At 37.6% G+C, this 288,358-nt stretch overlaps 2 protein-coding genes across 2 annotated transcripts; both read right to left on the bottom strand.

The window, feature by feature from the left end:
* Positions 1–63,630: 63,630 nt before the first annotated feature.
* On the bottom strand, positions 63,631–64,506 carry LOC131688175 (uncharacterized). Its single transcript, XM_058972341.1, has one exon. The coding sequence runs from the start codon at positions 64,504–64,506 to the stop codon at positions 63,631–63,633; it is 876 nt and encodes a 291-aa protein (XP_058828324.1).
* Positions 64,507–64,758: 252 nt separating this feature from the next.
* LOC131688174 (uncharacterized) lies at positions 64,759–211,848 on the bottom strand. The gene is made up of 7 exons (XM_058972340.1): positions 211,704–211,848; positions 211,547–211,661; positions 94,661–94,813; positions 94,592–94,596; positions 68,287–68,469; positions 66,447–67,495; positions 64,759–66,117 (listed from the first exon to the last, which is right to left on the bottom strand). The coding sequence occupies exons 1-7, from the start codon at positions 211,846–211,848 to the stop codon at positions 64,759–64,761; spliced, it is 3,009 nt and encodes a 1,002-aa protein (XP_058828323.1).
* Between the last annotated feature and the right edge of the window lie 76,510 nt (positions 211,849–288,358).

Here is a 288,358-nt window from a genome sequence, read left to right as displayed (position 1 = left end):
CAGGTAGCGATCGTGTAACCGCAGTGCCGGTGGATGACGAACTACCGCGAGACGTCGTTCGTACTGGACGACGAATGTTACTTTCCGCTCTCGAAGACCCACATTCCAGGAAATCACAGCTACTATTCCAGCGACAAATCGGCCACACACCCCGAAGTAAAATATAAGTTTAAGCAAAAATAAAATAAAAAAGTTATGCTGTACATCGCCATATCGCGCAGAACGATTTCAAAATCGTGGTCTGGCCATCAATCAACAAGTGTACCAGGAGGAGTGTCTTGAGAAAATTCTTCTGCCATTCTTTAACTAGCATCATGCGGATGGAAAGTACGTTTTCTGGACGGACAAGGCGTCTTCCCATTACGCCAAGAAAACGCTGGAGTAGGTGGAGCAGAAAAAGATACCGTACGTGCCGAAAGAAAGGAACCCGACCAACTTGCTCCAGTATCGTCCAATTAGGGATTTTTTCGGCTCCCTTAGTACTTTAGTGTACAAAAATAATTAGCGGGTCAAGGATACGAAGCAGTTGACCACCAGAATCCGGAATTGTATCTGGAAGATGGAAGTCAGTGCCGTCCAGTGCACTTGTGCGAGCATCGCGACTGAGTTGCGTCGTACGGTTGACCAGGGCCCCTTCTCCAATATTCATAAACTTTTTTTTTGAAGAATAAACATTATGTTTTTAATAAAAAATTCTGAATTCGTTGAATTTTTTTTTTTGTTTTTTAACTACATGACTCAAAAAATTATCATTTTTTGTTGAACACCCGTTATTAGACTTACATGAGAAAAACCAGGACAAACCTAGCTATTTCCTCCATTTCCCAGGACATCAGGACAGTCAGTGAAAAACCTAGACATGTCCTGGGAAACCAGGACGTATGGTCACCCTATTATAGACTATGAATTTAACGGATTTGTTGGCCTCATATACCCTTATTATATGAAGAATCATAAATTCGAGTTTAATATTTACCGAGACAAAACGATCCTCAATGCCGCCTATGAAGTTCTCTCCTGTTTTCTGTTAAGTTATATCGGCGAATACCAAAACGGGGTTCAAGAAGAGCGATCAACGACCAGTGGCGGCGCTAGAAGGGAGCGAAGGGGGCAGCTGTGTTCGTCCGATATTTTTACACAGAAACACATCGAAAACTTCAATATAACTTGAGCATTTCTAAATCATACCCAAGATACAGCGAATTGAAGCAAAAAACTCACAATCGTGTGCAGTACCCATAGCTACACTCCAGCAGCCCGTAAAATACATTCTTCCTGTCCTCGGGTCTCGCTTCGTGCGCGCGTTTATGATACTGTGGTTGAATGCTAATATTTCACCGCTATGGCAGAAGGTGAAATCAGAAATCAGTAACGATTGGCTCAAATGGCACGTTTCCCATGTTGATCGGAGATTTGTACCTTGCCATGAATTCCTTTTTCACCATTTCCCTGATGGAAAAGATTGGGGAAAAAAAACAGAGCACGATTCTGAACGATCTGCAGGTGCTACAATAGCAGGAATAAAACTTCCAACACCCAGGGGAACTTTTATTCTAACAGTGAGTGGATATATCAAAACCCTCGAGGGGATATTGAGATAACAGAACGACAACACTTCTGAAGAGATTATATTGATTATATATTATGACAATATTCAAATATGGCCTAAACTATAACTCTTTACCACACTGGGTTAGAACAAATAGCATATCCTTGAGTTTTAGCTTTCTGTACATACGTTCATCTTTGTATGGAGAACCAGAAATACGGATACGCTATTGCATTACTGCATGGCAGTTGCATATCAAATGATATTATGATCCTTAATCTGATTCACAAAGATCACATGAAAAGTTCTCAGCGCGCCGAATAGTAGCCATGTGATAATTGACTTTATAATGTCCAGTCACTAGAATACTGTAATTGTGCTTGAAAAAATTCAGCAAATTCTTTGACATTATCGGACTCACATCCGGCAGAAAATGCTTTGTTTAATCGCAACAAGCGAAGTCAGTCGCAACCACCGCTGTAGCCAATTCGTGTGCCCATTTATGTCCAATAATACCGGAGTGACCGAGTACCCATAGAAGGTAAAAAGTATTTGAAATGTTAAATTCTTCGACTTGAGTTCGACATACGATTTCTAATTTCGATTTCGAATTTGTCGAACTAAGTGCTTTCAGGGTAGCCTGACTGTCAGTACAAAAATCGGATCGGATCGATCTGAAACATATCTTAAAAACTGAAAAGCTATATAAATAACTCCAAGCAACCGCGTAGCCAAGAGAAGGCTTCAGAATTCAATCCCACCCCTTGCCACCCACCCAAAAAAATAATTGGATTGATGAGAATAATTCATTGATGCTGTCTGACTTCATTCAATATTACAATAATAATTATCAAATCAGTACATTGATAACCTGTCGTTTTGAACGTCATGAGAACTTTTGAAAAGCTGTGGGAATGGGATCCTGACCTGTAACTGATCTATTAGTCTTGACCTAACAGTTATCTAACCACATCAATATCAAATACCTGCCTTAAAACATTCCAATAGACACTCATTCCAGATCTCTGAAATCAATCATAATCCTCAGATTTCCTATCATATTGAGCTCACTTTTGAATGGATGTACTGTAATATGGATTAGGGTCTTTTTTGATAGGAAGCGAAGTTGGAAACATAGAAACATGAAACATAGAACTGCTCACCGAAAAATTGCACAGCATTCAACATTTGCTGAACAAGACTTTATTTTGGGAATCCTTAGAGTTAAAACGTAAACGTAATATGATTATTAACGAGGATAACACTTTCCGAAAGTAGAGTAAAACTTATGTAAAATGGCGTTTTACGTACGACTCTAGCAGGTCCTGATCAATTTTGATGAGCTTTTAATTTTTGTTGTTACCAATTACATGAATAGGTAAAAAGAATGTTCGCAAACAGTAATCTAAGGTCAAGATTACATCATTTTGCAACCACCAATTCCGGAGGTTTAGTATCTTCGATGAATTTTACAAACGTTAAACAGCACATCATCTGATAAAATAACTTTGACGTTATATCCGCTAAGAAGTATTTATGGAGAATTTACTCTTCAAACAAATCTAATGACGGCGCCGGTGGTTGAGTGATAAGCGTGACCGCCACTCATTCCAGTTGGCCTGGGTTCAATTCCAGCCGAGGTCGTTAGAATTTTTCTGAGGTAAAAAAATCTGTGCTCACATCTTCCTTCGGAAGGTAAGCAAAGCCGTTGGTCCCCGGTCCATGAGTTGATGGATCGATATCTAGTCCAGATAGTAGAGTCATCTCTCTGACGTCGGTAAAGAAGAAGTAGAATCCAACTTCTATGCTTTACTAACAAATTCCTGCTCCCGTGATACTTGTGGAATACGCAGTAGTATATACGGCCTCTAGCAAAAGCAAGTATTGGACTAACATCCCTTCCCTTTTCCTCCGCGATCTACGTTCGGGCCTGGCCGGTGCCGGAATTTATCAATAATAATTATCTACTGATTCCCTGTGCAACTTCAGCTAGTCCAGATCGATAACGGAGTAACAGCCAGGGGTGGTCGCACAAGCTCAAGCTCAAACTTTACTCTTCAAACAAATCTAGTTCGAGACTTAATGTCTTCAGCAAAATTTTGGGGAGTGCTATTACAAACCACTTTGTTGAAGACATGAAGGTTCCGTGTGTTCAGGTTATCAACATATTTTAGGCTATTTGTGCATTTAAATAAATTATTATTATTTACATTTTATCCAAAGCTTGAGTTTGTGAAGCTCGCAATAAAAAGTTGTTCAAGATAAAAAATAGATTAAGAAACATTTCGTAAATATCATTATAAAACTCGATATACTTCCTACACGTAGTATTCATTCCTGCAAATAAAGTTGTTTTAAATGATAGTCTCAACAAATTCGCTAAAGAAACGAACTCTGTTACTATTTTTTGAAAAATTAATTCTCCATAGTTTTAAATACTCAAATATTACGGTTTCCGAATTATGCCATTTGGAGAGAAAGTTCGATTTTCACCAAACCCCCACCAAACCGATTTTCCAGCTACGCTGTTGACCCTAAGTAAGTAGAAACAAAGTCGTTCTATACTCGTTCACAAGAAACTTCTTCGAATACTGCCTATTTATAAGAATACAATGAAGACCCCATTTGATTAGCCCCCGACTTTGTCAGTCTCATATGAAAATATGTTTGATGGGCTCTAGCAAACGGCAACCCTTTCTTGAGCATATTTTTCTGGTTCTTAAAGATGCAAATAGGCAAAAATAAAAAAAATCATTTTTTTTAATTTGCGCTAGAAGGCCCCTTTAAGAGAAATTTATTTTATATAATCAGAAATAGCTAACAGACTAGATCAAGAGAACGGAAGAATATTTTAACAGCTTCAGTTTATTATAAAGAAGGAAAGAAATATGTCCCGATGTTGTCAATGTCAGCTTAAAACACACCATGAGGCTGATAAAAACGGGTCTTTACTGTATTTATTATTCACTGTGTATCACATTAATAGGTACGTCCCATTTTCTGAGGATATTTTCTTTCAATTGCATCGAACTATACCAATTTTTTGGTAGTTTTCAAGGAGTTATTTGATCGACTTCTTCCAATATTTTGGTGAACCTATTCCTATTCGTGCGATAGTTTATGTTAATAGGGCTTTCTAAATTAATTGGTATACTTAAGGGCTTATATGTTGCGGATTGAGAACATACAGAAATATTCAGCTTTTTTTTCTTGCACAATGTTACAAAAGCTTATTAAACAACTTTCTCTAATAAGGTTGTAAAAATTAAAAAGTATTTGAAAATTATTATTAGATTTAGTAAACGGGGCAGTGACCGTCGCTCCACAACGCAGTTTATTTTTCATAATTTGCGGTGAGCACGATTTCTCGAATTGCTGAACTGAAAATTATGGTATAGAGGTTAGTTTTTCGAATTTTTTACAGATTAAACCCGCCGAAAATCGCGCAAATGACTCGGAATGAGACCCGCTGGTGCCTTAAGACGATTTCGTTAGATTTTCAGAGCAACGTGCACCCAGTGTACTAACACGGACGGAAGGTTATCGAAAAGTTTCGTGGAAACGAAAATTCCAGTGAGGATGGTTTTCTTTAACAGATTTCGAAAGTTTTTTATTTGCTATTTGGTATTACGATGAGCAATAATAATTCAAATCAAAGATACTACTAGGAAGTCACTTTTAGAAAAAGTCGAAGTAAAGTTTAGAAAAAGTCGAAGTAAAGTTTGAACTATGCACGCATGCACTTCAGAGGTAGCATGGTATCAAGAGCTACAATTTCAGTTTTTAGTTCTCTGCATGTGTTATCAAAAACATCGCGAAACATAAAGTTCTAAATATTCTCAATCGATATAATATCAGAAGAGAGTGATAAGAGTTATAAGAAATGTCTCATCACACTGTTAGGTGGATTAAAAACGTTTTTCTTAAAAAATCTACAACAGCTCTAAAAATTGTATTAAAAAAATTTCATCAGCAAAACAAAAATTTATGTATAAAAAGAAATCGTTAAGGTACGAGAAAAATTAATTGCGATCGATCGAAAAAAAAATTAAGAAAATCGGTCGAGTGGTTTTTCGGCAATCGTGATCAGAGAAAAAGCATTTTTGGAAAAACAACATTTCGAGAAAATCGAGTTTAAAATTTCAAGTTACCACTGCTCTTGGTAGATGAAGCGCGCTTGGAAGCGCTGTAACTTTCGACTTCTTTCTCGGATCTCCAAAAAAATTGGTAAAATATTCTCAAGGAGCTGTACTATCAGAAAAAGTAATAAAAAAATCGATTTTTTGAAAAATAAAAAGGTATGTAACCCCACGAGATTCCCCGATTAGTTCCCTTTTTTATATTCATGGCTGTTCGAATTATTACCTACATGCAAAAAACCTACCCGTTTTCCTAGATAAAAGGCTTTGGCAATCCCGTAATAATTTTTTTTATTGTCGAGGTTTTAACCTAAGGGTCATTCGCCTCTTTGTCGGGTTAGAGAAAACTCTTTAGAAAAATTTCTAACCCTATGTGCGGGGTTGAGATTTGAACCCATGTGAGCTGCGTACAAGGCAATCGATTTACCAACTACGCTATCTCCACCCCCCCCCCCAAATCCCGTAATTTCCTATGGACTGATTCAAATACTGAAGAAGATTACCAGTTGTAGTCGAAATACTGGGGTGGCATTGCGCATCGCGAAACGAAAGGTTTATTGTATGCAAGCTTGTATGAAAAACTCAATTCGAAATGGTTCCATAATGTCGCCCCTGGTATCTGAAAAATAGTGCAGTGCAAGTGCTGTTAACTATAAATAAACATAGTAAAATTAAATGGTAGAAAGCCTATGTAAAGTGTTACATACATTCCACTAAGACCTCCGTTCGCGTGTAAATTTTTAATATAACCAGAGGTGGGAAAATACCGGTTGAGTACCGGTACGGTAAACCAAATTTCCACTAGTGTTTATGTTTCCTTTACATTGTGTGCAGTCTTATCGCTGGTTGTGTTTATACGAGACACGAAAACCAAACCGAGTTTCGTTTACACAGCACCGCGGTTTGGTTTTGATTTTCGTTTACCGGTGCACGAGTATGGGAAGGAAATACGAGAATAACGAAACCAAACTTCAGTTGTTTTGCGGTTGTGTATTCGGGTTGATGTTTATTGGTTATGCTAGTGCTGCTAGTATTTTTATTAAGAATTCTAAACAAATTGCTTTTGGGTATAATATAAGGCATTTTTTCGGTAATTGAAAAAATGTCTTCGGACATATTTCTGTTCAAATAAATTATGTTCGTTGTTGTAATGAAAAAAAAAATATCATGAAACAAGGGTAGTTTTGATATCGAAAAGTTGTGTAGAGATTAAAAATCGTCGTCATTTTGTATCCCTATATGGTGTTATTTTCACGACGATTTAGCATTTAAAAGCATGCCTATTTAAATAGGCATATATTTCCAAGAAAACGAAACATGAATTGCGTCGTAAATTAGAAATTCAAAATGGCGGCCTATTCATGATGATTTAACAACTAGCATGGTTACATTGTGGACCAATATCCACATTAATGATTGAAGGTCGTTTTACATGTTTTGTTGTAATGAGACAGACAACTTCGTGATTGAACACAATGTGAACAATTATTTTTTATTCAAATTATTGCGCAACATTTTTTTAAAAATTTAATTGTTCTGCAGTAGATTTACATACACACATCGACTGGTATTGCCGGAAATATTTATTCCTTAAAGAAACTTAGTTTCTAACGGCGGTCTGTAAAATGAAAGTGTTTTTGCTGTTCGTTAGTTGGTTGTTGTTCTCAATTAATTTAGTTTTTTAGTAGTTGAATAATTTAGTGGTAGTTTTTGCTAAACTCGAATGTTCGCGACGAAACCTTCTAGATGTTTCAAAACGATGTACAGTAACAGCAAAAATAACAGAAATGTTGAGCGTTTTTTTCAAAACGTCATATCTACAATGAGTTACTCTCTTTGTTTACTTTCTCTTCTGTTAATAATTCGGTCACTTTAACATTTATCCCTTAACTCTTTGCATAATATGCTAGTTAAAACCACTGCCTTTCGATCTGTTCTGTAAAATAAGTGAAAAGTGCTATAGTGACGCCGTAAAAATCGAAAGAGAAAGTAAACAAAGAGAGTAACTCATTGCAGATATGACGTTTTGAAAAAACTCTCAAGAAATACGTATTACCAGCACTCAGTAAATAAGGACCTAATCGTGAGTTTCCCCCCACTTGCGTCTGAGTTGCTTACCATATGTAAATAACACACACATACACGCAATTGCCTATGCGCAAGGATAGATGTATCAATACGATGCGCCGTAGCAGTAATATAAGGATACTAGCTAATACCCATCGCGCGTTGCTGCGATTTTCAACGAAATAGGAGGAAAACACAATTTGTTCCAAAGCACCATCTGGCGGGCAGATAATGTCCAACTAATAGCACACAAACACGCCCCATAACAAAGTTCTACTGTGTATAAATTTTTACGGATATCGGTTAAGCCGTTTGGGAGTCTATAAATCATATACATACAAACTGTGACTTTTATATATGTATTTATATATATATATATATATATATATATATATATATATATATATATATATATATATATATATATATATATATATATATATATATATATATATATATATATATATATATATATATATATATATATATATATATAGAAATAGAATATAGAATATAGATATGTATACAAAATGCGAGTGTGTGCTCGAGATTATTCGAGAATCGCCTAACCAGCGCAACCAGATGTGGATTAGATCTCATTGATACGACTATTGGCGATATTAATACTGGCCACTTTGATTGCATTGAGTGTTAATGTGAAGCTTCAAGTGATTCAAGTTATGTTTAATTGATTTCATTTATTTTACATCGCTGATTTCATTGTTTTCTCTAATTTCAATTTAAACATTTTGACATTAACGTCAATTTGTATGCTCTAGACAACTTTGTCAAATCAAACATATCTACATTTCATGGTTCAGCTTTGAAACAAACATCAATTGTTGAACTTTTAACAACTGCTCAGAACCAGCCATTTCGATAATACCCCATTGACTCTCAACAACTAATTGAACTCAATTCAGTTGTCTATTCGGCAGCACTGCAGACGAATTTTCTGCTTCTTCTTTCAACCGAAGCACCGTGTACAGAAAAAAAAACCTGGCTCGGTTTTCTAAAGCCAAACCGAAACCGCTGCTGAGAATACATCAACACAAATTGAAATTCGTACACACATGTAAACGGTGCTGAGTGGCTCGGTTTGGTTTTAGAAACTGAGACTCGGTGGAGGTTTTTCTTCCGTTTACCGTGTGAACGAAATCCAAACCGAATACGATGTGCATCATTCGTTTACACGTGTTGAGATTTTGGAAACCATACCAGTGCATGTACGTACCGGTTGGTTTTCTTACCCACCTCTGAATATAACTTTTTCAGTTTTCTTTTTTTAACCTATCCTTCAGATGTTTTTCTGAGTTTTGAAGACGAACATTTTCTTCTAATACATCAAAACTCTAGCATCTATTATTCGAAAGATATAAGTACTTATAATTCCAAAAGCAGAATTTTGAAATCAATTTTGTGCAATTTTTAAAATATTGTATTCTTCATTTGTGCTCAATTATAACTTATATGTTGTTGAAAAAGAATTATCTTTGTTTGGACCAATGAGTGTTATTGGTATTCCTAAGAACCCTATTTTAGGCGAAAAAGTGCTCATAACTTTTCAACGATAATATGGTCACAGAGAACAGACATCCATGATCGAACAAAAAATATTTAAAAAACGTGTGTAAACATTTGAATTAATATACGAAAAACACTAGCGCCACCACACTAACCTATCCCAACTATCCGTCAAATCGATTCCGGAACCGGTTCGAAATCCTGGATGGATTCAGCATGGAATCTAGCTCAAAGAAAACAACCGATTCCGAAACTATCGGTTGACGCATTTGAGCTGGAATTCATGCTGGAAGTCCGAATCGGTTCCGGACTAGTTTGACTGGGTAGAGGAATAACCGCTGTCAATTCTGTCGCACTCAGCCACAAAAAACATGACGACAGTAGCGCACCTGGTTTAGATATCCAAACTACCTTCGAAACCGTTAGAGATTTTACACAAGTTGTATACTGAAGATGGACGTCTGTTCTCTGTGATATGGTGCCATGAAACAAATTATTCGTAATAAAACAATTTTAAAGTTGTCTGAAGACTACTTCAAATTTAAATATATACCGCAAAAGTCATTTGAATGAAACTGTTTTTCTAAGAAACACCCTAACCTTTGATTTTAAATTTGTTGTGAAATGAAAAGTATGACAGATAAAGCTTACATGTTTTCAGCAAACTTTTCTAAAATTTGTCGTTCTACAACTTCGCTGAAGGTCGTTTGCCTCTAGCTAGAATGATTAAAAAGTTATTTTTTAGCCTGGTAGAATTAGTACCACCCTAACTGTTGTTTTTAAAAAAAGAAGAGGCTCGCAAATTACGAAAACTTTACCAAAGACTTATTAAGGCTAAACTTCTTAATTTTAGTTCTGCTAAATTTGCATTCTGGACCACTGTGAACTGGTCGGGAGTAATCCACTACGTTATAGGGATGATCTGGGTGGAAGCACAATTGCCTTTGGAACGCTTGGATGGCCTTATATACGCTTTCTTCAAGAAAGGCCACAAAGTCGAAAACAATAACAATTGAGGAATAACGATCTTCAAAGCCCCTTACAAGGTACACTGTTTACACTGCGATAAATTATAGATAAATTCATGAAATATAACTTGCAAACTTACCATCTATTTGCGGATTTCAAGGCAGCTTGATTCAGTGAAATGAGATGAAATGTGAAATGAGATAAACCGTGGCAGATAATGCTTGAACTTGGTTTTCTGACAAAACTTGTTAAGCTGATTCATATAACGCTGGATGGATCAAAATAAAGCGTCGTCAAAAATAGCCACAGATGCATGACTCGTGTGTGAAGTTATATAAATTGAAGCAGGGCGATGCACTATTTAATTTATTGCACAAAGGAATGGAACCATCATATCAAGATATCACGTGCTCCTTAGGTTCACAGGCGACATTTACAACAGACTTGCACAAAACTTTCGCTATACAAATCGCTGATACTCCATGTTGTTTTGAATGGCCATGATGCATGGGTGTTGAAGGAAGCAGACTATCGAGTATTTGGTGTGTTTGAGAGAAGAGTTTTGCGTTCAATACTCGGCGGACAGCTAAGCCAAGTATACAAACATGTTTACATTGGAAGACTGTGATTCTGTTTACAGGTTTCGGTTGATGTTTTTGGGTGAAAAAATATAATAAAACTATTTGGAAGACTGTTTATTAGATTACAATGGATTGAACATGAATGTGAATGCCAGGAAAAAACCAACTAAAGTTACCAGGCGGGTCATCGCAATACATTTTAAATTATATCGGAAAACTGTAATTTTTTGTATTGTATTAAATTTTGTGAAAATATTGTAGTTCCTTCCATAAGAAATGATCAACATTCTTTTAGAAATTGGTTGCTTCATCACTGCAAACCATTTAACATATATGCATGGGTCGTCGCAATAGATTTTCAAGTCTTTACACATATTGGCAAGTTATATTTTTGTTTGACCTGTTCCCAAAGAGACTACTTGTCTTTTCGATAGCCATCGATAAATGAGGTTTGAAGTTTCGCGAAATCTATTTTTCACATTAATACGGTTTGCTAAATACACGGTTACAAAATATTCTCGTATCACAACTACATATAACATAATTCCTGGATTAACAAAGGAGTGTCTGTATACAAAAAACAAGACATAAGTTCTGTATACAAAAAACAAGACATAAGTTTTAGATTATGCTCTATTTATTCCTCTCAACAATGTAGTTTTTACCCTGTTCGAAAAAGGAACTGCTGTATTCGAGACCTATTTGTAGTAGGTAAAGTCTTTCCAATTGATAGAAAGGCTAAGTTTACTATTAGTACTTCCAACTTTTTGTAGTATCTACTTATTATTTTCAAGCTTTATTATTATAATCCATTGTAATCATTTTCTGCAAGTTGACATAATTTTGTGTGCGCTTTCTCTTCTATCTATGAAGTGGGCTAAATTCAATGCAGCGTTAGATTAGTGATGATGAATTAGAAGGTTCCTAAATTCACAATACATATTTTCAAGATCACTCACTGACAAAACATTCATATTGATCAGTACAACAACAACCTAAGTATGCATACATCCGCATTAACGAACCATTCTTCACCGCAGTGACAAAAAAAACCATCCCAACCCGTTCTCTGGGGCCGAGATCAAATTTCGTCACATCCCGAAAGTTCTAAAACGGCAGTAGCAGCAGCAGTCAGGCGACTCAATTTGCATACCCACCGAAGGTTGCATCGCCGGCCGGCTAGAGCAGTGGAGTGAAAAAAGAGGAAAATCTAAGCATCAGCAGAACCAGATGGGAACCCATATAAAAAAACACGCACAGCAACTCGGTCAATAGGCAAAGGGTTAAACCGGGTTTGGGAAAAATAAAACGCCGAAGCCGACCGACCAACACCACCGAAAAACGCCGGATGGCATTGACGGCGAGAGGTAAATAAATAATTATTTATGCAAACGACCGTTCCACGCTTCGCTCCGATTAAGGGGAGAGGGGGCACAAAAGGTGATGCTTTGAGATTTTGTTGCTTTGTGATGACGACGATGATGCTGCTGCTGCAACGCGGTATTGTTTCGCTTCTTTCGCTCATTGTTGTCGTGATTCGTTCCGAGGAATATTTTTTTTCCCGCGCCATCATTTCGTTGGCATATGTGAGAATCCTAATTTATATTCAAATTTCCTGCATTCGGTCTCAGTCTGGTCTATTATAGTGCACACTCACACACAGCACACAGAAGGTTTACGGATTCTGATTTTGTATTATTATTTTTTTGTTCCGAGGTGCTGAGAACGGGTTTGTCTGTTCGGCTCTAAGAAAGGGTTAAAGAGGGAACGTCCGCCCGGTCCTTGCTGCTCTGGAGGGTCTCGCGTTGTCTACGCCGCATCACGGCCGACAATCGACGGGAAAGAGTTGAGCAACACAGTTTGTTGGATAGCGGGGAAAAACGGTCTCCTGTGTCATCATCCTGGGTGGTTTCGGGGTTATAAGATGATCCTCTTGAAGATCGCGAGGAAGTGTCTGTCTGTCTCGTCGGGTAAGGTTTCCAATTTGTGTCAGTGGAACAAACTGGTGTGGAAAGGGATCCTCAGGTCAGGATGCTGAGAAGCTGGATCTAGTTTTCTGTTTTTATTTGGGAAGTGATGTTGGCGACGAGAAGAAGTGTTTGTTGGACAGTTTACTTTCTTGATTGCAACTAGGTTGTTAATAGCTTATTCGAATAGTTTGAAGTTCAAGTGTATATATTAAACGAACGTTAATAAATAGTAGTGCAACAGTGAAATATTGGTTACAGGCTGCTGTGGGAGAGTGATTAAATCGATTTTATTATTATTAATAAAACCGTCGTTTTTCTAAAATTTAAATCTGTGGAAAAGGCAAAAATGAATTACATGATAGTGTAAATAAAAACGCTAATATTAAGCGTTCAATCTGTAATGTAAAAAGAGATTGAATTATTACACCCCATGTAGCACCGACTAAACCGGTGTAGTGCACTTTAAAACGAAAAAAACCCTTAAAGTTTTGCTCTTACATTGTTGTAAAATTTATTATGCTGTCATTCTGTCGAATCTTAATAATATTGTGCCAAAACTCTACATCTTTATGCTGAATAAGTTGAAAATGCATGAGTTTAATTTTGGAATCCATTGGTAGATTGTTTTATAGTTATAATATAATAAGTAACGTTTTCTCTTGGATATATGATATTTATCTGAATATTTAAAATAACATACTAAGCGTTTTTGCGGAGTTTATTTTTGCAAAGTTTTTCTTCAACGTCTATTTTTTGGTTTCGTGGATTTCCAAGACATTTTTAAATCTTTTGAATGGGTTTTTCGTGCAGTTTCGAATTTCCCCGGCATAAAGAGCAATTTGAATAAATTATTATATAATACAGTTTTTTGCATTAATAGCTAAAACATAAAACGGAAACCAACTTCATATTCATAATGTAATGGTTGAGTATTTTGGTTTTTCGTACGAAGTTATTGATCCTTTATAATGCTTCGAAATTTCTATTGATTCTAGCGTGTCTGGAAACACTTCAATTTAATAAACAAGTATTCCAAATATGTACATGGATTTCTCTTTGACTTAAATAAGTTTGCAATTTGCGTTTTAATAAAATTAAACTGCACTGGACTTAAATTTAGGTAAATAAAATGGAATTGCGATTTGGAAACGACAAAACGCGCCTAACTAATTAGAATTATCGGGTTTCTGACATAGAAATAATCTATAACGAAGCTGTCCATTGGAAATTTCTGATCTCGAACATTCAGAAAACTGTTAGAAATCATGCTATAAACTTGAATATCGTATATTGATGATCTGTTTTGGCTCATTCATGTCCATATTATCAGATCCCACAGAATTTCTCGACTGTATGGTAGTAACATAATTGTTTCCCCGTTGTTTGGAAATATATTTCAGGCGAAAAAGGAAATATCCGGAAGATTCATGAGCCACATAAAATCAGTTTCTTGTAAATAGGAAAGTACTCCCAGTCAAACTGGAAGGATTTTCCAATTTAGCTTTCCATTCTGGCTTTTGATTTGTTAGTTTCAGGTATAAGAAGAGCGCAAAGAAGCTCATACCAATTGGTCGGTGTTAAGTCAGACTGGACTAAGGCGCAAAACATAAAAAATTGGATAACGATAACACCGGATAAAAAATTTCTTCAGCTACATTCGACTTTTGCCAGATTTGAAATATGTAACCATAAACAAAAATTATTGCAAAAAATAATTTCCAATTATAACGTAAAGGATGCTGCGATTCAAACTTTAAACCCGTTTTTCTCGAAATCAATATTTTGTCACTTAGTCCGGTCTGACTTAACACCGACCAATTGTTGAGTTTTTTAATCAATTTTTGAATTTATTGTAATAAAGGATGATCGTAAACATAGTACAGAGGTCACGCTGCAGCCAGAAGAAAAACAATAAATTATCAACAAATTTTTGCTACTCGCAGGATCGACTGATCCTGTGAGTAGCAAAAATTTGTTGATAATTCGCAGGGTTGTCTTAGGTCCATCCGGGCCCCTGGGTACTATTGAACTAAAGGCCCCCTATCATTGAAAAGGTGTAAACAGATGTATAATAAAATTATCATCCATTTAATTGTCAATGGTTATTTAATTTTCTTGCGTCCTGCAACCATAAATGAAGTGATTCTTTTGATTAAAGGCCCCAAAAAAATAAATTTAATAGTTCCGGTAGGTACCCAGACTGTTTAAAAATAGCCCGATTAATTCCAATTTTCAAAGCTAGTGATAAAAACCAACCTTGCAACTATAGACCAATTCCAACATTGTTCGTTTTCAATAAAATTCTTGAGAAATTGCTCATCACTCGACAAATCGAGCATGGGCTCAGACAGGGCTGCAGCACTTTAATTGCACTGAACGAACTAATTTACTCCATCATTATTTAAATTGATAACAAAAGTATGCTGGTGCCCCTTTTCTGGACCTAAAAAAAGCATTCGATACTCTGGATCACTCAATCTTGCTTAGCAAGTTAGAATGCTATGATATCAGGGGATTAGCAAATCATATTATTCAAAGCTATATGTCGTATAGGAACCAATTCGTATCTATTGGAGACTCTTTTAGCTCTTATAGACCAATAGAAATAGGAGTACCCCAAGGCAGTAATATTGGGCCACTGTTATTTTTATTATATATCAATGACCTAAGTAGACTAGGGGTTAAAAGGGACTCCTCGTTTTTTCGCAGATGACACCCAAACAAGAACTGCGTGGATATTGTGTGCGACATTGAATCGGATTTAAAAACAATAACGACGTATTTCAACAAAATCCTTGTTTCCTTGTACCTAACAAAAACAAAATATATTCTTCTCTCATCTAGAAAAGCTATAGGCATGTATCCAGACCCAAGAATGGGACGGTCTGTAATTCAGGAAACTAGCAGCTTTAAATATTGAGGACTTCACTTAGATCCCACACTCTCCTGGATTAAGCATATAAAACCTATAAAGAGAAAAGTGGCATCGTTATGTAGGGCTAGGCGTAAAGTATGCTCTTTTGTTCCTCAGCATGTACTCCTAAAATTTTATTATGCGCACATCCACTCATTGCTGAACTACCTGTTTGGGGCCGTGTCAGCATTTTAAATCTGAAAAAGTTGCAAACGCTTCAAAAAAATGTCTAAAAATTATTTATAACAAACCAATTAGATACCCTACTATTTTTTTACACAATAATAATGCCCATAAAATTTTGCCTTTGCTTGGATTGACTGACTACCAAACATTAATATACATCCACAATGCTTTGCATGATACTATTGCTCATAACAATTTAGAATTTAGTTATTCAACCTTTCAGCTTCCTACTGATTTTAAGCAAATAATATGCCGCACTCGTGTTCAAGCATAATTGAAACTAATTTTTAAAAACAAAATAGGACAATTTTTAATTTAAACTTCGCTTACCAGCAATCGAGCTTATTCCTTTATTAATAATTGAATAACATTTGCTTTTAATAAAAAGAATTGATTAATGCATTTTTACTAGCAATAAGTAATAAATAAATTTAAGTTATTATAAACTTCCTGCAAAGCTACGATGGGACCCTTAAAAGCAGCTCGCCGTAGTTATTTCTTGTCAAGTTGTTTAAACCTCTATAATCAAAGTAAAAAAAATATATCCATCCTCAGCACGGGGCCCCCAAAGTCCTGGGCTCTTTTCTTTTAGAATTGTAATTCCAAAGTCTCCATAGGAAAAAAAAATGTTCCCAAATTCGTAAATGAAGTGCAAAAAAGACATGTATGTATTTTATAGATATGTTTAATATATGCCATTTTGCGGTAAACTGCGTTAGATATGCGACATTACTTGTCTAAAAAATCTCTTAAAAGTAAGTGTTAGTGTCGGTTTCTGATGAGGCGAAGCCGAAACGCAACATAGTATGAAATAAGGATTTGTGCCCTCCTGTACAAAGACTGGTTTTTACCAACAAATTTTCACCCTAGTGAGAAATTTTGGTTTTTACCAAATTTTCCTCCTTAGGGTGAAATATAGCATAGTTAAAAGTAACGTTTTCAGAATTTTGGCATTCTGCTTGGTTACTGAGATATAGCGAGAAACGCGCTGAGAAATTTTTAATTATTTGCTTCAAATGATTATGCCTGGAGATGGCTTCAAGTTATCTTGATGCATAAAATGTTTTTATGTGTTAAACTATCTGAGAAACACAATAGCATAATCATTTTCAGAACAAATGCAGTTTAAATTTTATAATGGAAATATAGCATATTTGGCAACACTGTAACCAAAAATAACTATTTTTCTAGATTCCCTGACTCATTTCCATCAAAATCAATTCAGAGTGATCGCAAATTGGAAAATCCGCGTAAAAAACCGCGTTAATTCGAAAATCCGCGCAAAAAAAACTCTCAGCAAAAGACTTAGTATATTTCTGGAAGTTTTTTTTGCGCAGATTTCGCAATTAACACGGTTTGTGCAAAAAAATATTCTAAGTCCTTTTGAATGCAAAAGACTTAGAAGATTTTTGGAAAGATGGAAGAGACGGGTCTGGAAGACTCCTTAATGCCCACACCCCAACAATATGAGTATTTTCGGAATGGTATTGAAGAGTAGGTGCCATAAATTGATTTTTGACGCCATTTTGAAATCAAAGATGGCGACTTCCAGTTTAGCAAAATTCGCTATAACCCAATCAATATGGGTATTTTCGGAATGGTCTTGACGAGTAGGTGCCAGAAATAAATAAATCTGCACATTCCCCGCAAGGTTTTCCATGAAAATTGATTTTTGGCGCCATTTTCAAATCTCAAATGGCGACTTCCGGCTTAACGAGAATCTCTACAACTCAATCAACATGAGTATTTTCGGAATGGTTTTGACGAGTAGCAGACAAACGGTTGGCGTCATTTTAAAATTCTAGATGGTGTTTTCCGGTTTACCGAAATTCCCGCATGAAAAATCTGACCAATCATCTAAATCACCCTCAAATATAAGATCTAATCATAAACCAAAATATGCTAAATATTTTTATGTGTTCATCCAGGAAAGTTTTGTGAGAATAGAAGAAAGAGAAGATAGAGACGTATGTGGTGTGAGTTGGGGGGTTGAATTTATTAAAATTAAACATATTGCTTAAATTTAAGTAAAATCAACTGTTTAATTAAAACTATTTGTACTACAACTTCAACTTCCAAAAATACCAATATTGATTGGGTTGTAGCGAATTTCGCGAAATCGGAAATCGCCATCTTGGATTTAAAAATGGCGTCAAAAATAAATTTTTGGAACCTACTCGTTAAGATCTTTCCAAAAATTCTCATATTGACTGGGTTATAGTGAATGTGGCTAACCCGGAAGTCGCCATCTTGGAATTCAAAATGGCGTCAAAAATCAATTTCTGGTACCTACTCTTCAGGATCATTCCGAAAATACCCATATTGATTGGGTTATAACGAATTTCACTGAACCGGAAGTCGCCATCCTTGATTCAAAATGGCGTCAAAAATTAATTTTCGGCACCTACTCCTCAAGACCATTCCAAAAATATCCCTCTTTGATTTCAAAATGGCGTCAAAAATCAATTTCTGGAACCAACTCTTCAAGAAAATTTCCCATACTGTTGGGGCGCGGGCCATAAGGAATCTTCCAGACCCGTCTCTTCCATCTTTCTGAAAATGTTCTAAGTCTTAGGATATTTTTTATTTATTTTTTGGTTTTTTTAAAAAAACCATGTTAATTGGAAAATCCGCGTAAAAGAAACCGCGCAAAAAAACCGCGTAAAAAAACCTGGGTGTACACTCCTATTACACGTGTGAGTGCGACTTTTGTTTACATTTATAGTAAAAACACGCAACATAGTCAACCGATCATCGTAATATGTGAGAAATTAATACAGAATAGATAGTAGCATCAATTGTCTTCTTTGAATTGTTTATAGGGGAACATAGGGAGACTTGACCAAGCGCAAAATTCTATTATTAGCTATGACGCGTTCTATTAGGTTCCTAAAAAAATTTCAAAAATATTTTTATACTTGTTTCGACCCCTTAAAGTAATTTTGAAAGTTTGGATTGAGAAATAGTTTCCTTATATACAATATTCCGTATTTAATAAATTTGTGTTAAATTTGTGGTGTCGGCGTAGATGCTATTTTTACCTGCAATCGTCAGCGTGGAGGGGGCGGCGGCGCGGCGCCCCCCTCTACACACAAACATACAGACTTTTTCTGATCTAGACTAACTGAGTCGGATGGTATATTGGTTGACGATTTTGAGAGTGATCGCTTAGTATTTCTATAAGAGAAAGGCAAAACAAGGCAAGGTTGACAAAATGGGGACAATGGCAAAACATATTTGTTTATTTCTTTTTAATAAACCGCAGCTCTAAAAATATTCTTCTTGAATCCCTAGACATAGCCTCATAATACTGATTAGTTGATAAAATAGGATAAAAAAACTGATAAAATCAAGGGCTGATAAAAACGGGTTTTCAATGTACTATACTGCCCATGATCGCATAACAGTCCCATAAACACAGGAAATCCCATAGAAAACGGGACAACTATGCGATCATGGGTAGTATAGAAACATACAAAATGGAGAAAATAGAAATAAGAAATTTTAAGATATACAAAATCGATTAAATTGTTTTATGAATGAAAAAAACATATGAAATGAAATTTGAAATAAATTCAAACAGCAGACTGAATGTAAACTGATAAAAAGTGCGCATAATGGCAAAAGAGACAAATCAAATGTTTTTTAAGGAAAAACAAAACAAAAAAATTAAAAAAACGAAATGTAAAGATATAGCAAAATGGTCAATAGAAAAAATACTTTCCAAATAGGTTAAATGAAATAACAATAATGAACAAAATGAAAGCCTTAGAAAAATATGTTAAAAAATAAATAAAATGGTATTAATATATCAATGGGAAAAAATAAAAATACAGAAAAAGGAAAGTACGAGAAAGGCAAATAGTGGGACAATAACGCAAATTGGAATGCATTTAAAAAAGGTAAAATTGCTGGCAGAAACGCAACAAATTGAATATGGAGAAAAACAAAATAGAAAAAGGGAGTTTTAAAAATAAATAGAATAATTTTCAAAATTGAATCAAATGAGAAACAAATGTATATCAGGGTTTTATGATATGAACGAAAATTCCTTCGAAAGATTTCAAAAAATGGAATAACACAGAAACAACTACAAATTAATATAAGTTTTACTAACAAAATTGGAAAAAATGGAAAAATGAAGAAAGTAAAACGATGGATGAAATTAAAATTTGGTAACAATTGAAAATAGATAAAAAGGAAGTATAAATTTCAGAAATACATAAAAAAATTCAAAACTGAAAAAAGTCGTATCTATTGGAGAATCTTGTATTATTTTATTTTTATTATTACTATAAGAAAATTTAAAAAAATACAAGTAAAAATTAAAAAAAAAAACGGAAATAGATTTTCGCGTTATTTTTGTTAGTTGTGTATACTTTGACATATATTACAAGAATATCGAAACACACACGAAAAAACATTATGAAAAGCGTAAACTTGAATCCAGAAAATTTAAAAAAAATGTTTTTTGATTTTCGTGTTTAATTAGTGCTTTTCCACTTTTCCAAAAATCTTCTAAGAAATCCGAATAACCAGCAGAAACCGTGTTACTCGCATAATCCGTGCAAAAAACAACTTGTTCAAAATTCGTAAGCCTGTTCCTTCATTTTTGATAAATTTTTGATAAAACTCCGAAAGTCTTTTGCATTGAATGTAACGCGTGTTTTTTTTGCACGGTTTTCGAAATAAACTGGATTAACACGGTTTTTAACACGTTTTTTTGAAATCAACGCGGAGTTTTTTGCACGGATTTATTTTACACGGTACGTATCTCCCGTGCAAAAAAAATCCTTAGTTTACTTTTTTGTATTTGTGAACAGTTTCATTGGTTTAGTTACTTCGCTTCCTCGAATATCCACAAAGAATCCAAAAGCACCAGCCACTTTCGCTGTGGAGAATAACCCGAGTGACCATTGCTCTGCGCAACAGTAAGCAAACACGGGACGGCAAATCACACTGCACTGTCTTTCGAAATACTTTGTGAGGTGCATATAATCCGCTGTTATATTTATTCCCAAAGGGGGGCGCTCAAGCTATGAAGAAGCCAAGAATTTTAGGCCTTTCAGCTTAAGTTCTTTTCTTCTGAAAGCTTTGGAACGGATAATCGATCATCACATCAGGAACGTTAGTTTAGTTGAATATCCACTGCACAAAATGCAACATGCATATCAGTGTGGAAAATCCACGATCACTCTGCTTCACGATGTTGTTTACAACATTGAGAAAGCCTTCTCGCTCAAGCAATCTAGCTTGGGTGTATTCCTAGATATTGAGGGTGCTTTTGACAATGTGTCCTTCCAGTCTATTCTGGAAGCGACGCGCGGTCATGGGATACCTGCATGTATCTCGGGTTGGATAAACGCAATGCTTAGTAATCGCATACTTTGCTCGTAACTGCGACAGGCTGAGATACGGAAGTTGAGTATTTGCGGTTGTCCTCAGGGCGGCGTTCTGTCACCTTTGTTATGGAACTTAGTAGCTGACGGCTTGTTGAAGAAACTCAATAAGCTTGGATTGTCAATTTACGGGTTTGCTGACGATTACCAAATACTAGTTACTGGATTTTGCATCGGAACAATCTTTGACGTAATGCAACAGGCATTAAGAGCTGTCGAACAGTGGTGTCGATAAGTTAAACTATCAGTTAAACCAAGCAAAACTTCAATGGTTCTTTTTACGAAGAAGCGAATAAGAACCGGGGTTCGTCCCTTGCAGTTCTTTGATTCTGAGCTACTGTGTGCAGATCAAGTCAAATACGTTGTAGTTATATTGGATTTCAAACTGAATTGGTCTGCTCACATTGAGTTCAGAGTCAAGAAAGCGTGCATGGCCTTCGGGCAGTGCAGACGAACTTTTGGAATGACCTGGAGTCTCAAACCTAATCACATCTATTGGATTTACACGACAATTGTACGTCCAATACTGTCATACGGATGCCTTGTGTGGTGGCAGAGGGGATAGGTGATGGCAGTTCAGTCAAAGCTAAACCATCTGCAAAGAATGGCGCTCATAGCGTTGACTGGTGCTTTCACCACGAATCCGACTGCTGCTCTTGAGGCACTTCTAAATATCAAACCATTACACATACACCTCAAACAAGAAGCACTATCATGTGCATACAGACTGCAGGTTACTGAGCTTTGGAACAGCAACCATATTGATCTTGTTACCAGTCATACACGATTGTGGTCACAAATGGTTACATGGGGTGAAGATATTCTTGCTCCCAGCAATATTACACTCACTTGTAGTTTTCCTTACAGGACATTCCATGTGAAGATTCCCTCTCGAGAGCAGTGATTGTCTAGCTATATGGTAAGACAACAACAAACGCAAGTGGTCTGTTACACTGACGGTTCTCTGATGGAGGGACATGCTGGTGCTGGTGTATACTGTCGTGAAATGAGATTGGAACAATCTCACTCACTAGGTAGACGCTGTACTGTATTCCAAGCAGAAATGTTTGCGATTATGTGCGGGGTGCAATCGGCCCTTTAACTGAGTTTGTCCGGCAGAGTTATAAATTTCTGCTCTGATAGTCAGGCTGCAATCAAGGCCCTTAGCTCAGACAAATCCCGGTCCAAGCTAGTGATCGCGTGCCGAACCCAAATCGAAGAACTAAGCATTGTCAACACTATCTACCTTGTTTGAGTGCCCGGACGTTCTGGTATTACTGACTGGCTGACGAATTGGCCAGGGCGGGTTCAGCGATTGACTTCGTTGCTCCTGAGCCCGCGTTGCCAATTTTGACAAGTTGGATAAGGGAAAAAATACGGTCTTGGGCTTTGTCCGAGCACCGCAATTATTGGAGAAATCTACAAACGTGTCGCCAAACAAAGGCGTTTCTAGAACAACCGTGCCCAGTGATTTCGAAAAATCTCCTACATTTTTGGAAGCTCCACTGCGGCATGCTGACCAGGGCTTTAACCGGCCACTGCAAACTCAATTATCACATGGCAACTATTCAGCGCGCTGAGTCTTTTTCATGTGATCTTTGTGAATCCGACTACGGAATCTCATATCATTTGATATGCAACTGTCCAGCGGTAGCGCAATTGCGATTTCGAGTTTTTAGCCGTCTTTATATAGATGAAACCATGTTTGGACGACTGAAACTCAGAGACATACTAAAGTTTCTTATCCAATGTGGTAAAGAGCCTTAGGCTTATTCGCTGGTAAGTTGAACTACTTGTGAGTTTAACTTACCTGTTGTTTATTTTTGTTTTTGTGCTGTTATTTTTCCCACCCTTCCAATTCTACTTCCCCACACCTCCTTATCCTTTCCTTCCGCTCAGGAAATGATGAAAACACACGGCAAGGCACAAATCCCGGACTAAATACGGGGAACGTGCCATTAACGCCAATATATTCTTATTCCCAGGCATTGCATTTATCGCTCATATGAGTAAATGCGCCCGGATAGTTTGCTACTGCGACAATAAAAACTCACATTTTCACACGAAAAGTTATTGGCACTCACACAACTTCTCCGGATAAATACAACGTGTTATTTCTCCGGATAAATAAAACAGCCGGAGAATGAGTGAATGAGTTTATCACGGTATCCTTTTGGCGTTCCCTGCTTTGCAGTCGTTATTCCAAAACACGATAAAACAAGTCCATCATACTTCTTTGCCGCTTTTCTTTGTAATTAAGTGTATTTTTTGAAGTTTTTATTGATTTCCACGAAATTAAAATTTTATCACCTTCTCCGGTGAGAAGGAAAAAGTCAAATAAATTTTATCCGGAAAATCATTCTCACGCTATTTGTGGAGACGGAGAATTTAGCGACTCATCTTATCTCGGAAAAGTTGGACATCGGATAAGCTACTTCTCGCGTGAGTGAGAGAGAATTACAACCCCTGCTTATTCCTGATTCCTGATTTGACCTTGTCAGCTGCTACACTTCGATCTGTCGGCATAATGAGACAAAAACGACAAAACTAGGAAAAAAATCCTTTAATTGAAAAAAAAATCAAAAAATAATTCAAATAAATCGAAAATATAAAAAAAACTTTGACTACCAATCAAACCATTTCATTCTAACCCTAACAAGCCTGATCCTTATTAAAAATCCGAGCCCCTCTAGAAATCCGGGCCCGGATACCGTCCTAACGTATGCGGAATGAAATTTGGACAACGCTTCCAGCATTAAAATAAAAATGCAACCCTGCGTAAGGCACCATATTAAATGTCATACTCTAGGCACACTTATTTTAAACATCCAGGGTTAATTACGACCCGCTAGGAGATATTATGTGAACAAAATGGCAGCGAACGCCCAATCTGGCATATAGCTATTACGCCAAAAAAAAGTTTTGACCCATTGGAGGATTATGGCATACCTTTGGTACAAAAGGCTGATAACCCTCCAAATGTGCGTCCAAATGAGGATTTCTGGGATAATTTGAAGCAGTGAGTATATGCCAATAATTTTCGACCTAAAACTAACAAACATAATAATAAAAATTAAGAAAGAAATTAAGAACATTGCCAACATCAATTTTTTCGACTCCTTTGCCAAAAGTTCCTGCAAACTGTCGTAAAGCTTCTCGAATAGGCTCAAATTTTTTTCTACATTAAGTTAATAAGCTGATTAATGTTTTCATATAGAGAGAACATTTGATAAAGAATTTTCTACAAAAAAAATGCCATTTGAAGTTTGTCCAAATTTTATTCCGCATACGTTATACCAACCCCCTCTCGACGACCAAGCAAATATGGAATGTTTTTTCAAGGTGGGCATCAAAAAGATACAAAAGAGACCAATGATCGAAAATATGACACTTTGGAAATGATTCCACATTTTTCTTCTACTCCAGGATTTAATAAAAACTTTAAACAACGCATTGAACACTGAATTCATTCATTCATTTCATTTCCATTCCCCTCGTTGCGATAAAAAATCGCTCACTAAAATTTGGAAAATCACTTTTCGTCTGATAATTCAACATGGTGTCCAGCAGAAATGCGAACAAATGTTTTACGTCAGGAACAGAGTTGCAAACACTCGAAGCTCTTTTTTCACTGCTGAAAATAAACCTAATGCGACACGTGGTGAATAGAAAAATATTCATTCAAAAATCCATGTTGTTCATTCCGTACAATAATATTCTTTTCACTAATTATCTACGTAAATATTTTAAAATATTAGTAAAGCATATAAAATAATAATTATTACCGCTTACATTGTGCTAGGGCCTACTTTGATACGTTTGATTCGATGCTGCATGTTCACTTCGTAGATGAATTAAAACCTGAATGGGCAGTTTGTCGTTTGACGTTTTCAGTTGCGTCACTGAACATTGAAAATGGCTTCAGCTGAATATGATCAATTTTCATTCAATGAATTTAAATAAATGTAACTATGGTCAGGAATGTACTTAAAAACAAGCCCCTGATAAGATATGAAGTTGTGTAAAGTGTCATAGCGCCTATAAAACGAGCACGTCAAAAGTGACGGGTGGTCCATTACCAGGGACAATCCCCTATAGGCGATTATAAAGTGAATAAACCCATTAAGCAAAGGCTTAGAAAGATTACAATAGTAGGCTATCGAATAGTTTACGCTGACGTCACATATGAACTCGAGTGTTAATTTTTGACAGTTCGCTTGTACTGTTTATACGGACTAGGAAAAATTATTAAGTTCTTTATTGGCACAGTTAACCTCACTTTTCTTGACAGTTCGCTTGTACTATTTGCATGGACTTAGAAAAATTTGTGGACGACTAGATTTGCTCGAAGAAAACCGTAAAGAATTTTTCTAAGTCCATGTAAACAGTATAAGCAAACTGTCAAAAATGAACACTCCGTTCATTTGTGACGTCAGCGTAAAGTATTCAATTTGCAATTTGCTTCGAATGAATCTAGTCATCCACAAAAAATTTCCAAGTCTATGTAAACAGTACTAGTGAACTGTCAAGAAAAGTGAGCTTAGCTGTGTCAGTAAAGAATTTATTTTTATATAGACAAGACGACGTAATCATTTGCATTGAATAACATTTTCCGAGCAGTGCTGATGTCGTAGTAAAGCAAAAAAATGCATGTTTTAGCTGCTAAAAAGCATGTCACTGTAAAATGGAATTTTGATGCGGCAATATTGACCGATTTTCAATCTATAAACTTAGAGTTAACTATGTGTACAAATTTTTAGAATCTGTTGGAGGACAGTGGAGAAATAGCAATTCAAATTTGAGTTACAACTAATTTTAAGGTGTGGTGTTTGGAGAGTTAATATGCTACAAAATAAACTTTAAATCAGGAGTGGTTTCCCTAAAATCGTTTTACTATTATTTTCTGTTGAACGCATTCGACCGATAATAACTATGAATACCCCTGCGCCGGATCCGACGGCAAAACTGCACAACGCATTTTGTCGTGTACGGTTCAGAGTTTTGTGCCAAAACAGTGATTGAATTATTTGTTATTTTTTGTCGCAACGTAAGGAATATTAAATGACGCTACATATAAATTAAACCGACAACTCGATTCTGAATGTTTTTATTCGATCAAATGTGCACATGTGATTTTTCATCCAGTTAATTGTAAAAACCAACGAATAAATAACCACTTAAAAAACTGTGAAATAATATGTTCCAATGGCATAATTACAATGAACGATTGTTCAAACATTTAATCGAATTGAAAAAAAAAGCTTACTACGTTCTACGAGCACCCATGTTTGTTTGGCACAAACAAAACAAACAATCCACCAACGATGAATATTGCAATCCAATCAAACTTCAATCAAACGAATAAAAAAAGCTCATCAAGCGCGTGGATAAAATCAATAAAAATCAGACCGATAGTCTAATTATTACAACTCCGTTCGTTTCATTTATTCCGCAATCCGAAATCCGTTTTCCCCTCCGACCGAGCAGCCAAATTCGCCGTCGCTACTCGGCCAACTGAATAAAAACCTTGAATATTCTCCCGGTTCGCCGTCTACGCCCGGCTTGATCTAGGTCAAGTTCATTGCGTCTAATTAACATCCCCAAAGCAGACACTTAATTAACATAAAATTTCGTTCCTTTCTTCCTCGGTGGTTACCCCGGGTCGGTACCACATCGATGTCAGCCAAACTTTGGCTAAAACTGGAACAAATTTCCCATTCATGCCCATTCATACGCTAGCACTCTTGTTTGGAAAATCTCAACCAAACCAGGGGGAGACAAGGGCCCCTTCTTCCGGCCGGCGCGCCACCAGAACCGGCTGGTCCACTCATTAGCTGATGAGAGCACAGGCAGCAGAAACACAAGCGTAATTATTGTACCAACACAGGCGTCATCAGAAATAGAATGAGCGGCTGGATCCTTCCGAAGGAAAGTGAAAATTATTTACCCACGTTTGGGGAATGCACAGTCTTCCGCCTATGGCGGGAATTATGCAACGACACATCTAATGAGCCGGAAATGGCATCGATAATTACAATCTTAGTTTGGCGTGTCTCATTAGCGTACGACATTTTTCGCGATACCAGCTAAATCAGCTAGCAAACGGGGCATTTTCCACAGCATCCATTTGCCGGGTAGGAAGCCATCATCATCTCCTCGTGGTAGGTAGAACCAAACCAACACACACACGTACGTCGAATGGGCGAGATTTTCTTTCCTTCACTAACACAATCCATCGACCGAACCAGCAGCGCGATTGTCGTGCTTGGGAAAGATTAAGATGCGAGGTTCACCTTCACCACGCCACCCACTACAACCACCACCACACAGACAGGCGGAAAACCAACACCGTTGCAGTCGAGATTACCAACACCAGTAAGGGAGGAAAATCTCCACCTCTACATCGAAGCAATTATCCCTCTCCCTTTCCGTGTCCCCATCGATCGGTTTGCCTACCAACACCAGGAGGGATTTTATGCGACAGCGTTTGGGAGGGTGGTGGATTACGGGGTTTTCTTTTATTTTCGGGAAATGCTGGGGTGAGGGTTGTTTTGGAAGAAACGATATTTTGCGGGATTTACACGTTCTATCGCCAGCAGCAGCAGCAGCAGCATCAGCATGGGTTTTAGCGTACGGAGACTTTCTGCTTAATATACTCTTTGTGGTAGCTTAGATGTTTTATATTGGAGCATTTTTCTTGGAATGATGATTGAGCATTTTTTCCGGAAGCTCATAAAGGCGATGAATTTTGATGATTTAGTTGGAATTTTAGTTGTCTTGTGACATTGCTGGGAGCGTGGTAAGTATTCGAGGGATTCATTATACCTTTTTAACCAAATTATGACCCATCAGAACAAGAATGGGGATGAAATTCAAACAATTTGAAACATACTAACTTATTCCGCATATTAATATGAATAATAATATTTAGTTTATAATGAATACATCGTACAGTGTATTTGAAAATGATTCATGATGTCTCTGGTAGAACAATATTTAGACGAAAAAATCAGTACACTGGTCTTTTTATGCGATTTTTTATCCGTTTTTAATGCAATTTTTTGTGCGGCTGTTTTATGCGGATTTTCAAAGTTTTGCGGTTTTTTATGCGGATCTCTAAAGGTATGCTATTCTTTTTGTGCAGCTTCCTTTTAATTTTAGGGGTATTACCTGAAGCGAATTTTATCGAAAGATAGATCCTCGTGAATGCACATGCTCAAACAAAAGACATAAAATGTTCATATTTTTGGTTTAGATTGTTAATTACTAGTTCTCAAAATAAAGGTTACGCAATCGGTCGGAATTACGACTTTTTAACCGAGGCCCGCGGGCCGAATCTCTTATACCATTCGACTCAGTTCGGCGAAATCGGAAAAAAGTCTCTAAGTGTATGTATGTACGCATATATGTAGGTATGTATGTGTCAAATTATCTCACTCAGTACTATGGCTCTTAAAAGTTAAAAATATTTCGCACCTTACGTGTTTTTGCCTTTCTCATATAAAAGGTTATGCAATCACTCTAAAAATCGTCAACCTAATCCCGGTCCGGAGAGCCGCCTCAGTTCGTAGAGATCGGAAAATGCCTGTGTGTATGTATGTGTGTGTATGTGGAAAAAATGTCACCTCTGTTTATCAGAGATGGCTGGACTGATTTGCACAAACCTGGTCTCAAATGAAAGGTACAACCTTCCCATCGGCTGCTATTGAATTTTTTGTTGATTGGACTTCTGGTTCCGGAATTACGGGTTGAAGAGTGCGACCACACAGCAAATTCCCATATAAACTGAAATGAAAAATATTCAAAGGGGAGTGGGGGAAAATTTTCAAATCGAATTTGTGTTTTTGATGCCAAATGTCTTTTAAAAATGCATGAAACGTTGAGATTTAATGCAATATCAAAAAAAATTTGACGAAAATTAACTTTTTTGACTTTGACACATTTTCGCCTTTCTCATATAGAAAGGTTATGCAATCGCTCTAAAAATCGTCAACCTAATCCCGGCCTGTATTGGCTTAGGTAGGAGTATGCAGTAAGGGGATGCTACTTTAAAATTATAACTAGTTTAAAATTTCTTAACGGATCTTCCTCCTTGATTCGTCGCTGGTTTCAAGCGATGTTTCAATGTCGACACATAGTATCTCAAAATCGTGGCTGTCGATCTATTGCACAGTGGGACGAGCCCAGACTTAAGTCCATATATGAATGTTATGCGATATTCTCGCTAGTATTTTTCTTCAATCAGCTGAGCCATCAGAGACATTTTTGCAAGATTTTAAGTGATTTGAACGTAAAATGAATTTTTGGCAGCTTTTTTATGGGCGTAATTCAAGTGTTTTTTTGCATAATTTGACCATAGGAACTACATCCGGTTATTTTCGGTTTTTCAAAGAAATGGTTGATTTTATGCATTGCATTACTTGACCAAAATTATCGGCGTGATAAAATTACACCATAAAATCGCCAAAAATAAGTCACTAGTTACTTTTGTTAGTGTTTAGATAACAGTTTGTCATGAATTTTTATTGAATTCAAACTTCAAATGCGATAACAACAACGACGCCCATGAATGCCCGCGATCACACTATACTCATTCGAAAGCTTTTAATTTTCTCTTTCAAATGAGTATATGCTAGTTTTACGAAAACTTACGATAAGCAGTCAAAATTTTAAAAAACTGGGTGGAGACGCATGGTTATTACTGATATTGAATTTGGATAATCACTTTATAGCTAGAATAATGACACGAATACATGCACAACTTTCAAATAAAGAGCTGAGTGGGAAGTATGTTTTTAGATGGTAGAGGTATTAAGACTGATTGAAAATCAACAAATATTTTCAACCATCTGAAATAGAGTAAACATTTCTGGAACTATTTCTTGCTAACTTGCGTAATAACTGTCAAATAGAGTGAACACAGTTGAGTTTTAGTCATTTGGTGAGTCTATTTTGATCCGAATTTGCATAGCACTGATATAGCTTAAGAGTATTGTATTATCCAAATAAAATAAGACCACTTTTAAATGGTTCACACGAAAAAAGGGTTTTGGATTTATTTTTATTTATGATATGAAATAAGCAATCTAAGTAACTTAAAACACAACTACGAAAAAAAAAATCGTTGATAATCTTGTTGATTAGTGAATGTAATTAAACATTCCACTAAGATGCTCAAAATATTTGTTTTGAAAATGATAGAAAAGGTAGCTTTCATATCAAGTAACCCACTAACGAAATAAATATTCCAAAATTAGTCATACACATCTTATTTGATTCGTAAAAACAAAATAGTCATTTCTGAAGCCCCACAATGAGTTGTCAATTAATTCATTTCAATATGGAAAAAAAATTCCAAATTACTATTGAAAAAAATCATTATAAAAGACAAAATTCTTACTTTTGAGCCACTCTAATAAGTAGCAAAGATAATTTCTGATTTTATAATTAAAATAGAAATTTAGCGCACAAAAACTTTTTTTAATTTTTTTTTTGTATATTCGCTACAAAATAATTCTTTGAGCCACCCTAACGCATATGGAATTTTTTTTACATGTGTTAATATCAAAAACGATTTAGTACACGAAAATTAATATACACAAATTTTAAGAACGACTTCGAATAAAAAATTTTTTTTTGAGGCCGAATGAATAGTAAACGCTTATTTTTGAAATGTTTTAATATCAAAAACGAATTCAGCGTACCAAAATTACATAAAATCGTCCTATTTAAATCGATACGGCAAAGTTTGGACTTTAGTCCACCTTTTGTTCTAAGTCGTCCCACTGTGCATTGTTTGTACTATGTGCAAATCATACTGAATATGTAATATACATTTCCACAATTTTTTGTATTGAACATAATTTCCATTTTTTTGTATTGAACATAATGAGCCATGGAATCGTAGTTTGGACAAATGAGAAAGGCACAATTGCATCACTAGTAGTGGTCAGCTTGAATCTATTTGGTACCGCCGCACGGTACTATCTTTGATTTTAGGCCTGCGTTTAGTCCGGTCTAGTACCTGTAATTGCAGAAATGGTTGCACCCTGAAGCCAGATGAAAACAGTGTAAAAGGCCGCCATGTTCCTCTTGCATACATCTCAATAATTTGAATCAACTTTTCGACCTTTATGTGCAATATTATGGCCCATGTTGCACACAAAACATATGAGGGCAAGTAAGCAAGCTTCATCCCGTACGAAAAACAAGTTTAATTGAGTTTTAAATGCCATTCTTTGATATTATTTATCGTCCTATCTATAAGATGCTACACACAAATTTCAAAACGCCACGTCGAAAAGTTATAGTGCAGGTTAGCAGAAGTCGAATCATTTTGAAACTAACCGTCGAACGAAATATTATAATTGAATGCAGAGTCGCATTAAAAAAACTGTTTTCGTTTAATTTGCCCACAATTTTTTAGTTGTTTCAACAAGAGGAATCAAAAGAAAAGAAACAAAATTAGTAAAACTAAGCAAGTGGAAGTTGATTTATATTTTTACTGCATTCGAAAGAGTTCAAAACTGAGTAAAGCCATGTCAAGTGATCCTCGAATTTTTCGCAAAATCACCGATCTTCATGAGGTATATTTTATTGTATAGGGATTATGGTGATTAGCTTTTGGTATAAATATTTCGTTACAATTCCTTTTTCTCTTCAAGATATTAACCCTTAAACTTTATTGCAAGATAAAATTGAAAATTTTATATCTCAAAAACTACTGAAGATAATTCAATGAATTTTTGCACACTCATGCAATGATATTTGCACTATCTTATAAAAATGTTTTTACTTTACAATTGTGTGAATAACGGTACTTTGCATCTATTTAAAATTTTCAATTGTATTTTTTCTTGTGTTCTTCACGCTAAAAATTTTTAAAACGTATGTCAAATTATGCGGAAATCTTTCACCTTCAATAATCTGTATTGATATTTTTTCATTTTTGTTCCTATCGAGAGTTATGGAGGATTTTGTAACAGTGCGCTCTTTCAACGCACGGCCCACTTTGATGCAACCCGCGAGAACGTTCATATTGGCAACGTCGCAACGTCCTAATGCGCATCGCTTTGAAGGAGCGTATCTCATGTTCAAAAATGGCATCTCTGAAGTTAAAGCAAAAAGACAAGCTTTTCTTTATGGATAATTGAAAGTGATGTTTTCTGTATAATTTACTTGCTCTTTAGCGTTATTATATTGTTCAGGAGTTATTTAATTTTCTGTCACTCAATACCTCGGACAACCGCACTCGGATGTTGCCAGCCGATGAGCAAAGTTGAGCAGAGGGCATGTTTGACATATTTTTTGCAAATTGACATACTTCACCACGTTTTATTTCCAGTTGGTTCTGTCTGAGAGGTAGCACGGTATATTGCGAATCTTTTCTTAAATCCACATAGCGACTTTTCAGCCATGCGCCATCGGGTCGTGCGTTAAATTACGCGCACATTTTGTTTTTGTTTTTGTTTTTGTTTCGATCGCACTTGGGTGTTTCCCATACAGAGACAACTCGCGAAATGCTATATTATCCCCAAATAGACAATATTTGCTCAAAAAAACATTCGATTGTTTTATGTTATAAATATGGGTCGATCACACGAATGATGTATTCCGTAAAAAAAATTCATAAATATGTTCGTCGTATCTTATTTTTGTGGCATCCATGTGGAGTGATAAATTTAAAAATTATATTGGTCAACACAAATGTAGCATATGTCGTAATGGGCGCAAAAAATACAACGAAAATATATGTGGGCATGAATAAAACACAATTTTCGTTAAATTTTCAATTTTACATCCCATGTTTATAGTAAATGGTTAACGCGTTTAAAATATAGAAAAATTTAACGTTTAATTTTTCTTCTTATGGTGTTTGCCAAAGTAATGGAACTGGAATATTCGATGACTGAACAGGTACATGTGGAAAACTATAACGATGATTTTAAAATAAAGATCGTTGATGATTAAATGAAATTCGACAAAAATAAATAATATCTTACCAGAACTTGGAGAACCACCAATTAACAGAATTAACAGAAGCAATAGTGATAAAAAAAACCCCAACATCGATGCGATTGAACAACAGATTTTATGTAAACTTTTTTCAAAAGACACATCGTTGTTTAAAAGTAATATCACTCGCGAAAATAAAAACGTGAAATAAAATGCTGTTGGCATAAAATTTTAAATTTTCATATATTAATGTTGCAGACTAAAAATGAATTTGGATATAACGTAGATGTATTTTGACCAACAGAAGTGTTTTTAAAGATGTTAATTGTTAGTAACATTAAATTATAATAATAATAAATATATTAAACAACTATAATTTTTGTTGCGCACTTCGGTCAAAAAAATTTAACGCATCTCAAAATAAACGGAAAAAATGACCTTCGATAATCCGTATTGAAAAGTTTGCCTTTTTGCGCTAACCGAGAGATGTGGTTTCTTATAGTCATGCGATGCGCACTTCCCATGCGATGCGCATTCTGTGGTTGCGATGTGCGACGTTGCCAATATGAACGTTCTCGCGGGTTGCATCAAAGTGGGCCGTGCGTTGAAAGAGCGCACTGTTACAAAATCCTCCATAACTCTCGATAGGAACAAAAATGACAAATTATCAATACAGATTATTGAAGGTGAAAGATTGCCGCATAATTTGACATACGTTTTGAAAATTTTTAGCGTGAAGAACACAAGAAAAAATACAATTGAAAATTTAAAATAGATTCAAAGTACCGTTATTTACACAATTATAGAGTAAAAACATTTTTACAAGATATTGCAAATATCATTTCATAAGTGTACAAAAATTCATTGAATTATCTTCAGTAGTTTTTGAGATATAAAATTAACAATTTTATCATGCAATAAAGTTTAAGGGTTAATATCTTAAAGAAAAAAAGGAATTTTAACGAAATATTTATACCAAAAGCTATTCACCATAATCCCTATACAATAAAATATACCTCATGAAGATCGGTGATTTTGCGAAAAATTCGAGGAACACTTGACATGGCTTTACTCAACTAAGATTGAATAAAAGATAGTCAATAAAGCCATGCCAGGCAACCTAAGTAACACTATTTATAATTTTCCATAATATCTTGGACGATTATCAATTCCACTGTAGAACAAATTGTAGTTTAATTTTATTTAGGTGATAGAACAGATATGCACAAGGTATGAAAGAGTTGTGAAAGTTGAGACTGGACAGATAGCTTGGCAAAATTACGCAAGTTGAATACGGAAGTATCGCCTAAATCGTGGCGGAACTTAAGGGGGTTGTGTAAGGTATTATTGGCAAAAATTGCATTCTTTATCTTTTTCGATGCAAAGACTATTTGTCTATTCAGTCATGTGCCTTGTCGAAAACTGGTTTTGCGGTGTACATCATAACTCAAAATTTATTGGAGCAATCGTTGAGACATTTGCACAGTTGTTTTTTACATAATTCTACAAGTATTTTATTTTTTAGTCGATTCTCAAATGTTTCGTAGCACTTTGAAGCCAAAGTCCGATTATTGCTAAAAACGATAAACATATTGCAAAAATAATAATATAAAGAATTTTGCAAAAAGCTCTTCCTGTATAAATACATACCATTCCAGAAATCTTCGGTACCATTTCCAAACTATTCATATAATACTCACCATATTTGGAATACTAATGAATACTAATATATTCCATCATTACAATTCGACTTTTAAACTACCATACTCATTTTAGTTACCATTAGCAATATTTTCCGTATATTCTATTTTGAAGATTTGTATATTACATTGTACGTTTGCGCCGGAGGTTAATATTGCTCTGGTGGTCTTTGTTCTACATATATCTGTTTACGGTTCAGAACGGTTGGTCCAGGCTATTTTGAGTTATGGTTTACACCGCATTTTGTCGAGGTGCCTCCTGAAGATTCACTGTCTGCATCCAGTGTCAGGTTCAATTTGTAAAGTTATAATTGTCAATTCATTATCAGACAGATCGCCAACTATAGGAAGTGATTAATTGTAATTTATTATTTTGTAACCGGGATTGGACGCTTTCTCAGTTTTGGCATGACGTCAGCAAAATTTCGTTGAACTGAACGTTTCAGTAATGTTGAAAGCTCAGAAATTTGGATCCCATTTGACAGATTTACTTTGCTGAAAGTCAACTTTGAAATTGTCAAATTCTCAGCTCAATTACTGAACTTTTGGTATTTCAGGCTTGATTAGGTAATCGTGCTGATAATTTGAATTACTTCATTTTCAGCCAAGTAGCCAAATTCTATATGCATGGTTAGTTAAATAGTTGGGTAGGATAGTATAATAAGCCCCCCAGGCTAAAATGTCAGATTTCTATTTCAAGGACCACATAAGTATCTGAAACAAATAAATAATTTTATTTGGCATTTTTATTGTGCTACAGAACAGCAACTAATACAAACGCTTCAAAAGAGGTAAGCTTCCTCTATTTTTCTATAAGCATTTGATTTAATTCGAAATAGTAAGATTTGGCTGAACTGTCTGACTACTAAATATAATGATATAGGAGTTCTCTCAGTCCTTGGAATGGAATGGAATGGAATAGAACTCCGTAACGTTCTCGATAGTATGCACCATTATTACCAAAATAGCAAAATAACGTTTTAGCCAATTATGGATCTTAAATAATTCTAATATTACTTTGTTTAAGCTAAATCGAGGATTCCAAAATTGTTTTAAAAATATAAATACACCAGACTATTAAATGACATAAACAGTGAATTTTCAATTAACTTCATTGTACGGTTTTTAACATTGCCGTGTACTTCCGATCAGAACGCAGTAATGCAAATGGCAGCATCATGTTACCGGGAGAAGACAAAAATATGCAAAAATGCTCCTCTTACGCTTACTTCGATATTTTCAATCCTCTTTTCGGCTTTCTTCTGGATAAATATGGCTCTCTTTGCTCACAATAAGAATGACAACAAATAAGCCAGTTTTACCAGGTAGACAAGCACCGTCAAACTGTATCTACCCGCAATTTTGATTTCCTCGTTCTTTTCTTCTCTCTACACGCTTGATTCAAATTGCACATCAAAGGGTTGCAGTACAGCACGTTTGTACAAATCGAATCGTATATTCAGACCAAAGTTGTTTTAGAATTAGAAACAGAACTGCAATAAGAATTGTTTTGATTCTTTTCTTTTTGCATATCGCTATGTTAGCAAATAAAATCGTTCCAATCTGCATTCATGCATTACAGAAATACATCTATAATCTCTGTTTTCCACAGTGCAAACAAAAATATGAAATATAACACTTGTGAATATAAAATGATCATTCTGCCAAATGAATTTTCATCAGCAATACATGATGCCAAAAAATTACCAATTTGAATTCAATCTGATTGACAGATTCGCTTTGCTGAAAATTCAGTATTCCGGGTTGGATTGCTGTAAATCCGGAAATTGCGCTGTCAATTTGAAAATTTGAATTACTGTATTTTCAGCAAAGCGAATCTGTCATTCAGGTTCAATTGAAATTGCCGACTTTTTTGTTTTTTAACATTGTCGTGTGTCGCAGATCAGAACGCAGCCATATAAATGACAGCATCGTTTTGTTAAAGCTTACCAAATATTTTAGGCCGGTTTAAAAGTTAGTCCGGTTTAAAAAACATTTAGTACGCCTTTTAGCTTACGGCTATAGGTGGATTACAACAGATTTTTCTTCCCAGAGCCCGCTTTTTTACGTATTTTTGTTATACTGGAAATGATTGATGAGCCTAATTACTGTTTTTAACATCTTCTTTACCGACGAATCAGAGTTAATCGTATATAGTGTTCCGGAATCGTATACTAGTTATGGATATCTTATATAATCTGAGAATGTTTCTCATATCCAATCGTAGATGCATCCTCTAAAATCACTTTTAACGAACTTGTCGCTCTTAACGTGTATATTGTCAGAAATCAATTTCAATCGCTATGTATGTATATCGCATTCAGTTTGGTACGCATATGCCAATTTTGTGCATTTAGTGCTATTTTTTTGGGGGTATATAAACCCGTATTATTCAGTTGCAACTTGGTTATACCATCAAAAAGGCTAGCTGGGGGAAATTTTCAGTTCTTTAGCCATTTGATTGGCACTTCGTCGTGGATTTCCCTCAAGTCGCTTCTTCACTTTTCGAGCCATCTTGCGAACAATGTTACTTTTTAATTCCATCGTAGATCACTTTTTACGTTCACTTTTTGCAAAATAATTTTGTACGCACTAAATACACGCCATCGAAGTAAAGCAGAAGCATCAACGGTCCCAAGTAGCTTCCCTGCGCTATACTTGGCAATCTCCAATGACAACCAATATCTCTCGATCTGAGAGCTAGGATCTAAACAACTGCAAAATCTACTATTGAGTCCAAATTTCTTCATTTGATCGATTTATTTAAGAAAACTGGCGGATAGGGTGTTTTAAATAATATCGGTTTGAGGACATTCCATTCTCCCTGTTATGTAGGATGCTAGACTCGGCCGGTTAATCGCTGTTCAGCGTCCAGGCGTGAAACCATGTTAATCGTGGATTAGGTGCTTATTGGGAGGTTCGAGTATATTAAGTTGTGTTTGTCGTAGTCTGATTGAGGATGAGTATACGTTGCAGTTATGGTTGCAATCGGTCGCAACTACGATCTGGAGCAGAGTGAATAGAACGAAGACGAAGCGAAGAATAAATGGAAATATATTAGGCTCGCAGGAGAAAAACCAAGACAAATCAAGCGTTTTTCTCGACTTCCCAGGGCACCAGGACAGTTAGTGAAAACCCAGGACATGTTCTGGGAAACCAAGGCGTATTGACCTTACTTGAGAGCATACTCCAAACTGTCATTCAGCCAATTTATAGACAGCTGATTCCAGTGCGAAAACTGCGCAAACGGTCTTAAGTTAAATACACTTCGAGTTCAGAACCCTGTACACATTTATCTAAAATATTTCTACAAGTAAAATGTGCGATAATTTCTTTATCTTCGATTTTTGTGCTTTGAGTTCATCTCGTCAATAACTAGTATCAACTAGATGTATCGGAAAGCAAATACAATATCTGAATGTTTTTCTACATGGTTAATGGACAGCACCCAGGTTGAAACGAATGTTGCACCCAACTTGTAAGTAAATCATAAATTTTTTTATTCACAGCTGCTGTGACTCGCTGGAAGTGTATGGTGAACTACCATGCGGTTACATCGTTTCCATGCATGTGGGGTGTATACATAGATTTTTTTATTTTCAAAAAATTATATCTCCGAAACCTCTAGATCTGGTTCAAAAATATGTTTGGAGATGTTGTGTAGAATTAAATGATCTTTCAAATAAAAATATAAAAGTATAGAGTATTTAAGGATCCTCGCAGTGAAAATCAACAAAAAGCGTTTAATGCGTATTTTTTCGTACAATACTCAAGGTTTTTTAAAGTTAGTAATTTTTTCTTGAAACGACACTGAAATACTTGTCATTTGACCAATAACCCATGAAAATCGGTTCAGTGGTTCATAAGTAATGAATTTAAAAAAAATCAACTTTTGAAAAATCACGATATTTTGAACCCGTCTAACGCGGAAAAGGACACCCTAATGACGAAATAAAAAATATGCATCTAATATTAAGGAACAATTATACCAAATATTGTAGAATTCTGAGAGATCGTATAACTTTTTTTCATGGAATTGCTGCATATCTAGTTTACTTGTGAGAAATTTATAACGGACCCCAGCCCAAGTTAGTGATAGTAACTGATGAGCTGAATTCCGAACATAACATTCCATGTATATTGTTCGGTTTATATCGGTGCTATTTCTAATTATAAGATAAGCCAGATTTAGTTGGGAAAATTGAATTTCTGATAATTTTCTGTTCGGATAAATGGAATTCGGTAAATTGTCATATTATTAATTTTACACGGAAAAAAATCCGTTCATAAACTCAATGTCACGATTTCGTGAACTGAACGATTTATGAAAACCGTGACCAAGTTCCTGAAATTATAATAAGTTCGCCCCGAATATATACATGGCGTTACATTAGAATGTTTGTTTGGGTTACTGTTGTTTTTTCCTGGACATGCTTAGTTTTTGTTGTGATTCTTGTTCATGATTTGGGAATACACAGTCGACAGTCAAACGTTACTCCTGATTTCAAGAGCTTATTCGCGATTCTTGTGAATTCTCATTACGTTAGCGGGATTAAAGTTCATGATTTCAAGATCTTAGTCACGATGTTCGTAATTTCCATTCACGTTATCGTGATATTTTAGTCATGAGTAGAGTGATTCAGGTTCATGATTTTAGGATCTTTGTCACGATTTTCGTTATTTCTGTTCATGTTTTCCTGATATTTTATTTTAGAGCTTACTTTCAAAGAGTAATGTAACTAATGTTCATGATATCAGCAGTTTTTCATGGTATTCGTAAATTCTCTTCGCCTTATCGTGATCTTATATTTTGGTTACTAACGGTTTTTTTACTCGGAATAACATGACAATATGAACTGAATTATTAAAATAAGACTCATTCGCGATATCTGGTTCTGTGAACTATATAACGCACATAATTTGGGGTTCTCAGTGCAGTTTTTGTTTTCTGTCCGGACATCACAATGAACCTTATCAAATGAATAATGATGTTCCAGGTTCTAATAGTTTTTTTTATATCTACTGCTCGTACCAATTACTGGTCGCCAGCAGCTGAGCATTTCATGAAAAAGTGCATGGAACAAAAATGATTTCACGAATAATACTCCAGATTTTGTGAAAGAGTTCACGTAAAAATTTAATTACCATGTTGCATGAAATGATCAGGGATATCTTCTAAATATCACAAGCGCGTAAATAGATACTAGATAGATCGTAAATCATTTACTAGGAATCATGAACCAGTTCACGAATACATGAATAATAGTTCATGATGTCGGGAACTATTTTACGAGGACGGATATTGGATCGTAACTAATATATTAAGAATCATGAACCACAACGAATGCATGAATATTTTATAATTTTGTGAACCATTTCACGAGCATGGATCGTGACTAATATATTAGGGATCATGAATTAGTTCACGAGTATTGAATGGATTCATGAATAAAATTCCGAATTTCGTTAAATAGTTCACGAAAAAATAGCGAGAATATTTTGTTTTTGTGAACTGTTGTTCCTATAACTGAAAAAAAATCATGAGTCAACCTTTGGTTTTATGAATAATATTCATAAAGTTATGAACTAGTTCTTGGCGGAAACCGTGACTGAAGATCACAAAACAAAAACAAATATTTCCACAAATGAAAGTGTTATGAAATTGAACATAATTATAAAAGCTTGATTTTTGGTCATTGTCCTATTTTCGTAACGTAAAAACGTGATTGTTCTAGAATTCATGACACTTTATTCACGATTTTGGGAACAATTTTTTTCCGTGTAACCTTTAGCATATCGCGTCCACATTTAGTCGAACTTTGAGGTCAGCGGAGGTTTCTCTAGAATATCTGAATGCAGCCAGCGCACTAAGCGGCTCCCAGAGACGTTTGTATAGCCTTTTGGAAAAAGCAACTATCTCGAAGTCCTTCCACGCAAAGTGTAAGAAAAATTGTACTACCGCCACGCCAATTTTCACTTTCAACCTCACCAACCACAAGGGAAACGATTTCACAAAACTTCCTCGTCACACCGCGTCAGTTTTTGTAGAAATACATAAGAAAGTGACATAGGGAAAACCATCTGTCAACCGGCGACGTTAAGTTTCCCCGAAGTTCAACCCGAGGTCAACTTTTCACTTCCTGGTGGGTGACCCGAGAAACCCACTGCCCCTGCACTAAATATACGAACCGTTTCCTCGTTTGAGTAAGCACAGTAGTGAAAGTGATTACGTCGTTCGCCATTGTTCGCCATCGTCGTCTTCGTCCTAGGTCAAGAAATTAATTGCTTTCTCAACTTGTCGCTTCTGGGCGCCATGACGTCATTAGCATTACCATCATCGTTTGCTCGAGTTTTTCTTTCGGTTGCCGACTGGGGAAAAAAGAGTATTTTCCAAGAGCTGAGCAGTACACTTTTCATAGTTTCTTTCAGTAAGTGGTCTCAGGCTGTGGGCAGGATGCAGCGAAGAGAAGAATTGTCATCTTGGTGTCCGTCTTGGTGAAATAGGTATATTTCACTGCTGAAGAAACTAGTAGGAAACGATAAATTGTTTTAATTTGTCCACTTCATGGAAGACACTGATGCGAAAGTCTTGGTGATGAAAATTGAAATCAGTTTTATTGTCGCCGCACGTCATCTTCTCACCATTCATCGTAGCGACCTGACCGGACAAACTACGGAGATCAAACCAGCTGATGGCGGCACCGACAGTGAAACCAAGAACCAAGCTCAGTAAGTTAATGGAGGAAAGTGAGAGAAAATTAAATTAGGACACCATCAACATCAGCATCGTCGTCCGTGCCATTCACGCGTTGACTTCTTACAGTGCCTGGGCTGGATCCTGAGTGGCAGCCTAACTAACTAGGTTAAATAAATGAGGCTCGTGGTCCAGACTCCAGTTTGTAACAGATCACGGGGCGAAGATTTTACCCCGCACTGAGTTTGTGGATTGCGTGGAGCCACGGTTAAGTTAATATAATTTTTCTCCGGTGATTCGGTCCTCTCCACAAAGATCGGTGCGAGAGATGAGCACGAGATGGCATTTATTTAGAGTGACATAATTTGCCAAAGTGCTCTGTCGAAATGGTGCATGTTTTTGGTTATACATAAATTAGGTAAAACCTATGAATTTTCCTTAAAGTTGTTTCAAAAAGATTGTCGATTCGATTATTATTTTTGAAATAAACTGCTTACCACAAACTACACGATTTGGAGAGGTTTAAGGCGTTCCTGTTTGCAATACAAATTAGTTTCAATAAAACCTCCCTCAAAAAAAAAGCAATTTCAAGCGTGAATTTTTCTTCTGCAGCAATTATCTGTGGGCACATGTCTGTTGGAAGGAAACAAAAATTACCGGAATGTTTTCGGCATATTAGGAGCTACTCGTTTCAGTTTTTGAATTTTTTTGAAGCAGCTGATTGAAATTCCGACAACCGACGAGCAGTCGTAAGAAGGAGAATAAAAAACCAAAACAACGACCGTTTGCCAATTTGTAAATTAATTTCGCTTCCGTGCTACTGTTGCATTTCGAGCAGAACAGGCGCAAATGGTTTTTTTCAGCTCTCAGATATATTGCTTTGACAAGCGTCATTTATAACTTGCGAAAATGTGATCGTCAAATGATTTTTTTTGTCGTTGTTGAACTGATGCAAACTTCATCATGATGTTACACTATATGATGAAAAGTCACTCGCCCAAAAATTTTTAATGACCAGTACCCATAATTGAAAGATGTCATCTGTAATTAAATTACCATATAAAGCCAATAAATCAGCAGCAAAAAAATATGTAACACGACAAACGACTCACTGTACGAAATCACCTGTTGTCCCCGCGGAGTTATGTGCTGTTATTTTTTTTCTCTTTCTCCTGACCCAACCAATCGCCAGCCAAAGCTAGCTAGCGCTGGGTGATAAGGAATTGTAGACATGCCGAAAACAAGGACGAAACCCCGAACGGGCTTTGAAGGAGAGATAAATACGTTCACCGGCAATTAATGTAAATTGCACCCAATTGCCCCGACTGGACTGGACTGCAACCGGTTGTTAGAGCCAAAAACGAAAAAAAAAATAAGTTCAGTCAAGCTTCCGTAGAACTTGAATTTGAACGGTGCACCAAAGCGACAACAAAATCCTCGCCTCTCGGAATATTTAGAATCGAAATTCAGCAGACCGTGGCCTGTATCACCGCAGCCGGACCGCATCGCGGACGGAAATTTATTATCACCTTCGGAGCGAAATTTATTAAATTGCTAATTTCTCGTGTTATGAGCCTCGCAGATGATAGCGGAATGGGTTTACAGGTGCTTTGCGAAAGTTATGGTCACTGATTAAACTTTGAAATTAGTCGATAAGCCGAGACAGCGAGAGAGATTCCTGGGGTTGAAAAAATAAGAAAAACGTAGCTCTGTCTTTCAGCACTTCATTTTTTGGTCAATCAACTCGAGAGGTGCCTCCAGGATTTGCGTGTAGTCGTGCATGGTTTGAAGCTGTTTTCAGTTGAAAGAGTCTGTTTCCAGAGGATCATTTGAGAACAGCGAGAGGAGCAAATGAGCTAAAAGATTACTGTAATTGGACATAAACTGACATCATTAGAACCTGCGAAGAGGCAAACAGGTTGTGTTTGACCAAATGGGCTGGAAGCCACCATTTCCGTCCACGCTGGTCAGAATATAAATTACGGACTGGATTGCAAGTGTAATGTTGAAATGAATGGTCTTTCATTTTGGAATCACAGTTCGAATATCTTTCGGAGTTGAAAATGAGCAGGTTAACACGACTGGCACTCTGCCGTTCTAATCATATCTTTCCCAAGTTGCCTTTTACTGAATTTGTATTTTCATCGCCACACGTTATAAATTGAAATATGTGCTTAATACCAGTGATAGTAGGATACTACCAGTGACGCTTTTCTTAGCAGAAAAACCATTTGTGGAAACAAAAATATTTAATAATCATTATGAACACTCGTAAGAAAAAAGACAAGAAAAAAGTAATAATAAAAGAAATGAACAATCTGGTGTGATCCATCCAACTAAAGCTGATGGAACGATGGCACCGGGACACCGTTTGCTCTGTAGATGAAATGGGTCGTCGGTATTCAATCGAGCTAACACCTACCCGTCTCATGGGAAAATCTTTCTTCCTGTTTCATATAGACATGATATGCAATCACTCTGAACATCGTCAATCCAATGCCGGGATTTTTTTTACTAGTATAGGTTTTCAAATTCGTTTATTAATAAAATAATTATTTGTGGTGTGAATTATACCAGCATATCTCAATATGATATAGAAATTGGTTGCACTGCTAACTTCGCTAATCGCATACAGTTAACTGGCATCAATTTTTTTAGTTTATTTATTTATTTTCGTCAAGCATATATAGACTACATAGAATGGTTTTACAATATTTACTTATATACTATACATTATTTCTACGGTTTAGTTCAGATTTAATTTGTTTTCTAGACATGGAAAGGTCAATTATTACACAATTTTCATTATAATGACGCATCATTCTATTGATGGGGCTATTTTTAGCATAGTTAGTCCTAAAAGATTGTTCTTTGAATAAATTACAAGTTCTTAGTTGTCGGCTAGGTACATAAAATTTTATTTGCGAAGGTAATGATGCGGATTGTACACGTTGAGACATCATGTCGTTGATAAAGTAAAGCATGGTAAATTCGCAGCGTTCTTTGAGTGTTTGTATATTAATGAGCATGCAACGTGCTTTATACGACGGAAGAGGAAATGTCGTCCAGTTTAGTTTACGAAGTGCGTATAAAATAAATTGTTTTTGGACTGATTCGATGCGTTCTTCGTACAGGACAGTGTATGGGTTCCATACTATGCTGCAATATTCCAAAATTGGCCTGACATATGTATTGTATAATGATTTTATTGTGTAAGGGTCTTCAAAATGTAGGTGAAAAGTTTAATAAAGCCCAGCATACTATTTGCTTTATTTATTAATGTATTATAATGTTCCACAAATGTGAGCTTAGAGTCTAAGATTAAGCCTAAATCTCGTACAATTTTGCATTTTTCTACAAGTTGGTTGCCTAAGTGTATGTCTATGGGAACATTTGAAATTTTTCTGCTGAAGGTTATTGAGTTGCATTTCTTTATTAAGTTTAAGTAGACTTTTGCTACACCACGTGTGGAATATATTTATTTCGTTTTGGAATATTTCAGTGTCTTTGACATTTCTTATGTCCATGGAAAGTTTCATGTCATCTGCATATATAAGCACTTTAAGATGTTTGAATATAAAGGTAATGTCATTAACGTACAAAATAAAAAGAAGAGGGCCTAAGTGGGAACCCTGGGGTACGCCAGAGGTGACAGAAATTGGTTCCGAGAGTATATTCTGAAAGCGAACTGTTTTTTGACGTTTCGTTAAATATGATTCGAGCCATTTCAATAGTTTATTTTCTATGCCATATTTTTGCAGTTTGAAGAGTAATAAAGGTATGTTAATACGGTCGAATGCTTTACTAAAGTCTGTGTAGAGTGTTTCCACATGGTTGCCATTGTCCATTGCATTTACAGTAAATGTTACAAATTCTAAAAGGTTTGATGTTGTTGAGCGGCCTTTATAAAAGCCATGCTGCTTGTTTGTTATTTGATTTTTGATTTGCTGAAATATTTTGTCATTTACTAGTTTTTCAAATAATTTTTGAATGCATGACATAATGGCAATCCCACGATGGTTTCGGATGTCCGAATTAGCGCCTGATTTAAAAATTGGCATTAAAAAGGATGATTTCCATATTTCTGGGAATGTTTCATTTTTCAGTGACATGTTGAAAATATGTAGTAATGGTAGAGTGAATTCTTCTGCTAGATTTTTTAAAAATATTGGTGCTATTCCATCCGGTCCAAGTCCTTTTGATGCGTCTATGTTTTTTAGTGCAGTGGTAATTTCGTGTTCAGATAGTTCGTGGACGAAAATGTCATTTGAGAATTCAGGTATAAATGAAAAGTAGTCGCGGTCGCGGTCTGTTTCGGAATATGAAGTATAGACTTCTTGAAAGAAGTTTCCAAATAAATTGCAAATTTCAGTGTTGTTATTTCCTACATGTCCGTCAAAATGCATTTGAGATGGAAAGTTGCTACTTTTCAATTTCGTTTTCACGTAATTGAAGAAATTCTTTGGACAGGTCTTGATTTCAGTCTCGATTTTACGATTATATTTTTCATGTGCAGTGTTAATGGCTATGTCGAATTGGGAGCAAATATCCAAATAGTTTTGCCGATTTGTAATGCTGTGTTCTTTCTTGTAAAATTTATGTGCCTTTTGTTTTCTATTTTTTAAATTTTTCAGATGTTGGTTGAACCACACAGGCTGTCGACCGCCATGAGCTCTTCTTCTTCATTTTACTGGTACTATTTCAGAGATTAAATTCGTTACAATTAAATAGAATTTATGCACTGCTTCGTTGACATTTCCTTCTATACTCAAAACAGTTTGCCAATTTATTCTACATAGTCTACGTTTGACTTCTTCGAAATCGGTTTTATGGTATTCCGGCACTTCCTCATACTCCAAGTCGTTCGGGGAAGAGTTTTGATGAAAGAAAATTGAATATTCGATTGCTGTGTGAAATATTCCATTTTTCCATAATGGAGTTAAAGATGCATTAACACAGAAGTTTTCAGTGCAGTTCGTGAATAAGAGGTCTAAATATGAATTTTGTCTATTATTTACATGGTTGATTTGGTGCAGGCCAAATTCATATATTTTGTCAAAGAAGTATTGAAGTGTTTCATTTTCGCCTACGACTGGGAGTAAGATAGATTCGTTTTCAATGTCTACGATGAAGTATGCAGTTTTACTTCAGGTTCCATGTTTGACCTGATAGATTCTACAGTTTGAAAAAATAGTTCAAATGATTTTTTGTGAGCATTTCCAGGTGAAAAGTACACAGAGGAGAATATGTGCACTTCTCCTGATATTACTGCTTTTGCCCATATATGTTCAAATTCTATATGTTTCATGGTTTTTATTTCTTCTGAAGGAAAGTCTACGTTTATGGCTATAATGACTCCTCCTCCAGACTTTTTATTACAAAGAGACAAATTACGGTCATGCCGAAATACATTAAATTGATTTCCAAAAATTTCTTCGCTTCTTACGCTTTCATCCCAGCTACTTTCTGTTCCAAGCATTATATTAAAAGAAGATGAAATTAGTTTTTGTTGGATTTCTTTCATTTTGCCTGGGCTTTTTATTCGATTAAAATTTTGGCAATAGACCAAAATTTCAGTCGAATTCTGTTGTGGATGCGAAGAAGTTTTTGGAATATTTAAATTACTTACAGTTATATTTTCTTCCTCTATAGAGGGAGTCGTTACTTCCGAAAATTCGACGTTCCAAAGTTATGCGTAGCTTCGCGGAGTTGTTGAAGGCGCCTGGTTCTTTCGCTTGATAAAAATTTTCCATAAGAGTCAAGGTCTGCTGCTGCTTCGTCTGGGTTTAGCCCATATTCCTGATAGACTTCGATGAAAATGCGCAGGAGATGGTCCAGAGTGGTCGGTAGTCCTTCGGATGCGAGCATCATTTTGTTGCTGGTCGGCGTCATTCCTTCCACGCAAATAGATGGTTGTTGGTCCTTCATATATGCCAGGTATAGGCGTACAATGTTCATTATTTTTAGTTCGCGAAGTCTGGCCTTTAAAAAGCGACCGTCGCCATTCGTTGATTGTGCCGTGAGGCGTACGATTGGAGGGAGCAAGGGGTCCAGTACAAATTGGCTGTCTGTGTTCGAATGTTGAGATGTGGTTGCCAATGTATTTAAACTATTTTCGCCGCTGGTAGGTGTCACTTCCATTTGTTTGGGTTGAATGTTTTCGTTAGCTGAACGGTACGGGTTGATGGTGTCACCTTTTTTAAAGTTTATGAAAGTTGGTTTCTGTATTTCAACAGGAGCGTAGCTAGGGGAATGTGCTGATGGGTTACTCCCCCCTCACATTACGCACCATTCTTCCTCTATCAAGTCCTCTCGCATCAACCTACCCCGCCAAAGTTAAATTTCCTAACTCTTCTAGAATACACTTTCCTAGTGTGTCTGAAATTTTGATTTTGAAATGGTCGGTGTTAAGTCAGACCGGATTAAGTGGCATTGTATTGATTTGGGGAAAAACGAGTTAAAAGTTTGAATCGCAACATCCTTTAAGTTCTAATTCGAAATTAATTTTTACGATAATTCTGGTTTATTGAAGCATATTTCAAATCTGGCAAGAGTCGACTGTAGCCGAAGAAATTCTTCATCCAGTGCTATGATTATCTCATTTTGTAGGATTATGCGACTTAGTCCGCTCAGACTTAATACCGACCAAATGATCACATCACATTTAATAAAAAAAACAGTGGTTTGAAATGATATTGAATTTAAAACTACTTTAAAATTGAAACTAATTTAAAATTTCTTAACAAGTTGAAAATTTTTGGTGGAGTCCGCACCTCCCCCTGGATCCTCCGCTGGTTTCAAGTGTTACAGCGGCCACACATCGTCGCTGCTGTGCTATCTTATGACAAACGCCATTTTGGGGTAAACTGAGTTAGATATGCCAGATTACTTAACTGAAAAATCTCTACAAGATGGTGCTCTCAGAATTTTGAATTTTATTTAACTCTACAATATTTATTTATTTGATTTATTTTATTCATGTAACGTAAGACATTTTGCCTTGTTTATTGTTACAATTTGGTGAAAGAATTCAAGCCTACCAATTAATATTCATCAATACTTCTAAAGTTTAATCCCTACCCCAATTCTCAATTACTATGCACCTAATCTGCGTTGTTGAGCACTGACAAAAGCATTCGCTTGAAATTCGAATCGGACAAAGTTGATTTAATATTGGGTTGTAAGTTATTCCAATATGCGATGCCTCTCACAAACAGTGATTGACCATAGTATGCTGATCGATGATTTGGTATCTGAAAATTTCTGGTTCTTGTATTTCATAATGGTGTCAGTTTCTCGAATAAATATTCTGGTTTTTTAATTCTAATAAGCCTCAAAAAAGAAACGCATGATCGATACTTGTAGAAATTATGAAAAGAACAACCAAAAAGATATGGTACGATTTTCACAAAGTCCGTTCAGCTACTTGGCTTCGCCGATGACGTTGATATTGTTGCACGAAACTTTGAGAAGATGGAGGAAGCCTACATCAGACTGAAAAGAGAAGCCAAGCGCGTCGGACTTGCCATCAACACGTCGAAGACAAAGTACATGATAGGAAGAGGTTCACGAGAAGAAAATGAGAACTGCCAGCTTCGAGTTTGCATCGGTGGCGACGAAATCGAGGTGGTTGAAGAGTTCGTGTACTTGGGCTCACTGGTGACCGCCGACAATGATACCAGCAGAGAGATTCGTAGACGCATCGTGGCAGGAAATCGTGCTTACTTTGGCCTCCGCAAGACACTTCGGTCGAACAGAGTCCGCCGTCGTACGAAGTTGACCATCTACAAGACGCTGATTAGACCGGTAGTTCTCTACGGGCACGAGACCTGGACCATGCTCGTGGAGGACCAACGCGCACTTGGTGTCTTCGAACGGAAAGTGCTGCGTACCATCTACGGTGGAGTGCAGATGGAAGACGGCACGTGGAGACGGCGAATGAACCATGAGTTGCATCAGCTGTTGGGGAAGCCGCCCATCTGTCATACCGCGAAAATCGGACGACTACGGTGGGCCGGGCACGTAGCCAGAATGTCGGACAATAGCCCGGTGAAAACGGTTCTCAATTGCAATCCGACCGGTACAAGAAGACGTGGCGCGCAGCGAGCACGATGGATCGACCAGGTGGAAGACGATTTGCGGACCCTTCGCAGACTGCGTGGCTGGCGACGCGCGGCCATGGACCGAGTGGAATGGAGGAATCTTTTGTATACGGCACAGGCCACTTCGGCCTTAATCTGTTAATAAAAAAAACCAAAAAGATATTTTTGTAAATGTGAAATTCTGGAAATTCTCAAAACTGGAAACATTGTACACGTATCTAGAACAGGCATTAGCAGCTACTCTCAATTTGTTCAATGAGCTAACAGATGCATTCGTGAAAAGAAAATCTCCATATATAAAGTGTGGAAATAGCAAACTTTTGAATATTTTCATTTTTGTTGGGATATCCAGGTATCTTGTTAGTATATTTAGCTGCTTCAATGAACCATAAATTTTTCCGACTTGAGCATTTATAAAGGGACTCCAGTCTAGGTTCGATGTAAAAATTACACCCAAGATATTGGCACGTTCAACATACTGAATGATTTCCTGGCCTAAGAATAAGGAGGAGTAGGAGGTGTTTTGATTTTGCTTATCATCATTGCTTTTGTTTTTGAAGGGTTTATAGGTAACAAATTATGCCGTGACCATTGAAGGATTTTTTGAAGATCATGGTTTATCAATCTAGATACTCTGAATGCATTAATATTTCCACTCGAACAAAAATAGATTTGAACGTCATCAGCGAAAAGATGAACCGAGCAAAACTGTAGAACAGTGGGTAGATCATTAATGAACAATGAAAACAGCAATGGTCCTAGAACAGAACCCTGAGGTACTCCAGAATCTATTCTGTGAAAAGAAGACATATTACCGTTGTACGAAACAGATTGACTACGTTCGGACAAATTGGATCGTAATAAGGAGATTGCGCTTTGCGAAAATCCAAACTGTGTTACTAATTTGTTCAATAACAGGTGGTGTGAGACGCGGTCAAAAGCTTTAGCAAAATCGATGAGCAGTAAAATTGCCAATCCCTTTTTATCAATAGCCAAAGCGATGTCGTTATGTACTTTGAGTAGAGCAGTTCCAGTACTACGATTTTTACGGAAACCAGACTGAAATTTGGTGAGATGATTCATCTCATTTATAAACATCGATATTTGTGATTTAACTAGCTGCTCAAATGCCTTTGATAAGGAACTGAGTATACTAATTGGTCAAAAAATTTGTAATATCGTTCAAACGACAATTTTTCTTTATTGGTAAAACTTTTACTTGTTTCCAACATCGAGGAAATTTAGACGTCAACACAATTTCTGCTTGGTTACTGAGGTATTGCGGGAAAAGTGGTAAGAAATGTGAGCTTTTTGCTTCAAATCCCTGTATCTTAAGATTGGCTCATGTTATATTGATGCTTTAGATGCTTTATTGTGTAAAAACGTCTGAGGAACACAAAAGCATAATAGTTTTCAAAATAAAAATACTTGCAGTTTTAGTTTTAAACTGGAAATATTGCATGTTTGGCAGCTCTGTAACAATAACATTTCTTCTAGATTCCTTGATCAATTTTTCTAGATTTCTTGATCAATTCCCTTTAAAATTCATTTTACTGATTGTTTCTAGTCTAAATAAAACCGAAGGTATGAATGAAAGTTAATAATTGATGCTTCATTTGTGTAGAAAATTTTCCATGCACAATTATGAGACATCATCCAATTTTTGTCAACAATACCCACCTATGACATGTCGTCGCTGTTGTGCTATCTTATGACAAACGCCATTTTGGGGTAAAATGAGTTAGATATGCCACATCACTTGTCTAAAAAACCTCTACAAAGTGGCGTTTTCAGAACTTCGACAATCCAAGCCCATACTGAGATATAGCGAGAAACGTGCTAAGAAATTTTTAATTTTTTGCTTCAAATGACTGTGCCTGGCGATTGGCTCAAGTTATCTTGATCTATAAGATGTTTTATGTGTAAAACTATCTGAAAAACACAATGGCATAATCATTTTTAAAACAAAAATACACGAATAGTGAGAAAAATGCAATTTAAATTTTAAATTTTAAATACAGCATATCTGGAAACACTGTAACCAAAAATAACTATTTTTTCTAGATTCCCTGACTCATTTCCTTCAAAATGCATCTCACCGATTGTTTATAGACCAAATGAAACCAAAGATATAAATAAAAGTTATTAATTTATGACTTTTTTTCTATGGAAAATTTTCCGTGCACGATTATGACACGCCATACACATTTTGTCATCAATACACACCTATAACACGTGTGAGTGCGACTTTTAATTGCATTTATAGTAAAAACTCGCAACATAGTCAACCGATCTTCGAAATATTTGAGACATTAACACAGAATAGATAGAAGCATCAATAGTCTTCTTCTTTGAATTGTTTGTAGCATTTCTAAGTTTCAAGATATTCAATGCCAAACTTTAAAAATCGTTTTTCTCGAAATGTGCTAAATGGCGCTTGTCATAAGATAGCACAACAGCGACGATGTGTGAGTACGACTTTTTTTTACATTTTTTAGTAAAAACTCTCAGTACAGTCAACCAATCTTCCTAATATTTGAAAGATTGATATTTTTTGATTTGGCTGAAAACGAATCTCAAAATACTTTGCGAGATATTACAATTATAACATTAAAATAAGACTTTTAAATAGTATACAATATTTTAATTAGCAAGAGACTATAAAGTGTGAAATATTTTTCAATATTAAGAGCCATAGTGCTCAAGGAAGAGCAAGAAGTTGAAGGAAGAAAGTTTAGAAAAGCTCGAAGTAGGGTTTATATTTTTTGGTATGTAATACATATTCAAATAGGTTCAACATTACTTGAATTTGAGGGTCTAGATCACTAATGACCAATTAAAGTTGCTTATTCTTAAGCGAATGGACCACCCCGTTTTCAGCGAGCTCCCAACAGATTTTAAAATCGACTGCTATTGAATTTCATTCAGTACTGACTTTTGGTTCCGGAGTTACAGGTTGGTTATTGTGGTCACATAGGAATTTCTCATAGAAACCGGTACAATCATAATACCCCATAGGTTAAAAACTATTGAAATTAACATCAAATTACTTCGATTCACTGGCCTAGAGCACTGATAGTGAATCAAAGATTCTTAGAATAAATTGTCCACTATCCATAATTCCGGAAGTACCGGGTTCCGGACATATTCCAAAACTAAAGCCACTTCGATGACGATTGAACTAATTTTTACTAACTTAGTCTTAAATGGAAGGTATTATTTGCATTTGAGTGTTGAACCCTTCCATCCAATCCTCCCCTCCTTCCTCCCAAACTCCTCCTAACTTTCTCACCCGCCCCCCATCTCAGACCAACCACACACCCGCATTTCCTTCATCCACCCGTACACCAAAATATGTTAGGTTGCTCCAAACGCGTCCTCCTCTCCCACTAATTATCCCCCTTCTCTCCCACACTACGCCGTATTTTAAAATATGTTAACATTAAGACAACATTGAACTCACGCCTATTACGCTAATTAAATATTATATATTTGTATGTTTTAAGAGTGTCAGCGTCGGCATGGTGCTCATCAGGTTCGTGGCAGCCTTGCACTCATCTATACTTACCAAGTGTAATAAGAATGTAATAGGTATTTCCACAATGTTATATTGAATGTAACCAGCTATTAAATCATAACTTTGATAAATGGGAAAGGCACAATTGCACCACTAGATGGATTAAAACAGATTTCCAGAATGGCAGGATTCAAAATCCGGCCAAAATAGCATGGAACAATCGGGTTGCTTCATGAAAGATAGCAGACGTTTTTTCATGCACTCTTTCGCATAAATTTCTTGGGTAACGGTCTTATGAAAATGGTGCTTTTCAAACCACAGGTACAGAGAGCCTGATAAACCAGATATTTCTGCGTGAACCTCGACAGCTTCATCGGCCACTTTTCCCTTCCAATCGCCACTAAGGTGGTGACAGTTAATTTGGTCACTTTTAACGATTTCGCTAAATCGGCGTGCAAGTAGTTCGGATTCAGGCGAAACGCGAGCAAATTTTAATGGGGAATCCTTTGAATTTTTTAGGGGCTTTGAAAGAAGCCGATTTATCAATAATTCATATTTATCCAGAATACGTTAAAAAATAAAAAAGATCATTTAATGGAGGGAGAATATGGAGAGAACAAGAAACAAAAAAAACTGTTTTAATCCATCTAGTGGTGCAATTGCGCCTTTCTCAATCATGAACACGAGAATGTTTGCGTTGTTTATATGCATTCAAAGCTTTCAGATGCATATATTACATTTTATTATTATACATGACATGACAACTATATACAAGAAAAGAAATCATTATTGGAGTTCTAAAATTTTGTAAAAGAAAAAAAAACAGCCACGGTAATATTGAACTGAAAAAAGGTGCTAAATCGGCAGTCCCAAAAAGTCTGATAGCATAAAATCTCGACGTTTCATGCATTTTAAAGATGTTTGGCATCAAGAATACGAATTCGATTTCTGAAATTTCATGGGGTCCCCCTTTGAAAAAATTTTTGAGTTCTGGCTTATATGGGAATTTCATATGTGACCGGACGGTTCAGTCTATATTTCCGGAACCTTATAAGCGATCCGTACGAAATTTTATAGGCATCTGTGGGGATAATATCATTTGGGACTAAGTTTGTGAAATCGGCTCAACCATTTCCGAGAAACTGATATGAGTTTGCTAGTTTTGAAAGATGGCCGCTTTTCCCGGGCACTTCCGGAACCGTCTATGGTGGTCAGTGTAGTCAACGAAAGTTTGTTTGGCCGTCGGTGACCTAGAACAGCAAATTTAAGTTGTTTGAGAGACATTTTAGCGAAATTTTTACCATTTTTGCTTTCATCGGAGTATCGGTTTGAATCACAATTTGCTATTTGGATCGCACGCCACAACCCGTAACTCCGGAACCGGAAGTCGGTTCGGGTTAAAATTTAATAGCCATTTACGGGGACGCAACATCTTTCATTTGAGACTAAGTTTGGTTGATTCTGTCTAGCCATCTCCGAGAAACCGATGTGAGTGTTATTCTGAATTTGGATACTTCCGCCGGGGCTTCCGGAACCGATGATGGTGGCCAATGTGACCAAAGAGGCTTTGAATGGCTGTTAATGACCAAACACTACAAATCGAAGTAGTTGTGGTTACATTTTGGAAAATTTTCACCTTTATTCATTCATTGCAGAATTTATTAAAATCGACATTTTCTACGTGATCGTACTCATCACCCTGTAATTCCGGATAGCTTCAATAGCAGCCTATGGGAACGTTGCACCTTTCATTTGGGACTAAGTTTGTGAAAATCGGTTCAGCCATCTCTGAGAAAAGTGAGTGAGATTGTGTTCGCGTACACACACACAGACGCACATACACACACATACATACACACACAGACATTTGCCGAACTCGACGAACTGAATCGAATGGTATATGTCACTTGGCCATCCGGGCCTATGTTAAAAAGTCGGTTTTCAGAGCAATTGCAATACCTTTCTATTGAGAAAGGCAAAAATCATACTTTATTAGCCTAATCAGCATTAGTTCAATGTTGTCTTCCTGCTAACTACGAACGAACCATTCCCCAGCTTAATTCGGGATGCCTTGTGTTATAGCGGTGGTATAAAGATGATGGGGTTGAGAGGGGCAGGGGTATAAGTGATGAATGGGGTGGTGGTCAGAGGGAGGTGCAATGAGTGGTGATCTAAGGGGAATTTAAATCGGTGGTGACCAGTACGCGGGAGGGGGGTGCAATCCTCTCCTGTTAAAACCCAGAAACCTTATGTCAATCGGAAAAAAATTTGTCCGGGATTGGGTTGGCGATTTTTAGAGTGCATACCCTTTCAATATGAGAAAGGCAAAAATTTCTGTGTGGTCGCACCCTTAAACCATAACTCCGGAACAGGAAGTCGGATCAACTAAAAATTCAATAGCAAGTTATGGGAGCGTTCTACCGTTCATTTGAAACTAAGTTTGAGCGATTTGGTTCAGCCAACTTTGAGAAAAGTGAGTGAGTTTACACACACATACACACACACAAACTGAGTCGAATGAGATATGACACATGGCCCACCGGACCGGGATTAGGTTGATGATTTTGATGAGTGATTGCATATCCTTTCTATATGAGAAAGGCAAATAATCAAGAACAAGTCAGGAAAAAATACTAAATAGACAAAAATGAAACAAAACGAGATAGATGATCAGATTTATCATATGCAAATAGTCAAGGACCTACCAATATCGAAAAAAGGAAAAACTCAAAGACGGAGAACAACAGAAAATGGACAAAAATAATACATTACAAAAGTTAAAATTTGAAAGTATGTGAACAATTTAAAGATTTGGCAAAATAAAACAGACTTAATAATTGAAACAAACAAATTAAAGAAATGGAAAAAATAGGGAATTTAGACAAGAATTGAAGCAATAGAAAAATATTGCAAAATCGTCAAAATAATGAAAATGCAGTAAACGGGAAAAAGAAAAGTAAATTGTCATCGGTATGAAATATGGGAAAACGACAAAAGAAAGAAAAATGAATACAACAAAAAATATAAAAGCAAAGCTACAAAAACGTAAACAAATATAGAGATAAACAAAATGAATCCACTAAGCTATACGAAGAAAAAATAATAATATAAAAAAAAATGTTTAAAATATAAAAATTGGTAACACAATAAAAAATGGAAAGAATGAAAACGTGAAAAATGGACGAATGTAAATAAATGTTTCAAAACGAAAAAAAATAAAAAGGACACATGGAATAACTATGAAAAATTAAAAAGTAGACAAATTATGTTTTTTTTAAATTAACTAATTTAGAAATGAATAAGTGCTTGAAAAGAATTGAAACGGAAAAAATTGGATGGAATAGCTTGAAGAAAAAAATAGAAAACAGTGTTTCCAAATTTTATGGGGAAATAGCCCAAAACATATAAAAGTGAAAATATGAAAAATCAAAATGAATAAAATGGGTAAAAATGTAAATGCTAGAAAAAACGGGAAAAATAGTAATATTACAATAAAGAAAAATAAAAAAATTAAAAAAATAATTGGGTTAAATAATAAAAAGATCAAAATAAAATACTGGGAAAAAAAGTCAAATGAGAAAATGAAAAAAAATAGGGAAATGACGAAAATAGATAACATGAAATTCAAAATTGTTTAAATGGGTAGAAAAGGGAAAATGCTAAAGGTAATGGAAAATAAAAACAAAGAAAATGATTGAATATTTAAAAAATCCATGCAAAAGAATAAAATAAACTTCAAACCTGATAAATAGAGAATATAAAAATTCACAACACAACAAAAAATAAAACGAATGCAATAAAAAATGATTTTTTTAAGAAAAAGAGATAGACAAAAACACGAAATAGAATAAGAGATAGATAGAAAATGCGAGAAGGTTAAACAAATTGAAAAATGGCACAAATTTTAACAGGGAGGCATAAATGGTAAGAATAGAAGATGGAAAAAAGGAGCAAAACATAGGGAAATCCAGAGGTATTCGGACCTCCCTAAGTAAATCGCATTTTTAGGTAGGTAAATGTGAAAGAATTCATCGGTTAAAGGCCCTAATTGTTTGAAACCTCAGGTACATTCTGGAACCATAACAATTTTTTTGCATTTGGTTCATATATTTATTTTCTAACACGCTGTAATTTGGAATTTAGGCAAGCTAACCCAATTAAATCATTCCAATATTGAAACTCTAATTGCATTTTCAAATAAATTGTTATTGAAATAATATGATCGCACCAGTGCTAGGTCCTACGTTGTGTTTTTGGGTTAGTTCAGATATGATGCTGGTACGATTCTAGGAGGCTCAAGGATCCATCGCGTAATCAACTTACGACCAAAACAAACCAAGCGCATGGCGGTGGTCAAATTTAGACTACAAAGATTTGTCTGCAGAACATTTACATTTTATCTGATGATGATCATACTTTGCAGTATTGCACCGCCTACCTACACTAACGTACATTTTTATACTGTAGAGCTCGCTGTCAATTTCTCTGATATTTGAAAGGGATAGTCCCCGAAGTACGTTGTGCCGCAACATAATGTTTGTCAGAATTATTCCTTCTCTGTCCCCCTCCCTTATCGGCGGGCCTGGTGATATATATTTAAGTGAATCAGAATAAACTGAACACGTTACTAGTTATAGATAAACAGAGTTTACCTGCCTGCTGGAACTACCCGTTCGTGATTAGTTAAACCTGTTAGAAAGAATCCCCAAATGGGAATTTTCAGGAACTTAAAAATCAGCTGTTCGCCAGTAGGGAGATCCCACGGATTTAGCAACGAAATAATTTCGGCGACACTCTTTCGGTAAGGTTACAATAACAGACATTAACTGTTTTTTCAGAGATGCGCTACATAGTAATAGAATCTTTTTCTTTCGCTTGAAGAATTTCTAAAATTTGTTTCAGTCTACTTTCTACTTCTGCCCAAGTCAGACGTACAATCGAACCAAGTGAACAACAACTAGCAACCTCTCGATCTAGTGTGCATTGTCTCGAGAACAAAGAAAACTTTTAATTTATTCTTGCCATCATGAGTAAAGTTGACGAAAAATCTCTGCTCCGACCCAACACAGCGGTCGTTGACTTTAAATTCTGTTCAATAAGATTGAGTTTTCGTGAAGTGGAATACCTGCTGAAGGTGAAGATGCAGCTAAAGCTCAAGGAGGTTATGTATCTACAGTATCATCATCTTCGCAATGTGGTGCTCATATCATTCAACACGTTAGCACAAACCGAACGTTTCGTTTTGCAGAACAACTTGAAGCACGTGGCTGAAAGTGATAAAGTTGGAATTAAGATTCCCGTGTATATAGAAAAAGACTATGTAGATGTAAAATTACATGACCTATCACCACCCCCTCCCGATCTAATCGCAAAATACATGTCGCAATACGGAGTAGTAGAATTCGTTACACGTGATACGTGGAGAAATTTCTTCCCGGGTACACCTAACAGTGTTCTTGTGGTGAGTATGCGGATCGAAAAACCTATCCCCTCCCACTTGACTATAAAACTTAAAACCCACGAAGCTACTATTCATCAAACTACGTTATGCACCCATGAGGGGCAAACTCCTACTTGCAAGTATTGTAATCAGACAGCACACCACGGACAACCTTGCGCGGAAGATACAGAGGAGAATGTATCGCTATCGATTGCCAACGAATTCACGGAAAACCAACCCAAAAAAGAATTTTCAATACCAATACCTGAACCACAAACGGTTGCCAAATTTGTGGCAGCTGTTCAGTCCATATTGACATCTGCCAAAGCAGCATCTAGCACCCCTGAAACAACTGTAAGTAACATCGGTGATGAAGATAATAAGAATGACGACGGATTTACATTGGTCACCCGTAAGTGCAAGAAGCAGGAAAGAACATCTGGTCGCGAGCACCAAGGCACTTTTAACGACGATGACCTTGATACGGAGGAAAGGAGAGAATTAAACGGTCCCCATGACGCAGTAGGCGAACCGCGAAAGAAGGTCTCCGCTCGCAATAAAAAGTTGCGCGCACGAGATCCAACGGACAAATAATAATATTTTTTTTTTATTTTTTACATATTGTAAACACATAAAAGATCCACGGCTCCGTTAAGCTACCGCTATGAGCCGTGTCAAATAAACGAAATATATAAATAAAAAAATAAAATTTGTTTCTAAATATAAAGTACGCGTTTAAGTCAAAATTACAGGATATTGAGCCAGAATAATAGTAAGTATCGATTCATGTACAGTTTTATTTAAAAAACAGAACTTCTGAAGTAATTTAATTATCATTTAATTGCTTGGCCATCTTATCCCATACCCGGAGCCGAAGTATAATGGTAGAATTTCCGCGTCACATATTAACAAATATAAAAATAAAGAAAATTCATCAAATACTTTGATGACATTCTGTGCAGTAATCAACAGACTACCGTTTTATGCAACGTTTGCACGACCTAGTCAAAGAAATCTAAAAATGAAAGCACCGTCAACTAGCCTTGGGCTACCCTACTATTTCGAATTAAAACCGGTTGAATTTATTTATGGGAATCGGGCTCGGGTCGAGTACTAATTTTTCTTTTTTTTTGAATGAGGGTACGGATCGGGTACGGGTTCGACTTTTTTTCATGTCCGGGTACGGGTAGGTTACAGGTTCTGTATTTTTGTAAAATCCGGGTACGGAACAGGTTCAAGCGAACCTACAAAAATAATATTCGGGTCCGAGTACAAAAAACACATACCCGCCCATCTCTATAATGAGTTTATTGCCAACTTAATATATGTCACGCCAGTGTTTGGCCCTCTAAAAATATTCATGAGAAATTGTTCAATATCCTGTGGAAAATACTTAACAAAAAGTTTCATCTGAATCAAAGATGATTAATTGGTCGCGATTTTTAACTTAATCGGAACAATTTTAGTAATGCAATGCTTTGCTCAACCAGGCCTGCATCCTAGATCATTTGAAAAGTTTTAGAACTCTGCAATACCATATTAGTAGTAATCAGTATTAATTAGTAGTAATAAAAAAATGGTAACAGTTCTTACAGCACGAAACCAGACGCAAGTGAAGCCATTGTTTTCAAACAGTAAACTGGCAATCCATTTAAACTACCTCACGTTCACACCTCCGCTTCTTCCCACTTGAGTGGATCGATTTTTTGGAAAGTTTGTGTCATTTTCCATCCTCCTTTAAGCGCTCACGGAGTTTCAATTTACCTTACCAACTATATCTTACTATACAAACCTTATGCTAACGAACCGCGCACTGTTGGCGGACTGGGAAGCACTTGCACGTAGATACCGGCAGCAGGCGAAACGGGCAAAGGCACCGCTCCTTTTCTTTATTGTTATTATCCTCGTTTACTCGTTTAAGAGATATTACTTTGCGTGAAAAGCAATCTTATAACCGTGAGCTCAGCGTCCTTGGACGTGCTCTTCATCCACCCGCCAAATGGTATATGTAGTCATCGGGGAGGAGAGCTAAGCCCGTGTTGGTACTTTTCCAGATGGGAATAGTCGATAGAAGAAAAAAAAATGTTGTCATCTTCACGTGGAAGCTAATACACTGAACGATTTCGGCGCTCGTTACACTGACAAAATGTTTCGTATATAATAAGATGCTAACATGTGCATATAGAAGAATGTCATTTTCACAAAACGAGGATATGGTTCAGAATTCCAAGATGGAAAGGGACATATTTCGAACTTTTCCAAACGGGAACCAACGATTGCACGTAGTTACACTGCTTTTGTATATTATGAATTTGTTTTTTTTTACTACCCATGAAATGAACTGTGTCCATATTCGGTACGATGGTGCCTATGTTTGTGAGGAAGTGATAAAAATCCAGACTGCGCGAACGGCTGTTTGGTATTCCAGAAGCTACGGAAGGCAACCCAGCAGATTATGACTGGAAAACTGTACATGGTAGTAGAAAGTGGAAGTAGTAAAAATGGAGCCTCCTTCGGTTTGTTTTACGATTCTAGTTTATTTGGTGGGTTTGGATTGCGTGTCTCTTACCACCAGAATTGATTATTTTTCAGTTGCTTACAATTTCCAAATAGAACTTCAATTTCAGATTTACATCATTAGGTTGCGATTGATTACATGATAATCTTTGAATAATAAATAAAACAATAATTTAACTCTGTAAAGCACTTTTTGTGGGGATACGTTCTGCATATATAATAATTATAAACCGCATAAGAACCGATAGATTTCTTGTTTGCTTAAAATCCCACTTAGAAGCTTATCTCACAAAAACCCGTGTAGAAAATCACATCAAAAGACACTTCTATATGTACATACATCTATACGGCGAAGATGATCAAATGAAAATAACGACATACCAAACCCCAATTTCGAAACTCTTTTAATAGCTAATTCATTTGCACGATTTCTTTCACGAAAACACAATCATGTTCTCGACTATATATCTATATCCCAGTCACCAATTCTACTGCACAAAGGACATCTTTTTCAATCGTCGGTCGGTCGCAGTGTTGTTTGCTTTTTCTTGCTTCTCTGTCTGCAGCGAAAGAAGAAGTTAACGGCGGCGAGAAGCGTATTGTGCTTCTTGATAAAATATTAAAATGTAATTTAAAATACATAGGTTTCTGTTAACGAGAATCACCATTACACCGGCTACACAGTAGTGATGCTTCATTGTTCGGAAATTGGTTCAGTGATTGACTATGACTGCGTGCTCTGTGTTTTGCGCTATTGAATTGGCTCAACCTTCCAGGTATATAATTTGTTTCAGTCTAGCTTCCCCGTAGAAGAAACTTTGAACTATTGGACTTGCTTTTCGATTGTGAGGCAAACTTTTTATCATTCGTGTATAAGAGAGTCAAAAAATTCGAACAAAGCTTAAAAAAAATCGAAGATTTTGATGACTGAGTTTCATGAACCGATCGATTCAACTCGCGATCTGAGATATTGACTGTCAGTGTAATTGTTTCTCGTCATTTTTTGTTTCAATGATAAATGTTTTAACATTATGGGCATTCGCCCTTTTTTTCTAATCGTATGCGCACATAGGGTTGGGAATCGAGCCCCTAGTAGCTGAATAATATGCTAGCATTGAAACGAAAGCCAATATCAATACATTGCTTAGGTTGTTCAGTATTTTCATTGGAAAATGTTCAACGAAAAACAGTAAGAAATAAAAAAAACTTAGAGCCGGTTGGTTTACGTCCTCGGCTGCTAACAAGCACGAGAGCAGATATCTCTATCCCTAGTAACAATTGAGGTTCTATGGTAGTTTTATAGCCTCTCATAAAACTTAGATTGCACTGGTAGCATGCTATAAAACTTCAATTGTTACTTGGGATGCCTCCATAGTTCTGTACACTGTCGAATTCTGACTAGTGACTGGCTGGGAGCTCATGGAAAGAGGCAAACAGCGTCACACAAAGCCCCTGCCTGGACGTGTACAAAGGAAACTGTGAATAGTTGTAGAGAGCCTGAGGGTGGTGTAGTGTAGGCGCGTAGCCAGAAGGAAGGGGCTCTAGGCTGCTAAAGCCCCTCCCAGAATTTTGAAAGAAAAGTTCATGAAAAACATGTTGTTGGATGAGGTTCGGGAAGGCGGGTGGTTCTACTGGCACATAGAACGGCGGGCGGGAAATTCCGGAACAGACTCTCAGACTTGTGGATCAATTTAACTATTATCGGATGTAAATTAACGTAACGTAACGTGGTTAACATAAATTCACATAACGCGATCACTGGAGGATGGAGGGTAATCTTCAGTACAAATTCAAATAACTTTCACGAAATCGAATTAAACTTTATTGCGTTAGGACTCAAGTGTATTTTACGATCGAAACTCTGCGGTGGTTGGATCAGGACTGCCATGAAATATATTAGGCGATTATGTGGACACCTTGCGTACCACATCTTGCATACAACTAACTGCTCGAATAGCTATTTAGGCGGTATAGGTTTGTCATCAATTAAGGGTTGCGCCAAATGCTAGGTGCGTTTCCAAAAACTGTTCTACGCCACCGTCATTTGACACAACTACTAAGTGAGCCCGAACATCGCCCCCCACCTTGAAATATTTACTTTCAACTATCATACATCATATCACACTAATACTAAGACCTAAACCAAACTAAAACTAAATCAATGTAAACGTGAAGCGACTGAAGCCGTCCGCTCATTATCGTGATTTATCGGCCTCATCACACTGGTGTCACGATGCGCTGAACCATTTGCTGCAGACTCGTCGTAGGATTCACAAGGAAGCAAGCAAATTTTAGTGATCGGCCGCTTTAGGACGCCGCGAGCGGTTCGTAGTGTTACAACTCTCGTAAGCTGATCCGGTCCTGGATGGATGGAGAGAATTCTCGCGAGCGGCCATTTCACTGGATGCTAAAATTCGTCGACGATTACCACGAGGCGTCCAATACGTAGCTCATTGTTTTCTCCGGTTAAATTTGTGCATTTTTGCATCTCTTGCAGATACTCGCCGCGCCAATGATGCCAAAATTGCTGGAATAGACGCTGCATGGATTGGTAGTGGTTCAATCTGCTCATCTGAACGTCCATTATATTGGTTTCTGGTATGAAGTGCATTGTCGACCCAATTAGAAAATGGGCCGGAGTGAGGCAGGATAAATCGTTCGGATCTTCGGAAAGTGGCACCAATGGTCGAGAATTCATTGCGGCTTCGATTTCTGTCAGGACTGTGTTCAAGTCCTCGAATGACAAACGGGAATTTCTCAACTGGCGGTACATATGATTTTTAGCAACCTTCACTGCAGCTTCCCATAAACCGCCAAAGTTGGGAGCCTTTGGCGGATTTAAGTGCCAATTGATGCCTTCGTTGGCGCAGTGTGACTGAATGGCTTCCCCTTCGTTGCCTCCGAGCCAGTGGTATAGGTGCTCGAGCTCGTTTTTGGCACCCTCGAAGTTCTTGCCGTTGTCCGAGAAGATGTCAGTTGGACGACCTCTCCGGGCGATGAAACGTCGTAGCGCGGCTATAAAGGCTGGCGTGGAGAGGTCGCTTACCAACTCAATGTGAACGGCCTTTGTACTAAAGCAAACAAATATACAAATGTATGCCTTCGCTGCGTTTGCTCTCTTGTGGATAGGTTTCAAATATATTGGGCCGGCATAGTCCACTCCACTAGCAGTGAACGGGCGGCTTGGAGTAATTCGAGCTAGAGGTAGTTGCCCCATATATTGACTCGCAGGAACAGGACTCACTCGGGCGCATTGGTAGCATCCTCGGATAACGCTTCTCATTAGGCGTCTTCCATTTATTGGCCAATATTTCTCCCTCATGGCAGCAAGAGTAAGCCGACCGCCACCGTGCATAAATTTCAGGTGATAGTGTTTAGCGAGGAGGCGGGTATAGGGATGGAAACTTGGTAGAAGGGCTGGGTGTTTATGAATGTAGGGCTGCTCAGACAATCTTAACCTCCCTCCCACTCTTATCGTTCCCTCCGGGTCTACAAAAGGCTTGAGAAGTCGAAGTGAGGAATGCTTGGAAACTGTTCAGTCCCTTTTCAAATCTTTGATCTCCTGCTTGAACACATCATGCTGAGCAATTCGAACGAGAATCGATTGGGCGTTTGTCAACTCCTTGACTGCAAGCGAAATACGTAGGGGTTCATTGGATAACTGCGTCCGGGTTTTCATGAGACATCTTTGGGCAAACCGGAGACAATAAGCTGTAACGCGAACAAGTCGATTGTGCGATGAAAATCGTGAAAAGTAGGGATTGTGCAGTGGTTCTATTTTGGCGCTAGCAACTACCACCTTTCGTCTTTCTTTTCCATCGTTGGGGTAATCGGGAATGCTCGATGAAGGAAACTGTTCTTGGATGAGGGATAACCAGGCGGGACCATGTTTCCAAACTGCGCTGTTTAAAAGTTCACTTGTCTCCAAACCCCGTGATACTAGGTCAGCTGGGTTTTGCTTACTAGCAACATGTTTCCATTGCGCTCCGTGGGTAGCAGTCTGAATAGCCGACACTCGATTGGCTATGTAGGTTTTCCAGGTGTTTGGCGGAGATTTCAGCCATTGTAATGTAACCATGGAGTCGGACCAAAAAAACGATGAGGCGATATTAATCTGCAGTGCTTGGATTATCCTGGAATGGAGTTTTGCGGCAAGATCAGCAGCACACAACTCCAGCCTAAGAAGAGTAACCCGCTTGAGCGGTGCTACACGAGATTTTGAAGCCAACAGTTGTACTGAAATATTGCACTGAGTGTCGACGGATCTTGCGTATGTACATGCTCCATAGGCTGTTTCGGAGGCGTCTGCAAACGTGTGTAGTTGAATCTCGGCGTTCGGCAGAAAGGCATAGCGGCTCACTCTAAAACCAGTTAGCAATGGTAGCTGCTCGGAGTATCGTTTCCATTTCGTTGCTATGTTCTCGGGAACTTCATCATCCCATCCATAGGACTCCAACCACAGGTGTTGCATTAGAATTTCTCCGCGTATTATAACTGGAGCGATCAGACCCAAAGGGTCGAAAAGTTGTGAAATTTTGGAAAGTATTGCTCGCTTTGTCAACTTTCCTTTCTGGCTGATGTTAGTATCGAATCTCAATATGTCTCTTTGAGGTTCCCATGAGATGCCGAGAGCTTTGACAGTTTCATCCTTGTCGAACTTCAAAGATGAGTGAGTTCCAATTTCATCCGCCGAAAGGCCCTGTAGAACCTGGAGCTTGTTCGATGTCCATTTTCGCAGAGAAAATCCGCCTTTGGATAACAGTTCATTCAACTCAGATCGTAGTTGTGTTGCTTCTTCCACTGATTGAGCTCCGGCGATGAAATCATCAACGTAATAGCCTTTCCGCAGAGCTGGGCCTCCCAAGGGGTACGACCTTCCTTCGTCTTCGGCAAGCTGTTGGAGGGTTCTAGTTGCAAGAAACGATGAGGAAGCGAGGCCGTAGGTAACTGTTAGAAGTTCGTAAGTTTGTATTGGTTCTTGCCGACAGAAGCGCCATAATATACGTTGGAAGGGTGTATCATCGGTATTTAGTTTTACTTGACGGTACATTTTTTCGATGTCCGCGACCAATGCTACAGGATATGTACGAAATCTTAGAATGATTGAAAGTAAATCGTCTTGTACTACTGGTCCTACCAGCAGTGCGTCATTAAGAGAGTGACCTGATGACGTCTTGGCTGATCCGTCAAAAACGACGCGAAGCTTGTCGTTGTCGTGCTTGCCTCTTTGACAACCGGGTGATGTGGGAGGAAACATTGGTTGGAAACAAATTTGTCGTGGGGTGGAACCAGGCGCATATGTCCAAGGGCTATGTACTCATGAAGGAATTTACTATATTCTTTTTGCAGCTGGTCATCGTGGTACAACCTTCGCTCTAGTGATTCAAAACGTCTCTGTGCAGCCGCTTTAGACTCCCCAAGCATTTCTTCGAAGTTGGGGTGGCGGGGAAATCGCACCACGTATCTTCCCTCAGAATCTCTGGCAACATTCGCTGCATATAACTGCTCACAGTTTTGCTCATCTATGGAATAATTGGATTGGTTTGGCAGCTCTTCTGTTTCCCAAAACCGTTCTAAACTTTCCTCGAGGGTAGCAAGCGAAACAGCGGTAATGGAGTGATGCAAAACTTCATGTGAGGGTTGAAATATAGTCGCTGTTCCTGAAACTAACCATCCGAAGACGCTGTCCACTAACGTCGGCAGGGAATTGGATAGCTCAATTCTTGCAGCTGTTTTAAAACATGAGAAAAAGTGTTCGTTTCCGATTATCATATCAATACCGGCTCGTTTGTTGAAATTTGGATCAGCCAAAAATAATTTCTCGGGAAGACACCAGTCATCAATAAGCACGTCACAGGCTGGTAAGTTTGACGTTACCTTTTCCAAAATCAAGAAGTTCACATCCAAAGCGAAATCTTCCTTGCGAGACCGGACTTGCGTGGAAACGGATTGAGTTACATGTTGTGGCTGGTTACCTATTCCCTGAATAAGCACATTCGCCCTTTTTCGCTTTAACCGAAGGATTTGTACCATTCTTTCGGAAATTATGTTTGGCTGCGAACCACAGTCCAGCAAAGCTCGAGCCAAATGTTCCTTCCCATATCGATCGACTACAACCAGAACCACCGTCAGCATTAAAATACTCTTCTCGGCATCAGGCAGCGGTGAATGGTGGCCAGATTTCGCTAATTTGACGGCAGTTGTCGCGGAAAACATCGAAGATTCATTAATGGGACCATCGCGCGTTTGTGTCGATGTTACTGGGTAACTTCCTGAGGATGAAGGGACAGTATTTTGATTAACTCGGCTTAAGTTATCGGCAAATGCTGAATGGATGAGTGAGTGGTGACGTCTTCTACAAAATCTGCAACTGTACCTGGATGTACAGTTTCTCGCATAGTGATCGGCTCGGAAACAATTCAGACACAAGTGATTTGCATTCATTAGACTCATTTTCTCGGCTATCGGGAGCCGTTCGAACTTTGAACACTTTATTAAGGGGTGGTGTTGGTCGCAGACATAGCATTTAAATGGAACATTCTCAGTCGCTACATGAGACAAAACATTTGCATGAATGGTCTTTTCCGAATCACCAATGCATGCTGAGGATGCGGATGGAATTGCATGGTGTTGATTGACCGAAATCGATTCCAGTACCCGCATGCGACAAGGAAGCCAATTAAACACTTGTAGGTGGGCTTGTCTAAAGTTGATGCGTGATCCTCCCAAGCTGCTAACGTGTCAGCGTGTAAACGTGTGCAAAGAAGATGCTCCAGAATAGTGCTCCATGAATCAACTGGCTCGTCCAATTGTCCCAAAATCTTCACATGTCGCTCAAATTCATCAACAATCGCATGCAATGTTGAGGCAGTCTCCCTTGCCATTTCTGTAGTATCAAACAGCGCTTGAAGATGGCGTTTTTTAAGTAAATATTCGTTGGAGTATTGGTTGGTTAAAGAGTCCCATGCCAGTTTGTAGTTGGCGGCACTAATTCCGATGGATTCAACAATCTGCGCTGCTTCCCCTTTTAAAGCTGCGCGTAGATAATGAAATTTTTGGATACCTGCCACGTCAGGATTCGAGTGTATGAGCGCGGAAAATGTGTCGTGGAAAGCTGCCTCGAGTTTGTCCCGTTCCTCATTGTATCGTTCCATAAACTGCTCGGCGCGGCTCAACGAAGCGAGCAACGTAGTTCTCCTCGTTGTCAATTGCTGCTTGGTCATAAAGCCTTCCATCGTAGCAAACGCTGATCGGAAATTCACGGTATGTCGGTAATATCTGATAAAATAAAAGACCCGGTAGCACTGGCGGGAAGAGAATAAGTACTTGGAAAGGTTCTCACCTGACCAAGGCGGATATATGCCTTGGATTGTTATAATTCTAATCAGCAGTACAGCGCGGTCCTTGTATTAGCTCGCATACGACACTGGTGGACTCGGTAGAAGTCAGGCGGTAGACGGCAGCGGGTGCGGTAGGGCAGACCTGACCAAAGCAAGTTTGTGCCTTGTATTTATTTTGTTCCAAATGCTCGTATATATCCTGTATGTATGAGGCCTTGTATAATATCAAAAACTGCTAGCGAAGAAATCCAGACTTCAAGGCAGCTTGGCTTGGTTCAATTGTTCAAAATTGCAATGGCGAACTGGCGCGGCTTTGAAACGGTTTCGATGGCGCCCAACGGCCAAGAACAATTGATGAATACTTGGAAGAAGGCGATCTGTCCTTTAAAGAACCTCAAGAACGCTCGATAGCTTGGTCGCAAGCGCCAAATCCTGGTCACGGCACCAAAATATGTTGGATGAGGTTCGGGAAGGCGGGTGGTTCTACTGGCACATAGAACGGCGGGCGGGAAATTCCGGAACAGACTCTCAGACTTGTGGATCAATTTAACTATTATCGGATGTAAATTAACGTAACGTAACGTGGTTAACATAAATTCACATAACGCGATCACTGGAGGATGGAGGGTAATCTTCAGTACAAATTCAAATAACTTTCACGAAATCGAATTAAACTTTATTGCGTTAGGACTCAAGTGTATTTTACGATCGAAACTCTGCGGTGGTTGGATCAGGACTGCCATGAAATATATTAGGCGATTATGTGGACACCTTGCGTACCACATCTTGCATACAACTAACTGCTCGAATAGCTATTTAGGCGGTATAGGTTTGTCATCAATTAAGGGTTGCGCCAAATGCTAGGTGCGTTTCCAAAAACTGTTCTACGCCACCGTCATTTGACACAACTACTAAGTGAGCCCGAACACATGTTTTCCGGCAACGTTAAACAAATTTGTAGCCCGTTTGGTTTGAGCAAATTATTGAGAAAAAATTGTAGAAGATTACTCTTTCCAACCATCAAAGACTCGGTGTGCTTTATATTTCTGCCCGAGCCAATGCGAAGCGAACGACAAAAGGTTGTTACTTTTACATTTTGTGACATATCCGAAATAAAAAAGAATCTATAGGAGTCTCTATCTTCGTCGCGAGCGGTTGACTCTGGTAGAGTCGGTTAATTTTCATCATTTTCGGCACAGTTTACTGCCTCACGGTTATCGAAAATGTGAATAACGTTGCAATTTAACGATTATACAAATTGAAGTAGTTTATAAACGCATTTTTCGGCATATATTTTTCCACTATGAGCATTTCTAAAACTTTGTCGAAGACACCAACTTTCTACCTCGTCAGGATAAAAAGTTAATTTTTTTAGTTCGATCATAGTAAGCTATGCCTAATTTCAATTGTTATCAGATTGTGGAGAATATTCATACGAACAATTCCTCCAAAAGACACCATGTGAATATATTCGATGGTTTGGCCTCTAGTGAATTAAGTTCACGTGTTTGGCGTTTCCGACCACTGTGGAGTGGTGACAGTTTGTGAAAATCGAATTCCAGCAAATGAAAAATCTTTTCCCCGCATTCCCCGGCCGTCGATTCCCGATGCAAAACATCTTGAAACACAGTGTACATTCTAAAAATAATGAAAAATGGTTTTTCAGAGAAAGAAATTGACCCGAAAAGTGAAAAGAATAAGAAAAATTGGCATATTCAAATAATTGGCGTTTCACCGGCGACTAGCGACTGCCAGGTGTCGCCCCAAAATTCTTCGCCCGAAAAATAGATGGCAAACCAGCCGGTCGGTGCGCAGCTATTTTCGTCCGTGTCCCTTGTCACCTATTTTTTTATTGTTTCATCGGTGGCGCTATCTTTGACAATGAGCCGTTCTAAATATTCATCTGTTTTTTTTTGCTTTCATATTTTATTGCAAATGAGTGGAGGTTTTGATTCTTTTATATTCGGGATTGCAGATGTTTTGTCGCGTGTAAATTTTGGGTGTTCGTTGGTGTGTGCGCACTGGGTATCCGCCGGTCGGCCAACTTTTCTTTGGACTGAGCAACCAATTTAAATGTGTATAGGGAAAACACATGGCCTTATTTGAGTGGAATGATGACTTCAATTATGCATAAGGTTTGAGAATTGACAATTCGCGAGAGGGATCGAGGACCGGTTGGCAATTACCTTCAGTTATATCAGCACGAAGAATGAATGTTTGCTGTTATGTTCATTGGTTAGCTTTCAATTGTATGTCATGCCTCCACGCGAGTCCAGGTCTATTGATGACATTTGGTCCTTAGACCGGCGATGACTGGGTGCTGTCGGCCTTCTGCCGATAGTGGCAAAATGAGAAGGTGCGAACGGATCTAGCCGAGAAAACCTTACCGTAAAATGAATAGTTGTTCGGAAGTTGGCTCCAATGGGACTTTGATTTGACTGGTATCGATAATCGCGAGTCAATACGTACTGACAATTCGTGGCGTCTGTTTTAATGAATCTAAGTCCCGTTATTGGTAACAAGCACGAGCATCAGGTTTACGATCCTTTGTATTTCCCTTCAATGTTCGATATAATCGTTCGTATACGTGTATTTCACAAACAATCCTATATGGAAAATAGGAAATGCTTTCGTGGATTTATAACATCTCGAGCTATCGTAACTCTTTCTCTGTATAACGTGTTATCACTCGGTAGTATGCAACATACATCGCAGAGAAGGAATAGCTAAATTAGTCTAAATAATGTCGCAATAAATAGTGATCCGGCCCATTATGCAGATAAGATTAGCTTTTCTAGGTAATATTCTCACGGTCGGCTGTGTGGAGTTAAAATTGCTTTTGTTTAGAAAACATAGGATACTCTCGGTATCCGGCTACCCAGAATTGAAAAAGAACCAAAAACTAAACAAGATCTTCTTTTTCGAGCGATCGTGTTCTCATAACATGATGAAGTCAGTGTGCATTCGCCAAAATCATCTTCACAACGCAACGCAGCGCAACAACGGAAATAACTCAGTATGCATTCCAGGTTTCACACTTCTTAAAAAAGTTAAATATTAATATAAGCCCCTCTTACTACGAAATCATTATACATGTGCAATTCCAACTAGGGACCATTAATAAATTACGTAACGCTTTTAGGGGGGGGGGAGGGGGTACAACAAGTTGTGACATGTTGTGACATAGGGGGGAGGGGGAGTTAGCTAGATCGTTACGTAACATGTTTTCACCGAAGAAAAAAAAATTTCTGGGAATTTGTTACGTAATAGGGGAGGGGGGATGGAGAAATTTGTGACAATTTGTTACATGGGGGGAGGGGGAGTCAATTTTGGGCAATTTTTGCGTTACGTAATTTATGAACGGTCCCCTATCTACAAGATAGTACTCGACACAAGAAAAAAAAAAGACGCAGGCAAATACATTCTGTATAAGATTCTGCATTCTATTCAAACGATCGCCGGGTAAAATCAACACCGACACGATAGAAACCTCGGAAAAATTCGTCGGGTGATTGAATATTATTAAAAAATATAAGCAGTGCTCCTTATAGCCGGCTATCCGGAGATCAATTTGCTTATTTTGCTAATCGTATTAATACACCAAATGATAAATTTCCCAAATTTTCGGCAGCCGGCTGCCCAGAGCAATTATTACATGATAACGCTATTGGCACACTAACTAACAACTCTCCCCTTTCCGTGATACATATGGAGATGCAGATTCCTCGATTTCTAGTAGCAACATGTATCGGACTAACATTCCTTCCTTTCCCAAAAGATCTGCATTCGGACGTGGCCGGCGCCGGTATTGATCAGCATCCAGGTATCAATATAGATTGTACAATTTGGCTCATCATGTTATTGTTTCAATGAACATTTTGCAACCTAATTTGGATCTAATCAATAACGGAGTAGCAACTACGGGCTATCTCTTATGCTTATACTTATCCGAAAGAAAAAAGAATCTATGACTACAATTCTTGCCCTAGTAAATTATCAAGATGAGTGAGTCGCAGAAGCCAGATTCCAAATTCGGTGATTATTGATGACTCGCATAAGACCGAGCATTAGGGCGTTCTAATATGACATCACGTCAAAAAATGATCGGGATTACCTCTCGCTTTTTGGCACTAAAACTTTCGATAACTCCACAGTTATAAGAGCTAGAAATAAGCTTTCATCGCAAAAATTATGTATTTTCTAATGCCAGACAAAATCTTAGAAAATTTCAGATTAGAAAAAACCACCAAGAAAAGTTATTTAAAAAAAAAGATTTTGAGGGGTGAATCATAAAAACTTCCACAAATGTAGATTAAAACCAATAGAAGGACACATAATCTCTTCGGCAAAGTTGTTACTTATTATATTCCCTACAACTTTGCTGAATACAGTTTTTTATGTTCATAACTGACCAAACAAACTTTTCCTTCTCAACTTTAGGAGGATTAATCACAAAATTAATACTTCTATAAAATGAAAAATCTATCTATCTATCTTCTTTATATATAAAAGTTAATGTTTGTATGTATGTACTTCCAAACGGCTTAACCGATTGCCGTAAAAATTTATACATAGTAGGCATTTGTTATGGCGCGTGTTTGTGTGGTATTGGTTGGGAATTATCTGCACGCCAAATGGCGCTTCGGAAGAAATTGTGTTTACCTCATATTTCGTTGAAAGTCGCAGCAACGCACGATGGGTATTAGCTAGTCTATTTATCTATCTATCTATCTATCTATCTATCTATATAAAAGTCAATGTTTGTATGTATATGATTTATAGACTCCCAAACGGCTAAACCGATTGCCGTGAAAATTTGTACATAGTCGGAATTTGTTATGGAGCGTGTTGGGGATTATCTGCCCTCCAGATGGCGCTACGGGGCAAATTGAGTTTTTATCCTATTTTGTTGAAAGTCGCAACAGCGCGCGACGGTTTGACTCTACTAAGTTATAAACAAACTTTGCTGAAATCGTTTTTTCGGGGTCGTTCACGTTTTAGCTTATTTGGAAACACTGTAGAACACACAATGTCGTCTAGCTGGACAAAATTTTAAAATCTTATTTTTGATTTTTCATAATTTATCATTTTTTATGTTTGTGAACAAATTGATTAGAATTTTCGCAAAATATTAAATCTTGAGGACAAAATATCGATTTTTTGCAAAGCTTCAAAGGTGAAATAAATCATCAATTTAAAAAAATACTGTATTAAAACCACTGCTATTCAAATGAAGAAATCTTTTTAGACAAGTTTCCGATCAGAGTCAAACTAGTTTCATTAGAAAGGTTTTTCGTTTTTATAGGTTTTACACCTACCGTTAGATTTAGTTTATACATGTCTTTTGTCCAGCTGAGATATGCAGAATTAATAATGAATTATGAATTTAATAAAAGTCGTATTTTTTTACTTTTTAACGATATTTAATTAGCTAGAGATTACTGAGTAGGAAAAATTATGTAAATTTAGAGCCATAGTACTCAAGTGAAAGCACGGATGTGAAATATACAGATATTATCGATTCTCATAGTAAAGTCTGTCTTTGCCGTGAAACATGTTGGTAAACTCGACCGATTTGTTGTAATGCTGCCTAAGCTGGACTCCTGCCAGCAGAAGACAAAAGGATAGTCCGTAAGATTTTAAGTCTGTTTCCAATGGCTCTGCCACTTCCAGTTTTCCGATCTGTATATTTCACATACTCAGTTGAGTACTGTGGCTCTAAATTTCCACAACTTTCCCTACTCTGTAATCTCTAGCTCATTGAATGTCATTAAAAAGCAAAAAAAGAAAATGTGACTACATACTAGTTGAAATAAAAAAGGAAAAAAGTAAAAGTCAAATAAACAGATCGGAAAACCAGAAGTGGCAGGGTCATTAGAACAGGCTTAATATCGTACGGGCTTAATCTTTGTCTTCTGTTAATGTGGGTCGAGCTTAGGCAGTATAACTACGAATCACCCGAGTTCACTAACATGTCGTCGCTGTTGTGCTATCTTATGACAAACGCCATTTTGGGGTAAACTGAGTTAGATATGCTACATTACTTGTCAAAAAAATCTCTACAAAGTGGCGTTTTCAGAATTTTGACATTCTGCTTGGTTACTGAGATATAGCGAGAAACGTGCTGAGAAATTTTTAATTTTTTGCTTCAAATGACTGTGTCTGGAGATTGGCTCAGGTAATCTTGATGTATAAGGTGTTTTTATGTGTAAAACTATCTATGAAACACAATGGCATAATCATTTTCAAAAGAAAAATACGCAAATTGTGAGAAAAATACAGTTTAAGTTTTCAACTGGAAATATAGCATATTTGGCAACACTGTAACCAAAAATAACTATTTTTGCTAGATTCCCTGACTCATTTCCTTCAAAATGCATCGCACCGGTTGTTTATAGACCAAATGAAGCCAAAGATATGAATATAAGTTAATAATTGATGATTTTTTTCTATGAAAAATTTTCCATGCACGATTATGACACGCCATACAAATTTTGTCATCAATACACGCTTATGACACGTGTGAGTGCGACTTTTGTTTACATTTATAGTAAAAACTCGCAACATAGTCAACCGATCTTCGTAATATTTGAGAGATTAATACAGAATAGATAGAAGCATTAATTGTCTTCTTTGAATTGTTTGTACCATTTATAGGTTTGAAGATATTCAATCTCAAACTTTAAAAATCATTTTTCTCGAAATGTGTAAAATGGCGCTTGTCATAAGATAGCACAACAGCGACGATGTGTCCTGATAAAGGTAGACGTGTCTATCTTTACCGTGACAACCGACACAGACAACCGTGACAAAAGACAAAGATTAAGCCCGTACGATATTAAGCCTGTTCTAATGACCCTGCCACTTCTAGTTTTCCGATCTGTTTACTTCACATCCTTGCTCCCATTGAGTCCTATGGCTCTAATTTTCATAACTTTTCCTACCCAGTAAACTCTAGCCAATTGAATGTCGTTAAAATGTAAAAAAGTAAAAGTCAAAGGTTGCACTTTTTTTAAACGGCTCGGAAAGATGACTTGTACTGCATTATACTTGAAAATAAGTGTACTTTCTACAAATAAATATCTTGTTTTGCCCGTTTTTGGGCGAAAGTATGAAAATACGTGTTTTTTCGCAATAAATCTGAAGGAAATGCGTGGTAGTGTTTGATTGCCCAGGGTTCATAAAGTAATTGATAAATGTCTCTCAAAATTAACAACAATTGAAAAAATGTGTATTCTGGTAAAAAATCACAACAATTTTTTTTAATCAATTTTTAGATATAGTGAGTATATATAAAATTTTTGAGCCACCCTGAGTGCCAAAATAAAATTGAAAAAAAGTTTAAAAGTAAACATCAATATGAAAAAATTACCCTAAGCTAAAATTTTATCAAATTCGGGAAATTTTTGAAGATTTGTCCGACTTTTGTATGATGGTGATCAAATTAGAAAAATAATGAAACCTATTACAATTTTTTGGTCGTTTCCTCTATTTCATAAAAACACAAGTGAAACAGATATGCGATCAAATCATGTTCCAAATCAGAACAAAAAACAGGGCAGTAAAGCAGTAGCAAAAAACGAAATAAAGATAGATCAATTGATCGGTGTTAAGTCAGACTGGACTAAGTCGCAGAATCTCAAAAAGATAATCATAGCATTGAAAAAAGATTTTCTTTAGCAATATTCGATTTTTGCCAGGTTTGGAATATGTTACAATAAACAATGGCGAAAATTCATTTCGAAATATAGCGTAACGGATGCTGCGATTTAAACTTTAAACTTGTTTTTCTTCAAATCATTAAAATGTAACTTGGTTCACTCAATACTGACCAATTATCATCGAGAATAAAAATAACTGCCAAATATACCAGTTTGAAAGGACACAGCAATTCGTTCCGTTAAGTGCGATTCAATCATTCAAAATTTCTGCTCGCTGGAGCAAGTGGTACTTGAAACAGCTAACCCCGTGTTTCAGTACATCCACACTTTACAATTCGAAACGATGACTACACCATCTATCTCAGCTTTGTCATCAGGAATGTAGACGCGGTAGTTCTTCATAAAAGACCTCTCACCAGTATCGCGATTTTCTTACATTAGACAATATATCACAATTCCTTTTGTGTTTTTCCGCGGGTGAAAAATTTTGCACGACGATTGTTTTGTGCGACCTTTTAACCGTTATGTGTCAAAAAACACCTTTAACAGGCCAACGAGGGTACCCGGGTACACACAAATTGAAATACTCATAACTATTGCTTCCTTTAACCAATTTGAACACTTTTAGATGTTTTGGTTTCCACTTTTTAATTGAACCGGACGAATGGATCTGGTTCTTGGTTCCAGTACTAGAATATGATTTGTAAATTTTAATAAACTTTTAAAACTCTTCAAATTGTATCGGAAGTCTGTTATTTATTGTTACGGGACCCTATAACAATTTGAAAAATGGAATTGTAATGGAATGGCCACTCACGTCCCCACGGGAACCTTCTCCGGAATATCCGTTCCGGGGTCAAATCACCAAATGGTTGCAAAACCACGAGAAACAGCCTACTGATGCAATTCCAAGAATTTTGATACCCATATTGCTAGTATTCCATTGAAGTTTACAAATAGTATCCCAGCAATGGAACTTGCTTCAGGAAATCCGGATTTCCGGGAAACGAATGAATAACCCGATTAATTTTTACCAAGTCCAAAAGTGGATGAGTTCCTGAATCCAAAACACCCAAAAGTATCAAAATCTTTTAGAAATTACATTAATTATTGGCATTTCAGTTTTGGGGTTCCCACGTCGGCCTGTTACGTAATAAAAAAAATCAGGAGCACGTGCTCACTCCCGCTTACTATATCAACAATATTATTAACCCAAAAGCTTGACTTTGTGAAGTTCTAAGATGTCACAAAGTTTCAATTTCCAGCAATGGATAAAACATGGGAATTTCATTAATTGAAACTAAAAAAAGTTCCCGGGTACCGCGTCGGACACATAACGGTTAATGCCTTTGTTCGAAATAGGCTGGGAAATTTCGAGTTTCCAGGTTGTTTTTGAAAGATGTTCTAAAAATTTGCTTCCGCTTTTTTAGAAAAGTCATACATACTGTAGATAAAACGGACGCGTAGCGCGGTATTGATTGCTGTATTATCATACAACATGATGCCAAACTATGTCGCCATTCACCTCTGATACAGAACCTCCCCTCGATTCCAACCGGGGTACAGGCCACCTTATGCCGTTTTTGCTTAAACTCGGGACTGGGTAGGGTTCTGTCCCCAACCGCTACCAGCTCATTGACTTCGACAGGTTGACGAATTGGAGCTCAATTTCGTTTCAAATGGGAATGGCATTGATGAAGATCGGCTGTGATCTGTGGTCGTATACTTACAGGGAAGAGGGATAAACGATGCACGCGCGAAAATGCAAGTGTATCAGGCAGAGTGAATCTTTCGGTACAGTTAATGGTTATTTTGGGCAGCTAAAATTTTTTTCTTGATTTGTATACAACCTTGGATTAATATTTTTTCTTTTGCTAGTTTTTCTTCGGCAATTAATTTCAATTGTGGCATTTTCTCGTTATTTACCGTGACGGTTTCAGTAATATCAGTAAGTCCAGATCAATAATGAAATTGAAATCAAGGGCGGTCGCACAAGCTAAGTAGAAACAACACTCCCATTAAAAATAAGACGCAAACAGTCCCGATTGACGGCTGTTCGGAGTTCAAGTTGCGCAATTAAATTTTTCGGAAATCGATCGCGAACGACTTTCATACATATTGCTAGGATCATTTTGTTGTTCTACGACCCAATTCTCAAACGATTATAGATATGAGACAGACAGTTGATAGACCTGCTGCCTGATGGAACGTGAACTCTTGAATCAACGATAGTTCGCATTCCGACGTGGGGTGCCGGTATCTACCTCGCTCGCTTTGGAGAGGTTGTACGCCAATCCGTAAGCGACGGCCTACTGGCCGATATCGCTTTACTCGATGTGGCGAAGACGTCTCGGAGTACCACGGCAACTGGACTACTGAGGGATCACCGGAAACACGGGCCGCTTCTTGAGCGCCTACCTGTTCAATCGTTCTTTTCGGGTGGGAATCGACGGTGACGTCTTTCCGGAGAGCAACGGGGTCTCTCAGAAAGCTGCCCTTGCCGTCACACTATTCCTAAACTCCTTGTTCGCCAATCTGCTGGCGAGGATCTATGTTTTCGTCTACGCCGATGACATCGTGCTATTCGCGATAGGAAGGACCTTAGTTTATTACCGTGCTACTAGTATGCAAAGCATGATGCGGAGTTTATCATTTTTATACCTATCGCTTTCTTGGCCATCATCATGTTTTTCCCACATCTGCCATCCCGTTTATTATTGTCAGTTGTGGCTGTGTGATTCAACAGATTGAAATTGTTGAAGTGCATAACCTGCGGTACAAACAGGCGCACAGGCAGATGAACCTTATGCAGTATGGCATAATTAGGAAGAGAAGATCCAGCAAGGGTCAATACGAATCAAGCCTGATAGAAAATAAGTTACAGTCTCACTCTCCGCACTTTTTTACTGTATGCATTTTCAGGCTATCCAAAAGCTTCACCTGTTAAAATGAGAGCTCCTTTAAGCAACCTACCCCCTACTTCAACAGATTTTCGCACTTCAGACCGCGTTCGGTGATTACACCGTCAATCTCCAGGTGTGTAGACGAAATCATCTCCTATAGAACAGTCGCAGCAAGCAATCTATTTTACCCGGTCTAGGGCATTCACTATAACTCGTACATTATTCGTTCGAGCCCGTGTTAACTGGGTCACGAGCGAATACTGCGAGGAATTTCTGTTGATTTTTTTTTCTATCCTTAAATTCAGTAGAAAGGATATTATATCTTTCAATTCAATGAATCAGTTATTTATGTTGGAATATCAGTAGGAACACGGGTGTTTATCGTCCTCGACCGTTTGTGCGCGAGGAATTCTTATACAATTCTTGATGGATTGATTTTAGATGTGGTTCGCATGTGTCGATACGGAATAGTTCCTTGATTATGCCGAAATTCACATTTAAAATAAAGGATTGAAGCATTTATTAGACCAGTGATTCTTAACCTAGGGTCCGCGGACCCCTCAAGGACCGTGAAGGGGGCCGTGGTACGAAAAAGGTTGAGAATCGCTGTGTTAGACCAATAAATAAGTGAACTCTTAAACTTGCGCTTCAAGCCTACAATAAAACATCGAACAAACTTGTTACTCTACTCCAAATTCTTAGACCTGTTACAAACTGTACCCAGTTCCGTCATCCCCATTTGCGTCATTATTTTTATCTTCGGTAATTCCTTATTGCAGGAAAATTACTTTCCCTAAATCATCTTAAAAGCTTTCAGCCTTATGTCGCTCTGTTTGCAAGTCTTTGGACTGAGTCTCTGACCGAATTCTGTGGACTGCGGAAAACAGCGGTGATGACTTTTCTTTTCCCTTCCCATCTCGACGTTGTTCGCTCCGGATCAGTATGGTAGGTAAATAAATTTAGAAAAATATCTACGCATTTCCCGAACAATAAATATTCTTATTTTGTGGTGAGGATTTATTCGCTTTGCCGTTCGTTATTCTTTTACAATTGCTGCTCGCCAACGGGAAGTTTTCCTCCTACATAGACACACGCACACACACACACACACAAACCGCGAAAGCTTCTTGCCTAGCGCAACAAGGATACACTAGAGCACCGACACCGTTGCGTAAAACGTCGCTTAAAGGAACGAGAACGGCCTACCAGATAGCACCGTTGGCAGACCATGCCGGTTCATCGCGTGGCTCTAGGCTCCTGCAAAGCAACTTGCAGGCAAGAACAAACAAGGATTTATGATTAAATTTCATATACACATAAATCCTCTTTATTTCCTCCAATATATAATAACCCGGGGATGAAGTTTCGTCCGTGTAGGCTCCTTCTTCCGGAACGAACTGGGCGAGGAAAAGCAACAGCGAAACGGAAAAGAATATTATCTCCTTACGAACTCCTTGTGCAATTTTCTTTTTCCCTCTCGCGCCACCCCAACGCAATGTGATTGTTTGGAGGCCTGCTTGGATCGATTCGCCACAGCAGCGGCGGCGGCGACGGACGGCCGCCTCCGCCTTTTCATGATTGAGTATGGGGGGGAGGCTCTTGGCAGAACACATTCATCATACGCCAAACCGGCATGGCAGCAGTGCGCGTGTTTTCCAGTGGAATCCCAACCCGACTCGGAATGTGGACGTGTTCGTATGTTCGTTCCTGTACGTCTTCACGTGGCAATTGGTTGCTATTTTCTCATTCGTTCCGGTTCCGGGAGTACACCCAACACAGAACCAGACGCCGGCGACTGTCTTTGATGTTTTCGTTCGAGAGAGAGAGAAAAGAAAAATGATCCCTCGAGGATATGTTTCCGATGGATGGGCCAGACCGATGTAGGATGGAAAAATGCCTTCTTTGAAGAAATAATCAGACAATTTTTTTCAATCCTCATCCAGTCTAAGTGATTTCTATTTTCTTCGTTTGGTTTCAATTTTTATTTATAGAACCCCCAAAACATGTGATTGTAACGGGTGTGATGATTCAAGGACATGGTTGAATCACCACTTCCACGTAGTGTTTTGCAGACTATAAAGCCGTTGATTTATTAAATATTGTTTGTCGTACATTTCTATACAAACAAAGTGGTCATCATACTTGCTGGTTACCACGACGAAATAAATTCACAAATCTTATAATTCCATATCTGTCTAATAGAGTTTTGCGAAAATAAAACATCTCACCAACTCTAATACGACAGCCTTGTATTCATCCACGGTACCTCTACTATTTAATAACAAATAAAAACGCAAGAAAAGTGCAGCAAAGTTTCGGGGTGAAAAAATCGCCGTATTTATCGTAGCATTTCAATTGCTCAACTCCACTCAATAATTTAACTCAATAATCCGTTTTTCAGACTGGCAATTTCCAGCACAAAACGTTTTCCCAGTTCGGTAGAACTTTATTTGAACTCTTATTGCTACAGGAAAGTTAACGAAAATAACGATTCCTACTTTTCTCCTTTCATAGACTCTTCCAGTGCCACATAACTGGACTGAATAAAATACTTACAATTCACTGTACCTACCGACTCTCGTGCAGTGGTAGAGGTGAAATATACATTATACTTATACATTTCGGGATCGTAGATTTGTTCTTTAACAAGCATAGTTTTTTTCTCTCGATTATATCTTCAGGCTGCAGTTTTCGGCTATCCCTACCAAGCGGATTTGGTTCTCTTACATTATGCAGTAAGTTGTTTTCTACCTTTCCACATTCCAAGAATAAAATTACTAAAATGTGATTTGAAGAGTTGGAGGTGTTTCAGCAATTTGGTGGTTGGCATTAGTAATAACGGAGATTCAGCAATTATTGTTTTGGCTTAATAAATTATATCCTATTATGTTAACAAACTAATGTAAAATTTCGATTGTCTGTAGAGTTGAAATGAGCATTTTCGCCCAGATTATAAAAAAAATAGTCTCAGCAGCTGGTAGAAGATTGATGCGCAAGCGTTACATTAATGTTGAAGAATTCCTGTAAAAATTTCTACAAAGAATCGAAATTGTTATGGTAGCAAATTGAAGTCTGTAGAAATTAAACTATAATCATAATATTAGTATAAACATGATCTAAATACAATTCGAAATTGCAGTGATGTATTATTTAAATAGAGGTTCGATTGGATTATTCAAAATCGTATTTTTGATCACATTTGGTCGTAATTTAGTTTAAGACATTGCATTAGAGCCGTTGCTAAGTACAGAAATACTCATTAAGTAATATAAACATTTGTACGTCTACTTCAAAAAGTTATATAGGACAAAACATATAACAAAACATAAGAAACGATTTCGCAAAGCCACTTACGACTTATCTCAGATCTTTGAATTGAGAATGCTGTATATATGGAATGGATATATCGGATTGATGTTTCTTTGCTTGAGGTATGATCACGAAAAATTTCAATTTTTATAACGATTTTTTTTAAATAGTTCTTCCTACGAGCGAGTAAAAGCGCTTTAACCTAGGCTTAATGAGCCAGGGCCAGGTGTCCCATCCCAAAGGACCTAAGGAGTGACATTAACCTTCTTAGCAAAGTCACTCGCAATGTTTTATCCCAACCCCCTATAAACTGAAATGGTCGGTATGGTTGTCCTCGTTTCTTCTTCATTTAAGTTTCAAAACGATTCATTGTTTGAATTGTTCATTAAATGAATAAATCAATTGCCGTATAACATTGAAACATCTTCAAACTCAACTCTGCATAGTAGGCATGGCCGTTTTAATATTTGCGAAATAAGAAAATATGCTTCAAATAATAATGATGACAAGAAAAACACTACAGAATAATTGCAGTGTTTTCCAGGATGCTTTTCAATACTGGTTGTGTAAGGGTTAGAATAGAAGAAAGAATAGAATTGAAAAGAATTTTTAAATAGTTCTTCCTAGACAACCCTGTGTTTCAAGTTCAAATCCAACTCCAAGATAGTGAACAGATGCAGTGACTGGAGACATTGTGGTGGGTGGGTCATGCTCGGCCAGGATGAAATGCTAGGCGACACTTTGGCAGTGAACACCTAGTATGGCGCCGGTGGGTGGGTACTTCAATTCCGACCTCATCACCGATATTGAAGCCGTCGGTGAATATCTACAGGTGATTGCTATACCTGGTGGCTATGCCGGCAGCGCAGGCCCTAAGCTCTGTAGATATACCTGTGTCCAGGTTAGATCTGCGGTCATGCCAGGCCCGGTCACGAATTCGGTGTAGGCGGGTGATCCACGTATGGGCATTCCCGATGAATCTCGCTGACTGTATGTACCTACCAGGAAGCAGTCCTCTCCGGCTGTGCGCTCCAAAAATTCAAGTGATATTCTAGCGATGCAACTGCCAACCGAACCTTTATGCTGGTTGTCTCAACAGGCTTGCGTGGTATAGGGAGTTCAAAATGATATTGAATTTTTAACGAAGCGGTGTCTGAATTTGTTTCGCATGGAATCTAGCGTCGCATTATGGTGGTTCAGAAGTCAATATTCACGAACTTATTTTTTTGTCAAAAAATGGTTGGGTATAGCTAAAAAGCACGCTCCGAAAATTTTTAATGCATAAACATATTACACGGTGTTCCTAAAACCGTTATTAACTAAAAAAAATGACCATAAATTTGGCATACGGCATTCGACAGATACAGTATCCAAGCATCTTCTCAGTGAATTTCAAAATGATCCATCGAGGGATTCGAAAGATATGGCGATTTGAAGTTTTATGATACGTTTCATAAGGCTACCAACAAACACCCACGGGTTTGGTCCAATCTCTATGAACAAAAAAATATTTGTCTACTTATTTAGTACATGGCATTCGAAAGATATAGTAATCAAGTATATCCCCTGCAAGTTTGGAAATATTTCATTGGCGGAATCGAAAGTTATAACGGTTTGGATGTGGTATGCGGTCATAGATGGGTTTTCTACCAGACTTCAAGCGTGAATCCATGTTTGTCCATTGACTATTTAGATCGTTTATACGTGTCGCGATTTTTAAAGGAAACCCTTGCGATTTAATTACATAAATATAATGTACAAATGGTGTTATTTATGTGATGGACTGAAAAAATATGAAAATAGGGTTGTCTACCAAACGTTAAATATAATGTGTAAATTAAAAAAAATAGATGAAAGTTGGAATGTTTACTTCAGAAGGCCATATCTCAATGGTATGTTGACTGATTCTAATATTCATTATTGAACAGGTAGACGTTTCATCGTTAATTTTCATCAAGAAGAATATAAAATAGAGTTGGCTACTTCAAACAATAGACAACTTAATTATTCTTAACTATATGTATTATCACTTTTTAGTAAATATTTTTATATTCAAAACGACGACCTATCAATTTATATACATTAGTTGAATGCAACGAACGCAAACTACAAGTCATGGAAAAATAAAACCATAAATTCAATACATATATTCAAAAATATGAAGGTATTTGCTGATTCAGATCAATTTATGTTATGATACGGTTTTTGTTGGAAATTTTGTACAATCGTGATTCGCTGGGTGGGTTGACAGATGTTAAAACTGGGGGATGTTATTAGTAGGGGGATCAAAGGGGATGTTATTAGTACAAGTTCATCTGCTCATATCTCTAACTATTGTCAGTTTTATTGTCGAATTGAATTTAACATGAGAATTTGACATTCAGATGTCGACAATGGACCAACTAATGGAGGTCCAACTAAAAAGCGGCTCCTGTTAAAAATTGAGCGACCAGCGAATACGACTATGTTAGTTTTAACATTTCATATATCCATAATTTGTAGTAAACAGCAATTGCAATCAACTAGTATATAAAAATTGATAGGCCGCTATTTTTAATACAAAAATAATCACTAAATAATTATAATACATATAGTTGAGACCAATTATATTGTCAATTTATTTATGTAGACAACTCTATTTTATACTCTTCATGATGAAAATTAACGATGAAACGTCTACCTGTTCAATAATGAAAAAAATTATTAGAATCAGTCAACATACCATTGAGATATGTCCGTTTGAAGTAAACATTCCAACTTTTATTCATTTTTTTAGTTTTCACATTATATTTAACGTTTGGTAGACAACCCTATATTCATATTTTTTCAGTGCACCATATAAATAACACCTTTTGTACATTATATTTATGTAATTAAATGGTAAGGTTTTCCTTTAAAAACCGCGACACGTATAAACGATCTAAATAGTCAATGGACAAACATGGATTCACGCTTGAAGTCTGGTAGAAAACCCATCTATGACCGCATACCACATCCAAACCGTTATAACTTTCGATTCCGCCAATGAAATATTTCCAAACTTGCAGGGGATATACTTGATTACTATATCTTTCGAATGCCATGTACTAAATAAGTAGACAAATATTTTTTTGTTCATAGAGATTGGACCAAACCCGTGGGTGTTTGTTGGTAGCCTTATGAAACGTATCATAAAACTTCAAATCGCCATATCTTTCGAATCCCTCGATGGATCATTTTAAAATTCACTGAGAAGATGCTTGGATACTGTATCTGTCGAATGCCGTATGCCAAATTTATGGTCATTTTTTTTAGTTAATAACGGTTTTAGGAACACCGTGTATTAGTTTCCAATTTCATCAGATAGAGAATGCCACCACTAAGTTTTTAATAGAAATAGATAGGCCATTGACTTCTTCAGACTCCAAAAAGTATTTCATACAATCTTGTGGAAGACACCAACTTTCTATCCCACTCCATTGAAAAGATAGTGTTGGTGCCCTCTATCTAGTAAAATTTTCCAGCTAAAGTTGCAGACATTTTTTTATATATTGTAACGAATAGTGTATAATAGTGTAATAGTGTATGTAGAATCTTGTGTATACAGCACCTAGAAGCGAAAATACGACCAGATTGACTTTCTCTCTGTAAATCATCAAAAAATCCCACGAAAAACTTGGAGCACTTTGATCCGCTATTTATACTTAGCCGATTTAGTTCAAATTTGGATTTCCTGGTGGGACTAGGAACTGACTCAAGGTCGGTCTGATGGGGTTCAGGAATCAGGAATCATTAGCGTCTGGCTCAAATGGCACGTTCCCCATGTCGATCGGAGATTTGTGCCTTGCCAAGAATCGTCTTTTCATCATTTCCTGATGGGAAGGATTGGGGAAGTGGTAAGGTTAGGGGTAAGGAAAATAACAGCACAGAACAATTAAAATAGAGCATTCTGCACCCCCGGAGGGATGCTGAACAATCTGCAGGTGCTACAATAGCAGTAATAAGTTGCATATCAAATGATATGATGTTCTGTAATCGGATTCACAAAGATCACAAGAATAATACTCAGCGCGCTGAATAGTAGCCAGGTGATAATTGAGTTTGTAATGTCCAGTCAGTGCCCTAACTAGAATATTGCAATTGTGCTTGGAAAATGCAACATTTTCGGACTCACATCCGGCAGAAAAGTCTTTGTTTGTACGCAAGTTTGCAAGCTACGCCATTGGTTGGCATGTTCGGATGCTGCCTAAGAGGCGAATTTTGTGCCTCATTCAACTTATCGACAGTGGTATAACTGGTTCTGGACTAACGAAGTCAGTCGCAGCGCCAGCTCTAGCCAATTCGTCCGCCGATTCATTTCCAGTAATACCGGAATGACTGGGTACCCACAGAAGGTAGATTTGAGTTCGACTTGCGATTACTAATTTCGATCTCGAATCTGCCGAACTAAGTGCTTTCAGGGCAGCGTGACTGTCAGTGCAAAAATAGATTCTTTTACCGCACCCTGTTAAAGTGCTGATTGCACGCCACACATAATCGCAAAGATTTCTGCTTGGAATACGGTACAGTTTCTACCAAGCGAATGAAATTGGTTTAATCTTGTTTCATGACAACCGACAGCAGCACCGGCTCGGCCCTCCAACAAAGAACCGTCAGTATAACAAACTACGTATTCTTCAAGCTGTCGCTCCATCCAGTCAGACAGCTATTCCTCGCGAAGAGGAATTCTCACATTGAAAGTTTTAAAACGAAAATTACATGTGAGTGTAAGGCTACTGAGAGCAAGTGTATACTCATCCCAAGTAACCATTAGGGGCCACAGTCTTGTATGGCCAGTTGCACGATCAATTGGGTTACTGTTCCAGAGCCCAGTAACCTTAAGACGGTATGCACAAGAAAGTGCTTCTTGCTTCAGAAACAGATGTAATTGTTTTATGTTCAAGAGTGCCTCTAGAGCAGCAGTAGGTGTTGTCGAGAACGCACCAGTCATCGCCATCAAGACCATCCTCTGAAAATGGTTTAACTTTGATTGGATTGTCATGACTTCTCCCTTCTGCCACCAAATAAGGCACCCGTATGCCAGTATTGGTCTAACAATTGTTGTGTAGATCCACTGAATGTACCTGGGTTTGAGTCCCCATGATTTGCCGGAAGCCCGTCTACATTGGCCAAAACTTTCTTGATCCTGAAATCGATGTGAGCTGTCCAATTAAGTTTTGAGTCAAGAATTACCTCAACGTACTTAACTTGATGTGCGATAATAATTTCAGAGTCAAAGAACTGCAATGGACGAGCTCCGGTTGTAAGCCTTCGTTGCTTGAAAAGCACCATTGATGTTTTATTTGGATTAACTGATAGCCCATGAATACACCATTGCTCACCAACACATAAGGCTTGTTGCATCAAATTAAAAAGTGTGTTAATGCAAATACCGGTGATCATTATATGATAATCATCGGCGAAACCATACTTCGGAAACCCAAGCTCATTAAGTTTCCTCAACAAGCCATCGGCGCCAAAGTTCCATAGAAGTGGTGACAGCACGCCACCTTGAGGACATCCGCAGACACTCAGTTTCCTTATCTCTACTTGTCTTAACGATGAGCACAGATGTCGGTTGCTAAGCATTGCGTGTCTCCAGTTCGTGACATATGAAGGTACTCCATGACCCGGTGCTGCTTCCAAAATGGATTCGAAAGACACGTTGTCACCTTCAATATCGAGAAAAACTCTTAAATTTGATTGCTTTTGTGAAAAAGCTATTCAAATGTTGTAGACAACATTGTGTAACAGGGTGGTAGTAGACTTCCCCCGCTGATATGCATGTTTCATTACATGCAGCGGGTGCTCGCCCAAGCTAACATCCCGAATGTAGTGGTCGATAAAACGTTCCACTGATTTGAGAAGTAAGGAGGTCAGACTAATCGGTCTACAGCTCTTTGACTCCTCATAAGTGACGCGGCCACCTTTAGGAATGAATTTTACAGTTATTTCCCGCCACGCTAATGGAATGTATCCCGTTGCAAGACTACAAGTAAGAACCATTTTCAAAATATGCTTGAAGTGTTCATATTCTTTTTGTAGTGGAACTTGAATGATTCCATCCTTTCCCGGAGACTTACACGGAGCAAAACTTTCAATTGCCCATTTGATCGATTCGGTTGTCTACGAGCAAATGCCAAAGAATCAGAACTACCTGAAAAGAACTCAGAGGCAGTCGTCAGTGATGACTCCGTACAGCCTGGAAAGTGTGTGTCAAAAAGGCAGTTGAGTACTACATCTTCGTCAGACGAGTATTCACCATCAGCAGTTCTAATTAAACTGACATGAAAATTTTTCAATTTCGAATGTAATTTATTTAATCTACTAGTCTCGTTGCGACTTGAGACATTTGTGCAGAGGCTTTTCCTACCACTTCGCTCAGAGGATCGAAGGGCATTTCTGTACGCTTTGCGAGCCAACTTAAATGTCTTCGACCCGTCCCTGCGTCTGCGATTCCAAGCTTTTCTGCATAACTTTTTCAGTCCAACAAGTTCGGTATTTCACAAAGGTGTGCCTCTAGAAGCACCTATAACTCGAAGCGGACAAGCCTCTTGGTATGATGCTACTATGAGTGAGCTTGTTGTATTCACGACCTCATCCAAGTCACTTGGAGATTCAATCGTCGGAAGATATCGATGAAACCTAGTCGCCAAGCCCTCTTCGTAGAGCTTCCAGTTCGTAGATATAGGATTACAATACTATAGGTGTGCGCCGATGAATTTTTAATCGGCGGCGGCATAAGCGACATTTTTGGCCGGCGGCGGCGGCGTCACGCCGTTGGACCCTATCGGCGGCGGCGCGCCGGCGTGTGTCGGCGTGACGAATATTGACGCCTAGGTAACTAAAAAAAATTCTTAACAGTACAATTCCTTTCCCAAATTTTCGGTTGCTATTGTAACAGACTTCACAGCACATACAAACAAACGTTACAGTTTGAAGAAAATCTAAAAAATCATCGCCCTCGATGTACTAGCGACATCTGTTGAACAGATTGCACAAAATGTAATTCTCGCAACCATATCAATCAACTGATGCTCCAATAGTGACCACCCTGCTTGCCAAATGCAAGATAATAAATGAAAGGTGGAACTATTTTTACAGTTGTAAAATTTGAAGAACGAAATAGAAAAATTGGCGATGTCGCATACTACGACTTCGCATGAAATAATGATTGCAATGGACAAATTTGAAGAATGCAGAGTAACGACTGTATTTCAATGACCAATAATAATTATTTATTGTTCTATATTTGGGAAATTAAGCAACGGTAAAACAGTTTTTGTTTTGTTTGAGGAAATTAATTGTTGTTGTCGTTTCATTGTTTTTTGTTTCTATTTAGTCATCTTTACCGTAAGCCCGGGGACAATTGACAGCTCCCATATATTGAATTCATAAGCAAATTTTGGGGTGATTTGGTAATGTCATGGCGGCTCCAATGGAGCAAAATTTGAAAAAGGCGCATCCCGTTTATTATGTTCAATATCTGTGGAAAATAATCAATTTAAGCATTTCTACCATTTCTTTTTGCTGCTAGAATTCTAATAAAAACGCAAATTCTATTCAAAACGAATGGTTAAGCTTGGTGGTGATGTACTTTCATTGGCCAAAATGTTTTTCATTTACATTTCTCGAGATAAAAAGCACCAATGATTTAACGGTTTCAAACTTCACACAACAAGAAAACCAAAACAAGTTTAGGAGGGAAGAGAACGGGTTGTTAAAAACAACGACTTCCAGCTAAATACACAATAAGATTTATGTAACTTTGCTGACGGTTTTCAGTTAGGGATAAATTTATTCTGTAATAATAGTTTTCTTTATTCACATTTTGGAATAAGTTTTTTCTAAATGTTGTTCTAGCCGCATTGACGGCGTTCATAACACACGTAACGAAACACGCTTTTCTCTTGAAACTTTTTTCGTTTCGTTGTTCGTGGTACTCACACAGAGAAGGCATACTAGCGCCACCATCAAATCGGTGGTGCATATATGAAACAAGAACTATCTGTCAAGTTGCCTCTGGATTGTTTACCGTCGCTCTTTTAGAATCCCGCAGATATCAGGAACCCTAACACGAGGCGTTATTATTGGCATTACTGCACAGAAATGTCACTTTTAATGATCGTGTAAGGACACCTTTCAAGGTAGACACATTACTTCATTTTCCAGGCTGATGTTTACTTTTACTTCTTGTAAGTACAAAATCGTCAATGATAAGGAATACGATTCCCTGGCACTACATTTTCTTACAATGTACGGTCTGCTTCTATCTTGAGTGCAATGTATGCTCGATTTGCTGGAATAATACAGAGCTACACCCTGACGAAACCTAAATATACAGTTACTATCAATCATAATCATTCAACGACTTGACGTGTTAGCTCCTGTTAGGTTGAAACTGATCACTAAACAAGTCTGATTGAAAATGGTCTGAGCGTTCTCTAGTTTTTGTAGCACCTGCACCCCGCCAATTTCTCCAGCAGTTCCGGGGACCAACGAATTCTAATCCATTGCATACATTCGATACACCGAATCAATTAAATTACTAACGTCCTGTTATGTGCTTACTCACCGATCGGCATCGTGTTGTAACTTAAGAAATGGTTGTGAACAACTCCCACCTTGGGCACTTCGACAAGAATGAATTTCACATTTCCGGCCCATATTGTTTGTTTTGGTTTGCATGAGATTAAAAAGACCGTAACGTTTTCGGGTGGGTGCGAAAACTAAGTAACGCAATTAGCTCTGTGTCATAATCTCACTAACGCCACCGATTTGTAATTGAAATCGACCGTTTTTTCTACGAGTGATGAAAATTCATCTCGTGTTACGTCTTATTTGTCTGTGATACCGGGCTGATGCAACTGACACTGAAAATCTTTCTTGAGTGGGGCTAGATCACACGATGAATAATTTATGAGACTAGAAATCTTACCCTCTGCATCGCCACATCTGTGCACCAGCGTCGCGAAAAGTCAAGATCACTTTGCTCAACTATTCTTCGAGAAAAAAAAATTAAAATAGGTGACGATTCAATCAATTAAAAATAAACCTCGTATTGAAAATAAATTTTGTTTTCACAAAACTAGTTCATGTAAAAAAAGACATTATACTGAAATGTTTAGTAGGTGGTTGTGTCTGAATATGTTTAATATTTTTATGATTCTAATTCATAACTTGATGAAACATTGATTTGTATTAACTTTATTGACTAAAACAGTCAAGAATAGAACGACTTGCAACGATTTTCGTTAATTCTCGTCGTGTTATCGTGATATTTTAGTCTTGAGCTTACCGTTGGATTTTTTACACAGAGTCACGTGTCTTATAGTTTTCTAAATTATTTCACGGACATGAATTGTGGCTAGGTAATGTATTTTGCTCAGCGCAGTTTCATTTAATTCCGAACATTTCTCTGAATTTTAACAAAGGAATAACAGGGTTACAGGTCCTAATAATGTCTTTGTATCTAATGCTCGTGCCTATGAGACTGGTTGCTAGCAGTTGTACACAATAGCTCACATAGAAATTTCAAAACCAAAAAGCAGAGCGAATAATTCATGAATGATAGTCTGAGTTCCTTGTAATTGTTTACGAAAATATAATAAGATTATGTGGAAAATTAATTACTTCATGAATTACATCATGAACAGTTTCACGAACTCGACTGGTGAATCGTGTGTAGCATATCAGGAATTAAGAATCGGTTAAAAATCAATAAATAATACACTGCGTTCCAGTGAAATTGATTACGTGCAAAGATTAGGATCAGGCACATAATCGTAAATTTCAGGCACATACATCTTGAAAGTGGAAGTTTTTTTTTAATTTGTGGACCATTTCACGCACACGAATGGTGAATTGAAACTTATATGCTCACAATCATAACCAGTTGACGAAGCAAGAATGGATCTTTGAATCATATAACGAGTGTCGTGTGATGGTTTTCGAGAAAATATCAAGATTATTTTAATTTTGTAATCCAATTGACGACCACTAATACCAAATAATGATCAAGATGTGATAAATCATCAATCAGTTAACGTCGTATATTCGGCCCATGGACAATGTTCCTAGATTTGTAGATAAAATTATGAGTCAACAATATTAGAGTTCGCGAATTGTCGGCGCGGGAAAAATGCATCGGCGGCCTTTCGGCGTCGGCGCACGTTAAAAATTACCGGCGGCGGCGGCGTGGCGCGGCGGCGCACAGGTCTATACGATATGTGACGATATCTAGCGAGACATTTAAATGATCGAACACGATGTACTTATGATCAGATAACGACGGTTCTAGCTCGTTTGGTACGAGCCAGTTTGCCAACTCATGCGTAATACTGTCAGAGCAGAGAGTTACATCTAACAGCTCTTCTCTACCAGCTCGTGGAAATATTGGGCGGCCTGCTGCACTATGAATGTGCAGATTTGGGCTGCTTAAGTATTCCATTGATTCGGTGCCTCTCAAATTGATATCTGACGCTCCTGCTGGGACTAGGAACTGACTCAAGCGCGGTCTGATGGGGTTAATTATTTTTTCTATACACACTATGCTAAGAGATTAAGAAATGTCGTCTGAGGGAAAAATGGGCACAACTCGTCAGGCTTTCAGGAAAATATCTGGTTTTGCTAAACGGTTGACACGATTCAGTTCTATGACTTATAAATCTTTACTAGGTCCGAATTTGACCTGGTCAAATTTAAAAACATACAAACCTAATTCTGGCCAAGATGGAAACATGATATGCTCTCGTCGTTAGAATCGCATACCATTTAACATGTGTCGAGCACCTGATTAGGTAGAATCATTTTATACGTTGTTCGTTAACCATGGCAATCACTAGCGAGAAAGGACTGCTTTTTTGAGAGTTTTAATGCTCAGTCTTTTATCAAATTTATTCTACATTATGTTGACATCAATTTGTTTAAATATTTTCTAGCATATCCACAAAACTATTACATAATACACGCTTGTTTAGAATATTTCGATTTTTTTAGTTTTCAGAAAAATTTAGAAGGGATGGGGGAGATTGTAGAAAAAGAAACGTCAGCCACGATGTCGTTACGATTGCTGCCTCTGCCACAGTATTGCTCCGCGTATGCTTCCCAAAAAAAATCCTCAACCAAGCACGAAAGACGAAAAAAGTTGCTGTATAAATAGAAATTCAAAAACGTTATTATAAAGACAGTATTTTTGTATACTTCCTTCCGGGCCGCCTTGACGAGTCCCGCCCCGATTCTCCACGGTTTCCCTTCGCCTGCGAATGTTGATGATCCCTTTTCTTCCATAAACCTCCTTGAAATTCGTGTCTGGCACTTGGTGAAGCAAATAAAAATTGAAAGTTCCGAAAAGGTACTGCCATTGTACTTCTTCTGCGCATTCGATTCGGTACCTGTCACAGCTTCGAAAGAAAACCCAAAGAATTGTGACTTATTTTCTCGAGGATTTTGAGTAAATCATCGTTGATAATGATGGCGGTATTGTTTGGCATGGGAAAGATGAAAACTTTATTTATTCGTTTGTGCGCCGCAACCAAAAAGTAAAGTTTGGCGGGATTGTACCAATTATTTGTTCATAGAAACTGAGCAACGAATAGTAACTAGTAGCTTTCGAAGCTTGCTTCAGAGCATCAAAATAACAGGTTCACCGGTAGTTCGCTAGATATTATCGATTCAACTAGTACCTTCATTATTTACCCGAATTGTTTATATTTTATCGGATTGATCAAACTAAAATGAAATTGATCAATTGAATTCCATGTAGGATAATGGTTGAATGGGGTCCCTTATTGTAACAAATGTAAGCAAGCAAATAATTCATGATGTACATTGACCAGACAGAACACATCCCGGGTCAAACCCAGAAACTCATTTGTGGTTAACCGGAAAGAAAATTAATAGCCGTTTCACCAAGTGTATATTTGACTGCGGTTAGGAACCCCCACTTTGTTTACTTTACTTCGAAATTACCTCCAAAACAATCGATAATCATCAACATCGCATTAAAAGACAATTAACAAATTTCATACTCAACTCGACTCAGCTGTTCAACAGTGTTGCTCGTCCTAATTTAAAGCATATTAAAATATACGGTCTCGTTCCCTACCGCATTGTGGTTTCCCCGGTTCCGCACTCACCTATCCTGAAAAAGTCCAGTCGTGAAACCACCAAACTTCAAACAAAAAAAATCATTCTCATTTACTTACGCTTTCAAATTACCCACCCCGTTCTCGACACCACCTTCCGCACGGAAGCGGAAAAATTCTTGAGGCAGGTCATTGTCGGCAGCTCGCCTGCCGTCATCACCACTTTCCCAGAGAGTAGCAGCACCAGCCGGAGAAGCTTCCTCGTCCAAGGTCCTGTAATTATACAATCAGGAGAAAAGTTTATCCAACCTACCAACCCCCCGCTTTCCACCCTGCCTTGGTTAGCAAATTACGTGGCAGACTCGTCTCAGTTCAAAAATCCTCGCTACCAATGTTGGTGTTCCTTTCCACTGTCTGGGGTGTGAAAATTACGCCAAAGAATAGCAAAACAAAAAGTATGTAAATGAGCCAAGGCACCCTTCAAACCCCGGTCCCCGGAATCCCCCCCCCGGATCCAACCGGGTTGATGAAAGAAAACCCGAACTCTCATTTCCACTTATTAGCGCGACTCGACGACGCGCTGCATTTCCAACTCTCAGCTGTTTTAATTTTCATTGAGGAAAATTAAAACGAACAACGAAATGAAAAGTCTTTCGAGCTCGCGCTGGTTTGAGATCGAATGAGATAGCAAACCAGCTCGGATTGTGAATCGGGCGTCCCGTTTCGGCACCGAATGTCGACCGTAGATTTGGCGAAGCAAGCCAAGTGTTTTGTGGGTGTCGTGGAAAATTTTCTCGAGTGTTGGTAGGGATGCTGCAGGAATGGGTGGCGATCTTTCTGCGCTGGTAGTAGTTCAAATTCACCACTACGTGTAGGAAAGCACGAACAGATTCGCCATTTGTTTTATCTTTGTGATGGAAATCGATTACCACCACCGTCAAAGGCACCTGCCAACACAAATGTAGATCGCACTTCTTAGGAAATTAATTAAAGCGAGATGCCCGCTTGGTTCGAGAGCAACTTTAATGAAAAGAAACCTGCAACTGCAACGAGTGCAAAACAGACTATTTAGCTGCTGAGAAGTAGAGGAAATTTAAATACTACCATGCCAATCGTGCCGGCATCCTTCTCCACCTTTGACTGGTGGGTCGGTTGTGAATGAGAGTGAAATTGTTTTTCCTTCCTGGCCTAGACGACGCGCTAGCCTTGATTGCTTTGCCAGAGTTTCACGACGCTGATGTTTTAATTCTGAGCTCTGGCGTAGATTCTCCAGACACAGTAGAGAAAGTTTCCCGGCCAAGCAAACACTTTGCGCACCCCGACTCCATCCTCCTCCTCCTCTTCCACGGTAGTATTTACGTCGGAGAAAGAGAAGGTGACATTGCTCTAGTCAGCCACCGCCCGCCACAGGTCGGTCCAGTGCTATTAAATATTTAGCAGCAAAAATGGGAAGGCTGTGGGGTAAGTGGACGAAATAAACTTAAAACAAGGTCAATGTTAAAATTTAAATTAGTCTCACCGAGTTTGGGAAAGTTCGGGTTGTGGGTTTTCGGTGCCCTTACCGCACTTTATAATGGGTTTTCGCAGAACAAGTTGGTGGATAGGATGTTGCTTTAGCATCGCTCCTACCTTATAATAAGTTATGTAGAATAAATTATGTGCATAAGGTGAAGAAGTTCTAAATGAATATCATAATAAAAGTTCCTGTTGGGTACATAATGTCTAGTCCAGTATAGTCTACACATACACAGCCAATACATGTAGGGATCCTGAAAAATTGCAGACGTTCGCCTACAATTTTTCTTGTCAATCATTAAAGCGGCCAGGCCAACTGTGCAGCGTACAAAGTGAAGATGATTCAAAATATATATGGAAATTAATTATTCATTTAATGAAGAATTTAAGCAACGAACTAATTCAAACCTTGAATAAGGAAGAAACGTGGACAACCCTACCGACCGTATAACAATTTCAATTTGATGGGGATATGATAAATCGTTGGGAGTGACTTGGCTAAGAGGGTTAATGTCACTCCTTTGGTCCTAGGTTCCTGGGATGGGATTGGTACAGAAGTATTTAGCCCTGTCCTGGCAGTTGAGCCTAGGCCTTTACTCGCTCTACATCTTGTTCTGGCTCGCTCTCTGCAAAGAAACGTAAAACATAATGTCTAACGCATTTAGAGATATGAAGATGAAATTTTTATTTCTAAATCAAAAGTTCCTGTTGGATGCGTAATGTAGAATTTAATTGCCATCATTATGAATTTGGATGTCAAAAAACCACGGTCAAACGTACAGAAATTCATTATCATTAACAGATTTTAAACACTGTAGAGGAGTGTACCCGGTTGTGAGTCGGGTGTATTTTTTACCTATATTTTCGTTTCAATAATTTGACTGCTAATTTCTATATATCGTTCGAAGGGAGTTACAAATACCCAACATTTTGCCAAAGAAATTTAATTTGGATTTAAATAAGAAAGTTATGAGCAATATTCTGAGAAGATGGTCGCAAAACATTAAAAAAGCGCTAGATAGAGAATTTCTTCAGCTACAATTTAAAAAATGCTTTTTACATTTCTAATAAAAGAAATGTATAGGATTCCCTCAAACTTTGAAAACTTTTCCGAGGTCCGGAAGGCCGAGTCTCATATACCAATCGACTCATCTCGACAAATTGTGACGAAGTTTGTATGTATGTGAGTGTGTGTATATATGTACATTAATGTCATGTAATTATCCTAGCAATTGCTGAACCGATTTTGATGAAACAAGTTGAAAGGCCTAACGTGGCAGTTTGACACTATTATTTTTGTTTTTCGATATTTTGTTTGCTTTCTAAGATATGGGTGATTTTGTAAAACAGAACATGTTTGAAGCAAATAACTTTCGAACAAAGCTATCACGTCGCACAAATAAGAAAAGAAACATAGAAAGCTTATAAAAATACCTTTCTAACAAGCTATAGATTGTCAAAATCCGTTCACGAGCGGCAGAGATATTCAGCATTTTGAATTTTTATTGTTTGCTTACCAATTTCCACTAACTAAAAATAAGATCATTACATACTTTACTGGTGTTTTAGGAGCTAAGCTAAACCGATTTTGAATATAGGGGTGTGGAAACACGTCTACGTGATTCAAGGAACTCGATTCTGAAAACATTTTGTTAATTACCTCAATTATAAATGAACTATTTCTCAAAAATTAATTTGTAAGTTCTTCAAAGACAAAATAATGTGTGACTTTACCTCATAGTGAAACTTTTTCTAGTGTTCATGTATTCATCCTTTAGATTAGACGTTGCGTTCAACTGTGAGGTAGATGTTGGAGGGTATATTAGTTCACAGATCATCAAGTAATCCACCTAGTAGTCTGAAAAAAGATTTCTCATATAATTATACTCGTAGCAACTATAACCTTATATTTATACGGCACTAACAATCATTTGCCATTTCTCACACGCCCCCCCCTCTCACTCCCACTTACTCGCTAACTCTCTCTCACTGTCACTATCTGTCTCTTTCTTCCTTCGTTTACGTTGCAACTGTCACGATTCACATCTTCTTGCTGTTTCTCTATCCATTTCTAAGTTGTGCGATAAGATCTTCAGCTGATCTGAAATATTTATTAATGTCCAACCATGTGTGCGATGTCATTGTGGAGGTTTAACAAGACAAAACTATTTTTTGTCTGCCGTTACCCTGTAAATATTTTTTTGCATTTTAGTATAAAAGAAAGCCACTCGTGAAAACAAGTTTAATATTACATCCTACTTGGTAAATAAAATATTTGTGGTCCTGAGAAAATTTGCAAAACTTTTATATTATGATAAAACCATAACTATTTTCAAATGTTTACACCCTTATGATGAAAGTATATCCCTAATAATAATATGGGTAATATGGATGCTTGAAGATGAAAATTTTGAAAAGAGACATTCCGTGTGCGTTATTTAAACTCTTCGTATTTCTATTGAATTTTGAATGACACATGCTGAAATATGTCATGTGAAAAGTAAGAGCACCTTTTTTGTGACGATATAATTGAAAATACATATTCATTGTATTGGTATGAACTATTATGAAGAATAACAGATCAAACCCCAGAAATATCCATGAATCAGATCCGGGAAAAAAAGTCTCCCAAAAACCCCACTCTCGATGGGGGATGCAACTACAATGTTTCTTCTAACTTATCGTTGTCCATTTTTGCTCTATATTAAGTACAATTCACTTGACGTTTCAATAGCAATCACAATTATTAGAGAGACGTTGGATAATTCAGTACACATTTCGTTTGAGTTCTGCGTATTGTACAAGTAATTTAGCGAGGATTACAATCAGAGTTTATGCATTGGACAGATAGTTGATCTGACTACATTTTTGCGGTACACATTTCTGTGTAGCAACAAATCACCAATATGACTAGAAACATATTAATTCGCAGAAAAGAAAATTAAGACCTGCAACTTCAAGCATGTTTATCCATCAACAGCAGTTTTTATGTCCAGTGACACTTTCAATGACCACTTGCGTTTCCAACAATTTAAATGCGTATCCTGATAGTTTGCATCATTCCTTTTTCATAGTATTAGTTTGTATAGGACTCATTTATCCATATATCCTGAACGAGAATTCCAAACGAAACAATTTGCAAGCTATAACGATAACTGGAAAGAGACTGCATTGCAATCACCTGAATGCACGGCTTTTATGCTATCGACAAGAACATAATCACCAACATAGACTAGACACTTCACACTATTTACTTAAATGCAACTGAAAACTTTGAAATATCTACCTGCTTCATTCACGATTCGCATTCTCCTTCTGTCGCTCTCTGTTTAATGGACTTGAAAGCACATGTGACCTTGTCTCACTTTACTATATCGAATTGCGCATATTTATTTATTCTGTACAAACTCTTTTTTCGGTAATATGTGACCAAAAAGACAACTTGCAATTCCAAAACAAATTGAACGTTCCAGGCTTCTGATGACTAATTAAGAGCCGTCAATAAAGCAGTAACACCAGATAATCTTAAACAAAGTCGTCAAGAAAAGCAGAACGAAAACGAAAAAGTAAAAACAAAAGAGAATGGAAACCCTAGAAAGTCCATTGTATATTAATTAGCCATTTTTCAGATAATGGAATTTTCAAAAACAATTCGCAACTTTCTGATACAATGGTTCTTAAATTCATACAATCCGGTTTATTCATTTACTTTATTCAATAATGGTTTTTAATTTCATTCTAAATAGTCAATTTTTGATTTTTTCATTCCGTAGATTCAATTCATTTTGTTTATTTTATTCATTTTGATTATTTTACTAATTTTAAGTACATGATCTTTGCATTTTACTTAGTTATTAAATTCGGCATTCTTTTTATTCATTTTTTTCATTTAATGTATTTCATTCGTTAAATTTTTTGGATTCACTCTGATCAGTTTAAAGGGCGTACACGAAATTATTGCGACACCGAAAATGTCATGCCAATTTTCTTATAATGTTTAAAATCAAATCAAAATTTTAGGGAAGTTTTATACATATATTTACTTCAAAAATCAAAAGAAAAGTTAATCGATCGATCCATCAAAGTCTTTACAGTGTCATCCGGTACCAGTTTCTCATTTTTTTTCCTTTTCTTAACATGGCCTTCTCGTCTTTGACTGTCTTCTTGTTTTTCCGAAGTTCCCGCTTCATCATTGCCCAGTACTTCCCCCTCCGGGCGCAGCTCCGGACAGTTTGGCGGATTCATGTCCTTTGAAACAAAATGGACAGAATTGGCCTCATACCATTCCAGGACACTTTTAGAATAGTGGCATGATGCCAAATCTGGCCAAAATAGCGGAGCTTCGTCGTGCTGCTGCAAGAACGGCAAAAAGCGCTTCTCGAGGCACTCAGATTTGTAGATCTCGCCATTTACTGTGCCCTTTGTCACGAAAGGCTAACTCCTCAGTCCGCAAGAGCAGATGGTCTGCCAAATGAGATATTTGGAGGCGAACTTCGACATTTTCTTCTTCTTAAATTTGTCGTCCACATAGAACTTGCTCTGGAGGAGTGGATGGAAGGTGTCGTGTGTCCTATCTACAAAAAGAGCGACAAGCTGGATTGCTGTAATTACCGAGCAATCACCCTGCTGAACGCCGCCTACAAGGTACTCTCCCAAATACTATGCCGTCGACTATCACCAATTGCAAGAGAGTTCGTGGGACAGTACCAGGCGGGTTTCATGAGCGAACGATCTACCACGGACCAGGTGTTCGCTCTTCGTCAAGTACTGCAGAAATGCCGCGAGTACAATGTGCCCACACATCATTTGTTCATCGACTTCAAAGCCGCATACGAAACTATCGATGGAGATCAGCTATGGCAGATTATGCACGAGTACGGATTCCCGAAAAAACTGACGCGATTAGTGAAGGCGACGATGGATCGGGTGATGTGCGTAGTACGTGTCTCAGGGACGCTCTCGAGTCCCTTCGAATCACGCAGAGGGTTACGGCAAGGTGATGGTCTCTCGTGTCTGTTATTCAACATCGCGCTGGAAGGTGTAATAAGAAGAGCAGGGATCGACACGAGTGGTACGATTTTCACAAAGTCCGTTCAGCTACTTGGCTTCGCCGATGACGTTGATATTATTGCACGAAACTTTGAGAAGATGGAGGAAGCCTACATCAGACTGAAAAGAGAAGCCAAGCGCGTCGGACTTGCCATCAACACGTCGAAGACAAAGTACATGATAGGAAGAGGTTCACGAGAAGAGAATGAGAACCGCCCGCTTCGAGTTTGCATCGGCGGCGACGAAATCGAGGTGGTTGAAGAGTTCGTGTACTTGGGCTCACTGGTGACCGCCGACAATGATACCAGCAGAGAGATTCGTAGACGCATCGTGGCAGGAAATCGTGATGTTCCTTTGGCCTCCGCAAGACACTTCGGTCGAACAGAGTTCGCCGTCGTACGAAGTTGACCATCTACAAGACGCTGATTAGACCGGTAGTTCTCTATGGGCACGAGACCTGGACCATGCTCGCGGAGGACCAACGCGCACTTGGTGTCTTCGAACGGAAAGTGCTGCGTACCATCTACGGTGGAGTGCAGATGGAAGACGGCACATGGAGACGGCGAATGAACCATGAGTTGCATCAGCTGTTGGGGGAGCCGCCCATCTGTCATACCGCAAAAATCGGACGACTACGGTGGGCCGGGCACGTAACCAGAATGTCGGACAATAGCCCGGTGAAAACGGTTCTCAATTGCAATCCGACCGGTACAAGAAGACGTGGCGCGCAACGAGCACGATGGATCGACCAGGTGGAAGACGATTTGCGGACCCTTCGCAGACTGCGTGGCTGGCGACGCGCGGCCATGGACCGAGTGAAATGGAGGAATCTTTTGTATACGGCACAGGCCACTTTGGTCTTAATCTATTAATAAATAAAAATAGAACTTGCTCTTGCCGGTGAAAAACTCCAACCCCGGAATTTGCTTAAAATCGGCTTTTATATACGTTTCGTCGTCCATCACACAGCAGCCATATTTTGTCAGCATCTTCTCGTAGAGCTTCCGTGTCCGAGTTTTAGCCGTCGATTGTTGCCGCTCATCGCGGTTTGGGAAGTTCTGTACCTTGTATGTATGTAGTCCAGCTCTCTTCTTTGCATTCTGGACGTAGCTCTGCGACATGCCGATCTTTTTTGCCAAATCACGGCTTGAGACGTTGGGATTTGCTTTAATCATCCGCTTCACCTTTCCCTCTGTCTTTTTGTTCTCCGGTCCCGGTTTTCTTCTAGCTCCTTTGCCGTGGTCCAACGTCAACCGCTCCTGGAATCGCTTCAACACTCTGGAGACGGTTGAATGGTGAATGTTCAAAATTTTTCCCAACTGCCGGTGCGACAGGTCAGGAAATTCCAGGTGTTTGGAAAGAATTTGTTCTCTCGACTCGCGTTGGTTCACCTCCATTTTCGTTGAATCGAAAAACACGACTTCGAGTTTGACAGCATGTAAACAATACACATCAATGAGAAAGTGTGCAAAATTTGGTTGATTTTTATTTTTTTTATTTTGGTAAAAAAGTTATGCCCTGTTGAATGTGTCGCAATAATTTCGTGTTCGCCCTGTATTTAATCGTGCATTTTATTTATATTATTCATTTAACTAATTTTGTTCACTGTTTCCATCCAGTTCATACATGTTATTCAGTTTGTTGATTTTAATCTGACTATTTTTCAGTTTTATTCATCCTAATTATTTATTTGACAAAATTTATTTTTTCTGTTAATTAATAACTTTTTACCAGCGCCAAATTTTTCATTTTATTAATCATTTTATACTCTTCTTCTTTTTATTCATTTTACTAATCATCTTCGTTTTGTAAATTTGATTCGATTATTTTATTTATTCATTTTATTTAATTCATTTTTTTTAATTTTATTCATTTTATTCATTCCAATCATTTTATTCATTTTATCCATATCATTCGTTTGATTAACGTTATTTACTTGATTCATTAAATTCATTCAACCCATTTAATTCCCTCGATTCATTTGATTCATTTGATTCATTTGATTCATTTGATTCATTTGATTCATTTGATTCATTTGATTCATTTGATTCATTTGATTCATTTGATGCATTTGATTCATTTGATTCATTTGATTCATTTGGTCCATGTGATTCAATTGATTCATTTCATTCATTTGATTCTTTAATTTTATTTCATGATCAGTCATTCCACTTATTTATTTTGTTCAATTTGTTAGTTTGCCAATTCAATTTATTCTAATAATTTTAAAACTATTTTTAAATATTGTCTAATTTTCCATTTAATGGGCTAAGCTAGTTTGAATTATGTATTTTATTAATTTAATTTATATTAATCATTCTATTCATTTTATGATGAATTTGAAAATCTTTTTTTCATTTTTCGCTTTATTTTTTTATTTCGTTCGTTTTATTATATCTTATTGATCGACTGGTGGTGTTTTATGTTTGGGTATTGGCTTTCGCAGTCTATCAAGCGACTTATTTATTGCTTGTCCGATGTATCGGTCGTTTTTGGTGACAAAAAATATCCAAAACAACAGCAACAGACAGATAATTTTCCTTGAAAAATGCCACTAAAAACGTCCTTGGACAATCAAAAAGTAAGTCGTTTTATATTTATACAAGACGGCGAAAACTTGTTTTATTGATTTTCTATAATTTATTCAGTTTATTCGAGGTTTTTGTTTGTGCAAGACTAGAAACTGTTATGTGCTCACTTCGCATGAGTTCTGAAAACTAATAAATGATCCAACAGTGATATGTGTAAGAAATGTCTTATCTCACTGCTAGGTGGATTAAGTTGTTTTTTATTCATTTTATTTATTTTATTCATTTTATTCGTTTGTTGAATTTAGTTCATTTACATCGTGTCGTAAGTTTCGTTTACACAATTCATTTTGTTCGTTTCCTTCACAACATTAGTTTTGTGTACTTGATTCATTTTATTTCTGTCATTTCGATGATTTTATTTAATAAATTCTTATTCATTGTATTCATTTTGTAAATTAAAGTTATTTTATTCAGAGAATTCATTTTCATTATTTTATACATATTTTAAATTTTATTCATGTCATAAATTTTATTTGATTTACAAATTTTATCAATTTGATTCAATTAATTATTTTAATATTTTTTCAACCTATGGTAACCACTATATTCGTATTGTTCTGTTCATTTATTTTTTCGAAAATTTTGATTCAAAATGATCATTCTACCTTTTTTAAGTTATCATTTTTATGTCATTTTTATTTATGCAATCTATTGTTTATATTCACATTATTTATTTTATTAATACAGGCAGTCTTCAATATAACGTACCCTCGATATAGCATCACTCGATATAACGTACGTTTTTCCTCGATATAACATATAACAAATTTTAAATATTCAATATATTACACACAACCTTAAAACGTACTAATTGGGCTTCTAATCAGCATGTTAGCAATTAGCTACTTCGAGAGCGATTTTTTTCCAATTTCATTTGCATATGATCGCAATTTATTGAAATAAACCATTCATCTCAATAAATAATACAAGATCAGTAAGTTCTAACTGGACACAAGAAAAAATAAATTTAATACTTTTGGTGTGACCATTGTTGGTTGGTTTCGGGACTGTGGAATCTGATGATTTGGGCCGAATGACTATGTTTAAGTTCCATGGCTTGCTGTGCCACAAAAACAACAGCATGTGAAATGTAATCATATTTGATAACAATCAGATACAATTGCTTCCTGAAACTCCGGAATTTGGTTCTTCGCAATACATGTAGCTTCTCGACATGTGGCTTGTCAAATTACATCAACCATATGATCCACAAATCATATTCAAAGTAATACGGACACATTAACGATTTCGGATATTCTGGAATTCAATTCCGTAGACTGATGGTTATTGTTTTTATAGCTTGTTATCATGTGACGCATGAAATGATGTTCCTTCGACGAGCCAACGAGTTCAGCCAACTTGAGCACCACATTTAATTCAAAAATTCCCCTTATAATGTGGATATCAAGTCGTCTGCCATGTATTGATGGGACTAAGCTCTTCTTAGTCCCTAAACACTAATCCCAACTTACTACAAAGGGGTGTGTATGGTTTCACCAAATTTTCTTTCTTTGGCGAGATAAAGTAATTTCGAAACATTTAAAATTGATTCAGATTATTTTTCGAAATATTTTTAGAATATTTTAAACTGTTCCAAGAAGAACAGTACCACGATAGGTTTGAACTAACCCAATCGCGAACTTTACCTCCTTCCCAGGAAGCAATCGAACTTCAGCCAGTTCAGTAAGTACGGCCACCCTGTCAGTTCGTTAAACATGAATATTCTTCCGCGTCACCAGCACCGAATCGGAACAATACTCAATCAGACTTCCTTTCTTCAATTTTTCTCACCAGCTTTCCAAATTGTATCTTTTCTTTTTTGCTCCACCCCTTGACAGTCATTGATATTCAAATTTGAAACTGCTCAGTCGTTCGATGTGGCACTCTCCGGCAGCAGCAGCAGCAGCATCAGAAACGAAAAAGGACTCAATGTTCGTTAGTGTCTGCGAACACCTTTCCTTTCGTTTCCCGTCCATTAGCCAACGAAATCCATCTGCACCAGCTCAGCAGTACCCCGTCATCGGCGAAATCGTCCCATCGATCGGGACGGGCACAGGAAGAATCAAATTAATATTCAAATCGGCAACGACGAATAACTCACTCGCTTATTTATCAAACTCACCATCACCACCGTCGTAACTTCCTTTCGAAGATAACCAAGTGCTAGCCCGGGCCAGGTTGGGCACTATCGTCTTATTAGGATTCAGCTGATTACGGAAGCTTCCGAAGTTCGGCCCCTTTTGCCGGTGCTCCCGTCTCTCAGCGGAGGTCATAAATAATCCTATCTTTATATGCAAATTAGGCTTTTTGCTTCTCACGATGAACAGAACATACCTCGAAAAAGAAGTGAGCGCCGATATTCTTTTCTTCAACTTTCCTTACCATCTAGGTGCAACACGACGAAATTCCCATGCGTGATCACCCCAGGAAGCTGCAGTCTCCTTGCGTTATGCAACTGCGTTCGGCGGTAACCCTTACCGATAGAGAACCGAAAAAGGTGTTTGGTAACAATCCAATATCGCTTTTTAATTTGCATAAACAGTATGCAAATTAGTTCCGTGTATGCGAGGATTCCCGAAATCGGTTGGAATCTGGGACCCCATCAGGGAAAAGGAAAGAAGCCTCAAATCCTTTTATCCTAATTCGAGCCTGAAGGGTTTCGGGAAGATGTCTATTATAATGCTGGTACCCGTTGACTGTCGCTCGCTCAGGTAGTGAAGAAGTGGCTAAATCCTGCAGGCAGGATCCGTTGAACCTTACCCGAACAGAGAAAAAGGGTTCAAGGGTTGTTGGCTTTTGAAGAGCAGCTTGATGTTTGTTTGTTTCGATTTGGCATTCTTTGGCTGGAAAGAAGCTACAAACAATTGATTTTTTTTCTAAGAAATGATGGCAATATTGGCACAAAAGTGTTTTTGAACGTAATTCGAGTAAGACGCTGTTATGCGTCTGATTCGAGCTTAACCTTCCGGAAGTCGCGCTAGTGCACTGATTGCACGCTGCTCTAAAAATCTAGCGAAATCGTCTTAGCGCACCAGCGGCTGCTGGTTCAGTAAGCCATTTGCGCGACTTACATAGGGTTAATATTACAAACTATATACCAGAGCAGATATCATCCAAATATGACCAGTATGTGTTAAAAGACGGCTGCTTCAATTATGCAAATTCCGTTTCGCAAAAGTAGAAACTATTTTCCAACGCAACATGTTCCCATCGTTTTTTTCATATGTTTATATATGGGAGATCAGCGCTCAAGTGATTCACGCCGAATAGGCAGAAATAACCTAATCACCATTGTCACATCATAAATAAGACCCATAAATAAACAAAGCATGATCCAACCGAAAAACATGCAAATTCCCACTGTTGCAGGCCTCGGCGCAACGAAAATAATCGCAGAGTCATTCCGCATGCTTAACCCTCAGCGAGGCAAGATTAGAAATTATGTAAATTCGGCACCGTGCAAAACAAATATCACCGACAGAAAGGTGGGAACCCTTTTGCCTTCTTTGTTGCAAACCGATTGATTAGCATCAATATTTGGCACCTTACCTGGCATTTTCGCAATACCTACCAAGTCGGCATCGATTCCCAGTTAGGAACAGGCAAAAAAATGAGCAAACGAAAAGGGACCAGCGCAAATCGTCGAGGCGTAACAAATCGAGTGTTTTGCAATAAAATAAAATACAAAAAAAGCTGCTGCTACCTTTTTCCACCGTAGTTTGCATCACAAAAGAAATCAATAAATTGATCATCCTCTCATTCCCATGGGATCGGGGTACACTGGGAATCGGTACGGCGACGATGATGGAAATACCTGACTGGAGATGGCTTTTTTATCGATTCGTTTCGGTCCCAATACCTACTATGGCAGAGAGTACGTGAATGACGTTGGGTTAGGGATGTAGGATGTAGATATATTCCGCAGTGACTGATTTGAGTTAAATTCTTCTCCACGACGGATCAGTTAAAGTTAGTTTCAACAACTTGCCCGGAATGCACTTTCCAGGTGCCTCACAGAACCGAACCGAATCTGCTGCGTGTGACCTCCCGAACATGATTATCAAACAATAAAGCTTGATATCATCGTTCATTAACCGTATAATTAACCTCAAATTGCACACAAAAACACAAGCCAGCGAACCACACCACAAGAAAAAAAACAGCAGGGCGATACGCCTCCAATTTTTAATTTACTTTTAACGGAGGATATGAACTGCGAAAAAAAGAACAATTCCCGCCAGTTAATGTACTTCCAGCACTTCCATCAGAGTTCATCAAACCGAACCGTCAGTAGCGAGCAGCGCATCTGCAAAGTGCAGTATTTAATTCATTTTTTTTGTATAGACCATTCGTTGTGGTCAGTGATCTGAATTATTCTTACTGTTGCGCTATATCGAAATTAAGTATAGGCAAAAGAAGCCTTTTTAATGGGCAAAAAAACTGCACAAAATAAAATCAACATGAATTACTTGACTTACGAAAATGGGACCTCTTCTATTCCGCCATAATAGTTGGCTAAGAGCTTACCAATAGTAGTTCAACAAAAGAATGTTTGAATATTATTCAACCCATTTATCGCCCTTCGCATCTACACAGAAGTTAAATCCGCATAAAAAACTGCAACTTTGAAAATCCGCATAAAAAAAATCGCATAACTTTGAAAATCCGCATAAAAAAACACATAAGGTGTGAAATATTTTTGAATATTAAGAGCCATAGGACTCAAGGAAGGGCAAGGATTTGAAGTAAGAAAGTTTAGAGAAAAGCGTGGAGTAGGATCATATGAGCAAGCTTAGAGTTTCCCGGCTACTTAACTTTTTTTTCTTCTGCAACGCAGGAGTCAGGATCTTTTGGCATTAAATGCGAATCACCTGAGTCTGCGGTATGTCCAGACAAGCGTAAAGTCACTTAATGACTTATGCTGTCGGAACCGTGACTCCCCGGAATCGCAAGACTGACCTCGGCACCTAACCGAGATAACCGAGATAGCATCGAGATAACGATTTCGAGAGAAATTTCAACGTCGGGAAATTTCTCCGTCGGAGTAGACTAGGCCCACCGAAGGGGACTAGTTCGAATAGATCGGGAAGCAGCTCCGGCAGATGCTCGTCGGGGCGCCTATCAACTGGAAGTCACCCTCCATTCGGAAGATCTTCCACTGCCGGGGAACTCTTCGTCGGAGTAGGAAAGATCCACCGTCGGGGACTATTCCGAGTAGTCCGTAGCGAATCGCCGGCTTGAATCATCGGGGCGCTCGTGAACCGGACGCAATCCTCCACCGGGACTCGCTGGACTGACCTCGGCATTCTGCCGGACTGCATCTAAGGAAGAATAACGTGTCCGTCAACGGTTGCAGGAGACATTCTTTCGTCGGGGAACTCTCCGCCGAGGTAGGCTAGCTCCACCGTCGGGAACTACGCCGAGTAGCACCGAACGCGACAGACCCTGGCCGTTGGGGCACCAGTGAACCGGAAGCCACCCGCCAACCGGAATCGCCAGATCGACCACGACATCCAACTGGTCAATGTAGAGAGGAAGGCATGTAGAATGTCTTGATTCCAGATTAAAAATTTCAACGAATAAAAAAAGTCAAGAAAGTGACTATTTATCGTGTATATTTGAGTGCTGAACCAAATGGCGGAGTCAAATTTTATATATAAGATAGTTTTCTAAAGTTATGCACTTTTAAAGTCAACCTGCAATAAATGTTTAAAACATTTGTTTACTGTCAAGATCACTTCACTTCGACACCGTCAATTTTGCCACTTTTAGTTTAGGTTTTGATATAGTAAATATGGAGAATCAACCCTTCAAAAAATATTATTTGGGATTCAGTGCACTATCTTCAGAAATTTTTTTGAAGATAACAATAGAAGCAACTTTGTGGAAGACATCAAAGCTCTATGTATGCAGCATATCGAGATATGAAACACATATAATTTTTCCAATTATTTTTCAATCTAGTGATTTTCATTATAACTTTTTAATAATAAGTTTTAAAATTTCATACCTTTGATAAAAATGTAAGTTTCATTGTTCTAAACTTTGTAGAAGGTTCACCATATGAAAAAATTATCACACATTATTAAAACTAAAAAAATACACAACTTGTTTGAACCGATTTTTTGCAAATAACCCAGTATATTTCGATACATAAAGAATTCTTGTCATCAACAAAGTTAATTCTCTCCAATTTCACTGAAAACACAAAGCCTCTAAATAATATGTTTCGAAGAGTTTATTCACCATAATTACTTCTGACACAGTGGGTTTGGTAGAACAACTTTATGATAATAACCCATCCATTATTAAAGATGTTATAATTCGATATCATTTCCATATTCTAATAAATGTGCACGATAGTAATGATTTTCTGTTTTCAGTCCTACAGCAGCGGCTCTGTCCCACATAATGCCAAATAATCATTCATCATTAACTTTACTTGTGTGTATAATGATACTAATAAGGATCTGTTTATATGCTATTTTGTTATATGATATCTAATTTCTGTGCAAGTTGGTACAAAACAAGATAATAGATTTGAAATGAAAAACTTATAATAGCAGTCGCTCTGGACCACGTGCTCTGATGCATTTTTCAAAGGAAAGCCTTTCGATCGTGCTGAACCTCAGGATTTTCGACGAAATCTATGACTATAGTACCTCAAATTGGGCTAAAATAGTTTGATAAATCAGGCAATGATAGATTTTTGAATAAAAATGAGCTGTAAAAAACCCCGAGTAAAAATATGAAAATTCGAAAAAATGTGATATTTCGCGAATTTTCTTACACCCCAGAAAGTTATTACCGCAACCTAAGTTAATTCTAAAATTCATCCACCCAAACCTACCCTAAACATGCAGAATATGAAATTTTTTACATGTATCGATGAAAAATCGAAACGGGATATCCTATTTTCAAGCTCCTCAAAGCCGTTACAGAAAAATTTAAAAGTATTAGGTTTCATCAGATGGAACCAGAGTTGGAGAGGTTTTAAAATTTCAACCTATTTCTTCGGATCAATTTTCCACATGACGCAAAGTAGAAATGGAATATTTGACCAACGTCCATCCCACATATGCACAAATAAACGCTAAAATTTTCATAAAAATCGCAGAACATCAATACTAATGACTAGTGACAAAATTTGAAAAAACTGGCTCTAGTTTAAGTTTTTCAAACTTAAACTTTTACAAATACTTTTGTAGAATTTTTTTCATTCCCTTGTTGCAACAATTCTCCAATATGGCAGTTCTATGTGATTATTGAAAAACACTATTATGCGTTGGATTGGGTTTATCCCCTAGCGCGAATTCCGTTGAAAATTGATGTTCTGCATAATCATGGAACTCGAAAACCACTAGGTAAAATTGATCGTTTTCACTGAAGATCAGGAAAGAAAACAGCGCGGGCGGCAGGAAGTGGCAACCCGATGTCATGTAACTTGAAAACCTTCGATTACATCTGTTGTGATATAGAGCAAACGCCTGCTTGAGGCATACTGTCTGCTGAACGCAGAGTTGAATTTAATTTTTTTCAAAATTTTGATCAGCGTGGGCGTTTTAGTACAATGTTATCCGTCATGCAGCGCAGCATTGTGAAAATGTGCATTGACGTCCCGTGTTTCAAAATCAGCTGTCAGTTCGACGCTGACGCTGAAGTTGTATTCTGTTTGAGCCTTTATTCTCAAATTTGCCGAAAATAACCAACAAAATCGACACAGTAGAACCTTGCGGCAATTAAATCATCGTAACACATCTCTCAATTCGGACTGTCACTAAGTCTCCCGGTGACTGGGCGCCCACAAATTTTTTCTCCAATATCTTTGACACGGTTCGATGCGTTAGCACAACTGAGTCGTGGATCTTTTGTGTTTTTTTACAAGATGTTAAAATAGAAAAAATAACGTTAAAGCCTGCCCGTCGGGTCTTGTTGACGCATCTTACTGCTGCGTGTTGATATCCTCTTCATCGGTGGTAAAACATTGGATGCGTTGTTTGCCGTACCATAGGGGTCGTTCGGTCCGTCTTCCCTTGCGTTTTGTTCACGTCCATATCGTCATCGGTACTGCAGTCATGTTGTCCACGGTCGGATGTTCTTAAATGTTAATGTAAGAGGTATGAATACAACCGAGTATTCTAAGCAACGAAATAGCTTGTTCTTCCAACGACGAAGTTAATTGGCATGACACTGATGACTTATGAGTATGTTAATAACAATAAAACCTGTCTTAATCCACCTAGTTGTGCAATTGTGCCTTTCTCATTTATCCAAACTACGATTCCATGGCTCCTTATGTTCATTACAATGGTGGAAATGTATATTACATATTAAGTACGATTGGCACATACATACAATAGATCAACAGCCACGATTTTGAGATAGGGGAACCCGGGGCTATTCGGACCTACTTAAGCAAATCGCCCTTTTAGATGGATAGATGTGAAAAAGCTACCGGTCAAAAAACCTAAGAGGTAGTTTGAAACCTCAGCTACATTTTGGTGCCAAAAAAGGTTCATTTGCACCGCCCAATGGTAGCGCTAGGTGACGATTTGCAAACCTCTACGTTTTTCCATCCTTTTACAATGTAGGGGTAACTCGGACCTCCCTACGCACAGTGTTGCCTAGCCGGACAAAACCTCAAAATTTTATTTTAGATTTTACGTGATTTAACATTTTTCTCTGTTTCTTAACAAGTTGAATCTTGAAAAGAGTCTTCTCAAAATATGAAGTCCCATGGACGAAAGTTCGATTTTTTACACAACTTCGATGGTGAAAAACTGTTCCCATCCCTAAGTTATTCAAATGAATATATCTTTTTAGCTAAGATTCCGATTATAGTCGAACTGATTTCATTTGAAAGATTATTCGCTGGACTTATAGCTGCCATACGATTCAGTCGATATAAGCCTTTCTTCTCGCTTAGACATGAAAAACAAATAATAAATCGTGCAATAAATTAAAGTTATAATGTTTAAGGTGGCTGTACTTTTTTTTCGCTTTTTGTTCATGATACTTGAAAAATAGTGTACTTTCCGAAAATGAATATCTTATTTTGCCCCTTTCTGCCCCGAGGTATGAAAAAAGATGATTTTTCATGATATGTCTAAAGGAGACGCATGGTAGCCTTTTATTACCAAGGTAATAAAATTTATAGGTGTGTCTTATCATTATCAATAATTAAAAAAAATGTAGGTTCTGCTAGAAAATTCACCACACCTAATTTTTTGAAAATGAATTTTCGGATATAGCACACTTTATATTCGTGAATGTGGAATTTTTGAACCACCCTAAGTGCCAAAATTTTGAGGTAAAAAAACAACAAAAAATAAACATCAAATATGAAGTCAGTTTTCTTTATTCTTTAATTTTTTTACAATGGAATTATGTGCAGGGTTGATATGGCAGTTACGAGACAAGAGAAATCTAGCACGACCAGCTAGACCTGGAATCAAGTGAAGTGCATTAGCACGCCTCCCCCCAAAGTAGTCATTTCAGATGGAATCCGGGAGATCAGGAAAATGTCGGACTTCTTGGTGGAGTTTAGAGGAATAGGGTTCAGAGTTATCTTCTGTGGCACACGATGGACGAAATCGGTGGTATGATTTAACTACTGAACGTGTGCCGGGTCGGCGTAAAAGCTTTATCACCAAGTAAAAAAAATACACGCTCAGAGATTTTTTTCCGATCCCGCCGAACTGAGTCGAATGGTAAAAATTCCGACCGATTGCATAAGTTTTATTATGAGAAAGGGAAAAAGACGGGTGAATGACCTATAAGTTTAACACCAACCTTCAATAAAATCAATCAATCAATCAAAGGTAAAAAGGTATTCAGTCATTTTCTGTTTTTATTTTCACTGCATCAAGAAAGATTCTCATATCCTTAACCGAAAGACTAGTAATTTATAACCTAAAATAAAAATATGAACATTTTAGGTCTTTTGTTTAAGCATGTGCATTCACGAGGATCTATCTTTCGATAAAAGTCGCTTCAGGGTATGCCCTAGAAATTAAAAGGAAACTGCATAAAAAGAATCGCATAACTTTGAAAATTCGCATAAAAACCGCATAACTTTGGAAATCCGCATTAAAAAACCGCATAGCTTTGAAAATCCGCATAAAAAACCATAACTTTGAAAATCCGCATAAAAAAGTCGCATAAAAAACCGCATAAACAAGACTTCAGTGCATTGTTAGCGCTGTCCTAAGACAATTCGATGTTCACGAGTTTCTTGGAAATGAGAGGCACTGAATTTGAAGCACTCGTAAATATTAAGGTTATGAAAATTGATAAAACTGTACAGATATGGTTGAGTTAGTGAAATTTGCATACCGTCTCTTGAAAAGGCCAAGATTTTACAGCCATGGTCTTAATAACTTATAAAACTTTGATTTTTTAACGTTTATTTTAAAAGCAACGTAAAGAAAACCTCAAACTTTGAAGATTTTTTACAGATGCCTGGACTTAGTCTTTTGTGAACCAAACGACTCAGTTCAACAAATTGAGTACATGTTTGTTATCGATAAGGAGTCATCAAAAGACCCCAAAAACGTGGGGCTAAACCATCGAATATATACACAGGGCATCTTTGGACGAAATTTTTGATAAAAATTAAAATTAGGCATGACTTACTACACTCAAACTAAAAAATTTACTTTTTATGCTGAAGATGTAGAAAGTTGGTGTCATTAGAACTGCTCGTAATGAAGAATTTTGTCGAACAATTTGAACTTATAGGACTTAAAGTTATCGATTTTTAAAACGTTTTTTCCACTGTGACTTTTCATGCAAACCATGTTCGAAATAAATGTGGAGGCATTAAAACCAAATAATATTATTGAAGACTGTAAGTAAAAATACTTATTTGTTTCAAAGTTATTGAAGATTTTAACATTTTTTACCAGCACTTACAAAATTTTACGAAAAAGAACCGAAAATTTTTTTTCGTTGATTTTTATATTGAAAGAGTAAAAAAAACATTACATGGTGAGCTTATCCTATTCATAGGTTTCTAGAGTGCCACGCATCAAACCTTCTTACCTTTATTATGCGTAATCTGGACTTTGAAAATAGTGCCTGCTCGTCCACTCTTATACGCAGTTGAAGTTAGCTTAAAAAATTTAAAATTCTTCAACAACTCTAAAACGAATGAGTATTTTTCAGGCCGCGCCGCCGATTTCAGGTAAAATTATAATTCAACAATATTTTTTCATGCAGTCTTCAACAATATTATGTGGTTTTAATACCTCAACATTTGCCTGGAACATCATTTGCACGAAAAGTCACAGTGAAATAACCTTAAGTCCTGCAAGTTCAAGCTGTTCAACAAAATTCTTCACTATGAGCATTCCTAAAACTTTGTCGAAGACACCTTCCGGGGCAACCGTTAAGTACTGCTTTAGTTGGGATTGTGTTCTTGCTTATTTTGTTTTGTGTTCATCGTCATGTTTTTGTCCATAGCTACTTTTCCTTACTTGCTGTCCAACCTTCGCGATATATCTGACCTGCTCAGGTTTGCTCCAAATATCGTTACCTGTTGAGACATGAACCGATCCGGAGGTGTCGACCATAAGGATTTACATCTCTGTACAACCACCTTCGCCGGACCTCTTATCCTTTTTGGTGCTAGTCGTCCCTATTTATCTGCTAGCTGGTGCTGAGAACTTCTCGGTAGCGGTATTTCACTCTATACCGATGCCCAGTTTCGCGAGCCATTTCGCTGCCATTCCAACGAAATAATCATGGGCGGTAAAATTTCTCTAGACAACGATATCCCAATTTTCTCCAATTTCGCGTTTTTCCTCCGTAGCTGCCATTGCTAGCCCGCTGACCAAATCTGCTGTCTACTCACTACTGTTGCTAATATCGAAGCTTGTCGAAACGTGAACCGATCCTTCAGAGAAGCCGTCCAACTTAACATACATCCCTTTCCAGCCAACCTCGTAAAGTTTTGTCCTTGGTTTTTTCATTGACTTGTTTCTATAGTGACCAAACTCAAATGACATTTCATGTGTCAAAACGGTTTGCAGTATATTTTTTCCTGAAGTTAGCAAATTTAAAAAAAAAATAAAACCCGCATTAAACTTGCCAACTCTTCAATAGGCAGCAGATTCATCAGATCTCAGAAAAGAATGGGAGGAATGGCACCGTTCCTTTGAGCTCATTCTAGAGATGAAAGGCATCGAAGGTCAGCACGAGAAACTTGTGTTGCTGCTAGCTCGGGAAGGACGTGTATTGCAGCGTATTTTTTACAATTTGCTACCGGTGCCAGAAGAGGTATATCCGGACCCGGTTCAGTACCACTGCTGCCGAAGGAAATTCCTGAGTACGACACCGCGGTTGTCAGACTGAGCAAGTTTTTTATCGGGAAGCGTAACGTTCGAATTGAACTTGAATTATTCCGTACGATCAAACAAGCAGAAAGTGAACCGTTTAGTCAGTTTCTACTGAGGCTGCGCACACAGGCTACACGCTGTGAATTCCAAGAACGGGAGGATATCGAAATTCTACAGCAGGTGACTATGGGGGCGCTGGATGAACGTGTTTGAGATAAAGGACTCGAAGGAACATTGGATCTCGACGAGATTTCTAACTACGCTATGAACAGAGAGATGCTCCTTAAGCAGAAGGAGAAAGCGAAGACTTCGAAGGAAGAACCAGCCGTGATTGCAGGGGTAAAGCAAGACTGGGTTGCTAAAGCAGCCTTTCGAGGAAAAACAAGAGCACGGTCATTGAATTACAGCTCGAGAAGCATGGGTAACGAGTGCGATCGATGCGGATCATATCGCCATTTTAGTGATGGCCTAAACTGCCCAGCCCGGAAGGCTCGTTGTAATAACTGCGGGAAAATTGGACATTTTAGCAGGAAATGTCGAACCGGTGCTAATAAACGATGTGGTAATCGGGATACTTGGAGGCAGCCGAAGGTCGGAGCTAACGCCGTTACTTCGGATGGTAATTGGAATGAGGAGCTACCACGTCGCCCGATTCCGGAAGATATCCAACAGGTAAAATGAGCACATTTAAAAAGAGGGTTGTAGGATCTCAGTCTAATGAATTCAATTTGAAAACAAAAAAAAAGCAAGAGTTGATAATAAAGATTGATTAACAATAAACAATTGTACTTATTAGGTTACATATGTAACATATGTGATATCACAGCCTCTCAACAATGGAATCATGACGTACCTAATTTACGATTTTCCCGTTGAATTCCTTATTGACTCTGGAGCAGCGATTAATACGATTACCGAAGCAGTTTCGACGGAACTGCTGAGGAATAAAGTCAGAGTATCCAAACGAAGCACTCGGTGCGATCGCCAAATCTCTTCCTACGCTAGTGAGAAGCGCCTTCGTGTGCTGGCAACAATTGAGTCTAAAATTTCCATAAATCCTTATAAGCCAACGACTTACGCGGAGTTTTTTGTGATAGAGGGGTCTAACAAGTCATTGTTAAGTAAAACAACTGCTGAAGAATTGAATATTTTGAAAGTTGGCCTCAATGTTCAACATGTGGAAGAAAACATAAAGCCCTTTCCAAAGTTCCGCAATATTCAGGTGAAGCTCTCCATCGATCCGTCAATTCCACCAAGAAAACTTGCCTATTTAAGAATTCCAGAACCTATGAAACATAAAGTTGACGAGAAAATCCAAGAAATGCTCAAACAAAACATCATTGAACCGGTTAGAGGCCCGTCTGATTGGATTTCACCCTTGGTGGTTGTACCCAAAGGCAAAGGTGATCATCCTGATTCGCGTAACGTAACAACGTTCATGACGAACCTTAGATTGATGCGTTTTAAGCGACTCATGTTCGGGGTAAACTGTGCCCCGGAAATATTTCAACGAGTAATGACGGAAATGTTGGCTGGTATCCACGGAGTTGTAGATTATATAGACGACGTCGAAGTTGCCGGGAGAACTCGTGTGGAACACGACATCAGTTTGCAGAAAGTATTGTCCGTCTTGGAAAGCAACAATGCAAAACTTAATTTGGAGAAGTGCCTATTTGGAGTGACAGAACTGGAAATCCTGGGGTTTAATGTGAGCTCCCTAGGAATACGCCCATCTGAAGAAAAAATCGAAGCAATTAGAAACTTTCGACTGCCAAAAACAAAAGAGGAAGTCTGGAGTTTTTTGGGGCTCGTAAATTTTATAGGCCATTTCATTCCAGATCTGTCTACTCGTACTGAGCCTCTTCGTAAGTTCATCCGTGGAGAAAACGAAACTTTCGGGGAAAGTCAGCAAGGTGCTTTTAACGACCTTCGACAAGAACTTACAACAAAAGTAAGGATGTTGGGGTTCTTCGATCCTAAAGATATGACCGAGCTTTACGTAGATGCGTCTCCAGTAGGGTTAGGAGCCGTACTAATTCAACGTGACGAGGTAGGATGTCCAAGAATCATAAGCTTTGCCTCAAAAAGTCTGACAGATGCGGAACGAACGTACCCTCAAACGCAGCGAGAGGCACTAGCCGTGGTATGGGCGGTACAGAAATATTACTTGTATTTATTCGGACTTCGCTTTACGATCTTCACGGATCACAAACCACTTGAGTACATCTTTGAAGGGAAATACAGGGATGAAAGACGAGCCTGTTCGCGAGCGCAGAGTTGGGCTTTACACCTCCAGCCTTATGACTTTCAAATAAAGCATATCCAAGGAACCATCAACATATCAGATGTACTGTCTCGCTTGTGTACAAAAAAGGATGCGGCGTTTGATAAATGTACATTGTACACATCATTTCCTCTGTGCAATCGGTGAATCGCCTTCTGCCATTACGCTTGAAGAGATCCGCACCGAGACCGTGCTTGATTCAACACTTAGTCGAGTAATTAAAGCATTGAAGACACAGAATTGGCCATCAGATTTATTCCGATACCAAGCCTTCAGTAAAGAAATAGGTTTGATAGAAGGTATCGTGGTACGTGAGGACAGAATTATACTACCCCTGAAACTACGACGGCGAGCGTTGGAGATTGCGCACCGTGGTCACCCCGGGATTATAGCCATGCGTCGTAATCTGCGACAATATGTATGGTGGCCTTGTATGGATAGATATGTCTGCAGTACCGCAAAAGAGTGTGTTGGATGTACAGCTGTTAGTAGTCCAAATCCATGAGTCGTAAGGCAATGCCAGAAAGAGCTTGGCAATCAATTGCCATTGACTTTTTATCAGCCAAAGAGTTTGCTACTTTCCTAGTCGTAGTGGGTTACTACAGCCGATATCTCCATGTAGTGGAGATGAAGAGCACGACTGCATCTAGCACGATCGAAGCGCTTGCGAGGATTTTCAAAGAACATACGTATCCTGAACCAATTCGTTCGGACAACGGTACGCCATTCACAAGCGAACAATTTTCTCAATATGGTGCTAGCAGAAACATCAAACTAGTTAAAACTATACCTTATTGGCCTCAGATGAATGGTTTGGTGGAAAGGCAGAACCAGGGGATTTTGAAGGAATTACGGATTTTGAAGGCCCTCAAATCAGACTGGAGGAAGAGTCTAGAGGAGTACGTGTATATGTATAACACTACTCCTCATTCAGTTACGGAGAAGGCTCCTTTGGAGTTACTAACTGGACGGCCAGTTAAAGACCTGTTGCCCTTACTGCGGACAGATCCCCATTGGAACCGAGATGAAGATATTCGAGAAAACGATGCGATTAAGAAAATGCAAGGGCATGCAAAAAATCAAAAATAACTGCCGGAGATGTAGTAATGATGGCGAATTACGAATCCGGCAAACTCGAGCCGAATTTTAAAATGTAAAAGTTTACCGTCCTCGAGCGATCCGGCAATGATACGACAATTGTGAACGAAGACGGAGTGAAATACCGGCGACCAGTTGCTCGCCTGAAAAGGTGGCCGTCTACGGCATTAACTTCCAATCTCTCAGATTTCCAGCAACCCTCGGAACAAGGATCTTTGCAGGCGCCAACACACGTGTCTATGGAGAATAATCTAGCGAAGGAGGATACCAACGAATGCGATATGACTTGCCTACCACGGAAGAGGACTAAGCAGCCAGAGGATGATCTGGCATCGGATCCAAAACGTCCTAGGAGAGCAAAAAAAGTGCCCAAACGATATACTTGAATATTTTTTTCTATGTTCAAAAAAATGTTATTTTGGTAGAGTAGGAGAAGGATGTAGAGTTGAGAGCAGAAGTAACAAAGAGAGAGACAGAGACAAATAAAAGAGCAAGGAGATAGGACAAGAAAGCAGGTTGAACTTTATTGCGTGCACTCAGTATGAAATATAGTTTCGAGTAAGCCGGACGTATACGGTAGTTTTTATTTATCAACAAGACTCCCCTGACAGGATCCTACAATGGCCAGCAGAAAAAAGACGTTTTTAATGGTAACCTCTAACTGCGATTAATATTGTACTGCCTTTGTGGTATGAGTTGGCACCACAAAAGCAGTACGGGGAAATTCTGAGAATGAGAAACAGAGGGACTATATGAGTATATTGTTTTCAGAATGAGCTAGATAAGAAACATATAGGAAAGAACGCGGCTTGTCATTACACCCAGAAGCAGAACGTTGGGTGATCTTCCTTGGGAACGAAAGGAATCCAATAACTAAGACCTGGAACCACAATATACGGTGCACATCCAAACAATATGTTCGATTTCGTGATAAACATCCACATAAGTGCAGAGAGCGCTTGCACGATTGTTATAGATTTTGCCCTGAAAACCTGCTGCTATTTCAAAGTAAAATAATATTTTTGTATGCTTGTTTTGGTAGTTTCTGTAATGTACAAAAATTTCAGATCAGTTTCGAAACTTAAAAATCATGTTACTACGAGATTTATTTTATTAGCAATATGCAACTCAACAGTGACAAGACAAGGCGATGGGTTGTCCTGCCTGCTGTTCAATATAGCGCTGGAATGTGTAATGCGAAGAGCGGGGTTCAACATGCGGGGCACGATTTTCACGAGGTCCGGACAGTTCGTATGCTTCGCTGACGACGTGGACATAATCGATAGAAACAAGGAGACGGTAGCAGATCTGTATACCAGACTCAAGCGTGAAGCAGCACGAGTAGGACTGAAGATAAATGTGTCTAAGACGAAGTACAAGCTGGCTGGCGGAACTGATCGCAATAGGGAACGCTTGGGCAGTAGTATTACGATCGACGGCGACGAGTTCGAGGTGGTTGACGAGTTCATCTATCTAGACTTATTGGTGACTGAGGACAATAACACCTGCCGGGAGATCAGAAGGCGTATTATCTCTGGAAGTCGTGCTTACTATGGGCTTCAGAAAACTTTGAGATCCAGGAAGCTCCACCACCGAACGAAATGCGCCATGTACAACACACTGATTAGACAGGTGGTTCTCTACGGGCACGAAGCGTGGACAATGCTCGAGGAGGATCTGCAAGCACTCGGAGTCTTTGAAAGAAGGGTGCTGAGAACGATCTTCGGTGGTATGCAGGAGGATGGCGTGTGGAGGAGAAGGATGAACCACGAACTTGCGCGACTCTATGGTGAGCCAAGTATTCGGAAAGTAGCTCAAGCTAGAAGGGTACGGTGGGCGGGGCATGTGGTGAGGATGCCGGACAACAACCCCACCAAGTTGGTTTTCACCTCCAACCCGGCAGGTACAAGACGGAGAGGAGCGCAGCGTTCCCGGTGCACAGTGGTCCCAAAGAGCAAAAAAGGGGTTTTTTAGATAGCGTCAAAACAATTGACTTTAGCAATATTATGTCTTCGAGAAAGTTTCTTGGAGTAGAACTCCCCTTCTTTCTGTTTTATCGGATTGATTATTAATCCCCCTAATAGTGAGTTACGAAATTTATTTTCTTCAATATCCAGATAGACAAATACTTCAGCAAAGTTGTAGAAAAACTCGTTACAAACATTTTACCTGAAGACTTCAACTCTCTAACTTTTGAGGTTTTTGAGATATGGGACATTATTTGTAAAAGGCCCCTTAAAAACTGTTTTTTCATCATAAGTTTTCTTCTAGATTTTTTCCATTATATAAATGTTTTAGAACATTGTTTGGACTATTAAACTGCTTTACTTTGCCGAAGATGGAAAGTTGCTATCGCTAGTATGTGTGGAGATATTCACATTTTTGATTGAAAATAGCTCTTTTTCCAATGCCGATAACTTTTAAACGGGTAAAAACGGGTAAACCACTTTGTAAACAAATTAAAGTGCGTGAAAAGCACACCAAATTCTAGAAATACTAGAGCTGAAGTTTGTCTCATTCCGTCATTTAATGCAATTGATTACTCGCCGTTTAGTTGCACTTACGCCATTGTTATGAAGTAGGCGCAAGGGAATTGTCAGTTTCCGGTGTCAGGCGTATGCATTGAGTTTTTGAACCACTGTAACTTTTGGCCCAATCAAACAGAAGTTAGGATAATACTTAAAAAGCACACTTTAAATTTCACAACAAGCTGCTAAAGCTTTAATAAAACTGCTTAACCCGCTATTAGAACATAAAACATATTGCAAAATTACTTAAAACGAGAAGCTTTAGCAGCTCCTTTATATCAACTTTTGGTTGCTTGGGTATTTACTCAAGACGCGCTTACAAAAGTAAGAAAGGCTAATTATTGCGACTTTAACCCTTTATTTCAAAGCTAACAGTAATATATAGCGATGTATTTAATGCCGGAACAGCTCTAGTATAGACAAACTTCAGCTCTAGTATTTCCACAGAGGGCCGCCTTAGGGACATCTTATTTTTCCAGTATTTGGTGTGCTTTTCTCGCACTTTAATTTGTTTATAAAGTGATTTGCCCGTTTTTGCACGTTTCAAAGTTATCGGCATTGGAAAAAGAGCTATTTTTAATCAAAAAATGTGAATATCTCCACACATACTAGCGATAGCAAGTTTCCGTCTTCGGCAAAGTAAAGCAGTTTAATAGTCCAAACAATGTTCTAAAACATTTATATAATGGAAAAAATCTAGAAGAAAACTTATGATGAAAAAACTGTTTTTAAGGGGCCTTTAACAAATAATGAGAGTTGAAGTCGTCAGGTAAAATGTTTGTAACAAGTTTTTCTACAACTTTGCTGAAGTAAGTATTTGTCTATCTGAATTATTGAAGAAAATAAATTTCGTAACTCACTATTAGGGGGATTAATCATCAATCCGATAAAACAGAAAGAAGGGGAGCTCTACTCCAAGAAACTTTCTCAAAGACATAATATTGCTAAAGTCAACCGTTTTGACGCAATCTAAAAAAACCCCTTTTTTGTTCTTTGGGACCACTGTGCGGTGGCTGGACCAAGTGGAGTAGAACCTGAGAGGTTGGAAACAAGCAGCAACTGACCGAGTGACGTGGCGGAATATTGTGGAACAGATTAAATCATGAAAATATGATGTAGAATTAGGAAATAAATAAATAAAAACTCAACATTGACAGGTTGCATATCTAACAATTATAGAACATCTCAAATATGTTCAACAAGTTACAATAGCCGTATGGACATGAAAACCAAATTCATTTCATTCCCGAAATTCTGTTCAAACAGTCCCGGTCATGTCGTTAGACCCGAAATCAATTCCAACAAAGGACGTTATGCTGAACCATGCGAGACAAAAATAGATGTCGTTCCGAACAGCACGATTGTAATTCAATCCACTCGCCGAATCGCCGACATCTTTTCCACACCCATAAATGATGAAAAATGTGCACGGATCGGAGCGGATACATGTTGGTGGCGGATGGTGGTCCTGGAGGCAAAGGAAATCTAAAATTCATTTATCATATTGAAAATTTGTTTACCGACAGCGTAACTCCCCCCTCGGGGGTCTTTCCAGTAGCAGTTATCATCCGGGGTTGTGTAGCTCAAACCAAGGGAGGATAGTTGAACTGAATATGTAACTTGCTAGCTAGAGATGAGCGAGAAGTTGATGAAGATCGGGTTATTTTTTTGTTAGCTGCTGAGTTTCGGTCTTCATATGCTGACTAACTGCACAGCCAAACGCTTGTGAACACTTTTCCAAACAATAAAATTCACGCCACCTAGTCGTTATGGAAAAATCGATTTTTCACGAAATACTTCGTTCGGTCATATGAAGATGCTTGCTAGTTAAATTGGATGCGAAGGCTTTCTTGCCAACTTTGCATAACGTTCATTGAAGTACCCTATAAACTAAGCACCGCGGCAAGCGATGAAAATCACCTTCGCCAGTAGGAAAAAAAACACACAGAAAAAAAACTTTATAATCTGATGTATCCATTCGGGCTTTTCATATTTCGACAGTTATTAATGACTTTCTCCTGCACGCTTGACTGTACATCTCGCGCAGAACTTCTTTGTTTGCGACGAATCCGCGGATGCTGACGCTACTGCTATCATCGTCGTCGTCGTCGTCTTCAGCGCAAAAGAAAAGTCGCCTCGCCTCTCGTCGCCATGAGTGCTATCGAAGCATGAAAAATACACATTTTGATATCGTTCCGGAGCATCCCGCTTGCTGCCTGATGATGGGTGCCTCTCGAAGGCCAGGCCAGGCCAGGCAGCGGGATTGCGAAATGGAAACTCTTTGAAAAATGGAACTTTTCACGAAAGGATGAGCTTCTGGACTGGATAAAGAATGATTTACAATCTTTCCATCAGGGTTTTTGGGGGGACCAGGGCGAGGGCGAGCCATCCTGGCCATGGGTAGATGCAAGCACCGATGGGAATGATGACTGTTGGTTGGTACCCCGTGCTGGATGGAGAGCGGGAATCGAGTGCAAACATTTGCTTAATAGGGAAGAGGAAAGAAAGAAATCGTACGCTTGAGTGATCAAGGGAAAAACAAAGAAAATCGACCGGGTTGTTTATTCAGTCTGGGTTTCGGGATGCCGAAAAAATAAGTTTCCATCTTTTCGATTTTCCCTACTGGTATAATGGCAGGAGGATGAAAGATTGGAGAGATGTTTACATTAAATGCATCGCAGAAGGTTTCCTAATTGTAATTTTGTCTACAGTCCCGAAAAGTGAAGTAGCTTTTACGGAAATATTTAAAGACATGTCAAAGGAATAAGGTTACAATTGGAATCGCTTGTTACCGGTTAGTTGGATGCGTTACCACAGACGAAAATCAGTAAGAATGAAACCAACTATAGAAATTGACACTAGTGATACTAATAACAAATTAGTCGTTTCGTTTATATGCCACGGCTCAATGCTTTAGCTAAATTAAGCCGTGAGTCTTTTGAATTTTTACAAGATGTACAATATAAAAATAAAACCAATTTTAATTCACATAAAACATTTCTTGTACATTGCAAAGTTTGCTAATTCATTAGTTTACAGAACTCGTACGGCATCCAACCAGATATGGGATGAACACATTTGCGAGTCCTGCACGGATACAACCTCGAATAAAATGAATAAATTGTAGAAAATAAATAAAATAAATGGAATTCAGAAAAGTGAATATCAAATAACATTACCAAAATGAACAAAATAAATAAGACGTGTTGAAAAAATCCGATTCGCAAAAATTAGCAGAATAATTAGGGGGACCCGGGGCTATTAAGACCGTGTGGGAAATTTGGACCACCTCAGTTTCTCAGAAAATTGTAAGATTTTCTGATTGTCGTACATACTCGTGGAATCGCTATTCTAAAACATTAATTTTGACAGCTGCATCTAATTCTTTGGTTTTTTTTTAAAAGGAGATACAACGTGATTTATTTTTTTGCCTTCCTCTAAACGTAAATCACTATAATGATAAAACTGTGATTAAAACAACAAATAAAAGTGAAAAAAATGACGCGTAAGTATTTTAGAAAGCTTGAAGCTCCTGTTTTATGGGCTGATTTTTGTTTGGGTGAAAACATAGATATTTTCAAGAGGCTCACCACTTTTGTGCGAAATGAGCGTACGGGGCAATTCGGACCCCCTATTCCATCAACCACCGTTCAACGGTTTGCTGCTAAGCAGACGACTGTGCACGCCACTGCAAAGAAAATACATGATGCGCCAATCGACGGCTGTGACTAATCAGCTTTTGTAACGCAATTTATTTTTTTTTTGCTTCTAAAGAAGTTTCTCTAATAAATATTTTATAGGTAAACATAATTCCATTGCAAAAAAAGCCGGTCTGAATTGCCCCGTAGGGAGGTCCGAATTACCCCTACATTGTGAAAAGTAGGAAAAACGAAGGTTTTGCAAATCGTCGCTTTGTGCTGCCATGGAATGGTAAAAAATAAGCTTTTCTGGCTCCAAAATGTAGTTGAGGTTTCAAACTAATAATTAGGACTTTGGACCGATAAATCTTTTCACAGCTATTCACCTAAAAGGGCGATTTGCTTAGGTAGGTCCTAATAGCTCCGGGTTCCTTTAATATAAATAACACTAATATAATAATTAAAGCGAATAAAATAAAATAAAAGGAATAGAATGAATAAAATCAACCAAATGATTAACTTAATATAATGAATAATACGATTAAAATTAAAAAAAATAAAAATCAATTAAATTAGTCGGTTAATAAATTTAAATAAACTAATAAAATGAGTAACATAAATGTTATAAATTAACACACATTTCTTAAAAATAAATTGTGGTACACATCAATAAATCTGACGTAACTGCAAACATGACACAATTTTAACAAAGCGTAATTCACTAAATGGCGAAAAATAACCGTTTTCTGTTTAATTTTATGTGAAACATATACTTTACATTAGGGCATTGCAAAAAAAAATTCGAATTCTCAAAGGCCCCCCCTCTCATATTGTGACAAATGTCAAAGTAAGCTCAGATGCTAAATTTTACATCATTTGGACAATTCTAGACCCCCGCCTACTGCGCTTGAAATTTTTGAAATTGGTTCTATGGGAAAATGTGGAGGAAAAATATATTAAATACTATAACTTTTGAAGTAGCAATCAGAAAATTACAATTTACACCTCTTTTTAAAGGAAATAACCTTAGTATTGGAATGAAGATATTCATGTTTCTATAAAAATACGGGAAAGTGTGGTACTGGGTCATTTTGACCCCAAAATCCCCTATTTTTTTAATATTTCTGCTCCGTTGAGCAAACCATACATATTTTACAGTTTTTCTAATGTGAAAAAATCTCAGAAATCGAACGGAACCTTTTAGACCTTTGTCCGAATACGAGAAGTTGGGGTTATAGGGCCTTTTGTCATTTATATTAAATTTTATCATTTTCTCGTGCATATATCTCTATTATTCTTCTTTCAAATTTCATAAATTATACCTTGTTCAACGTGGAAAATCCTTAGGAACAATAGATTCGTTACCGGTAAAATTCAGAAACATAAAATTATCTGACATATAGTCTCAATTTCACATTTTTATCATAAAATCTCACATATTAACTCCATTTAACAGCTAAATTCTACTTTTAATTTACTATTTATAGTGAAAAATGCGCTTAGGAATCACATGAGAAAAGTTTAATACCTGGAAAAATAGGTGAAGTTGAGGTATTAGGACATTTAATGAAAAAATGTGGTTTGTAGAGTTAATGTCAAAAAATTTGATGTTTTTGTATTTTAACGTAAAGGAATCTATTTTTTTTTGTATTTCTAAGAATTTTCCACGTTCAACAAGGTATAATTTATTAAAATTGAATGAAGAATAATAGAGATATATGCACGAGAAAATGATAAAATTTAATATAAATGACAAAAAGCCCTATAACCCCAACTTCTCGTATTCGGAGAAAGGGCTAAAAGATTTCGTTCGATTTCTGAGATTTTTTCACATTAGAAAAACTGTAAAATATGTATGGTTTGCACCACGGAGCATTTTTTTTTTAAAAAATAGTGGATTTTGGGGCCAAAATGACCCATTACCCCAAAATTTCGTATTTTTCTAGGAGCAGGGATCTCTTCATTCCAATACTAAGGTTATTTCCTTTAAAATGAGGTATAAATTGTAATTTTCTGATTGCTACTTCAAAAGTTATAGCATTTAATATATTTTTCCTCCACATTTTCGTTTTTTTTTTTTCGTCTATGAAACTGGTTTTTTTTATCAAAATTTATTGAAATTGGGTAAAAGTCTAAGGAATTTTTATCTACCTTAATAAATTATATCCATTTCTCATTTCAGTTGACTACGAGAGGCCATGCACTTAACAAAGCAGGACGACGTTTTGCGCGACGAGATCGGCCATTTAGAAGCCGCCTTTTTCAATTTTCGAGAAAAATTTATTTTATTATTATCGATAAATAACTAATAAAAGATCAAAAGCAGAAGCTTTGTCATTTTTTCACAAAAATTCTCCAATATTTCTTAATTTTCCGCCGAATTCAGGAGAAGGTACCCTAAAAACGTATTAATTAACCCCGTTTAATTCACCCGCTTCAGTAGTCTTGTTCATTCCTTGGAGGTAAATTCAATCCCGGTTGAACACCACTGTTGTAAGTGATCGAAAAAAGCTATATCTATATCAATCAACTATATCAAATGGGATTTCTTAATCGCATTAAGGTATTTATAATTATCGACTAAAATATTTCTCGGAAAATTATATAAATTCTATAAACAACTGAATAACAAAAAAAATATCCTACGTATTTTGAAGAAAAGTGAACAAATTTTACTTTAAAATACAAAAACTATTCGATTTTTATGGTGCCATTTTCTGAAACTAAAACCTTTTTCTATTTTTTGGTTCATCGAAAAACTAGAAGTTTAAGTTTTAAAAATGTTATTCAGTTTCCAGTTACGGGTAATTTTATCAAGAGTTATCGTGTCCGCCATGGCGCTCCTCGTCATGGAAATGGTTGGACGTTCACTCCTAAGACGCACGTATGTGGGGGTCTGCGTGACTGAAAATATTTTATCATACATAATGAATGTATAAATAAACCTTAACATTACACATGAGGTTCATTGTTGCAACGTCTTCAAAATCACTGTCCTACTTTTTATTCATTCTATCGACGTACCCCTCGACAGTAAATTTGTTTGCTGCAAGGTAACCAGCGGTTGAGTACTAGACCGGCAACAATTTTGACTTTTGTTTCTCGAAACACTGGTAATTCAAATGGTAATTGGATGCACAGATCATATGCTAACTATGAGCTTTTCCGATAACTCTAGTTCACCCACAAAAGGTTTCAAATTTCTTTAGTAATATATAAGGAAAGTCGGAAATAAAAACTTAAAATCCAATCAAAAAATCCACAGTTACTCTACATTCCTCAAAACTTATGGTCGCGTAGCTTATTTTATAACGAACAGCTTTGTCAAAGATTTCATATTGATTGGAGGTTCCTCGATAAAATTGTTAAACATTGAAGACCAACCAATTTTTTTTAATTTCCTATATTAAACAGATGCGAGACAGAGAGGCAACATATAACTTTATATGAAAATATATTTTTACTGCAAAATCGGATCGAATTGCAGTCTTCGGCCATGTTGATCCTACCACCTTATGCTATATATCTGCAGATTTTGGGATGCACAAGATCATACTGGCATTTTGTACTGAATTTATTGTTTCAATTGCCTATTTTTCATATATTTTCACATACAAGCTTCAAAACTCTTGTGAGTGAACTAGAGTTTTCGAAACAAGCTCATATTTATTTACCGTTTGATTTGACAGTGTTCCGAAAAAAAGTCAAAATTGTTGCCGGTCTATTGAGTACGTGTTCGAGAGACGACATGATGGCAAACGCACACGGTGACTGGAGGACTGGAGGATCTATCCAAAAAAAACAACAAAGATGCAACCAAGTCGCATTGCAGTGAAGAAATCGAGAGCTGATGACCTTTTGGTAGTGGGGTACGTCGACGAGAGATTCCGGAGCGATGTCGGCTGATTTACCGGCATCCTGCAGCAGTAGCGGGGAGGAGAACGTCGGCTATCAATTATTGCACCCAGAAAAGGCGTACTGATCAGTCGCCATGAAAATTGTACCAGAAAAAAAAAGTTTTAAAATCTGTTATGTTTCAATAAATGTAATTTAATTAAGTGTAAAAAACGTCTTAAATGTAGTGTTGTCTATGTAATTTTGTGGACTTTCGACTGGATTATTGTTATCTAGAAATTTGAACGGCTTTTTTACAGTCCTTAGTGGATTAAAACGATTTGTTTGCTTTTAAATGCCAACGTTTCGACGCCTTGTTTGCGCCTTGCGTAGTGTTGTCAATGAATGAATATGTGATTATTTATGGAATCGGTGCATTGAATCGCCAACCAGCAATTGAGCTATAAATCCGCCAAGCACCGTCCACCCACAATCGCCCGATACCAAGTACAGTCCACCCAGCAACCGAATGAAGAAAGTGGTAAGAACAATATCCCAAGCAATCATAAAAACAAAATTACGTTCAGTTTGAGCACTTTACACCAGAAGCCCCCTTAAACAATGAAAGTATTAGATATACATTTAGTGCTGTTATAGAGCAAATATAAAGCCAATATATTGCTGTGAGGAATGCATCGCCGTTTTACAATAATATTCGTCATACTTCATTGCATTCAAATATAATCAATAGAGCCTGATCGCGCTGGATCTTAATGTTGCCGGTTTCCCGAAGGTTTTTCTTAGTGCCTATAGCTTGCGGCGAATCAGAGCTATGGTTCACATGGGCAACACAGTATTAACGTAGGTGTCAACAGTTTCGCGAATTTTCCAGCACCTTCACCATTCTGTAAGCCACTTGGATCGAAAAACTGATAGCGGGATCACGGGTCTTCGGAGTGAAAGATATACACACTATTTTGGCATCGAACTGAACTGCGGTTTTCGCGGTTGTTGCCTTTTGTTTGGATTCTTTATTAGTACTGACTTTGCTTATATTACTAGGATACATAATGATACTTTTCATTTAGATTAGGGTGACTCAAAACATACGATTTAAAAATACACTCAAGAATTAGGACAAAATACATTTAGGTTGAATTTAGAAAATTTAAAGAATTTGGCGCAAACAGAGCCCACGCAGCAAAAGGAGCACCTTGCCGTGAATGACGATGCAAAGTCGCTAAGTGTGTACTGCAATAGCACAATATTTCGCACTTCCAGCACAATATCAGCATTACACCGGCATATAGGGTTTTAAAGGCTCTTGAAGGCTGCCCTATATGTAAATCTAAATAAGATTGAGCGCTACTTTATAATGCTTATTAGATACTTGGGATGTGTCATCCTGGTCGTTAGCTATGCCCAAAACGACTGTCCTAGTCCTAGGCTTAGTATTACGGCGCTGGTAAGACGACACACCGAATCTCCAAGCTACAATGCTGGATAATACAAATGAACATATGGTCAAGGCTCCGAAAATGGCAACCACAGGCGAATTTTTTTTATCAAATTTTGCATCAAACTGTTTGTTTTCCGTATGTATATAACCTCTAATATAAAAAATATGAATGGTGGTGTCAAATAAGTGAGCCGTCACCTTTGCCACACGGAACAATACCAGTTCATAAATTCATAAAAAAGTACGAAAATTGTGACCAAATTCATGAGATTGTCAATATTAATTCTCGTATTCATGAAACTATTTATGTAAACATATACATGATGTTACATTCGAATATTTAGTTAGGTTACTGTTCCCTGGACATGTTCAGTTTTAATTATAATTCTTGCTCATAATTTGAGGGTACTCTGGTTGTACAAACTATATCAACTAAAAGAACCGACAATTAAACGATGTTCATGATTTCGGGAGCTTAGTCGCGATTTTAGTAATTTCTCATCGCTTTACCGTGATATTTTATTCCTGAGTTTACTGTCGGATTTTTACGAAAGAGTAACGCGATTTACGTAAATGATTCTTAGCCACGATTCTTGTAAGTTCAATTCACGCCTGTTATGATTTATGTACTTACATAATTTCGGCATGTTAGTCAGGACTTGTGGCATTTTACTCGTACGAGTAATGTAATTTATTTTCATGATCTCAGTTACAATTCTCGTTGTTAATATGCACGTTATCGTGATATTTCATTCCTGAGCTCATGTTTCGAATTTGACACGGGCAATCATGTTTTTTTATGACCGGAAGTTTTACTCGGAGAAACGTGATAATATGAACTGGTTCATAAAAATGTGACTGATTCGCGGTATCTTGTTTTGTGAACTATACCACGCACACGATTTGTGGCTCTATAATGTTGTTTTGGTGCTAAGGCGCAGCTTTCGTGCTCTATCCGGATTCTATTCTATTCTATTCTAACCATTACACAGCCAGTATTGAAAAGCATCCTGAAAACACCATTATTCTGTATTGTTTTTCTTGTCACTATTAATATTTGAAGCATATTTTCATATGTCGCAAAAATTAAAACGACCAGACCTACTGTGCAGAAATATTTCAAAATTTGAAGATATTTCAAAATCAGACGGTAATTAAAATAGTCATTTAATGAATAATTCAATTAACGAATTGTTTTGAATCTTAAAAGAGGAAGAAACGAGGACAACCGTACCGACCGTTTCAGTTTGAAGGGGATATAATAAATCATTGGGAGTGACATTGGTTAAGAAGGTTAATTTGGGTCATTGGGATGGGTCAGAGGTATTTACATCTTGCCCTGGCTGATAAGCCTAGGTTAAAGCGCTTTTATTCGCTCTGCAGCTTTCGTGCTCTGTCCGGACATCACACTAAACATCAAATAAGTAACGATGTTCAATAGCTTCCTAATACTTTTTTCTTATATCTGCTACAAGCATTTATTACTAGTCGCTTGCGTCTGAAAATAACAATACGATATTTCATGAAAAAATCAACATATTGCGAAATATTTCGCCTAACATTTTTTAACCAAGTGTGGAATTGTATGAAACCATGGATCAGTAAACGTTACCGTGGATAATATACCATGATTTGGTGAACTATTTCACCAGCACGAATGGTAAGTTGTGACTAATATATTTGGAATCATGTACTAGTTCTCAAATACATGAAAAATATTTTATATGAATATTTCATGATTTTGCGAACTATTTCACGGGCTCTAATGGACAGACGAGCCTATTATGCAAAGTGTCCTGAACCAGATCACTTTTCCATGAATGATATACTAAAAATCATGAATCAGTTCACGTATATATGAATATTTTATGATTTCGTGAACTATTTCACGAGTGAAGATATTGAATCGTGACTAATATGTTAGGAATCATGCACTAGTTCACGATGGTTGAAAGTATTCATGAACAATGTTTCGTGAAATAAATCACACGACAATATGATTGATTTTGTGAACTAATTCACAACCATGAAGACTAGATTATATTCAAGATGGAATAAATCATGAATCAATTCACATCGTACAATCAGATGCTGAATAACGTTCCTAGGAATAAAATAACTAATCAACCGTTGGTTCTATGAATAATGTTCATAAAGTCGTGAACTCATTCACGTACAGAAAATCGATTCGATGATGACATGACGGAAACCGCGACTGAAGTTCACAAAACAAAAACAAACATTTCCACTAATATGAACGTTACGCAGACATTACCGAAGAGAAATTATAAAACACATAATTTTTGTTCATGGTCCTGTTTGAGTAACGTTAACAACGTGATTGTTCCAGAGTTCTTGGGACTTCATTCACGATTTTGTGGGTAAAATATTTTTTCGTGCAGTCTGTTGAAGCCGCCACTGAGTGTAGCTCAGTTCATTAAAAGATCATAATTATTTGGTGTGGAATAATTGTATGATTTAGGTTGGTACCGTAATTACAAAAACCAGCTATGTTTTGTTTATTGAAATTGAACAATAATTCGACATGAAAGGTTATGCAGGCTTTAGACCGAGCATGCGAATGGTATTCGATCAGATAAAATCACTATTTTTGTGAAATATCATTTAATGCTGATGAATGGTTTTCATTGGCAGACTAATCAGTGAAATGAGTTTTATCAATAATAGATAAAACGGAACATTAATGAAAACTATCAACCACAAATGCGTGCGGGGAAACCTGAGCAGAAAAAAAATCATCAAATCCTGTTTAGTACAAACGGTCTGCCTCGAGTTATCGATCGTGTTTTTTTTTCATTCTGTTCAGGTCTGTCTCTCGCCAGAAATTCTTGTTAGAATTTTTTTCTCCCTTCCCTAATTGAAAGCATTATTCCATACACGTCGTGTGTATGAAGTACAGTCCCACCGTTCTCGTTGGGCGGGGATGCGTTTTTTTTTCAATTCTTCAGTTAACACAACCGCAATACAACATTCACACACACACGCGCGACCGTATGAATCCTTCATACACACGTTGGGTTTGATGTGAGTCGATGTTTTTTTCCTCCCAAAGTAAGATCCTTCTTTCCAATGCTTGCGCTGACGGCGACGGCCACGACGATGATGACGACGGGCGAGGACGAAATCATTCATGCATATATGTGAGCCATGGAAAGACTGCTTGTCAGAACGCACACGTGAATTTTTTTTCCGCTGAGCGTGACACGTGAGATTGTGTTGGTTAGGCTCGGGAAAAAATAAGGAGGGTGCTTTTTTGCTCTCCTTTTGCTACGAAACCTCACATCACTCATCCCATTCCCCTTCATCCTGTTTTTTTTTCGGCGTGTTCCTTTCCTTTCTTGCTGGATTGCTAGGTCGTGTGTTTCAAAAAGGCGATCTGCTGCCGAGGATAAGTCCCTTCGTTTGGCAATGCCATGCGAACCGCATACACATGTGGAACTAACTCGGTTCTAGTATGCGTGAGCCAAACCATGAACAAATGTTGAAGGTGACTTGCGAGGCAACTTGGCCCAACTTTCACCCCAAGGGTGTTCCTAGCGAACGAGAGAAGAAAAAAACAGAACGAATAACATGAACATTTCCACAAAAGAAAATATGAATCAATAATCGTGGTGTCTTCCGAGCGCCCAACCACCCACTCGCTTTCAAAACGACCCCTTGTACGGCCGTTCTTGAGACGAACTTGGGATTGTACGCTTGTTTGCCAACGATGATGACGAATTTTCAGTTTCCCTTCGTTTGATTTTAAATTTCGACGCCGAAGGAAAATTCGTGCCATGTTCGTCCACAGACTATGACTATGGTGGAAAAGTATTATTTGGATGGGAGAAGCTGTCATGTAATTTGAGTTTAATTATTATTCCGCTGCCGATTTGAAACGACAAGGCCCAGTTTCGACCAACTTTGTAATAAATTAAAGCCTCTACGCTTGCGGTGGGATAGGTTATGTTGTGTTATTTGCCACCAAGGACGCTAAATGCTTCCAGAATAGAATTATGTATTCATTTTAATGGAAATAACTGCACTGCGTTCTCATCATCGTCTGACGGGCTTTGTATGGGTGGTGTGTAATTAAGCGTCTGCTCATTCATGGCCGGATTCGTTCCGCATACCGAGGTTCGACAGCCCCGACAAGTCCCAAGGCGACAAATGGGACTGTTTTGAATAATAATTAAAAGTTCATTATCCTCGGCACAGCTGATGAGTACAGCGGAAACGGTTCGTCCGCATGAGTGACAGTTTTAAGTCGAGTTCAAGGACGTCTGTCTGGATGGGTTTGAAATGCCAGCAGTTGCTTGCGTAATAATAAGGAGGTGGTAGGGGGTTATGAAGTGATTGTCGGGGTGCATGATGACTACATATCAAAAGGAGTGAAGGTAGAAGGATGTGTATATTCTTCATTTGCGTTGCGTTTGCGTTATGAAGTACTTTCCTACTGCATAAAAGATTGCATACAGATGACTACCGTGTGGTTCTGATGATCTAACTGTCGATACAACTATAATGTTGAGGGATGAACCTCTGTTTAGAAAAACTTAGTAATATGGGTATGAGAATCACCATTGTCAGTCCTAACCGATATCAATACCTAGCAGAATTATGTTTATTATCTGTAGTTTGACTTTTGAGCGTATTCAATTGAGCTTGAGTAAAGGGATGTTCGATTATTATGGAGATTCGTTCGAATTTTACGGCCCTAATAAATTCAAATTCGTTGACACCGAAGACGTCCATTTGCCGAACCCAGTCGTACCAAAGTTAGCCGTCTTTTCCCGAATAAAGATGGGGCTATATCTGATGTCTCATCTCTTTTACATGGTACTTCACCCTCTCTTGGCACGATAACAGTAGCTGATCATACACCAAAGTTTTAACTTTACATCTCGCAATACCACACGATGTTTCTGTTGACCAAATTTCTATTCTAGCGAAACAACGATGACGTGGAAGTTGCAAAGGATTGTGACGTAAACAATATGAATTTCACCTCGTTTAAAGTAGGAATCAAACCTGAGCTCAAGGAGCGAGCCCTATCTGCTTCAACATGGCCCGAAGGAATTCTTTTCCACGAATTCAAGCACAATCGCACCGCATCAGCTGGAAATTTTTGGAAACCCCTTTCTCCGCAGCCAGATCAGCCGCCAGTTCAGGCCTATACTCGTCAACCTGCTTAACCAGCATCAGTTCAATTAGCTATGACGGAATAATTCAACCACCATCGGGATGCATGTCACAAAGCATTGTGGAAGCCCCTTGTCCTCCGGAATCAGTTCAGCAACTCGTCGCGCAGCATTTACACAGCCGTCCCAGTTCTGATTTCGGTGATGGATCGGGGGTCTTCCAGAACATTCTCTCGGGCTACTTTGTTGATCTTATATGTTATGTCACTATCGCCGAGACAGCACAAACAAATTCACACTGCACAGTTGTAAGTCGGGGTTTTGCCCACTACTCGGGTTCTTAATTGCCCGGCGGACCCTTCCTTTCAGGGCGGCCTAGGTGCTTCTACAGAATTTCGGATTTTCGTTTCACAAGAAAAAAAAGGTAAACAAACAAATAAATTCTAACTTTACCGTTTATTCTCCAAAATCCTCACGCTGCTGCTGCTGCTACGTTTCTGGGCGGAAAGGCGGATTGTCTCTTCCGACCGGCCGGGACTGCAACGGCCGAGTTCTCCCGGAATGTCGTTGGCTGCTCCGGCAGCGGTCCTTGGCGTTTAGCTAGGGAGGTGAGCTTGGCTCCTTTGTCGGAACCTCCCTAGCGACGTTGGCGACAAATCGCCGGATCGTCTACTCGCCGTAAACGATCCCGGAAGTCACCGCAGTGCTCTTCCCAGGGGGAACCTTCGTCCGCCCTGCTTCGTTCTCCTTGACAATTAGCTATAGAGGAGAGCTTGGCTCGTTTGACTTATCCTCTATAGCGAGAACGGCCGATGTCGTGGTTCCTTATTGTTTAGCCGGGGAAGCGAAAGCACTCCTTTACACTTAGCTTACCCCTATTGGCGAACCGACACCGTACACTTCACTAATGCCCGAACCACGGGCCGGCACTTTTGACGGTTTTAGCTTGCCGTCGCACGCGCGCACTGAGATAATCTCCTAGTGGCGGGAAACTGTCCCGAAAACAAAACAAAAACTGATCGGGCGTCTGATCGATGCCGTGGTCCGTCACTTTCTGTTCACTCTAACACGATGGCCGCCTTCCGCACTCGACTATCACAAACCGCCAACCGCCTTGTCGCACAGCTGTCAACGATGAGCAGCATAACCAGTACACACGAATTTTTGCAAGAGGAGAGCGGTAGCCTACCTAAGCCCTATGTTACTAATTCACAAACATAAAACAAAAATTATCTAACCTATCTGTACGAATAAAACCGTTCACAAACGCGAAAATGAACAAAAATTTACAACTAAATGTGAACGGTACCGAACAGCGGTGAGCATAATTTTACGTAAACAATACACTCTACGGAGTGTATACGCAAAAAAGGGTATATTTCCACCCAGTGCAAAATTGTTACCCTGGCGGGTTACAATCTCGCCCACACCGGGTGGAAAAAAAATTGGAAACAATTTTTTTCTAACCTAACACCGATACAATAATAATGAACGAAATTAATAAATAAATAAATAAACAAAGAAAAACTAACTACACCTAATTATTTCTTCCGCAATTTATAAATAATTCATCCAAAAAAATTAATCGACCGAGTGTCCTCATCGGTGAAATGTTTGCTCAAGTTTGGTCTGATAATACTGACAGCATACGCGAAGCGAGAGGCTATCAGCCATCGTCATTACTCGGTTATGGGCTGAACCCTAAATCCAATCCGAATACAAGATCGGTAACAACTCGAAAATCCCGAAATTCTGCAAGTGGCATTAACAATTTTCAATGTTTCAACTTGCAGGGGAACGGTTGTCGGCATTATATTGTTCTTTTTCATCGACTGTCCAGAAATGTTTTACGTGTCCTTACGATACCAGTACTACACACTTGTGTTGGGGATTCAATCCAAATACATTCATACAATCCCATTCATTCATCCTCAATCACTGGCCTGCTCGATCATTCACATTCCGATAAGCACTTCGAATTAACCCCAAAACAATTTTATCTTATCATTCACACATGCATTCATTCACTGTGTTCGATTCCACACTCATACATTCACACATACAAGACCGCATAACACGTCATCATTTCTCCCACTCGCAGACATTCCGGACAAAATGTTTGTATATTCGTCCCTTTTCGCCTCAAAACGCTTCGTATATGGCAAAAGAAACGTTTGAGAGGGACCAAAGAAAGTCTTTCGCATAATTTATAAAGATCAAAATGATTCCCGCTGGAATCAAACGAACCACCCCAGGTTTAACCACAAACCCAAAATTATGCGAAATAAAATTTTGTTATTCGATTCGAGATCGAAGATGCGTGGCGCTTTTTTACCCCATTCGCTCTTCCACTCACACTACTCTGATCCAAATCGGGCTACACCTGCATGATGCAGAGCATTGATGCGAACATCGGGGAAAGTGTCAAATCGATGATCCATTCGATATGATGAATGAATCATCAAAATCGTAAATAAAAACAAAACAGTTCGCGAAATCGGTTAGCAAACTGTTTTTATTCGCGGTTTTTTTTTTTTCGTTTACGGTCAACTCCGGAGTAGTAGTCGCGCAGGAAACCCATTTCCGCGAGTGTTGTGTCCCTGTTGGAAAAGGGAGTAGTGATTTTCTTGTGAGATTGTGCTCCAAACAAGGAGATTTTATATAATTTAGTGCACCCGTAGGTGCGAGTGTTCCCCACAGAAAGGGGTTTTTTGAAAATTTTATGTTGCCGAACACGGCAGAAGAATGATATGTATGCATCCGGCGGTGAAAAGACGGTACAATAGGTTCGTTTTGTGTCTGCCAAACACTGGTACTGGTTTGGTGAGAAAGTTTTCTTTACCGTAACCGTCTCGACCGCCGGAGCAAAGCAAATTAGTGGATAATTTGGTTACCTCACTGCGCGAGTGGGGCGCAAAAGAATTTTTTTGTTTTTGTTTGCCGAACACGGCGGGTAGTGTATTTAGATGCGCCCGGTGCCCGGGAGAGCGGCACGGTATATAATTAGTGTTTTTAGTGGAGTATTCCACCCTACCGTAGTCGTCACCGGGGCCGGAGCATATATTTCGTGCGAGTGTTTGTTTACCACACTGCGTGAGTGTAGCTCTGAAAAATTGCAAGAAGGTGTTGAAGAACCTTCTCGCGGCAGAGTTGGTCTTCCACAATAAAATAGAGAAGACGGAGAAATGTTTGTTTTCGCACGGAAAAGTTTTTATGCTGGTTTAAGGAGATTTGCTGGCCAAACTCCGAGGTTTTTACCTGCTAAATCCTCCAGCTCGTAGGAGGATACACCTTTTTTTGAGACAATTTTTGCCGGTAAGTATTGTGGTCCAAGTTTAGCATTGTAAGACTCGAGTGCATTCGACAACTTCATGTTTCGACGGTATACCATTTGTCCTGTTTCAAAAGGTTTGGAGAACTTTCGATGACGCAAGTTGTACTGATGTCGAATGCCCTCGCTTGCCTTTGCCAAATTTTTGACCACAATCTCCCGGATTTTGTCTATCTGTTGGTGTCTTGTTTCTAGGTCACCCTCACCGGAAATCCTGCTGAAGTCATCGGCAGATGCCATTTCACACCCGTGTATAATGAAATGAGGACTAAACCCAGTGGAGGAATGAACGGTAGTATTTAGGATGCGCTCCACATCGGTGATGTGGACATCCCAGTTGCGCTGCTCGGTTCGAGCATATGCCCGGATTGCGGTGTTTATCGAGCGATTTGTTCGCTCCACTGGGTTAGCCTGCGAATGATAGCGGGAATTCAACCAATGTTTGACGTTGGTTTCTTTTATGAATTGACTGAACTCCTTCGAGGTGAAAGTGGATGCATTGTCGCTCAGCAGAATTTCCGGGCTGCCATGGCGATTGAACCACTGTTCGCGCAGTATCGTACAGAGTGACGTACTAGCGATTTTGCGAACGGGGGTTAACATGACGTACTTGCTGAAGACGTCGAGGACGACAAGCAAGTGTTGATTGCCACGTTTGCTTTTTGGAAGAGGACCAATATAGTCCACAGAAACCATTCGCCATGGTGCATTAGTCGCACGCGACTTACCCATTTCGGGCTGGACTGGGACGAAAGGAGCTTTGATTTCCTTGCACGTCCCACATTCTCGAATAAACTTTCGTACTTCAGATCCCATACGAGGCCAGTAATATCGTAACTGCACTTCGTGGATCGTTTTATCGTATCCCACGTGAAGCAAATTTTCGTGGGTACGTTGAATCAAATCTTGACGGAACTCGGGTGCTGGGACGAGTTTCCAACTGAACCGCGAGTCGCACGGAACAACTTTTGAGTTGACATACTTAAAAAGTTGATCATTTTCTACTTTGAAGTCGGCATAGTCGTCAGGATTTTGGATAACTTTGGACTTCAAGGAACAGTACCAGTCTGAGGTGGACAAAGCGGAAACGGCTGCTACGGCCCGGGATAACGCATCTGGAACGACATTGTCCTTGCCTTTCCGGTGCTCAATAGACATGTCGTAGAGTTGCAATTCTAAACTCCAACGACTCAAACGTGAACTGGTTTTCCATTTAGTCTTCAGTATCCATGTAATCGCTGACGAATCAGTGACCAGTCGAAAATGATAACCTTCCAAGTAACCTCGGAAGTGTTCAACCGCCATTATCACCGCCAGACCTTCCTTCTCAGTTGCATGATAGTTCCTTTGGGGAGTGGTCAGTTTATGCGAAAAGTAAGCAACTACTTTCTCGCCCTCGGGATACTCCTGCACCAGAACAGCAGCGACTGCTACGTCACTAGCGTCTGTCTGAAGGATGAACCCTTTGGAGAAGTCTGGTGGGACTAAAACTGGAGGAGTTACTAGAAGTTCCTTAATTTTAAGGAACGCGAGTTCTGCCTCGGAGTTCCAAACTAAGCTCTTGGTTTTCGTTTTGAGCAGATCGGTCAAGGGAGCAGTGACCTCACTGAACCGATCAATGAAGCGGCGGTAATAACCGCACATACCTAGGAAACGACGAAGTTTCGTCACGGTAACCGGTCTCTCGTAGTCGAGAATCGGCTGAATTTTGTCAGGATTGACCTTGAGTCCGTCCCGATTCAACAAATAACCAAGAAACTTTAGTTCGGGGACTCCAAAACGGGATTTTTCCAAATTGATGGTTAGATTGGCTCTTGCTAGACAATCGGCCACTGCTTTGAGCAACTGTATGTGATGCTCGAACGTTTCGCTTACCACGATGATGTCATCTAGGTAGACGAAAACGTAAGGTTCCCATTTACCTCGTCCTAGAACCTGGTCCATCAGTCGCGCCAGAGTAGCGGGGCTGTTGACGAGACCAAACGGTAGACGAGTAAATTGGAACATACCCCTGCCGAGAACACTGAAAGCAGTATATTTGCGACTATCCTTGGCCAGGGGTACCTGGAGAAAGGCCTCCTTCAAGTCTATAGTAGACAGGTACTTCGCCTTGGGTAAGCCGCCCAATATTCGCCCAGGGTGGGGCAGAGGGTATGCATCTCGTACAGTACGCTCATTGAGAGGCCTAGCGTCTAGACAAAGGCGAATTGAGTCGTCTGGTTTCGTGACCGCCACAATATTAAGCGACCAATCCGAATCAGACTCCTCGATAATTCCCATAGACCGCCATCGGTCAACTTCTTCCCAGACCTTAGACAGTTTCTTTGGGCTCATGTGATAAGGATATCGGCAAACGGGTGCCGCACCTTGGAATTCATCTTTGATGACAATCCTGTGCTCTGTGAATGAGGTTTGGCTTAGCTTTCCGGGCTCTACTGCCTGGAAACACTTCTTTACTTCTTCTACGCGCGCTAACTGTTCCGAAGTGAGTATCGACTCACGTGGTACTTCATCTTCTTCATCGTCTTCTGATTCCTGACCTGAGTTCAACAGAGCACAGTTTTGTACCTCAGGAGAAATCCCAAAGGCGCGCCAAAAGTTCATACCTAGAATGGAGTTGACGGTCAGATGCTCTACTACAAGAGTGCATAGGACCTTTGTCAAATTTTGAAAAGTATACGGGAGATACGCTTGTCCAATGATTGGTATAGATTGACCGTTCGCAGAACGTAGTTCGAATGGTCGTTCCAAAGTTTTCAAGGGACTTTTCGAAAACTTTCGGTATAGCTTTTTAGTTATAATAGTGACGTTACTACCACTGTCGAGCAAGGCTTTGAAGGATTTGCCGTACACAGCGACTATTGCAAATGGACGGTTATTGAACGGGTCGTCAAGGACGATGGTTTCGACAGACAACGAATTATCATAGTCCTCATCACGAGCCGGTCGAAAACTGTCGTAAATCTGGGGATGGATTGTTAGTTGTTCTTTGGAGCGCCGCTTTACTGCCAACTGCGACTTCAGTTGGTTCTGATCCCGTTTTTTAGGCAGTAAGGGCAACGAGAAACATCAAATCCTTTAAAACCACACACGATGCAGAAGACCCGATTTGGTTTCCGGCATTCCTCAAATTCATGTCCTTTGTCTCCACAATTGTAGCAGACGCCGAGTACGGGAGGACGATGCTTTTCCACCAAATACTCCAGACACATTATAGGTTTCTGCGGTGGTTCGATTGGTTTTTGATTGTTTCCCTCGAGATTCTTTCCGTCCTGATTCCCTTGCTGTTTCTTTTTCTGGTTGTCAGGAGGCTTGTTTGAATCAAGACCTGCCGGTTTGCCATTCTTGCTCCAAAACGTTTTGGATTTTGCGTTGCCGTTATTCTGTCCACCTCCCTTTTGGTTTTGATTATTATGTTTTTGTTTGTTTTGTGGTTGATTGTCAGAATAAGCAGCGACTTCCCGAGAAGAACCGAAAACTTTCTGATAAATCGGCGTCTTGGAGGCGTCGATCGATTTACCAAGACTCATCAATTCTGAAAGCGTGTTCACTGGCCTGAGGATTAGCATTTGTTTATAATCGGCTTTTAGGTTCCGCTTCAGCACGTCGAGTTTTTCGCTCGGTGCCATTGGAACCGTCATAGCACGAAATATTTTTTCCATTTCCAGGAAATATTCCTGGAAAGATTCGTTACGCATCTGCCGGCGCTGGAGAGCCTTCATCTTGAGCGTAGCATCAAGTTCAGGATGTACAAAATTTACCTTGAGCTCGCATACAAGATGGTTCCAGTTAAACAACCGGTTTTGCGCACGCATAGCCTGATACCAGGTCAAAGCATTGCCAGTGAACAAATGCATCGCAGAATTGAAAAGTTCGTCTTCGCACATTTGCTCACACGCAGCGTAACTCGCTACGGTGTCCAAAAATTCATTTAGTCCCGTTCCTTCATCAGTTCCAGCATACTTCCGAATTTTCCAATCAGCGACGCGTTGCGGGTTTCGCGAGTAATTCCTTGGGGCTGCCATCGATCCGTTTCCCGCGTTGGATGAAAAGTTCGGATAGGATGGTCCCGCCCGCTGTTCGGTCCATTCAGGAACGTAAGGATGGTTCTGAGTTTGGTACGGGGCTGTGAATCCTGTATTCTGTTTCGGTTTCTCGATTGGAAGTGATGGGCATAGATTTTGTTGACCCGAGAATCCTCGCTTCAACACAAATTGATCGGGACTGGGCGCCAGTGTCGGGCGAGGAATCTCTGGTGTATCAAATGAATCGGGTACGTCCATCAAACGCAAATCTTCGGAAGCACTTTCCTTCTGATGTACTAGTGCCCGAAGTTCACTGACGGATTCACGAAGTGAGACAACTTCTTGAACCGTCTTTCTTAAAACTGACGAAATTGTTGTCAGTGAAGCAATCCCACCCATTAGCGTTTCAGTAGCTTTTGAAAAAGCATCAGACCCATGAGACGCTAGGGCTTTATTATCGTAGGATTGCTGTCGCAATTGTCGAATCTCGTCCCTCATCTCGCACAAGACACGCAACAGATCGTCTCCTACGAGCTGTTTGGAAAGAGATCCATCGTTATCGGAAGGATTGGATCCCTGCGGAATTGCGGGTACGTCTGTACTCAGCAAATCTCCTAAAACTTCTCCATCCTCCCCTTCTTGGTTATCGGGAGGAAGTGCTGCCTGTTCGTCATTGAAATGACTGGCATAAACTGCTAGAACTTCCTCCAGCAACCCCGAAATTTCCTGGTTGACCTCCCCTGCCGCATAATTTCGGATAACCTGGAGCCTAGACCCCAAATGAAGCAACCGTGTTCGGTAAATCTCCTTGTTTGGGCACCGGTACTGGAGATCTTCCTTGATTGTTAGTAATTTACCGAGGCAGATCTCCTTTTCTTCACCCACGTCACCCCGGAAATTGCGAACTAATTCCCTCCGAGACGACCGCTCATGCGACAAAATTCCCCGAAGACGCCGCTGCCGCTGTACACCCGAAAGATCCGAATCAGGAGAGATAAAAATGCTTCGAGATAGCAACTCAAAATCCAGCTCATCGAAATGTAAATGATCGACGCGCATGAACACACACGCTTGGTTGAATTTCTCCAACGCAATCATAACTTGCGCTATATTGGAAGAAATCACCAAGACACAAAGCATGTAAGTACTGACACAGTATTATTTTCGATTTTTCGCCCACTAACGATTCCCTTAAAATTTCAGGAAATCAAGCTGTTCCAAAAATGTCTCAAACCGGATTGAGAATTCAAGGCGATTGGCCACCGCAACCGAATAATAACAACAACCCTCAAACTACTCGTCCGGCAGACCAAACACAAACAACGCAATCCACAAATTCGGACAAAAAAAGAAAATGCAAAAATCAAAAAACAATACCAAAAATGTAAATAAATAAATAATACGACCGCGGAACAATATTGCGGAAGAAACCTCACCACTGTTCTACGAAAATCCTTGATTTAGTAGAAGCACCCCACACTCCGGAAGAAAAAAATATTTTCCAAAATAGGAAAATATTTTTTTCAGTGTGCCCCACGTTGGGCGCCAAATGTAAGTCGGGGTTTGCCCACTACTCGGGTTCTTAACCGCCCGTCTTCCCGCCAACGGTAGCAGTAGACCCAGCAGCGCACAATGTAGTGGAGGAATAAAAGTCGGTAAATTTAGTTTATTTATTTTTTTCTCTTTTTTTGTTTGTTATTATACGAAAATCCGAAATTCCGGTAGGAGCACCTAGGCCGCCCTGAAAGGAAGGGTCCGCCGGGCAATTAAGAACCCGAGTAGTGGGCAAACCCCTACTTACACAGTGGGACGAGCCCGGACTTAAGTCCATATATGAAGGTTATGCGATATTCTCACTAGTATTTTTCGCGTATCAGCTGAGCCATGAGAGACATTTTCGCAAAATTTTAGGTGATTTGAATGCAAAATGAATTTTCGACAGCTTTTTGAGGGATATAACTCAAGTGTTTTTTGCATTATTTGTCCATAGGAACTATATACATACGGTTATTCTCGTTTTTCAAAGAAACGGTTGATTTTATGAATTGCATTACTTCACCAAAATTATCCGTGTGATAAAATTACATCGTAAAATCGCCAAAAATAAGTCACTAGTTGGTTTAGCTAGTGTTTAGATAACTGTTTGTCATAAATTTTTATTGAGTTCGAACTTCAAAAACGATAACAACAACGACGCCCGTGAATGCCCGCGATCACACTATGCACACTATCATTCGAAAGCTTTTCATTTTCTCTTTAAAATGAGCCTATGCTAGTTTTGCGAAAACTTGCGATAAGCAGTCAAAATTTGAAAAAAAAAAACTGTGAATGGAGACGCATGGTTATTACTGATATTTAATTTGAATATTCACTTTATGACTAGAATAATGACACTAATTTATGCACAACTTTCAAATAGCATTTAGAGCATGATCTGCAAGGGTTTTACTAGTGATTAAGAGTAAGGAGCCGAGTGGGAAGTATGGGTTTTAAGTGGTAAAGGGATTAAGAATGTTTAAAATTCAGTAAATATTTTCAACCATCTGAAATGTGTCATAAAATGTTTCATGAACTATTTTTGCTAACTTACGCAATATCTGTCCAATTGAGTGAACACAGTTGAGTTCTAGTCATTTGGTGAGACTATTTTTTCCGAGTTTGCATAGCACTGATATAGCTTAAGGGTATGCGATATTATCCAAATAAAATAAGACCATTTTTAAATGAACCATATACGCGAAAAAAGGATTTTGGATTTATTTTAATTTAAGGTATGAAATAAGCAATCTAAGCAACATAAAACACACCTGCGAAAACAAAATCGTTAACCATCTTGTTGATTAGTGAATGTAAATCAATATTCCACTAAGACGCTCAAAATGTTTGTTTTGAAAATGAAAAAAAGTAGTTTTCATACCACTAAAGTACTAAACGTTCCAAAATTAGATAATCACATCTTATTTGATCCTTAAAAATAATATAGTCATTTCTAAAGCCTCATAATGAGATGTCAATCAATTCGTTTCAATACGGAAAATAAATTTCAAAATTACAATTGAAAGAAATCTTTATAAAAGACAAAATATTTACTTTTAAGCCACTCTAATAAGTAGTAAAATTAATTTCTATTTTCTATAACCAACATAGGAATTCAGCGCACAAAAATGTCTTTAAAAAATTTTGAACCTTCACAACAAAATAATTATTTTTGAGCCACCCTAATGTATAATGAAATTTTTTTTGCGAATGTTAATATCAAAAACGATTTAGCACACGAAAATTAATATACACAAATTTTAAGAACGATTTAGAAAAAAAAAATATTTTTGAGACACCGTAATGAATAGTAAATGTTCATTTTTGAAATGTTTTAATATCGAAAACGAATTCAGCGTACTAAAATTACATAAAAACGTCCTATATGAACCTATACGGAAAAGTTTGGACTTTAGTCCACCATTTGTTCTAAGTCGTGCCACTGTGCACTGCCCTGTCATCACCGGGACGCCTGTTGTATCGCACTACGAAAGCCCCCGAACGCTCCGACGCAGTTGTGCAACCAGCCAGCGACCAGCTCAGTCGTCCCGGCCCTGCGTTCGGAGATCGTAAGGGGGTCTTCCAAACTCCCTTCTCATGCGAGTATTTTGCTTTAAATGACGATCCGCTTCCTGAAAACCTTCTGGTTTCTAGCATGCCATCGGGTACATTACGTCCTTTCAACATGTCGGCACGATTGGCACGTGGCGCTGACGATTTGCGGTTGTACTACCATAACGTCAGAGGGTTAAGGACGAAGATCGAGGACTTGTACTTGGCTGCTCTTGACGGCGACTACGATATTTATGTTCTGATGGAAACTTGGCTTGATGATCGTATTACATCGATGCAGCTCTTAGAGGATTCTTATGCGGTTTATCGTGCAGATCGAAGCGCACATAACAGTGTCCATGGTCGCGGCGGGGGAGTTTTGATTGCTGTTTCTTCCGCACTAGCCTCCTGCTTCAAGCATTGAAGCTGTTTGGACGAAGATTACTGTGCAGACGAAGAACTACTTAATTGGAGCTGTTTACATTCCTCCAGAAAAGCGTCTTGAGTGCACTATTACGCAGCTCCATCTAGACTCTATAGAACGCACCTCTTCTCAGGCAGATTCAATCGATGTGATAATAGTTCAACCAACCAGAACTGATGTTGGTTTCTTCTGGACGTGGATACGCTTACTCTAACCCGTTATCCTCGACAACAAATCCTGCCAGCCGCTTACTTCTCGACGGGATGGCCTTTCACGGACAAAATCAAGTAAGCACGATTTACAACCATCAATCCCGTTTTCTTGACCTTGTGTTCATCAGTGAGAATGCTTTGCCTGAGTGTTCTGTGAGTGAAGCTTCCAGTGTGATCGTTCCTTTGGCTAATATCATCCCGCTTTAGAAATATCCATTTCCATCATTAGTTCACCACAATACACAGTAGCTGAAAACAGCGTTTTGAGGTACATAATTCACTGGAGTCAAAACTGTCCATATTAGCGATTTCACATATTCTACAATGTTTGTGTGTGTAAAAAGCGCCATCTTTTGGTGATATTATTTTTAAAAAAAAATGATCATAGTAGGCTACAAAAAATTTAACTTTTGAACCAAAAGAGATAGCGCTTGGCTGTCTTCAACAAAGCTGTAGAGGAGAGTATTTTTATAAATTTTGCAGAAGACATGTTGTCTCTGTCACTCATAGTAATCGAGTTATGAGAAGTTCTCTATGGTAAACTCCTTCATTTCCTATTTTTACTCATAACTTTTTTATTTCTAATTTTTCGCATTAACAATGTTCCAAGGTATTTTTTATCATCATAAAACACACAACTTTTCTGAAGAGACCAGATAGCTGTGAATGCTGTGTAAAGACTTATAGCTGATTTTGATTTAATTTTGGCCTGTTTTTGAACCCGTGTAACTTCACTATCGGCAAAAATTGTAATTATACTATCAATTATTCTAATAGGACTAGGTTTCACCTACAAAACGAAGGTAAAATTTTTTGTCCATAAGCACCCGTTCAAAAGTTATACACTTTTGAAAACTTTATGTCCGGCCCTCCTGAAGTCGCGTGAATGGCTCACTGAACGAGTAGGCGCTGGTGTTCAAAGACGCTTTCGCTTGATTTCCTGAGTGATGCGCACTCTGTGTGCTAGTGCGTCTACCGGAAGGTTAACACTGATATTGAATGATTTTCCAATGGGTGACATACAATTTCATCTCGGTCCAGATTATCGTATGAATGTTAGCTTCAGGGCAAAAAAGATTATGCATAAAATTGCTGCCTTCACCACAGTCTGAAATATTTGAAAATATCCAGCCGGTTAATGCAGCAATTATATGGAAAATGTGTATCTTTTACTTCTTTATCCATATCCTGAAACTAAAATTCATACGGTATAAACCGGACCGAGATGAAATTGTATATCACCCATTAGAAAATCATTCAATATCAGTGTTAACCTTCCGGTAGACACACTAGCAAACAGAGTGCGCATCACTCAGGAAATCAAGCGAAAGCGTCTTTGAACACCAGCGCCTACTCGTTCAGTGAGCCATTCACGCGACTTCAGGAGGGCCGGACATAAAGTTTTCAAAAGTGTATAACTTTTGAACGGGTGCTTATGGACAAAAAATTTTACCTTCGTTTTGTAGGTGAAACCTAGTCCTATTAGAATAATTGATAGTATAATTACAATTTTTGCCGATAGTGAAGTTACACGGGTTCAAAAATAGGCCAATATTAAATCAAAATCAGCTATAAGTCTTTACACAGTATTCACAGCTATCTGGCCTCTTCAGAAAAGTTGTGTGTTTTATGATGATAAAAAATACCTTGGAACATTGTTAATGCGAAAAATTAGAAATAAAAAAGTTATGAGTAAAAATAGGTAATGAAGGAGTTCACCACAGAGAACTTCTCATAACTCGATTACTATGAGTGACAGAGACAACATGTCTTCTGCAAAATTTATAAAAATACTCTCCTCTACAACTTTGTTGAAGACAGCCAAGCGCTATCTCTTTCGGTTCAAAAGTTAAATTTTCTGTAGCCTACTATGATCATTTTTTTTAAATAATATCACCAAAAGATGGCGCTTTTTACACACACAAACATTGTAGAATATGTGAAATCGCTAATATGGACAGTTTTGACTCCAGTGAATTAAGTACCTCAAAACGCTGTTTTGAGCCACTGTGCAATATGAAGAAGCTTTAGCTGTGAATCGTCGTAATTTTCGCAAAACTGATTTAGCAGCACTACATCGCACCGTATCGCTGATTGACTGGAATGTACTACTTGATGAAGTTGATGTAAATGCTGCAGTCGATCTCTATAACCGATTACTTCTTGACTGTGTTGAAAAATCCGTGCCAGAATATCAATCTCCCAGCAAGCTTACGTGCGTACACAAATCGTCGATGCCCTGTTCTCAAGGACTTTATCGCACTCGCCAGTAATGAGTACCGCTGTTACAATAAATTGCTGTACAAAGGATATGTGAACCGCATCCAACAAAACTTACGAAGAAATCCGAAGGGATTCTGGGCATTTGTTAAAACGAAGAGAAAGGAAACGAGTCTTCCGTCTAGGATGGTCTACAATGGCGAAGTAGCGACTACAACGACGGAAAAATGCTCTCTATTTGCCAGCTACTTCTCAAGTGTCTTCACGACTGATGTGACATCTGCCATCGAGCTCGAAAACACAACGTTCCGATATCTTAGCGATCCCACTGACGCACCTTTTCAATGTGTCGCTTCAGCAGCAAAAATTTCCCGATGATTGGAAGTTTTCAGTTATGTTTCCGGTACACAAGAAAAATGACAAAAGCAACATCGTGAACTACCGGGGAATCACTTCGCTGGGAGTTGAGTCAAAAATCTTCGAATCGCTTATCAACGAGGTGCTGTTTTTTGCTAGTAAACATTACATAAGCACTTGTCAGCACGGATTCTTCCCTGGTCGACGAATTTAGTTAGCTTTACATCGTTTTGCATTGAAAACATATCCAGGAAACTCCAGGTGGACACGGTCTACACAGATCTTAAGGCCGCTTTCGACACAGTTAACCATGAGATACTACTAGCAAAGCATGATAAACTAGGATGTACCTCTAGAGTCTACCACTGGCTTCGATCCTACCTTGTTCACCGCGAGGTCGTCGTGCAAATTAATTACTCGAAATTTCATTAAACGATTAAATCCGGTTAGATAAGCTCTTCAATTAGGCTACATCCATAAATGACATTGCATTTTTTGAGTGATTTCCAACATCCCTCTCTCCAATCATAGCATATCGTCACAAACCTCCAAACACCCTCTGATAATGAAGTCGCTTCACGACAACCCCACACCCCCTCCCCACTCTAAAACTAAATTAATATTGTTCGGTAATTAGCAAAGAAAAAAAAGCTGTTCGTTTTAACTACGCACATATTTAAGAATTATCCAATGTAGGTAAGGTTGATTTGAGAGATTCAAAAAAGTTAGTTCACAGCAGTTAGATGAAACGGGTAGACCTACCTTGACATCGGATGAATAGAAATATTTACTTCTGTACAGTTTTCGACTTATTTTTTTAATCTAAAGTTTTATTTGAAACGGCTCAATGCGTTAGCACAACTGAGCCGTGGAGCCATAAGTAATAATAAAAAAAATCTAAAAATGTCGGTCTGCCAGATCCTGCTGACGCAGTTTGCTGCTGCGTGTTGAGATCCTTTTCTTTGGCGGTGAAGCCTCTTGGAGGTCATTCAGTCTGCCTTCTCTCGCGTTATTGTTCCCGTCCATGTCGTCATCGGTACTTTTTTCTTGCTGTTCACGATCAGAGGTTCTTATTTGTTCTCATCGGTATTAGCTTCTTTATTGGCTATACTAGTTGTTGGTTTGGGAGCGGTTGTCGTGGTTTTTGGTTTATCTGAAGGTTTCGGTGGCTGCTTGTTCGGTGCCACTTGTTTTCCTTATTCGTCGTACCACTTCTGCGGTAGACAAATAGAGCAAATGGGTTTGCCTGTGACGCTTCCCCTCTCGTCGATTAGAATTGCCCGACGACACCAATACAATATATTTTTTCTGTGTGTACAGGCACGATCACTGTCGATTTCTGCCACCGCGGTAGGTAAATTCGTCTACCCGCGGTTTGCTGTTAAAACACCACTTGTCGAGGATGCCGTTGACCACGCCTCCGACGTATCAACTGTCGACTCACACTTAACAAACTGGTCTCTCTCTCTCTCCCACAAAAACGCATACAGCGTCTCGCACTTCGTCACTCTCTCGAGCACAAAACCTTCCACCTGGAGGCACAACCGTCTCGGCCGGTTGCAAAAACTGTTATGTGGCTGCTTGTTAGAGTTGTCTGTAGTAGATGAGTTTTGACTAGTTGCTTCGGCGCATGTTTTTTTCCGTAGTGGTCAGTATGGTTACAGAATTGCCATGTTGGGGTCTGCCCGGGATATGTGATTAGCGTTGTTTGCTTGTAGGTCACGCCTTCCTTCGGTGATTTGCATTCGATAGTCATGTAAGAAGGTATTGGTTTAGTCACTCGCATCCTCACAATACGAACGCCGTTGGGGATGCCGGTGAAAAAATTTATCCAGGTGTCATTCGTAATAGATTCTACTTCTCCATATTGTGACATGATTCGTTTGATGTAATCTTCTCTAGTGCGCGGGGCTAAATCATGGATACGCACGTCCACCATGTCGTTTTCCATATGCACGGGGATCTTGATTCTGGTGTTATTAAATTCGACCTCGTGTTGCATGTTGTTCTTTGCAATGAAGTTTTCTGTCTGTGCTAAACTTCTAAACGTGATTAAAACACAGTTTTTAAAGTGGTGTAGCTGAATGTATGTAACTTCAGCGAGGTTAAGCTCCATTTTAACTTTAACTAATTATTCCACTTCCTGAACTGTGGGTCTAACACGAGTTTTATTAGAGTCGATCGAAATCGTGTTATCCCGTAGCACGGGCACTTTTGATTCATTTGGCAAACTCATTTCACTCCGCAGCCGGGGGCAACGATACAATATTGTTTGTGCACTGATATAGAACAAAAGCTGGCATGATTCGCTGGTGCCTGCTATAGCATAGCGATTTTTTTTGCTTCTGGTTTATGCAAGGTCAGAGGTCTGTTATATTGTGCTTGTTAATCTTTGATATGGTGCATTTGTAGGGTGTAAACTTTTTCGAGATTGAGCACCATCTATACTGCCCATGATCGCATATCAGTCCCATAAAGATAGGAAATCCCATAGAAAACGGGACAGCTATGCGATCATGGGTAGTATACGCTTAGTAATTATCTTATAGGACATTTCCAACAATCAATAGCAAAACAATTTGTCTGCAAAGAGGCTAGTTTTTACAGTGAATTTAAATGGTTTTTAGCTTCTGCTTTGGGCTATATGAGAAGGATATACTATATACTACTGTTCCTATTTAATCGGTAATTAAAATGGATATATTTTGTATTTTTATCGCACGTTAAGGTAATCTTTCCCCAAAAAGAACGTTGTGTTGAGATAGAACGGTGATTTTGGGTCTCTTCAAAGATGCTTGTGATATCTATAAGAACTCAATTGTTATGGGTGAAATAAAGAAATAAAAACGGAATTGCACGAGCACCAGCAATCGGTTGTTCGCTGTAGTAGCAGTTGTTTTATTTGTGTGTGTTTCATTATTACTGCGTTCTTTGTCCTTATTGGGCAATAAATTTTTGTTCGAATATTCATAGATTTAAGTTAAATGTGTTGATTTGTGTGTTGGTTACTGCATCAGCACAAGAATTTCCGTAGTTAACAGATCGTTTACAGATTACAGTAGTAGATTGATTTAAATATTACGAGGTGTTTTTGTCGGTAAAGAGTTTCTTGTTTAAACACGGCTAAACACATCTCCAACACACGAACCCCAATAATACGTATTTTTAGGAAAAAATTTTCTCCAAGTAGACGTTCTTTATAGTGTTCAAGAGATCACGTAGCTGAACTATAGAAGCCTAATAAGACTCTGTTCAACAAAAACAGCCACAAATCCAGCATAGTTTGGTTTAAACAGATGAAAGCATGCAATTCCTCTAATCAAGATTCAAATAAGTAGGTTTAGAAGGGCCCGTCAGTAATACCAGCCTTGGGGCCCGATTCGGCTATCGACGGCCTTGAATAGAAGTATAGTACCATGGTTCTCAATGCCACTCTAAGGCTCGACCAAACTTGAGCCAAGTAGGTCACCTTTAAAATATATGGAGCAAATACAAGCTTACAGAATCCATTCCCAAATGCCATTCTATACACAAGATGATGAATTTATTGGCAAGTGACTCTACCATGCGGTGGTTTTTCAAAAAAGTAAAATCTCGGACACCCAAAAATAGAGTTGCTAACGATTAAAAAAATAATGCAGCATATTACAGAGAAGATTCGTGTTTCAATCTGAGATTTACAAAAAGATACATACCTAATATAATGACTATTGAAAAGATACCAGGACATTTGCAGGTGAATAAAAAGATATTGCGTGGCGATTCTCTTAAGGGGTTATATACAAAGTTGGAACTAAAGAAATCGAGAAAAAATTTATTGAGTATTCTGAGAGTACATACTTTTGAAAACACCTGTGCGAAATTTCATCAAGATCGGAGCATTAGATTTTAAATAACAGCCGTTTGCAGCACGGAGGTTCCTCCGCGAATAAAGTTAACATAAAACTTCAAACGCAATTATCTCGGAATGAGGTTATTTGAAAAGTATCGTTACGGTGAACGTGATATCTTAAAAACTAATCATTTGATTTCCATAAACTTTTTTATGAGTTGTTTGTATTTACATTCTCGTGTGCTTGAATGGTTCCTTTTGCATCAAAATTTTTTTGATTCTTTGCAATGAATTTTTGTTTAAAATTTTGAACACCGCAAAACTAAATTTTTTGGGCAACATAATATTTTTGTAAGAAAAAAAAAGTTGAGAAATCGATCCGTTCAAGTACACCAGAATACATTTTTTTCAATAAGCTTTTCACTTTTTGGATTTCAGTTGAACGGTTCGGCTTGGAGAGCGTTCACGGCAAACCTCAGCCAAAAAACACTCTTTGGGGGGTGGGCCATAACTCCGACAACCTTGAATATTATTTTTTTAATTCAACTTGTTTTTTCTGTTTTCGATAGTGCTACCAACGAACTGTCTTTCGCTTTTTCAAATAAAATTTGCATAAAACGATTTAAAACAATCACGAACTTAGCTCACTTTTTCGCCATAACTTTGTATATAACCCCTTAATAGCAATTACTTTATGTTTCAGTAATCTGACAGACTTAACGTGTGGTAATCTGATTTTCATGGTTGCAGACGTTTTTTGATGTTGAAGAGTGCTTTGGCCAAGGGGGAATGCTGAATAGGTCTGGTTTATCGTCCACCACTTGAACGTTGTCTTCACTAGAAAAAATCGTATTCCGCGATGAGTTCGACGTGAATTTCGTAAACAAAGCGTGATATTTCCTATTTTTTGATTATTTCCAATAGAACGATTTTCACATGTTCAATCTGAACATTAAGAAGATTAAGGAGTCTTCTACTCTCGCGGTTTCAAAAAATCGATTCTTTGTTTAACTTCAATCTATATGTATCTGAAAATACGCCACAGAAAGAATTTGGCGAAAATCATATTCCTTGGAATGTTTCTGGGAACCGGAAGGTACCCATCTCCGGCCGTTTCTGAAATATTAAGCTTGTCTATGGGAAAATCATAGTTTAAAGAATTCATTGGTCCATTCTTGACGGTTTATGTATATGTTAGCGTCTGTGAATGGCTTTGTTTGTACGAGATACTCGTACGGAAGAAAGAATGTTGAGAAGCGTACAAAGGTATCGACTGGAAAGGAAAGGGTAAGTTGACGGACAAATTAAACATCGAGCTAACAAAATTTTATGAGCTGGCAATTCGGAGAAATTTAAATTCTGTAGAACATATGCGAAATACAATCTGGGCTTCCCTCGAACACTGCTCGTCATCGAACGAAAATCCCCAAAACTCAAAGGGTCCACCCGGCGAGGACAGTTGGTGCAAGTGGCGTCAGGCCGAAGCAAAAGGAACTTTAGAAACTTTCGAACATGTGAGGATCCCCATCGCTCCTTCCATCGTAGAATTATTGAAAGCCTATCATCTGATGATTTATAAGAAAGATGCTTAGGAATCAACAAAGAGTCTCTGAATAGTGGAATCTGGGCCTTAGCGCCAAAATACTGGAAGGCAGGTGGTCAATATTTCGACTTATTTGGCATCAGCATCTTCAACCATAAGCATTTTCATCGATATTACAAGCTATGGAGGTGATGGGAATTACCTTAGGGAATGAAACTGAAAGATGTGCTATTCGACTCGACGGTGAACGTATAACTCGTTCTGAACGCTAAGTGGGTGTCGCGGCAAAACAAGCCCGTATTCAACAGAGTAAAATATGAACAACCAAGAACATTTTCGTGATAAGGAAAGTAAGCTCTACGGCCCCGGTATAGCAGATTAACTAGTCGAGTTATACACCGTACTTTATATTTAAACGCGTTTTCCCGAAAGTAGTGCTTTTTAAGTGGTCAAATAAGATTTTTCATAGAAATACTGGTCCGATTTAAATAATTTTTTCTTCAATTGTTCAGAAAACATATCGCTATGTTTTCCTGAGATGTATTTTCATTTGTTTTGTTACATTTTTTAGCCACTAAAAGACCAAAAAATAATGAAAATTTTCACAAATCGTTACATAACTTTTCCAAATTATAAAACAATAAGAATCCCTCTCGGAAATACATAGCCAACGTGACTACGGTTATAAAAAATATGAGTTTTCTGATTTAAGATTACCCAATTTGCCACAACTTTACTTAAGCGGGACCCATGCAGTTTCAACATCAATGTCATCAATGAACTTTCAAGGTCGCGAGAGATTTTTGTTTTCGTCTTTAAAAGTAAAATTGAAAAGTCAAAACTTGTATCTTCAAAATAAAAAAAAGTTTCTAAATCCATTGAGTAGATGCTTTACAAATTATTCCCAAAACACTGTTCAATTTTAGGCCTCACGAGTAGAAGACCCCCTTAAGTACAATATTACACATTGTAATTTTCACAATACTGACAAAATATAAACCCAAAAAAAACTCGTTCTAATACATTTACGGTAATAAGAAAAAAAAAATGCTCTAATAAAAAGACGCTTGACACTAAAACGGTCCCAACAAAAAATTCCCAAAACGGCAATACCAACACATTCAAATCGTCTCTGCATTGCACTCATGTTTCATCAACTCTTATACAATAAATATCAACGTGTCATCTGGAAGTGTGTAGCACCACATTTGTCATTGTATTGTGCATGAAGCAAAGCGAACACAATGTGGATAAAGACGAATTTCGATTTTCTTTACACGACACATTCCGTATTTAAAGATTAGCTAGCTTCACAGTCATAAAAAACCGAATCGGAATAGTGGTGGGGTATTTCAGTCGGTGTTAAATTGAAATTTCTTTTCTATCACGGACGTCAACAGCATTCGGGTAGAAATCCGCCAGAAGCCCGGTTGGTTTTACTCGATACTAATACTAACAGATGTTCAATAAAAAATGAGAATTTTTTCAGTCATGTAGCTAAAAGCAAATCAAAAATTATCTCCGAAGTCAGTATTTTTTATTAAAAAAATAATGTTTATTCTTCAAAAAACATCAATGAATATTGAAGAAGGGACCCTTGTCAGCCGTACGACGCAATTTAATCGCGATGCTCTCACAAGAGCGCTGGACGGCACTGACGTCATTCTTCCTGATACAATTCCGGATCCTGGTGATCAACTCTTTCGTATCCTTGGCCCGCCAATTCTTTTTGTACACTAGGGCACTGAGGGAGCCGAACAAATCCTCAATGGGACGCCACTGGTGCAAATTGGTCGGGTTCCTTTCTTTCGGCACGTAATCCTTTTTTTCTGCTCAAGATACTCCAGCGCCTTTGGCGTAATGGGAAGACGGCTTGTCTGGCCAGAAAACGTACTTCCCATCTGCATGATGCTCCTTTAAGAACGGCAGAAGTTTCTCAAGACACTCCTCCTGGTAAACTTGTTGATTGATGGCCAGACCGCTTGGCTTGAACCATGGCTTTGAAATCCCTGTGTCCGATATGGCGATGTACAACATAACTTTTTTTTCAAATTTATGCTTTAACTTATATTTTACTTCGGGGGGGGGGAGGGGGGTCTTATCGATAGAATGTGGATCATTGAGAGCGGAAAGTAACTTTCGTCGTTCAGCACGAACAACGTCCCGCGATACGCGGTAGTTCTTCGTCATCCCCCGGATTCTGTGATTTCACGATCGCTATCTGCTCGTTCGTGTACTCGGGGGACCGATGATGTCCACGATCTTGAGGGTTCGGTGAATCAAGGTATGGGAGCAGTGCTATTTGCGGCCGGCATCACGCAAACTCGTTCCGTCCTTGTTTTCGAACAGCTTTTTCAACACTGCCTTCTTCTTCTTAGTTATTATCTTCGCCGGACGGCCGCTACCGGCCTTCTGCTCCACGCTCAGGGATACCAGGATCCGGTACCCTGTACTCACGGGCACGTTTTGATTTCGAAAGTGATCTTGTAAGTGTCCGTCACCAGGGAGCTCTCAGTGCGAGCTTTTTGGTGCGGGGGTGAGTGGAGGGTTACTTACAAAAAAAAAAAAAAAAAAAAAAATCTACCGTAAACTTTTCTCCACGATGACCATGCGTTTCGTAAAACCGTACAACACGCTCGCGGAGTGCTTGCTGTTTCGACGCCATCTTCGATTGAACTGACAACACCTTAGCGAAATTCACGTAAGCGAAATTTCTAGGGTGTCCAGAGAGCAATTCTCTTGGAGTGAAAAAAAATACGCTCTTTAGTTTAATTACAGAAAGGTATTGAAATCATTCTCATTTTTATTGAACACCCGTTGTTAAAGAAATTGACTAAATTTTCCTACATACGAATAAAGGCGAGGTTGACACATGCATACATGAACAGCTACCGAACTTCGTCATTTCACCGTTTACTACCTTTGCGGTAATATGAATTTAATTCCGCAATGCGCAATTGCGTTGTCTTACCCAAAAGTAGTAGAAACATACCCGTCGGATTTTGGGTGTAGGTAAGTGAAAATTGGTCCGTTATCACCAAAGTTGCTTTAGTTTTGGAATATGCCTGAAACCCGGACCTTCCGGAATTATCGATTTGATGATTTAATTCAATAGTTTTTAGCCTCTGAGGTATTACGATTGAATCGATTTCTATGGGAAATTCCATTGTGACCGCAATAACCAACCTGTAACTCCGGAAACAACAATCAGAACTGAATGAAGTAGCATTATTATATCTTTCATTAGAAATCAATTACGTAACAATCGGTTAAGAGTTTGCTGGGACATAGGTGTGACATTAGCTTAAGAGCTTGGCGAGTTCCCCGGTCCCATCAAGATCCGTCATAGGTGGCCAATGTGGTCAAAGCTGCTTTCATTGGTCATTAGTGATCTGTATCCAACTAATGATGAACGTATTTGAATATGTATTACATCATTCGGACATCATAGGATTACCAGATTATATAGGAATTTGCTGTGTGAAACAACTCTTTCATCCATAACTCCGGACCGGAAGTCCGATTAACTAAAAATTCAATAACATCTTATGGGAGCGTTATACCGTTCATATGATTTCAACTAATGGGATTTTCGATTGATTGACACCGGTGTAGTGGAACTGCACCATTTTTGCACTTTCTAGCAGAAGTGCAGAAAACTGAGTATGTTCCATTGACACTTCTGCTAGAAAGTGCAAAACCAGTGCACTAGTTGAACATTCAACGAACCCAGTTGATGTTTGACAAAACAAATGTAAATTCAATTTGTCGCTATATGCACACCACATAATCCACCATTAAACTGTCATTATAAAAAAATTAAAGAGAATTGGATATCTGGGAAAAGTCATGAGGTGTCGATTTCACCCTTAATTTCTCTAATACCTTAATAAAATTCACATCGAACATGAAAGGTTTTTTAAATTATGCAAAGTGCAAAGTACACTTAACTTTTTGACTTAAGTCTACCTCCACCGAGTGCAACCTGACACAACAACGACAACAGTAGCCATCGCGTTGCTATTAGACATTCCAACTAAATGATACACCGAAACTCCTTGTCCTTTAACAGCGTCCGTCACGGGCTCTCGGCTGTCTCGCTACGGACCGGCAGTTCACCGTTTGTCGATCAAACGCATTCGCTTCTGTACCGTAGCTAGGTGGGTAGGTAGGTAGCTAAGGTACCGATTCGAGAGTAAGCTTTCAAAAATCAGGTCGTAAAGACAACCGTCGGTCGACGTTGCATCAATTTTTCACTTGGTCATTGCACTGCCATCCATTGCACCGAACCGGGCCCAGCTCAGGATGTGAGCGAGAGAAGCGTGGTGAACCCCTAATGCCATTACCGCGTGCGCGAATGGATTATTTGCAAATAAATTAAGACATAAAATTCACCACAATATGACCATTGTTTTTAATTTCTATTTAATGGCACGGACGGGCTTCGTGTGCACCGACGACGCGCCGGGAATATGATCCTGGGTGAGTTTGATGGTTCTTGCGGAGCTTCAGCCGCTCTCAAACGGTAAAGGTTTTATGGGAGGTGTATGTGTTTTTGCATATGTTAATATATGCGACTTTTTCAAAGACAATTATTGCAGGCTGACATTTCTGCCAATTGCTGTATGTAGGTATTTGCAAATAGTTGCCACCGGCACGAGTAGAGGTGGAGCATTGGAGCAAGCTCACTTTGGAAGAGATGTGGCTATGGGTTTAATTTTACTGCTTGATTTGGAGCTGTGATATTAAACTCTGATTCTTCACGGAGCCAGGCAACTGCTTAATTGAATGTCGTAAAACGGATAGACTGAAGTCGTTTGCGGTTTTACGTTTGGGCTTGATTGAATTTATACATATGATTGAAGACGGAAATAAACTATTGTAAATGCATAACGATATTGAGTAGATGGATAAACGCATAACAAGCTGTTAGACCGAGAGCAAAAGAGTTGCATTCCATAGACGGTACGACGATCGCGCTGAATCTTACAACCTGAGGCTAAATTTAATTAATTTTTTTCAGGTGTGATTTGAAGGTTATGCATGAATGTGGTTCTAGATATTTGAAAGGTTAAGATAATCCAACTCCTATATGTGGAGGGGGGGGGGGGGGCGATTGGGAACCGAACCCAAGTGAGCTGTGTACAACTGTGTGTAACTGTCCCGGGCCGGGATCGTTCTTGGGGCTCGAATTTATACCTATAATCAAAACTGGATGGTTGGATTCTCTATTTATACAAGGAAAAACAAAAAAACATTCGAGGTAAAACTCCATACCCCACGAATCATTTACTCCGTATTCATGAAACTACTTGGGTTTCTACAAAACTAGTTCACACCAACCAATATATTCACGCAACGTGGCACGATAATCCGACATAATCCGAACGCTTAGTTGGGGTTGTTTCTCCTGTATTAAGAAACTTAATTTTGCATAAAGAACATTCCTACACACAGAAAAAAAATTGATAAATTTAAGAGTGTTCCGCTCTTAAATTGAAAGTAAAACTTTTGAATTAATCAAGAATAATAATCAAAGTAAAAGTTTTCATTTTAAGGTAATGAAGAATAGTAATCAAAATAAAAATTTGATTTTCAAACTAAGAGTATGCGTTGGTTGTTTTTTGCTAAAAGTGAAAAACTCTTATTTTTACCAACATTTTTTTCTGTGTATATCATTCCTAAGCAAGTTTTAATATTTTGAGGATATACTGATTCAAATTAGGTATATCGACCAAAACTACTTGAGGTTACTATCGGATTTTTACACGAAGTGATGTTACTCATATTCACGATTTGAGAAGTTGAATCTATTATCTCCGATTTATCTCGCGGACTAATGGGACCCAAGTTCAAGATTCTAGGGGCTCATTCAGGGCTTTCGTAATTTTTGCATTTTCTTAGAATCTTAGCATTAGTTTTATCGGATGATCACATATGGAGTAACCTGCCGATAACAACTAAATTATGAAAGTGTAATCAGTGTTACTTTCACAGTTGACGATATAGAATATAGTTGCGTTTTCATGATAAAATATTGCACTTTTCAATACTTTGCTATTAATTTAAAGAGTGGACAGAGTGGTTCTAATATTTTTTTAAAATCAGAAAATTAACATTTTTATGGTTCGAGATAGAGTTTCGCTCTCTTCCAGAAAATTGAAGAAAATAAAATTTTGAAAAACTTTGGCGGAGACACTTAAACTCCATTTCGTTACGTAGGTTATTTTACAATAATTTTACCAAAAAAATAAGGATGTTTTTAAAAAAAATGGTTTTCTTTGTATAACTTTTGCAGTTTTGATTTTTCATTAAGATCACTTTAAAAATATTTTCAGATATTTTAAAGGAGGACAATTTGTCTTAATATACCTAACTTCCAACTTCTCTCGTTAGAAAGTTATATATACTTTTTATTAAAAATAAACTATTTTTTGAGTAAATATTGCAAGATATCAAAAAATATCTTATTTGCCATTTTCTGGTGATCTAAACTACAAAGCATTCTATTTCATATGACAGCAACGTTATTTAATGTTAGGTGTCCTAATCTAAGATAATGCTATTTGAAAAAGTTATATTTTTGCCTTTCTTATATAAAGCCTTTCTGCAATCACTGAAAAAATCGACATTTCAACCGAGGCCCGGAAGGCCCAGTGTCATACACCATTCGATTCAGTTCGTCGAGATCGGCAAATGTCTGTGTGTATGTGTGTGTCATTTAAACTCACACAATTTTCTCAGAGATGGCTGAACCGATTTTCACAAACTTAGTTTCATCTGAAAGGTATAACGCTTCCATAAGCTGCTATTGAATTTTTAGTTGATCCGATTTCCGGTTCTGGAGTTACGGGTAGAAGAGTGCGGTCACACAGCAAATTCTCATATAAACTGGTAAAGCTATGATGTCCAAATGACGTAAAACATATTAAAATGGGTTCAAAATTATTCTAGTTTGCAAGTCTGAATCACTAATGATAAATCCAAGCAGCTTTGACCACATTAGCTACCTATGACGGCCTCCGGGGAACTCGCCAAGTTCCTAAGCTAATATCACACCTATTACCCAGCGAATTCTCTACCGATTTTTACAAACTTCATTTCAAATGAAAGATACAGTAATGCCATTGACTTCTGCTGAATTTAATTCGGTTCTGATTCCTGGTTCCGGAGTTACAGGTTGGTAAGTAAGGTTACACTGGAATTTCCCGTATAAATCGGTACAATCGTAACACCGCAGAGGCTAAAAACTATTGAAATGGTCGCCAAATTACTTCGATTCGCACATCTAGATCACTGTTTACCAATCAAACATTCTTTGAATATATTGTCCACTATCGACGATTCCGGAAGTCCCGGATTCTGGGCATATTCCACAATTTAGGTCACATCGGTTCTTCGGTGATGACTGAACCGATGTTCTCAAACCAAGTCTCAAATGAAAGGCAACAATTGCGGTTGAGTATTGTGTCGCCACTCAGCACACCCCCCTCCCCACCCTTGCCCTCACACCTCGCTCCTTCATCACTCCTCTCCTTTTGGACCACCCTCACACCCGAATTTCATCCACCCCGTATACCGAAATAAGATGAAGGATTTCTGACACATCCTCCACTCCCACTCTACTAAACCCCCACCCGCTCCGCTTCCAAACCCATTCACCAATATAATCACATGAAGATAACGTTGAACTCATGTTGATTAAGGTTATTAAATATTAGGGGCTAGTTGGTAGCTGGGGTAAGTTGGCGGAATCCCTTTGTCTTTGTTTCTATTAGACAGAAATAGTGCGTAAAAAGAGCTTTAAGTATCCGTGTAGATATTAAATCTATCCATGAATTAAAGTTATTTTTTAAATAGTTTCATGTAAAATATGCGGTTGAAGTAAGTTGGCGGTGATTCGACGCACGCGGGGCAAGTTGGCGCTATTGTTTACAGTGAAAATATAGTCATCAAATATTTTTATTTTTGGAATTCACTCCAAAGTAAAACTTTGTGTATCTCGTCAATGCAGGGGATATTTACTTCGGCCAATCGCCTGAAGAATTTCGAAAATATGCTTTTGAATATAGAATACGCGTCAAAGTAAAATGCCGGGATTATTGAGCCTGAAATATATTGGCAATTGTCGGTTAATATACAATTTTATGAAAAAGACATTCAGCACGAACCGTTGATGTAATTGAATCTCCATTTCCTGGCGTATTCATACATACCGCCGACTTACCCCAAGGCTGGGGTAAATTGGCGGGTTTTCCGCGTCACACATTTTTGTCTATAAAGACAAAGACAATGCTAGAAACACTGTGATAAAATTCAGGGATGTTGACTACAGCCGCATGTTCTATTTTGCAAGATCTATCTACTTCAAAGCGGTAAAAAATGGAAACTGAAAACACCGACAACTAGCCCCGGTCTCCCCTATACTTTTTTGTTTAAAGTGAGTCTGCGTCTATTTTCGTTGTAGTCGTGTTATGCGAGCTAAATGAAATAAGAATGTAATAGGAATTTCCACAATTCTATTGGACAAAACCAGCTAATGAATCATAGTTTGGATAAATGAGAAAGGCGCTATTGCACCACTAGGTGGATTAAAACAGGTTTTTATATAATAGTTCTCGTAACTTTGAAACGAAAAAAGTTTAGTAGTGGGTGCTTTAAAGCAAATTATGCGCCCTAGAATACTCTTTCAGTTGTCCAAAGTGTACTTAAAATAAAAACTACAAAAATTATAGAAATAAAACCGTTTTTTAAGAAACACCCTAAAGCTTACATTTGGATATCTCGTGCAATGAAACGTATAAAAGCTAGAGCTTGCGTGTCTTCAGCAAATTTGTCTCTACGACTTCATCGAAGACAGTAAAGCTCTATCTCGAACCGTTTAAAAGATCAATTTTAAATATTGCTAAAATTAGAACCACCCCACCATCTGTTTAAACAAACAGAAGGGCCTTGCAAAGTACAACAACTTTGCCAAACATGTTGTAAGGCCAAGTCATTTAATTTTAGAAAGAAAAAAAAACCTGTTTTAATCCACCTAGAGGTGCAATTGTGCCTTTCTCATTTCTCTAAACTATGGCACGGAGGATTTTTATGTTCAACATAATTGTGGAAATGTCCATTACATTCTTAGTACACTTTGCACTTATACACAATGGCTTGCCAGCCACGAACTTGATGAGCTACGCGTCGACGGTGAACACTTAATACAAAAAATATCGTACTTCATTAGCCTAATCAGCATTAGATCAATGTTATCTGCTTGCTAACTCATTTTGTCATGCGGATGTGGGTATGTGAGGAGGGCGAAAGTCCCATGAACGAACGACTCCCCAGCTTAAATTGGTATGCTTTGTGATATAGTGGTGGTTTAAAGATGATGGGATTGAAGGGGAGGGGTATGGGGGCTGGATGGGGTGGTGGTCTGAGGGGTGATTTAAGAAGATTTTTAAGGGAGGGGAGTGAACAGTAGGGAGGGGGGTGTAATCCCTCTCCTTAAACCATCAACTACGCCCCTGCTAAAATCCAGAAACCTTATGCGAGTCAAAAAAAAATTAGACGTTTTTCAGAGTGATTGCATAACTTTTCTATATGAGAAAAGCAAAAAGTTAAAATTCTTGCTGAATTAACATTCTGGACCACTGTGCATTGGTATTAAGACCAAGGACTTCAATTGTTAACAAGATCATTGAAATCATTCGTGGGACCGATAAGTCGATATCTCCAGCCCGTGCAGTTCTTTATAATAGTGCCAATCCGCTTTCAAGATTATCTAGCGCGTTCTCCGTCTCGTCGAGGTTTCGACATTTTTTCTTCTTTTGGGTGCGCACGTTTACCATTAGGCAATAGGCACGGACAAAAATGACCTCCACGACGAGATGGATGTCCAAGTAAAATCGACTCCCCAACTGAAATTGTGCACACCCTCAGCAACTGAGCCATCTTTTTCCATGCCAAAGACAATTTTTTTAATTTATGGCAGATTTCTCGAGTTCTGACGGAGCGACATTCGACTATGACAATAGTATCGAAAATTTGGAGTATAGAGTATATGTACCATCAAATCGGGTTGAATATGACGAGGTCATCTCCGATTCGAGTTTGAATTGCGCGGATCTGTAAACACATGAGATTGGCTATTTTGAAGATCTCATGCTCTAGTGAGTAATCCATGTACAGTAGTATTAGTGTGAGATAGAGGTTAAATCGGATGAAATTTTTGCCAAATGAGGTTAAATCAGATGGGGAATTGTAAACATAGCATTATTTGTATGTTGTCTATACACATTGCTACTGTGTTGGTGTCCTAGACGTCAGATAAGTCAAGTCAGTGAAGATACTGGTATTCAGATCGGTACTACGCAATCGTTTGGAATAACCCCTGCCGGCTCGAGAAGGGCCATCCGGCGCTCCAGTACATGATGCTTGCTGATGAAGACCGTCCAAGTATGTAACCCATGCCGCTGCTCTCCTGATACCGGAAACCGAAAGTTAATATTTTCTTCCCCTTGCATCATTGTCCCTTGTCTCTGATACACAGATGTAGAAGTTCAACCCCCCCATCTTCCCTGAATATCTTCCCGAAACATATTTGCCCTCCCCGTCTTTTGAAGTTTTAGTTGGTCAATTTTTTTAGATTACATCAAATCTCAACGTTTCATGTATTTTAAAGTCATTTGGCATCAAAAATACAAATTCGATTTTGAAATTTTCCCTTACTTCCCTTTTGAGAATTTTCATTTCAGTTTATATGGGAATTTGCTGTGTGGTCGCACTCTTCAATCCGTAGCTCCGGAACCGGAAGTCCAATCAATGAAAAATTCAATTGCAGCCGATGGGAAGGTTGTATATGAAAGCATTTGAGATTAAGTTTGTGCCAATCGGTCCAGCCATGTCTGAGAAATAGAAGTGACATTTTTTTCCACATACACACACAGACATTTTCCGATCTCGACGAACTGAGTCGAATGACATATGACACCCGGCCCTCTGGGCCGGGATTAAGTTAACAATTTTTAGAGTGCTTGCTTAACCTTTCTATACGAGAAAAGCAAAAATAATTCAAACTGTACTCGCCTAGTATTAAGAAATTAAAAATGTATCTAAAAATTTGACACCTTTAGTCTAACGCAAACGTGCCTTATCAAATACACCCAGGTTTTTTTACGCGGGGGATACGTACCGCGTAAAAAAATCGCGTTAATTGGAAAATCCGCGTAAAATAAAACCGCGTTAATTGGAAAATCCGCGTACAAAAACCACGTTTATTCGAAAATCCGCGTAAAACACTCTCAGTAAAAGACTTAGAACATTTTTGGAAGTTTTTTTGCGCGGATTTCGCAATTAGCACGGTTTTATGCAAAAAATATTCTAAGTCCTTTTGAATGCAAAAGACTTAGAAGATTTTCAGAAAGATGGAAGAGACGGGTTTGGAAGACTCCTTATGGCCCACACCCCAACAATATGGGTATTTTCGGAATGGTATTGAAGAGTAGGTGCCAGAAATTGGTCTTTGACGCCATATTGAAATCAAAGATGGCGATTTCCGGTTTAGCTATAACTCAATCAATATGGATATTTTTGGAATGGTCTTAAGGAATAGGTGCCAGAAATTGATTTTTGACGTCATTTTGAAATCCACGAAAAATTTGGGCACCCTCAAATATAAGATATAATCATAAACCAGCAAAGTGCAAAACATTTTTATGTGTTCATCCAGGAAAGTGCAGTGAGAATGGAAGAAAAAGAAGAAAGAGACGTATGTGGTGTGAGTTGGGGGTTTGAATTTATTCTAATTAAACATATTGCTTAAATTTAAGTAAATTCAACTGTTTAATTAAAACTAATTGTACTACAACTTCAACGTCCAAAAATACCAATATTGATTGGGTTATAGAGAATTTCTCGCGAAATCGGAAATCGCCATCTTGGATTTAAAAATGGCGTCAAAAATCAATTTTTGGAACCTACTCGTTAAGATCATTCCAAAAACACTCATTGACTGGGTTATAGCGAAGACTGCATATCGAGAAGACTGGCAACTCTGTCCGGAATAGGGAGACAGTAACAGCCACGCCACTTGCGGGTAAAGGTGGTACTTCCCATAGTGATGCACACACATATACACTTTTACATTAAGCTTCCTGCCTTCCTCTAATAGAGGCACTGTAACCTCTGTCGCTTCTCGTTTGTGTGGGGAAAGGAAAGAGATATCAGTCTTCTTAATATGTAGTCTTCGGTTATAGTGAATGTGGCTAACCCAGAAGTCGCCATCTTGGAATTTAAAATGGCGTCAAACATCGATCTTTGTCTACTACTCGTCAAGACCATTCCGAAAATACCCATATTGATTGAGTTATAGCAAATTTCGCTAAACCGGAAGTCGCCATTTTTGATTTCAAAATGGCGTTCAAAATCAATTTCTGGCACCTACTCTTCAAGACCATTCCGAAAATACCCATATTGTTGGGGTGCGGGCCATAAGGAGTCTTCCAGACCCGTCTCTTCCATTTTTCCGAAAATCTTCTAAGTCTTTTGCATTCAAAAGGACTTAGAATATTTTTTGCAAAAACCATGTTAATTGCGAAATCCGCGCAAAATAAAAGCTGCCAAAATTCTTCTAAGTTCTTTGCATTTAAAAGGACTTAGAATTTTTTTCAGAAAAAAGTCTAATTCTTTTGCATTCAAAAGAATTAGAATTCATTGCAAAAACCACGTTATTTGGAAAATCCGCGTAAAAAAAACCTCGTAAAAACCGTGCAATAAACGCGTAAAAACCTGGGTGTAAATAAATAGAATAAAAAGGAAGCAGCCGCTGTATTTATTTTAGTTATTGTGGGTATTTTTTTACTTAGGGGTTCCTGCGCAGGGTTTTCCATAGTGATCCGATTGTTCACAGCACAAACACGTAGAAAACTGATTATCATAAATACACAGCGTGGTTTGACCACAGGTAGAGCCAGATCGCTGGGTCACGAAGGAAGGATTGGGGTGCTTCAGTCGCATATTAATTGTTCGGCTAAGCGGTAACTCCTATCAATATATTACATATGTGGCGACACTGAATTGAATAAACATCTCAAACTTATGACATCAGCATGCACTCTACTTCTCGTATGGGAGGTTTAATTTTACAACCCCGAAAATTCACAACGGCCGCCCAATAATGCAAAAAAGTTCCTTAATATCACTCAATCACCTTATTATCATCTCGATCGATACAATCCTCGCTGTTTGAACTAGAATAGCGGCCCTTGACTTCTAGTACAGAAACGAGAATAACGGTTTTTATATTTAAAACACTTCGGGTCAACTGTTGGTATATTTCTTTCGTTTGTTTTGTGCACTTTTCGTGATCGACGTCTTCGCTGGATGGAAGCAGACGGTTTTGAGGGTTCACCTCTCCTGATACAAAAACAAAATTATTTGTTCTATGCAAATCTAAGACGGCTCCGTACATGGTGGATGGACGCATAATAGATTCAAAACTTCGCAATCCTTCTTTTTGGAGACATTCCAATTGTCGATTTGTGCTTTAGTGATCTCAGGTATGATTAAGGGTGGACCCACTTTGCCACATCACATCAGATTACTTGCCAAGCAGGCGATTTTCGACAGTTTCTTGTTCTATTGTATCCAAATCGGGTACCCGGGAACCCCCTCTACCTGCTAAAGGTACTTTTTATTGGACACATGACGGTTAACAATGTTATTAGTACTCGCTGTCAAATCGTGTATTCGTACCTCGATTGTGTCATTTGCTGTGTGGTCGCAATCGGCTTTTATTGTGTTACTTTTTAGACAGTTTATCTATCTTAAAAATATTTATCTTTTAATCTTGTAACATAGGTCAATTCTTAACTTTTATTTGAAAAAAAACGGAAACTGTTAAAATAAATTTATGGTAACAATATGAGTTCAAATTTTCCATTTAGTAAATTAAAATATTTTCAAAGAGTGGGGGGTGGGCGTAGCGTAGTTGGTAAATCGATTGCCTTGTACGCAGCGCACTTGGGTTCGAGTCCCGACCCCGCACATAGGGTTAGAAATTTTTCATAAGAGATTTTTCTAACCCGAAGAGGCGAATGACCTTAAGGTTAAAACCTCTATAATCAAAATAAAAAAAATATTTTCAAAGATTTTTTATTGCTACTCGCTTCCATCATAGAACAATTTAATGAAGATCTTGTAGAAATACCGGAATTTTGCATTAAACGTCGATCCGTTCAGGTAAAAATGTGGGCCCCCAACTATAACTCTGGCCCGGGGCAATTACCCCTGCTGACCCCACGTTTCATCGGGCCTGAGGATATATTGCATATTTTGACTGCAATGAAACATTCCAAATATAATTTTCAAAAGAAGATGCCAAACAAAAAGCCCCAGTCTTGCATTAACATTATATTGAGTTTATACTTGCTCTATAATAGCACTGAGTGCATATGTAAAGTATACATACTTCAAATAACCTTGAAGCATGTGTGAATTATATCAGCTTTATATCCGCGTATATAACTGCTGATAATTGAACATTTTGGCTGTGTCTGTATGCATTTACGATGTTAATATAGAGCTTGAATGCATTGTAAATACTAAAATGGGGTTTTAATGAAACTTTAATGGGTTAATGAAAATTAACCAATATTGTGCAATGCATGCATATGGTTACTTAGGTTTAGTGGTGAATTCTCCGTTAAACAACCTTATTGATTCGAATTTCTCCTCATGTTTATTCTTTTTCTCTGTCAACATTAGTAACTGCTCAATTTCGCGAAAGGTTTAGGCAGGGCGACAATATCAAGTTATTAGAAAACTGCATTTTAAACTAAGAAACAATGTTTGACCGATCTTAAATTAAAAGAACTGTTAAATATGTATATGGAGGATCTATTGAATTTCCACACTCATTTTTCTTCCAGGATGAGTTGTCTTGAAAAAGATAAAACAAACCATGCCAAAAATTTTATCAAAACTTTGTCGAATCAACTGTATTTCTTTGTATTGAATAGAATCCAAAACATACCTGTTTCCCTTTAAATGCCACAAACCACACCGACTGCTTCCAGCACATTCATAAACATTTTGACCTTTCAATTCATGCGAGTGAAACCGAGTACAGTTTGCTGAAGGGCCTACAGATCATCAATGGGCTTCAATAAAGCCATCATTAAAACTAGATTAGCACAATCACGTTCGCGTAAACAGCACGGGAAAACAAGATTCGAACCACCTAATGGTTGGCCGGAGGGGGCAAAAATGAAATCGCGAAAGCGACTGACTGATGATGGCTTGTCCCGAAAGCTTAGATGCTGTGGCTGCTGAAACTGATCAAGCATGTCATGCCGAGATCAGGATCATCAAATGTTGTACCTAAACCATCCCAGTTAGCATGATTCATGATGCAGTTTGGTAACTACCCTCAGCTCTTTAGGGAGAAGACACGGGAAACAAATGGTGCGGAGTTAAATTGAAACATTTAATTTCGATCCAGGTATACATAATTCAAACATTGGTGTGGGATTGAGAAATCGCGCGAAAGATAATGATCGAAGTTGATCCCCGGCGGGAGTTCACGAAGCGTGGAAACCGTGCTTCAAACCGATCACAAAGATTCAGCCACTAGCCACGTTTAGACCTTCTATCGCTTTGTCTCGTTTCCCGGGGATTCAAACTCATAAAACAAGTGATCCAAAAAATAACTGAATAATTCAAATCATAAAAAGGCAATAAAATGTTTGACGGCGTTCTTAAACCATTAGCCAGATAAGATTTCATTCACCTCACATATAACTTCAGGGCGAGTCAACAAAGGAAAAAAAACAGAGATCGCACAGTAAAAGTTGCACCTCAATATAATTGTCCTATCAACACTCGCATCAGGCACCGTACGGAAAAGGTAAAATGCACTCATCGACTGATGCAACAAAAAGACAACAGAATTGAATTATGGAAACGCAGAAGTGCGACTATACGGAGCGAAAGAGATCGAGGATAGCAGTAGCTCATATATGCGAGAGAACAAAGAGAAATTTTTATCGAACTAATAAACATATTTAACTACGTGAAACGAGATATTGTATTTTGTGCCAAATAAAACGACAAATAATGGCCGGTGCAAATTTTCATTCCTTCTAATTTTTGCTAATTTTTTTTATACCCTTTTGGATTATAATATATTGTTACGTTTGAGACATTTCGAAATTTTGTATCCGCCAAGACAGTGGCATTAAGCTAGACTGAAAAGAAATATCAGATATAGGACGTAATTTTTCTCGTGATTCGAGATATTTAACGTTTTCGAGACAATCGATCAGTTGCACTTTTTAATTGTTGAAGACTTATCAATTGTTGAGTTCTTCGAGATTTGAGAAACTACTCCTTACACAATTACACATAGGGTAGACGAGCTTTTATTCATCTCATTAGTCAGAACGTCACATCAAAATTTACGAACTCACATCAGTTTCCCTGAAATGGTTGGGCCGATTTTCACAAACTTAGTCCCAAATGATAGCTATAGTCTATAAAATTTCGTACGGATCGCTTATATGGGTCCGGAAATATAGACTAAATCGTCCGGTCACATATGAAATTCCCATATAAGCCGGAACTCAAATTTTTTTTTCCAAAGGGGGGACCCCATGAAATTTCAGAAATCGAATTCGTATTTTTGATGCCAAACATCTTTAAAATGCATGAAACGTCGAGATTTTATGTTATCTCGAAAAAAATTTTTTTTTATAAAAATCGACTTTTTGAGACTTTGCCGATTTCGCACCTTTTTTCAGTTCAATATTACCGTGGCTGTTTTTTCTTTTTCAAAATTTTAGAACTCGAATAATGATTTATTTTCCTGTATATAGTTGTCATGTGATGTATAATAATAAAATGTAATATATGCATTTAAAAGTTTTTAATGAATATAAACAACGCACACATTCTCGTGATTCATGATTGAGAAAGGCACAATTGCACCGCTAGGTGGATTAAAATAGGTTTTTATACTAAACCTTGAGTTAAATATACTTGAACCCATTCATGCCCATGTTGTTTGTAGACAACAACGTTTTTAAACAGCTATAACTTTTGATTGAGGTAAAATTTTCTCACACAACAAGTAAGACTAATAATTATGACTATTGCCTTTCATTCATTTGAGTATTAACAGTTACAAGGATCAGCTCTAGAACTGAAGTTATTGCAATTATTCTGATTGGATTCCGATGGTGCAGTGCTGCCAGAGACAGTTTACGTTGACAACGGAAAATCAATTTTTCATATATCTTCGTTATGTTGCAATATTATTGAAAACTGATAAACCATCAATTCAGGCTGTCTTTGGCTACGTTTCCCACGAAATTGGACTATTGTAAATATTCTAAAAGAAATGTATTGAGCATTGGAAGATAACAATTGAGCAGCTTCTAGCACTGCGGGGGAAGCACCTATCTTTGTGAAAAAGGGCTTTTCGTGTTTCTTGACCCCACCGTTTTCAAGGAAAAATAGTTTTGAAACTTGTCGCGGTTCGCTCTTGGTGCGATAAATTAGCAGTTGAAATATTCTAGGATAATCCAAAGTACCGAATGAACATAGGCACATAAGTCTCAGAAAATTTTTACTAAACGCAGCTAAGTAAATTGATAAGCTAGATGTACCGAAATCCTTCTCTAAGGGATGACAGTAATACTGACGTATATGCTGTTATCCGTAACGCGTATGGTAAGTACAATCCCGACGGAGAGATGACTGTGAGGTTTTCCTGGGCGCCCAAAAGAAAGTTAGCGGTCTCTTATCCATTTTGTCGTCGAGCGAGCAAGTCCTGATTGGCAGAAGTAGTCGCCAAAGAAGTTGCGAAGTTGTGCGCGGTGTTACGGTGTAAAAGTTGGTACAAGTGAAGTTTTCCCGCTTTGAATCTTGCGTTTATAACGTTAAATAACGCGAATTTTCGATCGCGCTCCGCGAGTGGCAAAGTGACTAGAAGCGATCTAGAGGGCAGAAAGGCTTACGGAACAGCCATTTGTCCAAACCGCGGAGAAGATTGATTGTGCGTCGTTTGCGAGACGAAGGACAGTGCATTTGATAAGTCTTTTTACTTCTGCTGTTTTTTTTTTTTGAGATTATCTCTGAGCTGTGCCTATTGGAAACGGTATTGCGAATTTCGGCGAATATTTCCACTGCGGATCCGCCGCGTTTCTTTTAAAGTTGCTGCACCGACACCATTTTGTGCGAGTCTCCATTGAACCTCCTCTGGGAAGCGAGTCCGGGCATAAAACGCTATCGGCACATCCACTGCAATACAGTGGATGGCGCAAAAGTGTCGATAGTTTAAAGTCTGCATTTTGCAGCATAATTTATCAGCTTCCGGAGGCTCAAATGTTGGTTGGTTGCGGCAATAACTATTTTCCGCTCTAGCATTCATAACGCTGGGTATCCGTGAGAGACGCAAAAACGGTACAAACTCTACATTAGGTCATCGCAAAATATTTTTTTTTAATTCTCAAAGGCCAAATTTCACATCATTTGGACAATTCTAGACTCCCGCCCGCTTTGCTTGGAATTTTTGAAATTGGTACTATGGGGAAAAATGGAGGAAAAATGTATTAAATGCAATTACAATTTATAATTCGTTTTAAAGGAAATAACCTTAGTATTTGAATGGAGATATTCCTGTTTCTAGAAAAATAAGGGAAAGTTGGGTACTGGGCCATTTTGGCCCCAAAATTCTCTATTTTGAATAATTTTTCTGCTCCGTGATGCAAATCATATATATTTTGCAGGTTTTTTAATGTGAAAAAAATCTCAGAAATCGAACGGAACCTTTTTGTTTTTTGTCCGAATACGAGAAGTTGGGGTTATAGGGCTTCTGTCATTCATATTAAATTTTATCATTTTCTCGTGCATATATCTCTATTATTCTCCACTCAATTTTAATAAATTGTACCTTATTGAACGTGAAAAATATTTAGGAACAAAATAAAAATAGATTCGTTTTCGGTAAAATTACGAAACATCAAATTATCTGACATATAGACTCGATTTCACATTTTTATCATAAAATCGCACATACTAACTTTATTTAACAACAAAATTCTTATTTAATTTACTACTTTTAGTGTAAAATACGCTCAGGGATCACATGCTGTCATTCCTGGAAATATAGAAGAAGTTGAGATATTAGGATATTTAATGAATTTGGTGTTTCTGAGTTTTACCGCTAACAAATTTATTTTTGTTGCATTTCTGAAAATTTTCCACGTTCAATAAGTTACATTTTATGAAAATTGATTGAAGAATAATAAAGATATATGCACGAGAAAATGATAAAATTTAATATAAATGACAAAAGGCCCTATAACCCCAACTTCTCGTATTCGGACAAAGATACGATTTCTGAGATTTTTTCACATTAGAAAAACTGCAAAATATGTATGATTTGCATCACGGAGCAGAAAAATTATTCAAAATGGGGGATTTTGGGGCCAAAATGACCCAGTACCCCACTTTCCCTTTTTTATAGAAACATAAATAACTCCATTAAAATACTAAGGTTGTTTCCTTTAAAAAGAGGTATAAATTGTAATTTTCTGATTGCTACTTCAAAAGTTATTGCAATTAATGTATTTTCCCTCTATATTTTCCCGTAGTACCAATTTCAAAAATTTCCAGCGAAGTGGGTGGGAGTCTAGAGGTTACTTTGACATTTGTCACAATATGAGAGGGGGAGCCTTTGAGAATTCTAAAAAAAAAATTTTGCAATGCTCTACTCTACGTGTACTAGAAAAAGGTGGGGTTAATTTAAATTTAATTTACCTAATTTTGAGTATACCTCAAACTACCCAAAAGTATCTTATTCCACGGAAGACTGTGTCACGGTGATCCCATAAGCTTTGCATTATAAACACTCATAGTAAGACTCGCGGATGTAAAAACCGCAAAACTGGCAACTAGAAAAACAAGCATGTTAAACTGGCATCACCCAAAAATGAGAAGTTATACGTTTGATACTGAGCAACAACGGAATTAAGAAAAAAGTATTCAATTACTTCAAAAACACAAAAATCATGCTTTTATGCAGTTATCGTGAACACAATAAATTTCTTTCTAAAAAGCATTGTAAAATACTACTACGAACATGAAAAGTGAAGCCTACTTTGAATAACAAAATACATTTTTTTTAAATAAAATCACAATACTTGTTCTGCTTGTTTGCATTGTATGACGTCATGCTCGTTTGGTTATGGATTTTGACAGTTTGTTTGGCTCGATAAAAGTACCTTCGCTACGTCTTCGTCTATTACTGAGTGTCTATACTTTGCATGGGCTTCCCCTCACAATACCGTCATGCTCGTTTGGCTGCACTTTTTGATACTTCGCTAGTCTGTGTATAAATCTATAGAAGACAGTATTTTCTTGCGTTGGTAATATAAGATGGTTGCTCCATTTTGATTATTTTAGGACAAACATTACATACTTTTACACACAACTCCAACTTAATCATAGCTGATATGAAAACACTTGTTTTATCATTTGATACCAAAACATTTAGTCGAAATCGGTATTAAGTTTTCGAGACCCGCAATTATTTTTGTATTTTTAAGGTTAGGTTGGTAGTTTTAGATACGAAAATGTGCACCCAGAATTTGAATTTATCAGTGGATAATCACGACTATCAACATTTGCACTCTTTGATCCAGTTATTTTCGCCCACAATCGTGTTTTCTATCTAGATTTGAATCTCCGAATTTAACTTTAGTATAAACTAAACCTTTTTATATTTTTCAGATATGGAAACATATTTTCTTCTTCAAAATTACTTTTCATTAGAAGAAATAAAAATTAATTAGAAGATTGTTTGTGTTTAATCAATAAAAAAATTCTTTTCCGATGCGTTTTGACAGATGGGTCATTCCACTCCGGTTATATTTACTATCTCTGGTTCTATTTACTCTAGAATCAAGCGGTAAGATGGGTTTTGAAGAAAATTGTTCAAGGAGTCTAGGAAAATATAGAAAATCGAAACATGGCGGCAGTGCTACCAATTATGCGATTTTTTCTGTTAACCCTTCCATGCCCAACTTTTTTCTAGTGCATGTAGAGCTTTAAAACTATTTTTCCTTAAAAACGGTGGAATCAAGAAACACGGAAAGCCTTTTTCATAAAGATAGGTGCTTCCCTTGCAGTGCTAGAAGCTGATCAATTTTTACCTTCCAATGCTCAATACAATTCTTCTAGAATATTTACAATAGTCCAATTGCGTGGAAAACATAGCGAAAAACAGTATAAATTGATAAGTTTATCAGTTTTCAATAGTCGAATTACGCGCCAATGGTATTCAGAGTTGGCAGCACCCTCTCAGATTCTAATGAAACTTTCTGTACATGAAGAATTTGTCACAAAAAGCCACTTTGCATACTTTGTTTTTCCAAAAATGATCTAGACTGTCTGTTGAAAAGGGCCAAACTTTTTTTACCATTTTTTTTAAATAACTATAGTCTAAAAATGACAAATCGTACAAAAAAAATGTTGTAGGACTAGTTTTCACAAAATTAGTCAAATTTTCGAAAAAAAATTATTTACAAAATTTTCATCGACTCCTACACTGAAAAAAATCGATTTTAAAAATTTAAAGTCGATTTACAAAAAAAACTCATTTTTTATTTGGACGAAATTTTGTTCTAAGATAGATAATTATGTTCCCTACCTACTGTCAAAAATTCAAGTTGGGCACTTTTAAGGAAAAAAAGTTAGTTGAAAAAAAACTTTTTCTTGTCCAAACTGATTTTTTTGTTCAGTGTATTTTTATCGAAAACTAAACCAATGAAAGTCATAATCATCTCAGAATTCAATAAAACTCAGTTTGTGAGAAGATATTGTCTAATTTAGCAACTAAGCATATTTTTTCTAAGGGGTTAACTACTTTTTGATTTTACATGAAATCGACTTTTTTATCACTTTATCTGAAAGTACAACTCCTTGAGAATGTTTTCCCAAATTTTCATAAAGATTCGAGAAATAGATCGAAAGTTTCAGCGCTTCCAAGCGCGCTTCGTCTACCAAGAGCAGTGGTAATTTGAAATTTTAAACTCGATTTTCTCGAAATGTCGTTTTACTAAAAATGGGTTTTCCGTGATCACGATTGCCAAAAAACTACACAATCAATCTTCTTAATTTTTTTTTCAATTGATCATAATTAATTTTTCTCATACTTTAATGATTCCTTTTTTATTCATAAATTTTTGTTTCCTATCCATAATTTTTTAATACAATTTTTAGGCTTAAACATCAATTTTTACTAAAAACGTTCTCGAATGCAGGAAAAAATTATTCTTTCAATTAATCGTTAAGGTACGACGAATACTCACATACTAATGGAATTTTTTGAGTTTTGGGATTTTAGATGATGTATTGGTCTCCGTGATCACCGCAAACCTCTTAAATAAAAAAAGGTTTCGGGTAAAAAACCATAACTCCGCCAATTATCAATTTATTTTTATAAACTTATGCTTGTTTATTTTACTGAAAAATGTACCACCAAAATATTATAAGTTTGATGTAATGAAATCGTTGCTTTATTCCTTTACGTAACTTCAAACTTTTTTGACATTTTTATCACTAAAAGGTATGTAATCCCTTAATCAAGAATCCCATTCAAAAGAGTTTATGTCGTTAAACAAATATTCCATTATTACTTTTTTATTTTCTTAACTTGAAAAATCAGAGAAAAAAATAACCACCATAACATTATGTATTGAATTTAACATAACTATTTACTTATTTTATGTATTACATTTGTCTTAAAACTGTCTTCATGCATGCTATTTTGTATTATTTCTATATAAGGAAAATATTTTTGGTTATCTTCTGAATTAGAATACCTTTTCGTCTCTACTTTGCCCCCAGGATAAGCACAAAACTGTGGAATTTTTGAGTTCCAGATATTGTTTTGGCGTTATTATACAGCTTTTAGAGTTCTTCTGACATTTTGTTGTACTGTTCAGTGAATATGTAGCAGAAAATTAATTTTGTGGTATTTTTATCAGTTTGTTCAACTGCCCAGTTATATAGCTCTCGGGGACTTGTTATGGTATTTCAATAGTCACGAGCAAGACTGACTCTTTTGGCCGTTCGCTTGAGAGTGCCACCAATAGCATCACAGGGTCCTTTTCCATGGGATGCTGCAACAAAATGCCATTCTGCGCTTAATTCATAATTTGACTGGAAGCTATACAAGCTTGCAAAGTTTTTCTTATTTTTGAATTGTGCTGCTGCTCCATCAGACATAGAATATATATTTTAGAACAGTTTGACAATTGTTTCATTAAATTTATCAGATTTGAGAGGAACAAATGAACTGCAGTCTTCAAGTCTTCCAGTCTTACAATCTTCCAGTCTTCATTCAAGTTTGTTATAAATATATACCAAATTCGATACTGATACTTTTTGCATGTATCAGGCAACTAGCTGCTGGGAAAATGGATTCTGAGATGATTATGACTTTCATTGGCTTAGTTTTGACTAAAAACTAAACACTGAAAAAAAAATTCAGTTTGGAGGAAAAGTTTTTTTCAAATAACTTTTTTTCCTTAAAAGTGCCCAACTTGAATTTTCGACGGTAAGTAGGGAACATAATAACCTATCTTGCAACAAAATTTCATCCAAATCAAAAATGGTTTTTTTTTGTAAATCAACTTTAAATTTTTAAAAACGATTTTTTCAGTGTAAGAGTCAATGGAGAATTTTTTCAACATATTTATTCAAAAATTTGACTAATTTTATGAAAATCACTCCTACAATTTTTTTTTGTGGGATTTATCTTTTTTTAGACTATAGCCATTTGAAAGAAAATGGTAAAAAAGTTTGACCCTTTTCAAAAGACAGTCTAGATTATTTTTGGAAAAAACAAAGCATGCAAAGTGGCTTTTTGTGACAAAGTTCTCATGTACAGAAAGTTTCATTAAAATCTGAGAGGGTGCTGCCAACATTTGTTCGAGTTGGCGCGAAATTCGTCAATAATATTGCACCATAACGAAGATATATGAAAAAATCGTTTTCCATCATCAACGTACACTGTCACTGGCAGCACCGCTTCATCGGAATCCAATCAGACTAATTACAATAACTTCAGTTCAAGAGCTGATTCTGGTAACTGTTAATGCTCAAATGAAAGGCAATACTCACACTTATTAGCCTTACTTGTTTTTGTGAGTAAATCTAGCCTCAATCAAGCGTTATAGCTGTTTAAAAACGCTGTGTCCACAAACAACATGGGCGTGAAGGGGTCAAATATTGACACTAGAACGTTGCACTGGGGCACACATGTAACCCATGTCTTCTTTGGCGCCGTGTGAAGACGAGAATTCGGCATTTATCGACCTGGGACCTTAACCATAACTCAATTTAGAGTTCGTAGTAAGAGTAGGAAAAGATAGTATAGCCAGTTTGCTTATAGCCTTTGTAGAAGCAGGTGTCAAAGTTGGCGTGGGGTACATTTGTACCCCAGTGTGCGGATGCCGTTAGCGTTTTTCGTGCTGTCAGTGGAAATGTGACTCGTGACAATACCAGTTTAAATACTGGTTGTTTTACTACGTAAGTTACAATTAGTATTATAAAATCATTTTTAATCATTTATTCAACTAATTTAATATTATTTTGAAGCAGGAAAAAAATCGTTTTCATTTTTGCTGATTTTTATTGTTTATTTTTTATGGTTTTTCAAAACAATGGCTAGAAAGTATGATTTGCGCACAGTAATTGCTATAACAGTAACGTTGCGCGTTACCAATGTATTGCTGGTCAGATATATATATTTTTTTTTTTCATTTAAATTTCCACCCCATTTCGTGGTATTTTCCAAAACCCGATTTTTAAACTTTCACTCTTCCAAATAATTGCATTTTTTAAATATTTCGTAATTTCATTTTATACCGTCTCTAGACCATTTTTTCTACTTTTAGAATAATTTTATTTGTTTTTTCAAATCGGTTGAAGATTCACAAAGTTATTGTAATTTTTTGTGAAAAAAGACAAAACCGCGATTTTTTCACTATTTTGTTGAACTATTTTATGTATCATTGATTCAATAAATTCCGTACATTCACTTACACAGCTGTTTTCGCAATAAAAAAACGAAGAAAATGATGTATTATGCATTTCCTTTGTTTGCATTTTTACTTGCGAAAATTGCGATCAAAGCGTAGGGTACTTTTGTACCCCAGTGCAACGTTCTAGGATGGATAATTAAAGTGCAACTTTCTAGGGTGAAAAGTTATTTTTTCTATCAATACATATATTTTAATTTTGAAAAATCTAATGCCTTCGCGTTCCTCAGATATTTTTACACAAAAAACACCTATAATCTCAATATAATTTGAGCTTATCCTGAGATACTCTATTTGAAGCAAAAAAATCACAATTTTCCGCTAAATCACAAGCGTGCAATAATAAAAAACCAACTTGAGAATTCGGAGTTCACACATAATTTATCGTGAAGTAGACGAGAAATGACGAAAAACTTCGTTTTTGGTTTGCTTCTAGCAGATCAGGGTCGATTTTTATGACCGTTAGAAGATTTTCTCAATTTTGACCAATAAAAATTGATTCTTATATGACAAAATGAGAGTTTTTCACTTCAAAACGGTGTATCTCGGGATGCTCTTATATTGAGATTATAAGTGTTTATTATGTAAAAATGTTTGAGAAACACGATGGCATTAGAGTTTTCAAAATTAAAATATGAGTATCGTGAGAAAAAAAAAATGTTTAATATTTATCTAAAAACAATCGCTTAGTTGGCAGCACTGCCGCCAAAAATTAATATTTTTTCTAGATTCTTTGAATAATTTTCTTCAAGAATTATAGAAGTTTGATTATAGAATAAATAAAACCTGATATATGATCAAACGAAAATAAAGGGTTTTGGCAATTCGTCAAAACGGGGGATGGGGTTTTTATATATTGAACAATTCCTCCAAATTTGGTTCAAATCCGTGAAGGTCAATTTCAAGTTTGCCTCTTATTTTGACCACTTCGCGTGGAATAACCCATATGAAAATAAATACGCTATCCTTTAATCAGGGTTCCTCTTAGTTATCAGCTCCTACCACTTCCTGAAACTAAATTCCGAGAACAGCTTGAACCCCTGTTGTTCGGTTGCAGCGACAGCTTAGGACACCGCTATGTTGGTCCCAGTGAGAGCCGAAATGCTAAACTCTGGCGTCACCTAGCAAAAAGTGTTCTGGAAACAATACAACCCCTGACACGCACCGTTCACGTTCCTGATATCCATCGAGTTCTCACTTCCCCTCCAATGTTTCGTTAAACTATCCGCAGCAGGGTTGCAACGGCACATTTCCCCTGAACAGAGCACACTTCCTCGATCCAACTCAAACTGCCAAAGTCGCAAACCCCTTCGAAAATACATTCAAGTATTTCCCCTTGCGCGAGCAAACACTTACCCACAAAAAGAATCAACACTTATTTCTGCAAGTGAACGTTAATTACTGAAACCTACCATTACTAACCAATATGGGGGAAGGAAAAAAAATGCCACCTTCGTCCTCACCACTCCTGGCCCATGGTTTCAGTATTCTAGTTGGAAAACTTCCAACGAATATGTTCAGCGCTCTCATACCGCCTTCAAATTCCGCACCAGCTCCGTTTTCAGTTTTCGGTTTGCGCGGGTTAGTTCCTCGCTCACACATGTGCTTCGTCACACAGGGAACATATCTCATCAACTACGTCGTCGACATCATCGATCATCACCATCATCGGCAGCGGCACCACCAGAATGTTATGCTTTGAGAACGAAACGCACAAAACCCAAAAACATGAAAGGTCACAGGCCTTCTGAGAGACAGTTCGGTTCGCTGTGCGTGTGGTTTTAATTTGTTATTAAATATAAATTATTTTATATTTGGGCATATTAGCATCGGTAGAAGCGAGAAAAAAGAGATCATGAAAATTATTAGTTCTAATCTAAATTCGTTTCAAAATTTCCGTCGTTTTTTTTATAGCCAGCCTTTTTCGGACACTATCAACAAAGGGCGACGCTGTAATGACGCTGAACCCGTGGTCGGTAAAATCTGCCAGCGGCGCAACCCAGTAATCAGCTCAGTTTCATTAAATTGTTAAATGTGTTTTAATGATATTTTAATGGAATGCTGGCTGGGCGGGTGTACTGAATTGTAATGATTGTTGTTTGGTCTGCTGTAGTTGTTTTGAAATAAAAACAATAATTTCCGAGTGACGGGTGATTGAGAATGAATAATTATTTTTTTCTTTCGGATATATTTGCTATGTATTTTATTTTGCTCGAAGTATTTTACAGTGCATCGGATTGATGTGCTGCGAACAGAGCAAAAATGTAGTAGCAGAAATTATTTCCGGATATATTTTAGCTTACGTAGTACGTGGTAAGCCGATTTCCAATATGAAATAAAGAAGTATGTATTAAGCAACCTCCTAAGAAAAAGATGATTCGAAAACTTCCAATGAGGTTCCTTTGGTAACTTTTAACGCTGACAGAGCGGTGGCGAAAAGTTTAGCTGGTGCTGGTACTGATATTACGATACAAGATGCGAGAAACCTGCTTGCAACAATTCAAATGAAGTTTGTCAGAATAAAAGTATGTAATCCACCCAGATCCATTCGATTTTCACTCTGACATCATCCCTTGGATTTACTGCCAGCAGGTTTCTCGTAGTCATTTTTGAGCCAGCCGATTCAAACCAGCCCTTACCTGGTAGCACTACTAGCTTTTAACAATGGAATGAAAGGTTCCCAATTTTTCTGTTTTTTCCTCCGCGTATCTCTGACGATGAGGATAACTAGTTTATCGTATATCATATCCTAATGTCAGTCTCAGTTCCGGTTCAGCCTCTCGCCTTCACTCTGTTGGCAATTTTTGGTTAAAAGTGAAGACGTACACCCAAAATTCGTAATAAGTTGATGGTAAAAAGAAAAGAATGCTTCAATAGCAAGAGGGTTAATACTAAAACGAAAAATTCCCTCAACGACAATACGAACACATTCAAACCCACTCCACGTCGCACTCATGTTTCATCAATTCTATTTAGCAATCGCTAAATTGGAAAAAAAAATGGCTTCAGTGGATCGCTCCTGCGATGGTTCCAATCCTATCTCGTTGGCCGTCAACTCAGTGTTATAGGTGATGAATACTCCAAACTGTTCTCCGCAACGTCTGGTATTCCGCAAGGAAGTCATCTCGGACCATTCATATTCACTCTCTATTTCAACGATGTAAACTATCAGCTGAAAGGGTTGTCATATGCAGATGATCTAATAATTTGCAACAGAATTAAGAGCCGAACGGACGCACTTTATTTGCAGCAGCAATTTGACACTTTCAGCAGATGGTGTGAAAACAACCGAATGATTCTGAATCCGGCGAAATGTTCTGTGATATCGTTCTCCAGAAAAAAAAGATCCCATTGAGTTTGAATGTAACTGTCTGGAGCTCTTGTACCCCGGGTGAGTTGCGTTAAGGATCTTGGAGTGCTGTTAGATTCGAAACTTACATTTAAGAATCACATTTCGTCAGTTGTTGGTAAAGCATCGCGAAGCCTGGGCTTCATTTTCCGTACGGCTAAATCCTTCACAGACAATTTTCGAGCGTTTTATCATAAACAAGTTTATTCAAAAAAGCTCACTCAAGGCGACCTAATGTATCAGAAAAACAAGTAATTTTGTTTCGGAAAATTTTATTGCCTTAGAAATATTTCTAGTTATATGTATCCATGCCAAATTGATTAAAATATGTTAAATTTTGGAGCATGTGATGATTTTGGCGCATTACTTCATTTTAATACGTCGTGTTGAATATTTTTCAAATAGTCCCAATCCTGATCAGTTTCTCTATAGTCCCACATAACATCATTTACCCTAATTAGTTTAAGTTTCCATCATTGGGGCCGATAGCGGTCATATTTCAATCAATCTCCCATGGTTAAAAATTTCTAAAACACCCAATTTTCCGAAAAAAAATTATTTCTTTTTCTGATTTTTCATTTAAACAGATAAAAAATACTACGGAAAAGGTCATGAATTTGATTTTCAATAAGGCATAATTAAGATTTTTTGATATTAAATCGCGCTACAAATAATCGTGATTGAGACCACTACCGTGACTGGCTATTCACTCTTAGAGGAGGTATTTTTGGTAGCATTTCGTTATAAAGAAAATCTAAATTCGGGGGCTACAGATGCTGTGTTTAGAAAAAATTCTAATTTTCTTTTGGCATGTTTTGAAAGAATATACTCTCGATATATTTAATAGAAATTTTAGCTTTAAAACCCATTAAATCATTTCCAAATATATTGGCAGTCATTTAGGATACAAGCAATTCATTTGAAACATGTTGGAGCTTTTAAAGAGGGCACAAATTGTAGTACGTATCAAAATTATTTTTAGTTCTAAAGCACATTCTCACTCATGATCAATATTCTTCAGTCAGTAAATATGTTATTCCGACTGCAATCACAGTTTAATTTAAATTTCAGTCAACAAATTATCAAAATTATTAGTTTTACTAGGGTGACCATATCAGACGAGTAAAAAACCAGGACAGTCGAAAGGGTACTGCTTCCCCCCGTTTACCTCTCAATCGACATTGCCTTTTCTGCATGTTTTCGGCAGTTAAAAAGTTCTGGGGTCTGGCAGGCAGAGCTTCGACAGTAAAAAAGTTCTGGGAGTCTGGGAGGAAGAGCTCTGCCAGAAAGTCGTAGGTTCTGTTGTTTCAGTATTCGTTGGTCCCTGAATTGAAACTCCGTTGTTTTGTGATTTAATTGATGTTGATGAAGGGCTGAGTGATGGGTATGCTTGCAGTTGATATTGCTTCGTTAGAGGTTTGTGTAAATATGTAAAACGTAGGGCACGCAGGGGTCTGTCCTTCATACGTGCGCTACGTGATTTGAGATTTGGTCACGCATTTTGCTTTGAATTGAAAGTTAAAATATGACGGAATAGGTTCCGTCACTCGCATTCCAACGAAACAAACACCGTTGGAAATACCTAGAAAAAATTTCTCCAGGTTTCAGACTTAAAGGATTCCACCGTTACGTATTCCGACATGATGATTGTAAAAAATGTATTAGTAGTACCCAGGTGTAGATCGTGCACACGCATATCAATCCTACCATTGTGAATATAAACGGGTTTCTTGGTCCTAACATTATCATACTCAACGACGTATTGCATGTTGTCTTCCATAGCGTAGCTTTCCGTTATGGCCAAAGTTTTAAACGTTATCAGTAACGAGTGTGATGGGCTTGTATAACGACGACTTCCGTTAGTCTAAACAGCATTTACAAATTTGCTGTTGAGTTTCAAACATCTTGAAATGAAAGATCGATATCGCACCGATGAAAGTAACGCTGCTTTATTGTTCACACTGGCTTGGGACGAATTTCATTATTCGATTGCTTTGCTTCTTTTTAGTACTGGAACCTAGGGGCAGATCACTTGTGATGTATTTTTAAAAATCAGCGAAATTGAATGCATTTATTTCCATCAAAATAGAAATTCATAATGTATTTTGCGTTGCGTGCAATGTTTTTGCGTTGCGTGCAATGTTGTTTGCGTTGCGTGTAAGACGTCAAAACCCTACAGAAAAACTAGCCCTACATTTAACAAAACGTCGAACAAAGTGGATCAGCGTAGGACGTTTGTTAAACAAACTTTTCTGCGAGGGAGTGCAAAGCTGATGCAAAAATGGAAATTAAATGCATTTTTTCTAATTTGATGAAAATTTGTTATACATTCTTAGAGTGATCTGCCCCTAGACTGGAACGGTACATAAAGACAGCGGACTTTAGGTAGAAACGTTCGTTTGATTCACAGCACTGTTAACAAGCAGAGCGACTGATTAGGTACTAGTATTGACCCTGTAGTAATTCCATGATCCCCAGCTCGAGAGAGCGCTCAATGACATTATTAAACGATAGTAGCTATTTTTCTTTTTATGGAATAGATTTCCAGTAAGACGAAAAAAGCCACTAGCAAGAGAACTCAAGTAGAAGCAGAAGCACCAAAACGCCGATGTGTCTTTTCAGAGGTACCAAAGGGAATTCTTCGGGTCCCGGATTGAAAGACGATTTAAGCCAAGAAGAAGCGCTGGTAAACATTGTTTCATCGATATTGACGAGGCCCTATTGAGAGATTTAAAAATAAACCATCGGAAGGTACAATTGAGAGATTCGACTGAATTAAGTTTTGTTTGTCGCATTCCGATTGAGGATGAGTATACGTTGCAGTTATGATCGCAGTCTGTCGTAACTGCATCTGGAGCATAGTGAAAAGCGAAGACTGAATAAATAGAAATATATTGGGCTTACAGGAGAAAAACCAGGACAAATCAACAATTTTTCTCGACTTCCTAGGACACCAGGACAGTCAATGTAAAACCAGGACATGTCCTGGGAAACCAGGACGTATGGTCACCCTAGTTTTACCTGTCGTCTAATACGTGTTTGCTAAAATATGTTTCTAATTATATGCCGAAATCGAGATAAGTGTCGACGATACTGCAGGAAAATCAACAAATTGTCTTTCTCAAGACCGCGTCGGATTGTCCAGGAGTAGGGTTCGACCGCGCGGTATTTACCGCACCCGCACCGCAAAAACTACGGTGAGACACTTTTTCCCGCGGATGCGGGGCGGGAAATGAGCTTTTACCGCGCGGTATTATCGCAACCGCTCTTCAAAAAATAATTGATAAAGTCTGCAGTCTGCATTAAAAAGTGAATTAATACTATGACTTTTACCATTTGAGAATAACGCAACTAGATGTATTTTCTGAACGAATGCTTAGCAATGTCATTATTAGGAACATCTCTCTGTCAGAACGTTCGAGTTTTATTTATTACCCTACAATAGAGAAACAGGATAAACATTTAATTGCTCTAATATCCGTAGACTTGACAATGATTTGAAAAAAAAATCCGAATATAATCTGTATTCGACCTATCGCTACTTGATTTTTTACATTTTGGTCATTCAAATTTGATAAAACATACCGTTACTAAGAAATAAAATCTATAAGCTGTGTCCAATATAATTTGACACCATTATTTTTACGACATATTTTGAAACCTATTTTTTTATACTTCAAAGAAAAAAATTACAAACGAATCTTTTCAAATACATAAAACGTAAAATCCAATCATTGAAAAACAATTGAATTTTACTGTCAAATCCAATTACAAAATGCATCATTTCTCCTGATTCCTCTTGGCAATCGTGGAATTATGAATCGTTTTGATGATATTTTCTCAACTGTGAATTTTGATTAATTTGGAGAATTTAGAGATGAAGTAATGATACTACGACTTAAAATCCAAAGAATATAATTATCATCATCAAACCAAACGAATTTGGAGGATATTTTTTTTCGCGTGCCTCCATTGTTCGCCCAACTGGGAATATTTTCTACCAAATTAACAAATAATATTTTTCAGTTAGGAGTATTTTGTAACTTTTTGAAAGTAAAGCTTTCGAAGTTAGTGTAGGGCATTGCGATTTTTTTTGTGTTTCTGAAAGTCTCCCTCAAGGTCTTCCTTCATATTGTGCGAAGTGTCAAAGTTAGCCCAGATGCCAAATTTTGCTTAGTTTGGACAGTTTTTGCCTTAATTGAAAATTTATCTCGAAACTTTAGCGTAGGGGTTAGGTATTGTTACATAGAATCTGTATACAAAGTTTGAAAGAAATCGGTTAAGTAGTTTTTGAATAGCAGGTAACACCGCAACCCATGTTTTTCCAGAGACGTTCTACAAAAAGCTTCGTCACCGAGTCGTTTGTCGATATTTTTGTATGTAAAAATTATAGCATGTTATGGAAATGATACACTATAATGTACAAAAGTTTTGATCAGTTCGCTTCACGCAAAGTTTAAAAAAATCGAGAAAAAGTGTTTTTTTTCACGCCAAAACCCTTACCCCTCTTAATAAAACTTGCAAAGTTGAATATTTTCATAAATGTTACATTCTGAGGAGTCCGTCAAAGATAATTTTCGTGCAAATAAGAATAACATTGTACTATAAATGGCTATACAAAATAAATGAATAATTATTCAGCACAATTTTTAAAATACATGATTTTTACCGCATTTGCGGTGAATGCAATGCGGTTGCGGTAAGCGGCGCGGTTTTATTTTTTTTTTGCCGTTGCGGTGCGGACTATCCATTTACCGCCCGCATCCGCACCGCGACGAATAAACAGGTTTTCAGTTATAATTTCATTTATTTTACTTTTCAAAATTACATTCGAAAATAAGTCGAATGAATAGAAGAAAATAATTTGTTTTATTTTGATGCTTAGCACGTTTTTACTATGTAGGGGACGGTGGGAAGTTGTGAACATAGTTTTGTTTACGGAGGATCACTACCATAAACATTGGTCGATTTTCGAAATTGCACCTGGTATTTGTAAAGGACACCTTAATACATCCACAGGCTGAAGCAATTTAAAATAATCATTATCTTCTTTGAGATATGGCAAAATGCGTGGAATCGGCATTTTTCTGTTTGATCGGGGAGTTGTGTACCACCGCAAAAAGTAGAAGAAATGGAATATTTTTGTGGTTTATTTTTATTAGGGCTATAGAAGATAAATTCTAAGATATAGAAACTAAAAACTAAACACCCAAAACGCGAACCGCATGAATTACATGCGAATAAGCATGATTCTAATGAGAATTTTGCATTGTAACTGGTATAATGCATATAAAGCGATATTGGTCCGGGACGAAAATGCATTAAGGCGATTACACCACAGAAACTTACACAAACCCACAGTTGAGAATGTATTAGTGAATTTTACGATATCGGAGCATTAGTATTAAAATGACTCCGCACTAATACACATGTAAAGGACATCTCCACTCGGATACATGTGTGCTCTGAAAATATTAATACACGCTCAAGGACCAGTTTCCATTTCGCCTTTTTACTGATCACATGCTGCATATTGGAGAGAACAGTTTATAGCGTCATCAAATTGGTGGGGTGTGGGTGATGATTTTGTTTTGCTAATATGTTGAGCTTTCGGCGTTCTCTAAACCCTAAATTTACCAGCGATATGCGAGTTCTAGCCACTAGATAGGTTCATAATTAATGATTAATGATTATTTAAGCGCACTATACGCAGGAGAAAGTTACCTATATGGGAACATTGGGTTAACAAGTTAATTCAACATTTGTCGGATAGAAGCCGTCCGCCAATCATTTCTGGCATTCCTCATATCAACAATACTTTCAGGTGATATCATATCAGTATTTTGCAGTAAAAGTATCTAAATTTAAAGTATCATAAACTATAAGGGCAGTGATGACATGGTTTTGCACTTTTGAGTAGCAGTGGCACTGGCAGTTAATTTCAGTTTATATTATTTCCCTAACATGCGAATCTAGCGCACATCATCGCCCTGGGCAACGATCATCGCAAATCAATCTGAGCACAAATCATTTTCTTCCACTCTTCTCTGAAGCACAGAATGAAAGAGCGATGATTTTACTGCAAAAACCAATCTCTATGGGAAAATAGCAACGCGTATATCACACACTCTCGTGAACGTAAACTGTTCCCGCGTTTAGTGTGGTTGGAATTTAGTTGTTCGCAGACAAAAAAGCGTAACTGTGTATGAAGACAGAAGTTCTTACAAACATCACAGAGATATTCATGTATAGAATACATCACCTTTTTGGCAGACTCAGCAAGCAAAACCAACTAATACTTTTACCTGCGAGCAGATAATATGATAGCGTGTATTCTCAACCAATTTATTTCATCATGAATCAAGCGGTGTTGGTATAATGCAGTAGCTATGCTTGGTCTACAATGCGAAGAAAGCATGATTCTAATTCGGAATATGCACGAAAGGATGTAATGCCTTTTTTGCATTGGGAAATTGTTTTGGGTGAAGAAACTAAACTAAAGAAGAGATGGAAAAGTAATCTGATTCGCAATGAATAGGTGACAACATGATTCGGGCCAATCCACCTGAAGTCATATATTTATATCAAAATATGTATAAGTCATCCCTGATTTTCGATTTTTTTGTTATACATTTCGAAAAATGTATAACAAAAAATTTTCATTAAATAGTATTTGAATTGTTTATTTCTCATCAACTTTCAAAACTGTTTTCTTTGTAACGGAATTCGTTTAGCAGTCCATTTATCTGCTTGAAGCGAAAACAGATACTTCAAGATTGCTCAACCTTAATTCTATCACCAACTTGTAATCCGAAATTTCATTACCTCTATCATCTTTAAATATGTATACCCAATTTTTATCAATTCTTTTTTAAATTTGTCATTATATCTCTATAGATATAGATGCGATAGGTATTAGGCCAGCACAAAAATTATTTTTTAAGCGCCACTCCAGAAGCCCTATTCAAAATACAAACTTGTTCGAATTTTCAAATTTTAATGTAAAAATATATGAAATATCGCAGTGGAAACAATAAATTCAGTAAAACATGCTAGCACTATCTTATGTATCCCAAAATCCACAGATGTATAGCCGAAGATGAAAGGATCAACATTGCAGAAGACTGAAAATTGATCCGACTTTGTGGTAAATAGATATTCTAATATTACGTTATTTTCCTTTTGCCGGTTTTTCTTCTGTAGAAATAATGTTTCAATTAGTTGTATTTTATATTCTCACTCAGAACAATAAAACTGTCAACTATCTCATGTTTTTATACTTCTTTAATACTTTCTTGGCATAACCAGTAGTTATCAAAACAATACAAAAACGGCGCGCGGGAGTGATTGTTTAGAATCGGCATTCTGTTATACTAATGCTACGGAAATAATTCAGTTCTCCATTCCTCTTTTCACATTATTATTGCATATTTATAAAAGCCCCACTTCCTACGAAACCATTATACATGTGCAATTATAACTACCTACAAGAAAAAATTAAGACACACACAAATACCTCTTATATAAGATTCCGCATTTTAATCAAACGATCGCCGGGTAAAATAAGCATAGACACGATAGAAACCACGAAATATTCGTCACGTAGAAAAGTGAACGTTGCCGATTTATTAGAATATAAGCAATGCTCCTCACAGTCGTTATAGGTTATCCGGAGATCAAGTTGCTTATTTGGCTAATCGTATTAATACAAAAAAGTATAAATCCCCAAATTCTTAGCAGCCGGCTGCCTAGAGAAATTATTACATGATCATGCTATTGGCACACTTACTAACAACTCTCCGCTTCCCGTGATACACGTGGAGATGCAGAGGATTCCTCGGTATCTAGCAGCGACATGTATCGGACTAACGTTCCTTCCTTTCCTAGAAGATCGGCATTCGGACGTGGCCAGCACCGGTATTGATCAGCATGCAGGTATCAATATAGATGTGGCACAATATGGCTCATCATGTTATTCCCAAGCATGTTGAACATTTTGCGATATCAATTGGTTCTAGTCAATAACGGAGTAGCAACCGCGAGCGATCTCTTATGCTTATGCTTATGCTTATGCTAATAGATATTCTATTATAATGTTATATGCTGCCTCTCTTTCTCGCACATGCTTAGAATAGGGAATTGTCGATAATTCTTTTGATCTTCGAAGTTAAATAACTTTGGTGACCTCCAATCATTATGCAATTTTTAACAAAGTTGTTCGTTATTAAATTAGCTACACTACTTGAAGTTTTGAAGTATGCAGAGTAACTGTGGGAGTTTTTATTGCATTTTTATTTTTTATTACTGATTTTTCATATATTTCACCATTAAAACTTCTAAACTATTGTGAGTGAACTAAAGCTATAGGAAAAAGCTCATATTTGACATTGGGTTAGTGGAATTGATAATAATTGAGTGTTAAGTGTACAGAATACAAATTTCAAAGAAGTTACCGTTCTAATAGATACCTATCATTTGCTTCAAGTTAAATAAAAAGTAGAATATACACTACCGGTCAAAAGTTTAAGTTCACCCTACAATGTTAATGTAATATTCAAAAAGCTATGGTTTTCTTCATTTATTGTTATTAATTAATATTAGATATAATTATTTTTCGACCCATTTTTCTACGAGAGATACATAAAATATGTCTTTTTTCCATAAAGAGATGATAATCTTCGAATTAGGTCAGTTTGAATAGATTTTTTTTCGACAGTTATGATTTTGAATAAAAATCTTTCTACTTACCTTTTAATAAAGAAAAATATAAAAAAAATGGAATATAATTTTTGGAGTGAGCTCTCGCAGCACTAAGATGTTCCGCATATTATGTACTTGACGCATCGAAAGAATGCAACCTGTCATAACAAGTTTGCTTGTGATCTACGTGTCACCTAAAGGCGTCAAACCCCCTTCTACACTCTGACCAGTAGCGTGTAGCAACATGATATAGTCAAGACGCACGTGCTTGGCAAAGTCTACTTAGAAACCCACTCAATCATGTAAAATTAAAAAAAAAAAACAAGTGAACTTAAACTTTTGCCCGGTGGTGTATACAGTGTCGAACAAAACAATAAGGCCACTTCATACAATACCTTTGCTTTCGTTGAATATCGAGTTACTTTTACGCAAATAATTCATATTTTATTGCTTTTTATGATTAACACGAGAATAAAACATATTTACATTAAAATTAAAAGAAATTATACTTGAACTTCTAAAACTCAACGAAAATACAATATCACTCAACCAATGCACAGTAGTACTGTAATGAATGAATTAAATCTGTTAATGATCCAGTCGGAAGATTCTATTATTAGAACTTGGTAGTATAGCCTTTGTTCCTTATTGCATCTCGGCTTCTGCTTGATATAGACTGAGTCAAAATGCAATATTTAATGATTGGAAATGCAGACTATGCTCCTTGTAACTTTTTCCATTATTCTTCTTTATTGCGTTGTTTTCCAGGACCAATTTATTTTTTAACGATCAATCATAAGTTATTATTTGGATTTTGATCCGAAAATTAAGCTAGCCATCTCATTACGAACTTGTTATGGTCGTAGATTAAAATTTTAACATTCCCGATCAGAAACACATAACAAAAAGCTTTCAAAAATATATCTCGCGTTGTTACTTGTGATAATTTTCTATTCTTTTAACTACTAACGAGACCTAATCAATAATACAATTTGTTACGAAAAAAGCATTCTGTTATAAACTTGTTATTTCATTCTGATCGGGTTAACACGTCCAGAACATTTTTACTCGGGATATGAAAGTATGGAATTACTCAAGATCTCTGAATAAAAATGGTGGTCCATGATACTTTTGATCCGACAAATTGGACCAACCCTGTAACGGTAAACAACCCTCAATACAATTGATCTTAGGCGAACTAGAGTCGAGTCTCCAGGTGTCTACGGGTTAGCAAGACTTCCCCAAGGCTCTCTTGCTAACAGGTTTATTCTCCACAAGTTCTAGAGGCCACTAATTACTTCCACTCAACCTTGATCTTCGATGTTTGTTTGAACGCAACCATAGTGGAAAGTCGTTTGATATGGGTATCATTACGGCGGTAGTATACATAGTCCTGTGCATCCAGTTGCTACACGTTGTTTCTAGTCACGACGAATATTGATAACATGTTATCGAACATTATAGTAGACGAAGAGTAATATCTCGTTGTGGCTTTTCCTCTCCCACTAGTTCTTTTAGCGAAATTTGTCACTTATCCAAAAATATCTTTGACACTTTGCTCTCTACAAGCTTGTAACGAATTCACCGAAAATAGGTTTTAATGCAATTTTTCATATTTCTTCTATGTGTACTCTTACATTAGTGGGGGAACCTGGGACTTTTTGGACCTACCTAAGCAAATCGCCCTTTTAGGTGAATAGATGTGCGAGAATGTATCGGTCAAAAGTCCTTAATTAATTTGAAACCTCTGCTACATTTTGATTTCCAAAATCTACGTTTTTCCATCCTTTTACAATGTAGGGGTAGTTCGGACCTCCCAGCGGGACAAATCAGACCGTAATTTTTTCAGTTTTTCTTTTACAATGGACATAAGTTTACCTATGAAATCTTAATTGGAGAAACTCCTGAGGTTGCAAAAAAATAAACAAAGTAATCATTCTGAGACACCGTGCTGGTATCAGAAAATTTCGTACACGTTTTAACTGTGTACGATGCCACCGCTTACGGAAATCCATAGCCTCTACCGCTGATTGTAGCATCCAGACTATAGCCTTGATGCCACTCGTTTCACATAAGAGCATAAACTGATTCAATCATACACGCGGCACCTTTATTTATAACTTTTCGTGTTTGATTAAGCCACTTAGGTGCTTCCTATTGACGGCTCTACCTGAACTAACTGCCTCGTTGATGGAACTCAAGTTACGTTTTTCTTTAATGGGATGGTTTATAATTGATTGTAATCGATCTAGAAATAGCGGAGTTATATGCGTGCAAACCTTACATAATTTCGTTACACATGAGATATGTTAGCTTTTAGAATGTCACCTAGCCCCAGACAGTGGAGCAAGATATTTTAATGTGAAAAGTAACAGACAAACGAATTTAATTCGGTATAACCAATATACCTAACGACCATTTTCTACTTAGGAAGACATTTGAGCGTCGCTATTATTCTTCAAACCCTGAAAAAGTTTTCAAACTGTAATCGAAATGTGAATCTGTCAATATGGGGAAACGAAAGCGATCATTTGTGGAATTAAAAGATATCGTACGCGTAATGCGAGAACCAGCGTTCAGAGGTAAATATAAAACTTGTTCCGTATAAAAATAGGATCTATCGTTTGAAATCGTTTGGTATTGTACCAATATATCTATTCCTTTAGCACACACATGCACAGAAACCGGTTCAAAGTAATACCAGACCATTTACCCCATATCTACAATAATCCAATTTCTGATTCATCAATAACCGCCATCCTCTTGTTTCAGCGTGTAAAACATTGCTATTAGCGAAACATCTTTTATTCCATCATACATCCGTCTCTGCTACTCTCAGTGCAGCACCCATCCTAACATGACCGACTTTCCGCGTAACTCGATTCCGCCTTCAATTGCGATGCATTGTAACTGCAACTGGATACGGTTATTGTAGCCGGCCCACTCCGGGGTTAAGTAATTTAATTACAACGCACCTGTTTGTCCGAGTGAAAGAAAATTGCTAATTTAATTAAAAATTCCTTTGCATAAACATCGAGTACCGTGACTATCGTTATCGGTATACGCATTATCTGTCCACTGAGTAGGTACGTGTGTATGTGTGTGTGTGTGTCAGTGTGCGTTGAACGAATGCTGATAACGTTGATTGGGCGTTCCTGATCACGCCGCCGCCCGTGCCCGCTTCTGATGACACATCGGTTACAGAGGGATGTGTGCGTGAGAGTTCAATTATAACTTAATTACGATAGCATTTGCTGGTATTAAGTGATCGAGTCAGGGGGGATGGGCGTTGAGTTAATATTCGGACGATGGGACTCGGAAGTGGTTTCTTGATTGCTTTCGTCTGGATTATGGAATGGTCTGCAAAGATATATAATACAATTATTCTATTAGAATCAGATACCAGTACATCGAGGGTTCTTTGAGTTGATGTATACAAACAAATTGAAAGGAAAATTTTCTCTTTTTACTTTTTATTTATTTTCAATACCCCAATAATCTGCTGCTCAAAAAGGAAACCCAGTGGAACATATGATCGAAAACTTTTCTTACAGTCAAGATCTCAAAAATTTGAAACCGTCGACTTTGTAGGCTTAACAACTTCGAAGAAGTTTTCCGACATAAAACAGCGCATCTTCTGACGCAATAATTTCAGTGATGAATTTTATTTCTAGGAGAATTGATCCTTTCAATTGTTATATCAGACGTGCAGCTTTATGCTGAAAATTTCTTCGGAGTTGTTAACTTTTAAAAACAATTAGAGAATTCTCTCTGTATGCAGCGTATCTATTCAAGTATATCAAGTATTTACAAAATTTTCTTAAATTTTGTTTTTTAATATAGCTTTAAATTGTAAGCTTCAAAGATTTCTGCCTTGGATGAAGTGTAAATTTGGTTATTTATAAACAGCAGGAGATATTTATTATAATCCATTTATTTGATATGGCGCGTTAGCTTGCAGGTGCCAATGCTTTCGTTATAATTTTCAAATTTATAAAAAATGAAGTCACCGCAGATTCAAGTCGATTTGAATCTCTAACACTTTTCAAACAATCTCGGTGAACGGTCCAGATTAGGTTTTTACTACGCATTGTTAAAAACTGTTTAATTGGTCTCATTCGATATTCATTTTCTAACTTATTTTCAATAGTGCGAATGCACGAAAAAGATAGTTGAAACCGATCTTAATTGATTCATTTGATTAGTTTTCATCACTATTTCGAAACAATAAAGCTGTATCAAAAATTTAATTTAAGCCAGAGTGAATAGCATTATATTTAGAGCTATTCATAAATGTTTATAGTTTATGAACAACTTAGATTTAACAGGAATAGAAAATATGTAAGGTGCTTTCAAAATTGTCGTTTTATTCGAGCCGGAAAGAGAGTGAGATTAAAATTAAATGACTATAAAAGTAAGTAAATCTTTCTGGAAAACGCATTTCCGAAGGTATCTATAATAAGCGACAACAAATTGAAAGCGACAACCAGTCGCAATATTTTAGTCGCTCTCCTTAGATACCTACGCAAACTACGCCCCTTGATTGAATCCTTCGATATGGACGATTATCGACGGACCAAATCTTACCCTGCGACAGTTGCTGGAAAAAAAACCGGTAATGCAACTTGCAAACACACCACCCCTTGCTTCTTGGCTACGTAGATGACATCGACATCGTTGGTGTTGATCGCAGAGCAGTGGAAGAGGCATTTGTCCCTTTTTAAAGAAAGGCGCCTAGAATCGTTTTAACTATAAACTATGACAAAACTAAGTACATGGTATATACTAGATAGCACTCCGAACGGTGTCGGTGGAAGTCGATATCGGGAACGATACGAGGTTGTCGACGAATATCTTGAAACACTAGTGATATGCGATAACGATGTTAGCCGCAAAGTAAAAAGATATTTTGCGACGGCGAACAGAGCTTTCTATGGCTTATGTAGTCAACTAAAGTCTAGTAGCCTACAGACGGGCAAAAAACATTTAATGAAAATTTAATGAAGAATAGGGGGTTATGCATAAATGCATTTTAACGGGTAGGTGGGGTATATCAAATTTGTGACGAGGGGAGGGTATTGTCAGAAGTTGTGCGACGTAGCATTAAGTTCAAATGTTTTTGATGGGCTACAAAACCCATTGATTACAGTAAATAATTTAATGTTCCTCCATACCTAAAAGAAATAAATTCAACGTCATACAAGCCACTTTTCATGCGGATTTTTATGTGGTAAGTTTTTCGATGCGCGGAATTGCAATATAATAAAAAAAAACGAAAAGATATTGTTTGCGAATTTATCTTGCTACATTAGTTAGCTAATCATGCAAAATAGTAGACTTAGTTTGGTAGCCGAACTAAATTTTCTCTGCGGATTGAACCAAACCAAATTTAGTTGAACGTATGACTTCATGACATAACCTTTTTTTTTTGTTTTCAAGAGTTGTCCTACTGGATCTGTCGAGCTAGGTTCTCGGAAGGGCTCCCCGTTAGAATCACACAGTACAATTGCAGACGAGACAGGCAATGTCACATACTAAAACATTGCTTAAGACCAATTGCAGCAGGCCGTGATTCTGAATGTGATATTCATTGTACGGTTCAGATACTTGCGGATGTAGAGACTTCGCGATCGCGTGCATTATCGCGAAGGGCTCGAGCATTTGGACGTTAGTGTGTTCAATCGCGTGTGCGTTTGTATGCCGCTGTGCTAACGTGTATGTAACTTCGCGTATATGAATTCTATTTTATAACCGTGTGCCTTTCCCGTATTCGCGTGTGTTCTTGGATGCTCGCGCGTGGTCCGTGAATCTGGTACTTAATTTTTGATGTGCGGCTCAGATACCAAAATAAAGACGGATTCAATCGGTTCTTTCTTATTATTTCTTTTTTTTATTTCGATTATAGACGTTTTAACCTTAAGGTCATTCGCCACTTCGGGTTGGAAAAATCTCTTATGAAAAATTTCTAATCCTATGTGCGATGTCGGGACTTGAACCCAGGTGCGCTGCGTACAAGGCAATCGATTTACCAACTACGCTACGCCCACCCCTTTTATTACTTCCTCTTTTCTTTCTTAAATAAGCAGTAATTTCAAGAAATGGGGATGGGAGTCAAAGGAGACATAAAAGAAATTGAAGCAACTTACTAGATACGCGCCGATGCCTGAAATGAATCGTAAGTCTTACTGTAATGTTAAAATCCAATTGATACAAACATTACAGTAAGGCGGGGCTAGTTGATGGAACAATGACCTCGGAACATGTCTGGCACTGTACACGAAATGGGTCATCGGAAAGTCAATTGAGCTAACACCTACCCAAATCCATGAACCAAGTTAATTGCATGTATGTTTAAGGGAAAGGGGGAGGGGAGCTAAGGGTTTCACTGCGAAAAAAACACTTTTTTTGCGAATTTTTTTTACAAATTTGGTTGAAGCGAATTAATCAACATTTTTGTTCGTTATAATGTATCATTTCAAACACATTCTGTAATTTTTTCATGCAAAAATATAGACAAGCGGCTCGGCGGCGCTTCGTTTTTGCAGTATAACCTGCTATTCAAAAACTACTTAACCGATTTATTTTAAATTTTGCATAAATATTCTATGTAAAAATACCTACGCTGAGTTTTTGAGATAATTTTTGATTGAGGGGGTTTTTTACTCATGAACTGACGGAATTTTTAGTAAAAGATAGCAATTTTTATTTCAAATGAGTAAAAAACAACCTTAATTGAAAAATTATCCCGAAAACTCGTCGTAGGGGCTAGATATTTTTTACATAGAATGCGTATGTAAAGTTTGAAATGAATCGGTTAAGTAGTTTTTAAATGGCAGTTAACACCGCAAATCGTGTTTTTTTTTCAAAGACGTTCTACAAAAAGCTTCATCTCCGAGTCGCTTGTCGATATTTTTGCATAAAAAATTTACAGAATGTTATTGAAATGATGCATTACAACACACAAAAAATTTGATTAATTCGCTTCACCTGAAGTTTTAAAATACTTCGCAAAAAAGTGATTTTTTTTCTCGCTGAATCCCTTAAACCTTAAATACATGCAAACCTCTTTTGTAAATGTAAATCACTACTAGTTAGAGCAAGATAGGATGGTTAACACACACACACGGCTTAGATGCTAAAATAAAATGAGTTCTTCCATATCACTAGAGTTCCCGATTATGTCGCCATGGAAGGTGCTGTCTAGTGGTTATGAGTTTTATTTTTTGATTGGTCCAACTGAGTGTATGGGCCTAAGTTACTAGGACGGAGAATAATGATTTCCGGACGTAACCGATTCATGATCGCGCGAACACGGACGTTTGTAGGTTCGCGTTTGAAGCATCGTAAGTTCTAAAACATTCGGGGTGTTATCAAGTTAGCCCGATCGTGGACGTAGGTGTGCGTTATTGATCGCGAAGGGCTTAAGCGTTCGTATATTAACGTATTTGTTGCATGTACACGCATAGGGTTCCGGGTCATGTTGCCAGGAAACTTGTTTTTCAGTGGATATGAGAGCTTTCTTTTTTTAATTGGTCCAATTGAAGGCATGTCTGCTGGTGCTAAGGATAGAGTACTTCCGGAAGTGACCGATTCATGATCGTGCGAGCGCGGGAGTTTTTAGGTTCACGCACGAGACCGTGTTTGAAAATTTGTAAGCGCTGAGACGTTCACCTTATCACCGGTAGGTTATCATGTTTGCGAGATCGCGGGTGGTCGCGAAGGGCTCAAGCATTTGTATGTTCACGTGTTTGTCGCGTGTATGTGACTTCGCGTGTATCAATTCGATTATATAATTATGTGGCGTGTATTCTTGAATGATCGCGCGCGGACCGTGCATCTGATGCATAATTTTTAGTGTATGATGGTAAAGATGGTAGAAGAGAGTCAGTTTCCCCATACCACTTGACTTCCCGGTCATGTCGCCATGGAACGTGTTGTCTAGTGAATATGCGCGTGATTATTTCTTGTCCAACTGAAGGAATGAGTCTAGGCTGCTAGGACCGAGGTTAGTCATCCGGGCGTGACCGTCTCAAGATCGCGCGAGGCGTGGGTTAATTCTTGAGACCGCGTTTGTAAGTATATATGTGCTACAACGTTTACTTAACTACCAGGGTATTTTAATGTTGGTGAAATCGGGGGCGTAAGTATGTGTTATCGCGAAAGCCGCGAGCGTTGGTACGTTTTTACGTATATGAGTATAGATAGAGTGTAGTATAGAGATATCGTATTAAAACGAATCAGAACATGCCAAATAAAGCAAAATAAGATGCAACGAGATTGATTAGAAGTATATACATTGACCGATACTATTTTGGTATACATGAATAACGATAAAGCAGACTAGTAGAAGTACAAAAGAAACAGACTAATGAAGTAGAAGACAAAAAAACACATATAACATGCAACCAAACTAATTTAACTCGTTTAAATGCAACAATTATTGTTTATTTATCATTAACGACAATTGCATTCTGTTAGAATTTCAACATGACCGAGAATGGATGATTCACGTGCGCCGGAAAATTAATTGTGCCATAATTTATCAAGTCCAACCTTCCCTAATGAATGGAATCGAATGTATAAAGTGAAAACCGGAAATGTTAGACATTATTCTAGCATATACGCCAGTTCTGCGTTCATTCCCTGACCCAACTGTCACAAATACTCAGACGAACACATACACATACATAGACATACGACTAGCACAAAACAATTGTACACTAGTACTAAAAATTACAATTATTACAAAACGACAACTAATAGATTTCTACGTACGTATTTTTTAAATTAATTTGATTGTTAAATTAATGTATTTATTAAATTAATTTAATTAACCTGTGCACTATGACGAAGTCGACCGATAAATGGACGCGCAAAGACCCCCACCATGAGCTCCGTCTACCAACACTGCCGTTAAACTGTAGAGCAATGTCATCAAACACGGTCCACAGCAAAAGTCAATCCAAGTCGACCCGCCAGCCGGCCACGCAGTCGCGCTAATGTTTGAGCGTTAATATGCGCAGGTACAGAGTATGAAAAAAACACAAAACAAAAAAGTCGCATAAGCCCTCTCGGTCTCCTCGATGCACCACTATCGAGGCGCAATGCAATAACCATCTGCAAGCAATTGTTCTTTAGCACTGATGCACGCAATATGCTTGATGACATTTGCAATACCGTCAAACCACTCAACCTAGAGAAAGGGACATCATGACATATAAAACTCAAAACAAAATTGTCCACGCTATATTCGTCATGAAATGGGCTTATTTTGTACGTTTACTGTTAAAATGAGAATGATGTAGTAGATGTAGTAGTGAACCCACCATCAGTGCAAGGGCTACGCCAGTGGCTGCAGTTGTTTTTAACAGCAAAGCCAAATTTCAATTTATCGCTGTATGAAGGGCCAAAAAGAGTTGGATCCATAAGCAGAAGTTCTTATGCGCACTCCACAGGAACAAATAATCTCCTTCCAACTAGAAAATCCAGACGTTTGAATAGCAACATTTGCGATACTTGTTAAGACACTACCTGATGGTTTGTGTGAGAAGAGCGCGTCAAACTTACCATACCATGACAGATAGGAATATCAACAATAACTACATAATTCTAAAAAATTAGGAAGCCAGTGCAGATATTACTATTTTCTGACTACAGACAGGTGATCCACGTATCCTAATGGAAAAATGCATATAACGAATGTAATGAATATAGTTAAATTAGAAATATTAAAATGTAATGAAATACTCTGAAGAAATAAAACGTAATTTATAAATTTAATATAAAATATGTATAAGGTAAATATAATTTTTAATAGAACTAGGACCTTAACAACTGAAATCCACATACGTCAAAGCGAGTCCAAGGAACGCTACCATTATGGTTACTTATATTCTGCATGTTAATATTGTACAAGCTGAAATATTATTACGACAATCTATGGGTCATTCCACGTCACATTCACATCCAAAATTTTTATTCCTTCCAAATTTTTTTCTTGCATAATTGACACGAATTATTTATGCTATATTGGGACATCACGTTTGATCAGTCGTTCGATTGAAACACATAGTGTGTTTTAGTTTTAAGGGATTTGCATCAAGCCGGCGCTAATCTATTCCGACAATAAGTTAGTGTCGGTTTCTGATGAGGCGAAGCCGAAACGCAACATAGTACGAATTTTTTGTTTTCGCTGAATATAATATTTTTTTTCAAGTTATTAGTTTTTGAAGTTTAATAATTTGAACATTTTTCAATCACTGATAACTCGGAAACGATTTGATATATGAGAAAAAATTATTAAATAAAAAAGATGCGTTTTGAAATAAGCATACCGAAAAAAAATTATAAAAAATTATTTCTTGTTATATAACTTATGAAATTTGCAATTATTTGAAACAAATTGATTTTTTTAAAAGCAGGACAAAAATTTTTTTACGTATTATTTTTTAAAATATTTAAAATATTAGGAATTATTGACACGAATTTTTAGCTTTGGCTGAATTTGATATGTTTTGCATGTTATGAGTTTTGGAACTTTATAAAATATTTCATTAAATTTCATAAATTTAATAAAATCGAACATTGGTATTGAAAAATACCCGATAACTTAAAAACTATTAGATTAGTGGAAAAAAGGATTACATAATAAAGTTGCATTTTCGCGTGATCTCATCGAATTTTTTTAATATTTGTTTTTGTTATGTAATTACAGAATACTTTTCTGCAAATGTCACAAGCAAAAAATTTTTTTAGCCAAAAGAAAATTTTTAACTTTTTTCAAATAATTTATAATTATATCGAGGATTATGTGAAAATTTCAGAATGGAACTCGAAGTATTTTACGAGATATTTTGATAATAACAGGCCTATCACTGGGCGTTTTGTATAAAATTGCCCTTGTTTTAAGTTTATAATAGAAATATCTCGTAAAGTATTTTGATATCCACTCCCAAATTTTTACACAATCTTTTTAACATGATTCTTAATATTTTAAAAAAATAATAAGTAAAAAAAATGGTCCAAATTTAAAACATTCAATTTGTTTCAAATAATTGCAAATTTCATAAGTTATGTAACAAAAAACAATTCTTTGTAAAAATTGTTCGGTAAGCTCATTTGAAAACGCAACTTTTTTTATTTAATATTTTTTCCATATATCGAATCGTTTCCGAGTTATCAGTGATTGAAATATGTTCAATTTATTAAACTTCAAAAGTTCAAAAACTAGTAACCTGAAAAAATATCATATTCAGCCAAAACAAAAAATACGTGTCAATTGTTTTTAGCTAAAGAATGCAAGAAAAAAATTTGGAAGGAATCAAAATTTTGGTTGTGAATCTGACGTGGAATGACCCCTATATAATACTTATAACAACTAAACACGAATGCCATAATATAACAAAAAAAATATAATGCACGTCAAAAATAAAATCTTAATAACTAATAAGTCAAATAAAAAGAATATAGTACATATAGTGAATATAATACATGAAATAATTATAATGAAATAAGATGATAACGACATAGTGCACGTGCTGCTAAAATAAACTGTTACTATAATAATAGAAGATAGTATATTATGTATCAGGAAAAATACAATGAATGGAATGCAGTACAGGTCGGACTCGATTATCCGGGGATTCGATTATCCGGGGATTCGATTATCCGTGATTCGATTATCCGGGGAAAATGATTCGATTATCCGGGTGTTTTGGAAAAAATCAAATTTCAACTATAATGTTTTATTATAGTGCTAATTCGATCATTGCAGTCAATAGAACATTTTTTCGGGCAATTGGGGGGTCTAGGGGTAACCTCCTCTCAAATTTTAACCTACCTCAAAAATAGCTTATATATGGGTTATTCTGCGCAAAGTGACCTAAAAAACAAAACTTGGAATCGACCTTCATGGATTGGAACCAGTTTTGAAGAAATTGTTCATTTAGAGCCAATATATAATAACCTAAATTGTTGTGTCGTTTAAACAGCCCCTCAGTCCATGGGAACACTCTTAACCTTTATGTGTCCGACGCGGTACCCGGATACCTTTTTAGGTTACAAATAATGAAATTCCGATGTTTTATCCGTAGCTGGAAATTGAAACTTTGTGACATCTTAGAACTTCACTAAGTCAAGCTTTTGGGATAATAATGTTTTTGATGTAGTAAGAAGGAAGTGAGGAGGGGCTCCTGAATTTTTTACTACGTCACAGGCCGACGTGGATACCCGGGTACCCCCAAAACTGAAATGCCAATAACTAAGGTAATTTCCCACCGATTTTGATGCTTTTGGGTGTGTTGGATTCAAGAACTCATCCACTTTTAGACTTGGTAAAAATGAATCAGGCTATTTCAACCGTTCCCGGGAATCCGGATTTCCGGGAGCATGTTCCAGTGCTTGGATACTATTTGTGAATTTCAATGGAATACTAGCAATATGGGTATCAAAATTCTTGGCATAGCATCAATAGGCTGTATCTCGTGGTATTGGAACCATTTGGTGATTTCACCCCGGAACGGACATTCCGGAGCAGGTTCCCGTAGGGCCGTGAATGACCATTCCATTCCAATTCCATTTTTCAAACTACCATAGTGTCCCGTAACAATAAATAACAGACTTCCGAAACAATTTGAAGAGTTTTGATACTCATTTTTCTAGGGCATTATTTAAATTTACAAATCATACCCTAGTATTGGAACATTACTCTGGAAAATCCGGATTACCAAGAACCAGATTCATTCATCCGGTTCAATGTTACAGAATCCAAAAGTGGACGACTTCCTGAATCTAAAACATCTAAAAGTGTCAAAATCGGTTAAAGGAAGCCATAGTTATAAGCATTTTAATTTATTGGTACTCGGGTACCCTGGTTGGCCTGTTATAAGTGTTTTTTGTTGGACACATAACGGTTAATTTTAACTAATTGTTTAAAAAAATGTTTTTCTTTGGATAGTACATTTTCCTCGTAATACATCGGTTACTGTAGGCCACATAAAATGTCATTATACCTACATTGCTCGGTCGGTTTCTGGCTATCTCTTGGCATAATGATGACATGCTTCTCAGGATTCTGTTTGGATTCTGATCGAAGTTTTCTCTCATCCCAATGGAATCTATTTCAGAACTTCGATTCAATATTTATCCGTATTTCTACGGTTTTTTCCTCTGAATTGTGATGCAGGATTCTAGAGAAAAGATTCTTAAATGTCTAGTGGAATCTTTCTCAAGATAGAATTCTGCTGAAGATTATGCTTCATTCCAGATACTGATAGAGTCATGGCCCTATTATCATTGGAATCCGGTGTAATGTTCTGATGAATATCCTGCTTTGAGTTCCAGTGGACCTTGACACAAACAATATTGCTCTTCTCCCATTATCCCATTCAATAAGTGATTCCTGTTCAGAATTCCTATAGCATCTTTAATCCGTTCGTGCCCTTCTGGTTGATGAACAACCATGTTTCTATATGACTATAACTTTTGGTTTCCACAACGTAAAGTAAGGCTAATAATTGCGACTAAGATCTTTCATTTGAGAGCTAAAAGTTATAAATATTAGCATCAGAACAGAAGTTATTACAATTAATCTGATTGGGTTCCGCTGAAGCAGTACTGTCATCGATAGTTTCTGTTAATGGCGAAAATGAAATTTGAGAATATTTTCTTAGCCTATTATTGAAAACTGCTAAAACTTTCTAATTTAGATTGCCTTAATTACCTTTTTCATGCAATTGGACTAGATCGGAAGGTAAATATTGAGCAGCTGCAAAAGAAGCACCTATCTTTCTTAAACCAGGTTTTTCGTGTTTCTTGACGCCAACAGTTTTAAGCAAAAAAAAAGTTTTTGGACCCTATACGCGGTTGAAAAAAGTTGGTCAAGAAATGGTTAACGAGATTCTGAAAAGTGGCCCGGCCGTCACTGGAGGTGATTTCAATTCTTGGGTAGCTCAAGCAAAGATGGATGATAGGCTAGGGCTAGGATGAGGGCGCCAGCAGTACTTCTCGCTGAGGCGCCCGGGAACCTGGTAGTCCTTCGCTAGTGACAAGTATGAGTGGGACAGTTTGCGAAGACTACACGCGTAGTTATTACCTGACAATCCAGTATTGGTCAACTAAATGATGCTACAAGAACAAGGACAAGGATTTCTTTGTGGGTGTGCAACACGCACTCTTCTAATTAGAATGACTAGACATGTTAGCTGTGATATATTCCACTCCACGTAAATTAAACTGGAGCCAAGAAACAGACGACCCCCAGTTTACTTAATAACTTTATTTTTTCTGGTATTCGAGTAATCGAATCAGTTACCTCGGAAAATCTAAGCCCTGGGTAATCGAGTTTGACTTTTATTGCAAAAGACACACCTTATCAAAAAGTTTATCTTAGAATTCTTGTCAAATAGCTATAAACAACTGATACATATCTTTAACTCGTTACCAATATGAATAATAAATGAAAACCAACTGAAAATACAAATCACACCCTGAAAGTCTGAAAAATCGACTAGGGCCAAAATAGGTACATTTACATTTACCATAATAGGAAAATTTGCACTGGTCATTTTATTTCCTATTTCTCCACGAATGAAGCTTAAATTCATGAAATAACGCAAAAAAAAGTTTGATTCGATTATCCGGGTGATCCGATTATCCGGGTGATCCGATTATCCGGGGTGAGATTTTTTTCAAATCCCCGGATAATCGAGTCCGACCTGTATAGTTATGTTATGTATATAGCAAATATAATGTTTAATAAAAGATGGATTAAACCCCAGTCCGACATTCACGCCTGAAATTCATATCCGGCAACAATACAACTAGGGTTCGTCGCGGTTGCGGTATTTACCGCAACCGCGCGGTATTTACCGCACCCGCACCGCAAAAACTGCGGTAAGACACTCTTTCTTGCGGATGCGGTGCGGGAAATGAGCATTTACCGCGCGGTATTACCGCAACCGCACTTAAAAAAATAATTGATAAGTCAGCAGTCTGCATTAAAAAGTGAATTAAAACTTTGACTTTTACCATTTAAGAACGACGAAACTTATTACCTTACAATAGGGAAACATAATAAACATTTGATTGCTCTAATTTCCATGAACTTGACAATGATTGGAAAATAAATCCAAATATAATTTGTATTTGACCTATCGCTACTTGATTTTTTACATTATGTTTATTCTAATATGATAAAACAATCTGTTACTAAGAAATAAAATCTATAAGCTGTGTCCAATATAATTTGGCATTAGTATTTTTACGACATATTTTGAACACTTTTAAAAATTTACAAGCGAACCTTTTCAAATATATAAAATGCACAATACAATCATTGAAAAACAATTGAATTGCACTGTCAAATCCAATTTAAAAATGCATCATTTCTCCCGTTTCCACTTGACAATCGTGGAATTATGAATCGTTTACGATGACATTTTCTCACTGTGAATTTTGATTAAATTGGAGAACTTTTGATTAATTTGGAGAACTTAAAAGTTTTCCTATTGATTGCTGCGGAAGAACGTTCTTGTATGTATAATGATGAAGTACATGTAGGGTTCGCAGTACCGACCCTTTTTGTCGAGAACCGGTACTACGGTACTGAAGCCCTTTTTTTAAATTCGAAAAGAGCTTCAAAATGAAATTGAATGCTGAAACTGATGACCTTATTCTCAGATGATTGATTTGTGCTGATCAAAAAACATGTTTATTGTTTTTAATTGATTCGGAATTGCATGACTCATTTCAGCAGAAAATATTTTTCGCATGCGGCACCTTCTTTTATTTCGAAATCTAGGCCACTATGAAATCAATAACTGCTAAGCGGTGCGACTTTTATCGACTTTAACAGAGGGTAAAAGTAAGAAACACCATTAATAACAGTAAATCAAAGCGAGAATGGCAGTAAATCCGAGCAGGTTGCTCGCTTTTCCTCTCTTGATTTGCTGTAAATTGGTTTCGACCTGCATACCAAGGCTCTTTGCTTTCCTGTAAACTATGGAGCTTTGCTGAATTTTCCTATCACTAATAATCACAAATCGCCCCATTGGAGTAGCTCCTCATGTCTAAAATTGTTAGCTGCTAAATCGCTGTTCTTTATTTTATAAATGAAGGTTTAAGAGCAAACCAAAGACATGATTTAGACCATAGTCTTATTACGTACCACCCAGTAAAAAATGGAACCAATCAAAATGTCGCTAATAAAAAAAATCATAGCAAATTTTCACGTCTCTTACGCTAGATGTGAATATTATGAAATTTAGTACAAGATCGCTAAAATTTAATAATAACAATATAAAGAATTTAAACATTCTGTTCAGTACAACGGGAGCTAGTAATGTTTAACTTATAGAAGGTAATTAATATAATTAAAAGTCATCTTGCAGACCGATATTTTGAAACATGTCCCCTTAGAGAATCCACATATTTTTCATAAAAAAATTGTATGGTACCGAAAATACCGGTACTGGCTTTTCTTCAGTACCGGTATTACGGTACCAAAAATGGGTCGGTATTCCCGGGATTTTCGGTACTGGTATTACCGGTACCACAACCCTAAGTACAGCTACATTTCATATGACTTCAGTGCTATGCTAAGATTTATCTTGTTTCGAAAGTATTTATCTCAAAATGTACGGAATTTTATTAATAAAACTTGCAAAGTGTCAACTTTTTAAATTTTTAATAAATGTTACATTCTGAGGAGTCCGTCAAAGTTAATGTACGTGTAAATAAGAGTAATATTTTATTATATTTGGTTATTCAAAAAAATTAATAATTTTTCAACACACTTTTCAAAAATACAGAATTTTACCGCATTTACCGCATTACCGCGCGGTGCGGTGCGGTAAATGCAGTGCGGTTGCGGTAAGCGGTGCGGTTTTATTATTTTTTTTGCGGTTGCGGTGCGGACTATCCATTTACCGCCCACATCCGCACCGCGACGAACCCTAAATACAACTAAAGTATTTCCTACGAAGAATGCCTTTACATTACATATTCTGTATGTTGACACATTCAAACTAGAAGAATGTTATAATATAAAATGTAGTAAGAAAAAAGAAATATAATATATAATGAATATTAGAGGAATTCCACGAAGATCCGTCCGAAAATCATTAAAATCGTGACTGACCATCTTAGATTCCGATGAAACTTTGCACGTTTCACCGTCATGGAAGACTAAATATTTTCCACAGGTAATAAGATTATTTTGACTCAAGAGCAACTTTTAAAAAGGGCGTAAACGTTTCTACATGTATGAATTTCAATTTTTTTTTGTTCGATTACTGTATTTTATACAGCAAAACTATCTAAGAACGAGTTACAGGGAATGAATACTTCTGCCTGAAAAAAACGCGGGAAAAAATTTTGTGTCATTTTTCAAAAAAACAAAAATTTATGATAAAAATTTAAATTGCGAAAAAAACCATTTTTTTAAATTTTTTATATTTTGTTACCAAAAACCTAAAGAGAAAAGAAACATTTTGAAAGTGATTGCAATAACTTCGTACATGTTTTTAAATTTCATACTAATTGACATATAAAATTGCAATTTTATTACAGAATATAATTCTAAACACCATATAAAATCAAAATGCATTTAGAAAAAATCTTCCAAAATGCGATAGATTTCGAGATATTTGAAATTTTGCTCCTTCAAAAACAATTAATTCGTGTAATTATGCTCTTTTTAAAAGTTATTCACGTTACCCCATCATAAAATGTCAAAAATTTAATGTTTCTCGTTTTAAAGACGTAAAAGCAACTTTTTTAGTGTATTTGGATCATGGAGAAGCTTTCAATAAAAAAGCTTTCCTAACAACAACTTTTGACATATTTTTATAATTCTTACTATTTGCAGTCAAAAATACAATTTTCTTTTTGAATATGATTCTAAACGCCATTTTAAATCGAAATGCTCTTAACAAAAATTTTCTAAAATGTAGTAGTTCTCGAGATATTTTAACTTTTGTTTTAACAACACAATTATTTTGTTTTATTACGACCTTTTCATAAGTTAGTCGCATTTCTCCATCAAAAATAATAGGTTTTTCAAAAGGCCCGTAAACTGGCCTTAGTAACAAAATTCTTGTCATTCCAAAAATTTATTGCGCCATAACTTTAGTAGTTTAATACTTTTAAGTACGTCATTTAAGAGAAGCAAATAAATACCATAAATTGAGAAACAAATAAGATTTTTTTTTTTATTTTCAGTTCATTAATTTCTTACGGTTTATTGCATGTTTAAAACAAAATGACTATCAAAAAACCATAAACCGGGCAATAATAAGGTTATCAAAATTCTTTCAGCACCAAAGAAAACTGGATGTAGTAAGGGATATGTAAATAGGCTGATGCGAGAGTGATATTGGAAACGAGAGGGAAAAACTACACTTCTTGCTTTATTTTCAGATCACTCGAACATGTCATTGCAATTATCTGAAAGTTCACAGCAAATTTCGATGAGATAGTAGTACTCTTTGTATCGAGAAAATTTTATATTTTTTCCACTGCCAAAGTTTTCTAACTTCACCGTAGAAATGTGAGTCGACTCGGTTTGTGAAATGTCAAAATATACAAATCTTGCCTACACAATCTGAAGTACCCAATAATATTCTTTCATAGTTACAAGAGGTTAAATATAGTATAACGATCCCGAAACATATGATTGTAACTCCATTTTGGTAAAATTAGCACTTATTCAAGTGAGAGACCTATCATGATAACACAATTATGTTTACAAATTCTAGAGCAACTACCTTCAAAATCCTCAAGACAACCAGCAGGGACTGCTGCATTCCCGGCAAACTTGCTCATATCTGCTTTTAAAATGTACCAACGATCGTACCTTTCACCAATCCCGACAGAAATAATAATACCCGAAAACGAAAGAACAGCTTTCGGTCGGCCTTTCTTTTCGTCCCAGATTCCCGGTGAAAACGGGTTTCCATTCTCGAATGCAGCTTTGGGAAGAGAAGAAAGAATTCATTCGGGTCCCTTCATACGGTCGAAGGTAACGAACGGATCAGGATCGCTGCCGCAACGATGCAAAGGTGCCACACCAACCCGGCCGGCATTAGATGTGACTGGTTGTGGATCATTTCCATCCTGCTGCTGCTGAATGTGCACCTGTCGCACCAGTGGGGCCATTGGTTCGGTGGAGGTCCAACGGGTGAGTTGAGTTACTTTGCGGGAGTTATCGGCCCAAACGACATTCTTTGTGCGAAAAAGCTGGTTGGTCGGGGGACGAAACTACCGATTGATATCCCGTTTTCCATATCGGTGAGTAGTGAAATATGTTGCCGCGGTACCGTTCGGTTGCATCGGATAACACCTGTTTTTTTGTAGATTCCAATCCGGGCATACAACGTGGAAGCAGTTGAGTACGACAGGCGCGGTTTTCTGCTAGGCATAAGAAGCGGTGCACTGAACAGCAATTCTATCACCTTGTTCATTTCTGGACCTAGGACACTGCCGTACTACGTTATGGTAGACTTTTATTGTACCCCTTAGCGATTTGTGTGTAGGAAATATAAACTGACCTGCTCTAATAAAGCACTATTTAACGACCCTCGGGATCGAGTGTCCAGTTTTTTTTTTTCATTTTCGACTTGCCAATGTAGGTCATCAAAGAGAAAGGCGTACCAAACTCGAATGGTCTCAAAAAAAAAAGTGCAGACGTGTATGTAATTGAATCACGCTGACCCCTTTTGCGTGCCGAGCAGGACGATGCATTGATGTGCATTCTCCCTCATGTTTGCGTAGGATCGACCCAACCCTTTTCCACGCGATGATGAAACAGGATCCATTGTCCAAGGATGCGTCGTTGGTCACGTTGCACAGTAACTTCATTAGTATGCATGCGGGGCTAGGCAAAAAAACAGGCGAATAAATCCTGTTTCTGTTGAGTGGCGGAAGTTTGCGGCGATGCATCTGTTGGTTCGCAAAGTGGCACACTGTATTGCAAAAATATTTAGATAACTGCAATATGTCACGATTAATGAACGCAAATTTGGGGCACTTAATTGAAATATTTTTAAGGCACAGAAAAGATCAACAGAGGGACTTACAGGTACTGGCGGCTCCAGAGACGGACACGGGGGAACGTGATCCTTCTCTATTCAGCGAGAAGGTATTTTGATAGAAAGACAATTTAGTCCAACAATTTTCTGTGATTCTTTAGTTAACATGCCACCAAAAAATCTGAATTTTATCGTTGACGTAATTGCAAACATTGCACAATTCAACAAACCGTAATTCGCGAAATGACAAAACATAATCATGTTCCGCTCAATTTCACATGAAACATATACTTTACATGCGCAATGACATAATATTACACATTCAGAATAAACGCCATATGTGGAGTAAAAGTACGTGATTTACGAAATTCAACGTCATGTAAAATTAAAATCAAACGTAAAACTAAGTCATTTTTGATGCTCGTATAAGTCAGGGTTAAGAGACGTAAATTGTCACGATTTTTTCTAGGTGTGTGCTAATCTTTTTGCAGCTATCAATGGGGTTCAATTTAATTTGTTTCTTTATAACACGTATTAACCAAGTCAAACATTACGTACGGTTTTTGTTTTAGTGTTTCGGATTCTCCTCGTCAGTAACTAGCACCAACTGCGTGTCTAGTTAGACGATGTATCTAAGCTAGTACCCAAATTAGCACTAGTTACTAGTGTTAACTAGTGCTAATTTGGGTACTAGTCAAGACACCCAGTTGGTGCTAGTTACTGACGAGGAGAATCCGAAACACTAAAACAAAAACCGTACGTAATGTAAGGTATGTGTCCTTATGCACAAAAAAACTTGGTATCGTCCAAAATTTTCCCATTTGGGAATTTGCATAATTTCAGGCGTTTGGGTCTTCAAACCATAAGACAGTTTCGGTTCATATTCTTCGTCGGCAAACAGAACTTCTGTGCTTACTATCGAGACATCACTCGGTATAAGCCAGTTGTTTAGTGTTCACGCAAGACGTGTGACTTTTTGGATTTTAGTGTCTAACTAGTGCTAATTTGGGTACTAGCTTAGATACATCGTCTAACTAGACACCCAGTTGGTGCTAGTTACTGACGAGGAGAATCCGAAACACTAAAACAAAAACCGTACGTAATGTAAGGTATGTGTCCTTATGCACAAAAAAATTTGGTATCGTCCAAAATTTTCCCATTTGGGAATTTGCACAAGTCAAACATTTTTCGTAGTTTAAATAAAGTTTAGAAGCAAAAGAAATTTAGAGTGTAGGGATAGTGTATTTTACTTATTGAGAATCTGCATTGTCAGTGTAATAAGATGGCTTGTAAAACACAGCTCCATTTATGTATTGGCGTCACTAGTCCAGAAAAAAATGGCAAAACATTTTATAACAAAGATATAGTATCCCGTCCCGCATAAAAGATAATTTGTATTAGTGTTTTTCTATAATTTTGCATGATTCGACAATAAACACACCTGTCCGCAAGTTATTTCTGTCACTTGAGGTATTGCTTTCTGTTTAGAGATGGTCAGGATTCAATTTTATCGAATCCGAGCCTGACCCGTACCCGATAGCTTGAATATTGCAAAAACCGCGCCCGACCCAAGTCCGAAAATTTAAAAATTTAAAAACCCGCACTCGAGTCGATCCCGAGAATGAAAATTTTGTTAAACCCAAACCCTCAAAAATTTTAAATTTAAGATACTCGATTCGAACTCGATTTTTTAATATAGAGAACCAGCAAAAGATCCCGAAGATTTTGAATATTAAGCACCCGAACTAGATACTAAGCTTATCTAAGAACGGTAAAATCACACGAATCTGAATCAGCACCAAACGGGTACTAAGTACTGGTAAATTACTGGCGAGTAGAATCCGCATTTATATTCACTATCATTGAATGTCAAATTTGTAATATTCTGAGAAACTTATAAGTCGTCGATACCTTAACCAGGGGCTAACTCATGAGGATACAAAAAACTCAATGATGATTATTTCAAATAACCTAGCCCGTCGCACTCTACCAAAAAAATTTATTTTTTTTTATCGAAAATAGTCAAATAGCATTTCTGTATAATTTATTACATGTATTAAATTAATTAGCAATTCGTAATCGTCGATTTACACGACGTCATCCGCGTTACTGCGATCTGTAAAGCATAGTTTGTTATGTTGTTATTTAGTTAGTCTTCGAGTACACGATCACTCGAAAAAGGAAAGATCTTGTTTAGTATTTGGTTCTTTTTAAACTCTGGGTAGCCGGTTACCGAGAGTATCCTACGTTTGCTAAACAAAAACAACTTGAACTCCACACAGCCGACAGTGGAAATATTGCCTAGAAAAGCTAATCTTATCTGCGTAATGAGCCATATCACTATTTATTGCAACAGTATTTAGACAGATTTCGCTATTTCTTCTCTGCGATATATTTATTGGGTTGAAAACTACCGAATGATAACACGTTATACAGACAAAAAGTTAGCGCGAGATGCTATAAATCAAGAAAAGAGAAAGCAAATAGGAAATTGCCATATCGGATTGTTTGTAAAATACGCGTATACGACCATTGTAGGGGAATACAAAAGATTGTTAAGCTGATGCACAAGCTTGTTAGCAATAACAAGCAATCTGTTAGCAATACCTTAATACTGATGCTGTCCATAACACTGCAAGTTTCGATAGGTTCATTATTCTGCTTTATTTTTCAGTATTTGGAAACAATTGTTTAAGTAATACATATGGACTTGAAATCTGCTTGAATCAAAACAGTTCACTTATACTAAGAAAACATTCAACTCATCCATGAAAAAAAATATTAAAAAATCTTACATGTTGTTTTTTCATTTTGCAGTCTCTTGATATAGTTATACGAAGGTATGAAAGTGTATGCAGAAAGCGTAGTTTTTTCTAACCCGAGCATAAGCATAAGAATGAAATCTCTACAATAAAGAAAACCTTGCGATTATTTTACTATTTTTGCGAGTTATGCCTATCGTTCATTATGACTAACGTCCATTATGCCTAACGTCCATTATGCCGAACGTATTTATGCGTAACGTCGCGCACTCCTTCAGAGCATCCCAAAAATACCAAAAATAGATGGTAAGGTATCCTGCAACGTATCAAGATTTTCAATTCAATTTTTAAATAAATCAATAAAAATATAGGTATTCCTTTTTTAATTCTTTCATTTTTAATAAAAATATATTTTTCTTGTGAACATATATTCTTTGTTGTTTCAATAAAATTATATTGCTGAACTAATTGTGTTCACATAATTAGATCAGCAATACTGTCAATCGTTTCAACACTAATATTGTTTTGCGTTACTATGTTTTAATTGCCGCAAGGTATCTGTATCGATTTTGTTGGCTATTTTCGGTAAATTTAAAACTAAGAGTTATCAATTATAAACATAGAACAAAAACTAGGATTAGCCAGGCTCATATTGACATGATCGAAAGGAAATGTTAAGAATCCTTTGCCTTCTGCTCGTAGGAGTTGTGCGTTACACCCAAGTCTACAGCATCAAGTCGTTTATAGAACATAACTAATCACAATATTTTATTTTGTTTTTTAAATTTTTATATTTTGTCAACAAAAACGTAAAGAAAAAAATAAATATTTTGAATGTAATTGTATGATGGAGAAATTGGTAACAGAGTTTTTGAAACGAAAACTTTATACTTGCTTTAAATTTAATATTAATTGACATACAAAACTATAATTTTGTTCCAGAATATTACTCTAAGTACCACTTCAAATCAAAATGCATTTAACAAAAATCTTCCAAAATGCGATAGTTGTCCAGATATTTGGAATTTTGCTGCCACAAAAACAATTAATTCGTATAATTATGCTCTTTTTAAAAGTTATTCGCATTTCCTCTTCATGAAATGTCAACAATGTAATGTAAATCGTTTTAAAGACGCAAAAGAAACTTTTGGATTATGAAGAAGCTTTCAATAAAAAAATCCTAACAACAACTTTTGACATATTTTTATAATTCATTCAATTTGCAATATAATTGCCGGCTGGGGTCCACTGGCAGGTTGATAACAATCTATTTTCTTTCTCCGCACAAAATCGGCGGGTTGAAGTTTCTCAACCAAGAACTGGGTTTCGTGGGATTCAAATGGTGGTCATGTGACCAGAGCTTAAAAAAATTGACATCCCTGCGTGAACTTGAAAGGAAACGAAATTCATTTCATCCCCATCGCGATGAATGAAATATTTGGTTCGTTGCTCTCGTCATTCGTTCTCCCGACGCAGCGCATTCAGGTTCGGAAAGGTTCGGTTTCAGAAACAAACTGAATTTTGTTTCAATGCTAGCTCAGCCAACTTCTACCTTCAAACTGTCCACATAATAACAAATGCTTTGGTTGGTGAAGGAATTTATATTTCCTCTGCATTCAAGCATTCGATTCTGCATGAAATTTCAGTCAGTTAATGAATTAATGAATGAGGGAGGCGATGAATCTGAATGTTGGTTTCGGTAAATTCAAGCGGAAATAGGTAACTGATTTGGAAATTTCGCAGCACTGGTCATGTCCCTAACACCCATTTCGGGGTTCGCTATAGGTGATTATAAGCCAACGTGTTTGATATCTTCTAGCTGCTGTACAACAAGTGCTGATAACGAAATGTGTAGTGCTGTGATCGAGTATGATTAGAGTAGCAATAATTAATCTTCCGCATAAACGTACAGCAAATATGAATCTATTCCACCTTGTGCAAGAAGGAAAAGCTTCCATAGCTTTGGTTCAAGAACCGCATTTTCGTAAAGGAAACTTCTATGTTGGAAAACTACTTAACCCCGTTGTCGTAGGATATGACAAATACACGTGAAATGTCTCGTGCATGTATACTTGCAAATAGTGCTGTTGACGCATTATATCCGACCTCACAACTCGCGATATTTGTACTGTCACGGTCAATATGACTGTTGATAACATAAACAAGAAATACGTCTGACGGTTCTTTGTTAGAGGGCCGAGCCGGTGCTGGTGTCCATTGTCGTGAAATGAGATCCAGTCTCATTCGCGTGGTAGATACTGTACTGTAATCCAACCAGTAATCTTTGTGATTCTGGGTGACTTAAAATCGGCGCTTCAACAGTGAATTTGCGGTAAAAGAATTTTTTTTTGTTCTGACAGTCAGGTTGCTCTGAAAGTACTTAGTTCGACAGATTCGAGATCGAAATCACAGCATGAGCAACAGCATGTCGAACTCAAATCGAAGAACTTAGCATTTCAAATGCTACCTACCTTCTATGGGTACTTGGTCATTCCGGTATTACTGGAAATGAATGGGCGAACGAATTGGTTAGAGCACTTCGTTTACCACTTTCGATAAGTAGGACTTAGTTTTACCACTTTCGATAAGTTGGAAAAAGCACAATAATCGCTCTTAGGCTGCATCCGAACATATCAACCATTGGCGTAGCTTGCAAACTTGCCTTCAAACAAAGGCTTTTCTGCCGCATGTGAGTCCGAAAATGTCAAAGAATGTGCTGCATTTTTCCAAGCACAATTGCAGTATTCACTGGACTGGACTATTCAGCGTGCTGAGTATTATTCGTGTGATCTTTGTGAATCCGAGTACGGAGCTTTATATCATTTGATATGCAACTGCCCAGCAGTAATGCAATTGCGTATCCGGATTTTTGGCTCTCCATTTATAGATGAACCTATGTACAGAGAGCTGAAACTCAAAGATGTATACTATTGTTCCTAAACCAGTGTGGCAAAGAGTTATAGTTTAAGCCATATTTGCAAGACAATATCTCTTAGGGGTGTTGTCGTTCTGTTATCTCAATATTCCCTCGGGGGTGTTGACATATCCGCTCACTGTTTAAATAAAAATTCTTAATCCCTCCGTGGATTGTAAGCTTTATTTCTGCTATTGTAGCACCTTCAGATCGGCATCCTTCCAGAGCTGCAAAATGTTCTCTTTAAATTGTTCAGTGTCGTTATTTTCCGTACCACTTCCCCAATCCATCCAATCAGGGAAATGATAATAAAGCTGATCATGGCAAGGCACAAATCTACGATCAATATAGGGAACGTGCCATTTGAGCCAGTCGCTACTAGTTTCTGATTCCTGATCTCTGCTTTTTACATCCTAAAATCTGCTATTTTTTAACCGATATTATCATTTTGATTTAAAATAGCGTTTAAAATCATATTCAAAAAGAAAATTGTGTTTTTGATTGCAAATAGTATGAATTAAAAAAATATGTCAAAAGTTGTTGTTAGGAAAACTTTTTTATTGTAAGCTTCTCCATGATGCAAATACACTGAAAAAGTTTCTTTTACGTCTTTAAAACGATAAACATTAGATTTTTGACATTTTATGATTGGGTAACGTAAACAACTTTTAAAAAGGGCATAATCACAGGAAATAACTGATTTTGTTGGAACAAAATTCCAAATATCTCGAAAACTATTGCATTTTGGAAGATTTTTGTTAAATACATTTTGATTTAAAATAAAACTAAGAATTGTATTTTGTAGTAAAATTACAGTTTTGTATGTCAATTAGTATGAAATTTAAAAACATGTATAAAGTTATTGTTAGAAAAACTTTTTTATCGATAAGTTCTGCATCATACAATCACATTCAAAATATTTCTTTTCCCCTTAGGGTTTTGTTTCTAAAATATAAAAAAATTGAAAAAATGGGTTTTTTGCAATTTAAATTTTTAATACAATTCTTTGTTTTTGTGAAAAATGACACAACATTTTTTCAGTGTATATATTTTTTGTACATGAATATTCAATACCTGAATCTCGTTCTCAGAAAGTTTTGCTGTATAAAATACAGTAATCGAGCAAAAAAAAAATTAAATTAATGCACGTAGAAATATTTACGCCCTTTTGAAAAATTGCTCTTGTATCAAAATATTTTAACCCATTATAACCCAGGGGTTTCAAAAAGTGAGCCAAATGCAGTGATATCTTCAATTCCACCAAAAAATGTATCAAAGATTATGGGAAAAATCAAATCACCGCTTAAAATGGTTTTGAGAATGAAAATATCTCGCGCAAAAAATTTCGTACGCTTAAATAAAAACAACAAATTTTAAGTTGTTTGACATATTTCTTCGGATTTTGTGATAGACAACACTTCTTTTACACCTGTAGGAACGTTTTGTCACATAATGGAATTATTAGCACGAATTCCAACAATAAAATTCAATTAAATGTATTGCTTACTTTTCAGCCGCCATTTGCCCCAACTATACACGGTTCAAAAATGTAAACAAAATTATAGAAAATGGCAGTTGTCTTGTTTCACAATGAAATATGAGGTGTAATGATCCCATTAGTGCAATAATAAAGCAGTTAGATGCCAAAATTCTGCAGTAAATACGCGTTAAACGATTGATAGTTCTGCGTATGAAATTTCATACGCTAGGATATAATGGGTTAATTGTCAGAGAAAATAATGGAGATTCATAAACTGAATTGACGATGGTCATATTTTGTGGTCAGCCGGTTTCTCATGGAATCCCTCAGTAAGATTCCGATTTTAGTTTATGGCACTATCCGTTTTTGGCAACATTGCTTGCTTTAGCTTAACGCTGTCTTTGGAAAACTTTGTATTTTGTTGATGATTTTTTCGATTTAATGGATTTAGGGTAGTCCTTTTGGTTAGAGTATTCAAAGGATCAACTGTTAAGATGTTTGAAGTTTACCTGTGCAATGTATAATGCCATCCACAATGGTTTATTTGCTATTTTTAAAACTTTTTAAGTTTATGTTGTTTTTTTTAATGTATAACATTTAATTAACAAGGAACTGAAAGGTGTTAAATATTTTTCAATATTAAGAGCCATAGTATGGAATAGGGTCATATGAGAGTTTTTCAACGACTTAACCCTTTGTCTTCTACCGCGGGAGTCAGGATCTTTTGGTACTTTTTAGGAGTCTTCGGCATGTCTGTAGAAGCGTAAAGTGACTTAGTGACTTATGATGTCGGAACCGAAAGATATAAGGTAGGGTGGCTCTTGAAAAATCTGTTTTCTTATATTATCTTTTCACCTGTCAATTTTTCACAAATGCTTCTAGAGATTTTTGGAACTTTTATTGGAACACATTTTTTACAAAGCAATGAAGTTCCAATGGCTTTTGTTTGAACAGTTACAAGTGATTTTCGCACCAAAATTGGCTTTTTTTTTCAAACCTTAATATCTTCAAGGAGCGACACGAATTGTTTGATTTTTGCTGTTCCGTGAGCCGAAAAAAAGTCGATTCGAATTAAATGATATACAGGGTGTTTGGTTCATGGTTAAGAACCTCTCGAGGGATGATTGACTGTCGTATTTGTAGAAAAAAATCGTTCTACACATACCATGAAATCTCAACCGTTACTAAGTTATTGAACTTTTTGTGTTAAAAACTTAGTTGTCTTAAAATAGCTCTAACTCAAACAATATATTTTGTATTTCAAATCTTTTAGATCCATTGGATAGGTGAGAAAATTCTCAACTGAAAAATGTCCTCAAATGTTTCAGCTAATGAGGTTATGTAATCTTTTCACAGTAATTTATTTTAAATTTAACAATTTTGATCGATTTTTCGTTCACTTCGCGAAAATCTTAATAGTTAACATCACTATTTTAATAATTCAAATGTTAGTTTTGAAAGGTTGTATAATTTGTTCTTTGACATGATTCACTTATCTTGTCTTGTTTTCATGTGTTTGGATTATTGAACTTGGATATTTTATCTCATATTCACTAATACTAGCTCTTATTGAAAAAGTATGGCACTTATTGCACCTTTTCTTATTTTTATCCGAAAGCCAGGAAAACTTTGCAGAGAAAAATGTATTAATACCTTTCAGTTAAGTGAATTTAGTATTCTTTTAGAAGTTAATTAGTTTAAAGTTAGTGTTACAATTAGCATTTTCGTTATTTTCTTAAAATAGTAAATAATAAAATTCACCATTATTATCATGGAATTAATGCATCTCAGCAAGTTCTACAAATCTTCCTTTGACTCCATTCAATTATCTCTTTTAGTTTCGAAGCAAAATCATTTTTATCTTCTCGTTTCATATGCAAAAACAACGATTTCGAACCCACTTCATTTGTGATGAGGCCATCCTGTGTTAACCATTAAATTGCAGCGAAATGAAAAGCGATAGGGCTAATGTGTCAAATAACAAGTTGTAGAGAATATTAAGGGGCACCAAATGAACAATAGCGACGATAAATTTAGTTGATTAATAATTAGAATAATTACAAAAATCACCAAAAAACGCAAATTTTGAGTTATTTTACTAGTAAAAAGTCATGTAGCACACTTAACTAAAGATATGTGTACATACATCGAAAGGAAATTTTCTCTGCTTTTCAATGTAGCCCTGATAATAGCGATATAAAGCATATTTTTTTAGATTAGAGCCGTTTAAGAACTTGCAAGTCAATTACAAGAAAAGTTTAGAAGTCAAATTACAAGGAAACGAGAAGAGATAGAAATATTATGTTGAAGAACAAATTATGAATCGTCCTTAAACCCAACTTTTGCATAATAGATATTGCTATAATCATAATTCATTATTTTGAGAAAATTAACAAAAACCTAATCAAAAACACTAACTTTTAACTACTTTACAACTAAAAGGTAATTAAAACTATTATCAGAAAGATATGAGGACATCATTCAATAGAAAATTTTCTCATCTTTCCAATGGCAATAAAAGATTTAAAATACGAGGTATGCTTTTTGAGTTAGAGGTGTTTTAAGATAAACAAGTTTTTTACACAAAAAGTTCAATAACTCTGTAACGGTTGAGATTTGATGGTATGTGTAAAACGATTTTTTGCTCCAAATATGACAGTAAATCACCCCTCGAGAGATTCTTACTCATGAACCAAACACCCTGTACCTCCGTAAAATAAGGAGTATTGGAGAAGTGTGCGAAGAAGTGAGAATTCTACTAGTCTACGACTACATTTGATGCAAACTTGACAAAAATTTAATTCACTGATTTTTTTTTTAAATTAACCTCCATTTCACTTATCCTTGGATGATTAAAAATCCTTGTACCGTTTTGGAAGTCGCAAATCGAAAAAAAAACTTTAAAAATGGTGTTCCATTTTCGCCACGGTTTCAGTTTTAGCGACTGAAATAAAAAACAATTTTGCCAAAAACGGAATCCTACTGTGCTAAGAAATTTCAAAATATGTTAACAGAACTAGAAGAAGTTTTTATTACTACTTTTTCCGCGACGAACTTCCTTTCTCTTTTGTCTTTTGCTGCCAAAAAATGAAAAATAAAAAAATATTTTTATAATTTATTTTACAATTGTGTTTTTTTTTCTTGGAGAACGTGAAACGCTTTTCAGTTTATATTTTTTACATCATCGGATGACAGTTCTCAAACAATATTTTTTAAAAAGATGTATGCAGCTACTACGCTTTTTAAAGAATGGGGTCAAAGCGATATTCATAAACCGTGTACAATTGCAAAATTTCATTGGAATCACGGATAGCCTGCTGTTTGTCGTAGAATCTACCTAAATTGCCAAATGTTTCGAAAAGCAGCAAAACTACTTTGGAACCAAATCGCTTCCGGCTTTTGTTGTAGAAAACCAGTTACTGTATTAGCAATTTTGTTTCCGCTTATTGTTTATTTCTATGTTTCAGATCGTTCTCCCTCATTTAATATTTACCTACTTTTGAAAGCCTCACCTGTTAAATTGTCCAATTGTTAACAACACATTGAAACGACCCATTTCGCCGTGGCTACATTATTTTGTCGCTTAAGAATCCTTTCTCAGCCCTATTATTTTCCCACGGCGAAAGCACCCATCGAACGTACCTTTGGTAAATTATACCCGAAGACAAATTGCTCTGGCTTCCCGACACCTCGATTTTTCTAGTGCTTTGTCCTTCTCAACTTACCTATCAGCATCCCATCACGCGGCTCTTCATCCCATGTATTATTTTAGTTTCATTCAGCCCTCAGCGTCGGCCTTTGGCGCTCTGGTTTTGTTCCAGCAAACCGGTTTCATCTGTTCCGTTCAACTAACTATAGGTAGTTCTTTTTTCTTTCGTCTTATTTCACCAGAATGGCTCTGGTGTGATCCCAATTAAAAAACAACAAAAAAGCGCGGTACTCCGCGAAATGAAAGAAAGGATTTCCCGTCGTCCCCGGTCTCGTCTATTATTTTCCTGTCGTCTTCGGTAGGTAGGAAGGTACCTGTCCAAAAATTAACATGCCCCGAGCCGTTCATGAACAATAAAGAAAAGCGACCTTCGGTCTCGGCGTCTATGTTTTTTTGCTGTGCGAGACGACGGCAACAACGTGCGACCTCGGGAAAGGTTGGCTCGCGTGTGTGTTCCCCGGTAAAGAAAGGGGTAACAGTTCTTGCCTTGAGATGCTCGAAATTTAAAAATAGTTCTTATCTCGAGTCACGGTATTTGCCGTGGATGAGTCGAAGCTTGTGAGGCACAGTACATTTCGTCGGATTTTAATACCACGGAAGCTAAATTTATTTTCCCTGTTGTCATTTTCGAGCAACCCAACACATCGTACGTCGCTAAATTAAGTTTCCGGCTCAGAAAACAAATCATCACAGCACCCAAGTGAGCTCGGATGACCTTCTTTTGTTACCGGGTGTGCAGGTAGCTACCGACGTAGGCAGTAAAGTTTCCTTCGCGACACCCGGCTTGATGACAGCATCCGATCGTTTAACCCTTTCTTGACACCGCCGCCGGTGGAATCCCATTTGCATACGGATCTTTGTTTTTTTGTTGTTGTTCTCCCGGCGATACTTTTCTTGATTCAGAGAACAATCTGTTGGTGGGCTATCGCGTAAAAATAAAACCCGTTCTACGATAGTTTTTTTTCTCTAGCTTTGTTTTGGGAACATGAAACGAATTCCGCGACTTTGGGCCTGATTCTCACGAGATGAACCGTTACTGGTAAAGGAAACATTTTCCAAAAGGGGGAAATTGTAAAATAATAATGGAAACAGAGCGGAGTCCGTGTTATGAGCAGCAGTTACTTCCGCATTTTTGTTCAAATTAAAACGCTTTCAGAGAAACCGGTTTTCCGATTTGCTACAGTCTATTGTCCCGCTCGTTGTATGAAATGCATTTGATTGCACGATTTTCTCATCACTGTAGATTTGCTCCATTTTAAACAAAATCTTCGAGCTCATTGTTGAAACATTTTACGTTTATGTTCTGCTCCATCAGCCTAACAAACAAGATAATCCACCCGAAGCCCCTGCTAATGAGCGAACCAAATTGAAAAATTATTAATGGAAAATATTTAGACAAAATGACTTCTCATCATTTTCCAATTAAGCCAAAATACATTTTCCGCCTTCATGCGACATGCCACGCCAAGCCCTGGCGATTATGGAGGCCGGGTGCGTGCAGTTACCTCACGTACCTGCCTACCTACCAGCAGACTATACTGACTGAATCCGATGGTGCCACCAACAAGACGAGAGCTCGCAGCATAAATTTTCCTTCTTGTTAGTTTTGTGCTGTCTCGAAACGACACTTGAACTGAGGAGGTATCATCTCATCCACTGCTCGTGCAAATTTTCCACCCTCTTTCAGTTTCCTCCGAGATCCGCCTTCTTCCAGTAACAGACAACTCCCTTACTACTGATAAATTCGTGGGGGGACGCAATGGTGGAAGGAGTATATTGAACAGGAAAAAGCACTGACGAAATGAAATAGAAAAAAATGAGAAAACCAATTAAAAAATATATATTAAGCTACTTAGCCGAGAGTAATATATTCTAAAATCTATTTAATATCGTTTTTATTCTTTGATGTACGTTCCGATACCAAGATTAACACTTTTGGTTATCTTCAACGGAAAACTGATCGAGAGCTGAATGGGATAAAACGGAAAAATAATGCGAAAAAAAGGCCTAATAGATTCGATTCTACGATGTTTTGGACTTCAGTCAGATTATAGAAACGCTAACGTTATCCCTGAAATTATTCTGAAATCTGTTAGACAAAATTGTTACTAGTTATTCAATTGAATAAACTCGGATACAGTTATCCATCATTTGTACCTGGTAGCAGGTATTAAAGAAAGTTTCGTTTTAAAGTATGTACTAACGAATGCTCATGTGCTGTTAACGGTTTGTTTAATTATTACGCGCGATGCAGAAATTTCGATAATTTGTAATAGGTTGTTGGTGCATACTTGATTAAACGAAAACTTGTTAAATTAGTATTTATAAGAAAATCCTGTTTAATTAATTTTAGTACAACCCTATCAGTCAATTGATAATTGATAGCACAGGAAACGGTAAGAAATGATACACTAAAGCAGGAAATCATACTCGTTAACTCTCTCGTTATATATCTCAATTTTGTTATTCTCACATATTGTGTAATTTTCTGCTTTGCTTTGTATATAAGGATTGCGCAAGAGCAAATCAATTAGTCATTATAAATTTATCACTCGAGGACGGACCTCAATAAACTTGTGTTTTACACGTTGTTTCGGAAAAATAAAGTCGTTTTTGGTTAAAATTATCCGCTCGTTGACATAGTGTCGTCTGATGATCCGTGGAAATCTCAAATCCTGGTTCAGCCGTCTTAGCAGCAAGTTCCGGAATTACACATTGGTGCCGAAACCCGGGATTTTCGGCTGCTGAATCGTCATTGCACTGCTTAAAAGGTCAGCGTGGGATCACTATCGATCAATCATCATCGTCTCGTTGGATTGAATTTGGATGCCCACGACGAACCACACATTTGAGCGGTAACCGGATTTACGGAATCCAGAGATCAAAGGAACATTTCGGAGGATTTTCGGGTCAAGAGTACGATCGGACACGTGGTAGTAGGTCAGCCAAGCGAGCACAGGTAAAGCCACTCCAACAAATCAGGTGAGTGACCATCTTTATTATTCGAATAAAAGTGGATGTCGTTTATACTACCGTTAAGTGGGAAACCCACTCGAAAAATGAAAAGTGATACGAAGAAGATTAAAAAACTTATGGTGCGTCGGAAACATATAATTGGGTCCGCGAAGCTTATCAAAGAATTCGAATTTCATCTTTGATCGCGATCTACCTCAACTTAAGTTTCATTTAGAGCAGCTGGATTCTCTCTTTGAAGATTTTAACGAGATCCAAGCTGATATCGAATGTGAACACGAGATAAGTGAAGAGCTCGCTGACGAACAAATTGAATTTGAGACGGAGTATTTCCAATTGAAGGGATCCTTGGCAAGTAAACTCGCAGCTATTGCTACCCCGTCTTCACCCACACCTGTTGCTCCACCTGCTCAAACCACGGGTATTCGTCTTCCTGAGCTCAAAATCCCAGAATTCAAAGGAGATTTTGACGAATGGATGAACTTCCATGACTTGTTTACCACTCTTATTCACATCAATGGGCAACTATCGCCAATCCAAAAGTTTCAATACTTGAAAGCAGTCTTGAAGGGAGATGCTCTCCGCTTAATACAATCGTTGGCGGTAACATCTGCAAACTATACGATTGCGTGGGATCTTCTGCAAAAGAGATACAACAATCGGAATCTGCTCGTAAAGCAACATCTGTCAGCACTCCTCTCCACCCCTTCAATCAAGCGGGAATCTTCGTCAGCACTCTCGGATTTGGCTGACACATTTGAAAAACATCTCGGTGTGCTAAATAAACTAGAAGAACCGAAAGACCACTGGAATTCTCTTCTAGTTGCACTGATCACTAACAGACTCGATCCTGTATCTCAGAAGGAGTTGGAAAATCAATTGGCTGAAGATATCCGCCCTGCGTACACTGACGTGGTAAACTTTATACAAAAACGCTCCCGAATCCTCCAGTCGTTAACACTCTCCCAGTCGTCGATCGCAAGTGGTAAGACAGAACCAAAACCATCTCGAGTAAACATTTCATCTCACCACACTACTACTGATGAAAATTCGAAGGCATGTGTAGTTTGCCACAAGGAAAATCATGGATTGGCTAATTGCGATGATTTCCTGAAACGTTCCCCGCAAATTCGCTTCAATCTTGTTAAAAAACATGGTTTATGTTTGAACTGCTTGAAACCATCACATCATTTGAAAGATTGTCCGTCTGGTTCCTGTCGAACATGCAACAAACGACACCACACTCTATTGCATTTGAATGCTTCAACAGCATTAACTGTTCAAGTAAACAAACCATCAAATTCAAATACACTTGCGCCACCCCGACAATCCTCACAATCGGCCTCGGTCTTCGAGTCGCCGTCGGCGGATGAAATGTGCATTGCCGATCAATCGCACGTCCATCGGGATATGGAATCGTCGTCGGGAGGCCAAGACAATTCGTTATCGTTCGCTCTTTCGTCGTCGGGTATACCGTCAGGGTCGGCTCAAAGTTCCACACAAGTAACAAGCTACCCAGTCGCTTCACCATTCGATCTTGGTACGAAGACAAACACCACAGTCTTCATGCTCACAGCCTACATCAGGGTTTGTGATATTGATGGAACAAAAATTCTCGCACGCGCTCTATTAGACTCAGCATCCGAGCGCAATTTCGTAACAGAGAATCTCGCTCAAAAGCTTCGCCTCAAACGAGATCACTCTGATATCACTGTGTTTGGGATTGGAAACAGCGAACAGCACGTAACACAGGCAGTCTCGATCAATGTGTCATCTCGAGTGGGTCCTTTTAATGCAGCCATCGATTTTCTCATACTGCCCAATTTGACACGAATTCTTCCTTCGACAAAAGTGGACATTTCGAAATGGGTAATTCCTAATCACCTCCCATTAGCAGACCCTAAATTCCAAATCGCTCACCACATTGATTTGATCATCGGAATTCAATGGTTCTTCTCACTGCTAGAGAATGAACAAATTTCGCTCGGGCCGCAGCTACCAATATTGCGCAAAACTGTATTTGGGTACGCTGTCGCTGGTGATCATTCTCAGCAAGATCACATTCGCACCGCCGTCTGCAATACTGCCATGACTCTCGACAAACTTTCGGCAGCAGTAAAGAAATTTTGGGAGGTTGAAAGCTTTGAGGGAGGCAAATGCATCTCGTTGGAAGAACAATATTGCGAGAATCATTTTTTGAGAACCCACTCAAGAGCCCCTGACGGTCGGTACGTGGTTCGGTTACCGATTCGTGAGGAAATGTTGTCGGAACTGGGAGAGTCGTTACCGGTCGCCCTTCGTAGATTTCATGCAATTGAGAGGAAGTTTTTGAGCAACAAACAACTACACTCGGACTATGGCCAATTTATGGCCGAGTACAAGTCGCTTGGACACATGGAAACTGTCACACCAGACCCTTCTCTACCTAACTTCTATCTTCTTCATCACGCAATCTTACGACCGGACAGCACAACTACTAAGACACGCGTCGTATTTGATGGCTCAAGTAAAACGACGAGTAAATTATCCTTGAACGATCTTTGCTACATCGGCCCCACAGTTCAACCTCCACTGATAGCCACAATTCTCAACTTTCGTTTACCTCAATACGTCATAACTGCTGACATCGAGAAGATGTACAGGCAATTTTTTTTTTATTTTTGTTTTTTTTTTAATAGCCCGCCTCTTACCCCCACACCAAAAAGCTCACAAACGGAGCCCCCTGGTAGTGGACACATCAGTTCTCAGCGTACAAAAAAAAAAGGTCAGCACAACAAAACAAAGTTACGAATCGCGGAAACGCTGAGAACAAAAAAAACATTACGAGACCGACAAAACACAAAATTTGACAAGAAGCTACGGCGAGTACCCAGCGGAAAAGAATCCTTTTAAGGGTCCCATCGTAGCTTTGCAGGAAGCTCATAATAATTTAAATTTATTTATTACTAATTGCTATAAAAAATTGTTTTTATTAAAAAAATGTTAACCAATTATAGCTAAAGGAATAAGCTCGATTGGTGGTGAACGAAGTTTAAATTAAAAATTCTCCTATTTTATTTTTTAAAATTAGTTTCAATTTTGCTTGGAAACGAGTGCGGCATGTTATTTGCTTTAAATCAGTAGGAAGCTGGTTGAATAACTTAGGTCCGATGAAAGAAATGCGTCTTTGACCAAGGTTCGTGGATACTCTGGAGTATAATAAATGATTGGCTTGTCTAGTGCTGTGAGCTCGAATGCCTGTTGTAAATTCTAGATTGTTATGAGCAATAGTATTATGCAAAGCATTGTGGATGTATATTATTGTTTGGTAGTTAGTCAACCCAAGCAAAGGTAAAATGTTATGGGCATTATTATTGTATAACAAAATAGTAGGGTACATAAATGGTTTTTTATAAATAATTTTAAGACATCTGTTTTGAAGCGTTTGTAGCTTTTTCAGATTCGAGATACTGGCACGGCCCCACACAGATACAAGGTAGTTCAGCAATGAGTGGATGTGCGCATAATAAAATTTTAGAAGTACATGCTGGGGAACAAAAGAGCATACTTTACGCATAGCCCCACAGAACGATGCAACTTTTCTCTCTATAGATGTTATATGCTCAATCCAGGAGAGTGTGGGGTCTAAGTGAAGTCCTAAATATTTGAAGCAGTTAGTTTCCTGAATTACAGACTGTCCCATTCTTGGGTCTGGATGCACGCCTATAGCTCTTCTAGATGAACGAAACAGCATATATTTAGTTTTTGATAGGTTCAAGGAAAGAAGGTTTTCGTTGAAATACGTCGTTAGTGTTTTTAAATCCGATTCAATGTCACGTACAATATCCAGGCAGTTGTTGTTCGGGTAGAACAAAGCTGTGTCATCCGCGAAAAGACGAGGAGTCCCTTTTAACCCGAGTCTACCTAGGTCATTGATATACAATAAAAATAACAGTGGCTCAATATTACTGCCTTGGGGCACTCCTATTTCTATTGGTCTATAAGAGCTACACGAGTCTCCAATAGATACGAATTGGTTCCTATACGACAGATAGCTACGAATAATATGATTTGCTACTCCCCTGATACCATAGCATTCTAACTTCTTAAGCAGGATTGAGTGATCCAGAGTATCGAATGCTTTTTTTAGGTCCAGAAAAAGGGCACCAACAATTCTTTTGCTATCAATTTGACTAATGATGGAGTCAATTAGTTCGGTCATTGCAATTAAAGTGCTGCAGCCCTGCCTGAACCCATACTGGTAGTTGTAAATTATGTTGTGTTTGTTCAAAAACTCGAGTAGTCGAGTGATGAGCAATTTCTCAAGAATTTTATTGAAAACGCACAATGTTGAAATTGGTCTATAGTTGCAAGGTTGGTTTGGATCACCAGCTTTGAAAATTAGAATTACTCGGGCTATTTTTAAACAGTCTGGGTACCTGCCGGTTTGAATTATTAAATTAAAAGCTTTGGTTAGGATGTTTGCAAAAGCGGTACAGTTACTCTTAAGAACACTAGCGGGGATCTTATCAGGACCACAACTGTTATTTTTTCGAGGTCTTTAATCAAAAGTATCACTTCGTTTATGGTTGCAGGACGCAAGAAGATTGTTTCTTGGTCATCTTGATGTACAGTTTCACGGTCATCTTGATGTACAGCAAATTGCTGTACATCAAGATGACCGTGCGCTGCAGCAAATTCTGTGGAGAATTCAACCAACCGATCCTGTGAGTACATATCAGCTTACTACTGTGACCTATGGCACAGCTTGTGCACCGTATCTCGCCACTCGTGTCCTTAACCAATTAGCTGAAGATGATGGAGAAAGGTTTCCACTAGCAGCTCGTGTCGTAAAACGGGCATTCTATGCCGACGATTGTTTAGCTGGAGACGACAATAGGGAAAAACTTATCGCAACCTGTAAACAACTTACTGAATTATTAAACTCGGGGGGCTTTGTTTTAAGAAAGTGGAATTCGAACGATCCTCTCTTATCGTCTTATCGTGCATACCGGAATCTCTGCGGGATCTGCAGGAGAATCTCGAAATTGATAAATCTTGTTCAGTTAAAACTCTCGGGCTGCTATGGCATCCGCAAGCAGACTGTTTTGGATTTAAAGTTCCTTCGTTGATTGAATCTGAACCCATCACTAAACGAATTGTGCTATCGGAGATGTCTCGTCTTTTCGATCCGATGGGTCTCGTCGGAGCCGTCATTGTCGCTGTTAAAATATTTTTGCAATCGCTTTGGCTGAACTCGTTCAGCTGGGACACAGAACTTCCTCAGGAGTTCCAAAATTGGTGGAAAGTATTCAGGGAGGAAATGCAGGTACTGACCACTTTAAAAATTGAACGCCGTGTCCTCATTGCTAAATTTAAATTCATGGAACTGCATTGTTTTTCGGATGCATCTGACAAAGCGTACGGATGCTGCATTTACGCTAAATCGGTTGATTCTAATGGAAACGTGGCAGTTAATTTGGTCATGTCAAAGTCGAAAGTATGCCCCATCTCAAAGCAATCAACCCCTCGCCTTGAACTTTGTGGTGCAGTATTAGCTGCTCAGCTCGCAGATACCGTGAAGAACTCAACTGAACTAAATTGTTCTGTCACTTTTTGGACTGATTCCAGCATTGTTCTGCACTGGTTAGCTACGTCATCATCAGCTTGGAAAGTATTTGTGTCGAATCGTGTAGCTGAGATACATCGTCTCACTCGTGGAAATGTTTGGCGTCACGTCCCTACTGAGATGAATCCAGCCGATCGAATCTCTCGCGGAGTGCTTCCATCTCAAATTATCAACGATATTCTGTGGTGGCATGGTCCCCCCTATTTACCCCAATCCCAAGAGTACTGGCCCAAAAATATTGTAAATCTCTCCCCGAGTCATTTGGAGGCTCGAGAAATCAAAAATCGAGGCACTGTTTCTCTCGTGATCCTCTCTCTGCCCTCGATGCTATCTCTAGCTGCTCGTGAGGCAAGCGCAACAAAGCTGCTTTGGTTCAGAGATTCGTTTTCTTAAACAAAATAATGCACTTGTCCGGAAGGAGTTCACATTTAAGTCTCATCTAAAAAACCTCAATCCATATTTAGACGAGGAAAGTATGCTGAGAATATATGGGCGATAACAAGATCCAAGAATTCCGTTTGACACTCGATGCCCCATAGTACTACCACCAAAACATCATTTAACTAATTTAATTGCAAAGGCTGTACACATTCGCACACTCCACTCGGGCCCCCAGTTACTGCTTTCCACCTTACGTCACAGATTTTGGCCTGTCAGAGGAAGAGACATTTCCAGAAGAATTGTCAGAGAGTGTCTAATATGTTTTCGTTGCAGACCAAAGAGCATCGACCAAATAATGGACCAACTTCCGTCAGCAAGAATAATTCCGTCGCGCGCGTTCTCTAAGTCTGGCGTGGACTATTGCGGGACGTTCTACGTTCGACCTCCTAGCCGTCGCGGAACGTCGGTCAAGATTTTCGTCGCGATCTTCGTCTGCATGGCCTCCAAAGCCGTCCACATCGAAATGGTCTACGGCTTGTCGTCCGCGTCGTTCATAAGCGTATTGAAACGTTTCGTTTCGCGTCGTGGTCGCGTTTCGGACTTGTACTGCGACAATGCGCGCACGTTTGTTGGAGCCAATCGGCAGCTTCAAGAACACAAACAACGTTTTGACGAGATTCACTCGTCCAATTCCATAACCAAAGGCTGCACTGAAAGTGGAATACAATTTCACTTCAATCCGGCTCGATCTCCTCACTGCGGAGGGCTGTGGGAGGCAGCCGTTAAAATCTTCAAGCATCATTTGTACCGGATTATGAGAGAAACGCACCTCTCCATTGATGACTTCCACACTCTCATCACGCAGATCGAGGGTATCATGAACTCGCGGCCTCTCACAGCTTTGTCATCAGATCCAGCAGAGGGCATTTCCTAGTGGGAGAGCCGATACACTCAATTGCTGAGCCCGATTTAAGCAACATACCCATTAATCGCTTAACTTCATTTCAGAATATGCAGCAGAAACTTCAACACTTCTGGAAGGTATGGTCTCGTGACTATATTGGCCAGCTACAAAACCGTCAACGATGGCCATCAGTTCGCCCCGACATCAAGGTTGGAACTCTCGTTTTATTGAAAAGGGAATCAGCACCTCCGATGCAATGGAACCTTGCCCGCATTGAGAAGGTGTTTCCAGGGCCAGACGGCCACGTTCGAGTTGTCGATGTAAGAACTACTACTGGGTGTTACCGACGGGCAATCACGGAGGTTTGCCCTTTACCAATCGAAACGGAAGCTGCACTAGCTGAACATCCTTCAACTTCGACAATCCCTACTCCGCCTACGTCATCGCAGAACACCATCGACTAAAGCTAGTTAGCGGGGAATGATTGAAAGTTCCTTTCAACGTGACCCGGCATGTTGGTGCATACTTGATTAAACGAAAACTTGTTAAATTAGTATTTATAAGAAAATCCTGTTTAATTAATTTTAGTACAACCCTATCAGTCAATTGATAATTGATAGCACAGGAAACGGTAGGAAATGATACACTAAAGCAGGAAATCATACTCGTTAACTCTCTCGTTATATATCTCAATTTTGTTATTCTCACATATTGTGTAATTTTCTGCTTTGCTTTGTATATAAGGATTGCGCAAGAGCAAATCAATTAGTCATTATAAATTTATCACTCGAGGACGGACCTCAATAAACTTGTGTTTTACACGTTGTTTCGGAAAAATAAAGTCGTTTTTGGTTAAAATTATCCGCTCGTTGACATAGTGTCGTTTGATGATCCGTGGAAATCTCAAATCCTGGTTCAGCCGTCTTAGCAGCAAGTTCCGGAATTACACAGGTATTCATAACACATTTGAAGTTTTGTAAATATGACTACAACAAATTCTCACAAAATAGCTTCTACAAAAATATTTTTTTTGATCCTGTGAAGAAAAGTGCAAGTGTATGGTGACAGGTAAATTGAGAGCTGCAGCAAGTAGGGCACGTGAACCGATATTTGCCCTCGTCTCACCGGAGAGATTCTGGTGATGAAGTAAAGAATCACAACGTAGGGGGAGTGGGCGTAGCGTATTGGTAAATCGATTGCCTTGTACGCAGCGCACATGGGTTCGAGTCCCGACCCCGCACATAGGGTTAGAAATTTTTCCTAAGAGATTTTTCTAACCCGAAGAGGCGAATGACCTTAAGGTTAAAACCTCTATAATTGAAATAAAAAAAATCACAGCGTAGGGGTAAGCGACATCATATTTAGCCTTTTCCCAAAGATCCACTACGCAAACCACCGAATCGAGACCAAAAGCGACGTAAAGCTGCACTTCTCACTGATTCAGTGATGCTGGAGTCCTTACGAACTGAGCAAGCAGCTACAGCTCAAAAAAAAAATAACAAACAGCCGCCGAAACTAGATTTTTTTACATCTGCAGTATTCCTACTCTTCAAACAACAGTAGAACTGCTGGTTTTCTATGCTTGTAGATCGTTTTGTTTAACCTAGAATAAAGTGACCTATCGTACTTCCACGTACGTATTTTAAAAACGACGAAAAAAGTACCTTCGCCTTAATAGATTTAGCTTGGAAAATATTTAGCCAAGCATAAAATAATTATTGCCAAAACGTTGCTAGATGTATAACCTTTCCAACGAGTGCTTGTTTGTCTAAATCGGTGCAAAAATACCATAGCTCAAGTTCGCCAAAGAAAACTGACCTACATGACCCCACTCCACTCTATGAATTATAAAAATATGTCAAAAGATATTGTTAGGAAAACTTTTTTAATGAAAGCTTCTCCATGATCCAAATACACTGAAAAAGTTTATTTTTCGTCTTTAAAATGATAAACATTAGATTGTTGACAATTTATGACGAGGAAACGTAAATAGCTTTTAAAAAGTGCATAATTACATGAATTAATTGTTTTTGTTGGAGCATAACTCTAAATTTCTCGAAAACTATCGCATTTTGGAAGATTTTTCTTAAATTCATTTTGATTTTATGGCTCAAGTTACCTCAAGGCTTGATAGTGTGCGTAAGAAAAATTGTGTTCAGCTTTGCCACCAGATTATCCATTTAAACCTTTCCAAAACTCTAAAAGAAGAATATCAATCGATTTAATAGATCATCACGATTCAATTCATGCAAAATACCTACTGGACAAACTATCGGCTTAGCTGAATGGTGCTTTTGAAAAAGTAGCTGTGGTTTTTTCATTGCGCTGTTGTGTTGCGTTGCGTACCCCAGTACGGTGTGGTAGTGTGACCAAAAATCACTGCCACTTTTTCAAAAGCACCATTTAGCGAAACCAATAGTTTTTCCAGCAGCTATTTTGTATGTTTTGAATCGTTGTGATCTAATAATTCGGCTGATATTCTTCTTTTAGAGTTTTGAAAAGGTTTAAATGGATAATCCGGTGGCAAAGCTGAACACAATTTTTCCTACCCATATTACTTAGCGTTCAAAACTAACACATGCTCAAAAAAGGTAACTTGAACCTTAAATGATACTTACTGAATTATATCTGTAATAAAATTATAGTTTTGTATGTCAATTAGTATGAAATTTAAAAACATGGATAATGTTATTGAGGAACTCCACGAAGATCCTTCCGAAAATCTCTAAAATCGTGACCGACCATCGTAGATTCCGATAAAACTTTACAGGTTTAACCGGCATGGAAGACTAAACATTTTCCACAGTCAATAAGATTATTTTCACTCAAGCGCAATTTTTTAAAAGGGCGTAGACGGGCAATAATTTAAAAAAAAATTGTTCGATTGCACCATTTTATACAGTAAAACTATCTTAGAACAAGTTACAAGGAATGAATACTTCTGCACTGTCATTTTTCACAAAAACAAAAATTCATGATAAAATTTCAAATTGCAAAGAAACCATTTTTTCTAATTTTTTTTTATATTTTGTCAACAAAAACCTAAAGACAAAAGATACATTTTTAATGTGATTTCATGATGGAGAAATTATCAACAAAAAGTTTTTCTAACAATAACTTTATACATGTTTTTAAATTTCATACTAATTGGCATACAAAACTGTAATTTTATTACAGAATATAATTCTAAATATAATTTTAAATCAAAATGCATTTAACAAATATCTTGCAAAATACAATAGTTTTCGAGATATTTGGAATATTGCTCCAACAAGAACAATTAATTTATGTAATTAAGTCCTTTTTAAAAGTTATTCGCGTTACCCCATCATAAATTGTCAAAAGTCTAATGTTTATCGTTTTACAGACATAACAGAAGCTTTTTCAGTGTATTTGAATCATGGAGAAGCTTTAAATAAAAAAGTTTTCCTCACAACAACTTTTGAAAAAATTTCATAATTCATACTATTTGCAGTCAAAAGTAGAATTTTATTTTTGAATATGATTCCAAACGCCATTTTAAATCGAAATTCTCATAACAAAATTTTAATGAAATGTTGTAGTTCTCGAGATATTTTAAATTTAGTTTTAACAACTCAATTATTTTATTTTATTACAACCTTTTCAGAAGTTACTCGCATTTCTCCATCAACAGAAACTAGTTTTTCGTAAGGCCCATAACATTTCCTGTAACTTTCCCATTGACATCAAGGCGATATTCAATCAAAGTATTATTCAACCATAGGAAGATTAAACTATATAGTTGAATTATATTTTGGTTGTTTTCATGTAGCTTTCAAATGGTTTACAATACCGCCTTAACGTCAATGGGAAAGTTACAGGAAATGTTATGGGCCTTACGAAAAACCAATCGCTGTTGATGGAGAAACGCGAGTAACTTCTGAAAAGGTCGTAATAAAACAAAATACACTCAGGTTTTTTTTTACGCGGGGGATACGAGCCGCGTAAATGAAAACCGCGTAAATGAAAACCGCGTAAATTTCAAAATCCGCGTAAATGAAAACCGCGTAAATTTCAAAATCCGCGTAAATGAAAATCGCGTAAATTTCAAAATCCGCGTTAAAAAAAACCGCGTAAAAAATACCGCACAAAAAAAACCGCGTGAAAAAAAACTTGAGTGTAATAGGGTTGTTAAAACAAAATTTAAAATGTCTCGAGAACTACTACATTTCAGAAAACTTGTGTTATAAGAATTTCGATTTAAAATGGCGTTCACAATCATATTCAAAAATAAAATTCTACTTTTGACTGCAAATAGCATGAATTATGAAAAATTGTCAAAAGTTGTTGTTAGGAAAACTTTTCATTTTAAGCTTCTCCATGATTCAAATACACTGAAAAAAGCTTCTGTTATGTCTGTAAAACGATAAACATTAAACTTTTGACAATTTATGATGGGGTAACGCGAATAACTTTTAAAAAGGAAATAATTACATAAATTAATTGTTCTTGTTGGAGCAAAATTCCAAATATCTCGAAAACTATCGCATTTTGGAAGATATTTGTTAAATGCATTTTGATTTAAAATGATACTTATAATTATATTCTGTAATAAAATTACAGTTTTGTATGTCAATTAGCATAAAATTTAAAAACATGTATAAAGTTATTGTTGGAAAAACTTTTTTGGTGATAATTTCTCCATCATGAAATTACATTCAAAATGTTTCTTTTCTCTGTTGACAAAATATAAAAAAAATTAAAAAAATAGGTTTTTTTGCAATTTTTTTGTTTTTGTGAAAAATAACACAACATTTTTTTCAGTGTATATTTTGTTCGTGCAGAAGTATTCATTCCTTGTAACTCGTTCTCCGATAGTTTTACTGTATAAAATAGTGCAATCGAACAAAAAAAAATAAAATTATTGCCCGTAGAAACGTCTACGCCTTTTTGAAAAATTGCCCTTGTATTAGAATACTGCAATTACCAGAGAAAATCATGGAGATTCATAAAACGAACACAAATGTAAAGTTTCGTTCGAATTTACGATGGTCATATTTTGCGATCTGTTGGTTTCTCATGGAATCCCTCTATTGTTAATTAATTTTTTTTATTTTAATTTATTTTATTGTTTTATTCCTATTATTCATTTCATTCATTTTATTCATTTTATTCATTTCATTTGTCATTCATTTTAGTAGTTTCATATTTTTTTACAATTCATAAATTTTATTCAGTTTCTTCATTTTATTAATTTTATTAATTCTCTTCAGTCATACTTTTCATTCATTTCCAATTTATTAGTTTGAAACACTTTAATTTATTTTATTAATTTTATGACTTAATTTTTACTTTTTTACGTTTTAACGACATTCAATTAGCTAGAAATTACTGGGTAGGGAAAGGTATGAAACTTAGAGCCATAGTACTCAAGTGAGAGCAAGGATGTGAAGTTCACAGATCGGAAAACTAGAAGTGGCAGGGTCATTAGAACAGGCTTAATATCGTACTAGTTTTAGAGTTTAATGAGGGTCGAGCTTAGGCAGAATAACTACGAATCACCCGAGTTCACTAACATGTGTCCTGATAAAGGTAGACGTATCTATCTTTACCGTGACAACCGGAAAAAATTAAGCCACGCAAGATCACCACTGAAAACCTGTCGATGATTAGAATCAATCTCAATGATGATTGCTGCTGTTCATCTCTGTTTGCCTCTCACTTGAGTACTATGTTGTTAAATTGTTGGAAACCATCTTTGCGTGTGAAGAACACAAAACCTATAACTAAATTAGCTATGGAATTTGCGTTTGGACTTGTTTTCTTTGATTTCTTCATATTTTTGCTTAATCATTTTTTGCCTTTCTCATATAGAAAGGTTATGCAATCACTCTGAAAAACATCAACCTAATCCCGGCCCGGAGGGCCGAGTGTCATATCCCATTCGACTCAGTTCGTCGAGATCGGAAAAAAGTCTGTATGTGTGTGTGTATGTATGTATGTGTGTGTGTATGTGTGTATGTGTGTGTGTATGTATGTGCGTATGTGTCAAATAATGTCACTCATTTTTCTCAGAGATGGCTGGACCGATTTGCCCAAACTTAGTCTCAAATGAAAGGTGCAACCTTCCCATCGGCTGCTATTGAATTTTGGATCGATCGGAATACTGGTTCCGGAATTACGGGTTTCAGAGTGCGGCCACACAGAAATTTCTCATATAAACTATAGGAAAAATTAAAAATAGAATTTTTATTTTTGATGTTAAATGTGTTCAAGGTGCATGAAACGTCGAGATTTGATGCAAACTCGAAAAAAAATTTGACGACTATTCACTTTTTTGGATTTTGGCACATTTTTGCCTTTCTCATATAGAAAGGTTATGCAATCACTCTGAAAAACGTCAACCTAATCCCGGCCAAAATTTTTTTCGACTCTCATAAGGTTTCTGGATTTTAACAGGGGCGTAGTTGATTGTTTACGGAGAGGGGTTACACCCCCCCCCTCTACTGTTCACTTCCCTCCTTTAAAAATCTCTTTAAATCACCCCTCAGACCACCACCCCATCCAGCCCTCATACCCCTCCCTTTCAACCCCATCATCTTTAAACCACCACTATATCACAAAGCATACCAATTTAAGCTCGGGAGTCGTTCGTTCATGGGACTTTCGCCCTCCTCACATACCCACCCCCGCATGACAAAATGAGTTAGCAAGCAGATAACATTGATCTAATGCTGATTAGGCTAATGGAGTATTATATTTTTTTATTTCAAGTGTTTCACCGTCAACTCAAGTTCGTGGCTGGCATGCCATTGTGTATAAGTGCAAAGTGTACTAAGAATGTAATGGACATTTCCACAATTATGTTGAACATAAAAAGCCTCCGTGCCATAGTTTAGAGAAATGAGAAAGGCACAATTGCACCGCTAGGTGGATTAAAACAGGTTTTTTAAATTTATTTGGTTTATCGATTTTCTATGATTTATTCAGTTTATTCGAGGTATTATTCGTGCATGACTCAAAACTGAGCACAAATTAGGTGCCAGCATCGCGTGAGTTCTTCAAACTAAAGAATGATCCAACAGTTACATGTGTAAGAAATGTCTCATCTCACTGTTAGGTGGATTAGATCTGTTTTTATTTTTTATCAATAAAAAACTAAAGAGAAAGGAAATATTGGAACTGCAAGAAAAAATCCCTTTAAAAAAATCTCTAGCATTATGTTGGGACTCGAACCCAGGTGAGCTGCGTACAAATCAATCGATTTACCAACGCCCGCCTAATTATAATTTTATCATAAAATATGATTCTAAATGTGATTTCAAATCAAAATTTATTTAATTTAACGCTTTCGAAATGTGATGGTTTTCGAGATATTTAAAGTTTTGTTTCAACAAAAACCATTAATTCGTGAAAATGTTTTTAGAATCAATTCGCGTTATATTTTGTCTTTTTGTGAAAAATGACACAACTTTTTTCAGTGTATATTTTTTCGTGCAGAAGTAACTCTTCCCCATATAGTTTTCCCGTATAAGATACGTAAATTGAATGTTTTGCCTTTCTCAATAGAAAGGTATTGCAATTGCTCTGAAAACCGACTTTTTAACGGAGGCCCGGAGGGCCGAGTGACATATACCATTCGATTCAGTTCGTCGAGTTCGGCAAATGTCTGTGTGTGTGTATGTATGTATGTGTGTATGTATGTATGTGTGTGTGTATGTGTGTGTGTATGTGACCAAAAATGTCACTCATTTTTCTCAGAGATGGCTGAACCGATTTTGACAAACTTAGTCTCAAATGAAAGGTGCAACGTTCTCATAGGCTGCTATTGAATTTCTAATGGATCCGACTTCCGGTTCCGGAATTACAGGGTGATAAGTACGAACACGCAGAAAATGTCGATTTTAATAAATTCTGCAATGAATGTATAAAGGTGAAAATTTTTCCAAAATATGACCACAACTGCTTCGATTTGTAGTATTAGGTCACTAACATCCATTCAAAGTCTATTTGGCCACATTGGCCACCATCCTCGGTTCCGGAAGCCCCGGCGGAAGTATCTAAATTCAGAATAACAGTCACATCGGTTTCTCGGAGATGGCTAGACCGATTCGACTAAACTTGGCCTCAAATGAAAGGTATTGCGTCCCCGTAAATGACTATTTAATTTCATCCCGATCCGACTTCCGGTTCCGGAGTTACAGGTTGTGGCGTGCGATCACATAGCAAATTGTGATTCAAACCGATACTCCGATGAAAGCAAAAAAGGTAAAAATTTCGCTACAATGTCTCTCAAACAACTTAAGTTTGCTGTTCTAGGTCACCGACGGCCAACCAAACTTTCGTTGACTACATTGACCACCATAGACGGTTCCGGAAGTGCCCGGGAAAAGCGGCCATCTTTCAAAATTTACGAACTCACATCAGTTTCCCGGAAATGGTTAGGCCGATTTTCACAAACTTAGTCCCAAATGATAGCTATAATATCCCCACAGATGTCTATAAAATTTCGTACGGATCGCTTATATGGGTCCGGAAATATAGACTAAACCGTCCGGTCACATATGAAATTCCCATAAAAGCCGGAACTCAAATTTTTTTTCAAAGGGGGGACCCCATGAAATTTCAGAAATCGAATTCGTATTTTTGATGCCAAACATCTTTAAAATGCATGAAACGTCGAGATTTTATGTTATCTCGAAAAATTTTTTTTTATGAAAATCGACTTTTTGGGACTTTGCCGATTTTGCACCTTTTTTCAGTTCAATATTACCGTGGCTGTTTTTTCTTTTTCAAAATTTTAGAACTCGAATAATGATTTATTTTCCTGTATATAGTTGTCATGTGATGTATAATAATAAAATGTAATATATGCATTTAAAAGCTTTTAATGAATATAAACAACGCACACATTCTCGTGATTCATGATTGAGAAAGGCACAATTGCACCGCTAGGTGGATTAAAATAGGTTTTGCCTTTCTCATATAAATAAAGGCTATGCAATCACTGTAAAAATCGACTTTTTAACCGAGGCCCGGAGGGCCGAGTGTCATACACCATTCGATTCAGTTCGTCGAGATCGGCAAATGTCTGTGTGTGTGTATGTATGTGTGTGTATGTGTGTGTGTATGTGTGTGTGTGTCATTTAAACTCACACAATTTTCTCAGAGATGGCTGAACCGATTTTCGCAAACTTAGTTTCATCTGAAAGGTATAACGCTCCCATAAGCTGCTATTGAATTTTTAGTTGATCCGACTTCCGGTTCCGGAGTTACGGGTTGAAGAGTGCGGTCACACAGCAAATTCCCATATAAACTGGTACCACCATGATGTTCAAATGATGTAAAACATATTAAAATTGATGTAACATTACTCTAGTTTGCGGGTCTGGATCACTAATGATCAATCAAAGTAGCTTTGACCACATTGGCCACCTATGACGGTTCATGACGCCCCCGGGGAACCCGCCAAGTTCCTAAGCTAATATCACACCCATTCCCCAACGAATTCTCTACCGATTTTTACAAACTTGATTTCAAATGAAAGATACAGTAATACCATTGACTGCTGCTGAATTTCATTCGGTTCTGACTCTTGCTTCCGGAGTTACAGGGGTGTTAGTAAGGATACACTGGAATTTCCCATAAAAATCGGTACAATCGTAATACCTCAGAGGCTAAAAACTATTGAAATGGTCACCAAATAACTTCTAATCGCAGATCTAGATCACTGATTGCCAATCAAACATTCTTTGAATATATTGTCCACTATCGACGATTCCGGAAGTCCGGAATTCCGGGCATATTCCACAATTAAAGTCACATCGGTTCATCGGTGATGACTGAACCGATTTTCTCAAACCAAGTCTCAAATGGAAGGCAAAATATGCATTTGAGTATTGCGTAGCCACCCCTTCCCCCCCTCCCCACCTTGCCCTTACACCTCCCTCCTTCATCACTCCCCTCTTCTTGGATCACCCTCACGCCCAGATTTCCTTCATCCACCCCGTATACCGAAATAAGATGAAGGATTTCTGACGCATCCTCCACACCCACTCTACTAAACCCCCATTCCCTACACGTTCAAACGCATTCCACCAACCTTTGCAAATTATAATCACATGAAGATAACATTGAACTCATGCTTATTAAGCTAATTAAATATTATTCTTTTGCCTTTCTTATATAGAAAGGTTATGCAATTGCTCCAAAAACCGACTTTCTAACCGAGGCCCGGAGGGCCGAGTCTCATATAACATTCGACTCAGTTCGCCGAGATCGCAAAATATCTGTGTGTATGTATGTGTGTATGTATATGTGTATGTATGTATGTATGTATGTATGTATGTATGTATGTATGTATGTATGTATGTATGTATGTATGTATGTATGTATGTATGTATGTATGTATGTATGTATGTATGTATGTATGTATGTATGTATGTATGTATGTATGTATGTATGTATGTATGTATGTGTGTATGTGCGGATTTGTTAACAAAATGTCCACATCGGTTTCTTGGAGATGGCTGAACCGATTTTTACAAACTAAGATTCAAATGAAAGGTATAATATTCTCATAGGTTGCTATTGAATTTCATTTTTAACCGAAATCTTGTTCCGGATTACGAGTTGAAGAGTATGGTTACAAAACAAAATTTGTTGATTTGTCCACATCGGTTTCTCGGAATTTTCTGAACCGATTTGGCAAACTTGATTTTAAATGAAGCTCGCTCGGTCCATCAGCTGCTGTTGAATTTTGTGTGGATCCGAGTTCTGGTTCCTGAATTACAGGGTGATACGTACGATCACGCAGCAAATCTCGATTCTAACGAATTCTGCGATGAATGTAAAAAGGTGAATTTTTTTTCCAAAATGTAAACACAACTGTTGAATTTGTAGATCTAGGTCACCAACAGTCATTCAAAGTCTCTTTGGCCACACTGGCCACCATTGACGGATCCGGAAGCATCCAAATTCAGAATAACGGTTATATTGGTTTCTCGAAAATGGATAGACCAATTTGATCAACTTAGTCTCAAATGAAAGGTGTTGCGTCCCCGGAAACTGATATTAAATTCCATCTTCATCCGACTTCCGGCTCCGGAGTTACGGGTTGTGGAGTGCGATCACATAGAAAACTCCGATTCAAACCGATACCGCGATGAATGCAAAAAGGTGCTCTTTTATATACTTACCAAGTGTAATAAGAATGAAAGACATTTCCATAATGTACGAACCAGCTATTAAATCATAGTTTGGAGAAATGAGAAAGGCACAATTGCACCTCTAGGTGGATTAAAACAGGTTTTTTTTTTTCTAAAAATCGACTTTTTGGGACTTTGCCGATTTCGCACCTTTTTGCCTTTCTCAATAGAAAGGTATTGCAATTGCTCTGAAAACCGACTTTTTAACGGAGGCCCGGAGGGCCGAGTGACATATACCATTCGATTCAGTTCGTCGAGATCGGCAAATGTCTGTGTGTGTATGTATGTGTGTGTGTGTATGCGTGTGTGTCATTTAAACTCACACAATTTTCTCAGAGATGGCTGAACCGATTTCCGCAAACTTAGTTTCATCTGAAAGGTATAACGCTCCCATAAGCTGCTATTGAATTTTTAGTTGATCCGACTTCCGGTTCCGGAGTTACGGGTTGAAGAGTGCGGTCACACAGCAAATTCCCATATAAACTGGTACCACCATGATGTTCAAATGATGTAAAACATATTAAAATTGATGTAACATTACTCTAGTTTGCGGGTCTGGATCACTAATGATCAATCAAAGCAGCTTTGACCACATTGGCCACCTATGACGGTTCATGACGCCCCCGGGGAACCCGCCAAGTTCCTAAGCTAATATCACACCCATTCCCCAACGAATTCTCTACCGATATTTACAAACTGGATTTCAAATGAAAGATACAGTAATGCCATTGACTGCTGCTGAATTTCATTCGGTTCTGACTCTTGCTTCCGGAGTTACAGGGGTGTTAGTAAGGGTACACTGGAATTTCCCATATAAATCGGCACAATCGTAATACCTCAGAGGCTAAAAACTATTGAAATGGTCACCAAATTACTTCTAATCGCAGATCTAGAACACTGATTGTCAATCAAACATTCTTTGAATATATTGTCCACTATCGACGATTCCGGAAGTCCGGAATTCCGGGCATATTCCACAATTAAAGTCACATAGGTTCTTCGGTGATGACTGAACCGAAATTCTCAAACCAAGTCTCAAATGGAAGGCAAAATATGCAGTTGAGTATTGCGTCACTGCCTCTCCCCCCCTCGCCTTGCCCTTACACCTCCCTCCTTCATCACTCCCCTCTCCTTGGACCACCCTCACGCCCGCATTTCCTTCATCCACCCCGTATACCGAAATAAGATGAAGGATTTCTGACGCATCCTCCACTCCCACTCTACTAACCCCCCTTCCCCTCAGCTTTCAAACCCATTCCACCAACATTTCAAAATATAATGACATGAAGATAAAATTGAACTCATGCTGATTACGCTAATTAAATATTATTCTTTTGCCTTTCTCATATAGAAAGGTTATGCAATTGCTCCAAAAACCGACTTTCTAACCGAGGCCCGGAGGGCCGAGTCTCATATAACATTCGACACAGTTCGCCGAGATCGCAAAATATCTGTGTGTATGTATGTGTGTATGTATGTATGTATGTATGTATATATGTATGTATGTATGTATGTATGTATGTATGTATGTATGTATGTATGTATGTATGTATGTATGTATGTATGTATGTATGTATGTATGTATGTATGTATGTATGTATGTATGTATGTATGTATGTATGTATGTATGTATGTATGTATGTATGTATGTATGTATGTATGTATGTATGTATGTATGTATGTATGTATGTAAATGTGAGGAAAAATGTACAAAAACCCCATTGTCAGGGAACGGGTTTGGGCTGCCATCACCCGACCCGCTAAAAACCACTGCTCTTGCCCAGAACCTGATTCCTCCCCGGCACTACCTTACGGCATTACTTCGGGGAGGGGTTTTTATGTGCATAGCACGCACTCTAATTCAACTACTTACTAGTTCGTTTCTTCCGTAGGGTGACAGCCCCACTCCTCTACACACCACCAATTCTCTACCATCCACACAGACTGGCAAGCTCTGCATGGCAGTCGGAAAGCTGGCTGTGAGTCGAGGCTTAGTACTCCTCCCCTACGAGTACAGTCTGAGCGGCAAACTTCTGACTGTCTAATTCACCGAGCCCTGCGGCTCGCTTGTGCCGATTAGCACCGCAACTCCCTTCTCGCACCATTCAACGCCGTTTACTCTTTGAGCACCCGACTTGTTCGCGAACTACTCGGTCTAGTCCCCGACGATGGACCTAGCCTACTCCGACGGAGAATTCCCCGGCGAGAGAAGTTCTCCCGAAACCGAGCCAACCAACCAGATGTCGAGGTCAGTTCGGCGATTCCGGTGGAGCAGAGCGTCCGGTTCGCTGATGCCCCGACGACCTGCGACTGGTGGTATTTCGTCGCGGTCTACTCAGTCTAGTCCCCGGCGGTGGATCTAGCTTACGCCGACGGAGAGTTCCCCGGCGAAGGAGGCTCCCCCGGTACCGATTCTTCTTTTGTTTTAGCATCACAATTTCATGAGCTCTTTGGCTTCCTCTCGTTCCGTTTCGCCCGATCTACTCGATCTAGTCCCCGGCGGTGGATCTAGCCTACTCAACGGGCCATACAGTAGGTGCTGAGGTCTATCCGGCGATTCCGGTTGGAGCGTAACTTCCGGTTCACCGGCGCCCCAACGACCCACTGCTAGCTCTGCGACGCGGTCTACTCGGTCCAATCCCCGGCGGTGGATATAGCCTACTCACGAGCTACCCGGAAGGATGTCGGGGTCGGTTCAGCGATTCCGGTGAAGCTTGACGTCCGGTTCCCAGGCGCCCCGACGACCCAACTCGGTGCTACATCACGCACTACTCAACTGGTCCCCGGCGGTGGACCTAGTCTACACAGTTGGAGAGTTCCCCGGCGGCGGAATTTCTCTCGAAACCCGATTTGCGGTTTCTTGTTGGTCTCTACGCCACTTCCTCTGCAACTCGGAGAGTATGCTCGAGACCACTCTGTTGACAGCGTCCCAGGTATGTTCGTCACGGCACCTCTCTTCGACGATATTGTCCGCTGTCATACCAGGTATACCCCTACGAACTTCTTCGAATCTAGAGCATTCGAAGACCACGTGTTCCGGTGTCTCCTGCACGGTCGCACAACCCGGGCAAAGGGGTGACGAAGCATGTCCAAACCGATGCAAGTACTTCCGGAAGCATCCGTGCCCGGACAAAAACTGCGTCAAATGGAAGTTCACCTCTCCATGCTTCCTATGTACCCAGGCCGATACATTTGGGATGAGTCGGTGGGTCCACCTTCCTTTCTCCGCGTTGTCCCACTCCTGTTGCCATTTAGCCAACGAGTCCGCTCGAACCTGTCTCCTAGCGTTACGTGCATTTCTCCGCTGATAGCATTCCACGTCCTCCGCCAGGGTAATGCAGATGGGGATCATCCCGGCGATAACGCATACTGCCTCCGACGATATTGTTCTGTAGGCACTCGCGACTCGTACGGCCATCAGTCGGAATGTCCTGTTTAGCTTTTCACGGTTCCGCTTGGTTTTCAGCGCAGCACTCCAGGCAGGAACCCCATATCGGAGTATCGATGACGAAACAGTAGATAGCAGACGTCTCGTGCTGCTTCTCGGACCGCCGACGTTTGGCATGATTCTCGCTATTGCGTTCATTGCCTTCGCCGACTTTTCACAGGCGTAATCAACGTGGTTGTTGAAGCTCAACCGGTCGTCGATTATAACTCCCAATTGCTTCAATGCACGTTTCGATGCAATCACGTGCCCTCCGACGTCGATCTGCATCCGTTGGACCGATCTGCAGTTACTGACCAACAACACCTCCGTCTTGTGGTGAGCTATTTGCAGCTTAACCCCGTTCATCCAGCTCTCGATCGCGTCTATTGTCTCCGTCACCGACACCTCCACTTCTTCAAGTGTCTCACCCATCACCGTTAGTGACACGTCGTCCGCGAAACCTACGATTTTCACTTTCCGAGGCAGCTGCAGCGTTAACACCCCATCGTACATCCCGTTCCAAAGGGTTGGACCGAGAATGGAGCCCTGAGGAACGCCCGCTGTGACACGCAATGACTTCTGTCCTTCGCTCGTCTCATACAGTAGCACTCTGCTCTGAAAGTAGCTCTTCAGGATCTGGCACAGATAGTCGGGAACCCTCATTCTATGCAGCGCTGCAGCGATGGCTTCCCAGCTGGCACTGTTGAACGCGTTCTTCACATCTATCGTGACCACAGCGCAGTATCGATCTCCTCTTCGCTTCTGTTTAGATGACTTCTCGGCACTCTCGAGCACTATCCGAATTGCATCCACTGTCGATGCTCCTTTGCGGAAACCAAACTGCATCTTGGACAGTCCGCGCTCACCTTCCGTGAATTTCGTCAACCTGTTAAGAATGATCCTTTCCAGGAGTTTTCCGAGTGTATCCAGCAGGCATATGGGTCTGTACGAGGTCGGGTCGCCAGGTGGCTTCCCTGGCTTCGGCAGCAACACCAGCTTCTGGACCTTCCACATTTCGGGGAAGTTGCCTTCATTTAGGCACTTCTGCATCACTATCCTGAACATGTCCGGATATGCCAGGATTGCAGCTTTCAGTACCACGTTTGGTATTCCATCCGGACCAGGGGCTTTCTTTGGTTTTAGGCGCTTCGATGCTTCTACTAGCTCGTCGTTAGTCACTTGCCGATCCATGTTTGTTCCTTCTTCCTCGCCGTGCGGTGACGGTGGCCATATAGTTGGGTCGTGCTTCGGGAAAAGACCCTCGACGATTATCTTCAGCTTGCTCGGACACATTTCGGCTGGCGTCGTCGGACCCTTCATTTTCGCCATCACGACTCGGTATGCGTCACCCCAGGGATTGGCGTCTACTTCTCGGCATAGCTCCTTGTGGTACTCTGACTTGCTAAGTCTGATCTCCCGTTTTAGAGCGGCCCTAGCTTCCCGAAACGATGCCTTATGCTCTTCTCTATCTGGTTCCGACCTTGCTCTTTGGGCCCGCCTTCTGGCTCTGAGACAAGCAGCGCGTAACGTACTAAGCGTCTCGTTCCACCAGTAAGCTGGACGCCGTTTGTTGCGTGGTTCCAGTTTTCGCGGCATTGTGGCGTCACAAGCCGCCACAATCCTTCTTGTTAGGTCAGCCGCATCCACGTTCTCGATCCCGCCGTTCGGCCGAAGTGCCTCAACAAAGAGGTCTTTGTTGAAGGCTTTCGTCTTCCACTTTCGTTCGCCGGTCACCCTTCTCTGTACTGCCGCGGGGTTCCGTTGGCCGATACGGTAGCGAATCTCCTGGTGGTCACTATGCGTATACGTTTCGCATACTCTCCAATCCATGTTCGCCGTCAATGAGGGACTACAGAATGTGACGTCTATGATGGACTCCCTCCCGTCTCTCCGAAATGTACTAACAGAGCCTTCATTGCACAATCGTACGTCTAACTTCGCTAGAGCTTCCTGCAGGATACACCCTCTTTTGTTGGTTACTCTACTGCCCCATTCCACAGCCCAGGCGTTGAAGTCACCACCAATGACTACCGGCTTCCGATCGATCAACTGCTCGGTTAACTGCTCCAGCATTAGGCTGAACTGCTCTACTGTCCACCTTGGGGGAGCGTAACAGCTACATACGAAGATGCCGTTGATTTTGGCTATCACGAAACCCTCATAGGAACGTTCTACCTCTTCTTGGATAGGGAATCTTCCCATTACTTGTATCGCTGCGGTTCCTGATCTATCCGCCACCCAGTTACCGTTATTAGGGGGGACTTGATAAGGCTCTGCGATCAAAGCGACATCGCACATAGATTCTGTCGTAGACTGCCACAACAGTTGCTGTGCGGTATCACAGTGATTCAGGTTTATCTGGGTCATCTCCATCACCGTTGGCCTGCAGTCGCCTTCTTGTACGCTGGGCATTTAAAGCCACCCGTCTGATGGTCGTTTCCTTCCGCTGGGGTGCAAAGCAAGCACTTCGGCATCTGCGTGCAGTCTCTCGCAAGATGGCCCGTCTCTCCGCATTTCCAGCACATCCCGGATCTGTCCGGGCCTTTGCAAGCCCCTGCTAAATGTCCAAAGCCTAAACATTTGAAGCATTTCTCTGCTTGTTTGTTTACTCGTGGGGCGGCTCTCAGTAGGCATCTCGACCATCCAACTGTAACCTTACCTACCTCCAGTGCCTTGTCTGCAGCGGTTACCGGTAAACGTATCATCGCTATCTGCTTTCCTCCGTATCCCTTCCTTAACCGGATCGTCATGTGCACCTCGCCCAGTTTGCACTGCTGCTTCATAGCACCTCTCAGCTCGTCTTCCGTCGTTATTTCGTCGAGGTCTTTGCACACGATTACCATCTCCGGGCTTAAGGCTTTAACTTCTGCCTTTCCACCCATTGAATTAGTTATAGTCTCCTGCAAGGCAGAGCTACTAGTCGTAGTATTCTTCTTAAGCTCGAGGAGCATCTCATTTTTTTGGGTACGCCTGACTCTTAACACGTTTTCCCCCAAATCTTTCAGCTCCGGGTCCTCTCTGACCTTTTTGAGCAGTGCTGCGTACGTAGTCTCGTCATTTGCTTTGACGAGCACGGCTTCTCCCTTAGGCGCCTTCTGACGAGCCGAGGGTTCTGATTTCCTCTTCTGCTCCCCTTTTCGCTCCTCCTTCTTTTTTTGCTGTTTCCCGCGTTTCTCCTTCCGACCTACAACGGTGCTCCAGCTTTCACCCTGTAAGGTGGCGTCCTTTTCTTCAGCATCAGCATACTCGAGCGTCTGCCTCTTTGACCCGCCTGGTCTTTCTTCTCCTGGTGAGGAACTTGTCCTCTTTGGAGTTATGGGAACTGGCGTGTTCTCCACTCCAATCTGCCTCTCCTTACCCTGTTTCGGAGGGGCTAGGAGGACAGTGGCCTTAACCAACGCGGATGCTCGCTCAGCTGAATCTGCCCTCTGCGTTGCCGTATCGTACTCTTTCACGGCAGACAGTAGCGCCTTCCGGATTTTGATGACCATCTCCTTAATGTCTTTGTGGACATTGTTTCTCATGTCCACGAACTTGTGGAGCTCCTCCACCAAGTGCCTCGCTACCACTACCTTTGGCGTTTGTGGGGTGTAGCTCCTTCCGCTCTGCTCCGGCTGTTTTTGTTGCTGCTGTTGCTGTTGCTTCGGCTTCCCCTCCTCCTGCTCTTGCTGGGTGACTTCAGCTACTATTGGTGGTGGTGACCTTACCAACCCACCTCTGGCAAACGGATTTGCCGTGCCTGCTCCATTTATATCGGTTGCTTGTTGTTTCTCCATTTTATTTTATTGGGTCCCAACTCCGGGCCGCTATCTCCACTCGCTGCACATAGTCGCCTCTCGCGATCCCATGATTATCTATGCTGCCGAAAAGCAGCAGTGAGGTCATGCAAGGGTTGACACCATCTCTCATGGGGAGTAGTGTTCAGAGCCGGATCGGCGTAAATCGGGAATGCTTCAACCGAACCTAGTACCACCAACCAAATGATGGCGAGTTTCGAACGTACCCGGAGACCTGCCAGGGTTTTGTTGGAACGGAGGCAGCCATGCTGTTAGCCCACTCGCCATTTCAAGTCGGTGTCATCCTTCCTTACTCAGGGAGTAGAACAGCACGCCTGTCAGCCCTAAGTCGCCATCCTTTTCGTCATCCGTGTCCTGTCCGTTGCCGTTCGCCATGGCCAGTATACCATAATCAAGATGTTACTGGCGTCGATCCTGATGTGCCGGTTGGCACTCCGGTTGGGCTAGAGTGCTTTTATTGCCCAGATCTTAGATTATTGGAATCTTAGGATCTTAGCAGAAGCGGCACAGACTCGCTTCGTCGGAGCTGCTTTCGGAGTTATGGCTTTTTTAGAGGTTCAGAAGAGCCCAATCTTAGCCCCACCATATCCTAGCAAAACTCCCCAACTCGCAGTAGGGCTGTGGGGGGGGGGGGTTCGTTAGGCCCCTAGACTCCTGTCCTTCCTGTCCCTGCTGCCCCCGTATGTATGTATGTATGTATGTATGTATGTATGTATGTATGTATGTATGTATGTATGTATGTGTGTGTGTATGTGCGAATTTGTTAACAAAATGTCCACATCGGTTTTTCGGAGATGGTTGAACCGATTTTTACAAACTAAGATTCAAATGAAAGGTATACTATTCTCATAGGTTGCTATTGAATTTCATTTTCAACCGACATCTTGTTCCGGATTACGAGTTGAAGAGTATGGTTACAAAACAAAATTTGTTGATTTGTCCACATCGGTTTCTCGGAATTTTCTGAACCGATTTTGACAAACTTGATTTTAAATGGAAGGTCCATCAGCTGCTGTTGAATTTTGTGTGGATCCGAGTTCTGGTTCCTGAATTACAGGGTGATACATACGATCACGCAGCAAATCTCGATTCTAACGAATTCTGCGATGAATGTAAAAAGGTAAAATTTTTGCCTTTCTCAATAGAAAGGTATTGCAATTGCTCTGAAAACCGACTTTTTAACGGAGGCCCGGAGGGCCAAGTGGCATATAGCATTCGATTCAGTTCGGCAAATGTCTGAGCGTGTGTATGTGTGTGTATGTGCGTCTGTGTGTGTGCATGTGACCAAAAATGTCACTCATTTTTCTCAGAGATGGCTGAACCGATTTTGACTAACTTAGTCTCAAATGAAAGATACAACGTTCCCATAGGCTGCTATTGAATTTCTGATGGATCCGACTTCCGGTTCCGGAATTATAGGGTGGTGAGCACGATCACGCAGAAAATGTCGATTTTAATAAATTCTGCAATGAATGTATAAAGGTGAAAATTTTTCCAAAATATGACCACAACTGCTTCGATTTGTAGTATTAGGTCACTAACATCCATTCAAAGTCTTTTTGGCCACATTGGCCACCATCATCGGTTCTGGAAGCCCCGGCGGAAGTATCCAAATTCAGAATAACAGTCACATCGGTTTCTCGGTGATGGCTAGATCGATTCAACCAAACATAGTCTCAAATGAAAGGTGTTGCGCCTTCGTAAATGGTTATTTAATTTCATCCCGATCTGACTTCCGGTTCCGGAGTTACAGGTTGTGGTGTGCGATCACATAGCAAATTGCGATTCAAACCGATACTCCGATGAAAGCAAAAAAGGTAAAAATATCGCTAAAATGTCTCTCAAACAACCTAAATTTGCTGTTCTAGGTCACCGACGGCCAACCAAACTTTCGTTGACTACATTGACCATCATAGACGGTTCCGGAAGTGCCCGGGAAAAGCGGTTCAAAATTGACGTACTCACATCAGTTTCCCGGAAATGGTTGGGCCGATTTTCACAAACTTAGTCCCAAATGATAGCTATAGTATCCCGACAGATGTCTATAAAATTTCGTACGGATCGCTTAGATGCGTCCGAAAATATAGACTAATCCATCCGGTCACATATGAAATTCCCATAAAAGCCGGAACTCAATTTTTTTTAAAGGGGGAACCCCATGAAATTTCAGAAATTAAATTCGTGTTTTTGATGCCAAACATTTTTAAAATGCATGAAACGTCGAGATTTTATGTTATCTCGAAAATTTTTTTTTATGAAAATCGACTTTTTGGGACTGCCGATTTCGCACCTTTTTTTTCAATTTAATGTTAATGTAGCTGTTTTTTCTTTTACAAAATTTTTGAACTCGAATAGTGATTTTTTTCTTGTATATTTGTCATGTCATGTATAATAATAAAATGTAATATATTCATTTGAAAGCTTTGAATGAATATAAACAACGCAAACATTCACGTGTTCGTGATTGAGAAAGGCACAATTGCACCGCTAGGTGGATTAAAACAGGTTTTTATAGAAAATGCTACATGCAAAAACTTCTCGGTCCTCTTCGAAAATTGCTCTTGAGTCAAAATATTCTAATTGCCAGAGAAAATCTTGAAAATTCATAAACCAAACACAACTACAAAGTTTTGTTCGAATCGACGATGGTCATATTTTATGATTCGCAACTTTCTCATGGAACCCCTCACAAGTTACACGCTTTTTATTCGGCGTTACCTTCATATTATTTTTGTTCTCACCCAAAGAGTGAATTTTCGATTTTCTGTGAAACCTCAATATACCTTTATGAAAACCCAAAACATGACACAATGTCCCACACTATTGGTTGAAAAGAAAGCATGTCCTTCTTATTATTAAAATGTAAATTTACTTAGCATTGAGATTTTTATCGATCAATAACCATCGTTAAAAGATTTTGTTTTGAAAATCGTGGACAACCAAAACATCAAACATTCACACAAAATTCTGCGCCCAAGAGCCCAAGAGAAAAACAAATAAAAAAGAAAACCAACGCAAAGCTGAAAATCAACCATCTTATAGAATTTTCTTTTTCCTCCTCAGTAGCACGAACGGACTGGGTGCGTCGCTTTTCCATCTTGTTAGTATGTATAATTATGGCCGCCGACGACGCCGTCACCACTCGATTCGAGCAAATATGCGCACCGGGGCGAGTTTTTTTTCCCTCGGATTCTTTCGGTTTTTCCTTCGTTCATGGCAATCAGGTACCGTAGTATCGTGTGGTCGGTAGCGATGGCGGCGGTAGCGGTGGCGGTGTTGGTGGATTGACAAAACAGCCCACTCCCACCCATCGATCGACGTCGGCCAACCCAACGGCGACTGACGGATGGGTGGTAGTGCAACCCTCAAGCAAAGTTTTCCGGTAAACCCGCCAAAACACCACCCCTCACTTACTTACTCACTCACTCACTCAGAGGGCGGTGGTGGCGGAATCGGTATATCAGGTAGGGTATGGGTCGGTCTTCGTAGAGGTTTTTTTTAGCTCACGCTTTCGCTGCGTCGCGGTCGGCCAGCTTTTCGCTAGGGGGTGAAGCAAACGGCCATTAACGACCAAGCTCTCCGTCGGTGTTGCTTACGTGATGTATTGTAATACTATGGAAGAGGCGAAAAAAAAAAATGCCTCACGACGATGATGACGGAAATGATTATTCTGGCGATGATGAGAATGATGATTATAGCGACATAAAACATTCCTGAGGGTTGATTTCCGAAGGTGTTTCGATGTGGGATGAGCTATTGGCAGAGGTTGAATGGAAATTTTTTTCATCGAATCTGAGGGAGATAAGAGCAGAAAATGAACATGGCGGTTCCGTGTAGAATTACATAATAAGCGGCAAAATAGCAATGGTTATCGGCAAACATCATCACCTAGAGTTCAGTGGCTTATAACGAACTAATCAACTAAAAAACCCCCGAAAATATTTTTAAAAGTCCAAAGAAAGCCCAGTCTCAAAATTGTTCAATTAAACAAACCAAAGCATGTAAGTTCTCAAATTTTAAACGAGTGGCAGAAGCGAACGTGACGTTTGCTTCTAATTTTAAATGCAGGTAAATTTATTTTTTTATTTTTTAACGACATCCAATTAGCTAGAGATTACTGAGTAGGGAAAGTTATGAAAATTTATAGCCATTGTACTCACGTGAGAGCAAAGACGTGAAATATACAGATCGGAAAACTAGATTTAAATTTATTATCATTATTATTTTTGTTTGACTCTAGACTGAACGTCTTTTTAAGTACTGACAAATGTAAAATTATATCTTTGCATATATTATCAAAAACGCTTGTAGCATTTTTGTAAAATTAATTGGATAGCGGTACTAACTCGCCGTATTGTTAATTAAGTTTTGTTATATTATGTCACCGACCAATTTTCGTTTGTTTAGTGTGCAATAGTTCAATAACCTCCAAATTTTACAGAGCAAAAGATATCCTTACTTGTACCAAAGCCCAAAAACTACGTACCCAGCGGCACACGAGCACATGTCACCGCAGGTGCGAACCGAAATGAGCGATCATTTATGGTCCATTTCCAGCAATTAAACCCTTCGAGAATGTAGGCGCTAAACCATAACTGGGTGGAAAGCGAACACTCAAAAACACACAAACTCTTTGCGAACATCGAACGACCTGACGCCGGCTATAAACAGCAACACGCTCGGGCCAGCAAAAACGCATGATTGAAACTAATCCATCCATCTAATTGGCAAATCGCCGTGAAACGTATAATTTTCAGCAAATTAGAACCTCTCGTCATAATATCCTGGTTTTATGTACATAAGCGGCATTTTTTCGCTCATGCCACGATAGCACGAGCTTTGCGCCAGAAATATTCAAACATATTGAACATGTGGCTTGTTTGGATACATGTAACAGCTCAGGACAGCCCCTCGAGCTTACCTGTCAGCGACTGTTGGAACTACGTCAGAACTGCATCAGAATGAGGCAAACTTGATGTGATATACCACCGCATTGGAAGTTTTTTTTTTCCTGCGTGCAGCCAATTTGTAACTCGATAGGTTCAAGGTGGAGTCCATCGTTCTTCTGATATCAGCTGGTTGAACGATTTTGTTCGGGCGACTGAATCGAGGAATAGTTGACCATATGGACTAGCTGAGCGATGCTGTCACAAGCTGTGAGATGCAACGTGTGCATCATTCGGAGCGGCAAATCTGCTAACTTTCAGAATGGCTCATGGAGCGGGATGGTATATTCGCGCAATGCGCATAACTGTCAATCAGCTGGCTTAGATTGAATTACATTGATGATTTGAAAATATCACACCTTTGTGATTGTAAACGATATTGATTAGCTGCGATAAAATAAACAGTATAAAAACTATATACAGGAAACAAGAAACAAGAAGCAAGAAACAAGAAACAAGGAACAAGAAACAAGAAACAAGAAACAAGAAACAAGAAACAAGAAACAAGAAACAAGAAACAAGAAACAAGAAACAAGAAACAAGAAACAAGAAACAAGAAACAAGAAACAAGAAACAAGAAACAAGAAACAAGAAACAAGAAACAAGAAACAAGAAACAAGAAACAAGAAACAAGAAACAAGAAACAAGAAACAAGAAACAAGAAACAAGAAACAAGAAACAAGAAACAAGAAACAAGAAACAAGAAACAAGAAACAAGAAACAAGAAACAAGAAACAAGAAACAAGAAACAAGAAACAAGAAACAAGAAACAAGAAACAAGAAACAAGAAACAAGAAACAAGAAACAAGAAACAAGAAACAAGAAACAAGAAACAAGAAACAAGAAACAAGAAACAAGAAACAAGAAACAAGAAACAAGAAACAAGAAACAAGAAACAAGAAACAAGAAACAAGAAACAAGAAACAAGAAACAAGAAACAAGAAACAAGAAACAAGAAACAAGAAACAAGAAACAAGAAACAAGAAACAAGAAACAAGAAACAAGAAACAAGAAACAAGAAACAAGAAACAAGAAACAAGAAACAAGAAACAAGAAACAAGAAACAAGAAACAAGAAACAAGAAACAAGAAACAAGAAACAAGAAACAAGAAACAAGAAACAAGAAACAAGAAACAAGAAACAAGAAACAAGAAACAAGAAACAAGAAACAAGAAACAAGAAACAAGAAACAAGAAACAAGAAACAAGAAACAAGAAACAAGAAACAAGAAACAAGAAACAAGAAACAAGAAACAAGAAACAAGAAACAAGAAACAAGAAACAAGAAACAAGAAACAAGAAACAAGAAACAAGAAACAAGAAACAAGAAACAAGAAACAAGAAACAAGAAACAAGAAACAAGAAACAAGAAACAAGAAACAAGAAACAAGAAACAAGAAACAAGAAACAAGAAACAAGAAACAAGAAACAAGAAACAAGAAACAAGAAACAAGAAACAAGAAACAAGAAACAAGAAACAAGAAACAAGAAACAAGAAACAAGAAACAAGAAACAAGAAACAAGAAACAAGAAACAAGAAACAAGAAACAAGAAACAAGAAACAAGAAACAAGAAACAAGAAACAAGAAACAAGAAACAAGAAACAAGAAACAAGAAACAAGAAACAAGAAACAAGAAACAAGAAACAAGAAACAAGAAACAAGAAACAAGAAACAAGAAACAAGAAACAAGAAACAAGAAACAAGAAACAAGAAACAAGAAACAAGAAACAAGAAACAAGAAACAAGAAACAAGAAACAAGAAACAAGAAACAAGAAACAAGAAACAAGAAACAAGAAACAAGAAACAAGAAACAAGAAACAAGAAACAAGAAACAAGAAACAAGAAACAAGAAACAAGAAACAAGAAACAAGAAACAAGAAACAAGAAACAAGAAACAAGAAACAAGAAACAAGAAACAAGAAACAAGAAACAAGAAACAAGAAACAAGAAACAAGAAACAAGAAACAAGAAACAAGAAACAAGAAACAAGAAACAAGAAACAAGAAACAAGAAACAAGAAACAAGAAACAAGAAACAAGAAACAAGAAACAAGAAACAAGAAACAAGAAACAAGAAACAAGAAACAAGAAACAAGAAACAAGAAACAAGAAACAAGAAACAAGAAACAAGAAACAAGAAACAAGAAACAAGAAACAAGAAACAAGAAACAAGAAACAAGAAACAAGAAACAAGAAACAAGAAACAAGAAACAAGAAACAAGAAACAAGAAACAAGAAACAAGAAACAAGAAACAAGAAACAAGAAACAAGAAACAAGAAACAAGAAACAAGAAACAAGAAACAAGAAACAAGAAACAAGAAACAAGAAACAAGAAACAAGAAACAAGAAACAAGAAACAAGAAACAAGAAACAAGAAACAAGAAACAAGAAACAAGAAACAAGAAACAAGAAACAAGAAACAAGAAACAAGAAACAAGAAACAAGAAACAAGAAACAAGAAACAAGAAACAAGAAACAAGAAACAAGAAACAAGAAACAAGAAACAAGAAACAAGAAACAAGAAACAAGAAACAAGAAACAAGAAACAAGAAACAAGAAACAAGAAACAAGAAACAAGAAACAAGAAACAAGAAACAAGAAACAAGAAACAAGAAACAAGAAACAAGAAACAAGAAACAAGAAACAAGAAACAAGAAACAAGAAACAAGAAACAAGAAACAAGAAACAAGAAACAAGAAACAAGAAACAAGAAACAAGAAACAAGAAACAAGAAACAAGAAACAAGAAACAAGAAACAAGAAACAAGAAACAAGAAACAAGAAACAAGAAACAAGAAACAAGAAACAAGAAACAAGAAACAAGAAACAAGAAACAAGAAACAAGAAACAAGAAACAAGAAACAAGAAACAAGAAACAAGAAACAAGAAACAAGAAACAAGAAACAAGAAACAAGAAACAAGAAACAAGAAACAAGAAACAAGAAACAAGAAACAAGAAACAAGAAACAAGAAACAAGAAACAAGAAACAAGAAACAAGAAACAAGAAACAAGAAACAAGAAACAAGAAACAAGAAACAAGAAACAAGAAACAAGAAACAAGAAACAAGAAACAAGAAACAAGAAACAAGAAACAAGAAACAAGAAACAAGAAACAAGAAACAAGAAACAAGAAACAAGAAACAAGAAACAAGAAACAAGAAACAAGAAACAAGAAACAAGAAACAAGAAACAAGAAACAAGAAACAAGAAACAAGAAACAAGAAACAAGAAACAAGAAACAAGAAACAAGAAACAAGAAACAAGAAACAAGAAACAAGAAACAAGAAACAAGAAACAAGAAACAAGAAACAAGAAACAAGAAACAAGAAACAAGAAACAAGAAACAAGAAACAAGAAACAAGAAACAAGAAACAAGAAACAAGAAACAAGAAACAAGAAACAAGAAACAAGAAACAAGAAACAAGAAACAAGAAACAAGAAACAAGAAACAAGAAACAAGAAACAAGAAACAAGAAACAAGAAACAAGAAACAAGAAACAAGAAACAAGAAACAAGAAACAAGAAACAAGAAACAAGAAACAAGAAACAAGAAACAAGAAACAAGAAACAAGAAACAAGAAACAAGAAACAAGAAACAAGAAACAAGAAACAAGAAACAAGAAACAAGAAACAAGAAACAAGAAACAAGAAACAAGAAACAAGAAACAAGAAACAAGAAACAAGAAACAAGAAACAAGAAACAAGAAACAAGAAACAAGAAACAAGAAACAAGAAACAAGAAACAAGAAACAAGAAACAAGAAACAAGAAACAAGAAACAAGAAACAAGAAACAAGAAACAAGAAACAAGAAACAAGAAACAAGAAACAAGAAACAAGAAACAAGAAACAAGAAACAAGAAACAAGAAACAAGAAACAAGAAACAAGAAACAAGAAACAAGAAACAAGAAACAAGAAACAAGAAACAAGAAACAAGAAACAAGAAACAAGAAACAAGAAACAAGAAACAAGAAACAAGAAACAAGAAACAAGAAACAAGAAACAAGAAACAAGAAACAAGAAACAAGAAACAAGAAACAAGAAACAAGAAACAAGAAACAAGAAACAAGAAACAAGAAACAAGAAACAAGAAACAAGAAACAAGAAACAAGAAACAAGAAACAAGAAACAAGAAACAAGAAACAAGAAACAAGAAACAAGAAACAAGAAACAAGAAACAAGAAACAAGAAACAAGAAACAAGAAACAAGAAACAAGAAACAAGAAACAAGAAACAAGAAACAAGAAACAAGAAACAAGAAACAAGAAACAAGAAACAAGAAACAAGAAACAAGAAACAAGAAACAAGAAACAAGAAACAAGAAACAAGAAACAAGAAACAAGAAACAAGAAACAAGAAACAAGAAACAAGAAACAAGAAACAAGAAACAAGAAACAAGAAACAAGAAACAAGAAACAAGAAACAAGAAACAAGAAACAAGAAACAAGAAACAAGAAACAAGAAACAAGAAACAAGAAACAAGAAACAAGAAACAAGAAACAAGAAACAAGAAACAAGAAACAAGAAACAAGAAACAAGAAACAAGAAACAAGAAACAAGAAACAAGAAACAAGAAACAAGAAACAAGAAACAAGAAACAAGAAACAAGAAACAAGAAACAAGAAACAAGAAACAAGAAACAAGAAACAAGAAACAAGAAACAAGAAACAAGAAACAAGAAACAAGAAACAAGAAACAAGAAACAAGAAACAAGAAACAAGAAACAAGAAACAAGAAACAAGAAACAAGAAACAAGAAACAAGAAACAAGAAACAAGAAACAAGAAACAAGAAACAAGAAACAAGAAACAAGAAACAAGAAACAAGAAACAAGAAACAAGAAACAAGAAACAAGAAACAAGAAACAAGAAACAAGAAACAAGAAACAAGAAACAAGAAACAAGAAACAAGAAACAAGAAACAAGAAACAAGAAACAAGAAACAAGAAACAAGAAACAAGAAACAAGAAACAAGAAACAAGAAACAAGAAACAAGAAACAAGAAACAAGAAACAAGAAACAAGAAACAAGAAACAAGAAACAAGAAACAAGAAACAAGAAACAAGAAACAAGAAACAAGAAACAAGAAACAAGAAACAAGAAACAAGAAACAAGAAACAAGAAACAAGAAACAAGAAACAAGAAACAAGAAACAAGAAACAAGAAACAAGAAACAAGAAACAAGAAACAAGAAACAAGAAACAAGAAACAAGAAACAAGAAACAAGAAACAAGAAACAAGAAACAAGAAACAAGAAACAAGAAACAAGAAACAAGAAACAAGAAACAAGAAACAAGAAACAAGAAACAAGAAACAAGAAACAAGAAACAAGAAACAAGAAACAAGAAACAAGAAACAAGAAACAAGAAACAAGAAACAAGAAACAAGAAACAAGAAACAAGAAACAAGAAACAAGAAACAAGAAACAAGAAACAAGAAACAAGAAACAAGAAACAAGAAACAAGAAACAAGAAACAAGAAACAAGAAACAAGAAACAAGAAACAAGAAACAAGAAACAAGAAACAAGAAACAAGAAACAAGAAACAAGAAACAAGAAACAAGAAACAAGAAACAAGAAACAAGAAACAAGAAACAAGAAACAAGAAACAAGAAACAAGAAACAAGAAACAAGAAACAAGAAACAAGAAACAAGAAACAAGAAACAAGAAACAAGAAACAAGAAACAAGAAACAAGAAACAAGAAACAAGAAACAAGAAACAAGAAACAAGAAACAAGAAACAAGAAACAAGAAACAAGAAACAAGAAACAAGAAACAAGAAACAAGAAACAAGAAACAAGAAACAAGAAACAAGAAACAAGAAACAAGAAACAAGAAACAAGAAACAAGAAACAAGAAACAAGAAACAAGAAACAAGAAACAAGAAACAAGAAACAAGAAACAAGAAACAAGAAACAAGAAACAAGAAACAAGAAACAAGAAACAAGAAACAAGAAACAAGAAACAAGAAACAAGAAACAAGAAACAAGAAACAAGAAACAAGAAACAAGAAACAAGAAACAAGAAACAAGAAACAAGAAACAAGAAACAAGAAACAAGAAACAAGAAACAAGAAACAAGAAACAAGAAACAAGAAACAAGAAACAAGAAACAAGAAACAAGAAACAAGAAACAAGAAACAAGAAACAAGAAACAAGAAACAAGAAACAAGAAACAAGAAACAAGAAACAAGAAACAAGAAACAAGAAACAAGAAACAAGAAACAAGAAACAAGAAACAAGAAACAAGAAACAAGAAACAAGAAACAAGAAACAAGAAACAAGAAACAAGAAACAAGAAACAAGAAACAAGAAACAAGAAACAAGAAACAAGAAACAAGAAACAAGAAACAAGAAACAAGAAACAAGAAACAAGAAACAAGAAACAAGAAACAAGAAACAAGAAACAAGAAACAAGAAACAAGAAACAAGAAACAAGAAACAAGAAACAAGAAACAAGAAACAAGAAACAAGAAACAAGAAACAAGAAACAAGAAACAAGAAACAAGAAACAAGAAACAAGAAACAAGAAACAAGAAACAAGAAACAAGAAACAAGAAACAAGAAACAAGAAACAAGAAACAAGAAACAAGAAACAAGAAACAAGAAACAAGAAACAAGAAACAAGAAACAAGAAACAAGAAACAAGAAACAAGAAACAAGAAACAAGAAACAAGAAACAAGAAACAAGAAACAAGAAACAAGAAACAAGAAACAAGAAACAAGAAACAAGAAACAAGAAACAAGAAACAAGAAACAAGAAACAAGAAACAAGAAACAAGAAACAAGAAACAAGAAACAAGAAACAAGAAACAAGAAACAAGAAACAAGAAACAAGAAACAAGAAACAAGAAACAAGAAACAAGAAACAAGAAACAAGAAACAAGAAACAAGAAACAAGAAACAAGAAACAAGAAACAAGAAACAAGAAACAAGAAACAAGAAACAAGAAACAAGAAACAAGAAACAAGAAACAAGAAACAAGAAACAAGAAACAAGAAACAAGAAACAAGAAACAAGAAACAAGAAACAAGAAACAAGAAACAAGAAACAAGAAACAAGAAACAAGAAACAAGAAACAAGAAACAAGAAACAAGAAACAAGAAACAAGAAACAAGAAACAAGAAACAAGAAACAAGAAACAAGAAACAAGAAACAAGAAACAAGAAACAAGAAACAAGAAACAAGAAACAAGAAACAAGAAACAAGAAACAAGAAACAAGAAACAAGAAACAAGAAACAAGAAACAAGAAACAAGAAACAAGAAACAAGAAACAAGAAACAAGAAACAAGAAACAAGAAACAAGAAACAAGAAACAAGAAACAAGAAACAAGAAACAAGAAACAAGAAACAAGAAACAAGAAACAAGAAACAAGAAACAAGAAACAAGAAACAAGAAACAAGAAACAAGAAACAAGAAACAAGAAACAAGAAACAAGAAACAAGAAACAAGAAACAAGAAACAAGAAACAAGAAACAAGAAACAAGAAACAAGAAACAAGAAACAAGAAACAAGAAACAAGAAACAAGAAACAAGAAACAAGAAACAAGAAACAAGAAACAAGAAACAAGAAACAAGAAACAAGAAACAAGAAACAAGAAACAAGAAACAAGAAACAAGAAACAAGAAACAAGAAACAAGAAACAAGAAACAAGAAACAAGAAACAAGAAACAAGAAACAAGAAACAAGAAACAAGAAACAAGAAACAAGAAACAAGAAACAAGAAACAAGAAACAAGAAACAAGAAACAAGAAACAAGAAACAAGAAACAAGAAACAAGAAACAAGAAACAAGAAACAAGAAACAAGAAACAAGAAACAAGAAACAAGAAACAAGAAACAAGAAACAAGAAACAAGAAACAAGAAACAAGAAACAAGAAACAAGAAACAAGAAACAAGAAACAAGAAACAAGAAACAAGAAACAAGAAACAAGAAACAAGAAACAAGAAACAAGAAACAAGAAACAAGAAACAAGAAACAAGAAACAAGAAACAAGAAACAAGAAACAAGAAACAAGAAACAAGAAACAAGAAACAAGAAACAAGAAACAAGAAACAAGAAACAAGAAACAAGAAACAAGAAACAAGAAACAAGAAACAAGAAACAAGAAACAAGAAACAAGAAACAAGAAACAAGAAACAAGAAACAAGAAACAAGAAACAAGAAACAAGAAACAAGAAACAAGAAACAAGAAACAAGAAACAAGAAACAAGAAACAAGAAACAAGAAACAAGAAACAAGAAACAAGAAACAAGAAACAAGAAACAAGAAACAAGAAACAAGAAACAAGAAACAAGAAACAAGAAACAAGAAACAAGAAACAAGAAACAAGAAACAAGAAACAAGAAACAAGAAACAAGAAACAAGAAACAAGAAACAAGAAACAAGAAACAAGAAACAAGAAACAAGAAACAAGAAACAAGAAACAAGAAACAAGAAACAAGAAACAAGAAACAAGAAACAAGAAACAAGAAACAAGAAACAAGAAACAAGAAACAAGAAACAAGAAACAAGAAACAAGAAACAAGAAACAAGAAACAAGAAACAAGAAACAAGAAACAAGAAACAAGAAACAAGAAACAAGAAACAAGAAACAAGAAACAAGAAACAAGAAACAAGAAACAAGAAACAAGAAACAAGAAACAAGAAACAAGAAACAAGAAACAAGAAACAAGAAACAAGAAACAAGAAACAAGAAACAAGAAACAAGAAACAAGAAACAAGAAACAAGAAACAAGAAACAAGAAACAAGAAACAAGAAACAAGAAACAAGAAACAAGAAACAAGAAACAAGAAACAAGAAACAAGAAACAAGAAACAAGAAACAAGAAACAAGAAACAAGAAACAAGAAACAAGAAACAAGAAACAAGAAACAAGAAACAAGAAACAAGAAACAAGAAACAAGAAACAAGAAACAAGAAACAAGAAACAAGAAACAAGAAACAAGAAACAAGAAACAAGAAACAAGAAACAAGAAACAAGAAACAAGAAACAAGAAACAAGAAACAAGAAACAAGAAACAAGAAACAAGAAACAAGAAACAAGAAACAAGAAACAAGAAACAAGAAACAAGAAACAAGAAACAAGAAACAAGAAACAAGAAACAAGAAACAAGAAACAAGAAACAAGAAACAAGAAACAAGAAACAAGAAACAAGAAACAAGAAACAAGAAACAAGAAACAAGAAACAAGAAACAAGAAACAAGAAACAAGAAACAAGAAACAAGAAACAAGAAACAAGAAACAAGAAACAAGAAACAAGAAACAAGAAACAAGAAACAAGAAACAAGAAACAAGAAACAAGAAACAAGAAACAAGAAACAAGAAACAAGAAACAAGAAACAAGAAACAAGAAACAAGAAACAAGAAACAAGAAACAAGAAACAAGAAACAAGAAACAAGAAACAAGAAACAAGAAACAAGAAACAAGAAACAAGAAACAAGAAACAAGAAACAAGAAACAAGAAACAAGAAACAAGAAACAAGAAACAAGAAACAAGAAACAAGAAACAAGAAACAAGAAACAAGAAACAAGAAACAAGAAACAAGAAACAAGAAACAAGAAACAAGAAACAAGAAACAAGAAACAAGAAACAAGAAACAAGAAACAAGAAACAAGAAACAAGAAACAAGAAACAAGAAACAAGAAACAAGAAACAAGAAACAAGAAACAAGAAACAAGAAACAAGAAACAAGAAACAAGAAACAAGAAACAAGAAACAAGAAACAAGAAACAAGAAACAAGAAACAAGAAACAAGAAACAAGAAACAAGAAACAAGAAACAAGAAACAAGAAACAAGAAACAAGAAACAAGAAACAAGAAACAAGAAACAAGAAACAAGAAACAAGAAACAAGAAACAAGAAACAAGAAACAAGAAACAAGAAACAAGAAACAAGAAACAAGAAACAAGAAACAAGAAACAAGAAACAAGAAACAAGAAACAAGAAACAAGAAACAAGAAACAAGAAACAAGAAACAAGAAACAAGAAACAAGAAACAAGAAACAAGAAACAAGAAACAAGAAACAAGAAACAAGAAACAAGAAACAAGAAACAAGAAACAAGAAACAAGAAACAAGAAACAAGAAACAAGAAACAAGAAACAAGAAACAAGAAACAAGAAACAAGAAACAAGAAACAAGAAACAAGAAACAAGAAACAAGAAACAAGAAACAAGAAACAAGAAACAAGAAACAAGAAACAAGAAACAAGAAACAAGAAACAAGAAACAAGAAACAAGAAACAAGAAACAAGAAACAAGAAACAAGAAACAAGAAACAAGAAACAAGAAACAAGAAACAAGAAACAAGAAACAAGAAACAAGAAACAAGAAACAAGAAACAAGAAACAAGAAACAAGAAACAAGAAACAAGAAACAAGAAACAAGAAACAAGAAACAAGAAACAAGAAACAAGAAACAAGAAACAAGAAACAAGAAACAAGAAACAAGAAACAAGAAACAAGAAACAAGAAACAAGAAACAAGAAACAAGAAACAAGAAACAAGAAACAAGAAACAAGAAACAAGAAACAAGAAACAAGAAACAAGAAACAAGAAACAAGAAACAAGAAACAAGAAACAAGAAACAAGAAACAAGAAACAAGAAACAAGAAACAAGAAACAAGAAACAAGAAACAAGAAACAAGAAACAAGAAACAAGAAACAAGAAACAAGAAACAAGAAACAAGAAACAAGAAACAAGAAACAAGAAACAAGAAACAAGAAACAAGAAACAAGAAACAAGAAACAAGAAACAAGAAACAAGAAACAAGAAACAAGAAACAAGAAACAAGAAACAAGAAACAAGAAACAAGAAACAAGAAACAAGAAACAAGAAACAAGAAACAAGAAACAAGAAACAAGAAACAAGAAACAAGAAACAAGAAACAAGAAACAAGAAACAAGAAACAAGAAACAAGAAACAAGAAACAAGAAACAAGAAACAAGAAACAAGAAACAAGAAACAAGAAACAAGAAACAAGAAACAAGAAACAAGAAACAAGAAACAAGAAACAAGAAACAAGAAACAAGAAACAAGAAACAAGAAACAAGAAACAAGAAACAAGAAACAAGAAACAAGAAACAAGAAACAAGAAACAAGAAACAAGAAACAAGAAACAAGAAACAAGAAACAAGAAACAAGAAACAAGAAACAAGAAACAAGAAACAAGAAACAAGAAACAAGAAACAAGAAACAAGAAACAAGAAACAAGAAACAAGAAACAAGAAACAAGAAACAAGAAACAAGAAACAAGAAACAAGAAACAAGAAACAAGAAACAAGAAACAAGAAACAAGAAACAAGAAACAAGAAACAAGAAACAAGAAACAAGAAACAAGAAACAAGAAACAAGAAACAAGAAACAAGAAACAAGAAACAAGAAACAAGAAACAAGAAACAAGAAACAAGAAACAAGAAACAAGAAACAAGAAACAAGAAACAAGAAACAAGAAACAAGAAACAAGAAACAAGAAACAAGAAACAAGAAACAAGAAACAAGAAACAAGAAACAAGAAACAAGAAACAAGAAACAAGAAACAAGAAACAAGAAACAAGAAACAAGAAACAAGAAACAAGAAACAAGAAACAAGAAACAAGAAACAAGAAACAAGAAACAAGAAACAAGAAACAAGAAACAAGAAACAAGAAACAAGAAACAAGAAACAAGAAACAAGAAACAAGAAACAAGAAACAAGAAACAAGAAACAAGAAACAAGAAACAAGAAACAAGAAACAAGAAACAAGAAACAAGAAACAAGAAACAAGAAACAAGAAACAAGAAACAAGAAACAAGAAACAAGAAACAAGAAACAAGAAACAAGAAACAAGAAACAAGAAACAAGAAACAAGAAACAAGAAACAAGAAACAAGAAACAAGAAACAAGAAACAAGAAACAAGAAACAAGAAACAAGAAACAAGAAACAAGAAACAAGAAACAAGAAACAAGAAACAAGAAACAAGAAACAAGAAACAAGAAACAAGAAACAAGAAACAAGAAACAAGAAACAAGAAACAAGAAACAAGAAACAAGAAACAAGAAACAAGAAACAAGAAACAAGAAACAAGAAACAAGAAACAAGAAACAAGAAACAAGAAACAAGAAACAAGAAACAAGAAACAAGAAACAAGAAACAAGAAACAAGAAACAAGAAACAAGAAACAAGAAACAAGAAACAAGAAACAAGAAACAAGAAACAAGAAACAAGAAACAAGAAACAAGAAACAAGAAACAAGAAACAAGAAACAAGAAACAAGAAACAAGAAACAAGAAACAAGAAACAAGAAACAAGAAACAAGAAACAAGAAACAAGAAACAAGAAACAAGAAACAAGAAACAAGAAACAAGAAACAAGAAACAAGAAACAAGAAACAAGAAACAAGAAACAAGAAACAAGAAACAAGAAACAAGAAACAAGAAACAAGAAACAAGAAACAAGAAACAAGAAACAAGAAACAAGAAACAAGAAACAAGAAACAAGAAACAAGAAACAAGAAACAAGAAACAAGAAACAAGAAACAAGAAACAAGAAACAAGAAACAAGAAACAAGAAACAAGAAACAAGAAACAAGAAACAAGAAACAAGAAACAAGAAACAAGAAACAAGAAACAAGAAACAAGAAACAAGAAACAAGAAACAAGAAACAAGAAACAAGAAACAAGAAACAAGAAACAAGAAACAAGAAACAAGAAACAAGAAACAAGAAACAAGAAACAAGAAACAAGAAACAAGAAACAAGAAACAAGAAACAAGAAACAAGAAACAAGAAACAAGAAACAAGAAACAAGAAACAAGAAACAAGAAACAAGAAACAAGAAACAAGAAACAAGAAACAAGAAACAAGAAACAAGAAACAAGAAACAAGAAACAAGAAACAAGAAACAAGAAACAAGAAACAAGAAACAAGAAACAAGAAACAAGAAACAAGAAACAAGAAACAAGAAACAAGAAACAAGAAACAAGAAACAAGAAACAAGAAACAAGAAACAAGAAACAAGAAACAAGAAACAAGAAACAAGAAACAAGAAACAAGAAACAAGAAACAAGAAACAAGAAACAAGAAACAAGAAACAAGAAACAAGAAACAAGAAACAAGAAACAAGAAACAAGAAACAAGAAACAAGAAACAAGAAACAAGAAACAAGAAACAAGAAACAAGAAACAAGAAACAAGAAACAAGAAACAAGAAACAAGAAACAAGAAACAAGAAACAAGAAACAAGAAACAAGAAACAAGAAACAAGAAACAAGAAACAAGAAACAAGAAACAAGAAACAAGAAACAAGAAACAAGAAACAAGAAACAAGAAACAAGAAACAAGAAACAAGAAACAAGAAACAAGAAACAAGAAACAAGAAACAAGAAACAAGAAACAAGAAACAAGAAACAAGAAACAAGAAACAAGAAACAAGAAACAAGAAACAAGAAACAAGAAACAAGAAACAAGAAACAAGAAACAAGAAACAAGAAACAAGAAACAAGAAACAAGAAACAAGAAACAAGAAACAAGAAACAAGAAACAAGAAACAAGAAACAAGAAACAAGAAACAAGAAACAAGAAACAAGAAACAAGAAACAAGAAACAAGAAACAAGAAACAAGAAACAAGAAACAAGAAACAAGAAACAAGAAACAAGAAACAAGAAACAAGAAACAAGAAACAAGAAACAAGAAACAAGAAACAAGAAACAAGAAACAAGAAACAAGAAACAAGAAACAAGAAACAAGAAACAAGAAACAAGAAACAAGAAACAAGAAACAAGAAACAAGAAACAAGAAACAAGAAACAAGAAACAAGAAACAAGAAACAAGAAACAAGAAACAAGAAACAAGAAACAAGAAACAAGAAACAAGAAACAAGAAACAAGAAACAAGAAACAAGAAACAAGAAACAAGAAACAAGAAACAAGAAACAAGAAACAAGAAACAAGAAACAAGAAACAAGAAACAAGAAACAAGAAACAAGAAACAAGAAACAAGAAACAAGAAACAAGAAACAAGAAACAAGAAACAAGAAACAAGAAACAAGAAACAAGAAACAAGAAACAAGAAACAAGAAACAAGAAACAAGAAACAAGAAACAAGAAACAAGAAACAAGAAACAAGAAACAAGAAACAAGAAACAAGAAACAAGAAACAAGAAACAAGAAACAAGAAACAAGAAACAAGAAACAAGAAACAAGAAACAAGAAACAAGAAACAAGAAACAAGAAACAAGAAACAAGAAACAAGAAACAAGAAACAAGAAACAAGAAACAAGAAACAAGAAACAAGAAACAAGAAACAAGAAACAAGAAACAAGAAACAAGAAACAAGAAACAAGAAACAAGAAACAAGAAACAAGAAACAAGAAACAAGAAACAAGAAACAAGAAACAAGAAACAAGAAACAAGAAACAAGAAACAAGAAACAAGAAACAAGAAACAAGAAACAAGAAACAAGAAACAAGAAACAAGAAACAAGAAACAAGAAACAAGAAACAAGAAACAAGAAACAAGAAACAAGAAACAAGAAACAAGAAACAAGAAACAAGAAACAAGAAACAAGAAACAAGAAACAAGAAACAAGAAACAAGAAACAAGAAACAAGAAACAAGAAACAAGAAACAAGAAACAAGAAACAAGAAACAAGAAACAAGAAACAAGAAACAAGAAACAAGAAACAAGAAACAAGAAACAAGAAACAAGAAACAAGAAACAAGAAACAAGAAACAAGAAACAAGAAACAAGAAACAAGAAACAAGAAACAAGAAACAAGAAACAAGAAACAAGAAACAAGAAACAAGAAACAAGAAACAAGAAACAAGAAACAAGAAACAAGAAACAAGAAACAAGAAACAAGAAACAAGAAACAAGAAACAAGAAACAAGAAACAAGAAACAAGAAACAAGAAACAAGAAACAAGAAACAAGAAACAAGAAACAAGAAACAAGAAACAAGAAACAAGAAACAAGAAACAAGAAACAAGAAACAAGAAACAAGAAACAAGAAACAAGAAACAAGAAACAAGAAACAAGAAACAAGAAACAAGAAACAAGAAACAAGAAACAAGAAACAAGAAACAAGAAACAAGAAACAAGAAACAAGAAACAAGAAACAAGAAACAAGAAACAAGAAACAAGAAACAAGAAACAAGAAACAAGAAACAAGAAACAAGAAACAAGAAACAAGAAACAAGAAACAAGAAACAAGAAACAAGAAACAAGAAACAAGAAACAAGAAACAAGAAACAAGAAACAAGAAACAAGAAACAAGAAACAAGAAACAAGAAACAAGAAACAAGAAACAAGAAACAAGAAACAAGAAACAAGAAACAAGAAACAAGAAACAAGAAACAAGAAACAAGAAACAAGAAACAAGAAACAAGAAACAAGAAACAAGAAACAAGAAACAAGAAACAAGAAACAAGAAACAAGAAACAAGAAACAAGAAACAAGAAACAAGAAACAAGAAACAAGAAACAAGAAACAAGAAACAAGAAACAAGAAACAAGAAACAAGAAACAAGAAACAAGAAACAAGAAACAAGAAACAAGAAACAAGAAACAAGAAACAAGAAACAAGAAACAAGAAACAAGAAACAAGAAACAAGAAACAAGAAACAAGAAACAAGAAACAAGAAACAAGAAACAAGAAACAAGAAACAAGAAACAAGAAACAAGAAACAAAAAACAAGAAACAAGAAATATTAGGATTAGGTTGACGATTTTTAGAGTGATTGCGTAACCTTTCTATATAAGAAAGGCAAAATTGTGCCAAAATCCAAAAAAGACACTTTTCGTCAAAAAAATTTTTTTCGGTGCTTCATTAAATCTCAACGTTTCATGCATTTTAAAGTCATTTGGCATCAAAAATGCAAATTCGATTTCGAAATTTCCCCTACTCCCCCCCTTTGAGAAATTTTCATTTCAGTTTATATGGGAATTTGCTGTATTGTCGCACTCCTCAACCCGTAACTCCGGAACCGGAAGTCCAATCAATAAAAAATTCAATAGCAGCCGATGAGAAGGTTGTACCTTTCATTTGCGACTAAGTTTGTACAAATCGGTCCAGCCATCTTTGAGAAAGAGAGGTGACATTTTTTTGCACATACTCTCATACACACATACATACATACATATACACACAGACATTTTCCGATCTCAACTAACTGAGTCGAATGGCATATGACACTCGGCCGTCCGGGTCGGGATTAGGTTGACGATTTTTAGAGTGATTGTATAACCTTTCTATATGAGAAACGCAAAAAATTAAATTATGTTAATTTATCTGATTTTTAAAGTTGATTAGTCAATAGAACTAGGGTTATCATACCTCTGGGTTGGGCCCGGAAAATTCGGTTTTTTCGGGCGAGCTCCGGGCCTCCGGTTTACAAAAAACACTTCCGTCATCGATTTTTGTCAAATACTCATCCATCCCATTCTGAAAATACCCACATTTTTGAGTTTATACAGGCGATTCGCCTTCGGTTAATCGGGAACTTGACCATAATTTGAACACTCCTTATTACACTAGTTGATTCTATCCAAAAAATCAGTTTAGTTCAATATAAATAGTAGGAAAGAAAGTATTTACTACAATAGTTAGGATCATTTGCTTGCATGCACTTTCAAAAATATTGTCAGACTAATGTACACGACTATAACAAAGTAGCGGTTTTTCACGGATTCTATCATAAAAAATTTGCATGTCATAAAAAAATCGGCGTCAGCGGAAACAAACATCACAAAGAATTATTGATTTTCTCGATTGTCTATTCTCGCTTATCCCTTCCCAATCGGAACTCACCGGGCAAAGACACTTGCACCCTTTTGGCTTTGCGTGGCTCTCCGTTATTTTTTCTTCACATTTTCCATTCCGACAGTTCAACAGCAGTTCACCGGACCTCGAACTGCGAAAAGGGTTAACGCGTGTGCGGCTTAGAATGGGAATCACGAGAAGACCCGAGCGTTCTGGAAAGGGTGGCGAGTGGGATCATGTGGTTCATGGTCGGTTTCGCGCAACACAGGTCGTGTTTCTAGCCGATACTTGGTTGGGTTTGAGAGTGATAGAACTGGATTTCATTATGCTACTATTCAATGAAGCCTGTTTGAAGATGAAGTACGGAGCTTGCGGCTTGAATAAGACTGATTAAAAATGAAGCATCCATGTTGAAATGGTTTTGTGATAAATAGAAGAACAGAATTACAGAAGAACCAAACAACACAAGAATACAAGAACAGGAGAACATGAAAATGGACAAATAAGTGATTAGGGAAATAGAAGAACATTATAACAGAAGAACAGAAGACCAGAAAAACAGAAGAACAGAAGAACAGAAGAACAAAAGAACAAAAGAACAGAAGAACAGAAGAACAGAAGAACAGAAGAACAGAAGAACAGAAGAACAGAAGAACAGAAGAACAGAAGAACAGAAGAACAGAAGAACAGAAGAACAGAAGAACAGAAGAACAGAAGAACAGAAGAACAGAAGAACGGAAGAACAGAAGAACGGAAGAACAGAAGAACAGAAGAACAGAAGAACAGAAGAACAGAAGAACAGAAGAACAGAAGAACAGAAGAACAGAAGAACAGAAGAATAGAAGAACAGAACAACAGAAGAACAGAACAATATAAGAACAGAACAACAGAACAACAGAAGAACAGATCAACAGGACAACAGAAGAATAGAAGAATATAAGAACAGAAAAACAGAAGAATAGAAGAGCAGTAAAATGGAAGAACAGAACTGCTGTGTAGGAGCAAAAGCATAAAAGAACAGAGAAACAGCATTGGTTGAATCCACATCATTCGAACAAACCACGCGATGCTGTACCGCATTAGGTCCCCGTTCCATGGCCTAATTTATCAAGCCACCCCTTTTCGTGCTCATCAAGAGGGTGCGAAAGTAGCTGGAACCGAAGGGTTACGGGTTTGATAAATGAGAATCATGAAAAAATCGTTCAACCCTTTCTTTGTCCTGTGGTAGCTCCGATTTTTTGTCCCGCACTTTTCCGTTAGCTCATAACCCTTTCTTTTTCGTTTCGTTTTATTTGACCAGTCGCGATAGCTGCCAACTTCTGGCGGTTGCAGTTGGTGCCAATAGGGTAGCCTAATGACAGTTTTCCGAGTGATATCAAATAAATCGATTGTTTGATACTTGAGCAGCCCATTGAAATCCGTCCCCGTTGTGAATAAATTAAAAGTTTCGCTTTTTTTTATTCGCTCCCGGACACCCTCGCTCCTCTCGAAACCCGGATGACCAACTCTTCAGGAAGAAAATCGATTAAAAACTTAGCTCTTTGCAGCAGCCGCGAAGGATAAAACCAGAAAGGGTTGATTTTTTAATTTCAATCCCCGACTGCTTGGTGATGAATTGACGCAATTCTTCAAACTTGTTCTTTCCGGGAAAGAGCCAGTGCTGAACAGTCTACGCAAATATAAGAAAGAAGATCGTATCATTTTCTTTTTTTAATTGTCACTGCATCGACCGATGAAGGGTTGAAATTATTTCTTCGGAGCTGCGGTGACCGGTGACACGTAACAAACTTCAAAGATATTTTTTGCCATCCTCTTGGTGTATGACTGTCCCCATGTCGACGAAGAATTGGAAATTGGATCCTCTTCGGTTCGCATCATCGCATCGGTATAGGCGATTGTCACAAACTTTCACCTTAAACGGCTCAATGGAACTCGATGAGTGTCAGTAACTGCAGGGTTTATTTTTTTCCTCCCATGTACTTGCCTCCTGCTACTTACACTTTTCTGTACACTATACACCCCCGATTGGGGTATGAGGTTTCGTTCTCGGAAGAAGTCTGACCAAATCTGATGATGGCCAGCAGCTGGATTGTGAACGCACACACTCGATGCGTGTTTACGTTAAGTGGATCAAATGGGTCAGATTTCAGCAACGGTGACAGTGGGTTTGTTTGTTTACTCGAATGGAAAATCCTTTTTAAAACGGATACGATTAATTAGTGCTCTACAATGTGGTTACGCTGGAATTACGGCGTTTTCTTGGCTGGGTTGGTATTCGTTACATATTTCTGCAGTAAGTTTTCGAGATATGCTGTTAGATTAATACATACATAACAAAATAGATCGATTTAATTTAAGCTTTAGGACTGACGCATTAAAAAATATACCACGTCTAAATAACAATCTATTCATTCAATGTTCTAAACGTTTGTTTTTCGGTAGTGTCAAAGTTTCGCATTTAGGTTACATATTTCTCGAACTTTAAAATTCTGTAGTGGTTCAATAGTTGGCAAACTCAGAATTAGTTTGTGACATAAGAAAGGTTCAGTGTTTATATCATTCATATACATTTATTAAAAACTACAAGGGGCAGCCGTATGGGGTTGCACGAACTGTAGACGTAGGACTATAGCACTTAATGTGAAATATTTATTTTCTTAGTACTTAGTGTGTGGGAAAAAACACCCGGACCGGTGAAGAAAAATCAAATTTTAGACAATATAATCACATCTCATATATAGAACAAGCTTTCTAGTTGCTCTCAAACAGATCCTAAAAGTTCAAACACCCATGGATAACCCCAAGTTTGTAGATGTGTTTCGATGCCACAGGATTGTAAAATGGTTAATATTACGTCTTGAAAATTCAATTCTTCCGTGACAATTGTTTTTGCCTGCAAAATGCCCTGTGTGTATGCAAAGCTCATGATTTTTTGGGATATTAGCATTGATCGGAAAATACTTTCCAACGCTGCGCATTGCATACATACAGGACATTTTGCAAGTCACCAGAAACTGTTCATTTTACCACCGCCACATGTTCATTTTACCCACTCGCTATAAACATGTCTCATTTTTGGACATGTTTAGAAATCAAGAATCATGTTTGAAAAACTGTGTTTATGACGAAGTATTTTTACCAGATATGTACAAAACATGTCTAACAAGAAACATATAGGGTGATTGTAATATCTCATTCACTTATTAGTTAGAAAATAATAACTTTGCTTAACGTGTTCATTTTACCGCCAGTTCCCCTACTTACCAACACATTCGCCCCAAACATTGACCCCAGGCGTACAATGCAAAATGAGCAGGTAACTGGCATCCTTATCTCTACATATAGAGTTTGACAATAGGCAACATCCTTTTTCCACCGATCGATGGGGGTCAGTTTGACAACGTCAAAATCGCTTAAAATGTCATCAACAAACAATAGTAGCAGTAAACAATAGCAAACAATGAACATTTTAACTGATTTGATGTAAACTAAAGTGCTCCTCGTTCGTATTTAGAATTAATTTCGTTCATTTTTTACAAGCAAAGTTCTAATATGAATATGACGTCGCGTCACCCTCTTGAAAATGAGTCAACGCTGATGATGATGGGTAGAGCGAAAGAGACAACTAGTACCACCACGACACTATTAGCGCATTTCATCAAAATTCCACGCGGCCTTTCCCGATTGAAAGGAACGGCCGCGCTTAGCCCATCTGTCATAATATCGTGATTTTGCATAGCGACGGGTTGAATGATAACACATTTTGTTCCAAAAAACAGCTCTGCGTTATGCAACACTTTGTGCAGGTTGATTATACCAGTTGCAAGTGGGGCCAAATTCACCAAGTTCCGTAAAATTCCTTTTAAATTACAGAATTGATAAAATTGCTTAGATGAGCTAAACTAATTAATCAAATCCTGTTTTAAAAACTGTCCTTGCGTTTAAACCAAAATGGGAAGCTTATTACTGCCACTACATTACTAAATTTCAAGCGCAAATACATGTGCTAGTTAAACCAAAAATTTACTGGCAACATTACAGCGGAATTTAGGAAGCAGTTGGAGCATTCGCCTGTTGGACGACACAGAGTAGCGTACCTCCACAGCCAGTGTAACGGACTTCTAACTTAGCTACACTGGCTGTAAAAAACACAGCGCAGTGATCTGCTTCGCCAGCCGTTCAACAGGGAACTGAGCGTGTCTGGCCAAGTCCGTTCTTTAAATAGTCGATGATGACGTCATTCATAGAAGCGTTGCGCGCTAGGTACACCAATCCGTCGTACAAGGCTTGGGAAGCGCTATCTTCTGTGTGTTAATGCGCGATATTTTGACAAGGTTGTATATTATTTAATTTTTTAATGCTATGATATCAAAAATCTTTGGGTTTATCTATTGGAATCTATTCTTAGAAGTATTTCGGGGCGATTTGTGCAAAAAATTTGAAAATTTATCGTGAGATGGCTGAATTATATGCGTTTAAAATTGGACCACTTTTCGTTACATACCATTTTTGTAGAATTTGCAGAGTGCACCCCCATATCGAAAACAAAGACGTAGTCCTACGTCAAAAATGTGGGTGCAATTTGAAGCTGAAATTCGAAAAATTTGTTATTGGTTAAATCCTACCATGCGCGCACGTGGTAACATTTCCAGCCCGATTTTCTCAATACTATAAAATTAAACGGTGTAGGGAAAATATGCTGTTATGGACACTGTACACCCAAAACTCGACCGTAATACCTTTACGGCAATAAGAAAAAATTGCTCTAATAGCAAGACGTTTCATGCTAAAACGGTCCCAACAAAAAATCCCCAAACGGCAATACCAACACATTCAAATCTTCTCTGCGTCGCACTCATGTTTCATCAACTCTTATTCAATAAATATTAACGCGTCGGATTGTCTGGAAGTGTTTAGCACTTCGCTTGTCATTGTATTGCGCTTCAAGCGGAGTAAACACAATGGGGATAAAGACGAGGTTCGATTTTTCTACACGACACATTCCGTATTAGGCAATCCATTAGACGTTTGTTTGACAATTCAGCGGTGGGTTCTGTCAACAAGTCTACTCCTGCGAACAGAAAAACTCGTCCGACAAATAACTTTGTTAGTCCGATTCGTTTGATGTTGGATCGAGTCAACGATATTGTCGGACGTCGCACCCCTCGGAGTAACGTCAGAATAAGTAAACAAGAAATAATCAGCTGATCAGAAACGTCTCATGGATTGCCTAATTTGAAGATCGGCTCACACTCGGCTACCTTCAAAGCACAGTCAGAAAAAAAAACTACTCGGAATAGTGGTGGGGTACTTCGGCCGGTGTTAAATTGAAATTTCTGTTCTATCACGAACGTTAATAGCAAGATAGCGACTGCACAAAACATGAACAGTCCTTCCCGTCATCTACGGGAAGCCAGACCTATGGTTTGTATCCACGGGTCCGAACCGAGGATCCGGATCCAGACATTTGTCTGGATCTAAGCACCAAGTCTGACCCTGGTTCAGGTCCGGGCTTAGAAAGGGGATGGGCTAGATCCAGGTACTGGTCCGGATCCGGTTACTGGTCCAGATCCGAGAACTGGTCCGGATCTAGGTACTGGTCCGGATTCGGGAGGTCCGGATTTGGGAACTGGTCTGGATAAGAAAACTGGTCCGGATCGGGAACTGTGTCGGATCTGGCAACTAGGCCGGATCCGGAAACCGCCTAAAATTTTTTTTCGCTATCCAACCTACGCAGTAAAAAATCCGTAATTCGGGCTGGTTTCTGCCAATATTGGGGTAAATTCCAGCCTGAAGCCTGGTTGGATATCCGCCAGAATTCCGGTTGGTTTGACTCGGTACTAATACTATCATAGAAATCGACCGAATTTTTCTGCATGCGAATATAGCCGACGTTGACACATACTGAAAAAGTGTTTGACTGTGTGATGCACATACATGAACAGCAACCGAAATTCGTCATTCCACCGTTTACTACCTTTGCGGGAATATGAGTTTAATACTGCAATGCGCAATTGCGTGGTCTGTTACCGAAAAGACAATAGATTCTTACCCAAAAGTAATCGAAACATACTCGTCGGATAGGTACACACAAAAAATAATGAAATTTTAACGACATGTAAGTCAATACGAATGTAAACATCCATAGCTTGAATTAAAAATTTGATTGAGAATTAAGTTGAATTCGATGCACTCAATGGGAGCATCAAAAAGCATATGATTTTACACTTTCGTTCGTGTGATATTACATGTCTCTTATTTTACAGCAATATTGAAGTAAAATTACATAAAAGTGCATTGGTATCCCGTTTAATGAAGCTGTAATTTTCAGTCTACGTGTAAAATTAAATTAAAATTCGTTGAAGAAAGCACGACAAGTTGTGTGTATTTGAGGTGGAGCTTAATTTTGCATTTATATTCATGCTCCAAAGATGTGCATGGAAATAAATTTAAAATTACAAAATATTTTTTTTCTGTGTAAGGTAGATTCTGCGTCTTTCGCAAAACGTAAGATTTAGTGAAAATGTGATTTTAAATTTTGTTATATTAACACAATTATTTTGTTTTATTACATTTTCATAAGTTATTGGCATTTCTCCATCAAGAACAATAGGTTTTTTCAGAAGGCCTATAAAATTTCCTGTAACTTTCATTTTGACATCAGGGCTATATTGTAAACCATTTGAAAGATTCACTCATCGTCACTGACGTCACTCATCGATTTCCATCATCTACTCGTCAAGCCTATTTGAAAAATCCTTTAATGATTGGTGAATTTTGCTCAACCCGAAGGCGTCATCTTGGGTTTCAAAAATGTTCCAAATATACAATTTCTTCATCCACTTGTCAAGCCCATTCCTTTCATTATATTTTATGAACTGCTTCGACAAAACGAATATGAGTAAAGCCATGTCAAGTGATCCTCGAATTTTTCGCAAAATCACCGATCTTAATGAGGTATATTTTATTGTATAGGGATTATGGTGATTAGCTTTTTGTATAAATATTTCATTAAAATTCCTTTTTTTCTTTTAGATACTAACCCTTAAACTTTATTGCATGATAAAATTGAAAATTTTATATCTCAAAAACTACTGAAGATAATTCAATGAATTTTTGCACACTTATGGGATGATATTTGCACTATCTTATAAAAATATTTTTACTTTATAATTGTGTGAATAACGGTACTTTGCATCTATTTAAAATTTTCAATTGTATTTTTTCTTATGTTCTTCACGCTAAAACTTTTCAAAACGTATATCAAATTATGCGAAAATCTTTCACCTTCAATAATCTGTAATGACAGTTTTTCATTTTTGTTCCTATCGAGAGTTATAGAGGATTTTGTAACAGTGCGCTGTTTCAACGCACGGCCCACTTTGATGCAGCCCGCGAGAACGTACATATTGGCAACGCCGCACGTCGCAACCTCCTAATGCGCATCGCTTTGAAGGAGCGTATCTCAGGTTAAAAATTTGCATCTTTGAAACTATCCCAAGTAGCAATTCTGGTTTTATAGCACACTATAAGTGAATTCTAAGTTTTAAGGAGATCTTCGAGAGTGCCATAAAACCTCAATTGTTACTAGGGATAGCAAAAAGACATGCTTTTCTTTATGGATAATTGAAAGTGATGTTTTGTGAGTAATTTGCATGCTCTTTAGCGTTATTATATTGTTTTGGAGTTATTTAATTTTTTGTCACTCAATACCTCGGACAAGCGCGCTCGGATGTTGCCAGCCAATGAGAAAAGTGCAGTGGGCATGTTTTAACCTGCATTGACATATTTTTCGCAAATTGACATACTTCACCACGTTTTATTTTCAGTTGGTTCTGTCTGAGAGGTAGGTATTTCGAATTTTTTCTTAAATCCACATAGCGACTTTTCAGCCATGCGCCATCGGGTCGCGCGTTAAATTACGCGCTCATTTAATTTGCATCAGTGCGAGTGAGAAAACGTTTCGACGTTTGTTTTTGTTTCAATCGCACTTGGGTGTTTCCCATATAGAGACAACTCGACGAAATGCTATATTATCTCAAGATAAACAATATTTGCTCAAAAAACCATTCGATTGATTTATGTTATAAATAGGGGTCGATCACACGGATTTTGCATTCCGTTAAAAAAATTCATAAATGTGTTCGTCGTATCTTGTTTTTGTGGCATCCATGTGGAGTGATAAATTTGAAAATTATATTGGTTATCACATGTGTTGCGTATGTCGTAATAAGCGCAAAAAATACAACGAAAATAAATATGGACATGAACAAAACATAATTTTAGTTAAATTTTCAATTTTACATCCCATGTTTATAGTAATGAATTCCTCTATAACGCGTTTAAAATATAGGAAAATTTACATTATATTGTAGTGTTTGCCAAAGTAATGGAACTGGAATATTCGATGACTCAACAGGTACATGCGGAAAACTGTAACGACGATTTTGAAATAAAGATCGTTGATGATTAATTGAAATTCGACAAAAATAACTAATATCTTACCAGAACTTGGAGAACCTCCAATTAACAGAAGCAATAGTGATAAAAAAAACCCAACATCGATGCGATTGAACAACAGATTTTATGTAAACTTTTTTCAAAAGACACATAGTTGTTTAAAGGCAATATCACTCGGTGAAAACAAAAACGTGAAATAAAATGCTGTTGGTATAAGATTTTCCGCTTTCAAATATTAATGTTGTAGACTAAAAAAGAATTTGGTTATAACGTAGATGTATTTTGACTAATAAAAGTGTTTCTAAAGATGTTAATTGTTAGTAACGTTAAATTATAATAATAAAAAATATATTAAACAACTATAATTTTTGTTGTGCACTTCGGTCAAAAAAATTTAACGCATCTCAAAATATCCGGAAAAAATCCCCTTCGATAATCGAGGTCACTGATTCGATCACTGTCCTACAGTGGAATTGCAGAAGTATCCTCCCGAAAATCGATTCCTTCAAATTTTTACTAAACAGTTTAAAATGTGATGCTTTTGCATTATGTGAAACTTGGTTAACTTTCGATATAAATCTCAACTTCCACGACTTTAATATAATCCGTCTGGATCGAGAAAACCCTTATGGAGGAGTACTTTTGGGGATCAAAAAGTGCTATTTTTTCAACCGAATTAACCTCCCTTCGACACCAGGCATTGAAATTGTCGCTTGTCAAGTTCTAATCAAAGGTAAAGACCTTTGCATTGCTTCCATCTACATTCCTCCTAGAGCCTCGATAGGGCACCGAACGCTTTGTAATATCACGGAATCCTTACCGGCACCGCGGCTAGTTCTGGGAGACTTTAACTCGCACGGTACGGTATGGGGTTGTCTTCACGATGATAATAGATCAACATTAATCCAAGATCTTTGCGACAATTTCAACATGACCATCTTAAACACGGGAGAAATGACGCGGATTCCTACACCACCAGCACGCGCAAGCGCGTTGGATTTATCACTATGCTCGACATCGCTACAGTTAGATTGCATGTGGAAGGTGATCCCTGATCCCCACGGTAGCGATCATTTGCCCATCGTGATTTCAATTGCTAACGGTTCAAGACCATCGGAAACAATCAATGTCTCGTATGACCTCACACGGAACATCGCTTGGAAGTGTTACGCGACCGCGATATCTGTTAAAATCGAATCCACTCAAGAGTTTCCTCCGGCGGAAGAGTACAGGTTTTTGGCTGGCTTGATTTTCGACAGTGCGAATCAAGCTCAGACTAAACCAGTACCCAGCGCGAATACCCATGGACGGTCTCCCACCCCGTGGTGGGACAAAGATGGCTCAGAGCTGTACGCGGAGAAGTCTACTGCATATAAGGGCTTTCGGGAAGACGCATCGTTAGAAAGGCGAATGAAGAGTCTAATGAAAGCCAAAAAACGCTGTTATTTGCGCCGGTTCGTCGACGGGTTAACGAGAGAAACAGCGATGAGCACTCTTTAGGGTACGGCTCGACGTATTTCTCAACCGAAACAGTACCAACGAGAACGTGGAATATTCAAACCGTTGGATATTCGCTTTCGCCGAGAAGATCTGTCCGTACTCTGTCCCGATACAGAAAACGTACCACGCCACGTCTCCTCACGATAACGCGAACGAAACACCGTTTTCGATGGTGGAGTTCTCCCTTGCCCTCTTGTCATGCAACAATAACGCCCCAGGGTTAGACAGAATCAAATTCAACTTGCTGAAGAATCTGCCTGACACTGCCAGGCGCTTGTTGAACTTATTTAACAAGATTCTTGAGGGTAATATTGTCCCTCGTGACTGGAGGCAAGTGAAGGTCATCGCCATTCAAAAACCAGAAAAACCAGCCTCCGACCACAACTCGTATCGACCGATTGCAATGCTGTCCTGTATTCAGAAGTTGTTCGAGAAAATGATCTTGTTTCGCCTCAACAATTGGGTTGAAGTAAATGGCTTACTGTCGGATACACAATTTGGCTTCCGCAAAGGCAAAGGGACGAACGTTGCGTTGCTTTCTATAGAAATTCAAATGGCCTATGCTAACAAAGAGCAGATGGCATCAGTCTTCTTGAATACTAGGGGGCTTTTGACTCAGTTTCTATCAACATTCTGTCAGAGAAGCTGCACCAGCATGGTCTTTCGCCAATTTTAAATAACTTTTTGCTAAACCTGTTGTCTGAAAAGCACATGCACTTTTCGCATGGCGATTTAACAACATCGCGATTTAGCTACATGGGTCTTCCCCAGGGCTCATGTCTAAGTCCCCTGCTCTACAATTTTTACGTGAATTACATTGACGATTGTCTTGCCAATTCATGCACGCTAAGACAACTTGCAGACAACGGGGTGGTCTCTGTTACAGGGCCCAAAGCTGCCGACTTGCAAGGACCATTACAAAATACCTTGGACAATTTGTCTGCTTGGGCTCTTCAGCTGGGTATTGAGTTCTTCACGGAGAAAACTGAGTTGGTTGTTTTTTCTAGGAAGCGTGAGCCGGCGCTACTCCAGCTTTTATTAATGGGTGCAACGATCAACCAGGTTTTCACATTTAAATATCTCGGGGTCTGGTTCGACTCTAAAGGTACCTGGGGATGTCACATTAGGTATCTGAAACAGAAATGCCAACAAAGGATCAATTTTCTCCGCACAATAACTGGAACATGGTGGGGTGCCCACGCAGGAGACCTGATCAGGTTATACCAAACAACGATATTGTCCGTGATGGAGTACGGGTGTTTCTGTCTCCGCTCCGCTGCGAACATACACTTCATCAAACTGGAGAGAATCCAGTATCGTTGCTTGCGTATTGCCTTGGGTTGCATGCACTCGACCCATACGATGAGTCTCGAAGTGCTGGCGGGCGTTCTTCCGCTAAAAAATCGATTTTGGGAACTCTCATATCGATTGCTCATCCGATACGACATTCTGAACCCGTTGGTGATTGAAAACTTCGTGAGGCTCATCGAGCTTAATTCTCAAACCCGATTTATGTCCTTGTACTTCGACTACATGGCACAGAGCATTAATCCTTCTTCATATACTCCCAACCGCGTTCGTTTCCTAGATACTTCTGATTCTACTGTATTCTTCGACACGTCCATGAAGGAAGAGATTCGTGGAATCCCGCACCATATACGCCCGCAAGTGATCCCCAATATATTTTATAATAAATTCCGAGAAGTCGACTGTGACAAAATGTTCTACACTGACGGATCAAATCTCGATGGGCCCACTGGCTTCGGTATCTTCAACAATACTATCACCGCTTCATTCAAGCTCAATGATCCCGCATCAGTTTACGTCGCAGATTTAGCTGCAATTCAGTACACCCTTGGGATCATCGACACTCTGCCCACAGATCACTACTTCATCATTTGGGACAGCCTCAGCTCTATCGATGCTCTTCGTGCGATGAAGCCCAAAAAGCATTTCCATATTTCCTGGGGAAGATACGGGAGTCCTTGTGTACGTTATCTGAAAAATCTTATCTGATTACCTTTGTTTGGGTCCCCTCTCATTGCTCTATCCCAGGCAATGAAAAGGCCTGGGAGCATTAAATGGTGACATAAACGAAAGACCAATCTGCTCCAACGAATTATATAGCATTTGTCGTCAGAGGACGCTCAACAGTTGGCAAACCTCGTGGAGTAATGGGGAACTTTGACGATGGCTACATTCGATTACCCCAAAGGTATCAACGAAGCTTTGGTTCAGGGGGATGAATGTGGGTCGAGATTTCGTACGTGTACACCTTGGATGCACATTTGCGGCGTATTGGGCTTGCGGAGAGTAGTCTGTGCGCTTGTGACGAGGGCTATCACGACATGAGCACGTTGTCTGGGTATGCGCCGGGTATTTGGACGCCAGGTCTCAGTTAAAGGATTCCCTTCGGGCCCGAGGTAGACCACCCAATGTCCCAGTTCGAAATATACTGGCAAATCGCGATCTTCCCTATATGTCCCTTATTTATACTTTCATAAAAACGATAAATATCACAATTTAGCCTCTCTCTTTTATTTCTTGTTTTTAAAAATATCCTCTTGCTTTGTGGAACCGATCTGCTCCAGAAGGCCACTATGTAACCGCCGTGGCCCTTACCACTACACCTGCATAGAAGGAAACGGAAGCGAGAGCGACTCGAGGTCCGATGACTTTTGAGGATTCCCCGCGGGTCCGAAGAATACCATCTGCCAATCCGGTACTCGACGACTTACTAGACTAAGGCGATAATTTGTTTCGCTGATCTCCCATTTGCGCGAAAGTTGCAAGTTTTACTCTTCTTTCCCTGTCGCCATATACGCCTTCTCTCCCTGCCCTTGATACAACTGCTGCTACACTGATGTGGAAATAAGCCCCCCTCTGAATATCTTGACCAAGTATAAGTCTTCGTTAAAAAAATCAAATTTGTATTTTGTATTCCTAGTTTTAAGATAGCTGTAATTTTTACGATTTATTGAAACTCTTGTCCTCCATCTTGTAAATAGAATTGTATCCCTAGTCCGTGAAATTTCTCATAAAGTTTTGTTCCCCCTTTCGTGTACTAAACTATATTGTTAGTTTTAAGATAACTGTAAAATATTTTGTAGAATACTATTACTCACCCTCTTGTATATCAAACTTAATCCCTTGTTTTAATTTTTTTCATAAAAAAAATCTTTTGGCCCTCTCTTGTATATAGAATCTTATTTCTAGTCTTAAGATAGCTGTAAACTTTTTTTTTGTAAAAAAAAATATTTCAACATTGTAATCTTCTAGTTTTAAGATATCCAAATTGTAAAAACAAAAGAATTTAATACCGCCAAACTAACGCATTTGTGCCTATCAAATAAACGAAATGAATAAAAAAAATATGAATCCTCGGTTTGACTCGTAAATGGGGGTTCCATAGTACTAGAATTAACAAGTTCAGTGATTTTAAAAGCTTTAGAAACTTAATTTACCAAATTTTGTTCCGAGTAGCCGCTCCTTACATGAAATAACCGACACCGACTATGGGCCATCAAGTTTTTGACATTTTCCAAAGCCGGTGTGGAATCTAGTCAATTTCTTTGTGTGTGAATTATTTTATGAAATGGAAACCTTTCATTCAACCAGTTTGATAGCTAACATTTAAATGATAGGAGCAAACTCATGTCGCTAAATACGCTGTTAGGTAACACCAAAAGTATCGCACAATGATCTGATTACGTTTTCGTAGAAAACCAATTGACAATGTACGGATTTGGAAGCGTTGGAAAAATATATTGTTGCATTTTATATTAAGCAAGCTCTGTCAAAGTTGTCAACCTTCTGTCTCTCGCACTAGTGCACTGCGTGCATGCCACGCTGAAAATTTAGTGAAATCGGCTGCTCGTTCAGCGAGCCATTTGCGCAACTTTCGGAGGGTTAATAAAGAAGATTTTCTTCACTTTTGGTGAATCTATTATCAAAATGTTGCCAATGTTCTTCAAACAGAAAGACGCATTTTTCGAAATCTGAATACTTTTAACGACGATCCACAGAAATAGCAAGATACATTAAAGTAATTACCTTGCCACTTACCCAACTGGAAACCGGCCTATCGATTTTCCCAGTCAGTTTTGGCAGTGACGTAAACCCGCGTCGACTGTAGTTTAACTTTCGAATGAACAAAACTCGTGGACAGAAACCGACGGAGTGGAAACAAATATTTATAAAACTGAGGACGAGCAAAAGTTTTCCTTTCTCGGCTAAAAGGGTACACCAATTCGGCTGATGGGAATAAAAATACTTTCTACCAGCAGCGGACACCAGTAGTAGGTATCGACCGACAGAGACCAACAAACGAAAGGATTGTGGCGGCGATGTCGGCAGTGGCGAAGACGGTGTCGGGAAAATCGATTTTTCGCGTCCCTTCTGTTTCCTCTCAAGAGCAACGGACGGAGGTTTTTTTTAATTGAAGCTGTTAATTAAAAATTTAACGCCGATAGCTTGACGGGATGAACTCTGCCGGGTTTGCAATGAGTACTCAAACGGTGGGTGTAGAATGGGCATCGACACGGATTTAGTGAACATGTAGTTAAATGAAAATTTTCAAGGAAAGACTGATGTTGGTATTGTGATTTGACAGTTAGCTCATGCTGAGGGAAAACCACGTGTATGTGAAGCAATCAGTCTGAATGGTTCAAAATGAAAAAAGCTAACGTTCTCCATATAAAATATGCCTGCTTGTGAGAATTAATATAATTCGTATAGAATTTCATAATATTATACAGTATACAACAGCCGTTCTAATTTCTAGACCGTGAAAGCCGAAAATCCACTAAATATTATTAAACATAGACCATCTCGGTGGATTTTTTTTTTAAATTTTGGCAAATATTTGG

This window comes from Topomyia yanbarensis, chromosome 3, assembly GCF_030247195.1.
Source record: "Topomyia yanbarensis strain Yona2022 chromosome 3, ASM3024719v1, whole genome shotgun sequence".
Lineage (NCBI taxonomy): Eukaryota > Metazoa > Arthropoda > Insecta > Diptera > Culicidae > Topomyia > Topomyia yanbarensis.
Note: the sequence above shows the minus strand (reverse complement) of the source record. Positions and strands in the feature narration are given on the sequence as shown.

Bases quoted from the DNA above. Each gene is read 5' to 3' on its own strand.
- LOC131688175 (XM_058972341.1), bottom strand. From the start codon at position 64,506: ATGAGAAGCGTTATCCGAGGATGCTACCAATGCGCCCGAGTGAGTCCT.
- LOC131688174 (XM_058972340.1), bottom strand. From the start codon at position 211,848: ATGGCCCCACTGGTGCGACAGGTGCACATTCAGCAGCAGCAGGATGGA. The intron at 211,662-211,703 runs GTATGAAGGGAC...CTCTTCCCAAAG, and splicing joins TCCGTTCGTTACCTTCGACC to CTGCATTCGAGAATGGAAAC. The intron at 66,118-66,446 runs GCAAGCACGACA...ACCCTCCAACAG, and splicing joins ATCACCCGGTTGTCAAAGAG to CTTGCCGAAGACGAAGGAAG.